Below are 288,358 nucleotides of genomic sequence, written 5' to 3'. Positions count from 1 at the left end.
GCACTGAGCTAACAGATTTTTTTATATTTAATTTTGAAATATGACATGGAGCTAGACATGTTTTAAGCCTCCCATGTGTCCTCAGCCATGTGACTTGTGCTCTGATATACTTCAGTCACTCTTTACTGCTGAACTGCAAGTTGGAATGATATCATCCCCTTCTTAACCCCCAGCAGCATATAAACAAAACAATGGGAAGGTAAACAGATAACATCTCCCTGACACATTGAGAAAAATGCTCCAATGCATTAGATATTAGAATAGCATTCAACAGGACAAGAAGAGGCACCTGTCTTGGGCAAAATGATAAGTGGGCACTTGGCAGGTACCTATTAAGCATCTTCTGCCTACCACTAGTACTTGTTTGCTGAAATTGCTGTCCTATATAGCTTTCCCCTCCAATCTACTCCTCTCCTTCACTCTGCTACTGCTCAGGCGTGCAATCACGATCAGGCGCGCACATGGGCTGGCAGGTGGGGTTGCATAGCGCCTGGTTGGCTTGGCCTGGCCCTGGCACTCAATGGTAAAAATCCGGTCGATCAGCCGTGAACTTCTCTCTCCTTGTTATCATGGCACTGCTGAAGTCCTGGCTCCTTGTTGGAGTGGCTCGTTGCCAGCCCTGCTTGGCCGTGCAGGGCAGAGCAAGCTCCTGGTGTTCTCATGTTGAGGTGGGTCCACCAGATCCAATTCTGGGTTTTACATATGTAAATCAGAAGTAACATATAGCAACCATTCAGAATTTTCTCTTACTACAACTGGCAGTTTGGTGGCTATGGGTTACTACTTAAACAATATCTGTAATATAATACTTAGTCTTCTGGTGAAACAGAAGTCTGCAATGTTGTACACATGTTAAAGTAACCATGAAGTCCACAGGACCTAAATCACGTCTCCTCCAGTCACATTGAGTAGGAGAAACAATAGTTTATCTGAAAGCAGGTCCATTGTGAAGTGCTGGCTATTTCTGAAAGCACAGGAACAGACATGAGGACCTAAGAAGGCTGCCTACACACCAATATTACAACTGAAAAATACATTTATTGGTTCAAGAAAAAAAAATGGTAGGATGAATTATGTGCAATGTACACAGTGTCATTTAGTAATGAAAACTATACCATAAAATAATGACAGAATCCCTTTAAGTTTGTAATTACCCATCCCTGCAGTATAAAACAGAATTGATATAATATTATTTATAATACAGAGTAAAGACCATCTTGATTAAATATGGTATGAATAAATTGCTTTACTGTTAGAAATGTAATTACTACTAAACTCAGCAAAGCAAACATGTGCAGCAGAATCATCTTCCTGCACAAGTTCATCAGTCATACCTGGATAATATAGGTACAAATAAGTCATGTTTATACTGTAAAGTCCATGCTGAACATGCCCTATTTAATAAACCATACATTGTCTTTTTTATATATAGGAAATCATTTTTTATTTTCTTTCATAGGAAATTTATTGTGCAATTTTGGCATGTTGCTATCAACACCTTAATCAAACATCCCAATAGCAGGGAAGATTCTCATTAGGGACTGAATATGTAACTACTCCTGGGGTATCTGCATGGAGAAGGCTCAGAATAGAAGCCCAGTAACACTACCATGAAAGGTTCATGTGCTAAAGGTAGCGGTGATAGGCTCATCATGCATAAACATGTAGCATATATCTTGCTTCTAATATTAGGCATAACATTAATATTAAATCATTGAATCAAAGGTGCTGCTTATAGATTCTCTCCTGAGATTCAAGATCTCTGAAGAGCTATGTTCTAGAGCTAGAGAGAGAGAGAGAGATGCATTCACAATACAGTTCCCTTGGATCATTATGGTCGCTCTGCTTTTGATCTCCTGTATAAATTAAAGCTGCAGTTGGTTTTGGCAGATCACTTTGAACTTCATTTCACAGCTCTAGTTCCCAATGTTATAATCACAGCCAAATTAATTCTGGAGGCAATGGGTACTTTAGAGACTGGTGCCGGAAAGGTTAAGAGCTATTAGCAACCTTTATACAAACTATCAATGTTTTTAGATTGTAAGCTCTTTTGGGCAAGACCCTCTTTACCTCTTGTATCAATTGTTTTTTTCATATGGAATCTGTATGTTCATTGTATACACCCATTTATTTGTATATAATACACAAAAGCCATGAATATCCTGTAAATTATATCCTTATAAACGGTGAGTTCTGATGTCATCAGTTATAAACGGTGAGTTCTGATGTCATTTCTGTCACATGACTCACTGAAATTTGTGTATTATAATAAATAAAGTACCCCCAGTTGCAAAATATGAGGATATTATAAGTTACCTCGGAGTTCCATGACCTGTATATATGGTCATGAAACTCCTCGGTAACTTATAATATCCTTATATTTTACAAGAGGGGGTACTTTATTCACTATATATTGTAGGTCTGTCACCAATGAGGCGAGTTGGAAAACTAGCCTCAGGCTGCAGTGATGAATGGGTTATCAGGGGCGGCAAAAAGACCAATTTTCTGGTATTAAAACCAGACATTCGACTTCACTAGTCTGTTACGGATAGTAAAAGTGTTCTTTAGACCAATTCAGTATCTTATTTGCCCTTGTATGGGGCATTCCGACGTGCCTCCCCCAGCGCCGATCCGCGCCTTTATGCCGCCTGAGGCGGCCTTCCGTTGCCGCCCCGACCCCTCCTCACGGCGCTCACATTTTCTGCGCAGGAGGGGGTCGGGGCGCTGCACGACGCTAGTGCAGAGAGCGCAATTGCGCTCTCTGCACTAGAAGAGCCGAATTTCCGGGTTGAAAACCGGAAATTCGGCTCTTAGTTACCAGGAGCGGCAGTGTCTCAACTCGCCTCATTGGTGGAGCGCCCCTGGCCTCCCCTATCAGCCTGATATAGATTGACCAGGTTTGATTTTCCTTTGTGATCGAGGACCACATCGGGGAAAATATTTTCAGCCAACAATTGCCCTTTAACAGACACAATTACTGAATTACCGACAAAATAAGGAACAGGGAAAAGCAAATGTGTTCATAACACATAACAAAAGATACTGAACCCCAAATGGTTTACCACAGAAAGCAATTGAGATTTAAAGGGAAAATATACCTTGATCTTTCACTTAGCCTGATATGAGCATACATGATAAAAAATTTTAGGTAGTGTGTTTTTTTAAAGCAGATATTTTGTATCCAGTTTCTTCAAAAAAGTCATCTCGAACACTGTCCTTTTCCCACTTCTTCTCCTGGATATCTGGCACAGTCAAGCGAGCCACTGACTCTTTCTCATTAGCATATTCTGGTGATGTCAGTGAGTGACAAGCAGTCCAAATCCCTCCCCCATGTCTCTATGCTCCCAGGAACAGTAATCAAAAAAAATGAAAATGTTTTAAAGTAATTAAAATATAATGTACTATTGTCCTGTACTGGTAAAACTGGTGTTTTTGCTCCAGAAAATACACTATAGTTGTATAGTATATATATATATATATATATATATATATATATATATATATATAATCTGCTGTGTAGCCATGGGGGCAGGAGAACTGGCACAGGTTACATAGCAGATAAGCACTGTAGTATATAATGGTGTTCTGTAGAGCTTACCTGTTATGTAACCTGTGCCCCTTTTCTGTTGCCTCCATGTTTCTGAAGCAAACAAACCAATGCTACCAGTGCAGGGCAACAGCACATTATAAACACTTTCATTTGTTGGTGCCCTTTCAGGCTGAGTTGGCATCTTATCTGCCTGTGTAAGGTGATTAGCCTATCGTCCATGTCAAGGTGGCATACTGGGAAAAGATTTGGCAACCTCATCTTCAGGCCTGGACTGGCAATCTGTGGGCTCTTGCAAATGCCAGAGGAGCTGCTGTAAGTTGCCATAGTCAGTCACTATATATTGGGCTGGTGGGGGTTGTTTGGGCTGCTGTGTGGCCTGTTTGGGCCGATGTATACCTGAAATGCCAGGGCCTATTTTAAATCTCAGTCAAGACCTGCTCATCTTCTTCTGTGTATTACAGTTTCGAATAAAGCAGTAGCACTTGTATACTCTGTTGTAGCCTGTCTGAAACCATCAACATCTCCCTTTAACCTTAGATAGAGCAAATTGTGATTTAATCACCGCTGAAGGGCTACCTACAGAGTTACTAGTATTTGGTGCATCCATAGTGGCAACCCTAGCTACAACTACAAAAAAAAAATTTTTTGGAAGACCTGGGCCCTCTAAGTTACTCAATTGCTTTTATACAGTAGGTGTAAAATGAAGGGGGTTCTTTTGGCTGTGATCAGTTACTTAATTGTTATATTATATGGATTGCTTATTCTGTAAAGCAGAAGAGAGGGTGGCTTCCAGGGGAATGACGTTGAGCTGAGATGCAGTTTCTATATTGAGACTTGTGGGTGAGTGTCACATTAAAGTTTAAGAGCACATACTGTATACTGTACAATATTGTACTATGCACAAAATATGCCAGTATTCTGGAATTCTGGGCTTTCTACAGACTGGATGGATGAATTGCTGCCTCTGCTCAGAGCCGTGTCCCTTTCCTCCAATACCTACTACTCCCCCATCAGGTCTGGCCCTATCACGTGCCAGCTTTGTCCTACTCCATCCCACCCCCTGGGAACTTTGGCCAAGGATTACTACTTGAGAAGAATAGGGGCAGATTTATCAAGGGTTGAAGTAAAAATGATTTTTTGTGTACTTTCGACTAGGGAATAGTCCAAATTCGTTTCGAATTTGAAAAAAAATCAAAAAATCAAAAACTCGAATATGGATATTTATTTGGAGTCAATTGGTGGACTTTGAAAAATGAAAGTTTTTTTTAGAAAAAACTTCCGATCAATTTTGAGCAAATACGATGTTACTTCGATTCGTACGATTCAAATTCGAACGAAAACTATCTATTCACCCCGAAAAAAAACTTTGATTTTTTTTTTAATAAAGTTTTTTTTTTATTCTAAATTGTACCCTTGATAAATCTGCCCCATACAGTAAATCTTTTGTATAATTCAAGGCTGTGAAATAGAATTTGTAAACATCAAAGCCTTTTTTGTTTGTTGGGCGCTGGTTTTCTTTTCAGCATTATCTGCTTGCATGAAGGCCAGAACTAATAAATCACAGGCAAGATATTGTTATGGAAGCCGTACTCTTGGCACTTATTCTGCTTCAGCACGGAGAGGAATTTGCACAAAGGTTACATGTGCTTTGCACACAGCTCAGTTCTGTTCTGTTCTAACAGATTTACATAGGGTCGAATATCGAGGGTTAATTAACCCTCGATATTCGACTGCCGAATGTAAATCCTTCGACTTCGAATATCGAAGTCGAAGGATTTACCGCAAATAGTACGATCGAACGAAAAATCGTTTAAATTACGATTCGAAGGCTTTTAATCCATCGATCGAATGATTTTTCTTCGACCAAAAACATGCTAGGAAGCCTATGGGGACCTTCCCCATAGGCTAACATTGCACCTCGGTAGGTTTTAGGTAGCGAAGTAGGGGGTCGAAGTTTTTTTTAAAGAGACAGTACTTTGACTATCGAATAGTTGAACGATTTTTAGTTCGAGTCGTTCCATTCGAAGTCGTAGTCGAACAGTGCCGGGCCTACTCGGCCGGGCGCCCTAGGCAACCCGGCCAACTACTTCGCCCCCGCCGCTCGCGCATTTGCAGAAGGCAAGGATGCGCGAGTGCGCATGCGCAGAAACCGCGCGAGTGCGCAGAAAATGCTTGAGTGAGCAAGCGTCAACTACGTAGAAGTGCGGCTACAGATTATGAACATATCGGTCCGAGCTGGGGGAAGGCGTCAGAAGAGGTACGTGCCTGGCGCCCCTGTGCCTTTGCGCTTTAGGCAAGTGCCTCTTCTGCCTACCCCTAGTTCCGGCCCTGTAGTCGAAGGTCGAAGTAGCCAATTCGATGGTCGAAGTAGCCAAAAAAAACATTCGAAATTCGACGTTTTTTTCATTCTATTCCTTCACTCGAACTAAGTAAATGGGCCCCCAAGTGTATGAAGCCTCTAAGCATAAAACGAAGGCTGTTTATATAACAATCACATTATTTTGTAAAGTACCAGGAAGAAAAGATTGGAAATGTTCTGTACTTATCAGTGATTCAATGCCACATATTGCAGGGCAGGAATGTGCTATGTAAAAGTGTTTTTTTTTTAATAAAAATTTATATTTAAAAATATTGTACTGTTCCCCTGCATTGGTAAGAATATCTATTGAGCATAGGGCTAAATGTGTGTATTGTACACAAAAAGGAGGAATGTGCTGTTGATGCTGCCTGTACAAAAAGCAATTATACACGTAGTTGTAGTTCATAGAGTAGATATAAAGAGGTAGTTTCACACATGTAGCCTTGTCATAGGGTAGGCAGCATAAGAGATTACAATCTGGGTGAATTCAAAGAGAATTAAACAGTATAGAAATAAAATCCTAAAAAAAAAAATCTGATTTACTAGAACATCACAGACAGCCTAACGCGTTTCGTGCCTAATGGGGCACATACTCATAGGTTAAATGTGTGTATCCCTTTCACTTTTGCCCATGGATACAGATCTTTGATTGATGGGATCCAATCTAGACCCCCATGCAATTGCAGTAATGCATTGTGGGATCACTTTCAGCCCCATGTGTCCCAGAAAAAACTAATTTACAACAGTGTTTGGCTGAAAGGAGAACTAAACTGTAAAAAATTAAAATGGTTAAAAATGACATTTTATATACTGAATTTATTGTACCAATTTAACGTTTCAGCTTCTCAATAGCAGCAATATCAATGAAGAGTTCTTTGACTTTTATTAAAGCACTCGGCAGCATTGCAGCTGGTCCTGGAACTTCTCAGTGACTAATAATATCCTTCTAATCTACGATATGGGGACGGGGTACATAATTCTCTATATAACGGACAGAGCTCTAGTAGAGACAATTCTCATTTGAGAATCCTCTGAATTCAAGTGCAAAAATGTGCAGGTTTTAGGGAAGGTTTATGTGTCCTTTAATAGAGAACAATACTAACTGAATAAAAGAAAGGTGTGCAGAACACGTGTGCAGGGATATTGTAAGCACAGAAGAAAGTTCTATGAAATACAAGTAGCTGGTAAGAAAAGCATTGTGGAGAATGACTTACTGATGGTCTGTGATGATAGCTTTATTGTGGAAGGCGTCAGAAGGAAAGCTACATGCGATGCCTTTGGATTTTCAGGGCTGTTGTTCACTGGATTCCAAAAAAAAAAAAATATCCCTAAGGACTGAAAATAAAAAGGTGTTTTCTCCATTATTTCCCTGTAGAGTTAGCTTGTGCTTCTGTCTGGACACTGCTCTGCTGAGGTGGCCTATCCTACAGATGTGCAGGTTCTAGGCGACTTTGTCCAGTTCCACCTCGCTGAAAATGTGTGAATTTCCTGCGAAATGGCGAAAAATTTGCAAAACGCCAATGGGCATCAGAATTATTTTGACACGCATCAATTTCAGCGCCCACGACAATTTTTATATGCTCGCCTATTTTGTCCAAATGCGTTCAAGTCAATGGGTGTCCAAATAATTTTTACGCACGACAATTTTTATGTGCGCGACTATTCTGATTTTTTTTTTTTTGACGCGGCATATTTTTATTACTTCCTTGTTTTGTGACAAAAAAGTCACGCGATTTCCCTCCCCGTCCCCAATTTGCATATGCAAATTAGGATTCGGCCAAATCCTGCCGGAAAAAGAAACAATTCTTCTATATTTAAATGTTTTTATTGTTTTTCATATTAAGCAGGATTTCAAACCGAAGATCAACCCTATACAACTTGTTGTGTGTCTAACTGCACAGAAAGAAAAATATAATCTAGTTTTTAATTGGTGATGCCACCTAAACAATTTACTAGATTACAACGAGTAAATTAAAACAATTCTTCTGCTTTGACTGATGCTCTGTGACCCTGTAGTAATAAAACAGCACCAAGTACCTGATGCCGACTACTCCATCTCCATCCTATCTCCCTGGTGTGGGAAATCCTATTTCCTATCTAAAAGCGTTTTGACAACTATAAGGTATGGAAATGTTGCTTTTCTGTAAAACAGTATTTCCAATAACAGATCCCATTCCTTTGTTATGTACTTTATTTAGATGTATTGATCCATGATCCCTGGTATGTGATAAATAGGCCCAAAACCATAGAATGAGAAACATCCCCATATCATGATGCTTGAGCCACCATGTTTCACTGTCTTTACACTGTACTGTGACTTGAATTCAACGTTTGGGGGTCATCTGATAAACTGTCTGTGGTCCTTAGACCAAAAAGGAACAATCTTAAGGTATGAAATCTTCTCCAGCCAGGACTACATTTCCCACAATGCCCTGCATGGATAACCTGTGGCCTCAATGGATCTTTAGAGAGCTGGCAAGATAAAGGTATTCTAGCATGGAAGTATCAAGAAAATGTCAAAAGGAATACCAGGTACAGGTACGGGATCTGTTTTTCAGAAACCCATTATCCAAAAAGCTCCAAATTATAGACTCTATAATGCAGTCTATGGCTGGAAAAGAGCTGCATCTGCTGCTGTGAGAACCAGAGGTACAAAAACAAGACAAGTGTGACTTTCAAAAGCGATTACATGTACAAACTCCATTTTATCCAAATTTTTAAAAAAACTATTTCCTTTTTCTCTGTAATAAAAAAACAGTAGCTTGTACTTGATCCAAACTAAGATATGTTTAATCCTTATTGGAAGCAAAACCAGTCTATTGGGGTTATTTAATGTTGAAACGATTTTCTAGACTCTAGGGTGTGATGGTCCAAATTATGGAAAGGTCCGTTATCCCGAGCATTCTGGATATCAGATCCCACACCTGTATATTGCTTGAATTTGCCAACACTAGCAGTATAGTAGCTTGCAATCAAATACAATAAAACTTTGGGGCAGATTTAGTAAATATCAATTTAGGGAAACATTTTGTTAAATTTGATATTTTCCTCATTTATCAACATTTTGCTGACCAACAGGAAAGGGTTTTGAAGAACTGACTTTTAAAAGAGGATACTGCATTTAATTTAAAAAATCACGTGGCTTTGAGAAGCTGAACGCCATTATGGGGTGTTTGAGCCAAGCGCTGTTACTGAGCTCTAACGTCCCTCAGAATCCATAATCCTGCTACAGATTGTTTCAGCTGAGAAAATAAATAGTTACACTGAAATTGCCCAATATATTTTGAACAGCACTGTAACCACTGTGACAGATCTAAAATATCAGACCAATGTTTTTTAACGTATGTCGAGTGTGTAAAACATGTACATTGCATTTATATGCGTTTTTTTAAATGCAAAGAAGTGCATTTTGTTCTCGTCACAACTAGTGATGGGCGAATAAATTCGCCAGGCACAAATTCATGGCAAATTTCTACATTTCCCCGCCGGCAAAAAAATTTGGATGCACGTCGGAAAAGCCGCTGGTGTCAAAACCGTTGCACGTCGACACTATTTGGACTGCCATTGACTTTCACGCCGGCGTCAAAATTGACGTGAGCGTTGAAATTTTCGCGAATTGACGCGGGCGTCAAAATTTGTGCTTCGCAAACTTTTTGGCGTTTCGCGAATCTTGCGGGAAATTCAGTTTTTCGGTGAGGCGAAGCGGGAGAAATTCGCCCATAACTAGTCACAACCTTTATTCTATTCTCTGTTCTTTTAAACACACATCAAGCGCTTCTATTTAGTACAATAAATGGTGCAGAGTACGTCTGTATTTTAGCACAGGATCATCTTCTCGACACCATCCAACGTAACAAAGGTAGAGAAATAGAACAGCTACAAAGGAACTGTTACATCCCCAGCAAACCCTATAAAGGCTGCAAAACAACTATTCCAAGATTCATTTCTGAAATAAATCTCCACACTCTTACTCTCCATAAAGCAAAGTTTAATAATATACTAAAATACACTTTGTACAGATTTATTTCCTCAGTTACAAGGAGGGCAAGACAAAGATTCCCTTTTCATGGGTCAGGGCAAAGGCTACTAACTCTACACTCATCTAGCACTTCAGTTCCATAAAATGACTCGATTCATATTTGTATTCGTTCAAACGAAAGTGAAATGACATCACTGCAATTCATTTTATTTGCTTGGTTTTATTTAAAAAAAAAAAAATAACACTGTTATGTAAAAGTAAACACTTAAAAAACATGTTAAATGTGCACACTGAAATGATGAGGTGACAATAAGAGAAGGCCAGTATTTGCTTGACTGCACCAGAATAACAATGTTAGTAGAGATTTGTATAGGGGCAGCCCTTGTACTTTACTTATTTAACACATTTAAAATAGACGTTGGGCTTTTAATGTATATGTTTAACACACGATAAGAGCTGAATGTGGGAAGATATATGGCTTCTGGGGGGCTGATTTTAGCAGCATAACTGGATGTTATGTTCCCATTTCTACGGCTATGTCGCTCATACAAACCATGTTTCATATACCCAAGAAAATATTTTTCTACATGAAAAGCTTTAGGGATGGAGACAAGAGCAACGTTTGATATAGAGAATGGAAACATGCCTTACACCAGGGGTCCCCAACCTTTTTCACCCATGAGCAACATTCAGATGTAAAAAGAGTTGGGGAGCAACACAAGCATCAAACAAGTTCCTGATGTACCAAATAAGGGATGTGATTGGCTATTGGTAGCCTATATATGGACTGGCAGCCTACAGGAGGCTCTGTTTGGCAGTACATCTGCTTTTATGCAACTAAAACTTGCCTCCAGGCCTGGAATTGAAAAATAAGCACCTGCTTTGAGGCCACTGGGAGCAACATCCAATGGGGTTGGGGAACATGTTGCTCATGAGCTACTGGTTGGGGATCACTGCTTTACACTATATGGCTGTACAACTGTGAGCTCAGGCTAGCATTCACTCACTGTAGCGTTTATAGAATTTTTTGACATTTAAAAAAAACAAACCCATAATGTCAGTGCAATTTGCAAATGTTCCCTTTATACAAAATGATGCAAATTAAGTAGTGCATAAGCTGACAGCCGCCTGTTTGGTGGGACCACTTGCTTTCTCCATCCTCGAAACACTCAAGAGAATGATTAGTGTCCTACGAGTTGCATTTCATGTAAAAATAGATTTCGGCACATAAATACCGGTTAAAACTGTACATTTGTTCTCTATGTATTAATGTCACAGGAAGGAGTTTGCCGAAAACTCAAGTTGCGTATTACTTGGTTATTGCAGCCCGAGGAGACGTCTGGGTGATGCTACTAAACAACCCCGCTGCTAACAGGAACAGGATGGTTAGAAACCCAGCAATGATGCCTGCGGGCAGAGATAAACGGGAAACAGATGTACGGAAAGTGCTTTGTGTCATACGCAGGAAATGTCACATCCTCGATTCAGTCTGCTTGCCATCCACTGCAGCCGACAACTCCTTATGTAGGACACAGAACTACAAGAGAAAACAAACAGCAGAATGAGGAGCATTTCTATGGAGACAGGAAGGAATACACAGAAACACCAGCTGTGGGATTGTATCCAAGCTAAAATATAGATACAGCAGTCTTGTACAGAATGAAACAGGTTGGGCTCTTCTTACACAAGTATTACCATATGGGAAAAAAAGAATTAAAGGAACGGTTCAGTATAAAAATAAAAACTGGGTAAATAGATAGACTGTGCAAAATAAAAAATGTTTCTAACATAGTTCCTTAGCCAAAAATATAATGTATAAAGACTGGAGTGACTGGATGTCTAACATAATAGCCAGAACACTACTTCCTGCTTTTCAGCTCTCTAACTCTGAGTCAGCGACCTTAAGGGGGGCCACATGGGACATAAGTGTTGCTTTTGAATCTGAGCTGAATGCTGAGGATCAATTGCAAACTCACTGAACAGTTATGTCCCAGGTGGCTCCCCTTATAACTCAGAGTTGAAAAGCAGGAAGTAATAAATAGTACACGATGTTTAAATGATTGTATTTAGAAAGTTTTTTTATTTCAGTGATATGAAGCTTATATAAAATTCTCATTTTTGCGATAGATCACCTTTAAGCTTGTAAAGCACATATTCCCCACATCCTAAATACAATATACAGTGAGAGGCAGAGGGTACTGACACCCCAAATACATTAGCTCAGGAATCTTCTGCACACCTGAATAAGCAAACATGCGCCACCTAGTGGCAGGTGACAGAATAGGAGGAGACTATTAGTAAAAGCTCTGTCATATATGACAGGGGGAGAGTAGGGCTGAAGCATGGCTGCCCACACACCATTATTAAAACCATTATAAACATTTAAAAACAATTCAATAAAAATTTACCTGGTAGAATTCATTATTTGCAAGGCACATAATGTAATACAGTAGAGGTACGGGGTTATTATTCAAAATCTTCAAATTATTCTACAGGAAGGTCATCTCCCATAGACTCCATTTTAAGCAAAAAATTAAAAAAAAAAAAAATCCTTTTTCTCTGTAATAATTAAACAGTACCTTGTGCTTGATCCAACCGACAATATAATGAATTTTCACTGGATACAAAACAATCCTATTGGGTTTATTTACTTATTAGTAAAGCTAAAGTATGGTGAAGAAATGTCCAGGTCCCGAGCATTCTGGTTCTATACTTGTAATAAATTCATGACCATATAAATAACGGCACTCAAAAACTACTCCCAACACTATAACAAAACAGACCTTGAATAAAAGTTTTGTGCGCTCACCCTTTAAAATGTAATCCGTCAACAACGATGGCACTTTATCACTGTCATCTTTCATTGCACGGAGAACTGGAAAGATATAGGATAAATACAGTAAAGAAAGGGCGCAGTAGTACTATAAAGAACGACTCACTAAAATGTATAATGTGAATTACAACTCTACTTTGTAATGTGTGTAATAAGAATTGAGAAATGAATCATTTAAACACTGACCGCCATGCAGAGGGATAAAGGGACTTGCCCTGCCCCCCTTTCCAAAAGATTTGAATACATTTTGTAAAGGTTAAAGGAGAACTAAAGGTTAACTAAAGAAGTAGCTAGAAATGTTGTACATTATGTTTTGGGCTTCTGTACCAGCCCAAGCAACCACAGCCCTTTAGAAGTAAAGATCTGTGTCTCCAAAGATGCCCCAGTAGCTCCCCATCTTCTTTTCTGCTGATTCACTGCACATGCTCTGTGCTGCTGTCACTTACTGAGCTTAGGGACCCACAATATACAGTACACATAGAATAGAAATGTCACAATATAAGGCTGATTAGTAATTAATACAGATAATTACTACATGGCAGCACAGACACCAGTGCAACTTGCATCAGAATCTAATAATCAGCCTTGTAGCATCAGCTTATATTACAGACAAACCTCATTTTCTGCTTGATAATTTGTGACGACCCCTAAGCTTAGCTTCTCAACAGCTGCTCAGAGCCCACTGAGCATGTGAGTGTCACAGACACTTTCCAAGATGGTGACCCCCTGTGACAAGTTTGAAGTCCTGGATCATTGCTGCTATTGACAAGCTGAAACTTTAGGCTTGTGCAATAAGTTCAATATATAAAATATGGCATTTTTAGCCATATTTATTTTTAGAATTTAGTTCTCCTTTAAACCATCCATTTAACATTATCTGTGACAGAGACAGATATTATATAATAAAGGTATTTTTAAATACAAACTTTTTCACAAATGGAGACAAAGTTGAAAGATTATACCCACTTTTAGTTAATATCTGGAGATCTTCGACAGAAGGCGGACCTTTTTTCTCTTCATATGGAATGATGGTGGTCAAATACTGTTAAAATAAAAATCAAACAGCTTCATTCAAACATTCTATAAAATACAGTCATAAAGGGTAGAAATCGCATGGAAAATGCAGTGTAAGAAATGTATTCCATTTCTTAAACACTTACAGAAAGTCTGATTTGATGAGGGAATTAACTGAATCCCCTGGCACAAGCCTATGTGTAACCAAAACCAGATATTAAGAGGTCTGGATAGCATTAAAACACATGGGCTGCCACCAATATGAATCTTCTGTACTTTGCTGCAGGGGAGTCCTGCTAGTGTCTTCCTAATATCACAAAATGCTGCTGGTGAGGAACGCTGCTTCCCTTAATAGAGAAAAACACTGAGAAACAACACAATACTGGGGCTAAAGTTTAAGTGGATAATTCATGAAGTAGTGAGGCTTGTTGGCAATAAGAACAATAGCAAAAATATATGTAAAAAATGACAAATAGTTTATTAGGACATGCATAGCTTAATGCGTTTTGTGCCAAATGTACACTTACTCATAGGCTGTGAGTGCCCATTTGGCACAAAACGCATTAGGCTATGCATGTCCTAATAAACTGTCATTTTTACATATATTTTTGCTGCTATTCTTGTTGCCAGCAAGTCTCACTACTTCACGCATTTTCCAATTATTAGCGAACCCTTGGACTGGGGTTTTATATAGCGAGACTGCATTGCACTATATTTTTGCATTTATTTACACCTTTGAAGCAGATATACACGCCTCCTTTATTGCAAAAGTTTCGGTGGAAAAAACTGTGTGACTATAAAATGAGAAAACAGCATTTTCTTTATTGTGCCCATATGTTGCAGAATAGTTGGTTGCAGAGGAGCAAGACCTGGGAACCCAGTGAATTAGAAGTGCATGAAAGAAATGTAAAATTGCCAGTAAGGCTTTGGTTATTAGGATAGCAGAGGCTGTAAATTGTTTTAAAGCAAGTGGAAGCCCTGTAACCGGAATATTACTGTAACACAGTGAATCCCAACCAGTGGCTCGTGAGCAACATGTTGCTCTCCGACCCCTTGGATGTTGCTCCCAGTGGCCTCAAAAAAGGTGCTTATTTTTTAAATCCTGGTTAAAGGCAAGCTTTAGTTGCATACAATCCACGTCTACTGCCAAACAGAGCCTCCTGTAGGCTGTCAGTTCACATAGAAGCAACTAATAGCCAATAACAATCCAAATTTTGCACCCCCAGGAACTTTTTTCATGTATATGTTGCTCTCCAACTTTCTTTACATTTGAATGTGGCTCATGGGTAAAAAAGGCTGTAGACCCGTGCTGTAACAGAAATATCTGTGTAGGGGAAATCAATGGGCTCCTCTTTCTGACTCTTGGGCCTGACTGTTTATTGAATCTGTTGAAGCAGCTCGCCACTTTGCAGAATGAGGCTGGCAAGGTGGGGGTTGTCATATCTAAGCCCTTGAAAGGAACACTGCACTCTCAACTACAAAGACCCTTCTTCTCTCCCTGAATACTAATGGGAGAATTCTCAGAGCTCTAGCTCTTGTAGCAGAACAAACTGTCAGTTGGAAGACAAGACCCCGGTGGTATAAAGACAAGGGGGAGTCACAGAATATCATTTGTTCTACTTCCAGAGGTATCTAGGAAATATTGCCTTACCCTTCCAAAAATTCTCACCACCATATCCCAGAATTAACATAATAGGACAAGTTATGCAGTCAAATAGATGGTCACACACATATCACTAAACTGCCAAAACATAAATCTTTATCAAAAATCATAGCACTATGACATATCCCATTGAAGTGAATGGGACAAATTCGGGCACCAAAGAATAAAAAGTGACATTAAAAGCATTTTTTTTTTTAAGGTGTTTTTTGAACAGCTCATCGTAAAATGGGCTCAGCACCAGGCTGGACAAATGAAAGGCAGAGCATCAATAGAGGGTTTTAGCTTTTTAAGAAAGCAATGGTTAGCTTGCCAAAATGGAAATGGAAGGCATAGTTCAGCTACAGTTAGGATAAGTGTTACACTTACAATTCTCTAAACCCAATTTCAAAGAAACGTCAGCAATATATTTTGGCTGTTCTACATACTGGAGCTGCAGAACCAGACCTGGCTAACACAATCCCTGACAGATAGCTCAAGCACAGGGATAACCCTCTAGGTACAAGATTTCTGGTTCTATGACCAGATTTTGTAAATGGCAGACTGTGTCATTGAACATAACCTGTTGTACCAGAAAAGGAGAATATTTAAACCAGGAGAGCGTAATATAATCTCCATGGGGATTACACCACAACTTTGGATGGGAGATCAGAGGGAGAAGCCTCCAGTTGTGCTATGGAGTCTAGTTAGCAATTGATGTTCATAGGGTTAGATAGTCAGGTAGAAACAAAGCTAAGCTCAGAGAAGAGTATTGAAACCACAGACATCCATTGAAATGTGGGCCTTAAAAGAGAAGTAAAGCTTAACTAAAGAAGTAGCTAGAAATGTTGTACATTATGTTTTAGCCTTCTGTACCAGCCCAAGGCAACCACAGCCCATTAGCAGTAATGATCTGTGTCTCCAAAGATGCCCCAGTAGCTCCCCATCTTCTTTTCTGCTGATTCACTGCACATGCTCTGTGCTGCTGTCACTTACTGAGCTTAGCGACCCACTCACAATATACAGTACACATAGAATAGAAATGTCACAATATAAGGCTGATTAGTAATTAATACAGATAATTACTACTTGGTAGCTCAGAAACCAATGCAATTAGCATCCAAATTTAATAATCAGCCCTGTAGCATCAGGCCAACCTCATTTTCTGCTTGATAATTTGTGACAACCCCTAAGCTTAGCTTCTCAACAGCTGCTCAGAGCCGACTGAGCATGTGAGTGTCACAGACACTTTCCAAGATGGTGACCCCCTGTGACAAGTTTGAAGTCCTGGATCATTGCTGCTATTGACAAGCTGAAACTTTAGGCTGGTGCAATAAGTTCAGTATATAAAATATGGTATTTTTAGCCATATTCATTTTTAGTTGTCCTTTAAAATAAGCTTCTGTGAAGAGCAAGAAGATTGAATTCTCTTTATTCTCTTAGTAGAAGTGACGCTATTACATAGTGCCCAGTGACAGGTCAAACCCAAAACGCTTCTATGAGGGAGTCGAGATCATGTCTGGTAGCAAATAGTATGACAGAGCAGCATCAGAATTATATCTCAGGGTTAAATTAAGGGACAGAACAAGACTGTATGTTCATATTGATATGCAATCAATACTTTGCAAAATAACTTTCGGTATTGTGAGAGCAGCATTTATCAAAATATTTGTATTTTTAGATGAAAGTGAACCTGCATAGTTTGTTTTTCCAAGCAGTAATGAGAGGCATTATCCAGTGACTCCAATTAAAGTCCCCCAGTGACCCAGTTATCATGGGAAAAAAAACTGTCAGGATATTTGCTTTATCAAAAAAATCAGTCATCTAAGCTTTTCTCAGAAAAGACACATTATTATACGGAGGTCCCTGCAATGTCTATAGCACAGAACTGGACAATGAGCTATATGCCCAACTGTCACCCAGAGACCATTTTCAGAGTAAAATAGATGGGCAGGTGGTTTTAGCAGGTTTAATTCTGGTATGGTGGAATGGCAGAGAGCAACTTTGCCTATTAGATTCCATGGCATAAGTAAACTAAAGGAGAAGTAAACCCCCCTAAAGTTAAAAGCCCCTATTCACCACCCTCAACTTGCTGCTTTCCCCACATCAATAATTGGGGTTACTGAGAGAAAGGACAACACTGCAGTGCTAGCTGCTGAAACTCGTGCTTTTATTCCACAACATGTTTCGGGCCCCAAGGCCCTTTATCAAGTGTAAAGGGCCTTGGGGCCCGAAACATGTTGTGGAATAAAAGCACGAGTTTCAGCAGCTAGCACTGCAGTGTTGTCCTTTCTCTCAGTAACCCCAATTATTGATGTATACTCCTTGCACCTGAGGTGGGGGTGCACACTGAGATTGAGAGGATACTAATTTGGACTCCAGAGGCACAGTCAACCCAATAGTGTGCTTTCCCCACATAGTGTGTTCTACTATTAAAAGAGTCCCGAGCAGCAACACTGACCTATCTATGCAGAGTAGCACAGTGGAGCTCAAAGGTGCTATATTTTCAGTAGCTTTGGTATTTTCCAGATCCCTTTCTTTACCTTTGGTAATTTATGGAGCTTTCTGTTTCCAACTGCGCATGCACCAAAGCTCAAATTTCGGAGCTCGCTTCACAAAGAAATCCGAAGCTACCGAATAGGGCAGCCCTGGCCTTTGCTACTCTGCATAAGTAAATCAGTGTTGCTGCTTGGGACACTTTTTCTAGTACAGGTATGGGATCTGTTATCCGGAAATCAGTTATCCAGAAAGTTCTGAATTAGGGAAAGGCGGTCTCCCATAGACTCCATTATAATCAAATAATCTAATTTTTTTTTTAATGATTTCCTTTTTCTCTGTAACAATAAAACAGTGGCTTGTATTGATCTAAACTAAGATATAATTAATCCTTATTGGAGGCAAAATCATCCTATTGGGTTTATTTAATGTTTACATGATTTTCAAGTAGACTTAAGGTATGGAGATCCAAATTACCGAAACAACCGTTATCTGGAAAACCCCAGGTCCTGAGCATTTTAGATAACAGGTCCCATACCTGTAGAATATTATGCGGGGAGGAAGCAGGGAGGCGGCCAATGGGTTTTTTTTTTTTTTTTTGTTTACTTCTGCTTTAACCATCACTTTGGCCATATTAAGTATTTACCTTCAATGTTCCCTATTTAGACAGTACAATGCAAAGTCCCAAAAGTGGCAGGGTTTGCTAAAAAAAAAAAGTGGGCAGGCTTTAGCATAGCAGAGCCTAACTGAAAAAGGCAGAAGTGCACCGGGGACATTGCATATATTTTTCCAATTAGTAATGTTGGGTGTCATGGAAAACAAATCTCATATTCACTAAGAGAAAGGGTGGGAGCATGTTCATTTGGCATTCATTTTTTGTGATGGGTTTTTAAAGGAGAAGATACATTTTTTTTGCAGCGTCTCCATCATTACACACACATATATGTAAGCAAAGTAAAGTTATAGATAACACAACAAATGGGTGTTTTTATCCATAAAACTGAAAAAGAAAATAACATCTAGAATAAGAAAATGGGTAAATGAACGGACTAGCAGAGGTGGTCAAGATAAAATCCCAGCACCTGTTTTTCTCCTCCTGGGTTCCCAAATGTCTGGCGAAAGCTACTCTGTATGACGTTTGATAAGCCTTCCATGCTGAAGCGCTACACACACCAAAGTACAGCAAGAAATGAGAAAGGAAGACAAAATAGAGTGTTAGTTACCTTAAAGGAAGATGCGAGTGGGATACAAGAGGGTGCAGCCAATGAGATACAAAAGAGATACAGCCAAGAAGACATAGACTAATTGTGCAACTTCTAATCTCTGCTTCCATGGCACTGCAGAATCCTGGGAAGAAATCGAGGTTTCACTTCGAAATGTTACATTTTTATAGAACACCCTATAGACTAAAGCTCCTCAATGGACAGTCGCTGATCTGATCTCACCTACAGGCTGGTTACACCCTTATTGGGGCTCATCAATGTTGCACAGGGTGAAATGAGTCTTATGATCAGTAACTGCCCTGGCTGGGCTTTAAAACTCAGTAGGTAAGCTTTAGCAAAACTGCCCAAGGGTAATTTAGGATGAGATTTGGATGCAATGCTATTCCTTGATACCTCCTAGAGCCTAGTGGAAAGGCCAATTAATATAAGGTTTGGAGTTGAACACATATTTGCTAGATATTCTTAAAACTAATGATGAATACTGGGTGCAGCAATGCTCTTCCATATCTGGAAAGGTTGGTCCCACAACCATTGCTGTAGGGTAATCCATGAAAATGGAAAATTTAGCAGTAGGGATGAGCAAATGATTTTGCTGCAGAAATGACGCCCATAGACTTCAATGTAAGAAAGAAAATGTAGTGTGTCAAAAAAAAAAAAAAAAAAAAAGTCGCCCATAGACTTTACTGCATTTCGTCTAATTTTCATCGGCTGTATCGGCAAAACAAAACAGGTTAAATTTGCCCGTGCCTATTTAGGAGTGACTTTTTTAGGGAAATTGACAATATGTCTAGCCCCATGTCAGATTTCAAAATTAAATATAAAAAAATCTGTTTGCTCTTTTGAGAAATGGATTTCAGTGCAGAATTCTGCTGGAGCAGCACTATTAACTGATGCATTTTGAAAAAAAATTTTTTCCCATGACAGTATCCCTTAATAATTTAGTCCCACCAAATTTTTGAGATACAACAGTTTCATTAAATTATAATTAAATAATGAGAGTAATAATTCTTCTTAATTGATTCTTAGTGTGAGAAATGTAATAAAATGATATACTGGGGAACAGGTAAGTAATTTTTTCAGAAATATTTACTCGATGTTGTTGCAGTCTGCCTATTTTGTACATTACATCATTACATGATCAGTGATTAAAACGTCTAATTTGTCAGAATTAATTACTATGAACTATATATTATAATGAACTATTATAATGAACTATATTATAATGAACTACATAATATTTTTCTTTAATGCTTGGATATGAAAACAGCTGCCAAATGCTATTGTAAAGTGTCTCCATTTGTACAGTAAATCAACAAGAATACGTCTGTCAGACTAACCACACCGCCCACCCATAAAAAATAAATAAAAAATTAAGCAGAGAGTACAATCAGCTGTAAGAAAAGCGGATACTGAAATGTGGGCAATAAACACATTTTTAATTAACACTTTTTTTCACCTACATGATACCAATACCCTTTCCTGGGCCGACTTATCTCCAATTCCTTAAAAAACAAAGCAGTGAGTTGTTATGTATCACATGCAGTAAGCAGCTTGGCAGGATTTGTCATCCTCGGCTATGTAATTTGTGGGATTACATTAATAATGTAATACTAGAAGAAGAATCCATTATCCAGAAACCCGTTATTCAAAAAGCTCAGAATTACGGAAAGGCCTTATCCCATAGACTCCGTTCTATCCAAATAATCCAAATTTTTAAAAATGATTTCTCCATTGTAATAAAACAGTACAGTTATGGGATTCGTTATCCGGAAACCAGTTATCCAGAAAGCTCTGAATAATGGGAAGGCCATAGACTCCATTATAATCAAATCATTACATTTTTAAAAAAGTATTTCCTTTTTCTCTGTAATAATAAAACACTGCCTTGTACTTGGTCCAAAGTAAGATATAATTAAACCTTATTGGAGGCAAAACCAGCCTTGTGGGTTTATTTAAAGGGATCCTGTCATCGTTAAACATGTTTTTTTTTTTCAAAACACATCAGTTAATAGTGCTACTCCAGCAGAATTCTGCACTGAAATCCATTTCTCAAAAGAGCAACCAGATTTTTTTATATTCAGTTTTGAAATCTGACATGGGGCTAGACATTTTGTCAATTTCCCCTCTGCCCCCAGTAATGTGACTTGTGCCTGCACTTTAGGAGAGAAATGCTTTCTGGCAGGCTGCTGTTTTTCCTTCTCAATGTAACTGAATGTGTCTCAGTGGGACATGGGTTTTTACTATTGAGTGTTGTTCTTAGATCTACCAGGCAGCTGTTATCTTGTGTTAGGGAGCTCTTATCTGGTTACCTTCCCATTGTTCTTTTGTTTGGCTGCTGGGGGGAAAAGGGAGGGGGTGATATCACTCCAACTTGCAGTAAAGAGTGATTGAAGTTTATCAGAGCACAAGTCACATGACATGGGGCAGCTGGGAAATTGACAATATGTCTAGCCCCATGTCAGATTTCAAAATTGAATATAAAAAGATCTGTTTGCTCTTTTGAGAAATGGATTTCAGTGCATAATTCTGCTAGAGCAGCACTATTAACTGATTCATTTTGAAAAAATGTTTTTTTCCCATGACAGTATCCCTTTAATGTTTACATGATTTTCTAGGAGACACGTTATAAAGATCCAAATTACAGAAAGATCCATTATCCGGAAGACCCCAGGTCCCGAGCATTCTGGATCCCATACCTGTATCTTGTATTTGATCTAAACTGAGATATAATTAATCCTTATTGGAAGCAGATCCAGACTATTGTGTTTATTTAATGTTTATGATTTTCTAGTAGACTTTAGGTATGAAGATTCAAATTATGGAAAGATCAGTTATCCGGGAAAACCCCAGGTCCCAAGCATTCTCGATAACAGGTCCTATACCTGTATTAGCCCTTGGAAATCCTGATCAAGTACATATAATAACAGCACATAAAGCAGGTGTATATAACATTACCGTTCCTGGCACGTGACTCCTCTCTTTTGAGCCATTCTGCGCATTTGCACTTTTCAGCTTTTTCTTCTTTTTCACATTTTCCTTGTGCTCTTTCTGTCTGTTCTGTACTTCGATGAGGACTGAAATGAAGCTGTTTTTTACTTCCTTCTCAAATTCTAGCTCGTCCCTTAAAGCCAACTGTTGAATTAACTCTTCTGAGTAATCCTTAATAGCTGTCTCAATTTCTTCAAGCAGATCGTTTAACTCCGCAACGGACATCCTCTTCACTTCTTGCAATTCAAATGAAAACCCAGATTTAAAAGCTTGCAAACAACTCTTGATTAAATGAGGATAAACACATGTTTAATGGCCTACTATACACACACACACACACTCATTTCGATGGCATGTTTTTCTCTTATCAAATTAGAATCACCTACAGGCACACACAGCTAAATGAAAACAAGGCCAGAAGCATGGGAAGGAATACTGGAAATTCCCTGTCCTACAGGATTTTATTTGGTGTATAGCACTTACATTTTCTTTGCTGTTTCTAGGCATCCCCTGCACCTACTTAAGGCGACCAAAGGTGTACAGTAATCCACTAAGACATTCTGTACTGTGTATGCAATCACCCAGGGCAGTGCAGGGAATGCCTGTGAAAACAAAAGAAGATGGTGGCACAGCACTCAGGATAAAGTACCCCAGGCCAGTGCATAGCTTTTTAAAGGGGAACTATCGCAAAAATTAATTTAATGTAAGTGTCCTCATACTGATGTAAGACACTTTCTAAATACATCCAATTAAAAATTCTTTACTGTTTCTGAAATAATCAAGTTTATATTCACTATTCCTCTCTCAGCATCTGTTTCTCTTTATTCTGTCTTCATGCAGCAGTTGGGTGTCAGATGAATGCAGGGTCTGACTGGGCCGGCGGGACACAGGGAAAAAACCCGGTGGGCCCCCGGCTCTTGTGGGCCAAGCCAGCCCAGATCCGCATCCTGCATTTCTAAAGTTCTCTCACAGTGTGTGCGCGCCTAAAGATCGTCCTACCGCAATTGGGTCTCACAGTGCGTATCTTAAAGTTCTTCCTGCCGCGACTGGGTCTCACAGTGCGCATCTAAAAGTCTTCCTTCTGTGACCGGCTCTCACAGTGCATGTGCGCGCATGCGGGGGGTCCGGAGGGGGGGGGGGCCTGCGCCAGTAGTCCCGGGCCCCCCAGTCTGACCCTGGATGAATGATCTAATATATCTTATAGGGGGCTTTCTTTCCCAGCAGATGAATTAGAGCTCACTCTAACTGATGTAACAAATTCTGCATGTAGAGAGACAGGATTTCTGGTGATTTTAATTGAATGAGCTCTAATAAATCTTCTAGGCAAAAGGAGCCTATTGGATCATTCATCTGACACCCAACTCCTGAATGAAGACAGAATGAGGAGAAACAGATGCTAAGAGAGGAATAGTGAAGACTAACTTGATTATTTCAAAAATGGTATAGAATTTTTAATTGATTGTATTTAGAAAGTTTCCTATTTTTAGGGATGCACCGAATCCACTATTTTGGATTCGGCCGAACCCCCAAATCCTTTGCAAAAGATTCGGCCAAATACCGAACCTTAATTTGCATATGCAAATTAGGGGTTGGAAGGGGGAAATATTTTTTAGTCACGCGCTTTCTCTCCCTGCCCCTAATTTGCATATGCAAATTAGGATTCGCTTCATCTTGGCAGAAGGATTCGGCCTAATCCGAATCCTGCTGAAAAAGGCCGAATCCCGAACCGAATCCTGGATTCGGTGCACCCCTACTTATTTTAGTATACTGAAGTTTATATTAAATTTTCATTTTCGCAATAGATCCCCTTTAAGGAGAGGAGCGCTGAGAGTTATACAAAAAAATAAAATTTGCTAGCACTTTCAACGTTTCTATCTTTACTTCTCCTTAAAAGGGGATATAAAGACAAAAAATTAAATTACTTCACCGGGACCACTGCATAAAAATAAACCTATCTTCAATATATTTCCATAAAAAATTCTGTACCCTTTTCATAAAAATTGTGATTTTCTGCGATCCAGCTCCCCTTCTCTCCACGCCCACGAACTTCAGCCTGCATGAATTCCTTGGCCTGGTCCTTGGCTTTACGTCAAAACAATCGCCCCCCCTCTGAGTTCTGAAGTGTCAAGGAAGCAGCGTGAGGCGTTATCAGGACCAAACGGATAAATGAACCCGAAGTATCGCTTATCATTTTGAAGTAAAGCAGCCACCAGCCGGGTTGTGGAATTCATGCAGGCTGAATCCGTGCGCGTAGAAAGAAGGGGAGCTGGAGCATGGTTTTATGAATGGTTTTATGAAAACTATACAGATTTTTTTAATTAAAGCAAATTAAAGATGGGTTTATTTTTAGGCAGTAGACCTGTTAAAATTATTTAACTTTTTTGACTTTTAAAGTTCCCATTTAAGAAACAGGACTTTTTGGGACTCCACCCAAAAACTGAAACAAAATTTTGTATGCTGAAATTGTAATTCTATGAATCTTTGCAATATACATTACTTATAAATATGATTATTTATTAGGAAGTTATTCGCTTGTTATTGCTATTGAAACGGATATCCATCTGGACATTTCTATGCTCTGCACGGCTTGTTTTTAATGAAAGCAAAAGACAGTTTTTCTCCAGCCAAGGGTCCAATCCCCACAATGCCGTGCAAGCTTTTTCACAGCTCTGTTAACATGCAAGAGACATTGTGAAGTGTTGGTTTTTTTTTTTTTAGGAGAGCTGGATTATGCTACATTGCTTGAAGAGTCAGATGGAGCAATGATGTGAACAGAAAACGTCACAGTTTTCAATAGAAATTACTAAAAATTAATGTATAATGTAAAAGTTGCTTAGGATTTTCACATACATTGAAACAACAATTTTAACTGATTTTAAGTTTCTCTGCATTTTACATAATTTTTTGTAGTTCCACCAACACACAGAAGCCCATTTATCAAAGGTCGAATTTTGAATTCATGCTAAAAAATTTTTTTAACTGGAATATACTCACAATTCCACCGGGAGGTTATTTAAGAACAATTCCAATGGCTAATATTCGATCGAATAGTTCCGACCCAAAAATTCAAATCATATATTATTTGTACGAATCATGTTTTTCTCTTAAAAAAACAAAACTGGAATGTCAGGAAGGCTATTAACATCTCCAAATTGCTCAACAGACCTCTGCCATTGACTTGTACATGAACTCGGCAGATTTTAGGTGGCGAATATTCAAATTAGGACTGTTTCCATGGTCACGGTGTGATAAATCTAGGGATGCACCGAATCCACAATTTTGGATTTGGCCAAACCCCCGAATCCTTTGCAAAAGATTCGGCAGAATACCGAACCAAATCCGAATCCAAATTTGCATAAGCAAATTAGGGGTGGGAAGGGAAAAACTTTTTTACTTCCTTGTTTTGTGACAAAAAGTCACGCGATTCCTAATGCAAATTAGGATTCGGATTCGACCGAATCCTGCTGAAAAAGGCCGAATCCCGAACCGAATCCTGGATTCGGTGCATCCCTAGATAAATCTCACATTCAAATAGGGGGTTTCAAATTCGAATGTGTGAATTTTGACACAAAACAAAATTCGAAAATTTTAATTCTAATTTACCATTCGACCCTTAATAAATCTGCCCCATAATTTTTCCACATTTTCCTGGTTTTACATTTTCCTGGGCTTTTAAAACATTTTCCTTATTTGTATAAATGTTCTCACCGATTCTGCTTTTTCTTTATAAAGAAGTCACATTTAAAAAAAAATTGGTAATTCTTTCTTATCGTTGTTTTTTGAGCACTGCTCCTTGCAATTATGTTTGTTACTATTAAAAGGGAGAGCATGTAACACCTACACTATGTACACAACATGAACATTTAATAACATTTAACACAGTTGGGGTGGATAAATATAAGCACGTGCACACCTGAGCCCTTCAGAGGTAATTAAACCAGGTGCACGGTCCCTAAACGAAACGATGCCCCCGAAACGTTGTGATGCTAAAATAAACACGTGAGGGGCTTGTCCCCTGTTTGAAATTGCCATGAGTGCCGGTACCTAATTCTTTGTTCGTGGATGAATATAAAGCAATACAACACATGGTATTGAAAATCTGAAGTGTAGTACCACAGGCAATGATTACAGTAAGCAAATTTAAATTTACCTTGAATAATTTTACTTACTATCTTCCTGGCTGCTATTTGTAGAAGACTTCTTTAGGGTTTGGATCTCCTGTGACAGCATGGAAAGACGGTCTGACTGACAAGGGGTATCATCTTCAGGATCAGGAGATTCCTGCATCATTTCCTCAATTTCTTCAATCACCTTTGAAAATATTGAACAAAACATTGAAGACACCAAAGATGAAAAATAATATAATACAGACTGCAGTGCATTTTGATAAAACCTGAAAGTAAAATGCATTAAAGTGGGAATGTATGTCACTGATCAACACAAAACAGTGCATAATGTAAAAAAGTTGGGGCTACAAATAGTCAAAACACGTGATTTTTTGTCACACAACAAGGAAGTACAATTTTTCCCCTTTCTCTAATTTGCATATGCAAATTAGGGTTCGGATTTGGTTTGGTATTCGGGTGAATCTTTCGTACAGGATTCGGGGGTTCAGCCAAATCCAAAATAATGGATTCGGTGCATACTTTGTAGAAACGGATTCATGGCTTCCAAAAGATAACTAATTTCCTGTAATACGAAACATCACCCAGTTATCAGCAATGAGAAATACTGTATTTACCTGCTCAGCTGTGAAAAGTGGCTCTTCATTTATGCAAGAGACAATGATTGAGTGCATATCTAGTTGCTCTCTTAACTCCTCATCATCAGACAGGTCAAGATTTAAATTGTCATTCACCTAAAAAATAAACATGTCCAAAATGTCGACAATAAGGTTTAGGATTTAATGGTCTCCCTTAAAGGGGAAGGAAACCTAGTTGGCGCAAAAACACTCCCCCCCCTCCCGTGTGTTGCCCACCCTCCCTCCCCCCCCCTGGCCTACCCGTCCCGCTGGGCAAATGCCCCTAACTTGTTACTTACCCTTCTGCGCAGGTCCAGTCCAGGGAGTTCACAGACGACATCTTCTTCCACGCGATCTTCTTCCTGCTTTGAACGGCGTTTTGGCGCATGCGCAGTAGGAGCATTTCGCCGGTACGGATCTACTGCGCATGCGCCAAAAGTCACGAAGTACTTTTGGCGCATGCGCAGTAGATCGTACCGGCGAAATGCTCCTACTGCGCATGCGCCGGTCAAAGCAGGAAGAAGATCGCGTGGAAGAAGATGTCGTCTGTGAACTCCCTGGACTGGACCTGCGCAGAAGGGTAAGTAACAAGTTAGGGGCATTTGCCCAGCGGGACGGGTAGGCCAGGGGGGAGGAGGGAGCCTGGGCAACACACGGGAGGGGGGGGGGGAGTGTTTTTGCGCCAACTAGGTTTCCTTCCCCTTTAATGCAAGATATACAGTTAGTCAGTATAATTATGTGTATATATACTGTAAGAGTATGAACAAGGTCGGTTTGTTCTAACGAAATTCCACCATCTGTTTCTGCTCTCTCTCCTGATTAGGCCACACCAGTCTGACCAATGTAATATGCAAAATCGAAGTAGGATGGAGCACACAAAATAGCAGCTTTTACTGCAAAAGATTTATTGAGCACAACATGTTTCGGATCTTCACTTGAAAAAGGATCCATGAAGATCCGAAACATGTTGTGCTCAATAAATCTTTTGCAGTAAAAGCTGCTATTTTGTGTGCTCCATCCTACTTCGATTTTGCATACTGTAAGAGTATCTGAGTATGGAAGTATAAAAGTATTTCAGTAAAGGAATATGACAGTATTGCACGGTAAAAGAGTTTAAGGATATGCAAGTGTAAATAGCATGTGAGCATAGTAGTATGGTAGCATACAAGTATTTGGGTATGGTAGTATATGGGTATGAGAGTATGGAAGAGACATATGAGTATGTGGGTATTAGAGTAAGAGGTATTAAGCTCATGTTTAATAGAGTTGCTGAGGCTAGCTGTATTTCTTTGCAACATTTCCATTTTTTATTGACCAGGTTTTTCTCCTTGTGAATTTTTGAAAAAGGTTCGGTGAAAATGGCTATGGTAAACACAGATGAAAATATACTGAGGCCCTGACAGTTTAACTATGTTAAAAAAAAAACTATTGTTGTGTTTTTAGTAACATGATGGGACCCCAAAAGACCACAAGGTGAAAATGTAAGCATTCTGGATTTATTTTTGTGGTATGAGTTTATTTGGCTTCATGCAACAGATAATACAAACATGAATACTCATCTACACTGTAGTAATAGGTTGCCTAATGAATGGCAATGGATGTTTAGGCACACACTGAGGAAAAATGAATGGGGAGGCTTCAGACGGGGTAGTTAGCAGTTAAGCAATTTTTATATAGATATAAAAGGTTGAACTCGACGGATATGTGTCTTTTTCCACACGTTCCATTGTACTTGGCTTAGTACACAGTGAGTTTTTTCCCCCTACATCACCTCTAACATTGTTCTGTCTGAGCAGAAAAAACAAAAGAAGGAAAAAATCACAATCTGTGAGGTGTTAAGATATTCTAGGGCTCATTTACGACCACAGAAACCAATGAAAATAGTTGCTGTGAAAAAAAGGCAAGAAGCAGGACTTGTTGCAAATCATAAGCACACCATGTTTTGAGCTTTCTGCTCTTTATCAAAAGTAACTGAGCCTTTCTGCACTTTGTATACTGCTTGGGGCATTGTAAATGAGTCCTATGGTGATGAATAATATTATAGAAAATGTAATATGTATGACACTCAGTGACATCATGGACAGAACCACAATGACACACCCAGATATGTTACATCACATCCTTGTGACCTATAAAGCACTGTACAGATATATCTGTTAACCAGAAAGCTCTGAATTACAGGAAGGCAGTCTCCCAGAGACTCTATTTTAATCAAATAATTTTAAAAAAATTTCATGTTTCTCTGTAAGAAAGAAACCGTATCTTGTACTTGAGCCCAACTAAGATAAGATCAAAGGGGTTATTCACCTGTAGTTTTAGATGGGGTCAGAGCCCCTATTTGAAAGGTGGAAAGAGTCCGAAGAAAACGACAAATAATTAAAAAACTACAAGAAATAATGAAGACCAATTGAAAAGTTGCTGACATACTAAAAGTTAAATGAAAGGTGAACCACCCCTTTAATAATTTTTTAGAAGCAAAACAATGCTACTGGGTTTATTTAGTGTTTAAATTATTTTTAAAGGGGCGGTTCACCTTCAGGTTAACTTTTAATATGTTATAGAATGGGCAATTCTAAGAAACTTTTCAATTGGTCTTTATTATTTCTAGTTTATAAATTATTTGCCTTTTTCTCCTGACTCTTTCTAGCTTTCCACAGGGCGTCACTGACCTTGTTTTTAAAACAATTGCTCTGTAAAGCTACACATTTACGGTTATTGCTACTTTTTATTACTCATCATTCTGTTCCGACCCTACCCTATTAATATTCCATATTCTTATTCAAATCAATGCACGAGTGGTAGGGTAATTTGGACCCTAGCAACGAGATTGCTGACACTACAAACTGGAGAGCTGCTGAATAAAAAGCTAAATAACTCAAAAACCACAAATGATAAAAACTAAAAGCCAACAGCAAATTGTCTCAGAAAATCTCTCTGCATCATACTAAAAGATAACTCAAAGGTGAACAACCCCTTTAGAGGGGTTGTTCACCTTTGCATGAAATTTTAGTATGATGTAGAGAAAGATATTCTGAGATATTTTGCGTTATTAAGCTTTTTATTCAGCAGCCCTCCAGTCTGCAATTTCAGCAATCTTGTTGCTAGGGTTCAAATTACCCTACCAACCATGCACTGATTTGAATGAAAAGCTGGAATATGAATAGGAGATGCCTGAACAGAAAGAGGAGTAATAAAAAGTAGTGATAACAATACATTTGTAGCCTTATAGATGATTGGGGTCAGTGACCCCCATTTGAAAGCTGGGAAGAAGCAGAAGAATAAGGCAAAATAATTCAAAAACTATAGAAAATAAATAGTGAAAGCCAATTGAAAAGTTGCTTAGAACTAGCCATTCTATAACATACTAAAAGGTGATCTACCCCTGTAAGGATTTGGTGCATATGTCACTCTCTCTCAGAAATGACACCAACTCAAAACTTTCAGCAGAATTTCAGTCAATTTATAGCAAAGTGCAAAAGCACAACAATACTGGTGTTCTAGGAAAAATGCTGCATTGTGGGGGAAAAAACATGGCAATTGCACTCAAACTGCACTTGCAATCATAAATGACCCCTTCGGCATCAGGGGTTTTCCCTGAACAAGAAAAGTTGGTTAATGATTACTTGCTATTCTCTGTACTTAGGAAAATTAGGGCTTCTACGAACGAAAACAATATGAAGTGTACTCACAAATATATTGGGAAAAGTATATGTTAAACCCCAACTTGTGTTGAAAAAAAAGACTTTACATTTTACCTTATTTCACAGAAGAAGATATAATTAAACTAATGAGTACAAATTGCTTAAAAAGTGCTTGGCAACCAGTGTGCATACATGTGGAAAACCTGAAGCCGATATTGAGAAGATTAATCCCTGCAGCTGTTCTTTCCTGAGGCTGTATAAAACTGACATTTTAAAAAATAAGGGCCGCCCCCTGGGATTGTAGGATTCACGGTGCACATAAACAAACCATACATGTTAGGTCACATGAGCCAATTAACAGACAGTGTTCTGTCTTTTGCTTCCACACTTCTTCCTGTTACAGTAAGAGTTGAAGTATTTCTGGTCAGGTGATCTCTGAGGCAGCACACAGACCATCACAAAATGGTTCAAGGCGAGAGATGTAATAGGGTAATATTTACTTAAATATACATTCCAGTTTGATAAGATTCTTTAATATGCCACTTAATATGATATAAACTATCTGTTGCTTAAGTATTCATTTTGGAGGTAAAGTTTTCCTTTAAACTCTAAAACATATGGGTTGTCACTTGTACTTCTGGCAACATATGTGATTAATACAATAGTCAAATAATACTGTAATAAACAAAAGAAACGTACATATATAAACATATAAATTAACTTACTGCTTTATCCAAAAGGTTCAGGGTTGGAAGATGAAGAGCCCTTGCGTGAGACTTTTTCCAGTCAACAGGCATTACATTGCCATAGTTATCAGTCAAGGCATTCCAGATCCTGCAATGAAAATTGTTCACTGTTAATTCAGTTTGTGGGGCTTTATCGCTCAATTTTAAAGAATACAGACTACTGTAATTTGAGAACAAGTGCAATAATATTTGTACAGGTATGGGATATGTTATCTGGAAACCAATTATCCAGAAAGCTCCTAATTATGGACATAGGACTCCATTTTATCCAAATTTTTAAAAAATGTATTTAATTTTTGTCTGTAATAAATACGTGTATAAGATACACAGGAGAAACGTTAACATTCTATAATTAGACTTATTGGATATGGTCAGCAACATCATAGAGCTTTTCATATACTGACCAACCAGGTTGCTTTGTATTTTGAAAATGTCTAATATTACCAATCCTCCGTTTTCGGATTTAGCAGAATAGTGAACCCTAATTTGCACAAATAAATGTTAAAAATCTTACACTGCATTGCTTTGAACAATTGAAGTGTTCAGTGTAGGGATGCACTGAATCCACTGTTTTGGATTCAGCCGAACCCCCAAATCATTCGCAAAAGATTCTGCCTAATACCGAACCAAATCCGAATTTGCATATGCAAATTAGGGGTGGGAAGGGAAAAACATTTTTTTACTTCCATGTTTTGTGACAAAAAGTCATTTGATTTCCCTCCCTGCCCCTAATTTGCATATGCAAATTAGGATTTGGTTCAGCTGGGCAGAAGGATTCAGCCGAATCCTGCTGAAAAAGGCCGAGCCGAATCCTGGATTCGGTGTATCCCTAGTTCAGTGTGCACCCCAAAGAGTGCCAATAGCAAACTTTTTTATGAAATACATAAATGATGGGTACAAAGAAGATTTATTTTAAAGGACTGTAACAAAAAGTTGCATACTTAAGATTCAAAGGCCAAGGACATAAGGTAGATTGCAAATCATGCCCCACAACCTATATTCCACACAACAGACAACTGTATTCATAAAAATGCAATGAGACTTATTACAGCACAAGGATTTAGGATTTAAAGAATTGCCAAAGTGAAAATTTAAATTTTGGTCTTACACAGAGTCTGGAGTGAAAAACAAAAACATTCACAGCATGCAGTTGCCAGTTAGCAACCGATCAAGTCTTTTCATTCAATTTCTAACTTTTAGTAGAAAGTTTAAATATTAATTACCGATAGGTGCTAATAGCAACTGAACCGATATTTGCAAATCTGATGATGTATGAGTAATTGATGTGACTAGAGATGTAAGAATCCAACACTGCTCTGTAGCCCCTGTAGCTTGCATTTGTTGTGACTACTTGCCATGAAGAAGATGCCTATATACTGCCTGTATTAAGTCTGCCCTGGTCTATTCACCACACGGCCTCTCAAATCCTTGTTCCAAAAAGCAACTTTCACTGCAGCACCTTCATATGAAATCTGGTACAATCACTAGAAGGGCTACCATCCAAAATGTTTGGTAGTCGTGAGTTGAAGATTGACACCATAATCTCCACATTCTATTAAAGGACCAGTAACATCAATTTAAAAAAAAAAAAAAAAAAATTGGTATAGAACGAGAAAAAAAAAACCACAAAGACAAATTAAAACCCTGGCTATCTCCAATAAGGAAGACAAGGAGTAGAAATCGAGCGCTGCACGATGGATCTCCTTTTCTGAAGAGGAGCGCAAGCAGAGTTTCGGTAAGTTATTTCTTAATAAGGACTTAGCGATTTAAAAGTTTAATTTGTCGTGTTAAAAAATAAAAAAAAAAATTGATGTTACTGGTCCTTTAACTATTATTTTTATTGTGTTGCTGTCAGGTTCAGACAGACAATGTGTGGATTCTGGCATGTGCTGTAAGATGCCATAGACGGTGAATATTTAATGGGCTTGTGGCCTTTGTGTACTCAAACGCAGGGGCCTATTTTGAACCCCAGTCAAGGCTTGAGTGTAGGGTTGCCATTTTTTTAAAATGTATTACCGGCTGCTGGGGGGCGGGTCACAAAGGGGCGGGTCGTGACGTCAAAAGGGGCGGGTCATGACATCAAAAGGGGCGGGCCGCGCCACTGTCGCTAGAAGAAGTAAAAGATAATGTAAGTTCCAGGGGATTGTGGGCAATTGGGGGCAGGCTGAGGGCTCCTTTTAAATGGTATTACAAATTTACAGGCAGCTACAGTACATTGCCGGTAAATTTGTAATACCGGACCCGGCCTCGGCAGGTATTTTACCGGCTAGGTAAAGTGATACTGACACGTTCCTATAAAAATCATAGGAAGGTGTCAATATGAAGAAAATGCTGCACACAAAATATTTCCCTTCTAAGCCCCCCCCCCGCAAAGCTGCCCCAAGCCCCGCAAAGCCGCATTCACCCGACCCACCTAAAAGATCTCTTAAACTGTTTCCTACATCTTCCGGGTTGCTTCACTGACGCAGGGCTGGGGGCGGCGCGATCCTTCCATTCGCTGATTACGTATCACAACAGGACTTCAACCTATGGAAGGATCGCTCGCCCCCAGCACTGCATCGGTGAAGCAACCCGGAAGATCAGTGCAGGGAGGGATTCGGCTGAGAAAGGTGCACAGGGCTGGGGTGGATTTAAGGGGGGCATTGTGTAGGGGCCTTTGCAGGAAATATTTTGTGTGCATCATTTTCTTCATACTGACACGTTCCTATGATTTTTATAGGAACGTGTCAGAATCGATTTAGGATGAAAACAGGAAGTCTGATACAGAAGCCCATGTGTACACATTAGAAGGAAAGAAATGCTGTGGTTTTTTTTTTGACTCAGAGCAGCATTACTCAGGGTTTACTGGTGTATTCATATAGACCTTTCTGATAAAGCTTACTTAGTTTTAGCCTTTGCTTCTCCTTTAAATAGTCTGTTTGTTGCTGATGCATATATTACTATTTGCTTCCACTTACTATACTTCCTGAACTGTAATGGTCTTGCTTATATGTATGTTATTAAATATCAATTAAAAAGTTACCTTTAAAAAAAAAAAAAAACAAAAACAAAAAAACATCAAATTATAACATCAAATTATTTTAGCAAATTGCAGAAGGCTAAGGATACCAAGGCAGCTCTCCCTGTGGTTTGCCACTTTATCTTCACTTCCCTGATAGCTCTTATGAACAGTCAGAAAAGGAGACATTAGGGGGCATCTGAAGTCAATGTGAATCACGAGCACTGAAACCTCTAAATCAAGTAACTTCTGGAAAATACCATCTCCTAAATTTTCTGGCAGTTAATCAATTCAAATGCTTTAGCAGCAGAGAAGCGTATCTCTTTTGTTTCTGTATACGCCTACCCATATTCACATTCTGCTGCTGCTCTCTGATTGCTAGGGGAATTATGCCCTGGCAACCAAACAGCAGTTTAAATTCCAAGCCAGAGAACTTCACAACAAAAAGACATGAAAAAAAAAACTAAAAATTAAGATTAATAGTAAACAGTCTGAGGTTGATGTACTGGAAACACTGCGATGTATGTATGACATATGGACGTATGCTCACACCTCTGTGCTTAGGAAGAGATGGATCACACACTTGGGAAATAAATCTTTATCTGACCACAACTACCATGTCAGTTTCCCTAAATATTTGCTGTCTGCAGGCTCAGAAACTGTGCATCATACTGGAAAGAGGCAGATGGTTTAAATGGAGAAATCCCATTAATTTACCTAAAGCAGCTGGATCTCTTGAGAAGCCCTGCAAACACATCACTTTACTATGACTTTGTGACATTTCTGCACAGCTACAATATGTAAGCGGAGGTTGGTCTCTTTTTACGGCCTGTAACAATCCCAACAGCTCAACCAGATTTTCAGAGAAATTTGTCATATATTATGCCAATAGGTGTTGGAACCAGGGCAAACTCAAGCCTGGGATGGATAAGAACTGGACCACAACTGGAGGAGGAGTAGGAGTCAAAGCATTTATGTAGTGAGTCCAGAGTCCGGGGGAGGGGACGTTTATGGATGGTGGCCCTGTGAGAGTGTCTAGCCAAACTGGTCAATCTCCAGTTGCTTGAACCACACACACTTATAGCACAAGAACCCCAATATATTAGCCTGGCTGAATTAGCACTTAAAGGGGTTGTTCACCTTCCAACACTTTTTTCAGTTCAGTTGGTTTCAGATTGTTCATCAGAAATAAAGACTTTTTACAATTACTTTCTATTTTCTATGTGTGACTGTTTTTTCTAATATTGAAGTGTAAAGTGTCATTTTTCACCTTCTAAAACCTCTCTGGGAGGGGGTGTCACCGACCCTGTAAACTAAATAGTTGACACATTTCTTATCTTTGTCCCTGCTGAGCAGAATCTCTGGGTTTCATTACAGGCAGCTGTTAGAATTGATACAATAGTTACTAATACTCCAGAGATGCTGCTGAGAAATGTGTCAACCAAATGTTGCAAAATTGTAACAGTTAAGGGTAGGACTACTCGGACGTTTACGGCGCGATCCGACGTGTTGCGAAAAAAAGCCTGCGTCAAATCGCATGCGACGGGAATAAGGTAATTGAATGCATTGTCTGATGAAGTCGCAGCGTTGATCCGATACGACACGACTGTTGGATGCAGACGCTGCACCTGCATCGTGTCGAGTTGCATCAACGCTGCTACTTCATCCGAAATTTCTATCTCTTACGTTATTTCCGTTGCATGCGTTTTGACGCCGGTGTTTTGTCAGTGTGTCGGATTGCACCAAAAACTTTGTGTAGTCTGCACCTGAATTACTGAGCTGCCAGACTGAAACACCAGAGACACGAACATTCAACTTTGATTTTGTGAAAATTATAAAAATAAAAACGGAAAAAAGTGTTTGGAAGGTGAACAACCCCTTTAAGGAAAGGTAAAAGATCTGCCTTATTGGATGCCATTTTTGTGTCATGCCAACGACCAGTAAAAGGAAAGCACAGAGGAGGACCCTGCACAGAAACTGTAGCCAATCATATGCTATGGCTCTCACCAGATAATTCATAATGCCCTAACTCAGATCCTTGTGCCCTCCTCTGAATAAACATCACTAAATGGGTGGCTGTACCATAGATGCCAACAGTTAATGGTGCCAGAGGGTGAAGAGCCAATTGGGCCCCTCACAAGAATGTTCTTGGGCTTCAGATTGCTGTATAGAGAGCTAATGAGCAGCCCCATGCCCTGGCACACAGTCAATGCCACAATGGGTTTTTTTTAAGTCCATTTGTACCCGCAGTGTTTGGCAGGGAGTGCGGCCATGTACCAGCCTGATGTCTATGGCAAATTCTATAGCAACTATGTGGTCACAAAGAGAGAGAGAACAGCACAATATTTGTTTGGGATGAAATAACATTTACCCTTTATACTCAGCGCCCATAACACAACACTTTACTCGCTCATAACAAGGCACTTTACGCGCTCATAATATGGCACTTTACTCGCCCATATTGGCTGGGATTAGGGGGTCAGAGCGGGGGCAGCAGCAGGGAGAGTAGTTGGGGGGGAGAGTAGTTGGGGGGGGGAGAGTAGTTGGGGGGAGAGTAGTTGGGGGAGTAGTTGGGGGGGGAGTAGTTGGGGGGAGAGTAGTTGGGGGGCAGAGTAGTTGGGGGGGAGATTAGTTGGGGGGGAGATTAGTTGGGGGGGGAGATTAGTTGGGGGGAGAGTACCATAGATGCCAACAATTAATGGTGCCAGAGGGTGAAGAGCCAATTGGGCCACTAGTTGGGGGGAGAGTAGTTGCGGGGGGAGAGTAGTTGCGGGGGAGAGTAGTCGCGGGGGAGAGTAGTCGCGGGGGAGTACCATAGATGCCAACAATTAATGGTGCCAGAGGGTGAAGAGCCAACTGGGCCCTAGTTGCGGGGAGAGTAGTTGGGGGAAGACTAGTTGCGGGGGGAGAGTAGGGGGGGGAGTAGTGGTGGGGGGAGAGTAGTTGCGGGAGAGATTAGTTGGGGGGGAGAGTAGTTGGGAGGGAGAGTACCATAGATGCCAACAATTAATGGCGCCAGAGGGTGGAAGAGCCAATTGGGCCCCTAGTTGCGGGGAGAGTAGTTGGGGGGGAGTAGTCGGTGGCAGTGCAGAGACTCTACTCACTCATCGTCCTTCATGATTCCCTCCTCAGTGATGGGCCTGACAGGGGCGATGGTGCCGGTGCTGTAGTTGCGGAAACACACGCTCAGCTTCTCGTCGAACTCACTGACCAGATCCTCCATGGACTTGAAGCCTCCCATGATCTCCATAGAGAAGCCGTTGTCAAACTCCGCCAGATCCTCCAGCGCCACCACCGCTCCGGGGCCCTGGAAAGAAGCCTCACTGGAGGGCGGGTTGGAGTTCACCTTGTCCAGGCGGCCGCTGTCACTGCTGGAAGCGGCTCGGAACTCGTAGAAGTCCTGCCAGTCCTCATCGAACTGGGCGAGCGGGGCCGCCATGTTCCAACTCCTGGAGCCCCGGTAAATTCCAATAGACTGGCCGGCTCCGCTGCGCGCTCCCGATACGAGTAGACACGGGACAGCGCACTCCCGATTACAGCGGGCACACGGGGCAGCTCGTTCTCGATCAGTCGCCTGGAAAACGCCTGCAATGCCAGGCGCACCCCTTCCTCTGACAGGCTCCAAGCTCTGGCTGTCGGCGCGCTAGTTCCTATGGGGGACTACGGGGCTGGTGCATTTCCCTTCCTCTTATTTACTCTACTCCCATAGCGGCCCCTGACTGCGCTTCAATGATGGAAAAAGGAAACGTGGGAGGGGCGTGTATCACGTGCTGAGGGTGACGCTACTCTGTGTGAGCTGTCAAGGGAACAGGAGTCAATAGTACTGTGTCAGAAGACTTCCAGCCTGTGCTGGGGAATGGCAACCAAACGCCCCAGTCAACCCGGCCGTCCAAGTCGCGCCCCGCTCCCTGCGCGGCCGTGCGCAATCGAAGACGCGCGTGCGTGAACGAGCGCGTTGCAACTGCGTCAGCACCCGCTTAACCCACCTCAGACAGTGGTGGACTAGGGCTATGCTGTTTATGAGATACCTGCCCCCTAGTTCCCGCAATTACTATGTAACCTCATACCACCCCCTGAAATACGTTTTGTATTTATTTCATATTTACATGAATCCTCAAATATGTTCGGTTTTGGGGATGGGGGGTGTCCTGGTGTATTGTGTGTATATATAGATATATATTTATAATACACAAAAGCCATGAATATCTTGTAAATGTCTGATATCCTTATAAATGGTGAGTTCTGATGTCATCAGTTATAAATGGTGAGTTCTAATATCATCAGTGATAAACGGTGAGTTCTGATGTCATTTCTGTCACATGACTCACTGAAACGTGTGTATTATAATAAATAAAGTACCCCCTCCAACCTTGTGCTTTTATATGGTCATGAAAATCCTGGGTAACTTATAATATCCTTATATTTTACAAGAGGGGGTACTTTATTCACTGTATATATAGACCATAGAATATGCCAAAGAAGGGTGGTGTTTTGGATTTTTCATTTGGGAACACGTCTGCCCCTAGGACTTCATGAGTTTGATGTCACTTGCTATACCTGAAGATGATAAAGTAGAATACCGGCTTTAAGTACTTAAAATATCTCTACTGGGGAGTTTTCAATAGAGAGAATAAGTGACGGCTTTTACAACTTGTAACTAATAATATGTGCAAAGAGGTGAATGTAAATGACTTTGGAATTATATAAGTTTAATGTGATATGCTATACACTGACTTAATGAATATTGTTAAACTTGAAATATTACTTAAATTTACAATTTGTGATTTATATAATAGAATACAAACATCCCACAGGGGCAATTTTGGGATCATACTAAGAAAGTAGGGTTAATCCCTTTTAACTTTTGATTGGTTTTAAAGAAAAATGAGTGGGATCAATAGGGTTTAAATACCACATATATGTTGTTAACAGAGACACCTATGACTAAGCGCCGGAGGGTGCGAAACGCGTACGGTGGGCCATGTGGGGTCAGTATGTATCTGAATTTTAATGTGAACTTAAATAAAATATTTTTTTACTGAAGAAAGAAAGCCTTGGGACAGATATCTTTTGATATAGGAATTTTTGCATAGAATATGCCAACCATGTAGGTCAGCACAGGCCTGAATCCTGAAAGGCAAGTTCTGAGGCGTTTGTGTGCGAGTAATGGAGTATATTGTTCCCTGGGTCCCCAAACAATGAGGAAGACAATTTCTTCTATGTAAAATGTTACTATTGTGTGATAAATTCCCAAAACAAAGCAATTCAGGAGTGAAAAGTATCTGAGCCCCTGTGGCCAGAAACCTTGGCCTGACAGAGTTGCAGTCACTACATAACATGACACACACAGTAACAGCAGCCAGAAGAATGAAGGGAACCTCATGTGGGACACAACACATGCCTTGGAGAACACTGTCAGCCCTTTTGTCCCCCCAGTGTAACCACATTTACTGCAACAGGCACTGCAGGTTGTTACTGAACCTTGGTCCTTCCCCTGTGGCTGAGTTTAAGCTCAGTGTTATTGGCCAAGAGGTGTAATGACCACTTCCTGCCACACTGCAATATAGTGTTGGAAAGAAGTGTCCTCTTTGGCTGCTGGATGCTGATCCAGTTGGGTGTGCCCAGGGGCAGTAACGTAACTAGAGGCGGCAGGCCCTGGCGCAGGACGTGCAGCCGGGCCCCCCTGCCCCCTCCGTACGTCCGGAACTGCACGTGATTCATTGCGCGTGCGCTGCCGGGGGGGCCCTCGGGGGGTGCGGGCCTTGGCCCAACCGCACCCCCGGTAGCTACGCCATTGCCCTGGGGAGCCTGGGTACAGCAAGGCCCAGAGAAGCCATGTGTCCAAGTCGGGGACCAGGCCACACTGTGAATGAGGAATAGAAAGTGTCAGGTGAGCTCCCAGTACTAGTACACTCTAGGAGTATAATTTAGTCAGGGTTGAGCTAAATAAGAGCAGTTCTGAAGTGGGATACCTGCCAAGTCTGTCCTAAGGGAGTGTCAGTCTGTGTAAATCTGCATGTGATGTGCCTGTGCCTTTCTCCTCTAACCACTGTGATGTGAGTAAACCTGAGGTCATTGTCTCTGACTAATAAACAGTTTTCTTTGTTTGCACCATAAGAACCTCCTGGTGCCCAATCATTTTGTATATTTTGTATGCACAGTAGCCTGAGTGTTGTAGTTGCACTATACCTTAAAGGGATCGCTTCCACTTAGCGAAGGCCCTGATCCTGATGTGTGAGTCCAATGTAACCCATGCTCCTACCAATAGCTGTACAAGTTAACTATCTGTGGTCTGGGCAGCCCAGATTAGCGTAACATAGACCTAAACACTCCGGCTATATTACAGCTAGGGATGCACCGAATCCAGGATTCGGTTCAGTATTCGGCCAGGATTGGGCCATTTTCAGCAGGATTCGGATTCGGCCGAATCCTTAAAATCATGTGACTTTTCGTCACAAAACATGGCTGGGAAATTGACAAAATGTCTAGCCCCATGTCAGATTTCAAAATTATATATAAAAAAATCTGTTTGCTCTTTTGAGAAATGGATTTCAGTGCAGAATTCTGCTGGATTATCACTATTAACTGATTCATTTTGAAAAAAAGGTTTTTTCCCATGACCATATCCCTTTAATAGAAGATTTCCCCTTTAAACAACACATATACATTTCACATGCACTTCTCTCTATAGACACCACAAACACAAAATAATTGGGCCCATCTGCTCCTCCCAAAATTAATTTACATTTTAATTAGTTCCACTTTCCTGCTGTGAGAGACTCAATCTCTTTCTGCTTCAGGAACTAAACATTTATCTACTTATGGGAATTGTGTTCTGTCTATGTATCTATTGTAATGGGAATTAACCTTTAATATGAGTGACAAAACAACCTGTAACCTACGTAGCAATCTCCCCCCTAAAATTGGCCTTCACCCCAATGTTCACAGGTTTGAAAAGTGGTAATGGGGGTTCTTTAGGTCTGGTCAAAGTCAAAACCAGTTAGGGGGAGATTTGGGTGAGTGCTTATTTGTATCCTGGAACTATAGCAGGGTGACTGTTACCCCAATGTTTCTATATATCTGTAACCTTGTTATGAGCTAAGGGGGCCCAGTCTGAAAGCCAGTTAGGGGGAGATTTGGGGTGAGTGCTTATTTGTACCCTGGGTACCCCTGGAACTATAGCAGGGTGACACCCCAATGTTTCTATATATCTGTAACCTTGTTATGAGCTAAGGGGGCCCAGTCTGAAGGCCAGTTAGGGGGAGATTTGGGGTGAGTGCTTATTTGTACCCTGGGTACCCCTGGAACTATAGCAGGGTGACACCCCAATGTTTCTATATATCTGTAACCTTGTTATGAGCTAAGGGGGCCCAGTCTGAAGGTCAGTTAGGAGGAGATTTGGGGTGAGTGCTTATTTGTGCCCTGGGTACCCCTGGAACTACAGCAGGGTGACACCCCAATGTTTCTATATATCTGTAACCTTGTTATGAGCTAAGGGGGCCCAGCCTGAAGGCCAGTTAGGGAGAGATTTGGGGTGAGTGCTTATTTGTGCCCTGGGTACCCCTGGAACTATAACAGGGTGACTGTTACCCCACTGTTTCTATATATCTGTAACCTTGTTATGAGCTAAGGGGGCCCAGTCTAAAGGCCAGTTGGGGGAGATTTGGGGTGAGTGCTTATTTGTGCCCTGGGTACCCCTGGAACTATAACAGGGTGACTGTTACCCCACTGTTTCTATATATCTGTAACCTTGTTATGAGCTAAGGGGCCCAGTCTGAAGGCCAGTTAGGGTGCACCAGAATTTTCAGGAGCATTTTTCACCCTTTAATTAGAATGCTCCTACCCCAAGATTTAGAGAAAGTTCTAGTTGTGACACTGAGCATGAAAACCTTTGCCCTAGGGCCCTAACTCAGGGGCCAGTGTACGCAGGGAGAAGCCCATGAATCTACTACTAATACTTTTCCTCTTTTACTTTAATTTAACAGAAGAAAGTTTGCACAATAATGTAACATATAATGAAGGCTGAGGCATGCTGGGAGTCCAGCAACATCAGGGTTGTATTTTTAAAGTAATAGTGCACAATTAAACTCCCTAAATGTCCAAATTCAATGACTGCTTCAATATGCAAAATCCACCTCCAATGAGAATCCCAGCTGACGTGAGTAAATCTGACTCCATGTTCTTTGTTCCTGCAACTGGAGTTGGAAACATTAAGCCCAGTTTCCCAGCACTGAACAAGTCTGTCCTTTATCCCTATGTCTCATTCCAGTGTCATATAAAGAAGAACAAAATAATATATTTGTCTCTGTATGTAACATAACAGCAACATGCCTGACATGGGACTGGGAATCAGCATTCTCATTGGTCAGTCCTTTTGCATTTACAATGAAGTTTTGGATCAGTACAATTCTCATTGGTGAATTTTCTTGCATTTATAATTAAGGTTTCAGCATCTTCTATAAAAAACGAAGGGGAGCTGTGATGCAGTGTTATAGCCAAGATTAGATCACCTTAAATTTCAGCTTTTCAGTCAATAAATCTTAGAATGCAGACAATTTAGAAATAGCCATGGATTCTGGGTAATATTCCACTAGGGATGGGTGAATTTGACCCATTTCACTTCACCAGCGCCGTTTCTGTATGTATTGCCGCCTGAGGCGGCTCCAGTAATGCCGCCCCCCCAGCCTGATTCGATTTCCGGGGGGGAGGCAGCAACGCTAGTGCGGAGAGCGCAATTGGAAATTCGGCTCTTAAAGGCACCAGGAGCGGCTTTTTGCCGCCCCTGGAAACCTAGCTGGCGATGCCGCCTGAGGCGAGCGCCTCAGCTCGCCTCATTGGCGGATCGCCCCTGCACTTCACCAAAAATTTGCCGCTGGTGAAATGTCACTGACGCCCATTAAAGTCTATGGGCATCAAAACATTTTTGACGCACATCAAATTGTTTTTGAAGCATGTTTTTTTTTTAAATACAAGACGTCGTTCAAGTATATGGGCATCCCTATATCCCACCCAATGACTAAACGCAATCTAACATAGAAATCAGGATTTATCTTTTCTTGTAACATGAATTTGGTTCCAAAAATTGCACCTTTCTATTGCAAGTACAACAGAGATGACAATGTGTTGTCAGTGGTGTCAGCAGTGCTATTCTCACTGGTCGCTCACTGAACAGCAGCTCACCCCAAGACAAGGATGGTTGATAGTCCTAACATTGGATTTATGGGGGATACATTGCTGAATCTTGTTATAGTTGGGGAGACTTTTGCTGTCATTTAAATCAACATATAAAGTAGAAGTTTAAAGTTTAAAAAACCTGGTGGGAATTTGCACAGGAATAAGAATATTCTTATTTTGCACAAGAATGTTCCTCCTGCTAATGGTTTGTCCCTCTACCCATAATACACTGTGCCAAGTGGCTGCATATATTTGCATATTTTATGGTAATGAGTCAAACATTCCACTTTAAACTAACTTGTCCTTCCCTTTTCAGCAGAAATATCTGCATATCCTATTATCATCTCTATGGTGTAGTGCAGGGGTCCCCAACCACAGGACCGTGGTCCAAAAGCGGGCCACGTACACTCCCGTGGAAAAACGAGGCACCCCGTATTAGAATTGGCGCATCCAAATTTGCTGCCGACCCCCATCCCCGATCCAAACAAAAGGTTAGGGACTCCTGGTGTAGCGTTCTCTGTGCATGCACTGTAATGCACCACAATGTACACAAAGTAGCCGGAGCAGCACCTTTCAGCTACAAGCATTAGTGATCACTGCTGCTCAAACACTCTTTACTCACTTGTCAGACTACAAATCTCAGTTTAATTTAACATATTATCAAGGGGTGACTTTCTTGTGATTTCCAGCCAACAAATAAAGTAGAAGTTTAACGTTTAAAAACCTGCCTGGAATTTGCACATGGATAAAAATATCCTTATTTTGCACAAGAATGTTCCTCCTGCTGATGGTTTGTCCCTCTACCCATAATACACTGCGCCAAGTGACTGCATATATTTGCATATTTTATGGTAATGAGTCAAACATTCCACTTTAGACTAACTTGTCCTTCCCTATTCAGCAGAAATATCTGCATATCCTATTATCATCTCTATGGTGTAGTGTCCTCTGACCATGCACTGCACTGTAATGCACCACAATGTACACAAAGTAGCCGGAGCAGCACCTTTCAGATACAAGCAGACAAAATATAAATATTAGTGATCACTGCTGCTCAAACACTCTTTACTTACTTGCCAGATTACAAATCTCAGTTTAATTTAACATATTGTCAAGGGATAACGCATGTGGAGAGTTGTAGTTCGGCAAATGTCGGGACTGTACTTTTAATGTTAATGATCACTTTAATATGCAAAATATCCTCCAATGAGAATCCCAGCTGATGTGAGTAAACCTGACTCCATGTTCTTTGTTTCTGCAACTGGAGTTGGAAACATTAAGCCCAGTTTCCCAGCACTGAACAAGTCTGTCCTTTATCCCCATATCTCATTCAAGTGTAATATAATGAAGAACAAAATATATATATATATATAATTTGATGTCCATTCCCATGCCCTGGTTACACAATTAAATGGTTAAAGTTTAAGAACTGGGGGAATGTGGGGAGAGCAGTGACATCTAGGAAGTGCTGAATGGAAAGTGAAAGTAATTGTCTGCCATTGGCATAGAGGAGGGGCAGACAATATTTGATTGACAGCGGAGATTTTTAAATGAGTTTACCACAGCTATGAACGGTTTAATAAAAAAATAATTTGGGTTTCATGTTTAATTTAAAAAGTACTTTTATAATACAGCTTTTTATGTCTGGGTGACAGGTCCGCTTTAATACAACTTTGCATAACTTTCTTACCTTATATGCTCTCTAGCAGTGACCTTAGGACTGCATGATTTCCCTGCATGATTTCCCTGCATGAGAGCGGGGCAAAATGCACAACGGCTACAACACCGAAGGACTGGCATTTGATAAACATGAACTTTCCTGCAAAGAATGGTGCAACACAAACTGTGACAATGCACAAGTGTAGATAATGTATTTCATATATAAATCATGGATCATTTCTACTGAATCGATAAGGGAAAGGGAGTGGTGTGGTGCACTGATAGTTGGCAGATGCTTAAAGGCAATGTACTATACACGCTAAAGTAAAGTTCTGGCTAGTAAGAGAAAGCAGTTTGTCTTTTCATGCACTTCTGTTTCTGGCTCTTGAAACAATGTAGCACAAGTCAGCTTTCCTCCATTAATTTCCCACAATGCATTGCATGCATCTTCAGCTGTTGCTTTCTGCTTCTTGGTTTTAAGTCAGAATGAGCAGAAACTAACAAGTGGCAGACAAATTCTACTTCAACAGCAGTTACATTTACATTTCACTTTAAAACCATGTTATAATTAATACTGTATAGATGGAAACAACAACATCCTCTTTCCCTAAACAGCATTTAGCAGTTTCCCTCTCCTGTCAGTAACCTCTTCTATCCCCAGTGTTTCTGCATTGCTTCCTTCACCCTTGTTTACAGCTCATGAGAATACTCCTCTCCCTCCATATACTGATTCAAGTCATGCTCCTCCCTTCACCTTCAGCTCACAATGATTATTATTCATCTTGAATTACTACTCCCAGTAAAGCAACTTCCCCTCTGGTTATTGCTGCCAGTAATACACACCCTTGTACTCAGTCCACTGATCCCAATAACACACCCTGCACTCTAATTTCTGCTCCAGCTTTCTCTCCACTCTACTGCATAGTCTCTCATATTCAGCATGGGCTCCATCTGTCCTGTGTCCTCAGTAACTTCTAATTTCTTCTCTGTGACATAAAACGGACTTTTTCATACTACGTCTTGTTTCTCTTCTGTGGTGAAAGATCTGTCTACCCCTTGTAGCTACAGCAATGACCTTCTACCATTCTTTGGCCCCTAAAAGTACTGCGTCCAGGTCCGGACTGAGAATTAAAAAAGGCCCTGGCATTTTAGGTCCACAGAAGCCCAATCACACCCGGACTGGCAATCTGTGGGTTCTGGCAAATGCCAGAGGGGCTGCTATAAGGTGCCATAGAAAGTCAGTATTTAGTGGGCTGGTGGGGGCGGATTGGGCCTCTATGTGGGCTGATTGGGCCTCTGTGTACCTGAAATGTGAGTGCCTATTTTTATTCTCAGTCCGGACCTGCCCAATCAGCCCCCACCAGCCCACTAAATACTGACTTTCAATGGCACCTTATAGCAGCCCCTCTGGCATTTGCCAGAACCCCAGTCCGGGTCTGACTGCGTCCTATTGCAGCAACTCCACAGATAGTTTTACCCTTGCTTTGCCACTTTACTGCAAATACATACCTTTTAAAGGGGTTGTTCACCTTTAAATGAACTTCTTTTGTATGATGTAGAGAGTAATATTCCAAGACAAGTTGCAATTGGTCTTCATTTGTTGTTTTTGAGTTATGTAGTTTTGTATTCAGCTGCTCTCCAGGTTGCCATTTCAGCAAACTGGTTGCTAGGGTTGAAATGACCCTAATATGTATATGATTTGAATAAGAGACTGAAATGTATAGCAGATGCATAAATAGAAAGATGTGTACAGGTATGGGACCTGTTATCCAGAATGCTGGGGACATGGGGTTTTCTGGATATCAGATCTTTCTGTAATTTTAAAAAGTCTACTAGAAAATCATGTAAACATTAAATAAACCCAATAGGCTGGTTTTGCTTCCAATAAGGATTAATTATATCTTAGTTGGGATCAAGTACAAAGTACTGTTTTATTATTACAGAGAAAAAGGAAATCATTTTTAAACATTTGTATTATTTGATTATAATGGAGTCTTTCCGTAATTCTGAGCTTTCTGGATAACGGATTTCCAGATAACAGATACCATACCTGTAATAAAAAGTAACAATCACAATACCTTTGTAGATTTACAGAGCATTTGTTTTTTTAGATGGGGTCAGTGACCCCCATTTGAAAGCTGCAAAGTATCAGCTGAAGAAGGCAAATGAATCAAAAGAAAAAATGAAGGCCAGTTGAAAAATTGTATAGAATTAGGCATTCTATAAGAAACTTAAAGGTGAACCACCCCTTTAACCAGCACAGCCTTCGAGGGACACATAAGTAGGGTTGCCACCTATCCGGTTTTGACCCGGACAGCCCGGTAATTTGAAGGGCTGCCCGGGTCAAAACTTCCTGCCCGGTTTTCCAAATTAGGAAAACCGGGCAGGATTCCCCATGATTGACACGCAATCTGTCCAGGGCCGAAAAATAGAGGGGGCGGGGCAAGACGCAGGGAGGGAGACAGAGGGAGGGGACACACACAGGGAGGGAGGCGACACGCGCAGGGATAAAGACGGAAGGAGGGGACACAGGGAGGGATGAAGATGGAGGGAGGGGACACAGGGAGAGAGGAAGACGGAAGGAGTCTACACAGGGAGGGAGGAAGATGGAGGGAGGCGACACACGCAGGGAGGAAGACAGAAGGAGGGGACATAGAGGGAAGAAGACAAAAGGAGGGAGGAAGATGGGGGAGGGGACACACAGAGGGAGGGAGGCGAGACACGCAGAGAGGAAGATGGAAGGAGGGGACACTGAGGGAGGAAGATGGAAGGAGGGGACAGAGGAAGATGGAGGGAGGGGACGCACACAGGGAGGGATGTGACACATGCAGGGCGGAAGACGGAAGTAGGGGACACAGGGAGGAGGAAGCTGGAGGGAGGGAGGAAGATGGAGGGAGGGGACGCACACAGGGAGGAAGATGGAGGGAGAAAACACGGGGAGGCGGGACCAGTTTCAAAAATTTTCTGGCGTGCTAGTGGGGGCCCCACTTGTTGACTCTTTGCCCAGGGTCCACCAAGGCCTTAAAACAGCCCTGGCAACCCTACACATAAGTCAAGTTTCAGCTTTATTTTTGAGGACCAGAGTGAGCTCCAAATGAAGTTTGTAGGCTCAATGGATGTACTGTAATAGCAGCAGTTTCTGATGGGGCCCTGGTTATACCTTGCCTTGAGGAACACTCATTGTCTATGTTTTCTTACTGTTATACAGTATATGAGGAAAGTCAGAACATAACATTAGTGTTTGAGTTGCAGCATCAACCTTTATGCCTACTGTTTATGTACTGGACCGGTTATCCAGAATGTTCGGGACCTGGGGAATTCCGGATAATGGATCTTTCCATAATTTGTATCTTCATACCTTAAGTTTACTAGAACATTATTAAAATATTATATAAACCCAATAGGCTTGTTTTTCTTCCAATAAGGATTAACTATATCTTAGTTTGGATCAAGTACAAAGTACTGTTTTATTATTACAGAGAAAAAGGAAATCATTTTTAAACATTTGTATTATTTGATTATAATGGAGTCTTTCCGTAATTCTGAGCTTTCTGGATAACGGATTTCCAGATAACAGATACCATACCTGTAATAAAAAGTAACAATCACAATACCTTTGTAGATTTACAGAGCATTTGTTTTTTTAGATGGGGTCAGTGACCCCCATTTGAAAGCTGCAAAGTATCAGCTGAAGAAGGCAAATGAATCAAAAGAAAAAATGAAGGCCAGTTGAAAAATTGTATAGAATTAGGCATTCTATAAGAAACTTAAAGGTGAACCACCCCTTTAACCAGCACAGCCTTCGAGGGACACATAAGTAGGGTTGCCACCTATCCGGTTTTGACCCGGACAGCCCGGTAATTTGAAGGGCTGCCCGGGTCAAAACTTCCTGCCCGGTTTTCCAAATTAGGAAAACCGGGCAGGATTCCCCATGATTGACACGCAATCTGTCCAGGGCCGAAAAATAGAGGGGGCGGGGCAAGACGCAGGGAGGGAGACAGAGGGAGGGGACACACACAGGGAGGGAGGCGACACGCGCAGGGATAAAGACGGAAGGAGGGGACACAGGAGGGATGAAGATGGAGGGAGGGGACACAGGGAGAGAGGAAGACGGAAGGAGTCTACACAGGGAGGGAGGAAGATGGAGGGAGGCGACACACGCAGGGAGGAAGACAGAAGGAGGGGACATAGAGGGAAGAAGACAAAAGGAGGGAGGAAGATGGGGGAGGGGACACACAGAGGGAGGGAGGCGAGACACGCAGAGAGGAAGATGGAAGGAGGGGACACTGAGGGAGGAAGATGGAAGGAGGGGACAGAGGAAGATGGAGGGAGGGGACGCACACAGGGAGGGATGTGACACATGCAGGGCGGAAGACGGAAGTAGGGGACACAGGGAGGAGGAAGCTGGAGGGAGGGAGGAAGATGGAGGGAGGGGACGCACACAGGGAGGAAGATGGAGGGAGAAAACACGGGGAGGCGGGACCAGTTTCAAAAATTTTCTGGCGTGCTAGTGGGGGCCCCACTTGTTGATTCTTTGCCCAGGGTCCACCAAGGCCTTAAAACAGCCCTGGCAACCCTACACATAAGTCAAGTTTCAGCTTTATTTTTGAGGACCAGAGTGAGCTCCAAATGGAGTTTGTAGGCTCAATGGATGTACTGTAATAGCAGCAGTTTCTGATGGGGCCCTGGTTATACCTTGCCTTGAGGAACACTCATTGTCTATGTTTTCTTACTGTTATACAGTATATGAGGAAAGTCAGAACATAACATTAGTGTTTGAGTTGCAGCATCAACCTTTATGCCTTCTGTTTATGTACTGGACCGGTTATCCAGAATGTTCGGGACCTGGGGAATTCCGGATAATGGATCTTTCCATAATTTGTATCTTCATACCTTAAGTTTACTAGAACATTATTAAAATATTATATAAACCCAATAGGCTTGTTTTTCTTCCAATAAGGATTAACTATATCTTAGTTTGGATCAAGTACAAGCTACTGTTTTATTATTACAGAGAAAAAGGAAATCATTTTTAAAAATGTGGATTATTTGATTATAATGAAGTCTATGGGAGCCTTTCCGTAATTCTGAGTTTTCTGGATATTGGGTTTCTGGAAAAATGGATCCCATACCTGTATATCAATAAAAATATATCAATAAACAATGTACTTCAATAAATATTCATACTGGGTTTGGATTACCCCTTTTGGAGAAAGGACCCCCTCCTCCTCTATGTACATGTAGAAATCCTGGATCCAGCACTTCTGCACACGCTCTGACAACCAGTATTATTATTCATAATAACAACCATAATCTAGACTCTAAATAATGCAATTATCCTAGCACGGGAATCTCACTTTGTGACAAGTACATCTGGCGGTTATCAGAAGGCAATAAAACTATTCCTGGAAACAACATAAATTACTCTTTTGCTCCACCCTCAGAGAGGCCTTAAAACAGAAACCAGGAAGCATTTTATTATGTCAAAAGGTGGAATCTATTTTGATTTATAACTGCCAGTTATCTGTGAGTTTGAATGCTTACAAAAAGTACACGTAATATAATATCCTATGGTATAATGGTAAAACATGACAAACTGCTTCTCTCCTCTTGCACCTTATGTGATTTCCCTACAAATAAACCTCTTTTGTGCTATAAAGTACTGCCATCTAGTGGAAATCATGGGACCATACACATGTCCTCTATAAAAGAAAACTGGATGAATTTTGATGTGGCACAAGTTACACAGCAGATAACAGAAACTCAGTGATAGAATACTGTGGCGTCTATCTATTATCTGCTATGTAACCTGAGCTTTGAATGGCTGCCCCCATAGCTACACAGCAGCTTGTTTATATAAAATATATTTGTGTTTCTGAAGCAGGGAAATAGTACTTTATAATACACAAAAGCCATGAATAACCTGTAAATTATATCCTTATAAACGGTGAGTTCTGATGTCATCAGTTAGAAACGGTGAGTTCTGATGTCATTTCTGTCACATGACTCACTTAAATTTGTGTATTATAATAAATAAGTACCCCCAGTTGCAAAATATCAGGATATCAGAAGTTACCTCGGAGTTCCATGATCTGTATAAGGTCATGAAACTCCTCGGTAACTTATAATATCCTTATATTTTACAAGAGGGGGTACTTTATTCACTATATATTTGCTACGCAATATGTTGGCGCTATATAAATACATTTTAATAATAAATTATATTCTAATTGGTTACTGTTAGGGCAGAGACACATGCTCAGATGCGGGGGGTGGGAGATTTAGTCGCCTAGCGATTAATTGCCTCTTCTTTGGAGCGACTAATCTCCCTGAACTGCCTCCCGCCAGATAGAATATAAATCGCCAGCGGGATGGCACTGGGAGCGACTTTGAATTATTACTGAACAAATTGGACTTGTGAGAGATCTCTGCCACCCCTTCCTCCTCTGGGTTAGTCCTAGATCAGCGTTAAACTGGGTTCAATACTAAGGCGCAGAACTTTATACCACTCTCCCCCCCTCTCCCCAACACCAAATATAGGTGCCATGTTCTCCAGGAAATCATGTATATATATATTTTATATCAACATCACGTATATATACATATTTTACATCAACAGTATTGATGACTTTCAAAAATGAGTATAGTTTTCCATCAGAAAAGGCTACGGTATGTTCTTTTGTACCCATTCACAGTATGTTTCTCCTTTGCTATATGAGATGATGCTCATTGACTTGATCATTCTGAGCTAAAACGTGGCTATAGATTACTGGTGAGAAAGTCATACAGGCAAGTTCCTATGAAAACCTATGGGAATGTGTCAGTATTATTAGGAAAGTGGCCACACAAAGTTCTTCATATAGTAAGCCCAAGCTTTGTGGTACCTGTAGTAGAGAATTCTATTTCTTCAGTCATTCTGGGCTGGGGGCAGCAGCTTCCATAAAAAAGAACTCCAGCCTAGAAGGATCTCGCATCCCAGTGAAGTAATTGGTTTTACACAGCACATGGCTGGAGTGGCTCAGGGGCACTTTTCCATAGATCTATAACTTAAAAACAGTTTTCTGAGTGAAGCTGACGAATATCAGAAGCTGCACTCTCCACCATATCTGAGTTTGCAACCGGGTGCGCTTAATCCTGGTGCATTTGGCCAGACTGGGGAACATTTATGTGCAAAGTAAAGAGGTTGTCTTCTTCTATTGTGTTAAAATCCCCAATGTGGAGCCTGCAGAATAATCTTTTGGCGGGGGCTGCATAGTCATTACACTGCTGAGCTGCCCTATGGCCATATGTATTTTGTAGCATTACCTGCATAGGGTGGGACATAAACAACATAAGACACAGAATATATCACAGGTTGCAATTTTCAGTGCTGAACAGACATCTGCATCATGTGAACCAGCGCCGCCATTAGGGCCCCGTACAACAACATTTTCAGGGGCCCTCTGGGTACCGCCCACCCCGACCCCCAAGCCCCACCCCAGATCCCGCTCACTCCACATCACAGTTAAAAGACCACAAAGACATCAGTGCTAAAAAAGGTAACCCCCCTGACGCACACGTTATAAAAAGATATTGGGGACCAGGGCCCCCCTATAAGTTAAAAAAAAAATATTGGCGCCAGGGCCCCCCATAAAAGTTGTTTTTAAAAAGCATTGGTGCCAGGGCCCCCCCCTTACAAGTTAAAAAAAATTGGAAATTGGGGCCCCAAAGAATGTTTTTAAAAAAAACATTGGTGGCAGGGGCCTATAGAGTATCAGTGGCGTAAATACCGGGGGAGCAGGGGGTGCAATTGGGCCAGGGCCCACACCCCCACAGGGCCTCCCGGCAGTCATGAGCCCACTGCAGCGGCTGCAGCGCCGCACGGAAGAGGGTGGGGGCGGGGCCCGGCTGCACGGCCCGCCCCCACCTAGTTCCGTCTCTGTAGAGTATTAAAATAACACATTGGTGCCCAGGGGATTAAAAAACAAAACAAAAAAAAACACATTGGTGTTCAGAGGAATTGAACTTGTGGCTTCAACTTCGCCTCCTTTCGTGACTTTGGGTCTTTTTGGCACTTCAGGACTTCAATTTCGGCTGTTTTCGTGACTTTGCGTCTTTTTGCCGCTTCAACTTCAGCTATTTTTGTGGCTTCGGGTCTTTTTGTGGCTTCGGGACTTCAGTTGTTCGGCACTTCCACATTTCGGGACTTTGGAAGGAAGGCACGGCTTCGGCGCTGTCAAGGGGGGCCAGGCTCTTTAGAAAAGTTCAGCACTGCCCGGTACACTTGTACCCCCTGATGTGAACAATCTACACCAATAATTTAATCTAGTCCAGGTGGGGATTTAGTTCTCCTTTAATGGGGTTGTTCACCTTTAAATTAACCTTTGAGTATGATGTAGAGAGTGATATTCGGAGACAATTTGCTATTGATTTTCATTTTTTATTATTTGTGGTGTTTGAGTCATTTAGCTTTTTATTCAGCAGATCTCCAGTTTGTAATTTCAGCAATCTGGTTGCTATGATTCAAATTACCCTAGCAACTTTGTAATTGATTTAAATAAGAAACTGGAGTATGAACAGAAGGAGGCCTGAACTGAAAAGTGAGCAATAGAAAGTAGCAATAGCGATGTATTGTAGCCTTACAGAGCATTTGTTTTTTAGATGGGGTCAGTGACCCATAACCATAACCATAACATACTAAAAGTTAACCCACCCCTTCAATGCTTTTTACTCACTCTGAAAAATGGAAGTCAGACATAACCGGAAAGGAGACCGATTGTTAAAAAAGATCTTTTATTTTACAGTATGTACAGTCATTAATGTATCCAAAAAGCCTTACTAAATCAAGAATTTACACCATACATCACTTAGAGCCAATTTGTCTGATTAGTGTTTGAATTCACAATAAAATAGGCAGAAAACAATTTTGCATTGTACTAGTCATGGACTGTAATATGTTCCTGCTGGTGGCTGTATGTTTTATATGGAGATCCACAAGCAATAACGACTTCCTGTGTATCATGGATTCAAGCAGGGAAATGGCCAATATATCGGCAGCTCATGTAAAGGGCAAGTATAGGTGCAGTTAGGGAAATGTCACAGAGGGAGTGGGGAGAGATTTGTCTGCATTGGACCTCACACACACATACACATGAATGGCTTCATAACCCAAACAACTTTTGTACATCTGATGTTGGCAAACTGGACATCCAAGTCCTGACTTAGGAGCAGATTTATTAAGGGTTGTCAAATTCGACTATTCGCCACCTTAAACCTGCCGAATTGCTGTATAAGTCTATGGGAGAGGGATCAATGTGGAGTTGTTTGCAGCCTTCCTTTCCTGGGGAAAAATTACTCAAACCAAGTTTTTAAAATTAGAATGGAGTTTTTCTCATTCAAATCTAATTCGATTCGAGTTTTCGGGTCGGTTCAATTCCCTCGAGCTGAAAAAATTAGATTTTATTAATAAATTTCGATTGGACTAATTTCAAATCTATGGGAGTTTATGGGCGTTTTAAAAAACTCACATGAATTTGAAATTTGACCCTTGATAAATGGGCCTCTTAAGGGCAGATTTATCAAGGGTCAAATTTGGAAGTAATGGGAGTTTTTTTTTTTTAAATCCCATAACTTCGAAATTCGAATAAAAAAGACCAACCGTAATTTAGTTTAAGTTTTTTTTCTGCGGGTGAATAGGCTGAATTCGATCGCTTGAAATGAAGTATTTTCTAAAAAAAAAAGTCCAGCAATTGACTCCAAATAGGTTCTAGGAGGTCCCCCATAGGCTAAAACAGCAATTCGGCAGGTTTTATATGGCGAATGGTCGAAGTTTTAAAGAGACAGTACATGATGTATTTAGATATCAGACCCTCATCTGAACGAGTTGTGGCCAAGTCTCGGACCAAATAAAGGTTAGTCAGGCCAATGTCTTATGAGCCAATAAGCTGCTGACTGTCCAGAGTGTCAGGCTATAAAAGCCCATTTATGTCCAGCTTTGAACCTTACAGTGGGAACCACTCCCTTCTGTGCAGGATCGAATATCACTTTCTCAAGTAATCAATATCTTACAGGTAGTGATGGGCGATTTAAGTAGGATTTACTCCCTTGGAGGCAGGGTTGGACTGGGGGGCCCACCGGGACTCCTGTCCAGGGCCCGCCTACTGCAACACCGTGCATGCGCAAAAGGAACCGCACCGCACGCATGTGCGAACGGTGCTGCGTGCTGTTGCAAATTGTTTTTTTTGTAGGGTCAGGAGAGTGGGTCTGGCCTGGCAGGGGCCCATTGGGGTTTATTCCCGGTGTCCTGCCGGGCCAGTCCGACCCTGCTGGGAGGGGTAGGGCCATATTTATAAAATGTATCCACCTTTAGCAGGTTTTACCCCCGGATATATTTCATTATTCCTATCGATATTACTGAGAACGGTTTATAATCGTGCTTTCTCAATCTAACCTGCAGTAAATAACTCGCAAGTGAAATTGCAAATCACAGACTTGGGGTGGGACCAGATTTCTAGACAAGGGGAATCCCTATTGGACACCTGACCCTGAACATAAGCATTTGCATAGTATAACCATTGTTCCTACTGAAACTATGTATAGAAATGCTGGGTTGCTGTGCATTACATCAGTAGTACAAAGTGACCTATGTTAGTAGTTGTAGGTCTCCTTACATATGTTTCAATTGGATCTATAGTTCCCTTTAAAGAATGTCTGGTGCCAACAGTAGCACAATATGGCTTAGTTTAGACTATGTAACAATGCAATGTAACTGAGACAAGGTGCAATTTATTAAAGGGACAATACGCCTCCCTTTTTGACATTAAATCATTCAATGAAGAAAAGGTGCATAAACGCTATTTTAACTTCCAAAAATATATATACAGTTAGGTCCATGAATCTTTGGACAGAGAACTTTTTTTTCTAATTTTGGTTCTGTACATTACCACAATGAATTTTAAATGAAACAACTCAGATGCAGTTGAACTGCAGACTTTCAGCTTTAATTCAGTGGGTTGAACAAAAAGATTGCATAAAGCCTTTAATTAACACAATCACTTCATTTCAGGGGCTCAAAAGTAATTGGACAATTGACTCAAAGGCTATTTCATGGGCAGGTGTGGGCAATTCCTTCGTTATGTCATTATCAATGAAGCAGATAAAAGCCCTGGAGTTGATTTGAGGGGGGGGGGGTGCTTGTATGTGGAAGACAACATGTGGTCAAAGGAGCTCTCCATGCAGGTGAAACAAGCCATCCATAAGCTGCAAAAACTGAAAAAACCCATCCGAGAAATTGCTACAATTAGGAGTGGCAAAATCTACAGTTTGGTACTTCCTGAGAAAGAAAGAAAGCACTGGTGAACTCAGCAATGCAAAAAGGCCTGGACGTCCACAGAAGACAACAATGGTGGATGATCATAGAATCATTTTCATGTTGAAGAGAAACCCCTTCAGAACAGCCAAACAAGTGAACAACACTCTCCAGGAGGTAGGAGTATTGATATCCAAGTCTACCATAAAGAGGAGACATGAAAGTAAGAGGGTGCACTGCAAGGTACAAGCCACTCATAAGCATCAAGAATAGAAAGGCTAGATTGGACTTCCCTAAAAAACATCTAAAAAAACCAGCACAGTTCTGGAAAAACATTCTTTGGACAGATGAAACCAAGATCAACCTCTACCAGAATGATGGCAAGAAAAAAGTATGGAGAAGGCGTGGAACAGCTCATGATCCAAAGCATACCACATCATCTATAAAACATGGCGGAGGCAGTGTGATGGCTTGGGCGTGCATGGCTGCCAGTGGCACTGGGACACTAGTGTTTATCCATGATGTGACACAGGACAGAAGCACAAGAATGAATTCTGAGGTGTTCAGAGACAATGTCTGCTCAAATCCAGCTAAATGCAGACAAATTGATTGGGAGGCTTTACATAATGACCCAAAACATACAGTCAAAGCAACCGAGGAGTTTATTAAAGCAAAGAAGTGGAATATTCTTGAAGTCAGTCACCTGATCTGAACCCAATTGAGCTGCATTTCACTTGCTAAAGACTAAACTTCAGACAGAAAGGCCCACAAACTAACAGTAATGGAAAGCCGCTGAAGTAAAGGCCTGGCAGAGCATTAAAAAGGAGGAAACCCAGAATCTGGTGATGTCCATGAGTTCAAGACTTCAGGCTGTCACTGCCAGCAAAGGGTTTTCAACCAAGTATTAGAAATGAAGATTTTATTTTCAGTTTTTTTAAGTTGTCCAATTACATTTGAGCCCCTGAAATGAAGTGATTGTGTTAAAAAAGCTTTAGTTCCTCACATTTTTATGCAATCTTTTTGTTCAACCCACTGAATTAAAGCTGAAAGTCTGCAGTTCAACTGCATCTGAGTTGTTTTATTTAATATTTATTGTGGTAATGTGCAGAACCAAAATTAGAAAAAGTTGTCTGACCAAAGATTTATGGGCCTGACTGTATTTTTACGCCGACAGCTAATGTCTCACATTAAAAGGAAACTGTGATAATCTACCTCTGACTTATGGGGCCATTTTTCTACACCCCTTAGGTTGGTAGACTCATTCAACCCCTCAGTTGTTCTATGTGCAGTGCTGGATTCTGGGACTTGAAGTCCTTCTGCTTTCCATGGAGGGCGATGTACAGATTCTCTGGAAAGCTGAGGGGACACTCCCAGAATCCATGACTAGAGGGGAACCTGGTCCCTACTAGGAAATCGATCTGTATGAACAAACAAACAGGAGGTTTCAGTTTTTCCCTATAAAACTGGCTTTTCTGTCAGTTAAAATACTGGGCTCTAAGATAATATACATTTAGTGGTAGACGATCAAAATGTAATTAAAAAGAAAAAGAAGCTAAATGAACAATTTAGCATAAGCAATAAGAAAGGGAGTCTATTTCATTGGAAGAATCTATAGTCTGTTTCCATGCGTCATTGAAATGATAGGCTACTTCATAGTAAAGTATAAAACAGAAGCCACAAGGGGCTGCATTTGGCACTTCCAGAAAAACAAAACAAAACAGCGTCTTTCATGTGTAATCTCCTTTAGTCTATTTGCATGAGGTAGTACCTAAATTATTTTGGGGGCACTTTCATAGGCATCCTATCATGGATGTAAATAAGGCAAAAAGAAAATAATAAAAAAAAAAGCCACAAACACAGTACAGGTATGGGATCCGTTATCCGGAAACCAGTTATCCCAAAAGTTCTGAATTACAGAAAGCCCGTCTCCCATAGTTTTATCCAAATAATCCAGATTTTTAAAATGATTTCCTTTTTCTCTGGAATAAGAACAGTACCTTTTACTTGATCCCAACTAAGATATAATTTATCCTTATTGGAAGCAAAACCAGTCTATTGGGTTTATTTAATGTTTAAATGATTTTCTAGTAGACTTAAAGGAATTCTGTCATGATTTTTATGATGTAGATTTATTTCTAAATTACACTGCAAATAATTCACTCTCCAATATAAAATTTAATTCCTGAACCAGCAAGTGTATTTTTTTGTTGTAATATTGATGTGTAGGCACCATCTCAGGTCATTTTGCCTGGTCATGTGCTTTCAGAAAGAGCCAGCACTTTAGAATGGAACTGCTTTCTGGCAGGCTGTTGTTTCTCCTACTCAATGTAACTGAATGTGTCGCAGCGGGACCTGGATTTTACTATTGAGTGCTGTTCTTAGATCTAACAGGCAGCTGTTATCTTGTGTTAGGAAGCTGCTATCTAATTACCTTCCCATTGTTCTGTTGTTAAGGTGTCCATACACAGGGAGATCCGCTCATTTGGCAATGTCGCCAAACGAGTGGATCTCTCCCTGATATGACCAAATTGAGGTGGGCGATATCGGGCTGATCTGATCGTGGGCTCTAGGGCCCAACGATTGGATCAGAATGGAGGCCATACAGGCAGTCTGATCGTGGAACCGCATCAACGAACAGATGCGACCGCAATCCAATGGGATTTTTTACCCTGCCAGATCGGCATCTGCCCGACTTTAGGATAGATATCGATCGGGGACGCCCGTCGGATGGCCCCACACACGGGCCAATAGGCTGCCAACTCAGTCTGTCGGCAGCTTTTATCAGCCCGTGTATGGAGGCCTTTAGGTTGCTGGGGGAGAAGGTGGTGATATCACTCCAACTTGCAGTAAAGAGTGACTGAAGTTCATCAGAGCACAAGTCACATGACTGGGGGGCTCCTGGGAAACTGACAATATGTCGACCCCCATGTCCCATTTCAAAATTAAATATAAAAAAAATCTGAATGCTCTTTTGAGAAACAGATTTCAGTGCAGAGCAGCACTATTAACTGCTGCGTTTTGAAAAAAAAAAACATTTTCTTTCCCATCCCTTTAAGGTATGAAAACTCCCAGGTCCTGTTGTCCATTCGGGATAACAGGTCCCATACCTGTATTCATGAATACACATGTAAAAAGAGGAATGTTTAGGATGTTCAGTGTGTGGCTGAAATGTTATGTGTCCGTTTATATTCAGATTGTGGACATACCTGTTTCATGTTACACACATGGCCTTGCCATTGCTTTCCAGTACACACACGAGATTTAAACAAGCTTTGGTGTTTGTGAACCTGGGAAAAAGGGAGATTCAAAGTGCAGCTTTGCCAGGAACTGATGGCTGCTTGTAGCAGTGGCTTTCTCAATAGATATCTATGTGAGCCAGTGAGTCAGTGGTGTGTGTACATATATATATCTATCTCTATATATACACACACACATGTACAGACACCTACATACACATATGCTCACATAATACATTTCAAGGTAATGTGCCTTTCTCCATCTGTAATACAACAAAAAAAAACTTACAACATAAAGCCAATGCGTTTTCACAGTAGTCGCCCGTTAACCCTGTGACGCAGAACATCACGTGACGATATCTTGTGCAAATAGAAACACCAGTGTACTTGCATTAAGTTAAGTGTGTCATAAAAATGCTTACAACTTATCTATAGATTACAGTTCATTATACAAAAATCTATATTGCCATTACTAAATTACACAGAATAAAAAAAAAATCCAATAGTGTTAATAAAGGAGAGGGGGGTCCTTTCCAAGTGGCCATTCCATCCTGAGGAAGGTTTGCACTCTCAGAATGATGAACCCGCTGTTCTGCAATCTCACAGACGACCTTTACATCTGTACAATTAAGACACTTGTATGTCATAAAGGGATCACTAGCCACGTGAGTGATTTGAGTATGACAAGCCACAGCAGGTGTGGTGGGAGGGGAGGGTGTAATACTACCTGTATGTACAAAGATTACACAATGGTGACTTGCGTGGAGGCGTTACAGAAAAAGAATCCCCACCATGTCATAATAAATTCCTTATCTTTGTTTCATGCCGCAATAAATTATTTATATATTTATATCTCTAGAAAACACAGCCACTACATTTGTGTGGCCTTTGTCTGACGTCGAGGTTTGTGGTAAGATGGCGGGTGTAGTGTGTCCCTGGTGATGTGTGGCTGTGCAATAAGGCTTTCAGTAACTGTTCTCATGGCCTGCCAGAATGTATAGGTTGCTGTTGGCTGTAGGGTTGTCAGTTGGCCGGCTTTCCAAAACAACGACCCTGTAAATAAAGAGGGAGAGTCAGTTCAAGGTGTAATTTGCTGCATCAGACATACACTATTCATCATAGTTTCTGTGGCCCTGGGACTCTAAAGCTTTCCATAGATGTTGAGATTTTTAAAAGATCAGATCCTGATCGTGAGACCACGATCTTCTCAGAACGATCGTACGATCATACGAATTTACCATCAACTAAAAAGACCAATTTGCCAGGAAAACAAAGGGGAGCTGCCTGCTTGGCCCTGCAAACATAGATACATTGCACTGGGACCGACAAAGATTTTTTGACCTGGCCGATCAATTTCCTGACAGATGTCGGCCGAAAAATCGCAAGATGTACAATCGTTCGAATCCCACTAACCGCATGATAATTTCGAAGGATTGGTCGGACTTCCCTAAAATCGGTCGTTAGGCAAGAAGAATCGTCGCGTCTATGGGGAGCTTTAGAGGCACATTTATTATTATTATTATTAAGGTCGCATTTCAAATTCACGTGAGTTTTTTAAAACTATTAAATTCGAACATACTCGAAATTCGAGTCAAACATCTAAAACTCTGATGAATTTTACCAACTTGAAAACTTGAATCGAATTAGACTAAACTCGATTCGAGTTTTGTTTTCAGAAAAAAACGCGAATGTCAGGAAGGCGACTAACATGTCCAAATTGGTCCCTGGACGGCTCCCATTGGCTTATACATAAATTTGGTAGGTTTTAGGTGGCGAATAGTTGAATTTGAGTTCCAGTTATTAAAGGGCCAGAGTACGATAAATCTTGAAATTCTCATTCGAATTAAAACTCAATTCAAGTTTGGATAATTCACAATTTCAATTTGAGAGTTTTGACCATACATTTTTTTCCGAAATTCTAATTTTTGCTTTGACCCTTAATAGATCTGCCCCATAGTGCCAGATTCTATTCTTTACTTTGCGATGATCAAATACATATTTTAGTGCTCATTAGTTAATGCCACAAGGGGTGCACACATCTAAGGAGCACTTGCGCTTGTCGGATTTCTAGTGCAAACTTCACCATGAGCAGGTTAAAAGCAAGATCTCCCTTGAGTCCCTTGTGCTGCTCCCTAGCTTGCAGCTGAATGCATCGAAATGATATGCAATAGTAATATTAACAGTGTTGGTAACACATATTACATTAGCAGCACCCAGGCAGACGATATAGTGCATCTCCTTTGGGACTATAAATAATATGCAATATAGGGGCTGACCAGGTTTCACCCCTTATGATTATAAAACTGGCGACTGCAGACAGAGCTGTACTAAGAGGAAGGCTCAGTTGGGGGTGCAAAGAGCTCTACCATTGGAGTTTAAACCACAGGGCAGGGAGCAATGTCCAAAAACATGGCACCTAGTTCATGTTTTCAGCTCCTTGTTCCCTGCACTGTGTATAGTAAATAAGGGCTATTGTTTTCAGTATTTGATAATTCTCTATAGTCCCTGCTCTCTGGAAGGCATATCATTGAATATATGGCAATAACACATTTGCAGCTTTTTCTGGGAGCTGCACTGTACTAACTGTGGGCACCTAACAGCACCTATACATACAAAACTGTCACTCAGCATATACGGAGGGTGCATTTATGCAGACATTTACGATGAGAAAGCTACTGGTTGTAATGACAGTCTGAGAAGGGTGGTTTATGAAAGAAACTTTCGATAAAACGACAAGAATGGGAGTACAACGTATGAAGACAAATGTAGTAATTTATCATGTTACCTGTCTGAACCAAGAAGTCGGAATATCCGTGTGCTATCTGAGATTTCCTGTGTGATCTGTAAAGAGAGCAGATCAGATCATATCATGTAATTCTTGTAGCAATGTATATTAAATATACACCAATTGTGTATATAAAGGAGTCCTATGCAGTGTACAGGTTTCCATTTTTTTTAGATTTTTCAAGTTTCTTGTGAATACATTTACATCTCATTGATCGCCAAATAATATGACGTTACATGCATTTAAAGCTTTGGCTTTCATGATGGATTACATTTCAAGATACTGGAAGTTCGTTTTGATGGCAGTTAAAGGACAAGTAAAGTCTAAAATAGAATAAGGCTAGAAATGCTATATTTTGTATACTAAACATAAGCATGAACTTACTGCACCACAAAGCCTAATCAAACAAATGATTTATGCTTTCAAAGTTGGCCACAGGGGGTCACCATCTTGTAACGTTGTTAAACATCTTTGCCTGACCCTAACCCTGCACATGCTCAGTGTGGTCTGAGCTGCTTAGGGATCGTCATAAACAGAGCTGCTTGAGTTCTGCATGGCTGGTAAGTAAGGCGGGGGCTCACCCTGCTGTTCATAAGTATGATTGTTTCCCTGCTCAGCAGTTAGGGACCATCTGACAATTCCTATCCACAGCAGTAAATGAAGGGAGAATTTCACTGCATACAGTCAGGTTTCTTATAAAAACGGTACACATTTTTTAATTAAAGTATATTGGAGATAAATTTCTTTTTCATTAAAGAAAGTAAAAATGGGATTTTATTTTTTTGCCTTTCCTTGTCCTTTAATAAGGGCCATTCAAATAGCCTGCATTTGATCCAAAGATTACATAAAATGTTCACTTACTTCATTTGATCGAAAGCTTCTGCCCTGCATGCCATGCTTCCAGAAAGCCAGAACGCTGTCCTGTAGGCAGACTAGGGGAAGAGATATTGAAGCACACGCTATTAAACTGGGGAAAGCATTTATGAGAGAATAAAACCTTTTTATGCTATGCTGAGGTTTTTAAATGCTGCTTATTAAAAATGATCATCACCTAGATCATAATAAAAAATCATTTCAATTGCTTCCTTCTTAATTGAAGTTGAAAGTTTGTGACGCTGCTGCTAGACGTTTGGCTACTTTACACTTATCACACTTTACTACATGCCATACCTTGGGTCACTTTTCAGATTTCCAAAAATTTCTTAAGATAAGAACATGTACGGCCATGGTTCACCAGGTACTTTGCTCCACCACTGGTAAAGAGACATGTGTCTGCCATTAAAGTGAATGGCAACTGCCTGTCATCGATGGTAAATTTCATCTCCAAAAAGAGACTTTAAAGTCATGGGAAATTTTTTTTTTTTTTTTCAAAACACATCAGCAGAATTCTTCACTGACCTCAAAAGAGCAAACTGAATTTTTTATATTTAATTTCGAAATCTGACATGGGGCTAGACATATTGTCAGTTTTCCAGCTGCCCCTATTCATGTGACTTGTACTTGATAAACTTCAGTCACTCTTTACTGCTGTACTCCAAGTTGGAGTGATATCATCCCCCTCCCTTTCCCCCCAGCAGCCTAACAACAGAACAATGGGAAGGTAACCAGATAACAGCACTCAATAGTAAAATCCAGGTCCCACTGCGACACATTCAGTTACATTGAGTAGGAAAAACAACAGCCTGCCAGAAAGCAGTTCCATCCTAAAGTGCTGGCTCCTTCTGAAAGTACATGACCAGGCAAAATGACCCGAGATGGCGCCTACACACCGATATAAAAAAAAATACACTTGCTGGTTCAGGAATGACATTTTATATAGTAGAGTGAATTATTTGCAGTGTAAACTGTGTAATTTAAAAATAAAAACTACAACTACATCAAAAAATTTAAGGCAGAATCCCTTTAAGTCCATGGCAGGCAGTCTGAGTATTGATACACACTTCTTTGTTGATAGGAATATACCATTAGTGCACATACCTGGTGTGCCATGGCCTTTATGCTTTGTGTATGCAAGGAAAAAACCCTGACTACTGCATTTTATCCCCAAACCTCTTCAGGCAGAAAACCATCATGATTAAATGTAAGAATCCTGAGAAACAATGTTTTACATTTGGCAGAACCACTTCAGTGGTCAGCAAGACTTTCCCAAAAAAAGCCACAGGGAAAAAATGTATATAAATCTCCCTGTCATCCTAATACTAGAAGCTTTCCGCAATGTACAGAAAGAACAACGGAGCTTAGTTTTACCTACCTATGGATTCTATTTGAAAATCAAATGTAAGTTCCGAAGACAATTTTCGACTAGATTTCAGTCTTCCCTGAAGATTTACAATCTTTATACAACCTGAAATAAAATTGGAAAGACAATCCTTAGACGTCAACTTTAGATGTGACCATTACTACAAACTGAACCTTTTCCAACCACTGCAAGACAAAAAATAGCTCTGTTTGATGAAAACTGGAGCAAAATAATGTAAAAAATTGTGATAAGACAGCAACAACTCACAAGAAATGGCAGTTAGTCTGTAGATAGAAATGGCATTTAGTCTGTAGATAGAAATGGCAGTTAGGCTGTAGATAGAAACGGCAGTTAGGCTGTAGATAGAAATGGCAGTTAGTCTGTAGATAGAAATGGCAGTTAGGCTGTAGATAGAAACGGCAGTTAGGCTGTAGATAGAAACGGCAGTTAGGCTGTAGATAGAAATGGCAGTTTGTCTGTAGATAAAAATGGCAGTTAGTCTGTAGATAGAAATGGCAGTTAGTCTGTAGATAGAAATGACAGCTAGTCTGTAGATAGAAATGGCAGTTAGTCTGTAGATAGAAATGGCAGTTAGTCTGTAGATAGAAATGGCAGCTAGTCTGTAGATAGAAATGGCAGCTAGTCTGTAGATAGAAATGGCAGCTAGTCTGTAGATAGAAATGGCAGTTAGTCTGTAAATAGAAATGGCAGTTAGTCTGTAGATAGAAATGGCAGTTAGTCTGTAGATAGAAATGGCAGTTAGTCTGTAGATAGAAATGGCAGTTAGTCTGTAGATAGAAATGGCAGTTAGGCTGTAGATAGAAATGGCAGTTAGCCTGTAGATAGAAATGGCAGTTAGTCTGTAGATAGAAATGGTAGTTAATCTGTAGATAGAAATGGCAGTTTGTTTGTAGATAAAAATGGCAGTTAGTCTGTAGATAGAAATGGCAGTTAGGCTGTAGATAGAAATGGTAGTTAATCTGTAGATAGAAATGGCAGTTTGTCTGTAGATAGAAATGGCAGTTAGTCTGTAGATAGAAATGGCAGTTAGTCTGTAGATAGAAATGGCAGTTAGTCTGTAAATAGAAATGGCAGTGAGTAGTACCATATTGGACAGCACTTATTTAATTTAGGTATACTTTCCAAGCACACTACAGTGCACAGAAAGGAAAGTTTACTTATGCACAGGTTCCAGAAGCAGGGGCGTAACTAAAGAGGAAGCAGACCCTGCAGCTGCAGGGGGGCCCTAATTAATAAACAATTTCAACATATATTGGTAAAACAGGACAACATCTGACTATGTTGGGACCCTAAAATTAATTTGTTGTGGGGCCCAGTAATATCCAGTTACACCCCTGTCCAGAAGGCACGAGACAAAGCCACTCAAATCTTTACAGGCTTAGGCCAAGGACAAGGTATTTATGATACTTACGGTCTAGGCAGACAAGAATGGTGTCCCGCTCCAGCTGTGTCACATGTACAACACCAGTCTGTGGAGTATCTATTAACAAAAAGACCGGGGAACTCAATTCAATGACAAATGGCTTCAAAACAAATTATAAATGTATTACAACTAGTCTAAAGTACAGCACAGGCACTTCTTGCCTTCTCTTTGCACCGACCTGTTTCTGTGAACCACGACGAGGTAGAGTTCGGATTGACCGTCTCAAATCGCACTACTTGGTTGAAATCAGTCCCTTTGCTGACACTGACACAGACCAAGGGATATTCGTGCTCTGGGACAACAAGCATCTCCAAAAACATGAGAGGGCAGGGCAATGGGAAGTCAATGTGCTGGGGACAAGAGAAACGTTCAGTCAATGCCTGGCAACAGATTCAATTCTTTCATGAAAAGTTTAGCAAGAAACAGTTGTAACCTGAATCATTTAATAACAGATTATCTTGATTTACCTATTTCCTAGGGAGAGGCAAAAAGAAAATCTGAGACTCTCCATCATTATGGCAAATGTAAGCATGCCTCTATTTGTCCTAACACAGACAAGTACTGCATTATTGGGTAATTATTGGTTATTTGGGACTTTCCAGGGAAACTGAAGGTCACAGCTGATTGGGCAGTTTTTGCTTAAGAGGGAAAAAAATTGTCAAGTCTGCATTTTAAAGGAGAAGAAAAGTAAGCCTTATCAGGAAGGTCCATCTAAATATACCAGTAAACACTCAAAGTAGTGCTGCCCTGAGTCCCCTGTCAAAATAAACACTGCATTTCTTTTCTTCTATTGTGTACACATTCAGATGTATCAGACTTCCTGCTTTCAGCTTAAACCTCCTTGCCCCGGGCTTGAGCATGCTCCTCTCCCCCCCAACCTTCTCTGCTGTAATCTGAGCCCAGAGCTATAAGTGAGCAGGGAGAGACTCAGGCAGGAAGTGATGTCACACCAAGCTAATACTGCAGCTGCTATCCTAAACAAACAGAGAACTTCTAGAGCTTTTTAAAACATTCTACAGAATAAATATAGCATTCTATCTTACACTATTGCAGCTAATCTACTGGCAATCTATGCTCCATAGCTTTCCTTCTCCTTTAATACTGAAAATCTTAGGTTCCAGTGATGAAGTCACTATTATGACTTTAGCTTTCAGGTGTTTCAGCTGACATACTACATGTTTCTGATCGGATAATTTTGGTCTATGGAGCCCGGCATGTGGGTGGGGGTTAAAATAGCTTGTGAGGACTACATCAGGGCCAATTTAGCTGACTGCTGACAAGGGTTTGAAGTTACAGTACAGAATCAAAATGAGAAAAGTCAACCAATTACACCTTGGGACTGTAGGATTGTTTTTTGTCACAGAACTATGCTTCATTCCCTTGGTGTTCTTTGTTTGCAAGTAAATACCTATATCTTTCAAACAGCTTTGCAATATATCTCCAAAAGAAAAGCTATATACAGTATATATAAAGGAACAAAGGGGATCTAAGATGAGGTCACCGTCTGGTGCACAAATATTTATTATGGAACATGATTGCAGCCAGGGCTTCTCTATTAAACCAAAGACAGAGTGCTCAGATTTTCATGATATCAGACTAAAAAGCTTAGCTGCAGATAAACAATATATATCCATCTAATCTGATGAAATATTATACTGCATTACATATCTGGCAATTCAGATCTTCAATTTCATGCTTGAGAGTTTTTCTGTTTTATTGTCAGTGCCTGATGACTGGAGAAATAGGCACGTCATGGTGTTTAGCCAGGGAACAGCTGGGTCATTTATCCACACAAACAAGCTTGGGAACCAGCCACTCATTTCACTTATACCATATCATCTTCCTTAGTTACATTGTAACTTAGATTGTAAACTCTATGGGCCACAGACTTCTTTCCAACCTAGTGCACTTAAAGGACAAGGAAAGGCAAAAAAGTAAAATCCCATTTTTACTTTCTTTAATGAAAAAGAAACCTATCTCCAATATACTTTAATTAAAAAATGTGTACCTTTTTTATAAGAAACCTGACTGTATGCAGTGAAATTCTCCCTTCATTTACTGCTGTGAATAGGAATTGTCAGATGGTCCCTAACTGCTGAGCAGGGAAACAATCATACTTATGAACAGCAGGGGGAGCCCCCACCTTACTTTCCAGCCATGCAGAACTCAAGCAGCTTTGTTAATGACGATCCCTAAGCAGCCCAGACCACACTGAGCATGTGCAGGGTCAGGCAAAGATGTTTAACAAAGTTACAAGATGACAGCCCCCTGTGGCCAAGTTTGAAAGCATAAATCATTTGTTTGATTAGGCTTGTGGTGCAGTAAGTTCATGCTTATGTTTAGTATACAAAATACAGCATTTCTAGCCTTATTCTATTTTAGACTTTCCTTGTCCTTTAATCTCTGTAGCTCTATACATATTTTAATGTCTGTCCTTCCTTCCTGTGTATTTCTATATTGTAAAGCGCTGCATATCCTATATGCATAAAGTAAAACAGACATATATATCCCTCCTTAATGCATTTCATGGTATCAGTGATTCCATGATTGCAGGGATGCACCAAATCCAGAATTCAGTTTGGGATTCTGCCTTTTTCAGCAGGACTCGGATTCTGCCAAATCCAAATGCCTGGCTGAACCAAATTCGAAAAATCACATGACGGTTCGTCAAGCAAAAAAAAAAAAAAGCCAAAAGTCCTTGCACCCATTTGCATATGCAAATTTGGCTTTGGGATTCAGCTGAATTCCAAAATAGTGGATTCAGTGCATCCCTACATGATAGTAAACACACCGTCTAGTCTGAATGCCAGGCTAGATGTAATAGATTCAACTTTTTTAATACTTCTCTTCATTTTCTTGTCTATGCAGTTTCTTTATCCATTGTGGAATTCAAGCCACTAATTGGTAGGGATGCACTGAATCCAGGATTTGGCCAAGATTCTGCCTTTTTCAGCAGAAGTATGCAAATTAGGATTCCGTTTTTGCAGAATCTTTCACAAAGGATTCAGTCGAAACCTAAAATAGTGGATTTGGTGCATCCCTACTAAGTGGGGGTACATTAAACTAGTACAAACAAATGCTAGTTGCAAATATAACTACATTTAAAAATGCCCTTTGGCCGTTTAAATAGAGGGATCTGTTTGATCGTTATGAGAATGAGACCTGTACCAACCTTGATTAACATAAACTTCTGCATCGGTTCAACCCACTCTAATAATACGATGCTGGACTGCAGAGCTCCACACAGGTACTTATGGCTTGTATAAGGATTTCTTACTGCAAAAAATGTAGGAAGAAAGACAGTAATTAACGACATGCAATAATGGCAGCCAAAGAAGCATATTACAAAGCATATTATTTTCTACAATCGTCTTCTGTATGCAGTAGCATATTAATAAAGCCTCCGACTGGGGTTGCCACTTTTTTTTAAAAAAAAAATTATCGGCCAGAGGTGGGGGCGGTAACTATATGGGGCAGAAGACGAAGGAATGGTACGTTTCCGCCGGAGGGCCAAGGGCTTTTGTTTGCGTATTACAAATTACTGGCAGCTACATTGCCGGTAAATTTGTAATACTGGCCCCGGCCCTGACAGGTGTTTTACCGGCTAGGCCGGAAAAATACCGGCCGGGTGGCAACCCTACCTCCAACTATCCATTATTTCAAGGAACCATCCCTATATATAAATTTGTCCTAGGATAAGTCTTCTTGATTTCAGAATACATTTCCTACCCAAAAAAGTTAGAATGCACAATTGATACATGGCTGGACTTTGGAAGTGAGTTACATGTTTTTTCTCAGATGTCTCAAGGTAAAGTTGTGCAACATCCAAAGTGTTCTTTACTCAGCCATGTCACCATAAAGTATCCTGATAAAATATTATCATAAAATAATGGGTAGTGTTATCTAGAAAAACTTTTATCATGTTCTCAGTCACCAAGAGCAGAGGCTAAAGGCCCCCCATATGTGGGGCCCTCGGACGGGCTTGCCCGATCAATATCTGGCCAAAAGTTAGCCAGATGTCTATCGGGCAGGCTTAAAAATCCTGTCGCATCGTGGCCACATCTGTTCGTTGATGCGGTCCGGCTATCCGACCGCCCATACTGCCTCCATTCTGATCCAATAGTTGAGTCCTAGGGCCCACGATCAGATCGGCCAGATATTGCCCACCTCAATGTGGGTATATCAGGGAGAGACCCGCTCATTTGGTGATCCCTGTGTATGGCCACCTTAAGGACTTGACGCCCCAAGGCTTGATCGAATTGTGATAGGATTGTGCATGGAAATACCAGTTTTTCCACCTGAAAATATCTTTAAAATTTAATTCTGTAAACCCAAAGTAATTCTAATGTTGCCTATATCAAAATAGAAGCACACATGCATGTATGTAACATATAATATCACTATGTGTGCTAATCACTATACTGCAGTAAGTGCCAATGTGCTCAGTACAAAAGTAGTTGAACAAAAGCCAGGACTGGCTTCAAAAGATAGTCACTATTTAGTGGGCTGGTGGGGGGCTCTTTGGGTCTCTGTGTATTTGAAACGCCAGGGCTATTATGAATTCCAGTCCTAGTTTAACATAAAGGGATAGTTAATAAATAGTATGTGTATAGTATAAGTGATCTGTTACACTGTATGGCTGGTCTGCCTGGGGTTAATTTTACCAAAGCAAATCTGTTACACTCTATTACAATATGGATTCATGCAGCTTATTTAACCTCAAGTACAAGATATGATTTTAATACAGAGAAAAGCAATTTTTTAAAATTTTAATTATTTGCTATTAATATTATTTAAAGGGGTTGTTCACCTTCAAACAACTAGTTGTTATCAGATAGATCACCAGAAATAACGACTTTTTCCAATGACTTTCTATTTTCTATGTGTCACGGTTTTTCTAATATTGAAGTATAAAGTGTCATTTCTCTCCTTCTGAAGCAGCTCTGGGAGGGGGGGTCGCCGATCCTGTAAACTGTTCTAAATTGATACATTTAGTTGATACATTTCTTATCTTTGTCCCTGCTGAGCAGAATCTCTGGGTTTCATTACAGGCAGCTGTTAGAATTGATACAATTGTTGCTAATACTCCAGAGATGCTGCTGAGAAATGTATCAACTCAATGTTGCAAAATTGTAACAGTTCAGAATCTGCACCTGAATTACTGAGCTGTCAGACTCAAACACCAGAGACAGGAACATTCAACTTTAAACTTAGATTTTGGAAAAAACTTAAAAAATAAATAGTGGAAAGTAATTGGAAAAAGTCATTATTTCTAGGGAACAATCTAAAAACAACTAAATTGAAAAAAGTGTTTGGAAGGTGAACAACCCCTTTAATAGTCTCTATGGCAGATGCCATTCCCATAACTTGTAGCTTTCTGGATAAATTGTTTCCAGATAAGGCATCCTATAGCTGTTAGGATCCATTATCCGGAAACCCATTATCCAGAAAGCTCCGATTTACGGAAATGCCGTCTTCCATAGACTTCATGTTATCCAAATTTTTTTAAAAATGATTTCCTTTTTCTCTATAATAATAAAACAGTGCCTTATACTTGATCCAAACTAAGATATAATTAATCCTTATTGGAAGCAAAACCAGCCTATTGGGTTTATTTAATGTTTTCATGATTTTCTAGTAGACTTAAGGTATAAAGATCCAAATTACGGAAAGATCCGTTATCCAGAAAACCCCAAGTCCCGACCATACTGGATAACAGCTTCCATACCTGTAGTAGTAAAAGCATGCATCTCATGTATAGCTTATTTTTAAGCCCTTTTTGAATCGTTCCCTATTCTGTGATCCTTGTACATCTGCGGCAATGTTACTCTGCACTGCTGGGAAGCCTTCTTAAGCCCTATAATAATATACGTATATGAATAATAATAAACTTACCAACACAGCACTTCTGACACCATTTTGTTTCAGGGATTTTTGTGGAAACAGCAAACTTCCTGCAGGGCAATGGTGAAAAAAGAGCAGGAGCATGAATGCACAGTACATAAATCCTAATAACTGCAATGCACTGAGCCCACAGATCAATATTTATATTGGCTAAGCCATAACTTGTGTTGTGTGGGAGAATGCACTGGAATTTATTTAATCCTCCCCAGCACAGTAAATCAATGAGTTGTGTGTATTTAGCTGTAAGTAAACAAAATGCACAAAATTAATACTGTTTGCTCTTCCAGACATGATACTTAGCCCTCAATAATTCTCTTAGGTGCCCAACAGGTTCATTAAACTTTTCAAAATACCCAGTTTCAAAAACGTGTCACTTTTGCTTTGTGAGATAGCTTAAAGGGGTTGTTCACCTTTGAAGATAACTTTCAGTATGATGTTGAGAGTGATATTCTGAGACAATTTGCAATTGGTTTTCATTTATTATTAAAAGTTTTTGAGTTATTTAGCTTTTTATTCAGCAGCTCTTCAATTTTCATCTTAAGCAATCTGGTAACTAGGGTCCAAATTACCCTAGCAACCATGCATTGATTTGAATAAGAGACTGGGATATGAATCGGAGAGGCCTGAATAGAAGGATCAGTAATAAAAAGTAACAATAACAATACATTTGTAGCCTTACAGAGCATTTGTTTTTTTAGAAAGGAGTCTGTGACACCCATTGGAAAGCTACAAAGAGTCCTGAAGAATTGGCCGATCTATAACATAATAAAAGCTTCCTTAAAGGTGAACAACCCCTTTAAGTTGCCCCATGAGGCACATTACTGCTAGATAGAAGGAAACTATGGATATTTTGTTGCCCACAGTAGTGCACATTTACTGCAGGCGACAAAAAACTGTGTCATTGCCATTATTTTATATACTGAACTAAAGTTTCAGCTTGTCAAAAGCAGCAATGATCCAGGACTTCAAACAGAAGGTCACCATCTTGGAAAGTGTCTGTGACAGTCACATGCTCAGTGGGCTCTGAGCAGCTGTTGAGAAGTTAAGCTTAGGGGTCGTCACTAATTATCAAGCAGAAAATTAGGTTGGTCTGTAATATAAACTGATGCTACAGGGCTGATCATTAAATTCTGATGCTAATTGCACTGGTTTCTGTGCTGCCATGTAGTAATTATCTGTTTTAATTACTAATCAGCCTTATAGTGTGACATTTCTATTCTATGTGTACTGTATATTGTGAGTGGGTCGCTAAGCTCAGTAAGTGACAGCAGCACAGAGCATGTGCAGTGAATCAGCAGAAAAGAAGATGGGGAGCTACTGGGGCATCTTTGGAGAGACAGATCTTTACTGCTAAAGGGCTGTGGTTGCCTTGGGCTGGTACAGAAGCCAAAACATAATGTACAACATTTCTGCACTACTTCTTTAGTTCTCCTTTAAAGGGTACACAACAAACAGCTGATATAAGAGTCACAAAGGCACTACCCCAGCTGCACCACATACCAGCGAGTGTCTTACAACATACAAGGTTATGGGAGTTGGATAATCAAGTCCTGGCCTACACACTGGTCTATATCTATATAATACACAAAAGCCATGAATATCCTGTAAATGATATCCTTATAAACGGTGAGTTCTGATGTCATCAGTTATAAACGGTGAGTTCTGATGTCATTTCTGTCACATGACTCACTGAAACTTGTGTATTATAATAAATAAAGTACCCCCAGTTGCAAAATATGAGGATATTAGAAGTTACCTCGGAGTTCCATGACCTGTATAAAAACACTCGGCCTCGTGTTTTTATATGGTCATGAAACTCCTCGGTAACTTATAATATCCTTATATTTTACAAGAGGGGGTACTTTATTCACTATATCTGTTGACTTTGGGGATGACTGAGAACACATACAGAATCACATCATATAGAGAAACATGTCATATACACACCTGGGCAGTATCCTGTCAGGAAGCTTGTGTGCTGGGATGGAAACAGGGAGTTTCTGCATTTGCCTTGCATAATCAAAAATCCCAGGTAGGTTGTGGGAATAGAGCTGAGATGCTTTACCTGTGCAATATTAGAAAAAAACAATGTTCTGGCATTAGTATCCACTGCACCAGCATGATAAACATATCACTATGTTATACCATTAGACTGTTGCTGGAGAGTAGACTCGATCAGTTATACTACAGAAAAAGAAATCTATAGAATTTAGGACGGTAGTTATGGATTGCTATTTTGCCCAGAAAGGATTAAAAATAGAGTAAGGCTAACAGTTGAAATCTGGCATGGGACAATCCCTGTAGAATCATATAACTCTTTCTAGATGCCAAAGGACAGTAGCGTTTGCAGTTGTTCATCTTGTGGAATCACAACAGGAACTCTGAAGGAAGCTGTGACCCTGCTTTTTCCATTTGGCTGTTCTACATGTGCTTATGGGAGTAACGATACTTCGGGACTGCCATACTTGCTTAGCCATCATAACTTTAAAGGGAACACATACTGTCACTTAAACAGCAATAAATAACTGCTGGAGAATGTCTACAAAGGTCTCCAACTAACCTTTTTTTGGCCTTTAAACTGTGAGCTTATTGCCCTACATTTGTAACAAGTACTTCTGTCACTGAATCTTTAATACAGTACAAAGAACTCACAACAAATGAAAAGTGGAAAAGAAAAGTGGAATGAAACAGGGAATACGTATTGAACACATGAAGAAAAGGAGGTGCGAAAAGCCAAGAAACCTGCTGAAACATGTCAGTATTCAGGAAGCAATATAAAGAAAGATATATATTTATGTTGCTGTTTCAATATTTATTTTCCCTGCTGTATCAGAAACAAGCTTCCCTGTAGCTTTGCAAGCAGCCATGCTGGGACCTAAAGGACTGCAGTGCTTCCATTTGCAGATGAAATAAAAGATTCCTGTTCATTATGCAATATTTTCACCTTCACATTCCAACTCAGTTCAGTTGGTTTCAGATAGTTCACCGGAAATAAAATCTTTTTCCAATTACTATCTATTTTCTATTTATGACCATTTTTTAGGGATACACCGAATCCACTATTTGGGATTCGGCCGAACCCCTGAATCCTTTGCAAAAGATTCGGCTGAATATCGAATGGAATAGGCATATGCAAATTAGGGGTGGGAAGGGAAAATATTTTTTATTTCCTTGTTTTGTGACAAAAAGTCATGCGATTTCCCTCCCTGCCCCTAATTTGCATATGAAAATTAGGATTCGGTCGGGCAGAAGGATTTAGCCGAATTCGAATCCTGCTGAAAGAGGTTGAATCCTGGCCGAATCACGAACAGAATCCTGGATTTGGTGAATTCCTACCATTTTTCTAATATAGGAGCTTAGTTTGATTTTTCCCCTTATGTGTTTCTGAAGCAACTGTGGGAGGGACGGTCGCCAACTGTGTAAACTGTTATAAACTGATTTACATTGATACCAGTGATGAGCGAAATTTTTCACCAAGTTTTGCCACAGAAATGGGTGAAAAAATTTGACATGTATCAAAAATTTGTTGCACGGTTTGTGGCACATCAAATCGCCATTTCGTGAATTATCGGCGAAGCTAAATGGGACAGATTCGCCCATCACTGGTTGATACATTTATCATTTTTGTCCCTGCTGAGCAGAATCCCTGAGTTTTATTTAAAGGGCAGATGTTGGGTAAAAATGTTTTCCCCAACCAAAGATGTGGGCTAATAGAGCCCGCATTCCAGTTGGGGATAACAGTCATTTTTTATTTTTTTTAAAATGCCGCCCGCCAGCGCTATGCTACCCGCACCAAGAGCAGCCATGTCTGGTCACTCGCATGCACATAATGAAAATGTGCCACGAATTGCTCATTATGCACATGCACGTGATGTCACATGCCTTTATGTGCATGCGAGTGACCAGACATGGCTGCTCACACTGGGAGCTCCCTCTTGGTGCGGGTAGCGTAGCGCTGGTGGGGGGCATTTAAAAAAACCCAAAAACCTACTGTTATCCCCAACCGGAATGCGGGTTCTATTAGTCCGCACCTTGTTGGGAATAACAGGTGCCCTTTAAGGAATTGATACAATAGTCTCTAATATTGCACAGATAGCCCTGAGATATGTATCAATTAAATGTAGCAAATTGTAACAACTGCTTCAATTAAATCTAACAATTCAGAATCCTGAACGTTGATCACCGAGCTGCCACACTGAAACACCAGGGACAGGGACATTAAACTTTAGACTTCAATTTTGGAAACATGGTAAAAAGTCTTTATTTGTGGTGGACAATCTGGAAACAACTGAACTGAAAAAAAATGTTCGGAAGGTGAACGACCCCTTTAAGTAATGAAAAGTCGGATTCAAAGACTATCCACACAAACAGGAGCAAAACATTTCTTGTACAAAAGAGGATGTTGGAGATACAGATAAACAACACATGTATGTTATTTGGTGATACTTGCCCTTATTACATCTTAAAGGGGTTGTTCACCTTCAAACAACTAGTTGGTTTCAGATAGATCACCAGAAATAAAGACTTTTTCCAATGACTTTCTATTTTCTATGTGTGACGGTTTTTCGAATATTGAAGTGTAAATTGTTATTTCTCTCCTTCTGAAGCAGCTCTGGGAGGGGGGGTCGCCGATCCTGTAAACTGTTCTAAATGGATACATTTACTTGATACATTTCTTATCTTTGTCCCTGCTGAGCAGAATCTCTGGGTTTCATTACAGGCAGCTGTTAGACTTGATACAATTGTTGCTAATACTCCAGAGATGCTGCTGAGAAATGGATCAACTCAATGTTGCAAAATTGTAACAGTTCAGAGTCTGCGCCTGAATTACTCAGCTGCCAGACTCAAACACCACAGACACAAACATTCAACTTTACACTTAGATTTTGGAAAAAACGTAGAAAATAAATAATGGAAAGTATTTGAAAAAAGTCTTTATTTCTGGGGAACAATCTAAAAACAACTGAATTGAAAAAACTGTTTGGAAGGTGAACAACCCCTTTAACAATGCAAGAAAATACTAATCATACCAGATATGGAAAGCAGGCAGTTATTCATGACATACAGCCAGGTACACCTCCTTGGGAAAAGCTATGGAAATAAAAACAAGTCAGGTTTTTAAACACATTACATGAGGATCATATCTGAAAATGGTATGTTTGGTTTATGGGTACATCAATATATTACCTCCTCATCAAAAGGAGAAAGCAGTACAGTGCACTAATCAAACATCTAATTAGCACTTGTAAAGTGAAGGGCATGGACCTCTGGGGTAATGCTGCTGAACAGTGTGAAGTCTATGTTTCTGGCAGGGAACATTATATGACAAATGATGAACCCACTGGTTTTGTCCAAAGCGCTACTGTGATTAGTTTGTTTAGAACTAAAGGTCAAGATTAAGTGAAAATGCTTCTTAAGGCTTATGACAGCCATGTGCCAAATAGCCTAAGGAAGATTCTAATAATCATACATCTACAGTACTGTACAGTCTGGCAATCAGGAAAAAGTCATATGTGTGTACCTGTTCCATTGAGGTTTCATGCAACTCGTTCAGATTCAAGGTGTAAATACCCTCCTCAGCACCAAATATCAAGTACTGATCTGAGAGGGGGACAAAAAAAATATAATATTAAGTAGGAGAAAAACAACAATTTTCTCAAAAATTCCAGTGTGATCAAATGATATATAATACACAAAAGCCATGAATATCTTGTAAATTATATCCTTATAAACGGTGAGTTCTGATGTCATCAGTTATAAATGGTGAGTTCTGATGTCATTTCTGTCACATGACATGAAACTTGTGTATTATAATAAATAAAGTACCCCCAGTTGTAAAATATGAGGATATTAGAAGTTACCTCGGAGTTCCATGACCTGTATAAAAACACTCGGCCTTCGGCCTCGTGTTTTTATATGGTCATGAAACTCCTCGGTAACTTATAATATCCTTATATTTTACAAGAGGGGGTACTTTATCCAATATATATCTGGGGTATAGGATTCATTCTCTCTCCTCCTCCTCCTACAACTCTATGGCTATTGCATCATTCCCTGCTCTTTATTAAGGACACTGTAACTCCCCAGTTACTATCGAAGATCTGATTTATTTTAAAACATTTCCCCAAGATTCTCTTTCTAAAAAGAACTTACCCCTTGTCTCTGGATTTATCCATGATGTTGCACAATGGATCTTCAAAGGGCAACCATTAAATACTTTTGAAAAACAAGCACCCATCTGTAAAACAAAACCCATGTCATATGATGATACACACACATATATATATATATATATATATATATATATATTGTATTTTATAACAAACGTCTTTCCCATGTTTGGTTAGGTTCTGACCAATATAAAACGTGACCACTAGAGGTGCTGTTGCTTTTGGGCAGATTTAGATGGTCTCCTTGGCTGAGCCAGTCATTTCCTTGTGACCTTTTAATACCATAATAAATAGGTATGCACAGAATCCAGGATTCGGTTCGGGATTCGGGCAGGATTCTGCCTTTTCCAGCAGGATTCGGCCAAATCCTTCTGCCCGGCTGAACCGAATCCTAATCTTCATATGCAAATTAGGGGCGGGATGGAAATTGTGTGACTTTTTGTCAGAAAACAAGGAAGTAAAACATACTTTCCCCTTCCCACCCCTAATTGCATATGCAAATTATGGTTCAGATTCGGTTCGGTATTGGGCCAAATCTTTCGTGAAGGATTCGGGGATTCGGCCGAATCCAAAATAGTGGATTCGGTGCATCCCTAATAATAAACAAACTGATACATAAAATGTGCTTATAGATATTTTACTATTTTTATAGCAAAAATAAGCGTTTAACCTTAAAGGGCTAGTCACCTTGAAGTTTCAATATTTTGTAGAATGTTCTATTTTTAGCAACTTGGACTCCAATTTCATATTTTTTATAGGTTTTCAATTATTTGTGTTTTTTTCCTGCCACCTTCCAGCTGTCAGCCGGGGGGTCACTGACCCCTGCAGTTTAGCAGTTATTGTTACATATTATTACATCTCTCACTGTTCAGGCCCTCCCCTATTCACCTCCCAGTATCTTATTCAAACCATTGCCCAAGCTAAACTGGAACTTAGCAACCAATTAGCTGCTGAAGGTTTAAACGGGAGATAAAGCTAAATAATTGTTTAAATATCATAAAAATTAAAATGAAAATCGATTGCAAATACTCTTAGGGGGTTATTTATCAAGGTCCGAATATCCGAACCTCGAATAATTCAGAGTTTTTGGAGCAAAAAAAAAAATTAAGTTTTTTTTCGAGATTTATTATTATCTAAAAAGTCTAAAAACTCAGAATCCGAAACCCCAGCATCTAAAAACTCTTGAAGTCCTGTATAAGTCAATGGGGAAGGTCCCAGTGTCTGCGCTGATGTCCGTACCGATATCCAATGATTTTGGATTTCAGCGCAAAAACTCCCAAAACTCTGTAGTCTTTGCGGAAAACTCAGAACAATCGGAGTTTTCAGAAAAAGCTCCAAAGTTTGACCGACCCTATTTTTCAGGCTTTTTTCTTCATAAATAAGGTCAATTCGGGAATTTGGAGTTGCTCGAAGCTTGATATTAGAAAACACTGAGATAAATTCGGACCATGATAAATAACCCCCTTAGAGTATGAATGTTGACATCATACTAGGGGAATTATTTATTAAAGTCTGAATGCTAAAAACTAGAAAAATTCTAGTTTTTTAAATATAAAATCTGAATTTTTAGTGGAATAAAAAACCTCGAATATTATACCCCAAGGATGCAAAAAAGTCAGAATGTGAAAATACTCCATCTTCAACCTGTCTTAGGGGTCCGTTTACTAAAGTGCGTTAAAAATATTCGCACAATATATAGACAGAATTGTCGCCAAATATGTTATCGCCAGTTTACTAACCTGCGGTAAATATAAATTTGCGAATTTTCTTGCGCAAGAATAATTGTTCGCCAGTTATCGCATTCGCTGAAAATAACGCTACGTACACATTAACGCATGGTTTACTAAACAGCGAAATGTGCTAAAGACAAAATTAACGCCAGAATATTCGCGAACTTTTACCGCCACCTATGTAGTGGCGTAAAAGTATTTTTTTCGCCAGAAAATTCTCAAGGGGCAGGAAATATCCCATAATACTTATTTTTTTTACCCATCATTCTTTGCTGACAGGAGAGGGATCTGTAGCTATTGCTGACAGGATGTTTTGGCTTCTGCTTCTATCTGTTGCAACAGCAGCAGTTTCAGCTCAGAGTCGTATTATTGGCAGCGGCATCACAGTCCAAGGATTCATCAGCCTCTACACTTTTTTGGTTTCATTGTGATTGGCTACATTAAACTGTGCATTTCTATGAAGCAAAGAGATTGACTGGTATCATTTCTTGTTCCTATGATTCTATTGGCAGAAGGGTTTATATGATGCAGACATGTTTGATTGATGTTACTCTGGTAATGTTGTTGGATGGTATTATCATTAGTCAATAAAGTTTATGAGTTTTGAAGGTGCATTTCTGGCCATAAATGTCACAGTAAAAATTGCCATAATAACCGCCATAAAACAAGACTATTTTATAGCATAAATATTCGCAAAAACTTAATTTTTCGCCAGAATATTCGCAACTCGCTAAAATTACCGCTAACGTAAGCTGGTTCCTTAACGTAGTTACCGCAAGTGATCGCAATGACTTCTGAGCGTATCGCTGCTTAGTAAACTTAGTCGCTGCGAATATTCTGGCGTAAAATATTCTCAGCAATAACATGCGGAAACTTAAAGTCAGATTTACCGCACTTTAGTAAACGGACCCAAAGTCCTGTAGAAGTCAATGGCAGAGGTCCTATTTGCAATCTGAAGATATTATTGTCTGCCCTGGGTTTCGTACGATAATCCAAACATCTCTGTCTTTTCTGCCAATTTCACTAAAAATTTGCACTTCTCGGGCATGAAATACGAAAAATTTGGACTTTTCGAGCGACAATCCAAAACAGTGGCGGGTTCTTGTACGACAGTCCATAAAAGTATCGGCTTTTCCAGATCTCATTCATGTTTTTTTAATGATAAATAAGGGTAAATCGTGGATTCTAATTTGGTTGGACTTTTTTTTTTATTTAAAACATGAAAAAAAATTTGATAAATAACCCCCCTAAAAGTTAGTTTGTAAACTGAGGTTTAATTTGTGTCAAGACGCCAAAGTGTTGTTGCGTTGCGCTGTTAATAATGGCTCATTTATTCTTTCGCCTCCTAGAAAGTGATTTTGTTTATTTCTAGCATCTTCGTGCTTAGCTGTGAAATGTGCTTTGTCACAGAGGCACAGATGCTGCTTTTGTGCAAAATATTCTCACTATTGTATTGCACTGCCAGGAGACTTGATTAGAAAGTTTTAAAGCCTTAAACTGGCCATAGACGCAAAGATCTGATGATTTTCGGACCGTGTGTGAAGAGTCCCGACATTTTTCGTCTGGTGGAGATCGGTCGTTTGGTCGATCGGACAGGTTAGAAAATTTCTGTCGGCTGCCGATATTTTCTCTGCGTGTATTGCCGATTGTACGATTTTCAGTGGGAGACTGTCACTAGCTTTGGTCGGACATAACTATCGTACGATTGCTGTCAGGGGCAGAACATCGGCTGATCTGTTCTTTTACTACTTTATTTGATCGGAATGGTTAGTGGCAGGTCGGGAGATGGGGAAGTCCGATTCGTACGATCGGATCTTTGTATCTATGGCCAGCTTTAGACATATCTAATTCGGGATCCTTCCTGCTTCACATTTTATTAGACTCGCTGCCATGATTCCTTCCACACATCTATTTTCAGCCGTTGATCAATAAAGATGAAGACCAGACTAGAGAATGTGAGGGAGAGGTAGCACGGAACATAAGAAAGGTGCCAGTACAAACACAACACTCTGATATGGAAGGTTTACTTTAGTTCACATGAAGGAGGTTGTTTCTGCCATTCTTGCTCGTAGAAGCAATAACATAGAGGATTTCAGTAGAAGCGTATATACAGGCACAACAGTACAACAAACCTTTATTGTCTACCTGCAGAATGTAATGCAATGAGCGATTACAGCATTTACTTTTATCTTAGTATCTGCTCTAGAATTTACATGACCAGGCTTACCTAGCCAATTGATATTTGAATCATTATTTTTAAAAGGGGATCTACAGTTCTTGTTTTCCTTAGTAAGGGCCGAGACACACACTCAGATTCAGGGAGATTAGTCAACGTTGTCAAATCTCCTCTTCTTCGGGGCGATTTATCTCCCCGAACCGCCGGCTAGAATGTAAATTGCCGGTGGGATGGCACTCGAAACGCTTCGTTTTCCAAAGTCGCCTGAAGTTTCCTCATGAGGCAACTTCGGGTGACTTCGGAAAACAAAATGCTCTGAGTGCCATCCCCCCGGCGATTTACATTCTAGCTCGCGGGAAGGCAGTTTGGGGAGATTAGTCGCCCAGAAGAAGAAGAGTATGTGTCTCTGCCCTTAAAGGCTGAATCCTGCGGTTTAAGTGGCTTTCAAGTGCTGTTACATATGGTGTTTGAACCCCTGGGTGCAAGAGTCAAATGAAATTTTAATAGGCTGAGCTCAACTATACAGGGAGACTGGCACCACTGCAAAACTACTATTTAGATAACACTATACAAAAGCAACACGGATGGCACGTTCTGACATGTGGAAACCAATAATGTTTGTGTCCAAATGAGAAACTACATTACAATCTGTTATCATTTCTAATCTCGTATCATCTACTTTCATTTCAAAAGGCCCATCTGGCAGAGGCCTAAGCTTAGGGTGCCCAGACTTTAGATAATGGGTGCTTCACTGCTGAAGGTTTGTAAAGAGAATATAATGTGAGCCAGTATTGTGTGTCAGGGATGTACGGGTAAAACTGTTAGTGAGAGTGGAGGGAAATTCAGTTTGCATAGATACAGCAAGTATTTTTTGATCCTGTGATGCATTAACAATAACCTGCAGTCAATCTCTTGCTTGTGTCTGCCAGACAGATCTGCCTACTCCTTGTCTGCAGGAGATAAGGTGGTTGGGCTGCTGTATTTCCCAAGCTAAAGTAAAGGTTATACTTTCATATTGCAAACAAAAATCTCATTATACATAATTGTGTCATATTCATTGAATCACTGCAATTTGGAATTTCTAAATTGGAATATATAGAGAACTCCAGAAATATTTTGAGATTACATGTAGGAATGGAATATAGGAATAGAAAATGAGCCCAATGGGTTACCACTTAAAAAAAATTAATAAGAGGGTAAAAAGAAGTACAGATAGAATATCCGTATCCGGAAACCCTTTATCCGAAATGCTCTGAATTACGGAAAGGCTATCTCCAATAGACTCCACTTTATCCAAATAATCCAAATTTTTTAAAAATGATTTCCTTTTCCTCTGTAATACTAAAACAGTAGCTTGTACTTCATCCCAACTAAGATATAATTAATCCTTATGGGAAGCAAAGCAAAGCTTATTTAATGTTCACATGATTTTCTAGTAGACGTACGGTATGAAGATCCAAATTGTGGAAAGATCTATTATCCGGAAAACCCGAGGTCCCAAGTATTTTGGATAACAGGTCCCATACCTGTACTGTCAAATAGCAACACTACTAGCAAAATCATCACAGCGAAAATAAAGTAGTAAAATATGCTACCACTAGATGGCAGGAGAGGAACATTATGGATGTTTCTATTGGTCAGCTGTACACAGAAATTTATACCAACTCGCATACGCAAAATCTGTATACAAAGATAAATAACTTCACATAAAACATTCAGTGCACTAAGCAAAATAAAATATTCACAGATTCCAAGAAAACAGTGATTGCACATGTTTATATTTTAAAAAATGATCAGAAAGCTTACATGGCTCTACTTTATTATGTTAGTTTGTAATCATTTCTGTAAATGTAATCTATTAAAAATTCATCAAAAAAAAGCTATTACGGATTAACTCATTTTTCCCTACCAAGAGTTGAATTCTCCTCCTCCCACCTGTAGCTTCTAGGGCACCGGGGTTCATTTATAAACAATGGGCAAATTTGCAATGAAGCATTTTTCAGCAATAACTTAAAAAACACTATTTTTTTTTACTGACTATATATAGGAACGTTTCTCAGTTATCATTTCTTTTATTAGGCAAAGTTGCATTTTTAGGTTTAAACCACCTTTAAAGGAAAACTTTACCGCCAAAATGAATATTTAAGCAACTGATAGTTTATATCATATTAAGTGGCATATTAAAGAATCTTACCAAACTGGAATATATATTTAAGCAAATACTGCCCTTTCACATCTCTTGAACCACCATTTTGTGATGGTCTGTGTGCTGCCTCAGAGATCACCTGACCAGAAATACTACAACTCTAACTGTAACAACTCTGTCTTTTAATTGGTTCATGTGAACAAACATGTATGTTTGTTTGTGTGCACCGTGAATTATACGATCCCAGCCCTTATTCTAAAATGGCAATTTTCTATTTATGATTACCCAATGGCACATACTACTATAAAAGTATATTGTTATGAAAATGGTTTATTTACATGAATCAGGGTTTTACATATGAGCTGTTTTATGCAATATCTTTTTATAGAGACCTACATTGTTCAGGGTTATAGTTAAGTTACCGCCCTTTAACTTTCATTACAAAGAAAATTAACCCAATTCCTTAAATAGATTTTTGTTACATACACAGAAAAATGCTGAAGTTTAATTTACAGTTTGTTAACACATCTTGAAATCCTTACTTACATGTACTTTAGGCGTGGGTGGAAGTCCGTTACTAATTGGCTTCTAAGAAGAGAAAAGAAAACATGGTTAATATTAAAGCAGTAAGTACTAGTAATGTACAGCTTCACACACACTATGGGGCAAATTCACTAAGTGCCGAAGCGCCGAACGCTAGCGTTTGGCATTTTCGTTACTGCGCTAATTCACTAACGAACGCTGGCGTAGATTCGCTAGTGTTACTTCGCACCCTTACGCCTGGCGAATTTTCGCTACGGACGTAACTACGCAAATTCACTAATGCGCGCAGTGTACTGAACGCTACATTTTACGCTAGACTTCCTTCACCACCTCAGACCAGACGAAGCGCAATAGAGTAGATAGGGATTGCTTCAAAAAAAGTCAAAATTTTTTCTAAGTCCCAAAAAACGCTGGCGTGTTTTCTACATTATGGGTGATAGGCTGAAAAAGATCAAAAATTTTTTTGGGGCTCCCCCTCCTTCCCCCCTACATTTCCTGACTCATGGCAACTTACCTATACAGTGGGCACATGTGTAGGGCAAAATAAAATTTTTATTTGATGTTTTGAAGGTTTCCCAGGCTTGTGTAGTGATTCTACGTATTCCTCCATTGAAATTAGAATTTGGCGCCGTATGCAAATTAACCATCGCTAGCGTAACTTCGCTTCGCTTAGCGAATGAACGCTAGCGCAACTTCGCAACCTTACGCTACCCCTGAGCGCAACTTCGGATTTTATTGAATTTGCGAAGCGCTGGCGAAACTACGCCTGGCGAAGTGCGGCGAAGTTACGCCTGGTGCAACTACGAATCTTAGTGAATTTGCCCCTATATTGGCAAGGTTTCTCCAATGGCAGGCTGGTAGCACTCACTCACTGGGGTTTTCTAAGGGATTTTATCTGTTGCCCTCAGTGTCCGCCATAGGCATAGACTTTCCCCATGCTTTTCTATTTGTAGCTGGGGCAGACGATTAAGGGAGTTAATTATTAAACTGCAAATGCCAAAAACGTAAAAAATTCAAGTTTCTTTTAAATTTTTTGAGATTTATTATACCGAGGATAGAAAAAGTCACAATCCTAAAGTCCGGCATCTCAGACCTACAGAGGTTGTATATAAGTCAATGGGAGAGGTCTCTTTCCTATTTGTAACTTTCTGTGGTACTGCACTGGAATTAACCCAAAAATCCAACTAGTTCTGACTTTTTCAAGCAAAATCCGAAAAAAAAATCATACAATTAGGAAAAAACTTCATAAAAAATCGTACGATTTGGATTTTCACTCAATTTTATCGAGTTTGATTAAATTCAGCTTTTTTTTTATTAATAAATAAGGTCACATCATGGATTATAGTTTGGTAGGACTTTTTTATTTTAAAAAAAATTGGATTTTGATAAATAACCCCCTAAATGTCTGGTGATAGTCATGTGTTTGCCTGAAAGGGACCTGGTGGTCACAAGTCTATATGGAGCATATATGTCATAGGGGAATAAATAACAAGAGAGGAGCGCATGGAGTATTCCACCTTATTACCTTAAGGGGCTTCAAACTCTTATCCACTTTTGCATTTCAGTTGCCCCCTCCCCTCTCCCTCCCTATCCTTCAGCCTTACAATTGCCACTGATGGAAACTGCTGCCTTATATCAAAGTTCTTATGTGATCTCACAAAGTACATAACCTAGCACTCTACCATCATAAAAAGCACATAGTTAAAGAAAACTTTAAGTATATTCTTTCCATTACATATATTGCAGTACATGGAAATGGATCTCTAGTTGTCAGGCTCCCTTTTTCTTAACTAAAGGATATATTAGGACGGGGTTATTATACATTATTTATAACGAGATCATATTCAATTTAAGTCCTTTAATACAGACTGTATAGTATAAGGCTTAATGGTTGTGTGCTTATCCACATTTATAGATATTGGTGGGAGTTGCCATTTACTGTATCTAGGTATATTTAATTGAAGTCTAAGGAGACAGGCAAGATAAATAATATGACAGTTTGCACTTATACCCATAAAATGTAAATATGTAGAGAAATAAGCAAAAGTATAAGCACACCTTTTTTTAGTATTGTAATTAATTGAAAAGAGAGTAATGCCAATAGGAAAGGGAAACCAAGCGCCTATAATTGTTGTTTTAAGGGGCACTTTAAAAATATAGTTTTGTTCAACATGAGCGCACTAAACAAGACTCAGGTATTTTCTTAATAAGAAAATTTAAATATTATTTTTTTTCTATAATAAAGAACAGATCATTGTGTTTTTATCTTTATTTATACCCCTCTCTTTCTGCAATCAGGAAAATGTGTTTAAAGGAACAGTAACGCCAAAAAGTGGTAAAGGTATGACAATACATTCTGGACGATTCCCATTGTATGCTACAGACCTTTTATTATTATTAACATGTATTTATCTCTTATCTGCTTTGTATCCTGTGTCCTTTTTTTCAGCTATGGTTAATGGTTGCCCCCATGGATAGACAGCAGCTTCTTTATATAAGCTATTTTAGAGTTTTTGAAGGAAACACACCAGTTAAACCAATGCAGGGCAACAGTACATGATATTTCTATTACTTTAAAAGACTTTCAATTTTGGTGTTACAGTTCCTTTAAATACAGAGAATGAGCACTGTATAACCCCCCCCCCCCTTTCCAAGATGTAGTCTGTGTCACACTTTAGGCTAAGGGATGAGTTTATAATACAGAGGGCTTATCTGTTGGTTGGTAATTTATATAAACTGCTCTCTCCAACTCCCCCAGTTGCATGGAAGAACCAGAAAGTTGGAAATTTAAAAAAACTTCAAGAAATTACAAACACCATAGGTATTTGTTATATACAACAAAAGGCAGAAATATGTTTAGTATAAGCCTTATTCATTGAACTTGTGTTGATCTAGAAGGGTATTCTGCCCCTTTAAGTAATGAGGCAGAACTCAGCCTTTTTTTCTCTCTGAAGTCCTAGTTCTGCTAATTGCAAATATACTGCCAGTCAAAAGCAAATCTTCATTTTCAACAGTGAGCAGCTGTAGCTGGGAAGAGAGGGCACGCACCGGCACATCTTTCTTCTCTTTTCTCGTAGGCAAATTCAGTGACTTGGAATTATGACTTTCATTCTGCTGTGAAAGTAAAGACGATTCCTTGTCTCCGTTCAGGTGGAATGAACCCACTCCATTGCCTGGAGAAAGAAAAGGTTAAGGAATGCTTATTATTATTACTGTTTTTTCTATAACAGATGAGTATCTTTATTTATTTATTAATCTAATTATAACATAGTTAGTTAGGTTGAAAAAAGACACACGTCCATCAAGTTCAACCTTTTAACTCTGTTTTAACATGCCTAACCGCCAGTTGATCCAGAGGAAGTCAAAGAAATCCATTTGAAACCTCTCCAATTTGCCTCAGAGGGGTAAAAATTCCTTCCGGACTCCAAGTTGGCAAACAGACTAGTCCCTGGATCAACTTGTACTATGAGCTATCTTCCATAACCCTGTATTCCGTCACTTGCTAAAAAGCCATCCAACCCCTTCTTAAAGCTATCTAATGTATCAGCCTGTACAACTGATTCAGGCAGAGAATTCCACATCTTCTCACTGTAAAAAAAAAAACCCTTCTGAATATTTAGGCGGAACCTCCTTTCTTCTAATTGGAATGTTTAGCCTTGCATCAACAATATGGTGCTTTGCAAAGCTACATCTCCATTATGTGGGAAGCTATGGGAACTCCAGGAATAATGTCACATAGTGATTACTATTTTCTATTATTCTGGAATACCCTATTAAATTCAATCTCATACCCTGGACAGGAGGTGAGGTGCTAATCATATCACGTATGGACAGAGTGGAACTAGACTGTGCTTGGCATTTACCTAGCTGAGTTTAAAACAGCCTTTACTGAGTCTTCTGGAAATTGTAAGCAAAGCATGAACACTTTTTTTTAGACCACTGAATACTGTACTGTATAGAATAAGACTTTTAGAGATATATATCTTTGTTTACCTAAAGCATTGGGCTTGTGGGGAGGTAACCGTGGAGGGGGAGGCCTTGGAGGTACATAAGATGTAGGCCGTGCTGGACTCTCTAAAACTGGACTTCTCTTTATGGTTCCTTGGTTGTCATCTTCAGAAGCATTGCTTTCTTGTGGGACATATATAGATTTAGGCTGCAGGTAGACAAGATCAATAACATTTGTAATCTTTAAAAATGGTTTTGAAAATCAATAATAAACCTTAAAGTATACACTTTTACATGCAGCATAGACCTCCTTACTTTCTTGCTGCTTCCACATGAACATGAGCAGGCATATCACTGCAGTAACAATATGTACAAAATATGGTAGTTTCTAATGTGGGATGGGGGTAGAGGAGGCCTGCAGGGAAACAACATGGGATAAACTGAAATACGTGATTGACAGAGCTGTCCAGACCATTTTCCCCTGTAAAGAATTAACAGTAGTCATCTAGTTTAACAGTAGATATTAAATTGAATAAGCAAGAAACAGAATTATAAAGATTGGAAATGCAAGAAATCCCATACAAAATCTACTTTGCCTCCCAAACCTTTTGCGGCTGAGAAATATATAAGAACAGTAAGCAGCTTCCCTGGTCAGTTTAGTTTAAATGAGACAGTTCACGGGTAAAGCAAAGCAAAACAAATTTAATCTTTGTCAGAGAAGGTCTCATTGTGTTGAGCAGAGTCACAAGACATCTGCTCAGGTCTGGTCACACCAGTAATGGGAGATAGTTAATATTTATCATTGCCTTCCATAAGGCAACACAGGCCACTGCTGTTCTAATAGCTCACCACATGCTTGCGTATTTCTCTTACATAGAGATGCTTAAGTTATGCCTCCCACCCTTTTGTCACTATATCTATATAGAATGCCCATATATGCTGCTAGTTGTCCCTCCAGGTATTATGTATTGCATTGGGGTTGACACCAACAACACTCTTCTCTGTTGGTACGGTAATTCATCATTCATCATCCATTTGCTCTAGTATCTGTTTGACTGATGCATTTAAACTGAATAATAGATGACCTGATATAACTTATGGTGGGTGGGAAAGATGTATGGAATCTCTATTTCGTTTAACATTTTCTTTCCCCCTCCTCAAAAACAATGTGTGACCCACATGCTTTTTTTATTTAGCAAGTAAGAGAAGACATGGCACACACCAGTAATCTTAAAAAACATTTAAGCTTACAAACCAAAGCAATAACAAAGGATGCAATTCATCATGAGAACCATGTTTATACACTTACGTATATTATTATATTATATATAATAAATATATACCGTATATACTCGAGTATAAGCTGTCCCGAGTATAAGCCGAGGTACCTAATTTTACCTCCAAAAACTGGGAAAGCTTATTGACTCGAGTATAAGCCTAGGGTGAGAAATGCAGCAGCTTCTGGTAAGTTTCAATCAAAAAATTGAGGGTTTCTGCTCCCATTGGAGGTGCCCGCGTCTCGTTTTTGGATGCCGGCGACCATTCTTGGACGCTGGCGAATATTCTTGGAGACTATTCTTGGACGCCGGCGAATATTCTTGGAGACTATTCTTGGACGCCGGCGACTATTCTTGGACACCGTTTTTGCGCTTGACCCAAGTATAAGCCGAGGTAGAGTTTTTCAGCATATTTCGGGGGCTGAAAAACTCGGCTTATACTCGAGTATATACGGTACTAGTGCTAAACAAAACAATCTGTTTTGGTGTTAGTGGTTATGTGGCTTATGGTTGCTCTGTTAGCTAGTGGTTAAAGCAGGACTGTAGCAGTTCTACTATCTTGAGGACTTGTTATTTCACTAAGATTTTGTCTGTGGCTGTTTCCCAACAGATATGTTCTGTCAGAGTGAGTGGCTTTTGGCTGATCTTTTCATTCCGGGAAATACTACAAGGGTTTAAAGTTTTGGATCATCCTACCGATGTGAGAGGCTTGTGTCAATTCTGTAGTTGCTTTTAACAGTTTGTCCTACCGGCTGGTAAGGTGTCATTATTCAACCAAAATAGGGCTACTGGTTGTTCCCCGATCGTGCAACATTTGTGGTTGGTAACCAATTGTTTGGCTTGTAAGCTGGCCATAGATGTCAGGTACCATTCCTTGTACAGCGACTGTTCAGATAGCATTCATTTTAATTCAAAAACGAATTAAGATTTAAATTGTAGGATTAAATTAGGAAAAATAATAAATCAATGTTCTGGGCATTAACGGACAGGCAGCAGTTACATCCTGGGAATAGTAGTGACAGTCATCCATGGATATCGCAAAATATGCAAAGATATTAAGGTTATCTGACAATTTTTTCACAGACTCATATGAAACATTATTATATCTGTGCGTCTGTGGGCAGCTTTAGTGGTGTGGGAGAATTGTGGTTGTTTTACCAAGATCTTCTACTAGCATGAGATGCTTGTACTGGTAATATCATATTGCTACAAGTCTAAAGTCAACAGAAAACAGTACAGAAGGGAATTATTAAATGAATAAGAAAATCCATCTGAGCTTATTTTTTATTATGTATTTGTCATAAAATGCAAATAACCACACAAGAAGGAAGACTTGTGACTTTATTGGCTCAAGGGCAGTTCTGCTCCCAATATTCTTTTATTTTCTCTTGAAGACTAGTTTACAACTCCCTTTCTTCCAGGCAATGTCAGTCTTCCTCTGCAGCGTGTGATGGAAAGTAGTGCACACACTGCTGCAGGCAAAGCCTTCTATTATCTCCTGGATAGGCAACTAATGTACATTTTCCTGGATGAGTTGTCCTTAATTCATTAATCTCAAATTTAAATGTTTGGAGGTAAATAAAGGGGGGGAGGGTGATGCTCGCACGAACAGCTAAGAATGTTAATTTAGCAGCAAGAAAAGCAAGAGAAATATTCCCACTTCAGGCAATTTTTTGAATAAAAGAACTGAATCCATCAGAAAATAACTGATGGGGTGATTAGAGAATTCTGCTATGCATTGCTGCACCGTGTCACTCTTAAGTTTGCATTGTAGTTCTGCTCGGCTTCCTATACAATATTTTATGATTTCAAAGCCACAATATTGCAAAAAGACAGTCCAGACTGTTGGATTAGTGCCCTCAGTTGTATCACAGACCTCACTGGCATCGATGTAGTTTATATAACGAGAGCCTATTTAATCAGCCCATTGGTGGTTTTTGGTTTATTAAAAACCTATCAAACAAATCAAGCAGCAGTTTTGACTGCAAAATTTACATAATTTTTTTAATGTATTAGATCTCCTGAAAACCAATAGCAGTACATAGTGTCTGGAATCAAAAGACACTGAAAATGATGTGTCCATTGTAAAACACAAATGTATGATAATAGCTTTCCCCTAGGTTGGGGGAAGGCAACCCGTGGCTCTGGAGCCTCATGCAGCTCTTCATCCTGCTTGCTGTACCTCGGTATTGCAGTTTTGCCTGTCACGTCATCTATAGGAAGCCGCCAGCAGGTGCGAGGGCTGTATAGACATCCCAGGAGTGACAGGCAAGACCGAGCCGCAGCAAGATGATTCATCATGGTCCTTACTGCGGTCTCACACACTCAAGACAAGAGAGGGAAGATCAGCATGGAGCTTCAGAAACAGAAGTCACATTAAACAGATGAGAACACTAGCCTTTAGGCTATTCAGTGTTTAATTTATTTCAAAGTTATTGTTTGCTGTATTCTGTTGTTGTAATAAAATTAAAAAAAAGTTAAAACTTTTAAAAGTTTATAAGCTGTGTTATGTTTTGCGGCTCCACACTATTCTTTAGTGGAAGAGGGGGCAAACTGGCTCTTTTGATAGTAAAGGTTGCTGTCCTCTGCCCTAGGTGTTATGGACTTAGATTCCTTTTTCTTTTCAAAGCATTACTTAGGGTTTTGTTCCAATCTTCCAACATGATGGTGGGTGTTCTACTGCCTTTCTATTTAATGTTAGGGCCAGACAAGGCCAAAATCAGTATCCTCTTTTTTGGAAGCCTTTAATCGGCTCAGGCGCGAATACATTTGGCAGATTACGGAGAACAGATGCGTGATTTTGTATTTCGCACTGGAATCTGCTGAGTGTATTCAAGTCGAGATAAGGCTTCTGGATGCAAAAAAAGGGGATACTGCTAGTGGTGAGGGGTTGAAATTGTCCTGCTGACATTTCAGCAGGATAATTTCAGATTGGTCTGGCCCTAGCCTATAATATAATTTAGAGTGAAATGCATTTTAGTATTCTGCAGGGTTGGACTGGACTGGCAGGACACCAGGAGAAATCCAAACGGTCATTGCCCTAGTTGCAGCGCTGCTTTCCCCTGGGGATCTCGGTTTGTGGTAGCTGCAAAAGGAGGTATACAATGGGCAAGGGGCTCTTGGGTGATGGCCTCTGATGGAATCTGCCCCTATATAATGCTAATAATGTGAAATGTTGCAACCATTGTATTCATTAAGTTGGGCTAAATATGAAAAATCACAAGCACTCACCTTTGGCGGTAAAGGAGGTGGTACCTTGGGTTTTATGGTTGAACTAGAAAGAAAGAAAAAAAGACATATGTAAGTTATTTATATGTATTTTATTATTTTTTTGCCATAGCGGTCCAGAGGAATGTCTTACATTTTTAAGAGCAGGAAATGCTCTTTCTTTTAAGCCGAGAATATGTGACACTGAATGCCCTCTTATGTTCCCAAGAATTACAAGATCCCATTAGCTTTCTTTATTGACTTGAAAAGTATATCTAAAACATTACCATACACCCCTGCGAATATGTTTAGCTCACAGAAGAGTGTTTTTGTACCGTCTTTCTTCAATAAGGGATGCTGAAGAAATATGAGAGTAGAGTTGAGCAGAAAGAATATAGAAGGGATAGAATAAACAACGCGTAGGAGTAGTTAGGGATATCTATCAATTGCATATATCAAGCAAACGGCTTTACATACTGAATGGCTGTATAGCAGAACAGATTGAACTGGCGAAAAGCCGTATGGAATAATGTGCTGCATAAAATAAGGCCTGTGACAGTTACCATGTTTACATGTACATGGTCAAGGGGCCTGACAAAATGGTAGGAAATTGTTCCCAGAATTTGGCAAATAAAGGTAGCCATACATGTACAAGTATGGAATCTATTATCCAGAATACTCAGGACCTGGGGCATTCATGATAAAGGGTCTTTGCATAATTTGGATCCCCATACCTTTAGTCTGCTTAAAACCATTTAAACGTTAAATAAACCCAAGAAAATTGTTTTGTGTGCTTGCATCTCAGATGGGGTCATTTACAAGGTACGGTTTTATTATTACAGAGAAAAATCAAGTCATTTTTATAGATTTTAAATTTTTTGATTAAAATGGAGTCAATGGGAGATGGCCTTCCGTTATTTGGAGATTTCTGGAAACTGGGTTTCTGAATAATGGATCCCATACCTGTACAATGTGGTGAAGTTGTTTGGTTGATTTTGACCCCACTGCCAAGCCATCTAGAATTATATGGCCAGCATAAGGGGCAGTCTCAACAGACAGTCCTGCACCCTGACCCGATAACAGTATATAGACAGCCATTATATAGACACCCATGGAAACAAAAAAAACAAAAAAAAAAGTTTTTTAAGAATTTGGTCTGCTGCCATTTTAAGGGCCATGGCTATAAATACTGTATCTAAAGATGCCTCCCTTATCCATACATACAAACCTACATCCCTGAGATATATCTTGCAATACTGTTAATCCTTGCAGGGCTCTATGGCATGGTGTAACACTTTAAATTAGAAATAAGTACAGGTTATATTTACAACTGGTAGATGGGCATATTTCTTATTATTGTGTTTCTGTAACACTGCTTCCAAAGTGGTGATATGTTTATTCAGCAGCTCTCCCGTTTGGAATTTCAGCTATTATCAGGATGGTAGGGTCCAATATACTTTTACCAAGCAGGAAGTGGGTTGAAAAAGAGACTGGAATGTGCATAGGAGAGGCCTGAATAGAAAGAGAAGTAATAAAAAAAAAAACACAATACCAATAAAAGCCTCACTGATCAATATTTTTTTTGGCTCCTGGGGTCAGTGACCCTTATTTGAAAGCTGGAAAGAGCCATAAGAGGAAGGCTTAATAATTCTAAAACATATAAAAGTTAACTTATGGCTCACTGATCCCAAACCAGTGGCTTGCGACATGTTGCTCCCCAACCCTTGGATGTTGCTCCCAGTGGCTCAAAGCAGTTGCTTATTTTTGAATTCCTGGCTTGACGGCAAGTTTTGTTGCATAAAAACCAGTTGTACTGCCAAACAGAATCTCCTGCAGGCTGCCAGTCCACATAGGGGCTACCAAACAGCCAATCACAGCCCTTATTTTGTAACAACCAAGAACATTTTCAACTCGTCTGAATGCGGCTCACAGGTAAAATAAAGGTTGGGGACCCCTGTTATCTATGAATTATCCTAACTGCACATACATTTTCTATAAAGTGTATTTCGGTCATTAGCTCAGTGTTTTTATAAGCTATACAAATATTGGGGTTTTTTTCTGCTTTTTGCTGTAGAAAAAAAAAACAAGAGCAAGCTAATGGGGACACAAATGTAAATAGGTTTTTAGCTCTCTTTTAAATAATACATACCGAGCTACATCCATTTCCATTTTACTCATTCTATTTCGACTTGAGCAGACAAGTCTAATTACTTGTAGGACCGTCATTGACAAAAACATTACTCCTCCACGGTGTATAAGGTGTGTGATTTATAACACAGAACTAATTCAGAGAGCCATTTCTCTAAACGTTCTTAACCATTTGCTAAAACCTCATTCTGAACAATATGCTGCTCTCAGCTAGAAGAGCAACAGAGAAATGAACAATAGGATTCAATATGCTCATTGATCAAAGTAAAGATCTGTTAGTGCAGTCTTTTTAAAACTTATTATCCTACTGTTGTTACGAAAAAAACAACTATTAGGGAGTAATTTATTAAAGTCGAGTTTTTTTATTATTAAATTACGAATTTTTAGGGAGGAAAAAAATAGAATTTTTCGAGATTTATTACACCCAGAGGATGGAAAAATTCAGCATCTCAGAGCTACCGAGGTTGTATATAAATCAATGGGAGAGGTCCCTATTCTATTTTGAAATTAGCCCGTAAATCCGATCAGGCTTTTCAGGAAGACGAGCCATTTCGGGGGGGAAAATAAACTAGATTTTTTTCGCGTTTGTCCCTGATCCAATTAAATCGTGCTTTTTTTTTTTATCAAAATAATCAGATATATTAGGATTTTGATAAATACAGCTATCAAAAAGCTATGGTCTTCCACAACTTCTATCATAGCGTTAAAGGCTGTTAAAGCATGTCTGGAGTTGAAGTTCAACAGCACAAAAAAGGCTGCAGCCTAAACATAATTTCTGATAAATTTCAAGCATAAAAATAACCTGCTTGATCTGCTGATTTTGCGGATGTGACAGAATCAGATAATTGCTGCTTATCACAGAGCAAAACAAATCTTTACTAATAAGATTTTCCTACACATTAGATTAGGGTGAGATTAGGAGATACACCTGCTCATAATACAGGAAAAAGGTTTTTAGAAACTTGCAAATGACCCTTTGATACCTTTTTAATCTCCTATTTATACTGTAGAAGGAAATGCTTCTATCGCATTGTGCCTTTCTATCATTCTGCAGACACATAAAAAGTGTTTAATGAAAAGCAGTGTAATGCATTTAATGAGTTTTCTGATGACAATGAGTTTTCCCATGACAATGAGTTTTCAGGTATATTACTGTAATGTCCAGGAACTCATTAGTACCCAGTGCTTTGAGAAATACCCAAATATGACAATCTTAAATGTAAACTCATTATTTTTATATAAAACCACAGAACATCCTATCCATGTTGTGTATTATAACAACATTCATGGAAACTTACAAGGTTTATAACAGTCAGTCTGCACATGAAAGAATACATTAATAATAATAATAATAATTTGTACATTGGACATTTCAGGTACTTTTACATTAAATTCTTTAATGGAGAAATGATCAGGTCAATGAACTGCATATAACATTTCGGTACTAAATCTGCCACTGGCTTCAACGTTTGCAGGTGCTATAGTATATATTGCCAGAAGATAGACTTTTCCAATTAAATGTTTCCCTTGGGAATGCAAGGCTCCTCAAAATAAAGTCTGGAAGCGACTAATCTGATTGAAATTCTGTGCTATGTTTTAAGTCTTACACTCGCCTGGTGGCAGAATAAGATTAAAAAAGGCAGTCAAGCAAATAGGAATCTCATTACTTAATCTGTGGGACTTTATGTTAAACCTGCCAAAGAAATGCATACGGAAATGCCCATTATTATGTGGATCTTATCAGTCATAAATCAGGTAATGGTGTCACCTTAGGAAGAAACTGTTAGCAGAGGAACATTTGGAGTACACAGCTGTAGCACATACTAAGCCAGAACAGAAGCACTGGAAGACAGTGTGGAACATGTGGAGAACTTGAGAGTGATGCTATGAAAAATATCAGCTCAATATACACATACAGACTGGAGTACAACTTGGACATCAATAAACATTACTGGATGATTCCACAGAGATCCTCTTGCTATTCCTATATCTGTGGCAGATACTTCTTCCCTTATAAAAAAAAAACCTAGGGATGCACCGTATCCTTTGTGAAAGATCTGACCGAATTCTGAACGGAAATTGCATATGCAAATTAGGGGTGGGAAAGGAAAACATGGAAAAATAATTTTTACTTCTTGTTTTGTGACAAAACGTTATGTGATTTCTCTCCCCACCCTTAATTTGCATATGCAAATTAGGATTTGGTTTGGCAAGGCATAAGGATGTGGCCGAATCAGAATCCTGGATTTGGCGCATCCCTAAAGAAAACACCTTCATACCTTCACCTTCATACATTTAACCAAGTTTAAATTGTGTTTATTTTTCTAAATTCAGTAGAAATATATTAAATAACAGCATGTTATATAATGGATACATGCGTGATGTAAAATCAAAAAATCAATCAAGATGAGCTGGCTCACTTAGACTTGAGTTAGTGTAGTAGTAACAAGTTATTTGTGGGTGGCCTGTAACCCAAGTGACCCCTGGTTTGGGAGGTTTCGGGGCAGCTTCCACACAAGATTGAGAGTTGTGGCCCGGTTCAGGTTGAGCTCTTCCTTTAACTCTCCCCACCCGTGAGTTTACTCTGCAGGTTCCACCTCCGGAAGCCTGCCCCTTTTGTGACATCAAAGATAGGCAGGTGCGGGTCTATATATAGAGGGGTTGTGCCGGGTTTTGGGTTGGGAAGGCTCATGTTAGGGTTGGGTGAGGGCTGATTTTTTGTCAACCTTTGCATCACTAGTAGTGATGAACCTTGTGCTCATTAGTCATTATTCCTTGTGGCTGTCCTGTTGGAGTTGAAAGAGGTGCTTAGACATCTTCCTGTTACTTATCCAACAAAAATATAATAGCTAAAATATTTGCCACAACAGCTTAGTGATGCTAGCAAGTGAAAAGTCTCAAACAACATGAATGCAGCCTGACTCAAGGATGTTAAAAAATATATAAACCCAAAGCTTGGTAGATAGACTTTACAGTCTATGAAGTCTACTTTTATTATTATTATTTTTTTAAAACATATACAAACACTTAAACTTGGTTAAATTTGAGACAAGATTAAACAGTAAGGCAATAGATGATTCCAGCATCCCTTTTAAATGAAGAGCCTATTCCTGCATCTGATCTAATGACCTATCAATGGTTATATTGGCTGGGTATTATATACTTCACAGCGCTGGAAGAGTCTCTGGCATCTATACTTATTAGCTGAAAGTTACAGAATTTAAAATCACATTGGTAGCAATAATGCACTGAGCATAGGAAATTAAAAAAAGGATTTGGCAAAAAGATATACCAGAAAAATTGGCACAAAAGCTTACTTAAAATCCTGACCAGTTCAGCGTCAGGCCAATTTAAGTTTCATTCTAAAAAAAAAGTGCATGAAGCAGAGACTCAATAGCTGAGATATGAAAAGAACTTACTGTTTAGATTCATCATCATCCCCATCATCATCTTCTAAATGAGCCACATGTCCCCTAGGGAGATGAACAAGTACCAAGGCTGAGTGGACGTGACTGATCTACAGCTACTATGAAAGGACTAAGGCATGCACTACCCAAGGGCTTTTCTGCTACAGAGTATAGAGTTTTTGGTATCTCTGTCTATGTGGAGCACAGATGCAGTTCACACCAATAAAATCTCTGATACATCTGCATGACAGACATTGAGGCAAGGGACTATTACAAACTTGGAACACAATAATAAGGCACAGTAAAGCACGGGGGGAGGGGGGAACAGGAGCTGTGACAGTGAATTACCTACCGTTGGTGCAATTCTTCTTCGACTGATTTCAGAAGACTCCTTCAAAGCAAATGGACATTTACTTAAAATGTGCTATTTGCATATACAGACACAAACTAACTGAAGTTCCTTTTCTGAGCAAATGACTAATTGGACTAATTAAATACTCTGTTTCAATTGTTCATAATGTCAGCATCTTGCAAGGAGCACAGATGCTTCTTTAACATTACCACATTCCTTTCTGCCAATTTGTGTTCTGATCTACAAGTGAGCCTAAATAGTCTTAAATGCAGCAGGTAAAGAAAATGGTTAAAAAAAAACTCAATTTTTTTGCTCTTTCTTTGGAAGGGATAATTTGCCTTTAGCAAGTTGGCGCCTGTAATATCAAAGCTCCCCATGACACCCACTGCCATGATAATCCTTAAGAGCATTGGATTCTGAGTTTCCTATATATTTTATGACCTTTAGTTCTACCACACAATTCTGTTAGCTGACTGCTGGGAATACCAAACGTCTAAGCTGATCATTTCATTCTGTTTCTTTGGTTTTTTATAATAGCCTTCTCTAGGTATTATCTTTCCAGTGGTATGACATTAAGCAAATTCTATGTTAGTGCTATACTTTTATTCCAAGGTCTGCCTATAATTTCTTTTTTGTTCTTTTATGCTTTTTCAATATTCACAATTTAAAAAGTGCAATTTAAAGGGATACTGTCATAGGAAACAAAATGTTTTTTCCCCCAAAATGCATCGGTTAATAGTGCTGCTCCAGCAGAATTCTGCACTGAAATCTGTTTCTCAAACTGATTTTTTACATTTAATTTTGAAATCTGACATGGGGCTAGACATACCGTCAGTTTTCAAGCTGTCCCCAGTCATGTGACTTGTGCTCTCATAAACTTCAGTCACTCGTTACTGCTGTACTGCAAGTTGGAGTGATATTACCCCCTCCCTTTCCCCCCCAGCAGCCTAACAACAGCACAATGGGAATATGACTATGAAGATTTTCATTCATCCAGGTCATGGTATATCTAGAATAGGTAAATCTAAAAACTCAGCATAGGAGGGCAAACTCTACAGGGCAAAACTCTTTATAGATTTACCTATACTAGATAGAACAATGGGAAGGTAACCAGATATCAGCTAGATTTACCTATACTAGATAGAACAATGGGAAGGTAACCAGATATCAGCTCCCTGACACAAGATAACAGCTGCCTGGTAGATATAAGAACAACACTCAATAGTAAAATCCAGGTCTTACTGCGACACATTCAGTTACATTGAGTAGGAGAAACAGTAGCCTGCCAGAAAGCAGTTCCATTCTAAAGTGCTGGCTCTTTATAAAAGCACATGACCAGGCAAAATGAACTGAGATGGTGCCTACACACCAATATTACAACTAAATTAATACACTTGTTGGATTAGGAATGATTTTTTTCCATGCTAAAGTGAATCACTGTGTAAACAGTGTAATTTAGAAATAAAAACTACACCAAAAAAATGAGAGAATCCCTTTAACAAAATGAAGGCATCTGCAGGTCCCATATTTATTTAGTATGAAGCAAAAGCGTTCCAGGGTATATAAGCCTTCATCTAGGTAACATTTATAGACATATCTGTTAAAAGAAGCTCTAATTTCCATGCCTAACAGCCAAGCCTACCAATGTTCCTACACTTGGTGTGGGGAACTTGCTCAATGTAAGTACATCTCTCTAAAGATATCAACAGGATACGGAATATGAATAGAGAAATTTGCTCATTGCACAACTCAATTCACATTTATTTTTAAGTTAAACTGGAGCTGACTAGAGCACACCCATTCCGATTAAAAGAAAGGGGATTCTGTCGGAAAAGGTTTTTTTTTTGTTTTTTTTTACAGTGAGAGCTGTGAAGATGTGGAATTCTCTCCCTGAAGCAGCCATACTGGCTGATACATTAGATAGCTTTAAGAAGGGATTGGATGGCTTTTTAGCAAGTGAAGGAATACAGGGTTATGGAAGATAGCTCATAGTACAAGTTGATCCAGGGACTAGTCCGATTGCCATTTTGGAGTCAGGATGGAAATTTGTCCCCCTATGTGGCAAATTGGAGGCTTCAGAAGGGTTTTTTTTGTCTTCCTCTGGATCAACTGGCAGTTAGGCAAGTTATATATAGGCTTAACAGGTTTAACTTGCTGGACATGCGTCTTTTTTTCAACCTAACGTACTATGTTACTATGTAAACTTAAAACTAAATATTTGAATATTCCTTTTAAGAATGCCATGGCACATTGTATTAAAACTCTAATCATATGCATATTTAAACAATCATATATGCCTCTCTAATTAAAAATACACTGAAGAAAATACTAAAGTGCGGCTTTGCAATAGTCTCCCCCTTTTGCTATTAAATTGTTTTGCCTGAAAAGCTTCGATCAATTTAAAAGCTTTGAAAATCAAGCAAAACTGGGGTGAGGATTAGAAATGGAACAATGTTATAACCAATGTTTAAGAAATTGTATAAAAAGAAACACGTGCAAGAGCACTCACTTATTGGCACCTAGAAAATAGTTGCTTTGAGGTCCTTGTCCAAACTCTAACTGTAAATCCTGTGATAAAAGAGAGAAAAAAGACAGAATAAATCATTAAACCAGACTATGGTTATGCCTATCTTAACAGATAAGTAGCCATTCAGGGGCAGTGACATCCCTAGCCAACCATCCACCAAAAAAAAAGACGAGAGTTGGAGAAATGGTTGCAATCATGAAATCACAAAAACAAAACTAAGGAAATTTACTTTAACATATTTTGCCCACACATTGAGAGACACATTTATCAAGGGTCGAATTTCGAATTCATGTGAGTTTTTTTTTTAACTCGCATGAATTAGATTTTACTCCAAATTCGAATATTTATCTAATTCCAGTATACAGTTATTAAAAATGTTTTGTTATTTTAAAGTTATTTGTAAAGACAATTGCTATTGAAAGCAGCATTTGCTTAACTCCTGGTTGTACTTTTGAAACAATGTAGTATGCTGCTATATTACATACTGATCTATAAAGAAATACTTTCATTTAGTATCAAAGGACAGTTGTAAATTTCTCTATGTTGCGGTTATGCTCCTTACATATTTGCATTGTATAGGCAGACTGCATCTCTTTTCACTTGAGCCACACAACCTGCTGGGGTGTACTGTACTCACACAAAGCACTCACACATCATTTATAGGAACAGTTCAGTGTAAAAATAAAACTGGGTAAATAGACAAAAAAATTCTAATATAGTTAGTTAGCCAATAATGTAATATATAAAGGCTGGAGTGACTGGTTGTCTAACATAATCATCAAGACACTACTTCCTGCTTTTCAGCTCTTTAACTCTGAGTTAGTCAGCGACTTTAAGGGGGGCCACATGGGACATAACTGTTCAGTGAGTTTGCAATTGATCCTCAGCATTCACAGTCAAATTGGGGTCACAGTCAAATAAAAACTAGTATCTTTGTAAAAAATTCTAAACAGCACATAGGCAAAACTGGGGGCAGGGGAGCTAAACCAACAAATACACAGAACTTAAGTTTTAAAATAGAGGTTGTGATTCAATTTCAACACAGAAATATTTCTATATCTACTAGATATAGATATATAGATATATATATATATATATATATATATATATATATATATATATATATATATATATATATATATATGTTTTAATACTGAAACAGTTGGACATGGTACATTTAGGGATATGTCTGGAATTTCTTAAACAACTTAGTTGCTATGATAGTGTGATAGTGATGAGCAGCAGAATGCATCAGTTTTATCAGGATGCTCAGCATGGCCAGTAATTAAATGCCCAGCCAATCATTGCTCTGCTCAACAGCAATATATGCAGTCACTAATAGCCAGCAACTCATTGCTCAGATAAGGATACCAAGTATCTTTAAAAAGTCCTTAGTTGTTGGGGATAATGGAACTAAAGACTAACAACTGCTAAAAGGCTGAGAAAATACTTTTGCATATTATCAGAATACAGAATATATGTGTAAACACTTAAAGGCAGAAAATCAATAAGAGTTTGATTCTTTACAGCATATAATAGCAATAACTCAAAGATTTAATCTGTTTAGTAAGTATGAGGCTTAATAGAATGGAGACCTCCCATTATATCCGGCCTCCAGTGGAGAGTGAATAAACTTGCCAGTTGTCAAATGAGTGAGGCTCTCTATGAAGCCTAGTGTTAATAGAGCGCCTTTGATTGTAACCTAAACCCCACACATAGCTACTGAAATTAGCATTAGAAATGATGTAATTACCATTAGATTATGACATAAAAGTGGTGGGTCTGTTATATGGACTCCAATCAAAAAAAAATTTGACCCTAAAAAAACTAATTGGAAATGACATGATGTACCCTATAGTGTTAATTATAATAAGATAAATTATAGTTACTTGAACTATAAAACTATAGAAGTATAAAAGGCATAAGACAATCAGAAACAAGTCAAGACGCAGGGGACAACTACAGCGGTTTGCTCTAAGCCTACTACATGTCCTGATTTACATGAGCTTTTACCATACTGATTTCTAAATTTTTAAATGCAATTGGAATCAAATATACCAAAGAATAATTGTATGTGATTTTATGGCTCATGCCAGCAATCCTCTAGCCGCTTGCACCCTTCTTGCTTGCAAGGTACAACATGGAAAGGAACAGGTTACATGCACTGCAGATCTATAGAACTGTGGGGAGACTGCGGCTAAATCATGTCAAGCAGCAAACTGCTGGTACTTTGTGCTGTTGCATGTATACAGGTCGGGACTGGCAATCTGTGGGTTCGGGCAAATGCCCGATGGGCCGCTTGCTTTAAAATGTAAATGGACTGCTGGCCTAAAAATGCAAACGAGGTCTGTATTTAATATGTAAATGAGCCAATCACTTTAGAAATGTAAATGAGCTGTTGCATGAGGCAGCCTAGTCACTTCAAGTATGCCACACATGGTAATTAAAGGGTGCACCGTCTAGCTGCACACAAAGGAAAATTTTGAATATACTGTAAATATAGGGCCAATAATCCATCTGATAGAATAGTTGTGATAGAAACTAGGGTGAGATATTTGTTGCAAGGGCCAGTTCCAGCACATAGGGTGTATAATATTGCTGGGGATTATATGGTAATGGACACTTAAAATATCTATTCATAAACACTAGCCCCCACATGTAATAAAAGGCACTAAGTTTGTCCAGGAGCAGTAACCAGTAGCAACCAATAAGAGGTTTGCTTTTAAACATGTGACCTGAAAATTCTGCCTGCTGATAGGTTGCTATAGGTTACTGCCCCTGGGCAAACTTAGTGCCTTTAATTACATAACCCCATTTGTAGGTTATTTACTAAGCTCCGAATACCTGAAATCCGAAAAATTTGTGATTTTTTTATAAAATCCGAAAAAATCAAAAATTTTCCGGAATTTATTAAACCCAGAGGGCTAAAAAGCCCGAATATAAAAACATGGCATCTCAAACCTGTCGAGATTGCATAAAAGTCAATGGGAACAGTCCCATTGATTTTTGGTAGTATCGGGGGTTTCGGGCAATTTCAATATGTTTTTGGAGCTTGGGGGTGAAAAATCCGAAAAAATTCTGAGATTTCGGGAAAATTCACAAAAAAATCGTGAAAAACTGAGCTTTTCCCGCAAAGCAAATTTTCGTGAAAATTTAATAATAAATAAGCGTTAAAAACCCAAGCAGGTTAGATCGGAGTTTGTAGCAGCCAATATTGAGATAAATTCGGACCTTGATAAATAACCCCCTAGGTCTAGTTATCTTGAGGTTGGAAATGTATATCATGCTTTGCATGCGCGTGAATAGATGAGCTGCTTTGATACTTTTGCCAGGGCTGCTTTTTCCTACCAGTCCGGGCCTGCATGTACATACTTGCAAATAAGACAGTATTTTTTTTTTAAATCTGTCTCCATATTCTTGTATTGGAGCCTCTGTATATGTCAATATTGTATTGTACAAAATGCATTCCTCCATTATAATCACAACATGACCAAAGAAGGATTTATTGTTTGTGACTTGCATGCCATTCATTGGTGAATTTGCTTTTAATTAACAAACTGCAACTTTATTCAGCCAAAAAGGAACTTAGAGATATGTTTGTGGAAAATAAGACCAAATTATTTGTTGTTGTGGAAATTAAGACCACGTTATTTAAGAAATTTGATGCATATTTTGATGGCAAATGAAAACTACTTTAGGGTCAAACATTCCTACTAACTATTGCTCAGTGGGCAAGAGCGAGTTAATGAGTTCATGGTTCAGACCCCATGCAAGCATTATGTTTACCGATGACTGTTAGGTCTTTGCTATAAGCAACTGTTCAATTGAATAAGCACCCCCGACTAGGATCCAAGATTTCAAACATTCTGTTCCAATCAGCATAGAGAAAAAATCTAAATATCTCTGTCTGATCCTAGAGTCTACCAGAATTTAATGCAAGGAATAGCCCAGTGAATAAAGCAAAGTAACACAAATTCTGGAAACAAGGAAGATTGTTCAACTGCCACTGTGCACTTCACATCTTACACGTCATGGATATAACACCTGTCGGGGCTACTTATAGTAGTGTCTGCAAGCTCAGAAAACAAAACTGTAGGTTACTCTCAGAACTAGAATAACCCGCCCAGCTGTACTGAATTACGGCTCCCAAGTGAACCGAGGCTACTAGAGGGCCAACACAAACATATAGAAGCCCAACTGATTTACAGACCTGGAAAATTTCTTTTTTACACCTCATAGGAAAATTATTGTATTTTAAAAACACATGAAGACCTGACAATCACATAGAGACATGGGTCAGCAGCAAATGGAAATTATACTATTTCTACATAAAATGTGTTCAAATCTGTCTAGGTCTGCACATTTATTATTATGTATTCACAGAAGGTTAGGATTTTTTTTTGTGCAAACTTTTCTGAAAGATCATTTGTACATTATGAAATGATTAAAGGCAAAGCAGAGTACAGGTATGGGACCTGCTATCCAGAATACCTGGGGTTTTTTAGATAACGGATCTTTCAGTAAATTGGATCTCCATACCTTAGGTCTACTAGACAATCATGTAAACATTAAATAAACCCAATAGGCTGGATTTGCTTCCAATAAGGATTAATTTTATCTTAGTTTGCATCAAGTACAAGCTACGTTTTATTAATACAGAGAAAAAGAAAATTACTTTTATAAAAATTTGGATTATTTGCATAAAAAGGAGTCTAGGGGGGACAGCCTTTCCGTTATTTGGAGCTTTCTGGATAATGAGTTTCTGGATAACAGATCCCATACCTGTAGCACAGTCAAATAAACTGTTATTAACCATGCTTTTTTTAGGATCTGCAGATAATTCAAAACTATTCTGCAGCTCTTGCTGCAAGTTTCCAGGGCAGGCATATACATCCAACATTTCAGTAATACTAAACATTAGGGAATAAGTCCTGACATATTAATTCGGAATGTTTCTTTTCTCAAGTGCCTACAAACAGTAGATAACTAATTTGATTGGTCTATCATTGAGTTCTCTATTCTGTACAAACAAAAAAAAATAGATGCTTATTGAGTTACACTGTATTTTTTCTGTGTAGTTTTTAAGGTTGTCTTTAGCACAACTGAAGACTGCAAATGCCTATAATGGAACATTGCTGTATTTCCTATAGAGTCCTCTAGAACAGTAGCATCCAATCGGATTACCATCTGAATAAAGGAGAAGTTTTTTGTATAAACTTTTAATATGTTATAGATTATACCTATTCTAAGACGCTTTTCAAGTGCTGTATTCTGCTTTTTTTGTCTTACAACTGAAAATGTTATCTGGCTGACAACTTCTTATAGTTTATGTACTACAATATAGGGATGCACTGAATCCACTTTTTTGGATTAGCAAAATAATGACAGAAATTCAAGGCTGACAAAGATAAGCAGAAGGAGGAAAAATACCAGATTAGATCTTGCAGTGTAGTATATGTCTTCAGCACTGTCCAAAAAATCGTCCCTGTCGAGCTGTTTAGCAGACAGAGACCCAAGTTATTTACAGTGAGATGCTGAGCTACACATACATAAAGAGGAGAGTCACTCGCAAAAACCACAAGGAAAATAGCAGCAAGCAGCTAGGGGGGTTACTGGAACAGACTAGTCATTCATACAGTGCATGCTGTACACCACTACAACAACACAAAATGAAGAATAAAATGTCAATAGAGGCCAAACACTGTTTAATGTAAGTTAATTGGTTAAAAATAAGATTATTAGGTGTAATCTTTCTATTTGTGCAATTTGGGGAAAATAACCAAATGGTACAAATGTGTCCAAGTACTTTTCCCACAGCAAGCAAGTAACTTAAATCTGTACAGAACACTACATAGTAAAGCACTGGGCCACATATGTACCATGTTACAGAAAACCCCAAAGTGTATGGAAAAAAGTTAGAAAAAAAGAATCAGTTGTTAACAGAATTAAAGCATTCTCTCTGACCTTCCGCTTATTTGATATGTCACATGCAGGATCTTTTAATGGGAAAAAACAGGGAAAAGGCAGATTTTCAATGGCCAAAAAAGACTGGGATAAAATTTTATTTCAAAAAGTGAATCAGTGAAGGATATGCCTTGCTAGCCATCGCCATGTTTTTTTCTTGTCTATGTCAAAAGCTACAAGTGTTGTTGTGCTGCTGTGGTGTCCAGTTGTGAAACCATCAAGTGCTCTATAAATATCAACCACTCAGTCCTTGAGACAACACCGGAATACTCACCAGATCATGATGTGGCTCTGTCTCCTTTCTCAGCGGGGGGTCAAACTTAATTTGGCCAACTAGAGGCAAGTGATATATATATGGATCAACTTTGCATAATATTACAAACAAACTAGTTCTCTGTTCTAGTCCAGGACATTTTAAAAGATTAGCAAACTGCAAGAACTGATTTAATTTTAAGTATCAGAAATTTTAACTGGAATTCAGAATGTATTAACTCCCTGAAATATTCTTGGTACCAGAGGAAAAATGTATAGAAGCATAGCTAGTTCAAAATAAAAGTGGTTTGTGCTTAAAGGAGAAGGAAAGTCCTTATCATTGGACAATTGCCAATCTATTAAGCACCCCAAGTGATAATAATCGCTTCCCATCGTCATATTATTTATTCTTGCAACACTGAAATTTCAACAGTATTTGTCTTTTGGGTTCAACTTGTTCAAAATTCATCCATAATGGATTATAGATGCAAGGCAGAATACAAATGATAAAGAGCTAGATTAGAGAGTAGGCAGGTTGCAGTCAGCTGCATGATGCTTTAGCTATGCTAATTTTGAATGTATTGAATCCATCATTTTTGGATTCAGCCAAATACTGAATCCTTGGCAACAGATTCTGCTGGATACCAAACCCAAATTAGAGCAAAATCCAACAAAAACTGCAGAATCTAAAAAAAAAAAAGGTTTGGGTTGAGTTCTGCTGAGCACTAAAGGATTCGGCCAAATTGGAATCCTCTATAATGTGCTGGAAATCACCCCAAAATTCCAAACCAAATGCTGAGTTTGGTGCATCCTTATTGTTACTTAATCAGAACAGTATATACAGAGAAACTCTGCATTAGTGAAGTCTTACAGTTTATTTCTGAACGCGTTTTCTCTTCTCTCACACTTCGACTCGTTGAGTGAATCCTATGAGGAACAACCACCATAGGCTGAAAGACAGAAGAGACAAAGATCATAAACATAAATATTCTTCCTTTTCGAAACATTTGTACTTGGTCAAAACTTCTTTTACACTTCTTTCTATTAGATTTCTTCCCATTATATACTGTATGGGGAAGTGTATACTTGTAAATGTGATATGGCTTTATTTACAGTGCTTGTTCCTCATAGACACAATCCCAAAAACTGTTATGTCCCAACATGTGGGAGAAACCACTGACTGGCAACAGGATCCATACCAAAGAGACAACAGTTCATACTGCAAATCTAACTATTCATATGGCACTGTTATACATTAGCTGTGTGACTGCATAATAACAGAGATAGTACATACTTTCTTAAGTATTCAGACAGCTACTAACATTGGCACTCAGTCTTATCTCAGTAAATGCTTTAGCAAGCTATTCAAGCAATGGCTCTACAGCACAAGACATGCAGCTGTACACATAATCAGAGAAGCAAGTTAAGTTTTGGTTTAAAATGCACCAAATATTGTCTGCAGAAGCTTACAGAGACACACTGTACAATGAACAATACTCTCGAAGATATTTCTGTTCACCATACATTAATTCTTTTATTTTGCATTTGCCTCTACAAAGTACAAAAGGATTATTTTCCATTTTGCTTTTGTTAGTTGCTTTAAAGGAGAAGAAAGTCAAAAGGGAGCACTCCCCCTCTCTCACCTGCACGTGTAATTCAGCAGACCTGTGTGCTTGCACGCAGCTTGACGCGTTTCGTGGCGTCTCGCCACTTCCTCAGAAGCATTCTTCTTAATGCTTCTGAGGAAGTGGCGAGACGCCACGAAACCCATCAAGCGTAAGGGTACAAGTCACTGCTATGATATTTATGCTTTTAATCATTTTCAATAAATGGAGATTTTATGATTCAGCTGCCGATATGCTCCGCAACTTCTGTTTTGTTTCCATGCTTTAAAGGAGAACTAAACCCCCAAACTAATTAAAACCCCTACCCTCCATAGTCCCCCCCTCCTTGTCCCCCCCGCACAGGTGTTAATACCTGTATATGGCCCTATGTCTTTAATTACCCCTCGATGCAGAGTAAGCGCAGCTCATGGACGCCATCTTCACCGATACGGGAGTCTTCAGTAATTAAGTATCAGCGCATGTGCAGTTGTAGCAATTTTCCGGTCCCGAACAACTGCGCACGTTCGTGAGCTCCACTGACTCTGCACCGAGGGGTAATTAAAGACTATGGGGCATTTACAGGTATTAACACCTGTGCAGGGGGGACTATGGAGGGTAGTGGTTTTCATTAGTATGGGGGTTTAGTTCTCCTTTAAGGGTCTTATGATTTTTGGTACGTGTATGCTGAGTGAATGTTGAGGTCATATTTATGTGCCACAGTGTATGGATCAGTAGATAAGGAAGTGAAGTATGGTTGCTACCACAGCAGTATTTCACCAGCCTAGCCAGTAAAATACACGGGCCCCAGTATTAATAATTTAACAGCAATGTATTTACCTGTTGTTTCACCCTCAGCCCACCATCAATCCTCACTTCCAGCTTACCTTCTTTCTTCCTGCCCCTGTGTTCCCCCACTCCAACCACCAAATCTCCCCACAATTCATGTCCGCCCCTCCATATGTGTGTGGCTATTATATTTTTATGCCCAAAAAATTGACAGCACCTCTTCACTTACTGCTTTAATGATCATTTCTTGTTGGCTAGAATGAATGGAACATCAGAAAAGCAACCATACATGTATATATGTTTATTAAGATGCCATATGTGACATGATATAGACTTGTGCATGGCACATAAATAAAAAGTTTTTTGAAATGTAAAATTGCTAGTTCATTGCTCCCACTTACTGATTTTAGGGTATGGCCACCTTTACTGACTAAATCATTTAATGCTTAATTACCAAGCAGTGACCACGTAAAAAAATTGCCTTTCCTGTGTGATACAATTTGTTTAAAATAGCTCTACATAAGTCATAATCAGGGGCATAACTACAGAAGAAGCAGACCCTGAGGCTGCAGTTGGCGCCAGGAGGTATAGGGGCCCCATGAGACCCTAATTAATTTATAATTTCAATAAATATTAGTAAACAGGCCAACCTCTAGACATTTTGGGGCCTGAAAATTGATTTGCTGTGGGGCCCAGTAATATATAGTTATGCCACTGGTCATAATGCCAACTTTATAATAATTTTGCAACGTATCATCAAAATATTCACCAATTACTAGGCCTGTAGCAATGGCATTAAAACGTTTTTACTAGGTAATAAAAATTCGCAAGCCTATTGGCTGACTAAATTATTCTTTGTAGTTTTATTCATTTGTTTGCTTTTTCTAGGCTTGAATGTAAAATAAATACAGACTCAATCCTGAAAAAAAAGTATTCTCTCAAACTTTACACTACAGGATAATGAATCCAAAGGGAAAAAGGAAGAATAAATATTTCAAGAAGAAGTATTTCTCCCACCCCCCCAAATTGTCTCTGCTAAAATATTTGATATAAAGGCGATTGGTTTCTCCAGACAGATATGTTCAAGAAGCAACATAATGCAGTCTGACAGCTGGGTACGTCTTTATTATCTGTTATGGTACTTCAACAAGATGGGGCTTTGGAATGAAATAATGATATATATGTGCTAGGGGAGCTGACAAAGAATGCCAATGTGCAGACTATACTGACAGATTAATATCAAAGTGCTTGGCAGAGAACTGATTGAAAGCAGAAATTATACCTTTACAATACAATTTCTGCCAAACAGTGTCGGAGGGTTACATCTAAGAATTTGTTCAGTAAATACAAAATAAGTATTCTTTCTAAAGAACTCTGCACCTATCATTTTGCAGTGCATCCATGCATTCAGATAGTAGAGAATGCTACTCAATAAAAGAAATTCCAATAGAACGAGCAAATAACAAGCATACTTGATTGACTGCTTTAGATTGGTCCTGTGTGGTGGGTGAAGTCATATGCCAGCTGGCCTTTAGCAGAATCCTTTGCGATAGCATTTATTGTTAGGAGGCTTCAAAGTCCACATTCTCTCTGAATAGGTGATGGACAGGTATATGCATAAATGCACTACCATGTGTTCTCTGCTTTACTGGTGAGTTTTACTTTTGATAAAGCAGTGTGCGTCAGGTTAAAATGGAAAGCCAGGGCATTAATCTACAGTTTATTATTATTGTGTGCTTTATTAAGTGTGATTCCATTTGCTAATGGTGTGATGATTTTATTGTTATATAGTTATGAAATTTTGCTCAGCGTTACGCAATATGTTGGCTTACTAAAATACATGGTAATAATAATATTAATAGATTGCCAGCTCTTTCAGCAGAACCCTCCAATCCTATTTTTACTCTCTAACCCTTGTGTGTTAAATCACTGTAAGACGTCTGTTTGCCATAAATGGATGTAAAGTGCTGTGTAACTTAGTGATGCTATATAAATGTATCCCAAACAAGAAAAATAGTTGCCAAAGGTCAATTTAGGCACTACCAAAAGTTTCTCACTTGGTGATTGGCTATAATATATGTCTCCTTGATTGGTTATCCTTGTGATCCGAAACATGTTGTGATGCAATAAATAATTATTTGCGGCAGAGACTGCGTCTTATGTGCTCCATCCATACCTCTGTTTGCTGATGTTGATTGGTTATGCCCCTATATAAGTGTTGTACAGGGGTACACCCATCAGCCTATGAGTAAGTGCCCCAACAGGCACAAAATGCGTTGATATTTATCATGCAGTAACGGAACTAGGTGCGGGCGGGCCCTGGTGCGGGCCATGCAGCCGCCCCCTCCCACCCTCGTCCATGCGCATTTACTATGCGGCTGCAGCGCGCGCAATCTGCCGGGGGGGGGCCCTGTGGGGGTGCGGACCCTGGCCCAGTTGCAACCCCTGTTCCCCCGGTAGTTACGTCACTGTTATCATGTCTTAATAAACTTTTGTACTCACAACTATTTTTTGTTTATCTGGGGCTATATAAATCAATGATTATGACAATGTTTTCCCAAGTCAAGCTCCAGTTTCATGTTAGATCCACTTTAGTTCTGCAGTTCTTTGACACCCAGTGTAACAGCTATGTGTTTTCCCCACTTATAGTGTCATCAGGTAATAGACAACTCACAGCTTGTTGATCTCCTGACTGACTCGAGAAAAAGATACAACGTTTCTAAAACGTAATTAAAATAAGAGCCATTTTGTCAGAGAGCACAAAACAGCCAGCAGCTGTACTTGGATACTTCTGTAACAATTTAACATAAGTAAAGAAACAATTGTAACTATTTAAGATAAGCAAGAGCAATTCACTTAGAAAAAACACATAAAACTTTGTACGAAAACTTCCAGCAATGTCTTCAAACTTTCAAATTTTGTAAAATGGACAAGGTAATTAGGGAGTATGGCCATAAAATGGGCTTGACAAAAAAATGTTGCCGCTCTTTGCGAGGCACAAGGTTTTGCCCCTCTTTTAATTTTTCAAATGTTGGGAGGTATGGAGAAGCAATGGCCGGGGGATGTATGCAAGAGGTAGAGACGTGCCAGAATATGTGCGAGAGGAAGTAAAATTCCGAATTACAGGAAGGCCACCTCCTATAAACTCTAAACTAAAGTTTTAAAAATGATTTTCTTGTTCTCTGTAATTCATCCTAAATTAGATCCTAACTACAATATAATTAATCAAAGTAAAACAATCCTATTGGGTTTAATTAAGGTTTAAATGATTTTTAGTAGACTTAAGGTATGGTGATGCAAATTACAGAAAGACCCCAGGTCCTGAGCATTCTGGATAAGAGGTCCAATACCTGTACTACACCTCTAAGGACCATAGTATCAAATGATTTTAAGATTGTCAATCTGCAGTATAAACAGGTACCAGTTTATAGTTCCGGGATACTAAGGAAGCCCATCCAAAAGTTAAAGCTTTTTTGATCTCACTCACCTAAACCCTGACATTTTAAGAATAGTATTAATCTGTTAAAGTTTATTTGTTGCAATGAATTACAGTATGTGCGATCTTTTACTAATTCATTTTATTGATATTGTTTTTTATTATTTCTGTACTTTTGTTCTGCAGCTCTCAGACTAGGGTACTGTCTGCTCACAGCTTTGACCTCAAACTCCACTGGGATAGAATGCAGAATATATTATTGGTCTATAATTAAGGATTATAATATACATCTTTTAAAATGGATAAGATAAGTGGACACAAAAATACACAAAATGCTATAAAGCAGATTCTGTGCTTCAAAGTTTAGGCCTTTGGGGATTAAATGCACCATAAACACATACTGCCAACATTCCAGTGCTCACTGGAGCATTCAGACATGAAGCTTCAGCAATCTTAGGGTCTGCAGAGTTCACACAAAAACTAGTGGAGCTTAACATTAAAGGCTAATTGAGTGCTGAATGTATCACAACAATGTTTACTTAACATTTAAAATGCCAGGAAAGCTGTACTGAAGAGCAGCAAGAACATATACACTGGTATGGGACCAGTTATCCAGAATGCTCGGGACCTGGGGTTTTCCAGATAATGGATCATTCCGTAACTTGGATCTTAATACCTTAAGTCTACTAGAAAATCGTGTAAATAATAAATAAACCCAATACATTGGCTTTGCTCCCAATAAGGATTAATTATATTTTAGTTAGAACCAAGTTCAAGGTACTGTTTTAATATTACGGTGAAAAGGGAAATCATTTTTAAAAAATTGGATTATTTGATTATAATGGAGTCTATGGGAGACGACCTTTCCGTAATTTGGAGCTTTCTGGATAATAAGTTCCTCCAGAGCTACTAACAAACATTGCAGGTGCCAATCTATGCCATATTACCTATGGTGCTACTGCCCTAAAGATAGCTAGGGCCCTGCAACATTAAGGGCAGAGACACACGTGGAGATTTGGGGAGATTCAGAAGCCGGCGACAAATCGCCTCATATTTGGGTGACTATTCTCCCCGAACTGCCTTCCCGCTAGCTAGAATCTAAATTGCCGGCGGGACAGCACGCGGGACAGCACTAGGAGCTATTAGATTTTTAGAGTGAAGTCGCCTGAATCTGCCTCACGAGGAAACGTCGAGCGACTTCAGAAAACAAAGCGCTCCGAGTTCCATCTCGCCAGCGGGAAGGCATTGCGGGGAGATTAGTCGCCCGAAGAAGAGGCGATTTGTTGCTGGGCGACTAATCAGCCCAAATCTCCACATGTGTCTCTGCCCTAAAGGAAATGAAAGAGAAATTTAACATACTTTGTATTTCATTAGGTTTATTGAGATGAATGCCAGCAGAGAAACATCATCAATGTAAGGAAGTGATATCTTAGAAGTTAAGGTGGGTTAATGTAATGCAGTTGTAAGAAAGAGTTGATTCTCTGTTTCTGGAGTTAAGCCAACTGTGAAGTAGGTTTGCACTGCTTAGGTAGTGTGGTATAGTCTGCAATGATAGACACTCTGCAGGGCTGAAATCATATTCATTAACTTGTCTCAGGAAATGTCAGAAGTGAGTTCTACAAATGAATTCTATCCCAGAAAATCTTGAAAGGATTGAGCTGGCCATAGACGCAACAATCCGATCGTACGAATCGTGGATTTTTGGACCATGTGTGGAGAGTCCCGACATTTTTCGTCCGGCGAAGATCGGTCATTTGGTCGATCGGACAGGTTAGAAAATTTCGTGGCCTCTCGCCACTTCCTCAAAAGCATGAGGAAGTGGCGAGAGGCCACGAAACGCGTCAAGCGTGGGATATTGATCACATTCATATGAGCTATATTTATGCTTTTAACTATATTCAATAAATGAAGATTTTAACCAATACACTAAGTGCTCCGTATGAACTATCGTATATTTGTATTCCCAAACGTCGGAGGCGTGTATACGTGATAGCACTGGTGTAATGAGCACCCGTGGTTCAGGTGTCGGTGAGTGCTCGCTAATCTGTTTTTTTGCCTATTAGTTTATTTAATATTTATGATTTTCTAGACTTAAAGGCTCAGTAACATCAAAATTGTTTTTTAAAAAAATTAGTTTGCATACTACGAAAAAAACCCACCAACACATATTAAACTTTAAAATCGCAAAGTCTTCATTTAGAAATAACTTACAGAATCTACGCTTGCTCTCCTCTTCAGAAAAGACAATCGGTTGATCCATCGTGCGGCGCCCGATTTCTCCTCCCTGCCTTCCTTATAGAAGATAGTCAGGGAGGAGAAATTGAGCGCCGCACGATGGATCGTCGCCCTGTCGCCTTTTCTGAAAAGGAGCGCAAGGGGAGATTCTATGAGTTATTTCTAAAAAAAGACTTTGCCATTTTAAAGTTTAATATGTGTTGGTAGTTTTTTTTTTCCGTAGTATACAAACAAATGTTTTTAAAACATTTTTTGATGTTTTTAGTCCTTTAAGGTATGAAGATCCAAATGACATAAAGATCCATTATCCAGAAACCCCAGGTCCCAAGCATTCCGGATAACAGGTCCCATAGCTGTACTGACACAGATTTATGATCTGTGGAACAGACACACTAAATGCAGCACTGCCTACAGCGGGAAAAATACTGATTCAAAAAGTTAAATTTTAAAGAGGCGCCTGCTGGAAAAGGATATGATATAAGTAATTTAATGACTTTCCGTGAGGGATTCAATTACTTGTATACTCTACAAAGTGATTGTTTGGGTTGTTTTTAGTCTATAAAACCAAATGAAAATGATTAGTTGCCAGCACTGTGCCAGTTCAGCTCACGCTAGTTCCTCTGTAGACATATAATTAATAATCTGCTTCATCTGACTTCCATAAGGAAACCAAAATAACTAGCCGGCACGTGTCTAAGCCATTCACACGCACAGCATTCCTGTCCCCTGGTTTGCATGTTCTTCAAGCCAAGTTCTCATCCTCCTGGTTTGTAAAATGTAAAAAAAACACATCAATACAACAATTGGATAATTTCAGTCTACAAATTCATCCACCATAATGTTTTATTATTTTTATTTCATTGTCAAAGAAATTGGTTTTAAGCAGGGGCATAACTACAGAGCAAGCAGGAGGCCCAGGAGGTATAGGGGCCTCTGACGCCCTAATTCATAAACAATTTAAAGTAATATTGGTAAAACAGGTCAACCTCTAGACATTTTGGGGCCCTGAAAAATAATTTGCTGGGGGGCCCAGTTATATCTAGTTACGTTACTGGTTTTAAGGTTAACTCTTATCTGCGTATACCTAAAATACACATCTTAGATGGTCTAGCATGTTTTGGAAGTTAAAATGTTACATGGGAAATGTTCCCATGGTTGTTTCTTTCCAGCCCATAGGTCATACAATGGTTTTAGGTTGGCAGGGGGTTTTCCATTTGAAAAAAAACAGCATGGACTATTTTAGTTTCGGCCCAACCCCCGAATCCTTTGCGAAAGATTTGGCCGAATACCGAACCCTAATTTGCATATGCAAATTAGGGGTGGGAAGGGGAAAACATTTTTTTATTTTTTTATAACAGCATGGACTATTTTAGTTTCGGCCCAACCCCCGAATCCTTTGCGAAAGATTTGGCCGAATACCGAACCCTAATTTGCATATGGGTGGGAAGGGGAAAACATTTTTTTACTTCCTTATTTTGTGACAAAAACTCATGGGACTTCCCTCCCCTACCCCTAATTTGCATATGCAAATTTAGGATTCGGATTCTGTTCAGCCGGGCAGAAGGATTCAGCCGAATACAAATCCTGTTGAAAAAGGCCAAATCGTGGCCTAATCCCAAACCGAATCTTGTATTTGGTGCATCCCTACTTTATTCCCATAGGCAGCAAAGGAGGGAATGGATGGTGATTTTGATTTATTTTGGCGTTGTTTTATAACAAGGTGTAAAATGTAAATGGAAAATGCCACATTAATCTGAAGTCAAGGCAACCCGGACCCGCGACCCGCTGACCATCAAGAATCAGGAAGTGCTGTCATTGTAAACCGGAAGTGACATCATCGGAAGTAGACATGATCAGAAAAAAAATGGAGTAAAACAGGAAGTGCTGTCATTGTAAACCGGAAGTGACGTCATTGGAAGTAGCCGTGACCAGAAAAAAGGAGTAAATACCGCTATTGAGAAGACCCGCGGCCCGCAAACCCGAAGAACCGCGTCTTTACCCACACCCAGAATTTCTCCCCTCAACCTGCAGGGTACCGCAGGTTTTTGCGGGTAACCCGCGGGAACCAAACACGCTGCAGGACTCTATTGTAGGTTATGTGATGTGCTTGAAACTAACTGAAACACTTTCGAATTATTGCAAAAAAAAAAAACAAATATAGAAGTATTTTTTTAACTTGTCAATTCTTGTATATCATTGTAAGCATTAGAAAAGGACAGCTACACAATGATTCTTCTATTGCAGTAACATTATGTTGCCATGTAAGGCCAAATACAAGATAAATGAGTCACCTGGATCTCACACATATTTCTGTGGATCAGCATGGGTTTATGAGACAAGCAAAAGATGAGTCATGTGTCTCAAGATGCCAGTGATAAGCGGAGAATGAACAAATTAAAGTTCTCCGATTCTAGAGAGAGACATTGTGTGTGTGTGTGTGTGTGTGTGTGTGTGTGTGTGTGTGTGTGTGTGTGTGCGTGTGCGTGTGCGTGCGTGCGTGCGTGCATGCAAGGAGGTGATAATAAAGTGATAATAAAGTGACGCAGCACAAATAAACAGAAACATGTGCCATTATTCTGCGCAGTTATGGTTACTATGGTTATTAATGAATCACATATTCTGCAGCTCTGCACAGACATGTATACAATCTATTATGCAGAATGCTTGGGATCTGGCATTGTTTTAGATAAGGGATCTTTCTGTGCTTTGGATGGGGTGGTTCACCTTTAAAGGGGTTGTTCACCTTTGTAACAAATTGACAAATCTAACAGTTCACATGAATAGAACAAACTTTTCCATAGAAATAGTTAACAGAAAAAGTACAGTTCAAGAGATATTCACCCCAGAAGTGTCCCTGTACTAATCCTTCAGTTCCACACAGACCCTGTGCTGGGAGGGGGTCACTGACCCCCAAAAACACTACAGTGTTCACTTCCTCTTCCTTATATGACATCACACATTGTACTGGCAGCTAACTTAACTCCTATTGGCTATGTCTGCTGTCAATCTGCCACTGCTTCCTGTGCTGGGGAATTTGAGCAGCATTCAGGTACTGAAGAGAAACTGTTACAAGTTTGTGAGAGGGAGGGGGAGTGTGGGCTGTGTACTGCAGAGACTTCAACTGTGCAGATGGGGGGATCAAGGTGCTTGAGACCTGGAGTTTTCTGGATAATGGATCTTTCCATAATTTGGATCTTCATACCTTAAGTGTACTAGAAAATCATATTAACATTAAATAAAGCCAATAGGCTGGTTTTGCTTCCAATAAGAATTAATTATATCTTAGTTGGGATCAAGTACAAGGTACAGGTATGGCATCTGTTATACAGAATGCTTGCGACCTGGGGTCTTTCGGATAGCAGATCTTTCTGTAATTTGGATCTTAGTACTAGCAAATGGTGTAAACACTAAAGAAAGCCAATAGGCTGGTTTTGCTTCCAATAAGGATTAATTATATCTTAGTTGGGATCAAGAACAATCGACTGTTTTATTATTACACAGGAAAAAGAAATTTTTAAAAATTTTAATTATTGGATTATAATGGCTACTATGGGAGATGACACTTGTACTTTCCAGAAATATATTATTATTTTTTGAGAGCACACAAAATGTTCAAAAAACGTACCTGCCCTCATCACTGCTCTGCCTGTCACTTAGGGCTGCCACCTCACCCTTTTAAAACCAAACACATATGAAATCCACAGCCTGCATGGCTAATTAGCAATTCATTTAGATGCATGATACATGGCTGCACAGAAATCAGTTCAGTCTGCAGCATCTAAATGAGTTGATAATTAGCCATGCAGCCTGTGGATTTCTTATGGGTTTTAAAAGGGTGAGGTGGCAGCCCTACTGTCCCTGCTAGATGTGTAAGTTACATATGTTTCTAAGCAAGTCACTGCTGGTTTTGTTGCAATTTTGTAAATAACTGACATTATGCTTAATGCCAAAGGTTGCCAAACAATGTTGCTCCTTCCTTTTCTGCAGTATTTGTCTGCATGGCTGTGTGATTGTTTGTTGCAAGACAGGTTTGTTTATATGCTGCGTCTGTTAACCTCTGCCATTACAATTGAGTAATCAACCAATGACCATTCAAATTATGTGACCGGTTACAGTTCACAAGCACCCAATAAATTACTAGGAGGAGGGCAGTATCAACATCCAATAGGAAACAAGTAAGGGCAAAGCCTGGGCATGATGATGTCATCATATAGGAAGTTCTTGGTGTGTCAGGTTCAAAATAGGCCACTCCCATCACTTCAGAAAACTGGTCTGAGAGACAGGAGAAGGACTGAGTTAATAGGTATAGAAATTAGCTTTTACAATGGCATTTTTACTTTTTGTTATGGAAAATGGTTTTTCTAACACATTGAGAGCATTGTTAGTGGTTTCATAAGATTTGTACATTGAAGGTGAACAACCCCTTTAAGTTAACTTTTAGTACATTATAGAATGCCCAATTCTAAGCATATTCATGGTCTTCATTATTTATTTTTTATAGTTTTTAAATTATTTGCCGTCTTCTTCCAAGTCTTCTCAGCTGACCCCATGTAAAGAACAAATGCTCTGAAAGGCAACAAGTGTATTGCTAATGCTACTTCTTATTACTCATTTTTCTATTCAGGCCTCTCCTGTTCATATCAGTGTATGGTTGCTAGGGTAATTTGGATCCTGCTAAAACTGCAAACTGGAGACCTGCTGAATAAAAAGATAAATAACTCAAAAACCACAGATAATAAAAAATTAAAAACCAATTGCAAATTCTCTCAGAATATCCCTCTCTACATCATACTAAAAGTTCATTTTAAGGTGAACAGCCCCTTTAAGTCTGCTTAAATCATTTAAACGTTAAATAAAATCAACAGGATTGTTTTGCTACCAAAGGGAACTTATGTGGCTTAATTACCATCAAGCAGAGCCGGGCCAGCATGCGCGAAAATACGCACCGGCGCGCATGCGCGAAAATACGCGCCGGCGCGCATGCATGAACCTATGCGCCGCTGCGCATGCGCATTTAAAACAGAAATTACCAACGCCAGTCAGGGAGACCCAGGACCGGACACGGGGTAGGCGACAGAGCAGGTACGTGCCTGGCGCCCCCTCAGCTTTGCGCCCTAGGCACATGCCTACTCTGCCTACCCCTAGATCCGGCCCTGCCATCAAGTATAAGGTATTGTTACATTGTTACTGAGAAAGAGAAAATCCATTTAAAAAAAAAAAGATTTTAAATTTAACACAGTCTATGGGAGACGATCTTCCTCTAATTCAGAGCTTTCTGGTTAAAGGATTTCCAGATAAGGGATCCCATACCTGTATATCAAAATTCAAGTACATTTTTTAAAAATCCTGTGCCTGTGTGTCAGGGTTTCCCTGTGCATTTGAGTGTACCCATCACTGTGCAAGGTTCCTAATAATGTGAACGTTACAGTTGTCACTTGGACACAAGGCAAGTGTATCCTGAACAATAATGGGGTTCAGGTCTGAAAAACAAACACTAGCCAATCTTAAACCTCAGCTTGAGTGTTGGCCAAAATTGTGTGTCCATCTCAGCTACAGTCACGAAACCTAAGTGAGGGGTTGAGCCAGCACACAACTTTCCCAATATAATGCCACCATGCTCATCAGCCCTGCCATCCCTAATGTCCAATCAGTTATACTGAAATAATATATTTTTTATATATATCTATATATATATCTATATCTATATATATATATATATATATATATATATATATATATATATATATATATATATATATATACACATTACTGTCTTTCATACGAAAACAAATTGTTTTCAAACTTTAACTTTAACATATTAAGCAAATACAATGTACTCATTTGTATTTACAAGAATGTGGCTATATATACATGTTTTCATTCATGGTGACAAGGAAGTGTAAGCCATCCAACATAATGGGTGGTTTTTTTCGGGCTTTTTCCCTGAAAAGTCAGAATTTTTCAGATTTTTGCCCGAAAAAGTTGGATTTTCTGGCTAATTCCAGCACAGGCCACAGAAACTTCCAAAAAGGATAGAGGGTCTCTCCAATTGACGTATACAACCTCGGCATGTTTGAGATGGAGGATTCTTTCCCCCACTGAAAATTTTGATTTTATAGTTAAAAAAACCTCAAATTTCTGACTTTAATAAATAACCCCCAAAATCTATATGGGGTTAATTCTACATACTGTAACTAGTCAGCTGAATCATATAATAATATAAAAAGTGTTACCTGTTTATTCAATAGAAAACTGATATTTTTTTCTAAATGTCACTACAAAGGTTAGAGTGCAACAGCGCTGCACAATATGTTTGCGCTCTAAAAACACATGTTAATAATAATAACAATGTTAGTAATGAAAGCAGCTGGCAGGTTGTATAGAGACAGTGTAACCACGATGAACATTATAACCTGGTTTGGTATTAGACACTTCAGCAGTGTTACATGGGCTCTGCTAGGGCGGTATTTAGAAAGCTAGCATACTGAAGTTAGATAATATAGGCAGCTTGCGGGGAGGAACAAGTGTACCTTGGGACAGGCTGCAAAACGAGGGGCCTGACGTACAGGAGGAGATGCAGGAGAAAAGATCCCCCAAAACTTAAACTTTTTGGAAATAAAACAGGGACCAACGTACACAAAAACAAACAAAAGAAAAAAGAAGGGAAAACATTTAACTTCACCTTGTCAACCAACATGATATTCATATTTTTAAAATAAGGAATAGCAAGCCTTATAAACATTGGTCTTCATTCAAGGGTACATTGTAACATTCACAGATATATGATATGGCATGTGATATGTTTGCAGCACAGTATTGATACAATACTTCTTTACTAGGGATGGGTGAATTTTCCCCCTTGTTTCGCTGAGGAAATTACGTCCATAGACTTGTATGGCGTTGCGCAGCAAAAACATTTTGATGCCCATAAACTTTAATGGGCATCGGCGACATTCTGCGGGTGGCGAATTTTTGTCGAAACGAAACGGGTCAAATTCGTCCAAGCCTATTCGTTACAGCTTAATCTGTGGCTCATAAGAGCATGTTACACACTGTGAATAAGAGCAAACTTCACCTTTGTCATGACATGAGCTCTATGGAATCACTCACAAAGCTAGAATGAATATGTGCAAGCAAATATTCCACTTGTCTTCAAAAAGATCCAAAACAATTCATGCTGTTGGGGCTATGGACATTTTTAACAAATGCCCGAACATCATATATGTTTAGCAACCATACTTTGAAAGCAGACCCCGTGTGGGTAGCAAGTCCTGTTTACAAGGGACAAACTATACTTTTTTTTTTAATCTTAACCCTACAATGTGTGAGATATTATGCACAGTAGTGCACTAGTGACACACATTTACTTTCTGTTTTTTAAGGTATTGAACAATTTAGAATTACAGACTGTTAAATGTTCCCTATGCATTGCCATATAACTATAATCATGTGCCCGTGTCTTTGAATTCATTAGGTCTGATAGAAGACAAAATACCTGTTTACACACATGCCATAACACACATATAGCTAGACAAATAAAAATCTAAGCAGAGTCACTGACATGTAACAGGTTATTTTGCACTAAGTGAAAATATACACTATATGGCCAAGTTATCCAAACAACTGCCTCTCCAACATCTCATTCTAAAACCAAGTGTTTCAATATCAAGTTGGTCTTCACTCTACTGCCCCTTCTCTTCTGGGAAGGCATTTCACTATATATATTGGAACAAGGTTGCTGGGATTTCCTTGTTTTCATCCACAAGATCACAAGGGAGGTTCAGAAAAGGTGTTGGGTGATTAGGCCTGTCACAAAGTCTAAGTTCCAATAAATCCCACAGGCACTCAGTTGAGGGTGAGGTCTCTGTATTTTTCATTCCCAGCTCAACAAATCCAATCGATACAGACCTCACTTTGTGGAAACATTATTGTGCTTAAGAAAGGCCTTCCAAAAACTGTTGCCACAAATCAGATAACTCAGGATTGCTAAGCACTCTGTTGTTTCTACAAAGAGACTGGAACTCAACAGTGAGTGTTCCAACTTAGGACATGTCATTTTAGACAGTGTCTGAATACTTTTAGCTAAAAATGTGTCTAGATACTTTTGGCCATATAGCGTACCATGCACACAGGGATCCAGTCAACCATAACAAACAAAAAAAATCAATGAAGATCATAAAAGTGATTAGATTCTTTGAGAAGCTGATTATACTGTCTGACAATGGCCATCAGAAAATGAGGAGATTGATGAGACATGTAAGACCATTTTAGAAGTTCATTATACAGTTCCAGAAATTCCAATCACTCACCATGGGGAAATAATGACTGATGTGTGATGTGGTAAAAAGAACAAAACGGTTACTACGCCACAAGCATGAACATCTCAGGTCATTTTGCCTGGTCATGTGCTTTCTGAAAGAGCCAATGTTGCACTATGGAACTGTTAATGCTATCACTCCAACTTGAAGGGCAGCAGTAAAGAGTGACTGAAGTTTATCAGAGCACAAGGCACATGACTGGGGGCACCTGGGAAACTGACAATATGTCTAGCCCCATGTCAGATTACAAAATTAAATATATAAAAAATGCACTTTTGAAAAATGAATTTCAGTGCGGAAGTCTACTGGAGCATACGTTTAACTATTAGCTGATGCATTTTGAAAACAGTGACAGTATCGCTTTAATATGTGTGGGCAAATAAATGCACACTACATATGACACTGCTTGAATGCAGGTAAGTGTAGTTTAGAATTTATAAAGACAAAATCAATTGACTGGATTCAACTCCCAAATATAGTCTGTTCCTCATTTTAGCAAATGAACCTAGAGTTTACTGATAAGTGCAAGTCTAGCACTGCACAACTGTTGAATGCATCTCCAAATAATACAATAAGAAGCTAATACATTTCTCAATGTGTTAAACCAGCATAAGTGTAAGATAATTGCATTTGTCTTCTGCACAAAAGAATCATTGTACACTTTGGAAAGTCATTAATTGGGTGATTAAAGTTCAAATGTGGATAATACAAGCTGCTACTTCTGGCCATTAAGAAGGATACAAGTAAGGACTACTAATCCCAATGTACACCTTAAAAGAACAGTAATACAAAAAAATTAAAGTCATGACAATATAATGCCCTGTTGCCTTGCACTGGTACAACTGGTATTTTTGTTTCAGATACTCTACTTTAGTTTATATAAACAAGCAGCTGTGTAGCCATGGGGGCCACCATTCAAAGCTGAAAAAGGAGAAAAGGCACAGGATCAGCAGCCGATAGCAGATAATCTCTGTAGAATACTTTAGATTCTTCAGAATTTAACGGTTAACTACTGTTCATCCTGTGCTTGAATGGTTGCCCCATGGCTACACAGCAGCTTATTTATATAAACTATAGTTATGTTTCTGAAGCAAACTCACCAATTTTACCAGTGCAGGGCAACCGTAAGTTATATTGTCATTCCTTTAAAACACTTGTTACTGTTCCTTTAAGGTTGACCGTGTCTGAATTCAGTAACAGTGACATTACGGCCAACAGGATCAAAGCAGACAGATAGGCTACTGCCACACAGAGTCTGCACTCATAGGCACTGTGCTGAAAATCTGCCCTTGCCGTTGCAGTGCCTCTCAGTGTAGACACAGGAGTCAGTGGATTTGCTGATTCTCGGCTTGCATTATACAATTTTTATCATCCTTGTGGGGGCAGTAGCCTTAAGTTTGGTTAATCAAAAAGTGTATTTAAAGAACAGAGAGAGATTTACTTTGCGTGACATGGAATGAAACATGCCCTCCCCTTGAATAGTTTAAAACTTGCAAATGCCAGAAGTGGGCATTATGGTTCAAAATCCTCTTACCTCTGGGTCATCGTCGTCAAAATCATGGTAACTAGAGTGGTCAGGATTGTTAACCTTATCCAGAAGTTCAATAGCTAGTGTGCGGTTTAGTGGCTGTGTAACAAAAGGATGCTAAAAAAAACAAAAAAAGGGATACTGTGAATAACATGCATTTTTTTCCCAAGAACCCTACAATCAATGGTGACTAACTAACCTGACCATTCATGGGATATTGCCCTTCTACTTTGCTACTCCAGACTAATAGTAACTGAATGTACATAATATATGATAAATAGAGCTTATATGCAGACATGTAGGCTTGAAAACAGTCCACACCCTCTATACCAGAGCTTGCTAGCCTTTTTTAGCCACATTTAAATATAAAGAAAGTTGGAGATCAACAAAAGTATGCAAGACGTTCCCGGGGTTCCAAATATGGGATGTGATTGGCTATTGGTAGCCCCTATGTGGACTGGCTGCCTACCGGAGGATCTGTTTGGCAGTACACCTGATTTCTATGTGGAAAAAAAACTTGCCTTCAATCCAGGAATTAAAAAAAAAAAAAAAAGCACCTTTAAGGCCACTGGGAGCAACATCGAAAGGGTTGGAGAGAACATGCGGCTCACTAGTCACTGGTTGGGGATCACTGCTCTGTACAGTATACTGTGTAATAACCACTGTTTTTAATTACTACAATATTATTGTTTAATTTTTTTCCAAGCATACATTCTTGAGTCTCATGTGTATTGGGATCCTTGGGGGAATATTTAGGGTATTTATCAGTTGCCTTCCTAGTTACACAAAGAGGGTAAAATTACATATTTTGACTTTAGGGATTAATACATTTCTCAAGCATAGTGGATGGCTGCCAGAAATACTAAGATCTGCTTCTTTGGCAAGGTCACAAAAAGAGCTAATCTTTGTCTGGTTTGGCAACCAAAGAGGTAGGCCTAATTGGCCTGGCCATCAGAAATCAGATCAGGTCAGCCAAGAACTGTTGTGGACTGTGAAGGCAGGATTTGCTGCTTGGCCCAATCAGAACCCCAAAAAGATGTACTGATCATGGAAAGCATCATTTTAATGAGAGGAACTGGCATATTGTTTGCTCTTAATGATGTTTATTTATAACTGCAGCGTTTGCAAATTTAATTTTTATGCTTTGCCAAGGCTATGAGTATAGAAGTTCTGATATATTTCTACAAATGCAAATAGGCAGAGAAGGAATACTCTGTGCATTCAACAAACCATACCCTTACACCCCGGGAAAATAAGGGAATCAAAATGCCATATATTCTGTTTAATCAGAAAATAATAGTATATGGACATGTTCTAGTTGTTTAGTCTTTTAAATCCTGAAAAATGACAAATGGCAGAAAAACGTAACACAGAAGAGAAGTAAAATGGAAGAGAACGTTATGAAAAATTGGATAAGATGTCGGAATGCACAGGCGTGAATAAGAAGCACACAAAAGAACAAAAAATGAAGTAAAAGTGGAGAAAGGCATGAGAGAAGACATAGAAATGGAAAAGGAATAATAGCAAAGCAGAGGGTACTGAGCAACAAAATAGAATGTGAGTATGGTGCTCCATATTTTTATGTTTATTTATAAATGATATAGTTATGGGCCTGTGATGCTTCGTGTGTAACACTACCCATGTTGGTGGTGCATCAGTGGCACAGGGGCAAACTGTACCTTAATTATACTCATGTGCTTGGGGTATCAGTGACCATAGTCTTTCACTGTATAAAATTATTGTGGTGCCACAGTCTACTATATAAGTGTAAAATATACTCAATGACCAGAAAGCTCCGAATTACGGAATGGCTCCCATAGACTCCACTTTATCCAAATTTTAAAAATGATTAAATTTTTCTCTGTAATAATAAAACAGTGGTTTGTACTTGATCCCAACTAAGATACAATAAATCCTTATTGGAAGCAAAACCAGCCTATTGGGTTTATTCAATGTTTAAATTAATTTCTAGTAGACTTAAGGCATGAAGACCCAAATTACGAAAAGATCCGTTATCCGGAAAACCCCAGGTCCCGAGCTTTCGGGATAACAGGTCCCAAACCTGTATAATATACTTTGCCTGCCTGTCTTTTAGTGCTGTGTGTGCTCTCAGCAAATGCTGCACATCTAAAGCAGGTCAAAACACAATGTGTCCTTTTGTGGCACTTTTAACTTGCCCTGTCAGTGTGCCCATCAGGCACAATTAAAAATATGTTGCAGTACTTTGAGCAAAAGTCTTAAAACTCTGAACCTGACTAGCTCAAAAACAAAGAAACTCATTTAGACTAATTTATCTAGAGCTCCTTGTTTCAACTCTCAGGAATATTACCAATCAGCTTTAACTCAGCCTGTGTGTGGCCACCTTTAGCCTTGACAAACTAAAAAAAAATTAACCTCAGCCTATGATAATAACCCAGTCTTATACAATAATGCTTTAAAGAGACATAGCAAACATTGGAATCCAAGTGCAAAACAGCATAGACCGTTACATTCTGTCAAACTAGCCTTAGAGGTAGATTTATCAAGGGTCGAAGTAAAAATTCGAATGTTCTAGTTTGTTTTAGTGTAATTCGTTTTGCCATCTAAAACCTGTCGAATTGGTGTTTTAGTCTATGGTGGACGTCCTATAGGTAATTAATTTGGAGTAGTTTGGTGGACTTCTGAGAAAACTTGAATCAAATTCTATTCTAACTTGATTCGAGTTTGCCAGGTCGATCCTATTCACCTGAATTGAATACATTATTTATTTATTTTTTTAAAATATTAAATTTCAATTGGCTGTTATTTTATATTTTTTGAAGTTCGAGTTCATGGGAGCTTTTAGAAACTCCCATGAACTCTAAATTCGACCCTTGATAAATCGGCCCCTTATTGTTCATACTGGTTGGATATTGATTCCCTCAGCAAGTAAGCCAACAATTACCTCTACTGCATGTCCAACCAGAACTAGTTTTTTAAATACCAGCATCCCCATCACCTAACAATATGGAGTGATTTTATTATACTGACATTCTTTGGGTAAAATAAATAAAAACACAATATATTACCTGAAGTAATTTTTCCGCTGTGGGCCTTTTCTTAGGATTTTTTGTGAGTGCCATTTTGACGAAATGATGGAAACTATTTGACCTTCAATGAAAAACGAAAGCAAATCACATGAACAGCTGTACAAGATAAATACAAAGGTATGAGAGAGACAGAGCTACCAAAAGCTTACCATTTCATCTTATCTTTTAACTTGGGAGGCTGGAAGTTGCTCTTTGTCATAAGAAACAAAGCCCTGGAAATGGACAACAAGTTACATTGAGATTGTGAAACTGGTTCATAGGTCTACACAATGGCTAATAGTAAAAGTGAAATTACCTCATGGGATGCAGGTCAAACATAGGGGGCTGAAGTTCTGCAAGCTCTATGGATGTTATACCAACTGCCCAGATATCACACAACTGATTGTATCCTCCTTTCCTTTCTACAGCAGCTACTTCAGGAGCCATCCTAAACACAGAATAAATGCCTCATTAGAAAGCCCCAAAGTTATTGATTTTACAGTCAAGTATATCAGTTATTCTGGTTTTTATTTGGACATGGCTAATTATAGGGGTTCTAGCACCTCTTGGAACATATATTTGAAACACAGACATACATTAGGTCACAACACTATGCCGAACTTGTAAATAATTGGTACCAGTACAAGATGCTTATAGCACTTGGGTGCTTTTAAAAATGGTGTCCCCCCTCAGGAAGAACAGTGGCAAAACAAATCTGTTCCCTCTAATTATTTGTGCTGGTCAGGTGATGCAAAAATCATTAGGAAACATCTGAATCAATACTGATCATTGCAACTATAGAAAGTAATGTGAATTTAAAATTTCTAATCACAAGCAACAGATCTGGATGATGCCTTTCACTCAGCCGTGGCTAGCAATATGGAATCTCTTGATTATTTCTAAAAATGTAAATACGTAGAGAAGAAATTACAATTATTTTTACCCATATGTTATTAATCAAGTAAAAAGGGAAAAGGGGATTTGCAGGTTTCTGAAGCCTCAGCAACAGAATTAGGGATCACTAGTGTGTATTAATGGAAATATGCAGAGAAGAAATGATCTATGAATAAAAAAGTTTGCTCTCTGCATAATTACGAACAGTCCCTATAAGTGCCCTGGTATTTCTGAATATATATAGCCAGTGACATCACTAAATGTTACTGGGTCCCTTAGCAAAATAATTGGAGGGGCCCCCAATCTCTACAGAGGTTGTCATGTTTCACCAATATATATTAAAAATACTCCCAGGGCTTAATGCGGCCCCCTATACCTCTGAGGTCACCCTGCAGCCACAGGGTCTGCTTCCTCTGTAGTTACACCCCTATCTATAGCTGAACTTGAGCAATTCTCTGATCTTCAACAGTAATCAACCATAAGTTTTGTAGACACAAAGATGGCGCAAACTATAGTTAGTTATTTGGTTCATTGGGAAATTTGTGATATTCTATTTAAAAAATTTTATTATTGTAGTTTTTTGCATAAAAATCACTCCAGTCACATGTTATGTGTGTGATGGCAAAATAATGATAAAACTCCAACTGTTCTTAGTAGGAAATTTGGTTTAGAAAGAAGTTCCTTACCAGTATGGTGTTCCAATAAAAGACTTTCGTTTGGCAATTGTAGCTGTAATCTGAGCAGAGACTCCAAAATCAGCTAAAAAATAAAATCAGAATCATTTATGATAATTAAGGAAATAAAAATTATTAAGATGCTGTATATACTGTATGCTGTAATTTGCAGGTAGAGCATGCCATTGCTTTCAGGAACAAAAAAGAGTGAGACTCCACATTTAAGTAATATTACCAATCGCACATTTTGTCTTTTGTCCAATTTTGCATCTAAATTGTTCCCAGCTTGTGTGCTAAATCATTTGGAATCGGCTACGTCTAATTTCTTGAGCATATTATGAAGTGTCAACTGAGTATTGGTTAATGCAGTGTAACACATAACACATTAGACACTCAAAGCATTACATAGGCTGTTGTATCCCCTCAAGCATCTTTCCAGCAGCCTGCCAGGCAAATCAGCTGGGATGTTAGCTCTAGAACTGACAGCACCCTAAAGGCTCTTCCAAGCTGGCGGTTTAATTATTTCTGTTTAAGAAGGCCCAGAAATCAGATGACCTAGGTAAAATTAATTACTAAATGGTTGTTATTTGCATTTTCTAAAAATCAGACTGTGTTTAAACAGGACTCATCATTAATGGAGGAACATTATACATGCCTATAATATATTGATTTAAGTCTGCTCCATTCAACAGCATCAACAAAGCTAACAAATATAGGTGGTTGTGCCTTTTGCACAACATCATTTGTTTCAGCTGATGGAAGCAAGTCCTGCTCTCTGTAAAAATGCAATCATGCATTGAGGAAATAGTACCAATGTATAATAAACAATTACATATTCAATGCCACAGAGAGCTTCTTCTCCATTGGTATATCCACTGTCTTCCTCTTCCGAAATGTGTGTGTGTTGATAGTCACAAGATCAGCCTGTCAGTGCGTCCACAGTGAATTTTGGCATAAAAATGCATATTTTAGCATTTCCAAAACTATATACAAACTGATGACAAACCGTAATTATGCTGAAAATATGCCATTCGCCTGAGGTATGCTGGGAGATGTAATGCAACAACAGCTGGAGCATTCCAGTTTCTATACAATGACTTACCTAGTTTGACATGTCCATTATCTGTTAACAGTATATTTGCTCCCTACAAGAAAAGAAAAACATGAATGTGAATATAAAGTAAAACCAGGAATGTTTACATGGTTTCCTTAAAGGGCAAAAAAATTAAATCCCATTTTTACTTTCTTTAATGAAAAATAAATCTATCTCCAATATACTTTAATTAAAAAATATGTACCATTTTTATAATAAACCTGATTGTATGCAGTTAAATCCCCCCTTTGTTTTACTTAAAGGGACAGTAACGCCAAAACATTAAAGCGTTTTAAAGTAATGAAAATATCATGTACTGTTGCCCTGCACTGGTAAAACTGACCTGTTTGCTTCAGAAACACTACTATAGTTCATATAAACAAACTGCTGAATAGCAATGGCGGAAATTGAAAAAAGGCTACATGGCACAGGTTAAATAGTGGATAACAGATAACACCCTTATGTTCTACAGAGCTTATCTGCTATCAGCTGTTTAACTTGAGCTTTTTCTCCTTTGAATGGCTGCCCCCATTGCAGCATATTTATATAAACAATAGTAGTGTCTCTGAAGCAAACACAGCAGTTTTTCCAGTGCAGGGCAACACTGTATTATATTTGCATTACTTTTAAAGAATTTCATTTTTTGATGTTACTGTTCCTTTAACCTCAAACCTGAAGCCCAGACCACACTGAGCATGTGTGTGGTCTTAGTCTTGCAAAGATGTTTAACAAAGTTACAAGATGAAAGCCCCCTGCGGCCAACTTTGAAAGCATAAATCATTTGTTTAATTAAGCATCTGGTGCAATAAGTTCATGTTTATGTTTAGTATACAAAATACAGCATTTCTAGTCTTATTCTATTTTAGACTTTAGTTCCCCTTTAGTATTTCTAAGCTTAGAATTTATTAGCTGTGACATGCATTCAATCAGAGCTGGTCTATCAACTACAGACATAAGCCCTTCACACCTATACAGTGTACAAAATTCTACACGCTCTGTGTCCTTATTCTTTCACTTCTAATTTCATCCTGTAAGCAATACCCTTCTATCCCTTTCATTCTGCTCCACTGCACTGCCATAGTCTCAGCATGCTGAGCAGCAAAGATGAGAAACCAACATTTGGATTTATGGCACAGATTAGGACCATACTGAAGGATAAAAGTATGGAACTATGTAATAAGTACAGCAGCATATTTCATGTCTTCCTATCTGCCATGAGTTATGGGGAAATTATTTTGATCTCATTTGTTGCCTTGTTCCAATATGGCACTTTAATATCTTTGATTAAGCCATTACAAATTAATACCTACCTATAGCACACTGGCATAATTAGATTTTTCTGGGCCCCAATGCAAATTCAATTTAGGACCCCAAAACCGCAAAGTTGATCAGTTCTAATAAAAAATATTGAAATGGCTTATTAATTAGGACCTGCTGGGGGAGTGCGAGTAAGAATGCAATGCAGGGGGAGAGCCAGTAAGAACGCAATGCAGGGGGAGAGCCAGTAAGAACGCAATGCAGGGGGAGAGCCAGTAAGAATGAAATGCTGGGGGAGAGCGAGTAAGGATGAAATGTTGGGGGAGAGCCAGTAAGGATGAAAAGCTGGGGCAGTTCACGAAAAATGTAATATTGGTGTAGAGCCAGTAAGAATGCAATGCTGGGGCAGTTCACAAAGAATGCAATGCTGGGGCAGTTCACAAAGAATGCAATGCTGGTGCAGGGCCATTAAGAATACAATGATGGGGCAGTGCCGCTAGGAATGCAACGCTGGGGCAGGGCAAGTAAGGCTGAAAAGATTTGGCAGTTCACTAAGAATGCAGTTCACTAAGAATGTAATACTGGTGCAGAGCCAGTAAGGATGAAATGCTGGGGCAGTTCACAAAAAATGTAATATTGGTGTAGAGCCAGTAAGAATGCAATGCTGGGGCAGTTCACAAAGAATGCAATGCTAGTGCAGTGCCATTAAGAATACAATGCTGGGCAGTGCCGCTAGGAATGCAACGCTGGGGCAGAGCCAGTAAGGCTGCAATGATTTGGCAGTACACTAAGAATGCAACACTGGGGCAGTTCACTAAGAATGTAATACTGGTGCAGAGCCAGTAAGGATGAAATGCTGGGGCAGTTCACAAAAAATGTAATATTCGTGTAGAGCCAGTAAGAATGTAATGCTGGGGCAGTTCACTAAGAATGCAATGCTGGGGCAGTTCACTAAAAATGTAATACTGGTGTAGAGCCAATAAGCATGCAATGCTAGTGGGTACCATTAAGAAAGCTAGGGGAGTGCCAGTAACTGACTCTTGATAAAAGGTATTGACCCAAAACATGTTGTGTAACCAATAGCCAAAATAAATGTTTTGCAGTTATCTTCCTTCCTATTTCTTTGGATTTGTTGTTGTTAAGGGGCCTATTTATTATGCTATGTAAAATGACAATTTACTGTGTAAATGCTGTGTAAAATAAATTTAAATTTTCAAGGTGTGTATTTACGCTATGCGAACGCCAGATTTGCCTCCGTTATTTCACTCTGCTTCAGACCTTTGTAAGTAAGTTCTGGCAGAAATTGCTCAAAGAAAAAGTGCACAAAACAAATGACGTTGTTTTTTACACTGCAACGTCTGGTGAATTATTCTGCCGTTGTTTACACCACAAAATAAACCTGCCCCTGAGGGGCCTATTTATTAAGCTCTGCAAAATGAAATTCTCTCTCTCAAAAAAAAGAAAAACTGTGTAAAATAAATGGCAAATTTATCAAGGTGGGTTATATTGTACGCCATGTGAACACCCGATTTCCCACCATTATTTTACACTGCTTCAGATCTTTGTAAGTTCCTGCTGAAGCTGCTCAAAGAAAAAGCATGACAAGAAATTACGCCGTTTATACGTGGTTTCTCGCACGGCAAGTTATCCCACCGTTTTTTAACATGACATAATAAATCTGCCCCTAGGTGTTGTTGCAGCACATAGCAACTATAAGGAAGTAAGACTCTTACACTTAGGGGAATTTCGAATAGAAAAAACACGTTGAAATTCAAATTCAAAAAGACCAACCGAAATTAAGTCAAATGTTTTTTTGCCCGAATAGATCTGTTTTCAAGCGAATAGGTCCGTATTCAGTCGAAATTCGAATTGTACTTATAGAAGGAATAGCGCATTGGATCAAATTCTATTCAGAGTTTTTCCCAAAAAAACCTTGATTTTACAATTGACTCCAAATAGGTTCTAGGAGGTCCCCAATAGGCTAAAACAGCAATTCAGCAGGTTTGAAATGTCGAATTTTTAAAGACACAGTACACAGTACATGATAAATTTCGATATTCTAATTTTTGAATTTTTTTTTTTAATTCAAATCAAATTTGGACTATTCCCTAGTTAAAGTACACAAAATTGCTTGAAATTCTAATTTATTTCATTCGAAAATTCACCTCGACTTTTGATAAATCTGACCCTTATTCACTAAATGTACAAACCAACCCATTTATGTGTTGGAGTGCCACTAATAAGGCAGTGCTGGGGGAGAACCAGCAGGGATGCAATGCTGGGGGAGTGCCAGTTAGAATGTAAAGCTGGGAGAGGACCAGTATTAAGCTTAATAAACGTTTACACAAAGAAACCATATGCTTTATATTTTAAGCTCAATTAAACAGGATCTTCTGATCACATTTTATTCTATAACCCTTGCTTGTTAAAAAAACAATATAACAATATAAAGCTGGTACTATATAAAGGATATTCATTAGCATATCCTTATTCATAATTTTTTTCCTTGATTAAAAGCTGCCATAGATTGTAAGCTCTTGCAAGTAGGGCCTTCTGATCCAATTTTTACTCTGTACCCCTTTGTTTGTTAAATTATTTTAAGCCATCTGTATGTTATAAATGAATGTAAAGTTCTGTGTAACTTGCTGACGCTATAGGAAAAAAATGACATTGTTTTCCTACCCACTGTCTCACCTATGACCTATGGTTTTATGTGTTAGACTAAAGGTGGCCATACACATGTTGCTGATTTGGACCCTTCATACTGAGTCAGCTGCTTATCTGCCCATATGGAGCTCTACAGCATACCTTCCAACTGTCCCGTTTTTCGCGGGACAGTCCCGATTTTGACAACTCAATCCGCAGTAGGGAATTGTTACTTAAATGTCCCGACTTTCTCTTTGATTTCCTGCACTTAACAGCTAGGAAAAAGATATAACATTTCTAACTCAATTGGCTTTTGGCAGAGAGCCCAGAACAGCCACAGGTGCACTTCGATACTTTTGTGACAATTCAAGATAAGCAAAGAAACAATTGTAACAATCTAAGCAGGTCTCTTGGGGAAACTGTGGCTTGCAGATTAAAGGGCAAATTACCTTCATTAGCAAAACTGTAACAACACATAAAAACCACAGAAATGTGTTCATACATTCATAACCTGCCAAGTTTTGTAAAATGAACATGGCAGGGGGTGTTGCCACAAAAATGGGCGTGGTCAAAAACGGTTTCACTTTGCTTTGCATTGGCAAATCTTTTTATCCCTCTTTCTATTTACTGTATGCCTCAGCTACACTACAATATATGATTTATGATCAATATCTGGCACTTCTCTAGTCTAAAAAAACAAAAAATTTAATATAACATCTTACACCTTTAAAAAAACAAACAAAACACGTTATATTTTACTGAAGAATACTAATTACAAGCATGGCATGAGCATGGTTATAATGATGATGCTCAACTTTAGACTGTACTCATGGAAGTAATCATTAGTGACAAGGATCACAGTGAGTGCCTGCAGTTTTATAATAACATGATCATGCCATGCAGCTGTCCAGGTTAATAAACAGGGAGCTAAGGCAGCCATGTGCCGTGTTTGCTTTCTCATGCACTGGCTAAGTACCCCTGAAGGGCCCTGCTGAATAGAAGTTATATGAGGTGGTATATTGTATATAACACTGCTATGTGTTCTGCTATTTTCCTGCAGGAGAGCCTGTTGACTTTCCAAGCCCATGAGTTTCCTATAGCTATGCTTACAGCTGGGTTTGATTCTTGGTTCTGCTGTTACTGTCACAAAGCTACAAACAACAAGATTGTGATTTCTAACCTAATAACATGTCTGCAGCCACAAATTTCGTGATGTCATCGCGCCAGAGTCAATGCACTGGCCCACGTGGGTCATGGGCTCCGCCATCTTGGATGGGACGCCGGCGTAAACGGGACAACAACCTAACAACCATGAGTTAGGCAAATGCTGCTTTCAATAGGAATTGTTTATACAAATACTGTAACCTTTAAAGCATTGAAACATTTTAATAAATGTATATTGGAAAGTTGCTTAAAATTGTGGTTTCTTTTATGAGGCAAATTTTAATTTTGGGGTTGACTTGCACTTCAAAGAGTTCAAGTACTATCTGAACATGGTTCTAATTAGCTTAACAAAGAATGAGGATAGAAATGCCAAGCCTTATATTTTGGACATCTCTACAAGCCGTTACAGCTATTAAGATCTACCCCTGAAGATGCCCACAGGGGTACATATCCCGACATTATAGAGACATATTGGGAGATCTGCAGCCCAGAGCAAACTGACCACAGACTCCATAATTGGCAAATAAACAATTGGGGAAGGGGAAGATGGCACGGCTGTGCATATATCATTAAAATTACAGAGTTACTGGACCTCTAGGTTGGCATAACAAGTTAGGTATATAAAATACAGAACTTAATGCAATATTATTTTTTAGGGTTTCGTTCTCCTTTAAGGGTGAAAATGTCATCTACAGCCAACTAAATGGGTCTAGTTCCAAGAAGCTAGAATTGCTATATATGGGAATCTGAATGGCAAAAAAATAATATCACAAGATTAATTACTGCAGAAACATCTCTGGCTGGATAGAATCAAGACCTTCATATTCTGCTGTTTATCTGGCGCAAGCAGAGCAAGAAGAAATAGAACAAAAGAAGGCATCTTGACTGAAGGGAAAAAACCATAAAAAAGTATATTAACATAATCCAAAAGAAAACTTGTGCTTCCAGCCAACTTTTTGTTTAAGGATAATTCATCACAGCACAAATAAAATGTTATATTATTTGAAAAATGTGCAGTTTGTTTTGCCAGTTAATTCTGAAACTGGAGAAGAGCAATTTTTTTCTAACCAAAACGACCCAGACTATAGCTCTGTGGGGGTAGGAACAGAATAAGAAAACCGCACATCCGGCATTCTGAAAAAATCTTGGAATTGTGATTATTTCACAAAAACACACCCAATAATGTCATGAGGGTTATCACAGTTCTGGGGCATCGCAAAGCAAACTAATCCTCTGTGTTATGCACCACTAGTAGTGGCAATGTACAGCTGCACGTAAAAGGGTTGTTCATCTTCCAGCACTTTTTCCAGTTCAGTTGTTTTCCCATAGTTCACCAGAAATAAAGAAATATTCATTTCTATTTGTTTTTCTAATGTTGAAGTTCAAATTTAGTGATACTTTCCTTATCTTTGTCCCTGCTGAACAGGATCAGGGGGTCTCAATAATCAGCTGTTACAATTGATACAAAAGTTGCTTACATGTATATTCCACAGACACTGCTGAGAAATGTATCAACTAAATGTAGCAAATTGTAACAATCAGAATCTGCACCTGGATCACTGAGCCGCCAGACAAACAGTAGACACAAACATTAAGGGTTAGGGCACATGCTAAGATTCAGGGAGATTTAGTCGCCTGGAAACAAATCTCCTCCTTACAGTGACTAAGCTCCCCGAAAAGCCTTCCCGCCAGCTAGAATCTAAATCACCGGAGGGATAGATTAGTCACCCTAAGGGCTAGTCCACACGAGGAGATTCAGGGAGATTTTGTTGCCTGGCTACTAATCGCCTCGTCTTTTGAGCAACTATCTCCCTGAACTGCCTCAGCGTTTTTCCCCATAGGCTACAATGAAAAGTTGCCTGCGCTAATGCACACGCGGCGATGCGTTTTCAATAGTGCCCAAAGTTGCCTCAGTGAGAAGAAGCGATTGGTCCCTGGGCGACTTATCTCCCCTAAATAGCATTTTGTGCCTATACCCTAAAGGGATTGTTCACCTTCAAACACTTTTTTTTTCACTTGGTTTAAGATTGTTCACCAGAAATAAAGACTTTTCTCAATTACCTTCCATTATCTATTTGTGACCGTGTTTCTAATATTGAAGTGTAAAGTTTCATTAACTTAAGGTGGCCATACACAGAGCGATCCGCTCGTTTGGCGATCTCTCTCCGGTATGCCCAACGATTGGAACCATAACGGTGGCTTTACGGGCGGTCGGATTGCGGGACCGCATCAACAAACAGATGCGGCCGCGATCTGACGGGATTTTTAGTCCCATCAGATGAAGATCTGGCCGATTTTCAGCCAGATCTCGATCGGGGAAGCCCGTCGGGGAGCCCCATACACGGGGCAATAAGCTGCCGACTCGGTCTGTCTGCAGCTTTTATCGGCCTGTGTATGGCCACCTTAATGTAGAAAACTGTAACAGATCAGAATCTGCACCTGGATAAAAAAAAAGCAAAGCATCAGAAGTCTTTATTTCTGGTGAACAATGTGAAAAATTAAAAAAAAAAGTGTTTGGAAGTTGAACAGCCCCTAAATGGATACTATATTATGGATATTATATGTATTATATACTATTTAAGACTTGCATACAATTCAGCTCCACACTTTTGAGCTCTACGTTTGATTGAAAGAAAGGCGGAATTTCACTCTAGTGGACTGTGGTGGAAATAATAGCTTTGCTTGAAAAACTTGTTTTTCCTTATTTAAGTTCATTTTCCACCCTCTCCTTTTCCCCAGAAGAGCTCTGTAAAAGGGGGTCACTTAATGACAAATTAAAGAGCCAACTTGTAGATTAGTTGCTAAAATTTTTCTTATGCAAGAGAGAAATTTATCAACTAATGTGGCAAATGTTTAGAAAGTAAGAACTGAGCTGCTACTGTGAAACAACAGTGGGAGGAAACACTTTTAAAAATGAAAATGATAAAAAAAATAATAAACCAACTGAAGAGCCATCATTTGTGTAATTACCAAAAGAACTGAAAAATATCTGCAGTGAGAGCCCTAATAAACTATTGCATTGGTCTACCTTTGGATTTGATAAATAAAAGTAATAACAATAATAATACGTGTTTGTAAGATGAACTTCTTTAATACTGTCCTTGATAATAAATGTAAGCATAAACAGAACTTCGGGGCATTGTAAGTCGAATGACTCATTAGCTGAAACAATGTATTACTGAGCAGACACTTTGTATTATTCTCTCAATACAGATTTAAAAACCAATTATACTTGTCAACACATTCAGATTTTAAAGGAGAAGGAAAGTCTTCTTCCACTTGGGGGTGCCAAATGTTAGGCACCCCCAAGTGATTGTATTTACTTACCTGAAACTTGTATATAATTACTTGAAACCCCATCTCCTATCAGCAGAAAACTGCGCCGGCCCTGGAGTTCTTCCAGCGAGCACCATGGATCCATCCTCTTCAGGCTTCTTCTTGCTTCTCACGGCTGCGCATGTGCAGTCGAGCGAAAAGCCGAACTTTAACTAAAAAGTCGGCTATTTTTTTCTACTGCGCATGCGTCTGCCCCAAGAAATTTGAAAAAGAATAGGAACACACTGTGGTGCTCTCTGGAAGAACCCCCGAGCCGGTGCAGTTTTCAGCCGACATGAGTACCAGCCCGGGGTTTCAGGTAAGTAAATAACATTTGGAAGAAGACTTTCCTTATCCTTACAGCTATAAACCCACGCAAATAAAAAGGATCCTACAAATCTTACCTTGATGTCTCGGTGCATCTTTCCTTTGCTGTGCAGATAATATAATCCCTGCAGCAAAAAAGAAAGAACACAATGCACATATATTTATCCACAATGAAAGAGGAAACACCTAAGTTACTAGCTATATGCTTGGCATTCTGCTTACACTGACATTAACATTCCTTTTACATGGGCATCCTAATGCTATACATTATTATCATTCATTATTTAGAAAGCTCTTACATATTCAGCAATGCTTAACAGATATACAGTACATCATTCACATCAGTCCTTTTCTCAGTGAATCTAAAAATCTATATCCCTATTCACACTACAGTCAATGTTATTAAGAGAAAAGTATTATGCCTTCAATTTTTTGAAGTGGGGGAGGAAAGCTCAATTAAATTTCCCTTAAAACACATACTTCACAAAACTTACAAAAGATTTCCCCCAAATATTCTGTTTAATAGGTATTCTTATATCCCACCCTACTATATTTATATAAATAACTGAGGGGGTGCCCAGTGTTATGTATGTTAAAGCTCCTGTGAGCAGTGTTTATAACCAATGTATGTGCCTAAAAATTGTCACCAATCAGGGATTTAACCTTTTCTTCTCCTTTAAATAGAAAATGTATTTCTGTCTGTATCACGAGTCTTTATAGACCTGCTTCCACCAAATGTTCTAAAACGTCCATTTTAATAGCTCATATACATCACACCTTCCAAAAGAATTCCTTAAAGTGACCTAAACCCAAAAAAGGGCTTAATGTAAACTCACTAAGGATTTTCTCTAAGCGCTTTTGCAATTTAAATTTATTTACTGATTTTTAATGTTTCTAAGATATTTGCATTTTTAGACTGCTTATAGCAGCCTTTGTCTCACCTAAGAGCCAGCAACCCAAAGGTTAAAGAGGTTGTTCAGATTCTAAACTGTTACAATTTGCTACATTTAGGGTCAGGCCACACGAGCAGATTCGGGGAGATTAGTCGCCCCAGGGAAAAATTGCCTCTTCTTTGGGGTGACAATCTCCCCGAACTGCCTTCCCCCTGCCCTCCGCCGGGTAAAATAAAAATCGCCTGCAGCAATTCACACGCAGCGCTTTGTTTTCCGAAGTAGCCCAAAGTATCCTCGTGAGGCCACTTCGGGCGATTTCGGAAAACGAAGCACTGCAGGCGATTTTAATTTTAGCCGGCAGAGGGCAGGGGGAAGGCAGTTCGGGGAGATTGTCGCCCCCCCCCCCCCCAAAGAAGAGACGATTTGTCTAATCTCCCCAAATCTGCTCATATGGAATAACCCTTAGTTTATACAATTATTTGATACATTTCTCAGCAGTGTCTGTGGAATATTAGCAACTATTGTATCAATTCTAACAGCTGCCTTTAATGAAACTCTGGAATTCTGCTCAACAGAGACAAAGATAAGAAATGTATCAATTTAGGACAGCTACACAGTCGGCTAACCCCCCAACAACTACTTTATAAGGGGGAAAAAAATGGTCACAAATAGAAAATAATTTGAAAAAGTCTTTATTTCTGGTGAACAATCTGAAACCAACTGAACTGAAATAAGTTTTGAAGGTGAACAACCCCTTTAACTAGAAAAAGTAAGCCCACCGGGCACCCTGGGCAACCTGGCTGGTAACCCCACTCCCGAACTCACACACATGTGCCTTAGCAGAGGGGGTGGAGAATATTGTGGCAAAGGGGAGGAAGGGGAAAGTGACAGAGAGGAGATGGAGGGAAGGAAAAGAGAGTGACACAAGGAAGGGAGGGGAGAGTGACAGAGGGCAGTGATCATGGACTAGGGGGTAGGAAAAATGCACTTTAACAGGTACTTGCCCAGCGCCCCCCTATAGTTGCACCCTAGGCAAGTGCCTCTACTGCCTCCCCATACGTCTGGCCCTGGTGCATAGGCAGTAAGGGTTGCAGAGTAAGCCAAGCCTGCCAGAAGAAGTTTAAAACGTTCTAAAATTAATATCTCGGAAACCACTTAAAATAGAAAGTAACAGTGCTCAGTGAATCAGAGGTTCAATTAATGTTTTGGGCTTTGGATCCCATTTAAATAAATGTGCTTTAACTAGAAATCTGCTAGGACTTACTGAGAATCATAGGCATAGTAACAGCCGTAGTGCTGCATATCGACTTCTTACCCTTATCTGCTTACAGCAATGACATTGCTAGGGCTGGAAATGTAAATAGTTTACGTGTTTGTCCAGGAATCTGCTACGTAATATGGATTTTGTCATGTGGAGTTTACCAAAGGTGCAAGCAGTGGTGCTCGGGAGGAGATAAGCACACGCTAATATAGCCAAGCAGCATTATGAACCAATGCCAAAGGACACCTGATGTCAACTGTGAGCATTGGCAAAGCAGTCATGTGAGGGGAAAAAACAAACTCAATAGGACTGTATTTCATTACTAGTGGCTGCACCAATTGATACATACCTTTCAGATAATAGTATAAGTAAGCACTGGTTTGTTGCAATTACTACTCTCAGTACTTTTGCTGCTGCATTTTACGGAGTAGCAGATCAATGGTGTCAGCAGTCAGCACTACTGGGTAGATCTTTTTTCCACCCAAAGGGAATAACTAGGGATGCACCGAATCCACTTTTTTGGATTCGGCCGAACCCCGAATCCTTTGCGAAAGATTCGGCCAAATACTGAACCGAATCCGAACCCTAATTTGCATATTCAAATTAGGGGTGGGAAGGGGAAAACATTTTTTACTTCCTTGTTTTGTGACAAAAAGTCACGTGATTTCCCTCCCCGCCCCTAATTTACATATGCAAATTAGGATTCGGTTCGGCCAGGAAGAAGGATTCGGCCGAATCCGAATCCTGCTTAAAAAGGCCAAATTCTGGCCGAATCCCGAACCGAATCCTGGATTCGGTGCATCCCTAGGAATAACATACTATATTGGAATCGACTTGTGCAAGAAATGTACTCTGGGGTGTAGGCCCTGCAGCTGTCATGGAGCCTAATTGACTTAGTATTTATTTTATCAGGTTAGGACTACAAAACTTGGGGTGTATTCTCCATTCTTTTTCCCTAATTAACTAGGAGAAAAGCACCCAAGCAGCCACTGCTGCCTCCCAGGGATGTATTTACAGTGCCCCAAAGGTGTGGAATGTTGTCATGAGCACGGTGTGTGTAAAATCACTTCTGAATTAACATCACTTCCAGAATCTTGAAAATGAGCCTCTCGTCCCCCCAGCTGCCACCCTAGACACAGGCCCTCAGGTGCCTATATAAAAATAATGCCCTTCTGCCTCCCATTCACTTGATTGGTAAGTGCATAAGGGCACTGGTACTGATGCTTGCTCTTCATAAAATTATCAGATTAGAAAATCAGGGGAAATCTTGAAAAAAGTAATACTGTAAAAAGTAATACTGTATCCCAGGTGTCCCTAACACATACCTGCAAGGTCTCCAAAAAACAAATGACTTAATGGACAAGGAAAGCCAAATTAAAGGAGAAGGAAAGTTGTTTAGCACTTGGGGGTGCCAAATGTTAGGTGCTCCTATCACCAGAAAACTGCACCAGACCCAGGCTATTCCAGGGAGCACAACAGAGCGTTTCTTTTCCGGCTTCTTCTTTCTTTAAATTTCCCGTGGCAGACACATGCGCAGTAGAATGAAAAAGCCGACTTTCGGCTTTTCACTCTAATGCGCATGCACAGCAGCGTGAAAAAGAAGAAGCCAGAAGAGGAGCGCTCCATGGTGTCTGCTGGTATAACCCTGGGTCGGTGCAGTTTTCTGCTGATAGGAGCACCGGCCCAGGGTCATAGACTTTACTTCTCCTTTAAGTAGAAGATGCCAAAATCCTAGTGCACCCCCCCCCCCCTATGAAATCAAATTAGTTTTTCCCCAGGTTGGTCCTCCTTGTATGAAAAAAACTGCACTGTTCTGATGGGAAAACATGTGCCAAACTGCCATTTTACTTACTTTTCCCAGGCTTCCCTTGTGCAGACTAACACGCCTGCACATGTAGTAGAGTAAAATCCAAAACCAAGACCGAACGAACGAAACAAGATTCAAATAATTTATATAGTGTTATTTGTTTATTTTGCTTGACTAATGTCATAAAATAGTATTTGAAATAAAAAAATTTGGGGCGACAGTTCCCCTTTAATTACTACTGGATAGAAAATACTGCAGACAAAGATGTCAGTGATTTCCTATGAGAAAGCGATGAGTGGAAGTGCTGAGAAGTTTGTCACTGAGGCTGGGCAATTATGTTGGACTGGGCATGGTGGCATTTGAAAGGACAGGAGGCAAGTTTAATAGCAAAATCTAGTGACAGCTTGATAATGCGCACACGGATATTCACATGGGCTGCAGGATGCAGCTGCTATGACAGCAGGAACTAAGGGAAATTGGGAGTTAGTTCTTTCTATGAATGGCCTGAATAAATTGTCAAAATTATTTAGCTGGAACCATTAAAAAAAACAATTCACAGTGGAAAGAGTGCAAAGCATGGCTACTGATGATGATGATCATTTATAGAGTATCCATAATGATCAGTAAAAATGTATTAAGTTTCATCTAAAAAAGGATATGGGGCTAGGAGCAGGAATGGCATGAATGCCATATCCTGCTGAGCTTCTGGCCACTAGCTATTAAAGGGCAAGTCAATACTAAAAAAAACATTTGCTGAATAAAAGAAAACAATTCTATGCAAATTTCCAATATATAAGTATTAAACGTTTTCAGTGCTTTTAAAGTTATGTGTAAAAACAATTGCTATTGGAAGAAATTTTTGCTTAAATCATTTTGGCTTTTGCTTAACTTAAAAAACAGAAAAAAATTAATGAATATATATTGCAAAGTTGCTTACAATTATATTTTCTTTAATTAGGCATAAATTTTTTTTGGGGTTGACATTCCCTTTAATGAAGTTTAACAATTTAAGTGGCTTATATCAAAAGTAAACTAGGCAGGAAAGCAAATATGTGCAATGGGCATATCATTTAGATTTTAGCTGGCTCAAAGCTTATGAACTTTCTACCATCAACCAATGAGAACAGAAGCAGTACTACCAAACAAATAGGTCCACAATGCAATGGGCAGCGTGTGTGCCGCCTTTATTTTAATCCCCGATGAGGCAGAGGCTAATGTAAAGGCTATAAAATTTTTATTAAGAGTTGTGGAATATGTCAGAGCTACATAAATAAAGTATAATTCAATGCAATACAAATAAGGCAGATATTCTAAGCCAGGGGTCCCCAACCTTTTTCACCCGTGAGCAACATTCAGATGTAAAAAGAGTTGGGGAGCAATACAAGCATGAAAAATGTTCATGGGTGGTGCCAAATAAGGATTGTGACTGGCTATTGGTAGCCAATATGTAGACTGGCAGCCTACAGGAGGCTCTGTTTGGCAGTACTTACCTCTAAACCAGGAATTCAAAAATAAGCACCTGCTTTGAGGCCACTGGGAACATCATCTAAGGGTTTGGGGAGCATCATGTTGCTCACGAGCTACTGGTTGGGGATCTCTGTTCTAAGCACTCCCTTTTAAGGGAAAATAATTTCAATCTACATTAAAAGTCCACAGGTTAAGGGGCCTCCTTGGCTAATAACACGATGGAACATTTCTTTAGAACACTGCTGTTAAACCAAGTACACTTCGTGGACTGAATTCCAGGCACAAAATAGCCTCCAAGGCTATTTGACTTAAATAACAAATAAGAAAAGTGACTGCTGAAGTACCTGCAGCGTTTCCCGGGAAACATACGCAATCTGTTGTTCCGAGAGAGGTCCAGTAACTATGGGGGACAAATAAAAAGACATGAACACTGTATTAGACAGTTAAACTAAGTATATTAGAAGCATTGTGTCCTGAAATGGTTCCGTTGGTATTGTTTGTGTAATGTATACATAGCTCTGCTGCACATTCATGGAATGAAACAACTGCAGCTCTGTGTGGTAAGTGGACTGCTAAAAGTATATATACAGGACAGAATCTGTAAAGTCTCCAAGAAACAACAACCCTCGGAGTCATCATGTATTTATCATCATTTATTATTTTTAAGTGTATAGAATTAATGTTGACAAAATGTTGAATTTATAACTTTTTTTTTTTGTTACATTTGTACCAGTTTGAAATAGGGATGCACCGTATCCACTATTTTGGATTAGATCAAACCCCCGAATCAATACCGAACCAAATCCAAACCCTAATTTGCATATGCAAATGAGGGTGGGGGGTTAAAAACCCCACAGATGCAGCCAAAATTTTGTTTTGTGACAAAAAGTAACATGATTTAAAGATTCGGCCAAGCACGGGGATTCAGCCGAAACAGGTTAGAGCAAACTTACACCCTTAACTACCCTTAAGGCTTGCAGCCTGTTGCTCGGTAATGGAGGATTCAGCAACCGCCCGAATATCAACTGGTACACAAGGCATGTAATTGCAGGGAAACCCTTGCTTTTTTTTTATTATGCGAAAGTGCAACGTTTCGGGCCATGCTTGATAAAGGGACATGGCCCCGAAATGTTGCACTTCCGCATAATAAAAAAAAGCAAGGGTTTCCCTGCAATTACATGCCTTGTATACCAGTATCTCTGTTCCCCCTCATATGAGGCCTGCCTTTGTATATGCATGTGTCCATGACTAGTGACCTGTGTGTACTAGAGGTCAAAACTTATTATATTGGCTGTTTTTTTAATACATATTTTTATATATGTTAATATTTATATAATTTGTATTAATATTCCCTTTAGCAATTGGAGTTCTAATTTTTTTTTAGAAAAGACAGAATCAAAGTAGCTACAAACTAGTGGATTATCACATGTTTAAAATCACCTTCTTTAAATAACACTTAAAATGTATTGTAAAAAAAAAAAAACAATACACTGGGGGAAAACACTCGAATATTTACCATGGTAGATATCTTGCAAAGAACCACCTCCACAAAACTCCATGCAGATCCACAGCTTATCTCTCCTAGAAAAAAATAACAATAATAGCTGTTAGCCTAACATTGGCCATACGCTGCCAGATTTTAAAAACCGATTTGGCAGACATCTAATGGGCAGTTTTAGAAATGCGCCAGGGTGAGGACAGCATCAACTCGTTGATATCCTCTACCAACAGCCTGCATTTAAATTCATGGAATGGTCATAGAACAGATTTTATATATAATCGAGACTACAGGTATGGGATCCATTGTCCAGAAAGCTCTGAATTATGGAAAGGCCATCTCCCATAGACTCAATTATAAACAAATAAGCATATGTTTAAAAAAACATTTCCTTTTTCTCTGTAATAATAAAAACAGTACAATGTACTTGATCCAAACTAAGATAGGATAGGATTCCAATCCTTATCGGAATCTAAGATTGTTGTTTTTGGCTTAGTAAAATATCATACAAATATGGAATTAACCCTAATTTACACATTCAAATATGAGCAAAATGCAAAAAAACTCATCAACATGTAATCATGGGGCACCGTTGCTTAGGGAGCACAGTACTGTTAACTAATAGGAGATTCTGGAAAATCTGGAGGGCTATGGAATGTTGTGGCACAGAACTTTAATGACACTAAAGGTGGCCATAGACGTTAAGATTTTTATCTCCCTAATGACCAATTTTAGTGAAATCCGACAAATCACCATGAGGTTAGTGGGCACAGAACAGTCATACATCTAATGATTTTTTCAACCGACTTGAGTCAGAAAAATGATCATCAGGTTAGAAAATTTTCATTGTTCACAGTGAAATGTATCCATAGTCCAACTGTTTGCAGGGACAATGCAGGCAGCTACCCACAGTTTTCACAGCTTCAATGGTCTTTTTATTTGAAGGACAAATCATACATTTATACAATCATTTCAGGATAAGCTCCGTCTTACGATAGTGAAAAGATCTTTTAAAAATATTAATGTCTACGACCACCATAACTCATAATAAGAGCAAACATAGCCACCACTAGAAAAATGGCAGTAAAAGGAATATTTTGTTTTGTAATATATGAACTATGCATTTTCCAATTACTTCCCAACTTCCAAAACCTTCCTTTAAACTGGGGATGGTAGGGGGTTAACAGAACAACAAGCTGGAGATAAATCTGTACTTCAGCTGCAATACATTTTAATTAAATAGCTCAAATAGACCATAGTTTGTTGGAATTCTTGGAATCTGAAATCCCCCTTATCTACATTCACCTTTTGTCCAGACCAAGTCACCTATTGAACTGCCAGGGGACTAATAAATAAGTAGGATAATAAATATAAATATTGAGGCAGGGACGGAATAATTATCTCAATTTGCTCCAACTACAAATCTGAAGTCAGGGTAAAACAAAAACATTTTTCTAGCTGTACCTTTTAACTGTTTAAAACAATGAATTTCAAAAACTATAGATAAAAAAAAAAAAGATTTTTAAAACTCAGTTTAAGCCCCCCTTTTGTTCTGCCATGTTAAAAATTGCAGTATCCTGTAGCACTTTATTTATCGATGTGAAAAATGCACATTTTATGTGTCAGGACTTGAAGGAGTAGGATACCCCTTGCTTTACATTGGTTCAATTAATGTGGCTTGTACTTTAAAGTGGACCTGTCACCCAGACATAAAAAGCTGTATAATAAAAGTCCTTTTCAAATTAAACATGAAATCCAAATTCTTTTTATATTAAAGCATTCATAGCTGTTGTAAACTCATTTAAAAATCTCAGCTGTCAATCAAATATTGTCTGCCCCTCCTCTATGCCTTAGGCATAGAGGCGGAGGAAAGCAATTACTTTCACTTTCCATTCAGACCTAGATGTCACTGCTCTCCCCACATTCCCCAGTTCTCTTCACCATCTAATTGTGTAGTCAGGGCATGTGGGTGGACATCAGGTCCCCCATTCTAGGGCATAAACAAGATTCGGAGATGCAAGGCTTGCCTTAATAACAGTGTCTACAAAATGGCTATTGCTTGCTATAATTATCAATTCCCAGACTGATGGAAACAGTGTAATTAAAGTTCATGTTCACGTGCTTGATTAACATGATAAAATAGGATTTGGAATCATTTTTTTTGGGTGACGGGTCCCCTTTAATCAGTTTAATCATGAAAAATCGATGGTGTTGTTTCTTAAAATAAAAAGGGAAGATAAAGTTACTCCATGCTTGTCAGGTAGACAATTATACCCTCTTGTGATTGGTTTGTTAGCACACATCTATTATGCAAGGGGAGTATCGGTGTATTTGTAATCTAATTATCTGCCTCAGAGAACCAAATATTTTTTTAGCTTTTCATGATTAAAACAATAGGCAAAAATATATTTGGCACAGAGAAACTAATTAAAACTACGAACGGCGTGTCATTTATTAAAAGATCACAATTTAAAAATAACATAAAACAGAACTATTCGAATAAGACAACCCACAATTTCTCAAGTTTTTGTGCAATTACTAGCAAAAAACCCTAAAAGGCATAATTAAAGAAAAAGTCTTGATTACTGGTGAACTTTCTGAAACCAACTGAACTGAAAAAGGTGTTTAAAGGTGAACAACCCCATTAATAAATAACACATTTTTTGTGGTTTAGAGTAATCAGAAAAAAACAACTTTAGTGCTAAAAATATGATTTGCTAAAACTAACTTTGGCAAAAAGGCCCCATGCTGAACAAGGTGGTATACTGCCCTTTTAACTAAGTCTTCATAAAACAAGCTCTGTTGCTCCACCATTCTATAGTAAGCAAGTAAGAGAACATGCATATCAGCTGTTAACCTCCCCAGGTGGCATCCCAACAAATTCACCCAATGATCAAGTTATGTTTGAACCACAGACTTGTAAAGCCAACCCAAAAGTTACATCCAGCCTCTGACAACACAGTAAATGTTTAGGTTCATGAGACTAAATTGAAAAAGATACCAGCAAGTTGCAAGGAACACCCTTCTTTATTTTAATGTGCGGAAAATGTAAAGTTTTGGGGACAAAAGGAGAGTGTCCCCGAAACGTTACGTTCCGCACATTTAAATAAGCAAGGGTGTTCCCTGCAACTTGAATGCCTTGTGTGCTGTTATCTTTTTCATTTCACTGACTGGGAGGTTGCTGGATCCTCTAATATCGAGCACCAGGCTTATCTGACCAAGGGTGTACGACAGCTCTATGGAAAGATCGAATTAGAAGCGATAAAGGAACCATAAGGCTTCTCTGTGCCTGCGTTATGGACCCAGGTGAAGAAAAGCGAATCTACTCCCAACTTGCTCCTTCATGTAGCTACACTGACTGACAGGCACGGCGTGGGCCTCATATTCACCATGTTAGAATCACATGGCCACCAGAAAATATGTTGCTCCAACATCAAGTACAATTGTTTAATTATTTGTACTATATCCCCTGTTTTTGATGATTACTTTAACTGACAACTGGATGCAGCAGCGATAAAATAAAATGGATTTTTCTAAAATGCTGTTTATTATTTGCTTTACCCAATATGACACGAATGTCGAAAATTTCCATCCAAGATTTTCCATAGTTGGCCAATTATCCCCTATTTCACTTGTTTAGGGACAGATTATTAATACTCTGCACCAATACATGAGAAAACTCTTAGCGGGCAATTTCAGGGGTAACTAACTACGCGGGGGGAGCAGGGAAGGGGGGCTACTTAGGGTAGAAGGTAGGGGCTTTTCTTATTGTGGCATTTATTTCTCCTTTAAAGGGCACTGGTCACCCTGATTTATTTTTATTATTTTCTACCCCACCTGAGGGGCTGTGCTATAGAGCCCTCTCTCTGGTTAGGGGAAACCGTAGATATGTTTCAAAACAAAACATAACCTAGCTAGGACGCGAGAACCAGGTGGGAGCTCCCAATGTGGGTGGCCATGTTGAGGCACACACATGTGCATAACTAGTGAGTGCCGCAACTCGCTCATTATGCGCAGGAGTGCCGTCAGCTTGTGAGACTCGCTCATTATGCATGTGTGCTTTGCAAGATGGCAGCCTGCAGCAGGAGCTACCTCACGGTTTGAGTGATCTAGCACTGGCGGGGGCTAAAAGACTATTGTATTCTACAACCACATGTGGGCTCTATCAGCCCACACCTCTTGCAGGGTAAAAAAAAAATCAAAATGACCACGGCCTTTTAAGCAGATAGGCTTTGCGCCACAAGGGGCTGTTCAGGTAGATACCAATCATAGCAGATGGATACCAAAAGAACAGAAAACCCAGTAATGTAGATAACCAGACCTAGTGTCCATACAGTTGTGTGTGTTGTTTCACAGAGGCAACAAACTGACAACAATATCCACTTAAATGATGAAGCCAATTGAAAAATTGCTTAGATTAAAGGAAAACTATACCCCCAAACAATGTAGGTCTCTATTAAAAGATACTGAGTAAATCAGCTCATGTATAAAACCCTGCTTCATGTAAATGAACCATTATGATAATAATATACTTTTTTAGTAGTATGTGCCATTAGGTAATCATAAATAGAAAATTGCCATTTTAAAAAATAAGGGCCGCCCCCTGAGATCGTAAGATTCACTGTGCACACATACAAACCACATGTAAGGTCACATGAGCCAATTAACAGACAGAGTTCTGCCTTTTGCTTCCTCACTTCTTCCTGTTACAGTTAGTGTTGTAGTATTTCTGGTCAGGTGATCTCTGAGGCAGCACAGATAGAGTCACGAAATGGTGGCTCAAGGCAAATAATGTCAAAGGGCAATATTTATGTAAATATATATTCCAGTTTGGCAAGATTCTTTAATATGTCATTCAATTTGATATAAACTATCTGTTGCTTAAGTATTCATTTTGGGGGTTTAGTTTTCCTTTAAGTTATTCTTCAACATACTAAAAGTTAACGTATAGAACACTCATCCCTTTAAGATGGCCATTCATCTACCACATTTCTTATAATCTTTGGTATGTTCACTGTTCCTGACAAATACCAACGTACTACTGCTATAACGTCTGTTTAAAAAACAAATCTGCTGATGAATTATATCTGGTAGTCCTTCAGGCCAAACCATTGTATGGTGTACCCGCCGGCCCATGTACGGCCACCTTTAGAATCACAGGAATGACCAGACAACTTTGTGAGGAGGATTGCAGGATTCTGAAGAGAAGCTTTTCCCTTGTACAAACAAGAAAAATCTATGAAAACGAATTACTATAGCAAATACCTTTTTGCCCTTCTAACAGTTGTTAACATGTATAAAATAGCCATGGACACAGTGGTGTAAGAAAATGTTTGCTTTCTAAACCTTGTGAGCTAGAGATTTTATGGAGTGAGAGCAAGTAGATGAGTATATAGCAGTATTGCCCCACTAGGAAAGTTTCCATTACTAAACAAGCATGGGAAAAATGTAATCCTATTTGAGTAAAATCATGACAAAGAACAAATTAAATATATTCCTAATTAAAACAGTACCTCAGATAGCTGCCAAAGTAAGCCACAATGTTTGTATGCTTGCAGTCTTTCATCATTATAATCTCCTGCTGCACCACGGCAAAGTCCTCACCTAAAAAATGAAGAAGACATTTTTTATCTTTAGTTGCAAAATGACTTTATATAAATGGCTGTGGTCAGTGTCCCTAGTGTCAAGTTAGCAGTTTAAATCTAGCTATACACAAACAGATCTGCCTGATTGTGACAAATTTAAAATTGTAAATACACTACTACATACACCAACAAGTCTTATCACTGCTTAATCTCACTACCTGTGGCTGAATGGAAGCAAATCCCAGTATAATTCGAAGTTCCATCACAGAAGAGTAATTCTGATACAGTAGGACAGGCAGGATCAGCTTCATATTTCTATCCTTGATTTTGGACTAAGATTTTGGAATGAAAGGGGTCCAGGTACTTTATTAAATATTGTGTACCTCCAAATGGCTAGAAGCGGTTTTTATTCATTTATTTTTATAAGATGTTATAAATTAATTAATTTCCTAATAAGGGGCTCAGATAGTTAATGAGCCATTTGGGATTAATGCTTCTATGCTGTACAGCTTGCAGCAGTTAAAGGAACAGTAACACCAAAACATGAAAATATTTTAAAGGAATGACAATATAATGTACTGGTGCCCTGCACTGGTAAAAACTGGCATGTTTGCTTCACAAACACAACTATAATTTATATAAACAAGTTGCTTTTCAGCCATGGGGGCAGCCATTCAAGCACAAGACACAGGTACAGTATGTTGGCCGCTATATAAATACATGTTAATAATGGCAGATAACGGATAAGTGCAGAAGAATCCCATTGTATACTACAGACCTGATATGTTATCTGCTATGTATCCCGTGCCTTTTCTCCTTTTTCAGCTCTGAATGGCTGCCCCCATGGCTACACAGCAGCTTGATTATATAAACTATAGTTGTGGTTCTGAAGCAAATACACTTTTACCAGTGCATTATATATGTTAATTACTTTAGCATACTTTCATTTTTTGGTGTTACTGTTCCTTTAAGACCAATTAAGTTGTAATTAAGATCTGAATAACTTTTCCAAACAATGTGATGGATATTTAATTACCTACAATAGCAGTAAAGGTTGAGTCACTCTGCTGACTCCTTTTCTAGCACATCTGCTTAGTCTGTAGTTTTTTTTTTGTTTTTAGGCAGATACTCAGAGGAACTGTATGAAAGGCAATCTACACATACAATTATATTATGTAAACTGAACTTGGTGATGGAGCTCTGACATGGAAGTCAAGATGATATTTACAAAAACGGCAGCTTTATTTTGGTTCATGACAACAGAATTCTAAAAAGAGTAATGTAACCCAACTACAGTACTAAACAGAGAGGCAAGGATGGAAACTTTTTGGCCAGAATAACTGAATGGACCTGTTCTATGCAACTTTTCAATAGGTCTTTTATTATTTATTTTGTATTTCTTTTGCGTTCTTGTTTTGTAAATGATAGGCCCTTACAGTTGAATACACTTTGAAGACTTCCACCTTAAAAAACAGATGACTGCTGGCAGAACTGCAAATGCTACCTTAATTGGTCCTTATTAATATGATTCGCTGGGACGTGCAGTGTGCAGGCCAAGCAAATAATCCGAACGTTGCTGAGTAAGAGGAAATGAATAAACTCTTAAGGAATGACAATTCAATCACAGCTACAAGTGTGTACACAAGATTATTAATGACACCCTTTATTCTCCAGCTCAGGACTTGTTGGCAAGTCTCTCTCCTATTTGCATATATTTATGCAAAATGCTTTTACTGACATGAGCAGACATTCTCTGACTCATTTGCAATAGCACGATCTACAGGGTTGATTAAACATTAGTGTTGATATTATCATGCCCTATTAAAAATCCAGTAAATGTGTGATTTATGTTGGTGCTTTTCTCCCATTAAATATATTGGGCAATGTAACAAAAGTTGTTCTTGGAAGAAAATATGGAAAAAAAATTCCATTGCCAGTATGTAAAATAGGTTCTGCAAACCTGTAGTAATTCATTATAGAAATATCGTTTCATATTAATTTTATAGTTTGTGCCAGTGTGCAGAGTATTTAAAAAACTACTTGAAAAGGTCATTATTTTTTTAGCTGTAATATATGCCACCTCCAACTGGTATTTAAAAATGTGCTATTTTACTGTGAATTCAAATTCTCAATAAAATAACTGATTTTCCATTTAAGGAACGCAGTACTGTGGAGCCCTACTTTCACACAGGACAGATCACAGGACAAAAGTATTGATATTTTCCTTTATGTAGTAACTTTCATGGAACACAAGGCATTTTCTAATATTGAAATGTAAAGTTTAATTTATCACCTTCTAAAGCAGCTCTGGAGGGGGGTCGCCGATAGTAATGTGCGGGTCGGGCTCACCCGAGCCCGACTTCGATTTATAGACCCGCATCGCCCCGCTATTGATGTCACAAATGGGGTGGGTGAACAGACGCGCGTCTATAAAAAAGGAAGTCGGAAGCTGGCAGTGTAAAGTGGTGGGCCAGGAGAGGAGGAAGAATAGCTCAATCCGCAAATGGGGGTTTGAGGTCGGCCCAAACCCGCACGATCCCGCGGTATAGGGCCAGACCGCACATCACTAGTCGCCAACTATTTAACTGTTCTATATTGATACATTTGTTATCTTTAGCCCTGCTGAGCAATATCCCTGAGTTTCATTAAAGGCATGAATTGAAACAACAGTTGTTAATATTCCACAGATGCTGCTGAAAAATGTATCAAATAATCAACTAAATGTAGCAAATTGTAACAGTTCAGATGCTCCTGGATAACTGAGCTGCCAGACTGAAATACTAGAGACACGAACATTACATTTTAAACTTCAATTTTGGGAAAACGGTAAAAAATAAAAGATGGAAAGCAATGAAAAAAAACTGAAAACAACTGAACTGAAATAAGTGTTTGGAAGGAGAACAACCCTTTTAATGGTGTTACAAAACCAAATGTTTTCTAGACCAGCGACTCAAAAAAGGGGGATAAAAAGTCTTTTAAATATGTTAGGAAATATTTCCCTGCTGTTTCAAAGACTTTACCAAGTGACAGCATGAACAGAAAAGATTTATTATCAAGAGGGAGGTGAAATAAATCAAGCTCCTGTGCAAAACATCAGAGGCAAGACAGCCCGCTAAAAACACACAAATCATACTGCTGACAAACAACAGCTATATTTCACAGTGCAGTTCCATTTCTTTTCTGTTTGCTTTTTTCCTGAATGTGTGTGTGTGTATAATTGATTCCAATTTTATAAGGGAAAAAACTGTTTTCTGGACATATGAACATGCTGACATGCAGGCCCGGACTGGCAATCTGTGAGGGGCTGCTATAAGGTGCCATAGACAGTGACTACTAAGTGGGCTGTTTGGGCCTCTGTGAACTAGGAATGGCAGGGCCTATTTTGAATGTCCAGTCTTGCTGACATGTTACTGACAGGTATGTTCAACCACCATGTGTAGCTGTATAAAAGGAGACTATGGGAGTCAGCCTGTTTGTGACTTATGAATAAGCAATTATGGTGCCTGCTCCATACTAGCAGAGCAACCTGTTTCTTAACACCTTAAAATCAATTTTAACAGCCAAAGCCTTCCTCTTATTATTTCTTGTGTGTGGAATGCCTTCAAACACTTCATTTCTGTCGAGAAATCCCAGGTGACAGATGCTGAATGGGAATAAAGGGTGCCATGGGGCAGCCATTACCATGAAACACATACAGGCTACATAAGTGGGCAGCAAGCTTTGATTACCCTACTTCTCTAACAATACAACCATTGAAATGCAATGAGGGCATAGTTTGAGATCCACATACAAATGAGCAGACTGACAACCTTGTCTTCAGAGGCACCAAGATCAGCAGTTAAAACTTGCTTTTGGGCACATATAGGCTACAACAGAAAAGCATTCTCCGTGTTAAAAGTGTCTTACAACATTTCTTTTCAGATGATCCTTTTGAAGACACAAGTACAAGAATGCCCATTTGTAATATGAAAAGCTTATAACACGGTTCATAACAAATCAGAATAGTCCTAACTGTCCCATGAAAAAATATATATATATACAATAATTAAAAGGGGTTATATACATTTAAAGCAACTTTTTAGTACAGTTTTTTGTAATCTTCTTATTCTTCCACTTTCTACCAGTCAGATTGGGGGTCAGCAGCAAAAAAAAAACAATTAAAACTGTAGTAACCTGCTTGTGAAGACATTCTGGTTAAGGGCATTCTGCTGTTTTGCCATTGCTTGATGATCATATTCCTGTTCCTGTTTTTGTGCTTCCTGTTAAGCTGAGAGCAAGCATGGAGCAGGCCAGATCTACCTGCCATGTTCTAATAAATATACCAAAAGTTCCAGGGTATATCTGACTACTTACCTGAACTAACACAGTAGAATCATTAACCCACTGCTAGCCAGCAGTTTATTACAGTGGCGACGAGGATTTGTCATAGAAGGGGTCCCCTGACGTATGAGGTGCAAATTGGTAACCGTCACGTTCATGTCCATGTGGAGCATCTGGTTCCAGATAAGAGTGTGTCACCCGTACCTCCTTCATTTTCTACAATTGACTTTCAAGTACCTGTAGCACCCTTACAGGAATTACCAGATGTCAACAATCGCTCTAATCCAATCAGTGCTACAGCCTCTGAGTGTGAACGGAGGTATCCGATACGAGCACGCAAACCTCCTGAGAGACTGGACTTATAATGTCACTATGTTATTGTTAACTTGGACATTTCAGCCTTAAAATGTTTTCAACTGAGTTATAACTGTTGGTTATATATATATATATATTGTGATTTACTTTTTGCTAAAAGGGGAGGAATATAGTAACCTGCTTGTGAAGACATTCTGGTTAAGGGCATTCTGCTGTTTTGCCATTGCTTGATGATCATATTCCTGTTCCTGTTTTTGTGCTTCCTGTTAAGCTGAGAGCAAGCATGGAGCAGGCCAGATCTACCTGCCATGTTCTAATAAATATACCAAAAGTTCCAGGGTATATCTGACTACTTACCTGAACTAACACAGTAGAATCATTAACCCACTGCTAGCCAGCAGTTTATTACAAAAACAAAACTAAAATTCTGTTATTTTTACTTTTTAATACTAATCCTCCTTATTCAGGCCCTCTCCTATTCATATTCCAGTCTCTGGATCCTAGTAACCAGCTAGCTGCTGAAATTCCATACTGGAGAACTGCTGAACAAAAATAAAAATAAATTCAAAAAACACAAAAAATAAAAACCAATTGCAAATAGTCATAGTATATGAACATCTACATCATACTAATAGTTAAATATACAGTGACTCACCCCTTTCAAAACATCCAAACTTGTATCAAAAACTCAACGACAAATCTCCTCTTCTTCGTGGTGACTAATCTCCCTGAACTGCCTCACAAGGAATCTTCGGGCGACTTCGGAGAACAAAACGTTATGAGTGTCCCGCTGGCAATTTCAGGGAGATAAGTCGCCCCGAAGAAGAGGAGAATTGTTGCCGGGCGACTAATCTCCCCAAATCTGAGCATGTGTCTCTGCCCTTATAGCTAGTTGTTCCCTACAGGAACCCCAGCATATGACAGAGAAAATGCCTACAGCATAAAAACTTGCACAACTCACATTATTCGCATTGTGCAACAGACAGCCAGTTAATTATCTCTGACGATACACATTCTATTGTATAGATGTTTTGATAAACAGTCCTCAAACGTTATTAGAACTTAAAATATTTGAAATCTTGTCAACAATAGCAACAAATACAAGAAAACAAGTTATCAGACAATGTTGTAGGTCTTATTCCAACCAATTAGTATAAACCAAACGGAAACCCTATTTCTGAACAGGGGATATTTACCTTTCAAGCGATATTACTACAAAAGCAGCAAAATAAAATAAACAAGGAATAAGAAAATCTTTGTCCCAAACTGGTTGGGTTCACATCTATTTGCTGCTACATTGTTGTCAGTCACTTTATTGTCCAGGTTTCACATGACAGTATCCACTTTAAATGGATACTGTCATGTGAAAAAATGATTTTGTTTCAAAATGCATCAGTAAATAGTGCTGCTCCAGCAGAATTCTGTACCGAAATCCGTTTCTCAAAAGAGCAAACAGATTTTTTTTTATATTTAATTTTGAAATCTGACATGGGGCTATACATATTGTCAGTTTCCCAGCTGCCCCAGTCATGTGACCTGTGCTCTGATAAACTTCAGTCACTTTACTGCTGTACTGCAAGTTGGAGTGATATCAACACACCCCCCTCAGCAGCTTAACAGAACAATTGGAAGGTAACCAGATAGCAGTTCCCTAACACACTGCTGCCTGGAAGATATAAGAACAGCACTCAATAGTAAAATCCAGGTCCCGCTGTGACACATTCAGTTACATTGAGTAGGAGTAACAACAGCCTGCCAGAAAGCAGTTCCATCCTAAAGTGCTGGCTCTTTCTGACCAGGCAAAATGACCTGAGATGGCTGTCTACACAGTATTACAACTAAAAAATATACTTGCTGGTTCAGGAATAAAATGTTATATTGTAGAGTGAATTATTTGCGGTATAAACAGTGTAATTTAGAAATAAAAACTACATCATAAAAACCTGAATCTCTTTAAAGACCTTAAGGTGATGTAAATTATGTATAATCTCTATAGAATGCTGCAGTAATATGTCAGTGCTATATAAATAAAGGCTGATGATTAAATCTTTATATAAATGTCTATAGATATTACCAGGTGCCCTGTCACATAAAAGCAGCCTAATAACCAGAACTACAGCCTGTTAAATAATTGAAAAATGGATTGCTCGCTGTCTGTGCACACCAGACCTTACAAAGGCCAGTGCTTTTATTGCCCTGATATTAAACACTGCCTGGAAAGATGGGAGCGTGCATGCAGCAGAATCCCCTCTGGTGCCCAAACTTCAACCTCACTGAAATGACACACAGAATAATGTGCATCATTTAAGGACAACAGGAATCAAGCATGAAATGTTACACTCTAATCCTTCCTTGGGTATAACAAACTTTTCTATAAAACATAAGTGTCAAAAATTCATATTAACACTTCCCTTTTTTTTTATTCCTTCTACTTTAAAAATCTATGAGATGAGCAAACAGATGTACTAACAAGAAATTAAATCTGAAAGCAGAAATGTATAATAGCCAGATTATCATCTGTTATCTGCACGGTAGTCTGCTTTGGCAGTTGTTTATCTGAATTAGGAAAGCTGCTTATCTTGCACCTCACGCTATATTATAAGTACACTTATGAGCAATTTTTATCTGAGCTAATTTATCACATTTCGAAAAAAAAACTCAGTTTCCAGTATTAATCTGCTGTTTTTCCAGAGTGTGCAACATTATCATTGTCCAAAAAAGCTTACTACTCAACTGCTGCAGTCTATATAGGCCTGTCAAAAAAAGGCCAAAAGTGCTGGAATATAGCCCCCAACTCCAAAGGGCACTCAAATCAAAAATTAAAAAATATATTCCCAGTCAATTCTCAAAGTTAAAAAATCACTTTTTATTCATCATAAATATTAAAAAGTAGGCATACAGACCAATTGATGCTCCGCCTGCGGAGCATCAATTGGTCTGTATGCCTACTTTTTAATATTTATGATGAATAAAAAGTGATTTTTTAACTTTGAGAATTAACTGGCAACATTATCATTGAACATGTGTTAAATTAGGCACGTTAGGACTGTGGAAGAGTGATACGATGGTATGGCATATGGGTTGGTGGCACTTGCAGATGCCCAAAGCACTTGATCAGGTTGCAATACAGATGCTGACACTTTAGTAAGAGTCTCCAAGAGGCCCTTATAAGCAAGATGTATTCAGAATTCTCTTGGTACAGGTATGATATTTGTTATCCAGAATGTTCGGGGACCTGGGGTTTTCCAGATAAAGGATCTTTCTCTAATTTGGTTTGTCAATTAAATAAACCCAATAGGCTGGTTCTGCTTCCAGTACGGATCAATTATACAGTATCTAAGTAAGGATGAAGTACAAGGTACTGTTTTACTATTACAGAGAAAAAGGTAATACTTTTTAAAGGAGAAGGAAAGGCTACAATTAATTTAGCTTTATCAGAAAGGTCTATATAAATACACCAGTAAACCCTCAAAGTAATGCTGTTCTGAGTCCTCTGTCAAAAGAAGCACAGCATTTCTTTCTTTTTATTGTGTATACATGGGCTTCAGTATCAGACTTCCTGTTTTCAGCATAAACTTCCAGGGCAGGGCTTGAGCATGCTCAGTTTGCTCCTCTCCCCCTCCCTCTTCCCAGCCCTGCTGTAATCACTTACAGCTCAGAGCTGTAAGTGAGCAGGAAGAGACTCAGGCAGCAAGTGATGTCACACCAATCTTATATGGCAGCTTCTATCCTAAACAAACAGAGACAGTGTCTAGAGCTGTTTACTCAGGAATGGTAAAGCATTCTGCAAAATAAATATAGCGTTCTAGCTTGCACTATTTTGGCTAATCTGTTGGCAATAAACTGTCTTGGAGCTTTCCTTCTTTAAAAATGTGGATTATTTGGGAAAGAATTATGGGAGATGGCTTTTCCGTAATTCAGGGCTTTCCAGATAGCAGGCTTCCAGATAACAGATCCTATTCCTGTACTATACCCCATCTGAGGTCTTGCAGAAAAGCAAAGAGATGAACAAAGAAAGGCAGAGCAGAAGGGGTAGAATGAAGATCAGAATAAGAGAAAAAAGGAATAAGATATCAAAATAAAAGTGTTGGGGAAACACGGATAGAGAAAGGGAGAAAGAGGGAGAAAAAACAAGATCAAAGAAATAAACAGTTATTGAAGCATATGAAAAAAAAGGGTATAAGAAGAAGAAAATGGAGAGGAAGCTAAAATACAAAAGAGTCAGTGGAGGGAACATAAGAAGGGAATGAATTCAACTTGGGATGCTTACAATGGGAACCAAATAAATCTATATATATCATATATATGGAAGTGACCCCCCAATATTTTGCTTATTGGGCTTCAAAAGGTTGCCATGGTTGCGTAATTGGACAGCATTGATGTAGGGCATTCATTTAGCACCTTTTTTAAAACCGATGAAACCACAACCTAAAAGTGGCAAAGAAAAAACTGACAGCTTGTTTCTCCTCATAATAAATAAATCAGTCAGCTTTGTTCCAGCATTCCTTCAGCACAGCAACAAAAGTCTACACTGGGACTGAGCCCTGATAAAGCCATAGACACTATATCAATATCTGTAACCTATTAGGATAGAAGCCTGATAGCATTATAATCTCTACACATGCAAGCCAAAAACAAGATCTATTGTATGGCCTTGTCAAAACAATGGGAATGTAACTGTATGTGCCAGGGTAACACCATTTGGAATCCAACACACAAAATCAATAATGAATACTAAGATCTGTAATTAATTCACTTGATAATCATTTTTCTTTTCAGCACTGATATGATAAACTAAATACTTTGACTTTAAGTTTAAATAAAAGTATTTAATTCTGCTTCATATAGAAATAGATAAAAAAAGAGGCATATCAATTGCATATCAATTGCAGAAGTCAATTTGACTCAACTTGCTCCTAGAATTTTAGATATTTTATCAGCAAATGGGTAAATACTACTAGCAAGGACCTATTCCTGAATTCAATCCAGCTCAACAAAGCTGACATCGGGTGGACGTTCCACTGAAAGAAGTGGGGATCTGAGTACAGCGGGTAAGTATAAATGGTCGCCTAAATATAATTCCCTTCAAAACGTGGGGTTTAGGTCCCTAAAGGGACCATTATAAACGATTCCCACTCCAAAACCTTCTAAATCTTAAAGGAGAACTAAACCCTAAAAATAAATATGGTTAAAAATGCCATATTTTATTCAATAGCAGCAATGATCCAGGATTTCCAACCTGTTACAGGGTGCCACCATCTTGGAAAGTGTCTGCGACACTCTCATGCTCAGTGGGCTCTGAGCAGCCATTGAAAAGCTAAGCTTAGGGTTCGATGCAAATTATCCAGTAGAAAATGAGGTTTGTCTGTAATATAAGATGATGCTACAGGGCTGATTATTAAATTCTGATGCTAATTGCACTGGTTTATGCACTGCCATGCAGTAATTATCTGTATTAATTACTAATCAGCCTTATATTGTGACATTTCTATTCTATGTGTACTTTATATTGTGAGTGGGTCCCTAAGCTCAGTATAGAGCATGTGCAGTGAATCAGCAGAAAAGAAGATGGGGAGCTACTGTGGCTTCTTTGGGGGCACATATCTTTACTGCTAAAGGGCTGTGGTTGCCTTGGCTGGTACAAAAACCCAAAACATAATGTACAACATTTCTAGCTACTTCTTTAGTTAGCTTTAGTTCTCCTTTAAAGTGGTTGCTCACCAGAATGGCCAATTCTAAGCAACTTTTCAAAAGGCTTTAATCTTTTATAGTTTTTAATGTATTTGCTTTCTTCTTCTGACTGTTTCCAGCTTTCAAACAAGTCCGTAACCCTAAAACAAATGCTCTGTAAGGCTACAAATAAAAAAATGAAAACCAACTGCAAATTGTTTTAGAATATCACTCTCTATATATAGACACGGTGCTGCTGTTGAAAGTTTTGAAGAAATGGATTATTACATTATAGGACTGCTGAATCTGAGGGCAGGCACATTAACTTTGGTTCAAACAATATTGCATTTCCAGCTTTATTATATTTTAAACTTTGGTTTTCCTTTAAATATGATGAATACAGTGAGCTTATCAGCTGAGTAAATAAAATACAGAACCTATTAAATACCCTGGAGAGATTTAATTGACTATCCACTGACTGGTTACTTGCTACATGTCACCAAGGTTTCCTCAAGGACAAACCTTTATAATGTGGATCACAATATTAAATTACCCTCACTTTGTGCTGCAACCAGTGCAGCATATCTTTTGATTCAGCTTTGTTGTGCTACAATACAACCAATAACTTTAGTACAACTATAATTCTGGAATAACCTACGTTGTTCCTTGACACTGTTAAATCTCAACCTTTACCGTGAATGCATCCTACATTATATAAAAATGCTTTTTTAAAATGCAGGAGAATTGCTGCACCAGAGAACATTCAAGGGCGCCATCAATAAAAGATAAAAATCAACACAATCCTATTACTGACTCAGTTTTCCCTCCTGTATTCATTAGAAAGAAGGGAGTCCAAAAGCTTTATGGAAGGATATCAGTGAGGATATCTCTGCAAGACACTGAGTGATTTATCCTAATACTTTATTTATAATGTGCCATTATATACCGAATCTCTGGGTAACGGGGTGACAAAGGCAGCAACAAAGTATTATCAACACTGCAGTTTCAGCTTTAAAGAACAAAGCTGAACAGAGAAGTAACACAATATAGATTACAAAACAATTTTATTACCAGTCAGGAAAAGTTCATTTACCTTTCAGCAAAGCGGTGATTGAAAACCCTCTATTTACAGAATATCAAGATTTTAAAACATTCCTTTTTGATTGAGGTTTATGGCAAATGGATAATCGAGAAGCACCCCAAATTGTAACATTTTGAGGAGCTTCTACGACAGCTGAAATACCAAAAAAAAATAGATTTTTGATTACAGAGGGAGGTGGCAGTGTTTTTACTAACAAAGCGTAAGTGCTGCCATTATTTACTGTATGGGTAAGGTTCCAGCAATCTAACAAAACATTCTGTCACCAATTGCAAGCTGGCTACAAAGCAGCTTGTTTATATAAACTAAAATAGAGTTTCTGAAGCAAACACCCCAGTGCAGCGCAATAGTATATTATATTTCCATTATTTTAAAACACTTTAATTTTTTGTGTTACTGTTCCTTTAACATTTTGCACTTAAAAAGGGATAGTGTGCATCCCTTTTCAACATGCATGCAATCAATAAGGCATGTGCTGAACATACTTTTTGTGTGTTGTTTTAATTAAGAAATAATTACGGTTTCCGTTATTTCTGGCACTAAACAAGAATATGAAGCCAGTTTCACTTTAGCTCTGTGTGTCACTTCCTGATCCTGAAGCCAATTGCCAGTCCACTGAAGGGTATTACTACAAGGATGTAGTACCTTGTTTTCCGTCACATCTGACTTGATGCTTGCGTTTTGGTGCATCGGATCTGGCACAATCGGGGGGGAATTGTCTGTGTAGTTCAACCCAAAGAGTCTCTGTTAATGAGCTGCTCAGTGAAGGTTCAGTGAAAATAGCCCAACTTTCATATTAGTGGTTTACAATGACAACCAAATTGATTTTTTTAATTAAAACAATATCAGAATGTGATTTTTATTGTGTTCATTTTTGCCAAATGTGTTTTAGGTGTATACTGTCCCTTTAATCTTTCATGTATCTATATGTATTTCTATATTTTATTTGCATTGTTATTCACTATCTTTACAATTGCAAAATAAATGCTGTAGGGCTGCATGCACAAGTAGCACTACATATAGAAATAGAATTACATACATAACTTCATAACTATACTAATTAATTTCAATATTATGAAATAGAACCGTGTGTTACCAACTGTACCCCCTTAACTAGCACAGTAATTTTTTATCCCAGCAGCAGTGGCTTATCAGTGTGTATTATATCTAGGCAGCCGGGCATTAGGTACCATGTGATAAGGGATTTATAACCTGCTTTCTGCTTGCTTTTAAAGATAATTTCTTTTAACTAGCACTGACATGTACCAGTAAATAACACCCACCTAAGCCAGCCGCCCACAAACTTACTGTGTGTAAGTAAATTTGCCCATTAGTTGATAGTAGGGATGCACCGAATCCACGTTGGATTCGGCTGAATTCCCGAATCCTTTGAGAAAGATTTGGCTAAATACCAAACCGAAGTCGGTCAATAGCTAAAAGGTGGCAAATATAGACTTTTGGGCAAATACATTGTACAGTGTGCACAGAGTGTTGTGTGAAACTAGGTTTACCACCAAGCTCCTGAGTGTATGCAGTGGGCAGCAAGCCTGTATATACACTGCCCTAGTATGAGCAGCTTTCATTACCATACATACTGTACATGCATACAGTTACAGCTAAAGCAAACAGGAGATCACATGGCCTGCAAGGACCTGTTACTGAATCTTTATTTACCATGTATGTAGCTCTAACTAGGTGTTTATGTGGTTTGTAGTAACCACATACAGGTTTTACATTCTGCGCTGGCCACACATGACTGGTTAATCTCGTGGCAATGTAAGCCAGTGGGAATATGTGATTGTGAAGTTTCTGTGTTTACGCCTGTGCATACACCCACATGTAATAAACCGCTTCTAGGAACTATAGGTTCCTACTGTAACATTTACTGAGCAGTTATAAAAAGGATACTAAAGATGGCCATACACTGAAAGATCCACTGAGGAGGGTGATATCAGGCTGATCTTATTGTTTAATATATATATTATATATTAATATTATTAGACAAAAATGCAGGGCTTGCATCAACAAGCCAATGTGGTTCTCGCTCAATACCAAGCTTGACAAAGTGGAATATCCCAGAAATGTTGCACCATGCATTAAATAAAATTGCAAGGGCTTGCCCTGCTAAACGCATGTCTTGTGTGCCAGTGATATTCTTCATACTCTCTGCCAAAAGTCAATTAATTTAGAAACTTTGTATCTTTTTCTGGCTGTTCAAAGCAGGAGATCAAAGAGAAAGTCAGGACATTTCAGTAGCAATCTGGGACTGTGGGTTGAGCTGTCAAAATCGGGACTGTCCAGCGAAAAACGGGACAGTTGGGAGGTATGCTGTAGAGATCCATATGGGCAGATAAGCTGCTGACTCATAAAAAAGTATAAATCAACAGCTTAAATCTACATGTTTAGTCTAACACATAAAACCTTTCCTTGTTAATAATGGATATATATCTAGTTTGTTTGTATTTGTAATTTCTACAAAAATCTGCCTATCCATTGCTATTCTCTGCACTGACCGTTCTGAATCTTTTGAAACAAGGTAGCATCAGAGCTGATTAAGACAAACCTGTGAAGAAGCTTGTGTGGCTAATTTCTGCTATAATGCGTCAAGAGGCAGAATCCGCAGTGCATATATAAAAATATTTTTAACTTCATTGTGCCTTTTATTTCATTAGGAAACATTATCTTACATTTATACCCCTATAAAGATTACCATCCATGGGGAAAATTTACTAAAGTGTGAAGTGACCAACTTTAGGGGAAATTCGCCAGCGTGATGTAATTTCGTTACTTTGCTGATTTACTGACGGGCGCTGGCGTAACTTAGCTAGTGAAGGAGATAGACTCTAGCGGTACTTCACACTCTTACGCCAGGCGAAGTTTCGCTTTGGCAAAAGACCTTTACTTCGCAAATTCACTAAGATGCACATTTTACTGACCGTTACCTGTTCCGCCAGACTTGCCTTCCCCAGCTCAGACCAGGTGAAAAACATTGGAATGTATAGGGCTTCTTCAATTTTGTGATAGGCTGCAAAAGTCCATAAAAAATTTTTTGGGTACCCGGGCTCCCCCATACATTTTCTACCATATGGCACATAAACTATACACTGGGCACGTGTCGAGCACTATAACAATTCTATTTCATTTTATAAATGTTCCCTGGGCTTGTGTAATGTAATGTATTTAATGCAACATATACGTACTTTGTACTTGTCACTTACCGCCATATGCAAATAAGCCAAAGCTATCGCGCTTTGCTTGCCGTAGTAACGCTAGCGCAACTTCGCCACCGTTCGGTGCCCTGGACTCAACTTTCGGATTTAGGGAATTAGCGCTGTCCTGGTGAATCTATGCCTGGCTAAGTGTTGTGATTTTCGAAGGTTAGAAAATATGCTCCCATGTGATGCTTCTTTTTCACAGAAGTCCAGACACAATTAGTATGGACTATACATATAAATGCCAGTTGCATATGTGTAGATCTGTCTTCGGTGGGTGCAATTTGGGGTGATAAACCAGGGCCCCTCATAACGCGATCAAACACAGAAGAATTTATAGGCAGGAAAATCTTAAAAATCAGGTATGATCCAATCATTTCCTAAACACTAAAATCAATCAACAGGAATAATGTTATCCAGTATGAATACAGCACATTACAGTATTTCCACTGTAAGCTTTAGCAGAGACAAAACGAGCTTGGAAGTGATTAATGCCTGTAGCAGTGGCCAAGGGGATAACATAACAGAGCCTGCTGGTACTTTATGTTCCACATGCAATGCCAACGGCACACTCCTCTGATACACCACTAAACTCTCATTGTGAGTGCTGCACACAACTGCCAACTCTTTTCCTAAAGCTAAATTCAACAGAATGAATGGTTTTCTGTAAAGGAAATGTGCTGTTCCTAATAAAAAGCTAATTGTGTATATTTCTGTGCATATTTTACACATAGAAGGTGGAAATAGCCTTAATGAGCAAGGAGCCAAGCTCCATTAGAGAATGAAGAGAAAAAAAACAGGATCTGTTGTACAGAATGTTTGACAACACGAAGGCCCCTGCAACACGTGGCTCTTTTCAGTGGAAAAACACCAGCAGAAACCATGACGATATAGCCAGTTGCTGCCCTGTATGTGTAGTAACTGATTGATGGCACAGAGGGCAGATTTTGCCCTCATAATAGACCTTTGACTAAATCCTGCCTTGTTTATACAGTGACAAATGGATGTTATTTATGTTACTGCACACGAGTGGCAGTAGCTGGCAAAAAAATTCTAATTTCTCCCAGTGTCTCCCCATGTCTCTTAGCAGTGATTGGTATATGGAATTGGCAAAGAATTGTAACTTAAAGGGATACTGTCATGGGAAAAAAAAATTTTTCAAAACACATCAGTTAATAGTGCTGCTTCAGCAGAATTTTGCACCGAAATCAGCTTCTCAAAAGAGCAAACAGAATTTTTATACATGTAATTTTAAAAATTAAAAATTGTCCGTTTCCCAGCTGCCTGAGTCATGTGACTTGAGCTCTGATAAACTTCAGACACTCTTTACTGCTGTACTGCAAGTTGGCATGCTATCACCCCCCTCCCCACAGCAGTCTAACAACAGACCAGTAGGAAAGTAACCAGATAACAGCTCCCTCACACAAGAGAACAGCTGCCTGGTAGATCTAAGAACAACACTCCATAGTAAAATCCATGTCCCACTGCCACACATTCAGTTACATTGAGTAGCAGATACAACAGCCTGCCAGAAAGCAGTGCCACCCTAAAGTGCTGGCTCTTTCTGAAAGCACATGACCAAAAAAATAACCTGAGATGGCGCCTACATAGCAATATTACAACAAAAAAAATATATACTTGCTGGTTCAGGAATTACATTATATATTTTAGAGCGAGTTATTTGCAGTGTAAACAGTGTAATTTAGAAAAACAACAACAAAAAATAATGACAGAATACCTTTAAAGGGGAACTATTACAAAAAAGAAAATTTAATATAAGCATACTGAAATAAGACATTTTCTAAATACAATCAATTAAATATTCTGCACCGTTTCTGAAATAATCAAGTTTATCTTCACTATTCCTCTCTCAGCATCTGTTTCTCTTAATTTTGCCTTCATGCAGGAGTTGGGTGTCAGATATTCATTGCTCCTTTTGCCTAGAAGATGTATTAGAGCTCACTCCAGACATCATGTCTCTCTATATGCAGGATTTGTGCAAAAAGCAGTTAGATTTTGTTTGTACTGGAATCAGTTATTTGAGTGAGCTCTAATACATCTGCTAGGAAAGGAAGCCCCCTATAAGATATATTGGACCTAACTGTGAATGAATATCTGACACCCAACTGCTGCAATAAGACAGAATGAAGAGAAACAGAAGCTGAGAGGAATAGTGAAGATAAACCTGGTTATTTCAGAAATAATGCAGAATATTTAACTGATTGTATTTAGAATTTTTCTTATTTTAGTATGATGAAGCTTATTTTAATTTTGATTTTTGCGATAGTTCCTCTTTAAAGAGGTGGTTCACCTTTAAGTTAACTTTTAGTATGTTATAGAATGGCCAATTCCAAGCAACTTTTCAATTGGTCTTCGTTATCTATTTCTTATAGTGTTTGAATTATTTGCCTTTTTCTTGTGACTCTATTTAGCTTTAAATGGGGGTCACTGACCCCATCTAAAAAACAAATTCTCGGTAAGGATACAAATGTATTGTTATTCCTACTTTTTATTACTCATCTTGGTATATAAGCCTCTCCTATCCATATTCCAGTCTCTTAATCAAATCAATGCATGGGGTTGCTAGGGTCATTTGGACTCTAGTATCAAGATCTGCAAACAGGAGGGCTGCTGTATAAAAAGCGAAATAACTCAAAAACTCTCTTATACAAAGAGTTTAGATTAATTGCTTTTTTGTGGGATTCCAAGTTTTTTTGCAGATGGTGGGCATGATCCAGTAAGTGCATTCCACCATGCAGCAACATGAGTTATCTTGGAGTCCTCGTCTTTGCGGCGACCAATCTCCCCAAACGCCTTCCCTGACTCTGCGCCGGTTCATTTTCCGAAGTCGTCCCAAGTTGCCTCACGAGGAAACTTTGGGCGACTTCGGAAAACGAATCGTCGCGTGTGATTAATGCCAGCGTTTTTTTTTCATTTTAGCCGGCGCAGAGTCAGGGAAGGCATTTGGGAAGATTGGTCACCGCAAAAACGAGGCGGCGACCAAATCTCGTCAAAACGCCCATTGTGGCCTGACCCTGAAGAGGTTGTCTATACCTTACACCACACACACTTGCACAGAGGAGTTAATTACCAAGACCGGGAGAAAAAAGTCAGTGTTGGCGTAACTGGTGACGATGTTATCATGAGCTAGAAATAGTAACATATGTAAGCTACGTGTCCCTGTAGGTGCCTGGCTGAGATACAAGCAGAGAGCTGCCAATGGGCAACTGACTTCTGTCCACTTTTAAAATGACATTGAGAAGCTTACAGTTGTACACAGTGCTTAGTTATTACATGATTAGATATGGACTAATCAAACCCACAATGGTTGCCCAAATTTCAGCCCTAACTCGTCCAACCCACAGGTAAACCCCCAGGTCCCATAGGCGTGTACACCTACACATCAATACTCTGTTTGCCAGTAGATGCTGGGAGTAATAACTAGGGATGCACCGAATTCACTTATTGGGATTCGGCTGGATCCCCGAATCCTTCGTGAAAGATTCTGCCAAATACCGAACCGAATCTGAATTTGCATATGCAAATTAGGGGCGGGAAAGTAAAAGGTGGGGGAAATGTTTTTTACTTCCTTGTTTTGTTACAAAAAGTCACACAATTTCCCTTCCCACACCTAATTTACATATGCAAATTAGGATTCAGGTTCAGTTCAGCCCTGCACAAGGAGTCCGAATTCTGTTGAAAAAGGCGGAATCCTGGCCGAATCCCGAACCGAATCTTAGATTCTGTGCATCCCTAGTAATAATAAAAGGAGAGCAGAGAGTGGTAGATTCTGATCTATTCAAAATTAAATGATCTCTAACTAAAAATGAATGGGTTGTTAATACCCTTTATTATACAGTGCGAATATATTTCACAGTGCTTTACAGACATCATACATACGTGTTTAAGTACTCGGAGAACGCATGAAAGAGTACTGACATCATTTAGTATTTAAAGAGGTAGTTCACCTTCAAGTTAACTTATAGTATGTGAAAGAATTAATTAATTGGTCTTCATTTTTTATAAGTCTTTTTTTTAAAAATTATTTGACTTCTTCTTCTAACTTTCACATGGGGGCCACTGACCAGGACAGCCCAAAAACTATTGTTCTGTGAGACTACAATTTTGTTATTGTCATTTCTATTACTTGGCTTTCTATTCATGCTTCTACTATTCATTTTCTAGTCTCTCACTCAAATTACTGCCTGTTTCTAGGATGATTGACACTAACAACCAGGTAGCTGCCGAGTAAAAAGCAAAATAATTTGTAAAAACAAAATTAAAAATGAAAGCCAATTGCAAATTGTCTAGGAATGTCACTTTTTACATTATACTAAAAGTTAGTTCAAAGGCAAACCTATAAGCATGGTAATCCAAATTTGATTCGAATATCGAAATTTATCATGTACTGTCTCTTTAAAAATTTGACCGACCATTCACCTGCCGAATTGCTGTTGTAGCCTATGGGCAGGGCCGCCATCAGGGGGGGGGACAGGGGGGACAAGCGTACCGGGCCCGGGCATGAAGGGGAGCCCGGCAGCGCTGCATTTTTTGAAGATCCGGGCCCCCCTTACGAGCGCCCGAGCCGTACGTCTTGCCTCTTGCGTGCCGAATGCGGAAGTACCGAAAAGCCGAAGCCGATGCGCCGAAAAGACCCGAAGTCACGGAAAAAGCCGAAGTCCCGAAGTCACGAAGCGCCGAAAAGACCCGAAGTCACGAAAACAGCCGTAGTCCTGAAGCAGCGCAAAGACCCGAAGTCACGAAAACAGCCGAAATTGAAGTCCTGAAGCGGTGAAAATACCCGAAGTCACGAAAGGAGGCGAAGTTGAAGTACTGAAGCCACGAGTTCAATTCTACGGAACACCAGTTTGTGGTTTTTGTTTTATATTTAATCCCCTGGCCACCAATGTATTATTTTAATATTCTATAGGCCCCTGCCACCAATCTTTTTTTTAAAACTTTTTTTTTGGGGCCCCAATTTTTTTTTTAACTTGTAAGGGGCCCCTTGCCACCATTGTATTTTTTTGTTTTTGGTGCCCAGGGCCCTCCTACAAGTTTGCCCAAAATTAATTTTCTTTTTGGTGGCCCCAAATTTTTTTAACTTGTAAGGGGGCCCCTGCCACCAGTTTTTTTTTTCAAAACAAAATTATTATTTTTTCAAATTTTTTTTGTGGGGCCCCAATTTGTTTTTAACTTGTAAGGGGGCCCCTGCCACCAATGTTTTTGTTTTTTTTTTTAAAAAAAAAAAATTAATTTTTTTTCGGGGCCCCAATTTGTTTTTAACTTATAAGGGGGCCCCTGCCACCAATGTTTGTTTATTTTTTAGTTTTTTTTAGTTTTTTTTGTTGGGGCCCCAAGTTTTTTTTAACTTATAAGGGGGCCCCTGCCACCAATGTTTTTTTTTTTTTTTAAATTTAAATTTTTTTTTTTTTTGGGGCCCCAATTTTTTATAAGGGGGCCCTGACCATCAATAGCTTTTTACAACTTGTGTGTGGGGGGGGTTACTTTTTTAGCGCTGATGTCTCTGTGGTCTTTTAACTGCGATGTGGAGTGGGCGGGATATGGGGTGGAGCTTGGTCGTCAGTGTGGGCGGGGCCCAGGGGGCCCCCATAAATTTTGTTGTACGGGGCCCCGTGATTTCTAATGGCGGCCCTGCCTATGGGGGACCTCCAAGAATCTATTTGGAGTCAATTGGTGGACTCTGAAAATTCAAATTTGATCGAATGCGATATTCCTTCGATTCAAACTATTCGAATTCGGCCGAATATGGACCTATTCGACCCAAAAAAACTTCGACTTAATTTCAGTTGGTCTTTTTAAATTTCGACGTTTTTTTCAATTCAAAAACCGACCTTGATAAATATGCCCCATAGTGTTTCTGGATGAAGGAATTTCGTTTTTTCTATTGAGAGAATTGCAATCATGCTATCGTAGAATTTGACCTTCACAAACAATTACATTTCTCTGCCTGCTATAATCATTGTGCCCACAATCCCCAAGGATTGCTGTTGGTCTGCCTAGAAACATAGTATCCTGGCCCTGAAACATCACTGCCAACAGGCTTTCTGTAATATGGTGCTTTCTTCCCCAACCAAAAACACAGAAATGCTGGGAGCTGTATATGGAAAGCAGCTGAAGAGCCACGATGGGTTAATCCCTGCACTACTAAATGAGTTAGAAACTGCAAAACAACTTTTTTTTGCTAAGAAAATGTTCCTACGAAGTATGAGAAGGCGCCATTAAAATCCTACACAGAGCAATCTGCCTTAACCTAATCAGTAGGAAATCTTCATTGATTGAGAAGTCAGTGCTAACTAGCAAAGATAAACAATAAGGTAAACATGACAGGAGTAACAATGTGACTTGCAATTAAGCAGTAGAGCTTTAGCCAAGATACAGTGTTATACAAGCCTATGCTGAAAAAAGTGCTGTTCATGGGTAACAATGAGTTTCAATAATTCAGGGTTTGAGTCTTATGCAGAGTGGAGAGGAATTTTTGTATCTCTGGGTACGGTATGAAATGGAAAGCAAGTAGCGACGCTCACACACCTGGCACCCATCCCACAGCCCAGAGGGTTTTTGTACTATACTGACTGTATAGTTTTTATATTCTATACATGCACATATCTGATTACCATTACTAGCATTACCATTACTACCATTACATAGAATGTTGGTGCATAAAATGTTGGTTATATACCTAACTAACCCCTTTTAAACAGGAAGATATGTGTCCAATCCCTTGTACAGGTATGGGATCCATTTTCCGGAACCCCTCATCCAGAAAGCTCCAAATAACGGGAAGGCCATCTCCCATAGGCTCCATTTTAATCAAACAATTTAAATTTGTAAAAATTATTTCCTTTTTCTCTGTAGTAATAAAACAGTGTGTGCCAATTGCTCCCAACTAAGATATTATTAATCCTTATTGGAGGAAAATAAATCCTATTGGGTTTATTTAATGTTTAAATGATTTTTAGAAAACATAAGGTATAGTGATGTGTTTCTCGACCCGCACCAGACCTTAACCCGCCCCCTCCCAATCCGCACCAAGCCCGCTGCTACCCCTCTATTTATAGACCCGTGCCCACAGTGACATCACAAAAGGGGCGGGCGCAAGTCTATAAATGTCGGCACCGGAAGCCGGAAATACTAGGTCGCAGGCGAGTAGAGCAGAAGAAGAGCTCGACCCAGTTGCGCCCCACGGGTTTCAGGCCAGCCCACACATCACTGGTAAGGTATATTGAGCCAAATTACAGGTATAACCATTATCCAGAAACCCTCAGTTCCTGAGAATTCTGGATAAAGCATTCCATACCTGTATATGTGTCAACACATTGATACACTTTACAAATTAGAGAGCACCAGGTGAAATTCCTTAAGTTAATTATACATAGAACACAATGTTGCAAATTAACATGTCATTTTATACACATTATGTATCTTGTAACAAGTTCTTCCTCTTAAAATGCTGGAACATATCCATGCATAATACATCAGTCCAAGAATCAATATCTGAAAAAGATAAAAATAAATTTTTCAACCATTAAAAAGATGTAATTTACCGGAAAATTTTGTGAAGTTCATATTCCCTATTCAAACCTGAAGGTGTAAGAGTGCCTAATAGCCTTATCCACCTAGATTACATCTTTTTAATGGTTCAAAAAAATGTTTTTAAATGTTTTTATCGTTTTCAGATATTGATTCTTGGACTGATGTATTATGCATGGATATGTTCCAGCATTTTAAGAGGAAGAACTTGTTACAAGATACATAATGTGTATAAAATGGCATGTTAATTTGCATTTTGTGTTCTATAATTAACTTAAGGAATGATTAATTGTGTTCTATAATTAACTTAAGGAATAATTAATTGTTAAATAATTAACTTAAGGAATTTCACCTGTGCTTTCTAAAGTAAAGTTGCCAATAGATGGCGCTATATTGAAAGGTATAAAAAGTGCTTACTAATGTGTACTCAGTAGCTTGAGGAAAGGCTAATGTAAGCCTGAAACGTTGCTGTATATCTGTCCGAGAAAAGCCCTCTTAATAAAGTCTTTTTAAGAAAACCTTCATCGTTGGTGCTGTCTAATTTGCAAAGTGTGTCTAAAGTTCGGCTGGAAGTGGCTGCCTGAGACATGCGCCTGACCAAACCATATCCTGTTGGTGAGTGCTGACCTCTTATCCTGTGTATGTGTTAACACATTAATATACAGGTATGAATGCACATGCACTTATATGGCTTTTGAGCTTTATTTATATGGCTTTTTTATTTATGGATTATGGTTATGGACATTGAATGTTTAAGAATGCAGACTAAAGACTGCCTTGGAAGTTGACACATGATGGATACATCTATCTTATCTACTGCTGATTAGGGATGTAGCGAACTTCCGATTTGGTGTTCGCGAACGCCGTTCGCGAACACCGGCAAAAAATGCGAACGTTCGCGGACAGTTCGCGAACTTCGAACACCCGCTAAAATCGTTCGATTCGAACGATCGAAGGATTTTAATCATTCGATCGAAGGATTTTCATTCGAATCGAACGATCGAAGCCATTCGATCGAATGCTTTTCATTCGATCGAATGCTTACAATCGTTCGAACGAATGGAAATCGTTCGATTTTTAGCGGTCGAAGGAATTCGAATGGTCGAACGACTTGTATTCGAATCGAACGCGAACTCAAAATGCGAACGTTCCCAAACGTTCGCGAACATTCGGCGGACGCGAACGGGCGAACTAGTTCGCAGCAGAACAGTTCGCTACATCCCTACTGCTGATCTCTCCATGGAGATGGGTTTTTAATGGAATGATTAAATGCACACTGGCACTCTGGGAAGTTTACACTTAATAAAGGGCAATCGAGAATCCAGAAACATGTTGCAATGGGGAACTAAAATAAATAGCTATTTGCTATTAAGACTGACTTGCAGTATTTGCTATTTTTCATGATCCACAGTTTAGCGGGTGCAGTGAGTAGGAGCTAATCCAAGAATAATCCTAAAATGCCCTGAAAATGTTTAGATTTAAGAAGCCAAACCGTCTATCTTTTATTATTTTGCTAAAGGGCCAGTTTCCTAGAGTACTGGATTATTATTATTGTTTATTAAGCAACATCAACATAATACCCAGCTATTTACATAGATTATACATTATTCACATCAGTCCTTGCCGCAGCAGACCTTACAAGTCCATATCACATTCATATACACGTATGGTACCTGTTATCCAGAATGCTTGTGACCTGGGGCTTTCCAGATAACGGATCTAAATACCTTAATACTAAAATAACTCAATAGGCTGGTTCTAATTGCTTCTAATAAGGATTAATTATATTTATTGTCTAATTATCACATTGAAAAAATAAATCTTTTTTTAAAATTTTTTATTATTTGGATAAAATGGAGAAGGCCTTTCTGTAATTGTGAGCTGTCCAGATAATGGATCCCATACCTGTATTATGGTCAGTTTTCTTATGAGTCCATTAACTTTCCTGTACATTATGGAATGAAACCACAGAGCCCAGAATAAACCCTTGCAAACACATTGAGAGAACATAACTTTTTGCAATCGGTGATCACTGTAGCAGTTTCCTCACTAGAAGCAGCAGTATAGTAGCTTGCGCACACTGATAAATTATTACATAGTAATAATTCATTTTTTTTTTTAAAAAGCTCTCTCTGTAGAATGCTTTATGACCCTTTATTTTAAAATTTACAGAAAATAAAGTGAAATGATATCAATGTGGATAATTCCCTTTAACTGTATTTTTACATTTGCATGAATAATTCTTGACGAATGAGTAGTCTGTGCTCAGGGCTAATATTGAACTTTCACAAACATAATAGCTCATGTGAAGTGACATAGGTTTTTTCTGAACCAGGTAATGATCCATAACTTGATCATTCTCAATGGGTGTTAAATGGCCAGTAACATTAATCAGCATACAGTAAATACCTTTGTACGGCATTCAGTGTCAGTCACTGTATGTAAACCAGCTGACTCACAGAATCACACAAAAATGCAGGAGGAGACGATTTCACATGAGCAAAAATATCTCCAGTGTGCCCTCACCCTGAAAAAGCTAGCTTTTTTGATGAATATACTTTTTGTACATTCAGTTAAGGGGTTGTTCACCTTTAAAGGAGAAGGAAAGGCTAAAAGTAAGTAAGCTTTATCAGACAGGTCTATATAAATACACCAGTAAACCCTCAAAGTAATGCTGCTCTGAGTCCTCTGTCAAAAGAAACACCACATTTCTTTCCTTCTATTGTGTATACATGGGCTTCTGTATCAGACTTCCTGTTTTCATCTTAAACCTCCAGGGCAGGGCTTGATCATGCTCAGTTAGTCCCTCTCTCCCTATTCCCCTCCCTTTTCCCCCTCCCTGCTATAATCTGAGCTCAGAGCTAAGAGCAGGAAGGGAGAGACTCAGGCAGGAAGCGATGTCACACCATGCTAATATGGCAGCTGCCATTCTAAACAAATAGAGAGAGTTTCTAGAGCTGTTTACTCAGGTATGGTAAAGCATTTTGCAGAATAAATATAGTGTTATAGCTTGCATTAGTGTGGCTAATCTATTGGCAATAAACTGCCTCGGTAGCTTTCCTTCTCCTTTAAGTATGATGTAGAGAGTAATATTCTGAGACAATTTGCAATTGGTTTAGCAATAGCAATACATTTGTGTCCATTTAGCGCATTTGTTTTTAGATGGGGTCAGTGATCCTAATTTGAAAGCCGGAAAGAGTCAGAAGATGAAGGCAAACAGTTCAAAAACTATTAAAAAAAGAAGTAAAGCTGCTAAGAATTAGCCTTCTATTAAAAAAAAAAAACACTGTTTGGCTCCAGTCCTGGTTTTATATAAATTTAGTATACCTCAAACAGCATGAAAAATCTGAGATCTGTTGCCAAATGTTTATAGTTATTGGGGAAAGCTGGCTGTGTTAGGAAGCAATAACTGTTAAATGAAGCAAACAACAGAGAAAGATATAGTAGGTAAGATTAAGCGCAATAATGGATCTAGATTTATTAGCAAATGTCTGAATAAGAAATGTAGGAAAATGCAGAAGGTGGAAAAAAAAAGATCTTTAAATGTTGTACCAAGGCGTACATTGTAAATATGACAACCACCTCCAGAGACAAAATTCTCTACAAACAAATTGTGCCCTAAAGTGCTACTGACACACTAAGAACTAAATGGGTGCCCAAAACCAAATACAATATGTTTGCTGCCCTGAACCATGATTACAAGCTTATATATATATACCTTTTTAATATAATTCACTTGACAAATGTGTTATATATATATATATATATATATATATATATATATATATATAAAACATTTGTCAAGTGAAGTATATTAAAAAGGTAATTTCGCACAAAGCTGATATTGGAAGCAAGGTTAGACGAGCACCACAATATATATGAAATTTGTTTCCTGCTTAAAAGAAGTCATAAAGCAATAACATATACTGAAATACCAAGGTCCTAACTAACAGTATGAGGCAATCACAATAAAAATTGGATTTTGCCCTTTCATTATTGAATGGATTACTTCTAATATATGGATTGAGTGAGCAAAAGCCTAATCATGTGCTGTACTAACAAACAATAATGATCCCCAAGCATTCAGATATTTTTACGATGATACTCATGCTCATACCTCTTTTCCTCCTCTACGAATAAACTGGAAAGATCACGGTCTTTCCTCTCTCAGGTGCTGTACCCAATACACATTACCCAATGTTTCATTATCTATAGTCTTTAGAACTTTGCATTTTAGTTAAAATGCTGGTTAAACATGTTGCAAACAGAATCTTCTAAAAAAAAAAAAAACAACAACGCTGAAAACACTTTAGGACAACTGCATGATTTTTTACCTCTACTTTGCCCATTTTTTCATTTAAGGAAATGTATTTCCTTTTTCTTTCGTAATTATAAAACAGTAGCTTGTACTTGAGACAAATTAAGATATAATTAATCCTTATTGGAAGCAAAACCAGCCTAATGGGTGATCCCTGCAGTAGAGACACAATGTATCTCTTATATAGTCCTAAATGAAGTACATGTTAGAGTCCTGCAGCAGGTCGGGTACCCGCAAAAACCTGCGGTACCCTGCGGGTTGTGGGTAGAAGTTCCGGGTGAGGGTACAGACGCGGGTCGGCGTCCTGAGGGTTTGCGGGTCGGCCTTCTCAATAGTGATGTTTACTCTTTTTTTCTGATCATGCCTACTTCCAATGATGTCACTTCCGGTTTACAATGACAGCACTTCCTGATTCTTGATGGTCAGAGGGTCGCAGGTCCGGGTTGCAGATAAGATACTTCATTAATTAATTCTGGTATCTAATCCAGCATGGTGCCAGGGATACTTAGAAGGGAAGAGAAATGGTGGCATGGCACTTGTTAGAAACTATTGTCTTATTAATAATTTGTATAAGTTCTATGGTCGATAAACACAACTCACCAAGGTGATATTTAAATATATTTAATGTGTAGAAAATGTGTTACAGAAAATACATACAAATTAACAAATACCTAGCCAGTCAAATGCTCTATTGACAGCCTACCAAAATAATATGTATGTATCAATATGTTGTATAAAAGTTTTGTGTATGTCTGTATTATGTGAGAGTCAGTGTGTGTCTGTGTGTGTGTGTCTGTGTCCAGTGTCAGAGCGAACTTCTCTTTGTTCAGGAATTTATTCAAAATCTGTGAGATACACCTCCCCCAGCCTACCCATAAGACATTCCATACGTTTCCTGTAACCTAATCCATTTGACTTAGGGAATAAATAGAGTATGGTAACCAATGTGTGAAGGATGTGTGAATGACAAGTCATGAGTGCACAAATGAAACATATTCAAACTTAATAAATATTGGAATATAACCATTTTTCCAATACCCAATATTTAACAAATCCCCCTTTGCACATTTGACTTGCCAAGAACATATTATCCCATAGTCCTTCAAACTACATCCCAAAAGACATCCAGAAATGTTTTCATATTTCCAAAGTCTGATGCAAATAACATAACATAATTGATTTAATATCATGTAATGAGATGGTAAGTAGTGATAGTTCACCAGAATTAAAAATATCCTATCTATATTCTAAAGTTGGTTCCATCTTCTAGTTATTCAATCATGTCCTCCTGATGTGGATTTAAAAATCTTTCATTACAGCCTTTACTCATAGCACTGTGTTTAGTTGCAGTTGACATTGAATTCTTTATCACACCTTTCACGATCTTGCAATAAAATGTATCCATAAACATCAAAAATGGAAAATTAAGAGCCAAGTACTCTGTTCTGGGAGTCACTTTCACAAAGTTACAGTCATTTAATTTCTTTTGCAACACAATATATGGCAAACATTCCTCCTGTGATTGATGACAGATGTGTGTGTTCTTTGCCTATGCAGGGGCTTCCTATGACCCTTTGGTCCAGTTGGGTCTGGCAGATGTAAGCCTTGACTTCCATAGTTGATCAATCATGAATCATCTGTATAGAATCAGGGAATTGCACCAGTACATGTATTATCAATGCCATTTTTTAAGGCCCCTGGTCACTTTGCAGTTACCCGGATACAGAACAATCATATGTTAGTCCATACAGTGTGAAACGAAGGTGTGACTTGAATAAGCAATAAACACCACAGTCTTTGGCAGGCTCTTGGAAAACTGCAGACTTTCAGTAATGGAACCAAACAAAAGCAAATTTAAAAAGATTGAGACACTGTGTAAAAAGTTCTTATAGTTCAGAATGAAAATAATTTTTCATGAAATTATTGATATCCTTCAGTTAAGTCATCCTGAATCACAGTCCGTATTACAAACAACTTTACTTCTGGAACTTGCATTTCTCCTTGAACGATGGTGCTCCTCTTCCATTGTCGATTGTCTCTTCCATAGTCTCACAGAATTTCATCCATCTCGATCTATAGCTAGTGCAAAAGATGCACTTATTTATTTAATCTAAACTACTATCACTGTCTTACCATGCCATTCTCATGAATATGATATTACACTGTATATTAAATACATCTCACATTCAAACAATGTCCTCCACAGTGAAATCACTTAAACCTTTTGTGAATGCATAAAAACAAAATATTAACAAACATAAACTATGTATTCACATTCCCAATGGATAAAATAAAACATTCATATGAGTCCATATAAAAAGTAGTTGTCCATTTTAACCTTTCCTTAAAAATGTTGTAAACAATATCTAAATCCTGGTTTCAGTATAATTACATGTGAAGGGAAACTTTATTAATATGTGTATTTAATTAATTCCTAGCTTTAATTTTACTTTGCACAGCAGATATATTAGACATGGAAACAAACAGTTCTCCTATTTTTGCAAATAGTGGTGAGAATATACATTGTCCTATAAATATCATGTTTGTAAGAAGCAAAGTTAATTGTTTTCTCTGATGAAAGAAAGCACTTTACGGTTATCTTGAGTTCTTCTTGTTTTCCTTAATGTTTATAAGAATGGAGTCAAAACTAATTGGAACACGTATCATAAAAAAAAAACATATGTCCCACAGTTCTCATGAGCTTTAATTACCAAAGGTCAACTATGTGACCTCATGTCATTTGATCCCAAAACCCATCTGTTCAAGACATTCTTAAAACCAAAGGTATCCAACCAATAAATCAGATATCGGTTATTAAAGCAAATAACTGTACATAGTCAAAATAAGTGTATTCCATTTTGTAGACCACCTTAAACATCAGTCACAGTTAAATGTACCCTTAATAACACTAAAATGAAATCCATGTATGATATAGGAGTTGTATGTTCAAATAAAATGCTATTCCCAGCATTTGCCCCATGCTTTAATAAATTCTGTCTGCATAAAAGTTGACCGTTGTTCAAATAACACATCTTAGAAATATACCTCAAGGATGACATTTCTAGAAAACTATCTTTCTAGATACATTTCGTACTTAAATGATCTAATCCCTTGCTGAACTACTCATCTCTGTAGGAAACCAGTTCAAGGTTTTGACTACAATGATATTGATACTATAGTAGTATGGTACTATAGATTAGATTTCTGACAATTTCAGAACAAAGGCTCATGGACATTACTTTTTCCCTGTTATGAATAAAAACAATTCTGAGCTTGAATTCATATTGTATATCACAACAATAGGATTAACCAAACCTAAACTTATATATTTATAGTTCATAATCTTTCAAAGAAAAAGTTATTATTAATAATATAATTATTAATAATATAATGGATCCATATTCATCACTTCCATGGTTATTAAACATATACATCTTATAATATATCTGACAGTTTCAAATATTTTATCACATGACTGGCCAGGTCATATAATAATCCAAACTATCAAAGGTTTATAAGATGTATATAGAGTACTCTTTAAATTCCTTTTCCTTAACCTGATCATATCAATACGTACGTTATTATGTATGTTCAAAAAGAAAAAAAATTTCCAATTCATTGACCTGCGCAGGATTTCCATATGTGCACCTAAAAAAATAAAAGTTATGCATAGTATAGTCAACTAAGAAAAATTAGTTGATATTAGAGTTTATTACATTACTACCATGCAAACATGCTCATGTTAGTCTTTACATTTTCCAATGTAAAAATAATTTTCACACAAATCTACATATCATGCATACTTTCCCCCATTATGTACTACAAGAAAGTTTCTCCTTTATATCCTCTTTATCCATGATGCTTTAATGTGGAAAAGGAATCCATATCCTACAATAATCATAACAAGTTAGAGCACATTTCATTTAACAAACAAAAAGTTTCTGGTCTCAAAATTCTTTAGTCCTTCATGAAATGTATCTTTCCAACATTTACATATCCTGTTACAAATAACTCAGGGTCTAAGCTTTAGCCTTTACTTTCTTGTGAATCCCACTAGCAAATGCTTTTGTTCCCATGCTTCCTGTCTCACCTTCTACCTTAAATTTATCTTTTTCTGTTAAAACATGTGAACCCAAAAATTTGGGTTTTACTAATCTCATTATATACTAGGATGTATTTTATCTTTTAGCTCTGTACTTATTCAGCAAAGGTAAGTGAAATAATTGCATCATTGGCAAATATACCAAAAATTCACTGTAATTAGTGTCCCTAAATTTATTACCAATTTACATGGAAATATAACGCAGTATTTAGGAAATAAGATTTGTCTATCTGCCCCCCTTTTATACTGTAGACATATGTTCATTACATAAACACCATGTTCTGGTTGAACAGTTATGTAAATTACTCAGTGGTGTAACCTGAGTATTACTAGTATGCTCTTTAGAGCCAATTCTTACGAGTTAGGATATTCAATGTATAGATTTATAATTTGGGAAAAACCAAGTCAACATCTAAACATTTGTGAACCTGATTTGATTATGAAACATCAACATCAGTCCCACTTGAAGTTCTATGGATATTACTATTTAAGATATTTAGTGAAAGCAAAATATCCTCTTTGTTCTGGTTAAAAAAAAAACCATTACATGACACCCAAGGATGGGGGTGGGTAGATTGGAATCCAGACATGAAAACAGTGCTGGTGCCAAGATGCACCAAATTGTTTTGAAACTTACAAAAAATCATTCTCAACTTACTCACTGGATTTCCTTTAAATCTTCCCAGTCTTTCTTATAACCAATACAACATTTGGTTATAAATTATAAAAAGTTACCTTCTAATGTTTAGGCTATATACAAAATATAGCTCTACAGAACCCATCCTGCATATAGATACAGTTTAAGCTAGACAATAAATCATGATACAATATTGATATTTATAATTCCACTGACAAAATAGCTATTTAATAATCTTAAACTGGCATTTGTCTAAAGAGCGAGTTGGGAGTAGAAGATATTCTACAGTATAAAACAGTTAATACATATTAAACTTCACCTTTCCTGCTATATAGTAAAACACATTACGATCATTACTGCATATTTCCATGTAAATATTACTTTCTTAAAAATTGTATCCAATCATATTTATTTACTCACACTTTCTCAAACCTTTAAAGAATAAGTACTAACATTTCTCTAGCCCTATTCAGTAATCATTCCTTGTTTTCATTAACAAAGAGTAACTCCTTTTGTCTTCAGCCCTAGGTCTTTTGTAAGGACAGATTGGTCTGTCTATGGGACATTGGGAGTGGCCATTCTGTGCATCTAGTTGCTTCGCCTGAACTTTCTCATTTATCAGCCCGGAATTTTTATCAGTATGATATATTTTCCGTTTTAAACGTTTCATTCTATAACATCGTTTTTCATAATGCCCAAGACGATGACAGAAATTACAAGTAGAATATTTATAATTCTGTGTTTTGGCTTTATGTAACTGGCATATTTCCCTGATCACGTGCTTGTTTGAGGGGTCTGAGCTCTGCAGTACAAGATGTCTCCTATACTTATCAATGTAAGTGGCTGCCTCTGTAAGAGTGTTAAACATTGAAGCACGGATAACAGCTCCTGTATCTAAGTATTGAAACTTCTTTACAAAAACTCTCACCATTTCTTCAGGAACTTGATCTTCTTTAATACCCATAACCAGCCTGTACGCTTGCTCAAATATACCCATAAACACAAAGGGGTCATCGTCTATGGAGGTCTTCAGATCATTAAGCAGTGCAGTGTTAAAAAACTCTTCTCCATTAATTATATAATTAAGTTGCAAAAGCCTCTCCCTTCTAGAGCCATATATTAGATTCCCGTCTATATCAATCCCTGGCTCAGTCACTGGTATTGATAACCTATTGGAAATCTGTATTGGCACCCAAAGTTTAAACACTTTGTTTTTTTGTTCCTCACTTAAATCATATTTCTCTATATGAGATTCAAATAGATCAGAAATCATGAGGACATTTAACTTGGGGTTGAAATGTGGAATCTCTTTCACAATTTTAAATAACTGTTTATTAATTTTTAATTGCAGTTTTGCCCTGTCATAGTCTAATTCTGGATTATTGAGATCCGGAACCAACATGGATCTCTGTTCCTTTGTAATAACCGAAACCTGGTTATTCCTTTGCAAAACTGACTCTATTTCTGACAGTCTAAGTTCATGCTTAGAAATTTCCTTAGCCAGACAGTCATTGCTAACTCTGTCACATTCTACTTCTCTCTTATCTGGAGTAGTAATCTTTTCTACATCATTTTCCTTCCTCTCTGAGCACATTAACGTATTAAACGTTTTCACTAATAGCATTACATTCTGGATTTTATGTTTCAATCTGGAAAATGAAATATCTTTTCTCTCTACCAACACATTAGCATTCATACATTGAGTATACAGATCTGACCATATCTCTGCATCAGACATAACACTATGAGGGATATCAAACTTGAATTTGCTCTTATTAGCCAAATTATCAAGAAAATCCATACTCACCGGAAAGCAGAATCTTTCTCACTGCGTCCGCAATTATGTCAATGCCTGTAATACTTACACAAAATACTTCAAGGTTCTTTTACTCATATAGACATCTGGAAGCTTTAGTTCAGCTACACCCTCCTGTCCCCCTTTGAAGCTGACAGAATGTGTATATGTCTAATGTCCAGGTCTATAATCTGACTAGGCTCGCCATCTGTTAGAAACTATTGTCTTATTAATAATTTGTATAAGTTCTATGGTCGATAAACACAACTCACCAAGGTGATATTTAAATATATTTAATGTGTAGAAAATGTGTTACAGAAAATACATACAAATTAACAAATACCTAGCCAGTCAAATGCTCTATTGACAGCCTACCAAAATAATATGTATGTATCAATATGTTGTATAAAAGTTTTGTGTATGTCTGTATTATGTGAGAGTCAGTGTGTGTCTGTGTGTGTGTCTGTGTCCAGTGTCAGAGCGAACTTCTCTTTGTTCAGGAATTTATTCAAAATCTGTGAGATACACCTCCCCCAGCCTACCCATAAGACATTCCATACGTTTCCTGTAACCTAATCCATTTGACTTAGGGAATAAATAGAGTATGGTAACCAATGTGTGAAGGATGTGTGAATGACAAGTCATGAGTGCACAAATGAAACATATTCAAACTTAATAAATATTGGAATATAACCATTTTTCCAATACCCAATATTTAACAGCACTCAACAGTAAATTTCTCTGGACTAGTATACTTATTAAAGGAACAGTAACACCAAAAAAGGAAAGTGTCCTAAAGTAATGAAAATAAATGTAACGTTGTGCTGCACTGGTAGAACTGGTGTATTTGCTTCAGAAACTCTACTATAGTTTATATAAACAAACTGCTGTGTAACCTTGGGGGCAGCCATTCGAAGCTGAAAATGAGAAAATGCACAGGATACACAGCAGATAAATAAGTGCTATAGCATACAATGGGATTCTTCTTATCTACTATGTGTTTTTTGCTTGAATGTCAGCCCCATGGCTACACAGCAGCTTGTTCATATAACTTATAGTTTCCTCTGAAGTACACATCAGTTTTGGCAGTAAAGGGCACCAGTACATTATATTGTCTTTTCTTTAAAACACTTTCATTTTTTTAGTGCTACTGTTCCTTTAAAGAAGAGGTGAGACAACTTTGGTAAAAATGCCACCCTTCATTTTTTTAAAAAAAACTTTTGCTGCACTACCACTAAATATGTATAACACATATAGATAACTTGTTTTACAACTAAACTACTCTTTGTTTTTATATGGTTTCTCTCAGAAAGAGGATGGGCACACAGTGTTTTAGTAACAGCATAAAAAACCACTGAAACAGTGGACTTTTTTCCTTTTTGCAAGAAAGGTTTTTGTGGTTTTTCCACATTCAGATCGTCTTTCTCAAGAACATGCCTACTTTCCCAGAGTAGTGTGCTACTCAGACTAGCAAGGTAGCTTGCATGCCCATATGCCTTTCCTGAGTGTTCTGTTTTACAGAAGATATTACTCATAAAGTATATTGAAAAATAGGTTTACAGATTATCAATAACAATGGAGCTTTCTCCCTATAGTTTCTCTCCTCGGGCAAGAATTTAATCTGTGCACCATAAGTGCTCTTAGTGTTGAAAGTAGCTCTCAATTACCAATTTTAGCCCACTTGGCATAACAGTCATTAAAGCATTACTGTCCCCTTGCAGCACCATGCAACCAACCTCCTATTCTGATATTTGCAAGAGGGCCATACACAGGCTAATAAAATCTGCCAACTCCTACAATCCAGAACAAGTCAGCAGTGTCAGGGCCCTCCTGACAGGCTGCTTGACTGACATTGTGCCAGCATAGAAAACATCTTCAGGTGAGGACCACATTGGTGCACTGATGTGGTCCTCTCCCAATGGGAGAAGCAGTGTACTGAGAAGTCCTCTGATAAAGAGCTGCTCAAGCTAAAGATGACCATACCTATGAAGATCCGCCTGTATGGTGAGGTCAATGAACCAACTTATTCGTGTCCACCGTGATCCGGAGCGATTTAGGGCTGATCCGATCATTTGGCCCTGGGGTGCCTATGCAGGCTGTTAGGAGAGGACTGCAGGAACTAGCCAATGCAGTCTTCTCCAGATGGTCATTTTTAAACCTGCCAATAAATATCTTGCTGATTTTAATCCATATACCTTGAATAGGCCGTTGGAGAGAGCCCATTGATAGGCAGGTAAGCTGCTGACTAAGTCTAAAGGGGCCAAATTGGCAGCTTGAAGGTAAGGGCACACCTGGCGATTCAGAGAGATTTAGTCACCTGGTCTTCTTTAGGGCAACTAATCTCCCCGAACGGCTTCCCCCTGTCTTCCGCCAGCTATAGTGAAAAAAACGGCTGCGGCATGGCACTTCGTATTCCGAAGTCGCCCGATGTTTCCTCATGAAGCAACTTTGGAAAGCGAAGAGTCACCTGTGCCACGACGCAGGCGTTTTTTCATTATAGCCGGCGGAAGACAGGGGGAAGCCGTTTTGGGAGATTAGTCGCCCCAAAGAAGAGGCGATTAGTCGCCAGGCGACTAAATTTCCCCAAATCGGTAGGTGTGCCCTTACCCTAAATCTGCCCTTTTGAGAGGTTTTTTTTTTTCGTTGTTCAAAGACATATAAAGGAACTATTTATATATATATATATATATATATATATATATATATATATATATATATATATATATATATATATATATATATATATATATATATATGCTTTATAATATAGGTTCTATTTATTATACTCTTTTTTTATCAAAGGCGTTTTTAGGAGTATACTGTCCATTTAAGTCACCGGTACCCTCAGTTCTGATCTACAAAAGGGACATTTCACAAGGGGGCATATGTATTGGTCCTCTGACTTTTGGCTTGCAGGCCCACTAACCTACTCCTGCACGTTTTTGTGTGATATTTTTAACATTTCTTGTACTTTGCTTAACAATAGCCCCCTAACGCCTCCGTTTTTTATTCTCTAAGAAATATGTAAATATATATAATAATAAATATAATGCCATGATTTACTAAAAGGAATCAATACAGAATACAAGTGTGTCTGCAGATATCGCTGCATGTAAGCGGATATTTAAAGCAAAATTGTTTGCACAGTCTTTAACAAGCAGGGCAGACACATCTTTCGTTTGCTCTTCTTGGGAACATTTAATGTTTTGCTAAATCACCGAAATTAACCTAGCAGATAAATTAACCCCAATATCATAATATAACGGGAACAAAGAATTCCCACATCACCTAAAATGTCACATAGAGAAATAAGCTTTCGCACGGAATAATGGCCTGCTGGAGAGTGAAGGAGCATATTATCTCGGCTTCTGTGGGCAGCTCTTCAAACCACATTGGGGAGCAGCAGGGTACCATACAGACCAGCCTCATAATGTTTAAAATAAAAAGCCTGTGTGAGACCAGCAACAGGCACACAAAGATGCTTTTCAGCGGATGTTTGCATGGCAACAACTGTCGCCAGTCACCATGGAGACAAAGCATCTCTTAGTCAAATACTGTCCTCTGTGCTTAGATCCTTCTGGAAAGCAGAAATCTTTATCCTTTACAACTCTCCAGCATTGTGTAATCCCTGTTTAATTAACAGTGTCCTCACACCTACTTAAATAATCCTCCTAGAGACATTGCTGCCACAAAAGCTGTAATTTAAATTTGTCTTAAAATAATAATAATGCAAAATGCAAAGTTTCCATCTGTGGGCTGCAGATAATTCAGTCGGTGCATCCAGCTGTCTCCCTATGTTTATCAAATTATGCCATAAATGTAAAATTAGAAGGAGCAGCCATAAATATATACGGGGGAAATTTCGTCAAAAAAGTCGGTAACGGAAAATTCGCAATGTGAAAAGTTGTGTCTTTATGCGAACAAATTTTGCTTTGCGCGAATTTAATATAGCTTTTGCAAACCTGGAAACAGCTTAGCAACCACTTCCGACAGCGGAAGACCGTTTGCGGGTTTTATAGTTTTATGCGCAGTAAATGTAATAAAACTTCTTACTGAAAAAGTCTTACGTTTGCTCCAAAAGTTTACGACACCTTCAAGCACTTCTTAAAAGTGCGCAATTAAAATTCGCAATGCAATAACAGTTTAAGGAACAATATTACATGCGAGATGTGGATTTTTATTCTTATTGGTGCGAATTGTTTTGCTCTTTGCGACTTTTATTACATTCCCATTCACATAAACACAATTTAGAGGGGCATTTTGCTAGAATTGCCACATTTGTTTTCCTTTTGTAATCTTAAATAGTATCTCTTGAGTGTTATGCTATAATCGGGACATAAAAGGGGCAAAAGACTGTGCCAAATCTAGTAGCCAAAAGCAACTAATCAACGGCTAGCAGTCACTAGTCACCTGTTTCAAAACAAACACCCGTTTGGTGGGGGTCAGTAGGTTTAGAGAAAATATTACCCTCTTTATTACATTAACCCCTTTGGTATTCCAAGGATCCAGCATTGTAACCAAATATACACAATACAATCTCTTAGACCACCAAGTCAGCATTCCTCTCGATGTCCCCCTTTTTTTCACAAAACCATGGCAGCCAATACTTTTGCTTTCTAGTGTACTTAAAGGGGAACGGTGAAAATGAAACCTTAATATAAGCTTCAGCATACTGGAATAAGAAACTTTCTAAATACAATCAAATATTCTGTACTGTGTCTGAAATAATCAAGTTTATCTTCACTATTCCTCTCTCAGCATCTGTTTCTCTTCATTCTCTCTTCATGCAGCAGTTGGGTGTCAGATAATCATTGACAGATCCAATATATCTTATAGGGCGGCTCCTTTTGTCTAGAAGATGTATTAGAGTTCACGCTATTAAACTCACCAGAAATCCTGTCTCTCTACATGCAGGATTTGTGCAAAAGGCAGTTATTTTGTTAGATTTTTGTTTGTACTGGAATCAGTTATTTGAATGAGCTGTATAAACTTGATTATTTCAGAACAGAATTTTTAAGTGATTGTATTTACAAAGTTTCTTATTTCAGTATGCTGAAGCTTATATTTAATTTTCATCTTCGCGATAGTTCCGGTTGCACAATGGTTAGCGCTTCTGCCTTGTATTGTTGGGGTGCTAGGTATGACTCCAGCCATAGCACTGCAAGAAGTATGTTCTCCCATTGCTTGTACTGCTTTCCTCCCGGCACCCCAGTTTCCTTCCATACTCCAAACCATACCGGCAGATTATCTGGCTCCTGATAAAACAAACCATCGTCTGGGGAAGAATTGCTATGGGACACAAAACCAAGGTGCATAAAAGTCTCTAACAAAAGGTTTTTAATTAAAACATTTACAGTAGCAATATTATTATTACTAGATAAAGGGACCTGTTATTCAGAATGCTCAGGACCTGGAGTTCTCTGGATAACTGATCTTTCGTAATTTGGATCTTCATACCTTAAGTCTACTAGAAAATCATGTAAACATTAAATAAACCCAATAGGCTGGTTTTGCTTCCAATAAGGATTAATTTTATCTTAGTTGGGATCAAGTACAAGCTACTGTTTTACAGAGAAAATGCAAATTATTTTTAAACATTTGGATAAAATGGAGTCTATGGGAGATGGTCTTTCCGTAATTCTGAGCTTTCTAGATAACAGGTTTCCGGATAACGCTTCCAATACCTGTAGTGCAATCTTCAGTAGCCTTGAAAAAAACAGCATTCATAATGACAATGGGTATAAACATCCATCTCGGAGCACATCATCAACAAAGACACAAATCTATACCTGCAGTACTAATCAAGTGTTATTGGTCCCAAACGCTTCATTTTAGCTATTATGGTTCCCACTGGAGTCTGACCTAATCCCTCTAACAAGGTCCAATTTTCCTCTCTGAAGCAGTCCACAGGAAACATCTTTACACCTAGAGCCATAAACAGTGTCGGACTGGGATGCCAGGGGCCCACCAGAAAACTTTAGATCATGGACCCACTTTCCAACTATTATTCCTCCTCTTCTCACTTAACCTCTTTATTCTCCTAGTCTTTTATATCTACTTACTATACTCTTCCATTCTTAAGCCTCTTTTTCCCATAAAGAAACAGGGAATGACCATGAAATGGGCCAAATGGTTAGAAGCAAGAGGGCCCACTGACACCTGGGCCCACCAGTAGTTTTCCTGGTATCCCGGTGGGCCAGTCCGATACTGCCCATAAATCTTATACTAAAAACAGCATATTTTAAAGTGTGGCATTCATACTCTGGTGAGTAGCATCATCAACTCCCTTTTTATCACTGAAGTAACCGTTTACCTGTGGGTTGTGAGAAAAGTGTTTTTTCAGACAAATGGCATAGCGCAGCATAACAAACATGGCCCATGTCCTGTGATAGGGAAATAGTGCTGAAAAAAGATTTTGTTTCACACCGTGGATAAATTATATAAAAGTAGTGAGGCTATATTTCCCATCTCTAATTTTTGGGCTTGAAAAATACTGCAAATACTTGTTCTGAAATGTGTTTTTGGCAGCCAGTCAGTTGCAAGTAAAACAATGAAACAAACACCTAATTGGGTTAATGCCCAAGTGTAGTTTTATTGAATGAGCCCCCATTATGTTTAGCCAAAGGCTGCGGTTTGCTATTACTGCTTAGAAAACCATATTTAAACATTGTGGATTGGATATGTCATGGGAAAAAACTGTTTTTTCAAAATGAATCAGTTAATAGTGCTGCTCCAGCAGAATTCCGCACTGAAATCCATTTCTCAAAAGAGCAAACAGTTTTTTTTATATTCAATTTTGAAATCGGACATGGGGCTAGACATATTGTCAATTTCCCAGCTACCCAAAGTCATGTGACTTGTGCTCTGATAAACTTCAATCACTCTTTACTTCTGTACTGCAAGTTGGAGTGATATCACCCCCTCCCTCCCCCCCCAGCAGCCAAACAAAAGAACAATGGGAAGGTAACCAGATAACAGCTCCCTAACACAAGATAACAGCTGCCAAGCTGCCTGGTAGATCTAAGAACAGCATTCAATGGTAAAAACCCATGTCCCACTGAGACACATTCAGTTACATTGAGAAGGAAAAACAGCAGCCTGCCAGAAAGCATTTCTCTCCTAAAGTGCAGGCACAAGTCACATGACTGGGGCAGCTGGGAAATTTTCAAAATGTCTAGCCCCATGTCAGTTTTCAAAATTGAATATAAAAAAATCTGATGATTTGTTTCGCTGATATTTCTGGTATTTTTTTTATACTATTTCATTTTCAATTTTGTATTTTGAGTTATAGATCTTATTGTAGAAACAGAATTTAACAAAAATGAAAAAAGATTTAGAAAGCATGGGTTGTCAGGGAAAAAAAACAATATATACTTTTCCTAAGTAAACTAAATATTACCTAGTGAAAATGTACAAAATTTTGCAAACATTCTTTGTAGTAGGCAGTAGTTAACAAATAGTGTTAGGTAACAAATAGTGGTGTGCAGGTCGAGAAATTCTCAATCCGACCCCCTCCCAACCCGCACCCGGCACCGGCGTTCCCCCTCTATTTACAGACCAGTGCCCGCCCTGCCTCACAGTCATGTCACAAAAGGGGTGGGCTCAATTCTACGGATGCCGGCAGTGCTAGGTCAAATATTTTGTGAAGGAGCCAACCAGAACCTGCCCAACTTGTGGGTCCCATGGGTTTCGGGCCGGCCCGCACATCACTAGTAACAATGTTTGTGATGAATCAGCAGCCAGTGAAGGGGTTAATCTTCCAGTCGGCCATTTAAATCATTACTCGGTTGCTAGGTCATCCATGGGCAATGCTGTGTAATGGCGCCTAAATGCAGAAGCTGTAATTTCCACATAAATGCACTGGATTGCCGCATGTACTGTTTTAAATGCAGCAATTCCAATAACAATAGATTCAAAGGTACAGGTATGGGATCTGTTATCCAGACATCATTTAACCAGAAATCTCAGAATTACAGGAAGGCCATCTCGCAACAGACTCCATTTTAAACTTGTACTTGAACCCATCTAAGATATAATTAATCCTTACTGGAGGCAAACCAATTCTAACGGGTTTAAATCAGGTTTACTTTATTTTTAGAAAATTTAAGGTATGGAGATCCAAATTACACATAGACCTCTTATCTGGAAAACCCCAGGTCCCAAGCATTCTGGATAACAGGTCCCATACCTGTATATTGGGGTGATTTTTCACCTGCAGGAGTGACTGTATCCTGTGAGTGACTAATCAGCTCATTTGCCCTAAAGTTGGAATTCTAAACAGTGGAGTTGTAGAACACAAAAAGTAAACCACTAGGTGAGCCCAAAAACAATTCCAGGATGCTGATGCACGGAAGTTTATAGACAGTTTTCCTAAATACTGCATGGTGTTATTATCTGCAGGTGCATAGCCTTAAGGCAAGGTGCTGGCTGTATACTTACAGTAAATTTCTATTTTAAGAATGGGTATCATAACAGAGCCAGGGACACATTTTGAGAACAACTCTGCTTAGAATTATAGATAAAAAGTTACAATATGATATTACTCATAATGATTTTGATTTATCGACTGCAGAGTGCAGCAGAAGCTTGCTATCAGTGCTGGCATAAGTTAAAAGCTGTAGCATCAGACAGAGAACAATTCATTAGAGTGAAGGAATGTGTCAGCAACCTTGCTGCAATGATACAACTAATTACAGTTACTGAAAAGCTTCAGGTCACAGAGACATAATAAATAAGCTATTTTCGGAAAGGCTAATAATTATAAGTAACCTTTCCGCCAGAGAGGGAAACATTATAAACAGGACATAGATTAAGTGCTTGTTATGAATTACCTTTTTTAATAAGAAAAAACATTTGGGGACACATTAACAATGCAAGACTGTGACACAAAATACTATTGTTTCAGAGCAAACATCTGCAGCGGACATCTGACTTTAGTGGACAGAGAGGGAATATTTCTGCTAATGTAAATTTACTGCACTGAGCCCGAACATGCAAAGAAATGCCTTGTTACGGGCATTGAGATGTCACGTGTTTGATCATGGGATCCAGAAAACAAATAAATATTGTTGTTCTGCCACCTGTGTCCCAAACAGCAACTCATTAAATCTTGGAATTAGAAACATAATGATTTCTAGAGCACAAAAGACAAGAGGGAAACCACTCATGAACAGAACAAAAAGACAAAGGCTTTTTGTCTTCATTTAAAAAATTCAATTCCATTAAATTCCATTTTGAGAATTTAAGAGATTTAAAAGAAAGCTAATAAAGAGTTCATAATTCAGTGGACTGCCCAAAGAGAAGTAGACCAAGGACAAAACTTAGGCCAGAGATTAAAAAGTAATAAATCTCTACAATATTTTTTTATGGTTGCATTCAGAATGGCATGTCCCAAGAGACATCATTCAGTGTCTCAAGCAGCACCCAACCCTAGCCCACAAAACCTTAACTTATATGGAAAGCATTTTAGGACATCATCAAGGGGAATCATTGTCCTGCATGCGCTGTCCTAAGCAAGAGGAATAACTCACCAATCCTCGAAGCTAATGTCACAACTCGCTCCTCCCTTCTCAGCCGTCAGCTCTTGCTCCTCACTCCTCAGCCATCCGTCCTGGGTCCTCGCTCCTCCCTCCTCAACTACCGTCCTGGGTCCTAGCTTCTCCCTCCTCAGTCGTCAGCTCTTACTCCTCACTCCTCAGGGTGCGCATATTCAGCCCTGTGCCCTGATTATAGTTACTTGTTCTTGCCATTTCTTTTAGCCAATAGGCGTTTTAGGTTTTTTAATTGCAGCAATCAAATTCAAGCTACAGCTGACGGCTGAGGAGGGAGAAACTAGGACCCAGGACGGATGGCTGAGGAGGGAGTAGCGAGGACCCAGGTCGGAAGGCTGAGGAGGGAGGAGGGAGGAGCAGGACCTGACAGCTGTGAAGGAACGAGCGAGGTGTAACGAGCAGGCAACGTTGCATTCCTCTAGCATAGGAGATCGCATACAGGAGATGGATTTCCCCTGACGATGTCCTTATATGCTTTCCGTACACCCAGTCCTAACCTGCAAAATGTTGCCATTGTAGGGCCAAAGCAAAACCAGTACCTGCATCTTCTCTCTCTACGCTACTGCTGAGGTTAAAAGACAGGGAATCCTCGGAGCAGAGGAGAAGTATACTTCTCCAGTCTCAACGGCACCCAACCCTAACCCTGAAATGGCTGGACAAATTTCAACCCAAACCTGTGGGTCACAAGTCAACCCACAGATTACTTTTTGCCAGGCAATATTGCAAGCAGCGTTCCCTAGGCGAAAGGCAATGACCAGATATATAGATAGGGCTGCCCAAAGTAGAGCAACATGAGAGAAGACTACATAGGATAGCCTAGTCACATACCCTAGCCTTTTGGCTGTACAGGTATGGGAACTCTTATATGGAAACCCATTACCCACAAAATTCCAAATTACGGGAACACCTTCTCCCACACACTCCATTTTAATTAAAAAACGTATTTTTAAATATTATTTCCTTTTTCTCTGTAATAATAAAATTGTACCTTGTGTTTGATCCTAACGGTTTTTACCCCTATAGTGTTGCTTTGCCGAATGGGACAGCCAGGATTTGCTATTACTACATGAGGAGTAAGTGACAATAGGGTATATTAATCAAAGAGTGAAGTTAGAGATCTCCACAGTCCACTAGAGATTTGTAAAAGAGTATTTATCAATGGGTGGAAGGGAAAGTTCAGCCTTTGATAAATATGTCTTTCAAAATGCCATAGAAATGAATGGAGAGTGGTGGAATTTCACTCTAGTGGACTGTGGTGATCTTTAACTTCACTTAAATATACCCCAATGAGGCTCAAGGAAGCACAACTGCAACAGAGAACATCCATTTGCCATTATGTAAGTAATAAAAAAAATCCACTAAAATACGGACCCTGTGCTAACATAAATATGCTGCAAATGGATAAGGATGCAACATGGATTAAGTAATACAGGTACAGTTAGGGGGTTATTTATCAGTCCAATTTTATCTGAACATTTTCTGCTACAAACTCCGATCAAATCCGCTCTGGTTTTTTTTATGCTTATTTATTATTACATTTTCCCGAAAATTTGCTTTGCAGCAAAAAAATCTGATTTTCAAATTTTTTTTGGATTTTTCACTGAAAAACTCCAATTTGTACGGATTTTTCAACTGAAAACTTCTTATTTTTTTTGCCAGAAAACTCGGGATATTGCACAAAACCCAGAGCACATCAAAAAATCATTGGGACTTCTCCCATTGACTTATATGCAACCTCAACAGGTCTGAGATGCCGGATTTTCTGATTTAGACTTTTCCATCCTCGGGGGTTTAATAAATTCAGAAAAATTCGTGATTTTTTAAAAGTCCCATTTTATAAAAAAAAAATCCAGAATGTTCTCGTGATTTTTGCATTCGGAGTTTAGTAAAGAGCACTGAACAATATTATATTAATTAGATCAAAGGGTATGTGCCTATATATGTATTCTGCTGCTGGTACCAGCCCATTCTAGCACAGAAAATCAGGTTACAAGTCCGTTATACAAATATTACAAATATTCTGAGATTCATTGTTTGTGTGCAAATCTTCTTTAACCACCCTTCTATATAGTGTGTGCTCATAATTCATTGTAATGGGCTGGCTACAGGGAATGCATTTTAAAATCCAGCATTTCCGTGCTAGAGGATTTGTAAGAGGAAATCTAATCCTCAGGGTCATATCCTGCAATAACATTCCATTCAAAAGAGCACACAAACACTGATATTTGTAGGTAGTGTGCAAGATTCCATCAGCCTCCTACAGTTTTGTTAAGTTATTTCTATTCACTTTTCACGGCAAAGTAAACAAGGATAAAATTAAAAAATCTTCTTGTCTGAGAAGAAGGGGATAGTTAATATGACCACTTAAGAAGCGACAAATGGGCAGAAAAATCTAGTGCAGTGTGACTTTTATTGAGGCCTACTGGGCCTAATGGTATTGACGATGGCCCTCTGTTCTGCACAGAAAATCTGAAAAGCCTTGTTCTGCCACAAGGGAGACATGGTCTATCTCTGAAACTAAAAGTATTAATCAGTTCCCTTTGTTGCTGCAACCACTCTTCTGGGAAGGCTTGTCACTAGATGTTGGAACATTGCTGGTTGAATTTGTTTCTATTCAGTCACAAGAGCATTAATGACATTGGACTTTGATACTGGGATACCAGACTTCACTCGCTGTCAGAGCTCCAATTCAATCCCATAGGACTGGGTAGAGGTCAGGGCTCTGTGCAGGCCAGTAAACTCTTTCATTCCCAGCTCTGAAAACCAGTTCTGCATGTACTATGTAGTCCAGGGGTCAGCAATCTTTACTATCAAAAGAGCCATTTTGCCCCTCTCCCACTAAAGAAAAATAGTCTGGAGCCGCAAAACATAACACAGCTTATAAACTTTTTTAACCTTTTTTTAATTTTAACTGTTACAACAACAGAATACAACAAAGTGCATTGTGTATATGCAGGGCTACTTTGAAATAAATTAAACACTGAATAGCCCTATTAAATGCTAGTGTTCTCATCTGTTTAATGTGACTTCTGTTTCTGAAGCTCCATGCTGATCGTCTCTCTCTAGTTTTGAGTGTGTGACCACGGTAAGGACCATGATGAATCATCTTGCTGTGGCTCAGTCTTGCCACTCCTAGGACGTCTATACAGCCCTTGCACCTGCTGGCGGCTTCTTGAGTGTGCTTACTGCGGTCGCACACTCAAGAAGCCACCAGCAGGTGCGAGGGCTGTAGATATGACCTGACAGGCAAAGCTGCAAGACTGAGCCGCAGCAAGCAGGATGAAGAGCCGCATGAGGCTCTGGAGCCGAGGGGTCCCTACCGCTGATGTAGTCTGTGCGGGGGCATTATTGTGTTGAAACAAGACTGTTGCGAAAAAAAGAAAAAAGTAAGCACAGAATTGTCAAGAATGTCATTGTGTGCTGCAGAAGCATCCATCTATCTCACCAATGGTTGTAGCTTAGATAGCAAAAGAGACATCTGGGCAGCTTTGGCAATACAACATAGTTCCTCAGGGCTGCAGGCTATAAGCAGAGAGAAATGATTAGGATCTTCCTGCTGCAGGCACAAAAAGAAACCCTTGTTTCTACTGTTTGTGTGTGCATGATGTACTGGTTCTGTATCAGTTGAGTTTGCACAGGAAAGCACCATTTACAAAGGAGAACTAAACCAAATGTCCAGCTCTCTAGCAAACATTAATGCCACTACATTGACTGAGCAAGACTTAAAAAAAAATATATGGCACATTACTGAAAGCATCCAATAAATTGTAAGCAAACAAATGTTTTTCCAAACCCAAATGTAGAACTTATTAATTATTTTTGTATTTTAAATCCTGTTATACAATTTTAAACATCTCCTTTCACACCTGTGATACATATGTTGTATTGTTAGCTAGGAAACATTATTGAGATAAAAATCCTTGTGAAATAAAACTTAATGGATCTGATTATATAGATTTCAGCTCTTTGTTAATATAACAGTATACACTGCAAATGCCCGGCAACAAACCTCCTCTTCTTTGGGGCGACTAATCTCCCTGAAAATGCCTTCCTGCTGGCGGGATGGCAATTGGAGCACTTTGTTTTCCAAAGTTTCCTTGTGAGGCAACTTTGGGCGACTTCGGAAGATCCGAGTGCCATCGTGGGTGATTTTCATTCGAGCTGGCGGGAAGGCAGTTCGGGGTGATTAGTCGCCAAAGAAGAGGAGATTTGTCGCCTGGCGACTAATTTCCCCGAATCTGACTGTGTGTCTCTGCCCTAAAGAAGTAGCTAGAAATGTTATACATTATGTTTTGGGCTTCTGTAGCAGCCCAAGGCAACCACAGGCCTTTAGCAGTAAAGATCGGTGTCCCCAGTAGCTCTCCATCTTCTTTTCTGCTGATTCACTTACTGAGCTTTGGGACCCACTCACAATATACAGTACACATAGAATATACATGTCACAATATAAGGCTGATTAGTAACTAATACAGATACTTACTACATGGCAGCACAGAACCCAATGCAAATAGCATCAGAATTTGATAATCTGCCCTGTAGCATCAGCTAATTTTTTGCTCAGCTGCTCAGAGTCCACTGAGAATGTAAATGTGTTGCATACACTTTCCAAGATGGTGACCCCCATGTAACAAATTTGACATCCAAGAATATAACTTCTATATAGATGATGGTACAATCCGTTTTAACCATATACATTTTTAGGGTTTAGTACTCCTTTAAGCTGGCCAGACATACACCAATAACATTTATTTTGTACAATTTTCAGTGTGTATAGTGGACCCACAAATGCCAACCAATGTCTATGTACTATGGTGCCAACACACCATATCTTTCAGTGTGCAGTGCATAAAAAGATGATGTCAAGATGAAGTGAAAATTAAGTGAAGAAGAGGAAGTAAAAAATGGCTGCATCATCTCTTATTCTATTATGGTTCCAGTCATTAGTGTGCTCTGCCCAAGAACCGGAACAGAAATGCGGCTGTAGAGCGTTTGGCCATCGTAAAATATCTGTCAATATGGCACAAGCGTAATAGTCAGTTATCATGTATTGTCCCACAGTCTATGACCACCTTTACATGGGACACTACTACTATTTACAACATACACAGAGGATTTCAGGCTCCATAAATCCCTGTCCAATAGCCCTTTAAATCTCAGTTCTGTTGTCAGTCTCAAAGTGAAATAATAAGATCTGCCCCAAAACAACAAGGGCAAGGCAATCTAGTTCTAAGAACCAAGTACATCACCAACTGAGACCCTGCATATTTATATTTAAATTATTGGTACTGGCTCTTTCAATATGATTCGTCCATTCAAATCCAATCTATGGCACTAAAACTAATCTATACACTAAAACTCATTAAAATAGACCCTTTAACTACAATACATGGGGATTATGCACATAAAGGCAAAAGCAGGACAGGTACAAAAATAAATTATTCTTAATTCACCCTTTTTTGCTTTTACCTTTCCAACCTACACACACTGTCCATTTTCCAATTTGGCTTCCAAGCATTAAATGAGAAACCAAAAATCTCCTTACCTGGTTCCAGTTTAATAACTTTAATTGCCGCCAGCTCCCCTGTGTTAACATTTCGGGCCTGTAAAATTCCATAAAAAACAATGTATTATTTTACTGTATTGAGAATGCACATAACATTCACCAATCTTCGAAGATCATTGGAAAGTGTAGTGGTTATACAGATGCACAAAAAACATTGCATTCCTAATGAAATCAGAAGTTTAATGAACTTTAGAAAATTTCTAGTTCAGATAATGCAGTTACTAGAAGATTTTCACATTTTCTTATTTCTTTCTTTAAAGGAAAACTATACCTCTGAACAATGTAGGTCTCTATCAACATTGTTTTGCATAAAACAGCTCATATGTAAAACCCTGCTTCATATAAATAAACAATTTTCATAATAATATACTTTTTCAGTAGTATATGGCATTGGGTATTCCAAATTAGAAAAATGCCATTTTAAGAAATAAGGGCCGTCCCTACGATTCACGGTGCACACAAACAAACCATACATGAATGGTCACATGAGCCAATTAACAGACAAAGTTTTGTCTATTGCAAACCACAGCCAATGTTATAAAATGGGGGCTCAAGGGAAAGTATGTAAAATGGCAATATTTACTTAAATATATATTGCAGTTTGGGAACATTTTTTAATATGTCTATCTGTTGCTTAAAGGAACAGTATCACCAAAAAATTAACACATTTTTAAGTAATTAAAATATTATGTAGTGTTGCCCTGCATTGGTAAAAGCAGTGTATTTGCTTTAAAAAGACTATTATAGTTTATTTAAATAGGCTGCTGTGTAGCCATGGGGGCAGCCATTTAAGTTGAAAAAGGAGAAAAGGCACAGGTTACTTAGCAGATAACAGAAAAGCTCTGTAATAGAATACAATGGTATTCTGCAGAATGGATCTGTTATCTGCTATGCAGCCTGAGCCTTGAATAGCAGTCCCCATGGCTACATAGCGCCTTGTTTATATAAACTATAGTTGTGTTTCTTAAAGAAACACACCAGTTTTACCAGTGCAGGGAAATAGTACATTATATTTTAATTACTTTAAAGCACTTAAATTTTTTGGTGTTACTGTTCCTTTAAGTATTCATTTTGGGGGTATAGTTTCCCTTACACTGAAAGTGATTTCTTCGCTTCTTAAGGGAATGAAGATCAACAAGTAATAATAGGAGAGATTATTAGAGGTTATTCTTGTATATTACAATTGCAGCCCCTGTCTGTTCAAGGTCACGCTTCCCCACTGAGGGTACATTTCTTCCATAACGGACTACATCCCCACCCTCACAAAAGTCTTGCCCAAAAAAATTAAGAATCATTTTCAATTGCTATAATAACGAAACAAAAATCAATATATAAAAACAGAAAGCACACACAGCTTCGGAGGGATTTAAATGCCCTAAATCCAGGGTCAAACCAACAATATACTAAGGTTCACACATTCATTTTAGCTGGTTAAAAAAATCTAATAAAAAAAAAAAAAAGACCACCGCAGCCAGAGAAACTGGAGGGGAAGAGAGAAAAATCAATACTTGTACAAAATATCCCCTTGATGTCCAATTGCCCTGGCTTCAACTGCAAATTTATACACACACAGCACATTTATTCACATTGGCTGCAACAGTTTTGTTTCCAACAGATCTTAGATCTATAATTGAGCTAAAAATGATCTACTAAAATGTGCAAAAACCAAAGTATAGCTTTACAAAGAGGAAATATATTCTTTTTTGTCATTTGTTTGTCTCTACTTGAATCTAAAAATTTAAATCAGGTGTGGCCTAGCTTACCACACAGGCTACACTACTCACAGCTCTTCATGTATAGTATTTGGGTGGGCCTGGGTGATGGTTATTATATTTATAGATTGACATTGTCAAGTAAAGGTCTTATACACTATAAGATCAGCTTGTTTGGTGAGGTCATCAAATGAGCAGATCATTCCCCCAATATGCCCAATTAAGGCAGTCAATACCAGGCTAATCCCAATACCAGCCTATCTACGAATAGAAGAGTAAAGCTGGCCATAGACGCTAAGATCTCATCGTACGAATCGAGGATTTGTACAATTTTCGGAACGTGTGTGGAGAGTCCCGACATTTTTCGTCCGGCAGAGATCGGTCGTTTGGTCGATCGGACAGGTTAGAAAATTTCAGTCGGCTGCGGGTAATATCTCTGCATGTATTGCAAATCTTACGATTTTCAGTGGGAGACTGTCACTAGCTTTGTCTATCGTAAGATTGCTGTCAGGGGCAGAACATCGGCTGATCTGTTCTTTTACTACTTTATTTGGTCGGAATGGTAAGACTTTGATCTGAATAGTTAGTGGCAGGTCGGGACTGACATGATAAATAGCATGTACATGGCTGTTATAACAATACATAAGATATCCAAAGAAATCTAGAAGCACTGATATATTCTATCTAGCTATAACTACAGTATTCACGGTCAGCACAGCAAATTATTTCTATAATTCAGTGCTGCGAAATATGCTGGCGCTACATAAATACATAATAATAATAATTTGGAGAACATATTGGTAGACCATGGTTACTTAGCTTGATAAAATGCTGTGCATGACTTGAAACATTGCATCTGTGATCCAATAATAAGCTTGTTCTATGAAATAACAGTCCATGAATACACTCACTGGGAGGTGAGTGATCAATGGGGATTTACATGGAGAAAATCAGACAGAGAACAGGCTTTATCTTATTGTTGTGTGATATCATTTATAAAACTGACCCCAGCACTGTTGACTCCAGTGGCTTACTATTAGAGATGCCGATAAGTCTAACAAAGATAAAGGTATATAAAAGCTGCTTATAGAGACAGAGGTTAAGCAAGGACAACTGTTATTCAGTTCAAGGAAAAATATACCAAATGTAATATTATTTATTACATACACAGATTCACTATGTGTATATAAAGATAGATAGATAGATAGATACTTGTGAAATAATACCAGCTGTTACCTAGATTCAGATAAGGAGGGAGTTCAAGAAAAAATAATTGTTTCATAGTTGCTATATCTTCATAAATGTCTAGTTTAATATTTTACCTGTAAGAGGACCTATTTTTCCAGATTTTAAGTCAGTTTAGTATTTAACTAACCGTTTGCCACCTTTCACCCAAACCGATTTCTGCAGCAGGTCCAATTTTCATTGTATTCCTGTTGTATCCTTAATGAAATTGAAACAGTGAAATTTGTTTAATAAGTTAAACATCTTTGCTGATTCAAGAATTGGGAGTCCATATAATTATTTACCAGGCCGAAGGGACCCGCCCCAGTTCCAATGGCATTCAATTACAGAAAGGTTTATATCAAAAACTATATAAGTCCCCAAGGCCTCTTAGAGTAAAAACAAAATTAATTTATTGATATTCACATTTAAAAAAGTATCCAGTACATACTACCCCACATATCCCACCCTACGCATTTCGCACCCTCCGGCGCTTAGTTTCGCACCCTCCGGCGCTTAGTCATAGGCCTATGACTAAGCGCCGGAGGGTGCGAAACGCGTAGGGTGGGATATGTGGGGTAGTATGTACTGGATACTTTTTTAAATGTGAATATCAATAAATTAATTTTGTTTTTACTCTAAGAGGCCTTGGGACTTATATCGTTTTTGATATAAACCTTTCTGTAAACATCTTTGCTGGCCTTACTTGATATACTATGACAATACTGTCTGTTTTGTAACTTTCATACTAAACCATCCAAAGCAAATTACGAAACCATATTCTAAAAAAAAAAAAAATACACAGCATTTGCCACGATCAAAAATAGAGAGTATACGTACAATGTACATAATGTATATGCACAACTATAGAGAAATAAACAATACCTAGTCCTAGGGGGTTATTTACTAAACTCCGAATGCAAAAATCGTTTTAAAAATTCACAAATTTTTCGGAATTTATTAAACACAGAGGATGGAAAAGTCTGAATCTAAAAATCTGGCATCTCAGACCTGCCGAGGTTGCATATAAGTCAATGGGAGAAGTCCCAATGATTTTTTGATGTGCGATGGGTTTTGTGCAATACCCCAAAGTTTTTCGGGTGAAAATTACGAAAAAATCTTGAAAATCGAATGAAAAAATCCCCCCCCCCCAAAACGTGAAAATTTGATTTTTTTTTTTTTACCACAAAAAATATATTTTTTTGTGCTCCTGGTGAAGACCTGTTTGGGTTGAAACGCGTAGGGCGACATGCTGTTGCCACATGGTGTAACTGGTATGTAATACATTTTTTTTCTTTTGATTCAAAAGAGTGTGCAATCCTTATTTTTTTCTTTCATGCATGATTCATTCTGATGGGCAGGCTTCTCTAGGATTAGCACCTCGAATACATATGTATTTTTTGCTTTATGATTTTGGCGTGTGCGCCTTCTGTTCATTGTACTTGGTACTCACCGTTTATAACTGATGACATCAGTACTCACTGTTTATAAGGATATTCATGGCTGTTGTGTATTATTCAGTACTACAGAGCAAAATGTCTTCAGGCAACTGAAAAAGTGAACTTTCCAAAAACTCAATGGCATTGTGTTGCCATGAGAAGAACTTAATACTAACTTAGGTAACAATGTTAATTATTAAAGAGGTAAAAAAATAATCAGAAGTGTTAATTTACACTGGACACTATGGGAAATGGCATTTCCTAATATCTAAGTATTCTGAAATGGCTAATGAGTAATCGAGTAAGAGAACCCATGCCGGTTTCATATCATTCATTACCCGAGTATTTATACTAATAAATTGGTTAGTACTGCTGGATAACACAAGTACATCGCCTAAACTACCATGCAAGGTTACAACTAGTTTTCAGTATAATCTTAATCTGTTTGGTCAGCAGCATAAGGAGATAATTCATATTGTTCTCCCAAACATAATTATTAATGTGGGTGGTTACGGAACACTTGGCCCATTTTGCATATTTTGCCCATTTCAAGAGAGTGGCTGTTTTGCAATGTCTGATAAGAGCATAATCAAACTTTTATCTGGATCACATACTGTAGGTCATGAACTAGAATGGTAACCGGATATTTCAACCTTACACTTCAGTTGTAATTTAGTCGTACTTCCAGCACTGTGTAACTTGCTATTGTTATACAGCATAATTACTCGATGAAGATGATAACAAATACACAGTCAGTGTTTTGGAATGCAAAGCCATTTTGATAGTGAACAGCAATACTAGCTAAACTGGAATTTCCATGTATGAGCACAGAAAGGCAGATGCTTCTCATGTCATCGTGTGTGAGATGCGTCATCAACGGCTGGACCAAGACGGCAGTTTAAAGGAACAGTTCAGTAAAAATCAAAACTGGATAAATAGAAAGTATGTGCAAAACAAAAAAATGTTTCTAATATAGTTAGTTAGCCAATAATATAAGCTATGAAGGCTGGAGTGACTGGATGTCTAACATAACAGAACACAATGTTTCCTCCCCCCTCAAGTCACTGATTGGTTACTGCCTGGTAACCAATCAGTGGAAACAAAGATAGCTGCAAAGCAGGGAGTAGACTTCTGGCTACTATGTTAGACATGCAGTCACTCCAGCCTTTATACATAATATTTTTGGCTAACTATATTAGAAACATTTTTTATTTTGCACAGTCTATCTATTTATCCAATAATGGCCCATGTATGAGGACCTCCGATGGGCCTGACAGAATGAACGGCCAGAAATTGATCAGGCAGGTCTATGAATCTCCTTGAGGCGAGAATCGCATTGGCTTGTTGATGTGTTCCTTGCCCTGACAGCTTGCATTTCCTAGGCTGTATGAAGCATAGATGAGTAGAGCTGAACATAATAACAATTGCCACATGAAAACAAAGATTTTTAAGAAAACCTAAATTAAAACTTACTTCCCTTATACAAAGTATCTTATAGGGCATTACATTACTTGCTATTTGAGAAGTCTAAATTTTCCATACCAGACCTCTCCTCCCAAGGTCCCCTTCAGCTGAGGGGTTCATTCCCCCTCCTACAACACTGTCAGTTGTCAAACTGTACATTTATTTTCTACTATGGATTGTGTTGTTTAAATGATTTATAGAAGACTTAAGGGATGGTGATTCAAATTACGGAAGGATCCTTCTTAAGGAAAACCCCAGGTCCCAAGCATTCCAAATAATATATAGTATACCTGAAATGTACAGTGTGAAGCAGCTAACTGAAAAGTTGACCAAGGCACATGCTGGGTGTTGCACAGCTTTAGTTATACTTTAATCCACTTTTTTGTAAGGACTACATAATTCAGGTTGTACAGTAGGTGGATAAAAAAGAAAAACTGCAGATGGTAACAGCAGATGATGTTAATTTTCAGGGACACATCTTTACATCAGAATTAGCGTCTTTGCCCATTGACAATGATATCTAAAAGAAGACTGGACTTTATATTTTTATGTTTTTTTAAAAAAAAAAAAACAGAAATAAAGACTTTTTCCAATATCCTACCATCTTTATTTTTTTACCATTTTTCAAACAAACTCTAAGTTTAAAGGGGAACTCCAGCTTCCAAACCTAAATGTGATCACATAACACAGAAACCCCTAATATACCCATCACAGTTACCCGTTTCTTCAAAAATATGAATAAATGCCATTTTCTATGCTGAAATCCAGCGGTTTAACAGTTCTTCTCTTTCTGCATCATTTGAATTCCTAGCAGGAAGGAGGGACTAAAAACTGATGTTAGAAATTCTAACATCTTCTCCACAGCTTACAGACAGCATGCAGGAACTACATTACCCACAATGCATTGCACTGTGATGTTCTGTTCCTTATTGAAATCACGTGTGCAGGGAATTGTGGGTTTTGGCGGATGCAGGCTAAGGACAGATACAAAGTAACAGTAGTCAGTCAGCTTCACAAAGTAGTCAGACAGATCAGCAGGAGAGCAAGGGGCTTATTTCTTACTAAAGCCATTCGGGGGGAGGGGCTGAAAGTTTACCCTTCAATACTAGGAAAATAGTCACAAATAGAAAATAGAAAGAAACTGAAAAAGTTGTTATATCTGGTCAACAATCTGAAAGCAACTGAACTAAAAAAAAAAAGCATTGGAATGTGAACAAACCCTTTAAGTATTTTGCATCTCTTAAAATGCCTTTCTCCAAGATGGGGTAAACTGCACAAGCACTTTTCACCAGATTTTTAAGGTCAGAATTTATCTCATCCTCCATGCAACACCACGCAACAGCACAAGATTTTGCAGGATGCTACAAAATCTGATCCTCCTAGGCTAGAATGTAAAGTCAGATCAGATAAATTCGGATGGTGTATTTTCTCCATGTGTTTACATGCGACAATGTATTTTAATGAGAAAAAAATGTCTTCATCTTGTCGGATGAAGACGCAGCATGCAGCGTTCGCATCCAACAGTCGTGTCTGATGGAAAATTTTATATGTAGTTTATGCATCAGATTTTTGTATCAGTCCCATTATATTTTAACGAATGCGACTACATCCAACTTGTCGGATATGTTTTGTTGATCCGACATCCTACAAAAGCGTTTGTGGTACTTAGTGATCAGACAGCAGTTTGATCACTGAACTGAAGAACTGCAGGAACATTAAAGAAAAAAAATATGTTTACTGATCACTGCCTAGTTTATATTAAAATCTATTTTAAGGTAAATTTTCACTTACTAATTAGATTTAGATATAAAAATGATGGCAAACTATCTGGTTGAGAATTTGGGAAGTGTCACACATAAGCACCATGGATGCTAAACATTTACACTACAGACAGAGTTTATGGCTAATTCTGAGCACTCTTCAGTTTCATGCCTTGCTGGAGTACAATAAGAAGTTTGTACAAATATCTTTGCACAGTAAATAACTTTGTGTGGAAGGCTTGGCCCTGGTTTATACAGAGTGGATAGGTTTGATGTGTGGGTGATGCAAGTTGCATTGGTTTCTGTGCTGTCATGTAGGAATAATCTGTATTAATTACTAATCAGCCTTATATTGTGACATTTCTATTCTATGTGTACTGTATATTGTGAGTGGATCCCTAAGCTCAGTAAGTGACATCAGCAGAAAATAAGATGGAGAGCTAATCTTTGGAGACAAATATCTTTACTGCTAAAGGGTTGTGGTTGCCTTGGGCTGGTAAAGAAGCCCAAAACATAATGTTTAACATTTCTAGCCCACTTCTTTAGTTAGGCTTTACTTCTCCTTTAATGCGTTCCACCACAAGGATGAAACAGTCAATTATTTTTAACCGAGCTGTAATCATACAGACGCATGTAAGCAGCAAATACTGGTGGAATGCAGCATGTTACGTTTCACCTGCGTTTAGTGCTTACATGCAGGGCAGCCATTAGGGGGGGACTGAGGGGAAAGTTGTAGGGGGCCCCGAGGGTAAGGGGTCCTCGGCCACGCCACACTTACTTGATTAGCCAGGCCCCCCCATCTTTCTTAGAGCTGCTGACTTCGGGAAGGCATGGACGTTTAAGGGGCCCTGGCCACCAATTTTCTTATAATGTGGGGGGGGGCTGGCCACCAATTTTTTTTTCTCATGTGGGGTCCTAGCCACCAATATTTTTTAATGGGGGGGCCCTGGCCACAAATGTTTTTTTATGGGGGGCCCTGACCACCAATATCTTTTTATTTTTTATTAACATGTGGGAACCCTAGCCACCAATATTTTTTTTGGACGGACCTGTAGGTGAGGCTTGCGGTGGGCGCAGCCCTGGGGAAATTTTGTCGTACGGGGCCCTGTGATTTCTGATGGCGGTCCTGCTTACATGCATGTGTGAGTATGGGCCCGTTTAAAAGAATAAGTTGCGCTTCTTCCTGCTTGCAGGGATCGCAGGCAAAACTGCTTGTTTGTATGAGCCCTTATAAAGGAATTAGCCAATTTGAAGCATGAGAAATCAACCAGAATTATTTCCAGCTGGAAAAAAAAGTTGAAGTTGAGGAGTTTACAAATCATTTGAGATATTAAAAAAAACAATAACAATAAAGATTATTGGTAAAACAGAATTATTAAACATTCACTATCGTTTAATTTAATAGTGATAGTTCCCTTTGACTAACAAGTAAAAAAAAAAAATTAGTCAAGATCTTCTGCTCAGAGAAAACAAGGAAAGCAGAGTGTGTATGAAGTATGGGGAAGGGAAACGAAAAAATAAAGTGAAAAATAAAATTACACTCACAAAAGTTTCTTCAGTAAAATCGCTTTAAAATATTGTTTTTAAATGGAGGAAGCAAGTCGGTGAAATGCGTCAGCGGTGACACAGGAGTGCCTAAGGCATAGAGGAGGGGCAGGCAATATTTGATTGACAGCTGAGATTTTTACAACAGCTATGAATGCTTCAATAACAAATAGAAATTAGGTTTCATTTTGAATTTGAAAAGGACTTTTATTATAGAGCTTTTTATGTCTGGGTGACAGGTTCACTTTAAAGGAACAGTAACACCAAAAAAATGCAAGTGTTTTCAAGGAACGACAATTTAATGCATGGTTGCATTGCACAGGTAAGGGTAGTGGCACATGGGGAGATTAGTCACCCGCGATTTTTAAAAGGGAGATTTGGTGAGAATGACAACAATGTAAATCACCAGCATCAAAACATATGAGGCTACTTTTAATAACACGTCGTTCCAAAACACACAGAGACCCTTTTCTGAGCGACTTCACTGAAATAGCAATTACATTACCAAGTACTGAAATATACCAAAGCAAAACACACTGGGAGATTACCGGTAGTAGCCACGATTGTATGTAAATTTCACGCATTGACGCTATACGTCATTTCCTGGGCGGCGGTTTTGAATTGTTTTGTCCCAGCGTCTTGGCGTCCATTCACCATTCATAATAAAAAAACGCAACTTTGAATGGCTGCCTCCATGGCTACACAGCAGCTTCTTTATATAAACTATAGTAATGATTCTGAAGCAAAAACACCAGTTTTACCAGTGCAGGGCAACAGTACATTATATTTTCATTACGTTTAAAGACTTTAATTTTTCGGTGTTAAGTAAATGCTTTTATTAGACAACTATAAGTTTGATAGACTTTCCTTTAAGGCTTTTTGTGCAGAATACACTATACCTGTATATTGTAGTGAACATGTAAAGATAAAGAACATACACAGAAACCTATTTATCAATAGGATCTATATTTAGTTTAACTTTTAGCTGTTTCTTCACCATTACACAAAGAATTCAGTTGAGCATGTGGCCATTTACTGTTTCTACTAGATAATACTACAGGTATGGGATGAAAGTAGAAATCCCAAAGATTTCTAGCAATCCAGTGCTTGAAGGCTACGGTCAGATCAGGCTGTAGCCTATTCTGACAATAGCCTAATATCACTAGAGCCATCAGTCAAGCACTGTTACCAACCCTCTCCGGGAAAAACTAGAAAGGCCCTGTTTAGTCTGAAACCAAGTACGTGTTTGTTGTGTGCGAGTGTGATACCACATTGTCTGACCACAGACAGCACTGTAAAAAGGTATTTGTTTATTAGTGCATTTGTTAGAAACCTTCCACAACATATTTATTCTTAAAATAAATTCCTCTGTCCATAAGGGATCCTGAAGAATCTTATATTTTTTACTTTTCTCCTATTCTGCTTAGAAAACTTGCTGGAGATGTACTAGCACCAGTAAAATCATACTTTTTTGTACATGTATGTCTGCCAAGGTTTGATGCTTATGCTACATGTATGGTGGGCCCTGCCAAGAAGTAAACTAAAAAATGCCCCTTGCCTGCATGGTAACACCGCTGATATGCCCAGCAATTCCCTAATAAAGACAAAACTTCACGCAAAATACAACCAAGCCACTCCTGCTCAAACTGCTGCTCAAAATTGTAATTTTCCATTTTGGGGGCCCCTCTTCCACAGGGCCCCTGATTACAGTACTCCTTGCACTCCTTGATGGTGGGATGGTTCCTTAGCCAGTACAAAATTAAGAGGAGATGCAGCACCATCTCATTTTCTGCTGTTCTGCTACTGGTCTAAACAAGCGGAACAATTAAAAGGTTGTGACATTGTGTATGATCTTTGAAAATGAGGAGAAGGATAGTAAAAGCCCCCTCACTCTCCAATGAAATAAATTAATATCTAAATTATACCATGAATCAATCAATTAATAAAGATAAAGTGCTTGTGCTGTTAATGCAAATACTTGCTTGGTTAATTAAAAACCTTCTAATAATTTAATTAAATATTAGGCAATTAACAAACAACAAGTTCAGAAAAGCAAAGAGTTGCGTTGTGTATGATCCCTCGTATTGTATGTCTGTTTGGCAATCAGTTGGATACCATACTAGATTGGCCCAAGTATGGCCACCTTTACAGATAGATGAAATAGGATTGTTACGAACAATCAATAGCATTTAGATTTCAGCCTAATAAACCTTCAAGCTTTGATCTAATTCAATGTACAGTAAGCAATGCTACATTTATTTGCCCTTTCGATAAGAGAAAGTTCTTAGCAGGAGTTACTGATCCCATCAGGCCTTTAAAAACATATAGATGATATCAATGATTTCATTTGCCTCTGCATTTCTGTTCATTAAAGCAATAGGCTACATGTTGCATGAAACAAGAGGCAATATGCCAGTTTCAATTACTTTGCACAAGAACATCTGTAATAAATGTATTTAATGATAAGCACACAGCAAAGAGGATTACAGCCTGTGGTGCAGCATTGAAGTCTGAGAGATTATTTCATCTTAATTCTCATTTCCGTCTTTAGCATTTGAAAGACATACGAGTACAGTGAATGTGTCAGTCTTACACAGCCTAATTATTTCATCTTAATTCTCATTGCTTAATTGAGAAATACATTAAACTGAACTGCCTCCAAGTCGTGCAACTATTGGGGCACACTTGGTGCACATGGTTGGGAGGGCAGTCTTACCCTCTTCTTATCATTATAATAATAAATTCTGGCAGTAAACTAGTTGATGTAAATCACCAGCCTGCGAGTATGTCATAAGAAAGTTAATATACTAAACAAATGTTGGATACTTGCTTTCTCATTAGCTTGGACTGCCAAAGCTTGCTTTCTGATTGGCTGCCAAAGCTTGCTTTCCCATTGGCTGCCAAAGCTTGCTTTCTCATAGGCTGCCAAAGCTTGCTTTCTCATAGGCTGCCAAAGCTTGCTTTCTCATTGGCTGCCAGCTTTACATTTTTGCACGAATCTGGTAGTCAATTACAATTATTTAATTTTCCATTTTGCCATACTAACAATAATGTGTAGAAGCCATAAGATAAGAGCACACACTCTCTAATTTTTCTCTTTAGTTGACCATCAAAAGAGGAATGACTCAGTTTATATAAAATGTAACATTCTATATACAGCTGCTTTACCAACACAGATATCAATGAACTTCTGAAATTCTACACAATTACTAAAGGACACCTATAGAAGTTTCCTTTTTTTGTCACCAATCTGCTATACACCCAGCTGCTACAACAGGCCTATGGATATACAGAATTTGCTCCTTTGAAGCAGTGAAATTTTATTTTTATTTTTTTATTTTTTTTTAAATATTTTTATTTGTGTAGTTCCTTGCAGAAATATACCATCACATTACATTCTGTTAATATCAAAATGCATACTCCCGATACATTCACAAAACGGTACGTACCGGCCATGATACAGAACTACATTTTATGTATAAATGCGAACCACTGTCTTCGTTTCAACAATAGTGTCAACAATTTAACATCATACCACAAATCGAAATACAAAACAAACAGAGAAAAACAAAAAAAAACGGTCATCATAACCTAACTGGTGGAGACCCAGTTACCATGGAGTGAGAATGGAAATCAAGAACATATAGAGTGCCTGACTGCCCCGCTATCGCAACCCGTCAAATGGCGCCCGAAACTGTACCATTAAACCTATACCGAATCCAGGGTTGCCAAATTTTGTTAATCGTCTGTAACCTGTCCGTGGCCAACCCCGAGAGCCTTTCATTCACATATATCCAATCGACCTTATTTTTAAACATAGTGTAATTGACAGTGGGGCACTTCCAGCATTTCGCTATCGTTTGTCTGGCCGCCAAGAATATGTGATTCAACAATTTACATTGAATTTTCGGGATATTTGGAGGAGGTAGTCCCATTAAGGCTTCGTAAGGGTGCTGCCTTAGATTAATTTGAAAAACCGAAAATATTAGTTGATAGACCCTCCTCCAAAATCTAATAACCCTCGGGCACGTCCACCAAATATGCCCCATCGTGCCTGGCATCCTACACCCTCGGAAGCAATGGTTGTTAGAAGTGCGGTATATCTTCGCTATTTTAGCTGGCGTTAAGTACCACCTAGTCAAGACTTTATACCCTGCTTCCAAAAGGACCGTGTTAGTGGAACTATATTTCAAATTAGACCAGACCCTGAACCATTCCTCCTCCGACAAAGAAGTCCCTAGTTCTTTTTCCCAGAGTTTAATATATCCCAAATTAGTAACCTCCTTGGGCGAAAGCATCCATCTATATAGAATTGACACTGATTTTGGAGGTATGGTTCAGTGAAATTTTATTTTACAGAAATTGCTTTACCTAAAAGAATACAATTTTCACAGTCACAGACCTGAAGTTCAGCATGATTCCAGCTCCAGTAAATAAGGAATACAGAGCAAAGTTAAATGATTGCATTCACCGTTTACAGTGAATAATACTACAGTTATGTGTTTTTTGCAAGACACATTTGTACCCACGGAGTCAGTAATTAAAATGTGCGTGGGAGTATGCTCACGGCTTGGCTTATATTTGCACCACAATATGTTAATAAATTTAAGTGAGGACATAAATCCTGTTACCATAACCTTGATAGCATTTACAATACATCAGATCTTTTTGCCCCGACTCCTCGAGGAAAAAACATTTGCACAACCTCTCAGCTACATCTCATCTACTCATTTCTATCATTTAACCATGGTGTCATCAAGAGTGGAGTATAAAAAACAATCTGAAATGCCAGCAAGTAGCCAGTCCATTATTTAAAAAATTATCATTTAACCTGTTCTAATCAATAAAGCAGATGTCTGCAGGGTGAAATGTAACACCCAACATACAATTCGTTGGCGATTCCTCCTTTCCAGTTCCCCAGTCAGAGAGAAAAACTGTAAGGAATGAGAACAATCCTGAATCAGGAGATTCCTTAAATAACATTCCCATCTGCTACATTCATTTTTCTGCACAGATGTTTAATGTGCAATATTTACTCAAGTGATAATGGAGCAAAACGGCATTCATGCATTGCTGATGGGGAGCAACTCAATATCTGTGCTATATATGTTATAAGATGCATCATAACTGGAAAAAATTACTACTTTCTGCAATCAAATCTGCATTTCAAAATAAACAGGAGGGACAAAATAATGGTCAACCAAACTGTGACACTGACCCAAGTGTTGCAGTCTAAAACACTAACTTAAAGGAATTGTTCAGTATAAAAACTAGGTAAATAGATAGGCTGTACAAAATAAAAAATGTTTCTAATAGAGTTAGCCAAAAATGTAATGTATAAAGGCTGCATGTAATGTATAACTGCATGTAAGTAGATGTGTGCGGCTCCATTTAAAATCTCATACGGGGATTTTACAAAAGTGTCTGGAACGAAAAAATGTCTTTAAAATGTCATAGAAAGTGTCGTAGCAACAGCAGAAAAATTCACAGAGCATTTCTCCGCCAATTTGTACGACACTTTTGAATTAGTGTCGTTAAAAGTGGGCGTGGTTTTTTTCGGCGCCATTTTTCCCGACATTTTTATGAATTACTCGTAAACTCATTTTTTTACCGGCAATTTTTCAGACACTTTAGGCTCTCCAAAATGAAAATGTCTGTCAAATTGTCTTTTGAAAAGTCTTGGTAAATGTCGTTTGTACGATGAAAAGATATACGACATTTTAGAAAATTGTCGGACTTACGAAACATTCAGAGATGGTAACATCTGCCTTTGTAAATTTGCCGTTCGTACGACATTTTACAAATTTGACGAACGCTACTTCTGGGTTACTTATTTTACCGACACTTTTGTGAATTCCCCCCCATAGTGTTGTGTTTACCCATGTATGGCCACCTTACTGAGACTTGCATAAAAGAGTGTGAATAAACTTTCCCAAAAACAATGAAAATGTGTTCTTTACAAAACTGATATAATAGTCCAATTACGATTCAATTTTAGGAACAAACAGCCTATTGTATGAAATCACAATCCATTTTAAAAACCTTAGTAAAACCAATCCACATACTATGCAAAGGTTTTCCATTCAGTTCCCGTTAGCCTTTTCTGAAGAATGTTCTTTAAGCGTAACCTGCATTCATGATAAAAAGTTGGTGAAACTGTTTCACAATCAAAAAGTGCTGTAATGCTGCCCTACTATTTGAAGCAATTACAGGGTCCGCATATGCACATATACTATAAATGCCCCAACTCTTCTAACACAGTAGATAATATTAGATATTATTAGATCCATGCTGCATGGCTGCACATTAATCAGCTGAGTGTGCCGCATGCATCTAAATGAATTGCTAATCAGGCATGCAGGATGTGGATTCAATATGTGGCCAATAATAAAGGGATGGCAACCTTACTTGTGGGCTAGGCTGCACATAGTAGGGCACCTTAATGTGGAAGGTGCTTTTAACCAAATGTTTCACATAAGGAAGCAATAAACTTACATGAGTAGCACGATGGATAACATTTTGTTTAAAGAGGAAATGTACAGTGTGTGTTTATAAGTAATGTGTACTTTCACTTCATCTTTCTATAAATGTTCCTAAATAGCAAAGGTATCAGTTCTTCTGCATAGGGAAGCCACTCAGCTTGCTCGGTGCCCATAGAGCATGAACTCTTTCCATACAAACGCCATCCAGCAAGGTGCTCGTTTTACTGCTCCTCAACCGATTTTACATACATATATTTTCACAGGAGCAAACAATATAGTGGTAAGTACTTTTATATTGTATCCACAGAACCCTGAACAACTGGAACACAAAAAAGGAAATCTTTTGCTCACATGCTTGTCAGGGGATCCTTGTCGTAATCATGGAATCCTTTGTAAATACATGGTAATACTGTAGATTTATGAAGGTAAAGTGAGACCCTTCCCACTTAAAGTGCCTTTTACACATATGACACCATGCATTTTATTCTATGCCCAGAACCTATGAGACCTTTTCTCTTATAATGCTCAACAGTGGCATTTCTAGGTAATTAAAAACATGTCCTAAAACACCAGAAGATAATAAAAGTCAGTGTGAAAACCAGTTTTTAAATGTCTATAGCTGTATTCAGTTTATTTAGAAAACGATTGTGTCATGAACAGAACAAATGGTATCATCTTAAATGAAAACAATCCAATTATATTGAACTGCCTCACAATGTATCATTATGGCGCATAATGCATGTATTATAATATTAAAGAGGGTTCATATGCCCAATGAGTTTCACAGATGTCAAATGACCTTCCCATTTGTATTCTGCAACATAGTGCTCTTTTTAAAAGGTATAGAATGAGACCAGACCACAATTTAATCCCTCAATTTAGTCATTTTACATTAGAGATATGTAATGTAATAGGCTCATTAAAGCACACATTTTTCTCCAAAATACCCACTTGTTTGTATAGTAGAAGACCTTGTAAGCCCAACTCACTAGTATATATATATATATATATATATATATATATATATATATATATATATATATATAACAGCATCAGAGTTTAATAAATTACGAAACATTCTAGCTGTTTTTTTCCCTCAGAAAAAATTGTGTTCTTCCCTTTAAAACTCCCACCAAAAAAAAACTTTAATAAATAATTCCCTAAATGTTGTGTGCAGTTTCCTGTCCTGTGGGTGACATATATATATATATATATGTCACCCACAGGACAGGAAACTGCACACAACATTTAGGGAATTATTTATTAAAGTTTTTTTTGGTGGGAGTTTTAAAGGGAAGAACACAATTTTTTCTGAGGGAAAAAAACAGCTAGAATGTTTCGTAATTTATTAAACTCTGATGCTGTTAAAAGTCAGAATAAAAAATGACTCGGAAGATATCATTATCTGCGCTGGGGTTGGTACAATGATACAAATAAATTGTGGTTTTTGGGCAACAATCGTTTTCGGGAGTCAAATCCGAAAAAATCGTACCATTCGGACTCTAACGTGATTCCATTGTTATTGTCGAAGGGAAGAAGTGGATTGGAAGAAGACCTCCGTTGCACTACTCTGCATAAATAAGTGAGCGTGCTATTCAGGGAGACTTTTTGGAATACTGTACTATACAGGGAGAAAGCAGGGAGGGGGGATTATCTAGGGTAGTAGATGGGACTCTTCTTATTGGGGGATTTAGTTCAACTTTAAGGGCCAGGCAACACAGGGCGTTTTGAGGAGATTTGGTCGTTTGTCGACTAATCGCCTCGTTTTTGTGGCGACCAATCTCCCCAAATGCCTTCCCTGGAATCTGTGCCGGCTAAAATGGAAAAAAGAACGCCAGCGCTAATCACATGCGGTGATTCGTTTTCCGAAGTCGCCCGAAGTTTCCTCGTGAGGCAACTTCAGAAAACGAACCGCCGCGTGTGATTATCGCCGGCGTTTTTTCATGTTAGCCGGCACAGATTCAGGGAAGGCGTTTGGGGAGATTGGTTGCCACAAAAACGAGGCAATTAGTCACCAGGTGACCAAATCTCCCCAAAACACCCTGTGTGGACTTACCCTAAACCTAAAGGAACAGTAACACTACAAAATTAAAGTGTTTTACAGTAATTAAAATATTTTGTATTTATGGTGCCCTGTACTGGTAGAACTGGTGTGCTTGCTTCCCAACACTACAATAGTTTATATAAACAACTGTTAAGTAGCCAATGGGGCAGCCATTCAAGTCATAGGTTATAGAGCAGATAACAGCTGCAGTTAGCAGAATACCATTGTATTCTATTACAGAGCTTATCTGTTAAGTAACGTGCCTTTTCTCCTTTTTCAGCTTGAATGGATGCCCCCATGGCTACATAGCAACTTGTTTATATAAACTATAACAATCTTTCTCAAGCAAACACTTAACTTTTACCAGTGCAGGGCAATAGTAAATTAAATTTGAATTACTGTAAAACACTTTCAATTTTGCGGTTACTGTTCCTTTAAGGTATGCAGATCTAAATTTACAGAAAGGTCCCTTAACTGGAGAACACCAGGTCCCGAACATTCTGGATAACAGGACCCATACCTGTACAGTAATTACAATGGTTGGTGGGCTATAAGATTGTTGGTGGACTTCTGGTATCCATTCATCTGGTGGGTCCACTTCACCCAAGTCAGATACTGTTCTGATAAAACCGTGCCTAGTGTATTCCATGAATAAGGTGAGGGCAACCTGAAGAATGCGGCCAAACATCAAAAAACCAGGAAATACAGAAAAAAAAAAAATTGCCTAATGTTCCCCCAGACTGAGCAAGTGAACATTAATAATACAGGTATGGGATCAATTATTCGGAAACCTGTTATCCAGAAAGATCCGAATTAAGGAAAGGCCATCTCCCATAGACTCAATTATAATCAAATAATTCAAATTTTTAAAAATGATTACCTTTTTTCTCTGTAATAATAAAACAGTAACTTGTAATTGATCCCAACTAAGATATAATTAATCCTTACTGGAAGCATCAAGAGCCAATTGGGTTAATTTAATGTTTACATGATTTTCTAATAGAAGTATGAAGATAAAAAGTACAGAAAGATCCAATTTCAAGAAAACCCCAGGTCCCAAGCATTCTGGATAATAGGTCCCATACCTGTAATATTATTATTATAATAATTATGATTTGTAGAGGAATTCTGACTTGCATAGAGATGCTAGGAATGAAACCATACCAGCAAGTGACTGCCATAGCGGCTCTGCAGATGAGAATGTTGGCTGACCAACAAAAACCCCAAGTTTATAACTTGTCTCAGTGAAACGTCACATGCTCTAAAGCAGAACAAAGAATCAGAAATACTTAAGTTCATTGAACAGCCGTCAGGGAGGCAAGAATTAGCCTGGGGCATATCTTATGAATAGGAAAAGCATGCCTTCTGTTACCTGCCTCCTGTAACTATTCAGCTACGGTAAACAACACCACGGGGATCAAACTCATTCTGATACATACCTAGGAATTTTATATAAATCAAGCCAAAATGCCTTCCAAAACACTGGAGTAATATAACCCACATGCCCCAGTATCTTCAACAGTCTATGATCCAGAATATGTATCCAGTTTACTATGCAAATAAGCCATGAAAAATCTAATGTACACAAATGAAAAGCATTACAGCACTAGTTTATTTATCTTCTCTACATCATTCAGATAAAAACTTGAAGATGGAAAGAAAAGTAAATAATATTTATGAACTACTAATAACTCCCCTGTGGGGTAGACGGTCTTGTGAAAGACTATGGAAACCACAATCTGCCCATTCAACCTAACATCCATAAAGTTAGATTAGTCTAAGGGCAAGGCCAGACGTGGCGTTTAACATTGCGTTTTTAAACAAACTCCGTCAGCGTAAATATGCATAAACTGCACTACCACTGAAACGAATGGAAAATGCACTGTCAATTATCACAGGGTGCTTGCAAGCCTAAATCCGCCACGGGACGCCAGTATTGGCGTTTTTCAGCAGAAACGCTGAAAAACTACCAAATCAATAGATTCTATAGGATCTGTACGTTTGAAACCACACTTTACGTAAATATGCAGCATATTTTAAATCTGGCATATCTCGCAAGATAAATGACGAATTTTTACAGTGTATTAGGCCGGTGACATAATTATGTTGCATATTGATCATTCTGGCTCCATTTTGCATGTAAATAGCTTTTCTACTTGGCTTAAATAAATCCGAGATGTCTTCCTCCAAAGCAAGCGAAATTATGGGGAATGAGAACAATGAGAAGTGCATGTTGGGAAAAGAAACCTATGTACTGAAACCGCATAAAAAATGTATGCTGACGGTCACGTGTGGTTTCAGTGGCGTATCTACACCTGACGTAGCTTTTTTAAAAATACAATGTAAAAACGCTACGTCTGGCCTTGCCCTTATACACACACAGGTTGTCAAATTTGCCATTACACTCAATGATGTTTAGCAGTTACCCGAACTTTTTCTTCAGTTTTACTTAATAACAAGGGTTAAACATTGCAGTGTTCATGTTACACTATGGGGGGCAAGTGCAAGGCCTCTCTGCCAGTCACATACACAACCTAAAGCAATAAGTAATTGGGGCAGGGCTATAAAAGGGGCAGACTAATTGGAATTGGAACAGACCATTTACAGGTAGAACCATGGCAAAATATGCATCTGGTTAGTATTTTAAACTTCTTTGTTTCACTAATAATAATATTCACAGAGGACAAAAAGCAACTTTTGGAAACATCAGGACAAAATATTTATGTAAAATCTTGGAAAACATTACTTAAAATTAGGGATGCACTGAAATTTTTCATTGGTCTGAACCCGATCCCTCATGAATGATTCGGCCGAATACTGAACCGAATCCGAGCCCTAATTTGCATATGCAAATTAGGGGTGGGAAGGGAAAAGCATTTTTTACTTCCTTGTTTTCTGACAAAGTCACACAATTTCCATCCCACTCCTAATTTGCATATGCAAATTAGGATTCAGCCGAATCCCGCACCAAATCCTGGATTCGGTGCATCCCTATTAAAAATGAAGGAAATGTGGTTGTACCAAAAATAAAAAAAGTAAAATGAGGGGAAAGCGTCGTCGACACTTTAACTGTTCCATATTGATACATTTAGTTGATACATTTCTTATCCTTGTCCCTGCTGAGCAGAATCCCAGAGTTATATTAAAGGCAGCTATTAGAATTGATATATACACCAACAGATGAACGGCAATCCGATAAAAAACAGGCTTTTTATTACTGGGCAATGTGGAAATACATAGGCCTTACGCGTTTCGGGAACACCTTCCCTTAATCATAGGCTCTTTGATTAAGGGAAGGTGTTCCCGAAACGCGTAAGGCCTATGTATTTCCACATTGCCCAGTAATAAAAAGCCTGTTTTTTATCGGAGTGCCATTCATCTGTTGGTGTATACATTTGTGGCAGTGGGGACACTGCGGACTGAGCACCCGACTTCAAAGGGAAGCAGCTAAGTGGTGGTGAGTTGGAGCGGTCCTAATTGGTGTTGTTGAGTTTACTATTAGAATTGATACAATAGTTGCTAATAGTCCACAGATGCTGCTGAGAAATGTATCAACTAATTGTATCAACTAAATGTAGCAAATTGTAACAGCTCAGAATGCCCTTGGATCGCCTAGTTGCTAGATTAGTGTTTGGAAAGTGATAAACCCCTTTTAAATAGAAATAATCCACTTTCTGAAATAAACACTAAAGTGGCAAAAAAAATGTAAAAAGACACAATTGCTCTTATTAAGAAAGAGCCATTAAGGTCCCACTCCCCATCCCTTAAAACTTGCACTCAACCCCTCTCTTTCCTTTTTCCACATCAAAGTGACGGATTCTAAAATCAAAAGTTTTCCAGAGAATATGTGTGCCGCCCACCATGTCTTTGGGACCCCCAAACCTGTCTCCACTCTTCCCTTTCCCATTGAATGCATGCCTCCTCACACCTCACCTCCTGAACAGCCTGGGAAAACTCCTACTGCTTATTGTAAACTGTAAGACCTTTGACTGGTGCAAAGAGTCTATGGAAAGCAGAATAACTTCCAAACTTCCACAATCCATTATTTCTACATGGAACAAGGCTAGAAAGGAGTTGAATGACCCCACCCTAAGGAGGGGATGGTCCTTGCAAGTAAGAGGGAGACAGACAGAAGAGATTTCCTTTCAATCTCAGGAATCATGTTTGTCTCTGTCAAATAACATAATCAACTTATTTTTGACAGTGTTTCACTGGTTCATATTTGACATCTGATTTAACTTTAACTGACCCCAATAGCCAAAAAATGCTCTTAGAGGCTAAAATGTTATTACTTTTTATTGCTTACTCATTCAAACCACTGCATGGGGGCAAATTTACTAAATAGCGAAGTGGCCAACGCTGGCGAAGAGATAGACTCTAGCGCAACTTCGCACTCTAACGCCTGGCGAATTTTCACTCTGGCGAAAGAGCGTTACTATGCAAATTCACAAGTTTTTGTTTCGCCACCTCAGACCAGGCGAAGTGCAATAGAGTAGATAGGACTTGGTCCCAAAAAAACTCTGGCGTCTTTCCCTTTTTAAAAGGTGATAGGCTGAAAAAGATCGTACATTTTTTTGGGGGGTACCTTCCTTCCCCCCTACATTTTCTAACATATGGCACATAAACTATACACTGGGCTCATGTGTATAGTTTATGTCATATAGTTTATGTGTATAGTTTTACATCCACTGAAATGTAACTTCCCGCCGTATGCAAATTATCTAACGCTAGCGCAATTTAGCTATGCCTGCCATAGTAACGCTAGTGCAACCTCGCAAACGTTCGTCGCTGGCGACGAAACTTTGCAACTTAGTGAATTAGCGTTTTCTGCGCCAAGTTGCGCCTGGCCAAATGTGGCGAAGGCGGCAAAGCCGTCGCTGACGAATTTCGCCTGTTAGTGAATTTCCCCCATGGTTTTTAGGTAGGGTTGCCACCTTTTCTGGAACAAAAATACCGGCGTTCCGATATATTTATCTTTTTTAACATTGGGATTACCCATAATTTTTACCGACCAGATGGCAAGCCTATTTCTAGGGTAAGTAAGACCATAGCAACCAGACAGCTATAGAAATACCAAACTGAATAGCTGAGGAACATTAAACTAAATAACCGGAGGGACAATTTTAGAAATAAAGACCACCTGCAAATTGTCGTAGATTAGTCATCCTATAAATCAGGGGTCCCCAACCTTCTTTTACCCATGAGCCATATTCAAATATAAAGAGAGTTTGGAAGTAACACAAGCAAGAAAAACATTCCTGGGAGTGCCATATAAAGGATATGATTGGCTATTTGGTAGCCCTTATTTGGACTGGCAGCCAACAGAAGGATCTATTTGGCAGTGCACCTAGTTTTATACAACCAAAACTTGCCTCAGAGCCAAGAATTAAAATATAAGCACCTGCTTTGAGGCCACTGGGAGCAACATCCAAGGGGTTGATGAGCAACATGTTGGGAATCACTGCTCTAAATAATAGCAAAAGTAATATTGCTTCTTTTAAAGTCTTTCCTTGTGTACAATAAAAGAAATAGCATTTCATATTTCAGTATTGTGTAAAGCTTGTTAGCCCCAACGCAAGCCAGTAACTACAATCTCATACCAGCACACCATAGAGTCATAATCTTGGCCCACATATTTACCACATGATTTGTCACTTTGCAATGTCCCAACCAGCAATGAATGAGCGTTACATAAAGAGAATGAGTAGGATGATACACAGGAGAAATTATAGATCGCAGCAAGCTCTTTTTTTTAACTTTCTAAAATCTCTGCTCTCCTCAGCCCAAATAGCACAATTCCACAGAATCACTATAATTATCTTGGCAGGCTCTGGAAATCCAACCATCTCATCTAGAATATAGAAAGAACTGGCGTTTAAGAACTTGTTTTGTTCAACCATGACATCTGCCCTGAAATCTCTGAAGTATCTTTATTTAGTTGTGTCACATAGTGTTTATAAAGAAGTCAAATAAATCTGTCTCCTAAAAACTGTTTCCTGCTGCAAACAACTCAGTTATGCTGTTAAACATTCAATATAAGTGTCGTGCTGGAATTAGGCAAATCACTAACACACCAATGCTCCCAAATTTCTCTAATATAACCAACATTTCATACTATTGTTCTGGTACTCATATCCAAAAAAAAAAAAAAAAATATCCACTACAGTTGGGTGAATTTACATGGGGAGGCCCATTTATCGAAGGTTGAATTTCAAATTCATTTGAATTTATTTTAATTCAAATATACTCACAATTCGACTTGGAGGTTAAGAAAAAAATTGAATGTCTAATATTCGCTCGAATGGTTTCCAAACTGAAAATTTAAATTTTTCTCCAAAAAACAAAATAACTCAAACGTCAGGAAGGCTATTAACATCTCCTAGTGACTCAGCGGACATCAGCCATTGACTTGTACATGAATATTCAAATTAGGACTGTTCCCATGGTCGAGGTGGGATATATTTATAATTTACATTCGAATAGGGGGATTAAAATTCGAAAGTGTGAATTGTGACACTATGGGCAGATTTATCAAAGGTCGACTTGAATTTTCGAAGTGAAAAAATTTGAATTTCGACCTATTTTTTGTGTACTTCGACTAGAGATAGTCCCAATTCGAAATTGATCATGAAATGTCTCTTTAAAAATTAGACTTCAACCATTCGCCATCTAAAACCTGTGAATTGCTGTTTTTGCCTATGGGGGACCTCCTGGAACCTATTTGGAGTCAATCAAAGGTTTTTTTCGATCAAATGTGCTGCTACTACTTCGATTCGTACGATTCAAATTCAAACTAATAACCTATTAAATCAAAAACTGACCTATTTGGCCAAAAAAAAAAACTTTGACTTAATTTTGGTTGGTCTTTTTGAATTCTAATTTTGAAGTTTTTCAAATTTGAAATTGATAAATATGCCCCTAGAAAAAAATCTCACTATTTTCCCTTTTAAATGAAGAGCTAGTGATATGCATTGTTTAAGGGGTTTACAAATCAGAGCACATACTGTGTTGCTTTGTGTTCTAAATTGAATTCACAACTGATTAATTAACGGACTTTGGGGCAACCGATTTAATGCAGTATGTTACCTGCAGGGGAACATGCAAATGGCACAATTACTGTATGTATTATAGGTATGGGATCTGTTATCTGGAAACCCATTATCCAGAAAGCTCTGAATTATGGAAAGGACGTGATATAATCCAATAATAATCCAATAATCCTTATTGGATGCAAAACCAGTCTAATGGGTTTATTGAATAATTAAATCAATTTCTAGTAGACCTAAGGTATGGAGATCCAAATTATGGAAAGATCCGTTATCCAGAAAACCCCTTGACCCAAGCATTCTGGATAACACGTCCCTTACCTGTATCATATAGAACATTTGCAGTGTGACAATCTTAATAATGCAAATGGCTCTGTGTTTTTACCATCTCCTCACATATAAATGTAAAAGTAATGCTGAAAAAAAAAAAAACATTCTGAAGACACACAAGAGGACATTCATCAAAGATCTAGTCGTCTGAAGGCACAGCGCCTCCAAAGACGGGGATGAGATCCCAACAGTATTTATCAAGGCAGCCGTTTCTAAGCACTGGCACCAGGGAGTTAATAGTGAATCATTACGGACACCCCAGTGGTGCTGGTAATTCCACTAATCAATGAAGTGCTACTTGATCCTCTGTGATAAATCTGTTTGTAGCTACGTGTCAAGCTCTAGAAATAGCTCCTGTCACTCTCAGACTGGCACGACATGTATAAAGTGTACCTGGATCAGACATAACATTCTTAGTGCTAGTAACAGTTTAAAGGTCATGCCACCAGTAACTGACATGACTGCTGGGTGACAAATAGTTTAGAATGTTTATGTATGGCAACGCCTGTGCAACTGTGTGCCATAAATGCTGGACAATGAGCTTTGCCTTACATTAGCCAAATATAGATCCCTCTTATAGCTGAAATATCACGTTTAGTGATTGGCGAATCTGTCCCGTTTCGCCGAAAAATTTGTGAAACTCTGAAAAAAATTGTGAAACGCATCGAAGTCAATGGGCATCAAAATTATTTTGACGCACAATTTTTACACGAGCGACAATTTTCACACGCGCAAATTTTTTTACATGCGCAACTTTTTTGTCCAAATGCATTAAAGTCAATGGGCGTCAAAATTATGTTGACATGCTACAATTTTTATGCGCTCAACAATTTTTACACGTGCAACTTTTTTGTCCAAATGCATTAAAGTCAAGGGGCGTCAAAATTATTTTGATGAGCGACAATTTAAATACAAGTGACTTTTTTGCTGCAGAAAAAAAATGTGCGCTGGCAAACTTTTGCACCAGTTTCACGCAACAATTTGCTGGTGGCACATATATATATATATATATATATATATATATATATATATATATATATATATATATATATATATATATATATATATATGTTAATATTGCCCATCATTGCCCACCATTGCTTTACAAAGATTATTCAAATCATTCCATAACCCAGTGGAGTTTACAATCTATGTCCCTACTTCATTCACACACACTATGGTCAACTTTATCAGGAGCCAGGTAACTTGACTGAGCTGAGCTGTTTGCAGCCTTCCTGACATTCAAGCTTATTTTGGGGAAAAAATTCTAATCAATTCGATTCGATTAGAGTTTTCGGGTCGATCCTATTAACCAGAGTTTAAAAAAGTTGATTATAATATAATTATTATTAGATCTGGCCCGCCGGTATATTGCCTCTACAGTGTAAGCTACTGATACACAAGCTGCTTGTGACACTATTAGAACTGAGAGTCCCACAATGCACTGCTAGTACAACACAATGTAAATCAAATGCGCGCAAGTCCTTCTTCCGCTTGTCACATACAGCTTGTGTATCAGCAGCTTGCCTGTGGAGCTAGCGTTACCCCTAATTAGCATACAGCGTGTAGTTAAAGTACAATGGACGAGTATGCTGCAGCAACTACATTACACTACACAAGGCCAGGGAAACTTAATAAAATTAAATAGAGGTCTTATATTGCCCTACACATGTGCCCACTGTAAAGTTTAGGTGCCAAATGTAAGAGGGAAGGCGGGTACCGCAAAAAACATTTTCAATCTTTTTCAGCCTATCACCCAGTAAAAAGTATGGGACGTAGAAAAATTGTCAACTATTTTTGAAGAAACTCATATCTACTCTATTGCACTTCGCCTGGTCTGAGCTGGCGAAGTCAAGTCTGGGGCAAGATGTAACGTTCAGTAAAATCCGCAAGTTAGTGAATTAGCGTAGTTACGTCCCTTCGCCAGAGCGCAACTTCGCCTGGCGTTAGGGTGCGAAGTAGCGATAGAGAATGTGTACTTCGCTAGCGAATTTACGCCAGCACCCGTTAGTAAATCGGTGAAGTGGAAAAATTACGTCCGCTGGCGAATTTTCGCTAGCGTTAGCCACTTCGCCCTTTAGTAAATTTGCCCCAAGGGCTCAAGAAGGTAGAAGAGTTGAAAATTTTGATTTATGATGTTTTATAGGAAATAACTTCTGTGTTTTGTTAGTTCCAGGTTCAATATATACAATAAGATCATTTCAATTTGTTTATAATAAATACTGAACCTGTTCGGCCCTCGTTTTTTAAAATTCGGCTCAGCGTGCATTCGAGTTTGACACACCTGCACTGAAGTGTTTAATTTTACACCTGCGGTCCATCATCAGCCATATGTTACTGTCCCTTTAGAAATAGAGCCAAGACATAGAGGATACAAAAAACACATGAATCTTTAATCATGGCAGGCAGGAAAAGCAAAACAACTGTCATACTTGTGAGATAACATTCCATACTTGATAGAGCAGGCCAAAAGAAAGGCAGCCAAGCTGAAAAACCAAATTCCAGCGAATTCCTACAGTGAAGACCAAGTGCTTGCATCTCAAGTGTCTCAAGTCCAGGAAAAACAAAAGCAATTATGTACTGAAAACTCGATCCCCCATATGTAATAAAAGGCACTACGTTTGCCCAAGGGCAATAACCCATAGCAACTTATATATATGAAATTTATTAATAAAATTGAATTGTTAAAACTCGATCGCATTTTATCAATCTGAAAAGTCTAATCGAATCCGATTAAAATTTAAAAATAACTTGATTCGCGTTTTCCCCCGAAAACAACTTGAATGTCAGGAAGGCTACAAACATCACCAAATTGATCCCTGGACCTCTCCCATTGACTTATACAGTAATTCGGCAGGTTTTCATAGTCGAATTCGAGTTCTTAAAGGGCCAGAGTATATAAATCTCAAAAATTCTTAAATCCTTTAAATTATTAAATCTTAAATCCTTTAAGATTCCTTTAAATTATTAAATCAGTGCATGGTTTCTAAGGTAATTTGGACCCTAGCAACCAGACTGCTTAATTTAGAAACTGGAGAGCTGCTGAATAAAAATCTTAACTCAAGGACCACAATTAATAAAAAATGAAAACCAATTGCAAGTTGTCTCAGAATATCACTATCTAGAGCATACTAAAAGTTAACTGAAAGGCGATCAGCCCCTTTAATACCAGCTATGTAAAACATTCAGGATTGTCTTTTGGATTTAGCTCCATAAATGGATTTTTCTGACATAGCCAAATTCTTGGGATTCTCAACAAGCAGGTAGATGCAGTATAAGTGAGAGCCTACAGGCATAAGGTTTGATTTGTATGATGAAGAAATCAGGGGGCACACTTACAATAAAACCAATGCAATTCGGCACAATCACCTTCATCTGGCCCTAAAGCATCTCAGTCCTGGTGGAGCTGCATGTTCCAGGATGTAACTGCTCCAACTATGGGTCATATGAGGATACGGAACAGATGTCACAGATCCTGGAAAAGCACCTGAAACTGCTTTCAAACATCAACGAAACAAACTAGTGGAGTTTCAGGTATTACACAACTCAATTCAAGTTCCAAACGCCAGCCGAATCTAGTCCAGGGGGCACTAAAGCTGTTCTGGTAGCTTGAAACAGCCATTACATATTACAACAGCTTTTGACACTTACCAAAGTGTTTCCAAACCATAACCATGAATTAAATATATGCACAGGTGGTGAAAAATAAATGGGGTAAGCTCCCCACCTGCAAGAAATATGGTGTTTGTGCGACTCTCTTCCAATGCTTTTCATATATGATTGACGTGTGCTGTCCATCTAGGGAGCTCTGCACCACCAGACAGAAGTACCATAGGAAAGGAGAGAAGATGGGGAAATATTCTATATTGGACATTTTTCCTACAAGCCACTAAGATTAAATTAATGTTAGCCATTGTGGAAAAATAACGTTAGCAATACAATAAATGCAACTTAGTTTTTTGCACCCTGTGTTAAACTGCGGACAACCAAATGCACGAAAATTGAGAAGTTTCACTCAATTAAGAACTTTGGCTTATTTACAGTCATACAAAGCCACTGCTATGGGAGGGAACTTTCTTGAGCTACGTGCCATTGCCCTAAAGGGAAATGATGCAGTTTCCATATATGCTACATCTACTCTAGAAATAACTATATAAATAAATTAAACAGATCCTGCACTTTGCCGGTCACCCCCAGTTAATTGTGCCAAAAAAAGTCGAATACTGTTGTTTTTTTTGCACACTGCCTTCCTTGCTGTAAATGACCCCTCTAGTGTTTAAGTGTTTTACAGTTTCTCTAATGTATATAAAAGATTTTTTACCTTTTCCTCTGTGTGGCATATGCTAAATTTCTAGATCAGTGGTGCTTGGACTGCATGACAGTATAAAAGCAGAGGCATGTTTATTTCTTACTGGAGCTGCTACCTGTTATAAGGTAAACAAACAGGCCTTTGCTTTCATACTACCTGCCAGACAGACATTCCAAACTGAATAGACAAATCTAAACTAAAAGTTAATTTTAAGATAACCACCCCCTGCAAAGATAATGGAAAGCCAAATCTTAAAAGCAAAATATAGATCACAAGGCCTAAAGGTGGCAATAGATGTTACAATTACTATGGTTGCAGGAAAGATCGTTAGTTTTCAGTACTAAAGGTGGCTGATCGAGTCAGCCACTTATTGGCCCATTTATGAAGCCCTGCGACGGGCTTCCCAGATCGACATCTGGCGGACTTGATGCGGTCCTGGGATCCGACCACCCATACTCCTTGCATTATGATCCAATCGTTGGGCCCTAGGGTCCACGATCAGATCAGTCCAATATCGCCCACCTCAAGGTGGGCATATCAGGGAGAGATCCGCTCGTTTGGCAACATCTCCAAACGAGCGGATTTCTCCGTGTATGGCCAACTTTACTGAGCTGAATCATCAGATATACAGGTAGAAACAATAGAAGTCTACCAGAATCTGAAAATTCACCACTAACAGTGGCTGATGTTAAGGTGCCTTCAAAGGCGCCCAATCAAAATTTTACAGTCAGCCCAATCGACGAACCAACCCGATATTCAAGTCTTTTGATGAGATCAGTCGGCTCATCTCCTGCCACAGACACACCGAATATTTTATATATATAATATATTATTGGTGCGTCTATGACAACCTTTTGGCACATGCAGCAGAGCGGAGGTCGACCAGAAATTGCCTGTTTTTGCATTTCCAGGCTGAGCTGCACTCCGCTGTGTGTGCCTGCTCGCAAGCAGAAGCTGCACTGTTCAGTGCAGCCCAAGGGACTGAGCAAATCCACTTTTTTTAGCCTGCAAAAAAAATGCAGACTGAGAGTAGCAGAGCCAAAGTTCTGTGCACCCAAGGCCTGAGTTTGTTTGTTTTAGGGCAGGGATCTCCAACCTTTAGAACCCGTGAGCAACATTGAGAAGTAAAAGGAGTTGGGGAGCAACACAAGCATGAAAAAATGTTCCTGGGGTCCCAAATAAGGGCTGTGATTGGCCATTTAGTAGCCCCTATGTGGATTGTCAACCTACATTGAGGCTCTGTTTGGCAGTGCACCTGGTTTTTATGAAACTAAAACTTACCTCCAAGCTTGAAATTCAAAAATAATCACCTGCTTTGAGGTCACTGGGAGCAACATCCAAAGGGTTGGAGAGCAACATGTTGCTCACGAGCTACTGGTTGGGGATCACTGTTTTAGGGTAAGGTCACACCTGGAGATTCAGGGAGATTTAGTCGCCTCGTGACTAATGGCCTCTTTTTTGGGGCGACTAATCTCCCTGAACGGCTTCCCCCTGTCTTCCGCCTGCTAGAGTGAGAAATCGCCTGCGGCACGGCACTCGCGGTGCTTCGTTTTCCGAAGTCGTTTCACGTTTTTAGTCTGTAGCCTTTTCTTGAACCTTGGATCTCTAGTTTTTAACTAAAACTGCCAGAGTGCCTTGATGAGTAATTTTATTTTGAAGGATGGTGAGAATTGCAGTCCGGTAGCATCTGGGGACTCAAGGTTAAGAATTAGTAGTCTAGATTTTGTATCACAATCTGTTATTTGTCATTTCCTAATAGAAATGCAAGTAGCATAAAAAAATTATATGGCATTAAAAGCAGCACAGAAAATACCCAAACATCTCTGACATACAGAAATTTTGTTTCTCTAACATTATGTCATACAACACTTGTGAATTTTGTATATAATTTTTCATATTGAAAATGCATATAAACACTAATTTCTCTAGGTGCAATCTTTTAAGTAAGAACAAAACTACACAGATCTCTGTAGTTTGAATGGGACAAAGAAACAACAAGTACTGTGCTAATTATCATTGCATTTGTCCCTGCTCACTCTCTGTCCCTGGCCCCTGTATGGCACAGCCAGTGCTACAGGTGATAAGTCAGGCATGGGCAGTGCTACAGGCAATATCTCTCAAAACAAAAAATAGAAGTCAGGCTTGAGTTCTTCTGTTTGTGTGTTAGTAAGGGCTATGTTGGCACACAGCCAGTGGTACAGGCAGTAACTATCTCTAGCTATCTCACAGAGGTCGTGCAGGCCATAGCCATCTCACAGACAAAGATGCAGCCCATAGCCGCTTCACAGACTAAGATGCGGGCCAAAGCCCTCTCACAGAGGCCGTGCAGGCCATAGCCCTCTCACAAACTAAGATGCAGGTCATAGCCCTCTCATAGACTAAGGTGCAGGCAATAGCCCTTTCACAGACTAAGGTGCAGGCCATAGCCCTCCCACAGACTAAGGTGCAGGCCTTAGCCCTCTCACAGTCTAAGGCGCAGGCCATAGCCCTCTCACAGACTAAGATGCAGGCCATAGCCCTCTCACAGACTAAGGTGCAGGCCATAGCCCTCTCACAGACTAAAGTGCAGGCCATAGCCCTCTCACAGACTAAGGTGCAGGCCATAGCCCTCTCACAGACCAAGGTGCAGGCCATAGCCCTCCCACAGACTAAGGTGCAGGCCATAGCCCTATCACAGACTAAGGTGCAGGCTATAGCCCTCTCACAGACTAAGGTGCAGGCCATAGCCCTCTCAAAGACTAATATGCAGGCCATAGCCCTCTCACAGACTAAGGTGCAGGCCATAGCCCTCTCACAGACTAAGATGCAGGCCATAGCCCTCTCACAGACTAAGGTGCAGGCCATAGCCCTCTCACAGACTAAAGTGCAGGCCATAGCCCTATCACAGACTAAGGTGCAGACTATAGCCCTCTCACAGACTAAGGTGCAGGCCATAGCCCTCTCAAAGACTAATATGCAGGCCATAGCCCTCTCACAGACTAAGGTGCAGGCCATAGCCCTCTCACAGACTAAGATGCAGGCCATAGCCCTCTCACAGACTAAGGTGCAGGCCATAGCCCTCTCACAGACTAAGATGCAGGCCATAGCCCTCTCACAGACTAAGGTGCAGGCCATAGCCCTCTCACAGACTAAAGTGCAGGCCATAGCCCTCTCACAGACTAAGGTGCAGGCCATAGCCCTCTCACAGACCAAGGTGCAGGCCATAGCCCTTGCTTTGCCCTGAAGAACAGACTGAAGTTCTCCATGCCATGACACAAGGGTAACACAATTGAAAGATCTGACATTGGCACAGTTATAAGTCATTGTAAATTGCAAAGCTTCCTCATCTAACCATTCGACTTACTGTAGAACATCACCTGCAATACGCCTTCCCATGTTTTCACTTTTATTCTGTCAGTTTGTTAATTCTAGGCCTGGAACACTACCAATTTGCTCATTTAGGGGCCTAGCAAATAATATTGAAAAGCTTTCCCTAGGTCTTGCACAACCATTTATAACTGGCCTTGGCATGGGCCAGGCTATTACTTGCTCTCTATCCCTGGCACAGGCATCAGCTAGTACCATCTAGCCTAACATATATTTCTCTCCTGCCCTGACACGAACAGATAGTAATATCTAGCACAAGTTTTAGGATTGTCATTAAAGTGGACCTGTCACCTACACATAAAAAACTGCATAATGAAAGTCCTTTCCAAATTAAATATGGAACCCCAAAAAATTTTTTCATTAAAACATCCATACCTGTTATAAAGGTGTTTAAATATCTAAACTGTCAATCAAATATTACCTGCCCCTCCTCTATGCCCGTGGCATAGAGGAGGGGCAGTCAATTACTTTCACTTTCCATTCAGCACTTCCTACATGTCACAGCTCTCCTCACATTCCCCCTTCCCTCCTCAGGCTCTATAATTGTGTAGGGCACTGCACATGGACATTAGGTCCCTCATTCTGGTTCATACACAAGATTTTGGGGTGATACACAATTTCCCTTAATAACCGTGTCCACAAAATGGCAGCTGCCTGCTTGCTATGATTGTATAATTCCAAAACAGAAGGAAACAAAACTTAAATAATAAATACAGTGTAAGTAAAGTTTATTTTGCTCAACTAACATGATAGAAAAGAATTTGAAATTATTTCTTAGGGTGACAGGTCCCCTTTAAGGCATAGCCCATGCAGGTGCAATAGGCTTGTGTGGCTTGAACATGCAGTCAGCTTGTGCCAGGCCCAAAGATCACTTGTGGTACCCAATTGTCTATAGAACTGGTACAGACTACCAGCTAGTTCTCTTTAGTACTGGTTGAAAATACCAGATTATTGTATATGGCCCTGGCAAAAGCTAGAAGTTGCTCCTCTATGATCCTACTCTCTGGATCTGACACAAGATATCAGCAACTGTTCTCTATTCTTGTCACAGGCTTTTGCTGTCTGGTACTGGCATAAACTATTAGCTAGTTCTCTAAGGCCCTGGCACAGGCTATCAGCTTTTACTCTCTGGTCTTGGAATAGTTATAATAAATAATACGTTCTCTAGGGATTTGGAACAGGCTTTCAGGTAGGGCTCTCTGGCTCATAACCCATCAGCTTGTTCTCTAGGGAACTAGAACAATCTAATAGCCTGTACTCTCTAGCTCTGGTACATGTTATCAGCTAGTGTTCTCTGGCCTTGGCAATGAACACTTAGTTCTCCTTGACTATGCATCCTACTAACAGCTAGTTCTCCTTGACTATGCATCTGACCAACAGCTAGCTCTCCTCGACTATCCATCTGACCAACAGCTAGTTCTCCTTGACTATCCATCTGACCAACAGCTAGTTTTCCTTGACTATCCATCTGACCAACAGCTAGTTCTCATTGACTATCCATCTGACTAACAGCTAGTTCTCATTGACTATCCATCTGACTAACAGCTAGTTCTCCTTGAATATCCATCTGACCAACAGCTAGTTCTCCTCGACTATCCATCTGACCAACAGCTAGTTCTCTTTGACTATCCATCTGACCAACAGTAAGTTCTCCTCGACTATCCATCTGACCAACAGTTAGTTCTCCTTGACTATCCATCTGACCAACAGCTAGTTCTCCTTGACTATCCATCTGACCAACAGCTAGTTCTCATTGACTATCCATCTGACCAACAGCTAGTTCTCCTTGACTATCCATCTGACCAACAGCTAGTTCTCCTTGACTATGCATCTGACAAACAGCTAGTTCTCCTTGACTATGCATCTGACAAACAGCTAGTTCTCATTGACTATGCATTTGACAAACAGCTAGTTCTCCTCGACTATCCATCTGACCAACAGCTAGTTCTCATTGACTATCCATCTGACCAACAGCTAGTTCTCCTTGACTATCCATCTGACCAACAGCTAGTTCTCCTTGTCTATGCATCTGACTAACAGCTAGTCCTCCTTGACTATGCATCTGACTAACAGATAGTTCTCTCTGACCCATAGCATAGACGTCAGCTAAAGCAGTCTAGTTATGACACAAGCCATCAGCTGCTCCTAGCACAGGCCATCACTTTGTGTTCTCTGGCACTGGCAGAATCTCTCAGCTATGTCTCTAGTTACCTATTCACTGGGGTTTTCTGGAACTGTCACAGGCTCTCAGCTAGCATTCTCTCAGCTAGCATTCTCTGGCCCTGGCATAAATCCTCTGGCCCTGGCATATAGTCTTCTCTGACTATGCACTAACAGCTAGTTTACGGCGTCACATACTTCTATGGCCTTGGCACAAGTTATTAGCGCTCTCTGAACATCACATTTCACACGTTTCTCTCAATAGTTATGGCACAGGCTACTTATAATCTCTTGCTTGGCCTGGCACAGAGTACTAATCAGTGAGCCAGGCACAGATTATATGCAGCTTCACTCTTGCTGTATATCCATTCCCTATTACCCTGGCAAGTGATCATGTAGCTGTGTGAGTGCCACGGGCTACTTGCCCCCTCACTGGCCCTGGTACAGGCTGTTGGTCAGATCTCTCTGGCCGCGGGGGAGGGGGCTTTTCCCGCTCTTCCTGTGTCTTATAAATATGAAATATATAACGTGTGTCAGGCTGTTACAGTGAGTCCCTGGCGAGAGAGCAGGGCTACTTGTTTACTCCGGAGAAGTGTCTGTGTATCTGCAGCAGCAGGACAAACACTCCCTCTGTGCCCATTGCTCTGTGGCCCTGCGACTCCTCCATAGCGCGTACTTATGAGCAGCACTGAGCAGCATTCGCACGGCTCTCACCTTATACACATCTCCATACGTGCCACTGCCAATCCTTTGGATGAGCTCGAAATCCTCCTGGGGGTTCCTACGAGAGAGATCACAGCCCGTGCTCATCGTGTCCGCCCGAAGGGGCACCGGCACCCCTGTTTCCCACGCACTCCCCGGGACTGGAGACCCAGATCCCTCTCACCACAGTAACCAGTCAGTTCTCAGATCCCGCTTGAGCCCACGGCCCCCGTAGATACGTACAGTATCCAGTATAACAGATCCTAGTAATTGCACAACATGGCTTCCGAGCCGGCCCTGTGCGCCTGCGCAGTGCGGGGGCAGAGGCCTGTGCCAGGGGTGGAGAAATAAGGGCATGATGCACTAAGGGAGGAGAGCATGATGGGGGTGAATACAGTAAATGGAATGCCCTGGGTCACGTATATGGGGTCTGATAGCACAATGAGTGTGACATACGAAGGGAACGGCAGAAATAGAAGCAAATAGCAGGGTGTGGGGACTGGTGTGAGACTGTGTGGCTTGATAAAGGGCACGGGTGGCCCGAAACGTTTCGTTTCTGCTGTATGCTTTGGCTTCAATAAACCTCACTTTTTTCAGACATTCAGTGTACTGCTGACTTATTCTTCATTGAGGCTCCCTGCAGTCATTATGATGCGGCCATGCTGGTGCCCAGGTAAAGGGGCCACTGGGCATCTGAGGGACAGTCAATTTTTGCCATTATGTAGACAACATTATCGCTGGTTTTATGGAATTTGAAAAAAAAAAAAATCAGTGAGGGTAGTTTTGCAGCATCCCATTCCCAAGGCCGTTTTTCTTGCTCCCCAGTAAGTTATGGGCTCATTTGCCTCAGGCTTGCCTGAATAACTTTATTTCTCCATAATCTCTCAAATGAGACAGGTCTGGACTGAGAATCAAAATAGGCCCTGGCATTTCAGGTTTCCAGAGCAGGCCCGGACTGGCAATCTGTGTGTTCTGGCAAATGCCAGAGGGGCTGCTATAAGGTGCCATAGAAATTCACTATTTAGTGGGCTGGTGGGGGCTGTTTGGGCCTCTGCGTGGGCTGATTGGGCCTCTGTGTACCTAAAATGCCAGTGCCTATTTTAATTCTCAGTCCGGATCGGACCCAGAGGCCCACACAGACCCCACCAGCCCACTAAATATTGAGTGTCTATGGCATCTTACAGCAGCCCCTCTGGCATTTGCCAGAATCCACAGCTTGCCAGTCCGGGCCTGATTTGAGATATCTCCACTCTATAACTGTGCATTTTCTGTTATTTATAGAGGCAATTCACCTTACCCCAGGTACTATTAGGCTAAATACAGGGCTTGCTAAAATTGTTATTAATATGTTTTATTGCCTCTCATTGCAGACCCTCTTCAACTTCCTGGTTACCAGGTTAGGTGGAACTCTAGCTACAAAATGATTTAAATGTCAAACCTGATAGCAATACACATTGACTATCAGATTGACCATCTGATTTTTTTCTAGCTTTCAAATGGGGGTCCCTGACCCCATCTAAAAACAAAAACTTTTGTTGTTATTGTACTGTTATTGCTTCTTTTTAGTACTCCTCTTTCCATTCATTCATTCATTCATTCATTGTATATTCTTCTATACATATTCCAGTCTTATTCAAATTAATGCATGTTTGCCAAGGTCATAAGGACCCTAGCAACCATATTGCTGAAATTCCAAATACTAACCTCAGCTTCAGCTCCACTGTGTATGACCGCACAGAGGCTGATCTCATTCAAATCAATAGAGCAGAGGCACTGAGCTTCTCTCAGCCTGCAAAAATATGCAGCCTGACCACAGCCAACAGCCTGTTTGCCCATTGCCTAAAATCTAGGCGTTGGCACACATATGATAAATGTGGTATGTATTTGCAGCAACATTGCACAATAGATAAAGGAACAGTAACACCAAAAAATTCAAGTCTTTTGAAATGAATGAAAATATAATGTACTGTTGTTCTGAGCTGTTAAAACTGGGGCCCACCCAAAGACCAGGGGCCCACTCTCAGTAATATTATTCTTCCTCTCCTCACTCAACCTCTATTATCCTAGTCTCTTTTCTTTACATATTATAATCTATTAATCCATCTATTTATCCTCTTTGTACTCATAGAAATTGGTAATGACCATGAAATAGGCCAAGTGTTTAGAAGCAGGAGGGCCCACTGACACCTTGGCCCACCGGGAGTTTTCCTGGTATCCTGGTGGGCCAGTCCGATACTGCAGACATTCAAAACTGAAAAAGGAGAAAAGGCACAGGATGCACAGCAGATAACAGATAAACTCTGTAGTATACAATGGGATTCTTCAGAATGCATCTGTTATCTACTGTGCATCCTCTGCTTGAATGGCTGCCCTCGTGGCTACACAGCAGCTTGTATATATATACTGTAGTAGTGTTTCTGAAGCAAACACAACCGTTTTACCAGTGTAGGGCAACAGTACATTATATTGTCATTCCTTTTAAACACTTTAATTTTTTGGTGTTACTATCCCTTTAACTATATATAAAAAGTGTCCTGGTTCTGTAGTTCACTCCCCTCTGCCGGTTAAAAGATCCGTTCTCCTTCGGATAAGCAATGAAAGATATGTATGGATAAACCAGCACTGATAGCTCAAGGTAAATGAGAGACAAAAAAATGAAAACAATATATAGTGTAGTATTTCCTTATTAGATATAGGACACCCTTGTGTGTACTATAGGTTAATAGTGTCTCTTCACCTGTGGGGTTAAATTACCCTACAACCATTTACCAGCATAGAATTACTCCACCGCCTATGTTGACAAATATTTACTTGAAAGTCCTGTTGAGACGAAACGCGTCGGCTGTGACGTCATCCAAGGGGGCCCAGCTACCGCACGCTGATTATGCTGGCTAACTGAACAACTCAACACAACACAGCGGAACAAGTTCTGTGGCGTTGGGAACACCTATGGAGTGACTATTATAGGTGCAAACCTCGAGATTTTTTGTGAGTGTAATTTTAACCTTATAAAAATTTTTTAATAAATTGTTTTACACGATGTCAAGCATATGTTCCTAGATGCTACTACGAGTGGAACAACTGCAGCAAATACCCTTAATGCAAGCAAAAATTTAAAACGTCTGTGAGTATAAATATTTGTCAACACAGGCGGTGGAGTAATTCTATGCTGGTAAATGGTTGTAGGGTAATTTAACCCCACAGGTGAAGAGACAGACACTATTAACCTATAGTACACACAAGGGTGTCCTATATCTAATAAGGAAATACTATACTATATATTGTTTTCATTTTTTGGTCTCTCATTTACCCCGAGCTATCAGTGCTGGTTTATCCATACATATCTTTTATCCCTTTAACTATGCACACTATACTGAGTAATACAGATGCATGGGTATTGAAGTATTTTATGGTATGTTGCAGAAAGGAGATGGAGTTGAGAGTTTTTAATTCTTAAATTCTACAGTTATAATTGCCAATATTTCTAGGCACGCATTGGGGTTTTGTGCCATACATTAGCTGCACAGAGGGCCTGTAAATAATGCACTGTAATGGGAAACATAATTTGTTGCTGTTTTTTCCACTGACAGATAATAAGATTGATATGTATTTCTTCAAAGCTTTATAGAGCTTTCATCTCTCCCCTCAACCACATCTACTAGATGTAAGGCATTGCATTAGAAAGCATGCTGTTTATAGCAGTCAGGTTATAACACAGAAAGGAATGGGGTGGAGGGGGATTATAAACGTTGAATGTAAAACACATTCCATCATCACTTACTAATAAGATCTTTATTTCTTAATGTGTCATCCACCTTGATACCAGTCATATACACTATATTTTCATTTTCTAATTTCATTGCCATGTTATAAAGTATATTCAGTGACAACTCTTGAGCTTTATACTTTCTCTTAATTTTAGGCATACTTCCTTGTCTCATTTTTTGTTTCAAAATGAAAGGACCGTCTGCTCTTCATGTTATCTCAGTGGCTGACCCTTCATAACCTCTGCATTCACTGTGGTTTCTAAATGTTTTTTAAGACTTCCCTAGTGGTGTTATGAATTGTTTCTTCCCATTCTTTGGTTATTGTCTCAAACTCATTGTTCCTGTGATTATTTTCTTATTTTCATACCCTGGCCATGACAGGAACTGATACATAATAGTATTAGTGCAACAGGAGTGTTCAGGAATAGAAAGGCACAATTTCATGGGAGTAAAGCAATAACAGGTGCAAAATTTGCTCCAGTTTTAGTAACCCAATCATAATAGTCTCTCTTTTAAAGGGTGGTTCATCTTTAAGTTAACTTTTAGTATGTTATAGTATGGCCATTTCTAAGAAATTTTTCATTTTTTTTATATAGTTTTTTAATTGTTATTGTTACTCATTTCCTACCTTTCCTATTCATATTCCAGTCTCTTATTCAGTTGAATGCATGGTTACTAGGCTGATTTGGTCCATTTTGATTTAGCTTAAATTGCAAAATGGAGAGCTTTAAGACCTGTGAGTCCAGAAAAAGAAGACTCCTTGCATTTAAAGAATATTTCAATATTAGTGGTGCAAAAGTAAATTGCTAAACACTTTCACAAATGCATTAATGTATTTAAGAATACATGTGCAGAATATAGAATAAGTGATATGGTATCTGCTCTTGTCAGCACCGTAATTCAGATTATTTTGTCGAATTTAGCACGCTTGATATACTGTTACAAAGAAAGGGGAAGCATATGGAAGAGTGATTCCATCTTATCTGCCACAAATTTGCCACATTCTCACAATGTGCTATTCCTGCTGAATAACAGACGTTATTATCTCTGGTTGGGGATCTACAAACAAAAAAAAGAAAAATGAAAAAAAAAAAATTTTAAAGGAAGGAATATGTAAGAGGGTGAACCGTGATGTATGTTAAACATTGATTACGGTAAAATGTTGGTGTGGTGATTGCTGTATGTGCATGGAAATGTTGAATTTAAATGTGTGTTTTAATGTGTTAGTAGTAATTTGGTAAAACTACGACTAGAGGGTCAGTTCAATGGAGTCTAGGTGGGTCAGGTCAATGGAGTCTAGGGGTACTATTCCCCTTGACCACTAGAGTCAGATGACAAGCGCTAGAAGGTATAAAAGGAGGGGTTCTGCCCAGGGTGTGGTCTTCAGTTCCTGCAGGTATCGTTAGATAGATCTTTTAAGTACAGGCACTAGTCGTTGTGCAAAAAGGTGGCTTTATTTCCACACACACAGTGGAAATTTTCTACCGTGCAGTAGGCTGTGCTGTGTTGTGTTCTCTGTCAGAGAACACAGCACAGCCTACTGCACGCTAGAAAGTTTCACTGTGTAAGTTGGAATAAAGCCACCTTTTTGCACAACGACTGTATCCTTGCATCGTCCTCCGAGTTAGAGCCTATCTTGCGGGACAATCTGTTGCACTAGTTAGTATGGGAAGCTGGCACTCATAGAGAGTGGCTTAGTAGCTGTGGTTCAGGGAGACGTGTGAGAATAGGGACAGTGTGGACAACCCAGGCCAAGGTGACAGAAAAGTCCTACGCGAAAAGCTCAGAGGGGGCACTGACATGGTGTCAAGCTGACTAAAGGAGGGAGGTGGCACAAGGAAAAGTCCTAGCTGGGGTGAAGTGAAGGGTTGTAAAATCTCCTGTCAAACTGTAGTAGGGCATAGTTCACAAAGAATCATAGACTGGTCTGGTAGACTCAGTATGTCTATTGTGAACAATGCTACATCATGGTGGTAGGCAAGTTTTTTCAACAGGCAACTAGAGACAACAAGCAGTTGTTTAAGGAAACATTTTGGCAAAAACATGTTTAAACATATAGGTTAATTATCAATTATCTAATGAAATGACAAGAAAAAAAAAGTCAAAACAACAACAACAAAAAGGAAGAAAGTCAAGGGGAGTGAGAAATGTCATTCCATATAACAGATTACAGATTGTTAACGCACAAGATACATAAATCATAAGGCAGAGAATCGGAATCAAGATCTAAGTAAGGTCCCCTTTCCTATATGTGTAGGCACTTGTTTGACCTGGCTGAGTGCAGGCATTGGAATTTGTGGTTTTCTGTACCTTATGTGTAGGTATCTTCCCATGCTTGCCAAATACTTTTGTACCGCTGGACACAGCCTCTAGCCCAGTATGTGAGTTTAATAAGAGGCAGTAGGTTTGCAATTGTTACCCTCCATTCATTGAGAGTCGGTGCTGTGTTTGCTAGCCACTTTCTAATTATTATTTTTCGTGCATAGAATATGAGTGTATGGATCATAACTCTTTGATTGTTTTGGGGGATAAGGTCGTCAATAACTCCCATGAGGCATATCTCAGGGGAAACGACTTGGGGGAACTCTAAATTGGAATGTAATTCACCCATTATTTTCCCCCAGTAATGTTGTATGTGTGGGCAAGACCAAAGTATGTGAAGAAACGAGGCTTCTGATGAAGTGACCATTACAGTCACGAAACGCGGTGAGCTATGCACTCCCCTGCTCCATTCATTAATTAACGAATTTCAAAGTGCTACATGTTTTTAACTGCATTTAATAAACGTGGATTTTAACTACATATCCTTGTGCAAATTACCCTGCGATTGAACTGGCAACTCTCAAGTGCGCTCACAATTCTCTATCTTGGGCAATTTGCACTTTTTCTTTGTTGTGATTTGGCCAGTCTCTCAGGTGAATAGTATAGTTGGTGTAGGATTTTGAACTGTATTAATTTGTCTCTGGATGAGATTAGGTAATTGTATGCTTTGTTTGTGGCTTCGTTCCAGGCCTCAGAGTTCAGACTGGGCAACGCTGCCTTCCATTTTTCAAAGGAGTCTTGGAAGGGGGGTGGTTTCATTGCTATTAGGCTCCTATAGAGTCTAGTCACTAGTTTATGTTGGTTGCCAGCCCAGAGGATTCCCTCTAACCCCAGTGGTTCATACAATGTTTGCAGGAGAACTAAACCCTTAATTATAAAAACCCCCACCCTACATAGAACCCTCTCTGCTCCTCCAAGCCTAGCTGTTACCTTCGGTAAATGCCCCTAACTCTTTACTTACCTCTCTTTACAGATTCAATGCAGCGAAGCTCACAGGTGCCATCTTCCGACTCTTCGGTAATCTTTGGGTCTTCTTCTTCCGAAATTTCAGTCAATTTCAGTGCATGCGCAGTTGTCAAAAACTCAAAGACTGTTTCAACTGCGCATGCGCCGATATGGCACTTACTTCCTGAAGCAGACCGAAGAGAAGAAGATGGCGCCCGTGAGCTCTGCTTTGCTTTATCTGCAAAGAGAGGTAAGTAAGCGGCATGAAATGACTCTGGTATTCTCTGCGTCCTCATGCCTGGTAGCTTATATGGAGATGCTGACTGAATACACACTATTGTGTGTTTAACCTAAGAGGCACTGCATGTGGTCTATAGCTGCAAAAGTGTTTAGAGTCAAGACTGAGATTGTTTTAGCTCTCATTGCCGCATACAATTGAGTGGTGTGGATGTCTTTATTTACCAAATAATTTGGATACACAGAGTTAAACAAATATAGGAAATGGATATATGACAGATACCACCACAATACCAAGCAAACATGACAACCTCCATTGATTTTAACAGTTAATATTCATTAATTAGGGACTATATCCAATGAGACAGTACTGACTAACCACATGAACTGATGCATCAATTTTTCCAAATAGAGCTTGAAGAATTCAAACCTATTGTAAGTTCTACCTATTGTGGGCCCATTTACTAACAAATTTAATTTCTTCCCACAAATCTCGAAAAATTAGTGATTTTCCTATATTTCTTAAAAGCTCTAAAAATGTAAGATTTATTAAGGGGCACATTTACTAAGCTCGAGTGAAGGATTTGAATGAAAAAAAATTTGAATTTCGACTACGACTTTGACTTCAAATCGAACGATTCGAACTAAAAATCTTTCGACTATTCGACCATTCGATAGTCGAAGTACTGTCTCTTTAAAAAAAACTTTGACTACCTACTTTGCCACCTAAAACCTACTGAGCACCATTGTTAGCCTATGGGGACCTTCCCCTTAAGCTTTCTAACCAATTTCTGATCGAAGGAAAATCGTTCGATCGATGGATTAAAATCCTTTGAATCGTTCGATTCAAAAGAATGTAATCATTCGATTGAACGATTTTTCCTTTGATCGTTCGATTGAAGTAAATGCGGTAAATCCTTCGACTTTGATGTTCCTCAGTAAATGTGCCCCCACGTGTAAAAACCACAAAAACCTCTACAGCAAAACTTTGTCAAGTAAAAGTTGTCGTGGTCCTGTAGAGGTCAATTGGAGCTGCGCTGATTTTATTTAGGGGGCTACATCAAGTACCAATAGAGTAAAAGAGACCTGCATTTTTCAAATCCCATTTGGTTTTCCATTAACAACTTTGAAAGTGTAAAAACAAGAAAACAGTTGGAGAAAGCAATATATCCATATCCAAAAAATGTTTCTTACAAGATTTCAAATGAAATTAGCATTTAAAGAATCACTACTCTAATGTATTCCTCAAACCTAAATCTTTCTGGTGGATGATTCATAGAGATGCAACAGAATAATTTCCCATGATTATCCCTCCCTGCATGGGACCAGTAGCACTATTTCCTGAGCAGGAAAGCTTACTGGAAATAGATTTGCTGCAGATATTCTGTGTAGGAGGAATTTAAAGGAATTATTCATTGTCTAGACATTTTCATTTTTGTAAGAGCTGTGAATTCAACCTGTGTTCATTCAGACTTTTTTTTATATTAGGGACAGATTTATCAACGGTTGAATTGAAAATTTTAATTTTCCAAATCGAATTTCAAGTTTATTTTAGTGTGATTCGACTAGGGAATAGTCCAAATTCGATTTGAGTTTACAAAAATTTTAAATTTATCATGTACTGTCCCTTTAAGAATTCAAATTCAACTATTCACCATCTAAAACCTGCCAAATCTGTGTTTTAGCCTAGGGGGGCATTTTGTGCATACAGCTACTAAAAAATGCCTTACCCTTTAAACAACAGGGATTGTTTGTCCATATATTGCAATTTATTTAAGCTTGTCAACTACGTCAAAGTCATCCCTGGTCTGGCCAGTCCTACACTCAAATTGCACCTGATTCATTAAGAATTCTATTGCTTCATTATACATTTTACACAGGGATTAAGTTTTACCTGCAATTTACTTGTTGCTTTCAAAGTAAAACTCCCAAACTTGGTTGCCCTTTTATTAGCCACCAGTGGGATCACATGACTATAGCTGGTAGAGGTGGGAGCTACAACATGGAGCTAGCCACTGCTCCTGTATAAACTATAACAGTGCTGTCCAATTTATATGGTACAGAGGGCCGGAATTTTTCTAATCTACATGGTGGAGGGCCGATAATGGAAGCCAGTGTTAGCCACTCCCTGTTTTTAGACCACACCCACTTTAAACCACACCCATGCCCACATTACACACCAAAAAACAGATGGTTAGTGCTCACTGCAGGGATCAGGGCCGGAACTAGGGGTAGGCAGAGTAGGCGGCTGTCTAGGACGCCATCATTAAGGGGCACACTTTTAATGGTTTTTTTTTTTTTTATTCAATTTTTTCAAGCGTTTATTTAATAAATTGTTTCCGTAATCATGGTCACTCAGTCGGGTGGAATCTCCCTCCTTCACCTTCTCCCACTTGCCAGCAAGTAATAGTAATAATGCGTGGCAGAGAGAGGCAGAGAGCTGGTGGCCTGCTTGGTGTGGCTTTAGGGGCCCCTAACAATCATTTTCAAATGCTAACAAACCCCCAAAATAAAGTGTGAACAGTTGAACAATGTGGGCAGTTTCAGTCTGGGTCTCAGGTGTGAAACAGGGTTTCAGAATATAAACAATAGAGGTGTCACAAGTGTGAACAATGCAGGAGGATCACAGGTGTGACCAATGCAGGGGATTAGTCTGAATTTGATTGTTAAACAATGCAGGGGCAATTAATCTCTGTAGTGATACCTTTTAAATTTTACATAGTAAACAGACACAGGAGGCAGACTTTGATGGGGAGGGCCACATAAAGGGGGGTCGCAGGGCCTCCAGTTGGACAGCCCTGAACAAAACAAGCAAGGGAAAGTTGTGCTCACCACTAATTTTTAAAACCATTAGGTGGGGATGCAATGAGGCTGTGACCACAAAATACATATAGACAAATACAAGAGTCCTCTGCACTCAAACCATTATCAATATATTTAAGACATTGAGCCATTTTGTGCATACTGCTACTAAAAAATGCATTTCCCTTTAAACAACAGGTTTTGTTTGTCCATATATTGCAATATATTTAAGATGGTCAACTTAAATATATTGCAATATATGGACAAACAATCCCTGTTGTTTTAAAGGGTAAGGCATGTTTTAGTTATTTATGTTTTAAATATATTGATAATAGGTTGAGTGCCGAGGACTCTTGTATTTGTTTATACGTATTTTGTGGTCACAGCCTCATTGCACCCCCGCCTAATGGTTTTAAAAATAAGGGATGAGCACAACTTTCCCTTGTTTGTTTTAGCCTAGGGGGGACCTCCTACAATCAATTTTGTTATGTATATGTCGCAGCAAATACATTATACTACACAAGCCCAGGAAACCTTAATAACATATAATAAAGTTGTTATAATGCCCTACACATGAGCCCAGTGTATAGTTTATGTGCCATATGTTAGGAATTGTAGGGGGGGAAGCCGGTATCCCCCCAAAAAAATTACGCTCTATTACTCTGACAAAAAGAAAATATGCTAGTTTTTTTGGGACCTAGAAAATTTTTCAACAATTTTTTGAGGAAGTCCTATCTACTCTATTGCACTTTGCCTGGTCTGAGGTGGCGAAGGCAAGTCTGGCGCAAGAGGTAACGTTCAGTAAAATCCACATCTTAGTGGATTTGCATAGTTACGTCCATTCGCCAGAGTGCAAATTCACCCCTATGTTACTGGCTAGTTGGGTTGCTACCTTTTCTGGACTTGCCCTATAATTATCATTGTCATCAAGACAAATTATGGCCAGGTAGCAACCCTACTGGCAAGACTGGTAAAGTAAAGTACTGGCCTGGTTGCAGGGCCTGTTGTAAACCCTTTAAGTAAGCTAATACTTTCATAGCAATGAAAACTATTTCTGGCAACTTTAGCAGGTAGAAGAACTAACTTAAAGGGTCACTTTAGTTGGTTTTCCATCTGTGATGAAAAGGTATAGTAGGAAAAAAGTTCTAATAATCTACAACTGTCAAAAAATAAAACTTTATAGCAAGTAAACTGGAATTTACAGCTCAAAAGGATTGAAAACAAATATTAGTTCTTCACAGAACTTGTTATTTCCCATGTATCACCATGAGTCCACAAACTTTAGTTTTAAGGGTTTGAACTATATTGTAGTATTGAGTGAGCATGCAGTTTGGGCTCAAAGTCCCACCTTTCAACAAATAATAGGGCAAAAAGAAGCAAGGCTGACAATAGCAATGGCTTTCAAATGCTGTTTTTGTTCACTGACATCATCAATAAAATGAGTCCTTGTCAGAGCAAGCCCACAATATAGAAGACTGCATGCCTTGTGCTGCCAGTCATTTGTTTAGCTGACTTTGGCCATGATTGTTCCTCCATTTAGAACTGCACTCTGTGGGTGATAGCACAAATTGACACCAAACTGAGCCCGAGACATTCATTCTATTTCTCTCAGAGTTCTGCCTCAATTACAAATGACTGCAGTACCACAGGAGATGTGCTTGTGTGATAGATGGCTCTGTCACATTCTGGGGTATGCCACAGTGGACGCAATCTGCAAAGCTTTCAGGGATTTAGGTGATACTCCAGTGGCTACAGGCAAGATTTATTGCACTTTAACAAGATAAAACACTAAGGGGGTTATTTATCAAAATCGGAAATTATCTCATTATTTTCTGAAATATACTCCGCATGTGTTTTCTCTCTTATTTTTTAATACATTTTTCCAAAAAAGTCTTGTGCTGGAAAAAACTAGAAAAAAACGCGAAAACTACAAAACCCAGCGCAGATCAGGATATTTTAGGGACTTCTCCCATTGACTTATATACAGTACAACCTCGGCAGGTCTGAGATGCCAGATTTTTCGGATTCTGACTTTTTTCATCCTTGGGGTATAATAAATTCCAAAAAAAAAATCGGAGTTTTTGGCATTCGGACTTTAATAAATAGCCCCTTTAATAATTTATTACCTAATATAATGAGAATGTTAATAATAGTATTAGTATCATGATAATTGATAATTCTTTTCAGATGTGTTGGTATGAATAGTGGGCAAATTACTCTTCAGTGGGGTTTAAAATATAGCCGTGTATTTCATTTAAACTGCTTATATAGTATTTGAAATTCACCTAAACTTTTTCTACAGCTTTCCCATCAACACCTACTCGGTATCAAAACCTTAAATGGGAAGTTCACCTGAATGCCTTTTTAGTATGTTATAGATATGTTATAGGCCAATATTTATCCTCCTTTTAGTGGGTCTTTCATTTTTAATTATTTACCTTCATATTCTGGCTCTATAGAGCCTGCAACTGAAAGTCACTTACTGTAATGATTGGTATCCCAAATCCAGAACTAACTCCAAGATTCCGGTCTCAGTCTGCTCTTCTGCATTTAGCAGTCACCTTTGGCTTCAGGTGGAGCCCTCAGGTGGAGCCCTCCGCCAGGTCTTATTGCAGGAGAACCAGGGAGAAAGTTCTGGGCAAGCAAGGGAATCAAATGTATATGGATAGGACGGATAAGAAGTTAGCAAAGTCAAGGAACAGGACGGGTAAAACCACACGGGCAACGAGGTCTCAAGGCAGGGGTCACAGGCCAAGGTCATAAACAAATAGAACAGCGCAGTACCAATCAGAATCAGAAGAGTGGTCAAAACAGGCAGAGATCAAACCAGGCAGCAAGAAGGCAGAGTCAGGGACAGGCAAGGGTCAAACACAGAATATCAGGACTAGAATCAGTATTAGAATGCACCCAGGAACCAAAAGAACCTTCACATTGGGCAAAGTCTGAAAATCGCCTGCTCATTTAAATATTTTGAGCCCATACACAATGGCGTCACCCATGCCGCTTGCTCAAACCCGTAAGCGAGCGGCGTGGTCAGCACCTCAGAATCTGCATCGACGCACCAGAAGAAGGACGCGGTGGCCGTCCCCGTCGCACCTCCACTAGACCACCAGAGTGAATTCTTACATTACACCCCCCTCTAGAGGGGACCACTGGACCCCTAGGTTTACCAGGGAACCTGGCATGAAACTGCCTCTCGAGATGGTCCACATGAACATCAGAGGCTGTAACCCAAGACCTCTGCTCAAGACCATAACATTTCCAGTGTACAAGATACTGTACCTTACCTTTGGAAAGGCGGGAGTCAACCAACCTCTGAACCTCATACTCGGACTGACCTTCCACAGTAACTGGATGAGGAGAAGAAGAATGTCTGACATTTCTATCAGGCTTTAATAGAGAAATGTGAAAAGAGTTAGAAATTTTGAATTCAGGAGGTAAATCTAACCTGACAGTGCTGGGATTGATAACCTCAGAGATTAAATATGGACTAATGAATTTAGGTCCTAATTTGGCAGAAGGGGCTTTCAGTGGAATGTTCCTAAAAGACAGCCAGACCCTATCACCCACCTGATATTCAGGCCTCTTTACGGTATCTGTCAGATGCTCTCTTCTGGGCAGCTACTGCTGACGAGACGCCACGAAACACGTCAAGTGTGGGGGAGGTCATATCCATATATGTACTGAGGTGTTGATGATTTTACGCATGTTTCAATAAAGAAGGTTTGATTTTTCCTAAATCACCGTGTGCTCCATATTGCAATTGCTAATTGTGATCAGTAAGGATGGTAACCATATGTTTAGCGCCCTCTAAAAGATGTCTCCACTCCTCAAAAGCCCATTTTATGGCCAGCAATTCCCTGTTGCCCTTATCATAGTTAACCTTTGCGGGGGAGAACTTCTGGAGAAAAAGGCACAGGGTTGGATTTTACCAGTAATAGGGTGTCGTTGTGACAATACCGCACCAGTTCTGATTTCTGGGGCATCTACCTCTACCAGGAAGGGGAGAGTCAAGTCTGGATGCTGGAGAACTGGGGCGGAAGTAAAAGATCAAAGGCTTTTACAGCCTCCAAGAACCAAATACTGGGATCTGCCCCTTTCTTAGTGAGAGCAGTGATTGGGGCCACCAAAGTGGAAAAATTCTTTATAAATTGCGGGTAATAATTGGCAAATTGCCAAAATAGCCAGTAATGAAAGGGGTTGTGCCCAGTCTAGGATAGCCTGAACCTTTGTTGGTTCCACTTCTAGGCCACTCTGAGAAATTATGTACCCAAGAAAATGCACAGAGGGGACTTCAAAAACACATTTTTCCAGTTTAGCATATAACTGGTTGTGTCGCAGCCTACAACACCTCCTGCACATGCGCATGATGATCAATTAAATTAGAAGAGAAAATTAGGATGTCGTCTAAATTACCACCACATAGCAACTCAAAACATCACGGAAGAGAAGTTTACAAATTCTTGGAAGACCTAAGCGCATTACTAACTACTCATAATTCCCATCCGGGTATTGAAGGCCGTCTTCCATTCGCCCCCTTCCCTCATATGAATCAAATTGTAAGCACCCCCCAATTTAGAGAAGATCTTGGCGCCTTTAAGTCTGTCAAAAAGCTCAGAGATAAAGGGAAGGGGGTAACGATTATTGACCGTGATCTTGTTGAGACCCCTATAATCTAAACAAGGTCTCAATCCTCCATCCTTCTTTTTGACTAAGAAGAAGCCGGCACCTGCAGGGGACAAGGATGGCCTGATAAATCCTCTCTCCAGGTTTTCCCAGATATAATCCTCCATGGCCTGATAAATCCTCTCTCCAGGTTTTCCCAGATATAATCCTCCATGGCCTGGGACTCTGGAATCAAGAAAGGATAAGTTCTACCCTTAGGAGATGAAGTGCCTGTTATTAAATCAATAGCACAGTCATATGGTCTGTGCGGAGGCAGAGTCTCAGCTGCTTTTTTAGAAAAAACATCTGAGATAGACGAATAAACTGTGGGTAACCCCTCAAGGGCGGTTGCTGCTAAAACTTGGGGAGAATCAGGACACGAAGGCTGACCTCCAGTATCCCAATCTAACAATTCCCCTGAGACCCAATTAATCTGGGGGTTGTTTTCCCGTAACCATTGAAGGCCTAATCACAGGAGTATGGGGACAGTAAATGACAAAGAAGCAAATTTCCTTAGTGTGATTTCACAGCGATACAAGGAGCCTTTTTGACTGGGAAGATACCAACCGTCCCCTAAAGGTCTACCATCAATCAGAAATAATCTGATTGGTGGGACTAAAGATCTAGTGGGAATACCATGCCTGAGTACAAAATTGATATCTAAGAAATTCCCCAGAATCCAGAAAAGTGAGACACTCTATGCAAACCTTATCCCAACTTAAAGTAGAACAAAACCCTAAAGTTAAAAAACCCTTACACCCCCCTAACCTACATAGACCCCCTCCCCCCAGCGCCCAATTCCCTAAGCGTGGCAAATTCGTTATTGACCGCTTCGCCCACTTCACCAGGCGTAAATTTGCCAGGACAACGCTAATTCCCTAAAATGCGAAGTTGCGTCCAGGGCACCGAATGCTGGCGAAGATGTGCTAGCGTTGGCTAATTTGCATATGGCAGGAAGTGAAAGTTGAATGGACGTATATGGTGCAGCAAATACATTACATTACACAAGGCCAGGGAACCTTAATAAAATGAAATAAAGTTGTTATAATGCCCTGCACATGAGCCCAGTATATAGTTTATTTGCCATATGTTAGGAAATGTAGGGGGGAACCCGGGTACCCAAAAAAAAATTTTTACGGTCTTTAGCAGGCTATCACCCTGAAAAAAGGAAAAGACGCCAATGTTTTTTGGGACTTAGAAAATTTTTCAACTAAAAATTGAGGAAGAACAATACACTCCATTGCACTTCGCCTGGTCTGAGGTGGCGAAGGCAAGTCTGGCGCAAAAGGTAACGTTCAGTAAAATCCACATCTTACTGAACTTGCGGAGTTACAACCGTTCTCCAGAGCAAAAATTCATCTGATGTTAGAGTGCAATGCAACACTAGCGTCTATCTCCTTCGCTAGCAAAGTGATGCCTGCGCCAATTAGGGAATCGGCGTAGTTACGAAATGACATCACGCTGGCAAATCATCGTCAGGGTTAGTCACTTCGCCCTTTAGTAAATGTGCCCCTAAGTCTTTACTTACACCTCCGTGCAGATACTGTCCAGCGGAGTTCACGGGCCGCTTCGGTAATCTTCAGAATGAGACCAGCGTTTTGGCAATTTTCGCAAGTTTTGATTTCCTCATGGTACATTTAAATTTGCAGAAAAGTTTTCCCAAACAAGTCCTCACAGAAGCTCTAAAGATTACTGACAGTGTTGCTTTAGAATCATTCTAACACAGGTACTGCAAATCATTTTGCACTGTTCTCATGATGGCAGGGTCATGCTGTACACTTATTCCCTGTCTGCTAGTTAGTAAAGAAATTGGCATACACTTTTCCCTTCAGTCGAACCAACTTTTTCTCCAGTATGAGATGACAGAGGAGCAAAAAGTATTATGATAATTGGATGAAGGGACTGAGATGCTTTTTAACGCAGAAGTCCCTTGAGTGCTGATACAGATGCTTCTGAAGAATTAATGAAATACTCAGGAGCGCATTTGATCGTAGAAGCCCTGAGTAATAAATTACGGGAGAGAAGTGACAACACACATCCTCCCCTTTGTGCCAAAAGAATTATCCTGTCAATCCAAGGCCTGCAATAAAACACCTTTATCAAATATCGAACTGTTATATCCGAGAAATGTATGGAACTCACCGAGGGACCTTCATGCCTTTAATCATAGCTCAGACTGTTCATTATTCAGTCCCACTGCAGCCAATGTACTAAATCACCAAAGCGTTTAAGGAGAAGCATCTTTTAAGGAGAAGCATCATAAAAAAATACAAAAGTGGCATGAGACTGTAAATGTAAGGAATGCTAAAATAAATACTTTTTTGTTTATATTTGTTATTTCTGAAATATAATAGTGTATCTAATGTCTCTAAATGTCTATATATATGAAAGCACACCAGTGGGGAATTATAGAATGATATTCTACTGCTGAAGGTCTCAGTAGAGGGTAAATTGGTCCTGTGCGTGTTATTTTTCTTTCTGTGTGAAACATATTTATATAAATAAATATATATAGATATAAATGTGAACCTCATGTAAGTAGACAAATGGAGTACTCACAGGCTTTCATAACGTAAAGAAGGTGAAAATGTATTAGGTGGATGTTTCAGTCCTCAGTGGGACCTTGTTCCCTTTATATAGTCCCATGAGTGCTCCGTTTCTTTACTTATGTGCTTTTTTCTTAACACTTGTAGCACCTGGGCATGAATTGTGCACCTGTCCTTTGCAATAACTAAACAGAAATATATATATATATATTAAAGGAGAAAGAAAAGTACTCGTACAATAAAGATGTGATTAACCTACTATTCCCACTCAAACAGCTACATTATTTTCTTTGAGAGAGACTACTTATTTTAGATATAGTAAATAAAGTACCCCCTCTTGTAAAATATAAGGATATTATAAGTTACCGAGGAGTTTCATGACCATATAAAAACACGAGGCCGAAGGCCGAGTGTTTTTATACAGGTCATGGAACTCCAAAGGTAACTTCTAATATCCTCATATTTTACAACTGGGGGTACTTTATTTATTATAATACACAAATTTCAATGAGTCATGTGACTGAAATGACATCAGAACTCACCGTTTATAAGGATATAATTTACAAGATATTCATGGCTTTTGTGTATTATATACTGATAAACAATCTCTTGAAATATCTCTCAATCATTTGAAATATTTGCTGCCCATTGTTATATTTAGGTATGGTGCCACCTAAGTGCAGCCCAGTCAGTTTTTAACTGGGTATTCACACAGACAGTGCTTGGCATCATGTTCAATTGCCCGTGACTTCACTTCTGCCACTGGCACACTACGATGCACATGTACCACTCACCCCTAGCTCCGCCACTGAGTTTACAGAGTTTACACAGTAAAGGTGGCGATACACGATACAAAGCTGCCGATAATGGTCTTTAGATTGATATCAGGCCAAAAATTGGGAAGGTTTGATTTTTTCTTGTGATCAAGGACTGCATCGGCTAGTTGATGCAGTCCTATTATCCATCATCGCCCATTTTCGTTCCCCTTGGGCCAAACGATTAGATTAACCTGATATCGCCCTGCATATCAGGTTAAGATCCACTCGTTTGGCAACCTCTCCAAACAAGCAGATCTTATCATGTATGGCAACCTTAAATCTCTGATGGCAGCTAGGGAGATTCTTTTTTTATAAAAAAAATTAAATTCTACATATAGTTGCCCAAAGACTATTCCCTTAAAACTTTCATCCTAGGCATGGGCACTTGGGTACCAATATATAAATACGGCCCTGTTGCTGCTTGATGAGCATGATGTTGCACATGCCCATTAATTAGGGGATTTCTTTTCTGGAGTGAACTGCAGGCATGGATTCACACATATTTTATAATTATGCTTCATCTTTGTGTGCCTGCTTCGATTTAAGAAGAATGTTTGGTCACTGGGGAGAAATTGTCTCAGAAAATAGGAGTGCTAAACCCTGTTGGCTAAATTATATTGGATTATATGAGTTTTGTAGCAAGTTTTTGGCACCAACAAATTGTGATAATAAATTTAATAAACGATAATAAAAGTTGTGATAAATTTAATAATAAATGTAGTGAAGTTGAAAAAGGTGTGTTATAAAGGACTTACAATAAACAATAAACTGTCTGATTACAACAAACTGCTACATAATCAAAGTTGTCATCTTCCAGCTATGAAATAATCTGCACCAATGCTTCAGATCATTCAGAATTAACGCTGATGTAGCCTTTTGTGAAAGTATTGTTCCAACAAATTAAAGATTGGAGCTGTACCGACTCAAAAGGACTTTTCAAGCTAGGAAATGCTAGGAAACAAGTTCAAAATCCACAGAAGGAATTCATGAGCCTCAGATGTGATTTTTATCATTTTAGAAAGGAATTGTTATTGAAACAGATAAGGAGGGGCACAAAAACTAGCTAAATTACTACTGGTGGAATGCTATATAAGGCCACAAACATATGGTTACAGAAAATACTGGGTACGGCTATTCTTCAAATTGTGCATGAAGCAGGTGTGTGGCCCTTGATGATAGATTACATTGGTGTATATGCATACAAATTCAAATTAAGTCATATCATCTATATATCTTCAAAATAAATATGCACGCACTCCTGCGACCATGGCAATAGAGGTTAAAAATTCGTAACTTTATTCCATTTTGTTAAAAGGTATGCGCATACTTTTCACAAAATGGAATAAAGTTACGAATTTTTAACCTCTATTGCCATGGTCGCAGGAGTGCGTGCATATTTATTTTGAAGATTTATATTGCCTATGCTACGGGTTTGGGGCACTGCACCCGGGCCACCCGGCAGATTTGGTGAGTGACAAGCTCTGCTGATTTCTACTTCATTGAAACAATATTGTACAATATTCAACTGAAGGGCCTGGGGTTTGGACACCCAGGTCATTCCTTTCCACTCGGTGAGGATCACCTCGTGGCTTGCTTTAATTTATGAAGTGTTTAGGTGTTTTACCCTGCATAAGCAAGTTTAGAATTTGAAGTTGTCCTATTAATATTTAAATAGTCCAAAAGAGATTGGAGCCAGCTACCTTTCTTGTTTGTATGCATATCATCTATATAACTGCAATTATAATTATCTAATTTAGGGCTGTCCAACTGGTGGCCCGCAACCCCCCTTGTGTGCCCCCCCCATAAGGACTGCCTGCTGTGATTTCTTACTTTTTGTATATGCTTTAAATGGTATCAGTACTGAGATTAATTATCCCCTGCATTGTTTACCCTCAAATTCAGACAGTAAACTCCTCAATTGTTGACACCTGTAATCCCCCCGCATTGTTCATAACTGTAACCCCTCTATTGTTCACACCCCTAAAGCCCTGTACTGTTCACAACTCAGACCCAGACTAAAAGTGCCCACATTGTTCACCTGTTTACACCTCATTGTGTCACTGTATGTAGCACAATATGAACTGTCCTGATAGTTTTCTCTGTCTCCTGCTCTATCCTGCCTTCCCTATGCTCCCTGTGTGTACCATACTCTGCCTGCCCTATGCTCCTTCTGTGTGCCATATTCTGCCTGCCCTATGCTCCCTGTGTGTGCCATATTCTGCCTGCCCTATGCTCCCTGTGTGTATTATACTCTGCCTGCCCTATGCTCCCTGTGTGTGCCATACTCTGCCTGCATTATGCTTCCTGTGTGTGCGATACTCTGCCTGCCCAATGTTCCTTGTGTGTGCCATACTCTGCCTGTCATATGCTCCCTGTGTGCGCCATACTCTGCCTCTCTTATGCTCCCTGTGTGTGCCATACTCTGCCTTCTATATGCATCCTGTGTGTATCATACTCTGCCGGTCCTATGTTCCCAGTCTGTACCTTACTCTGCCTGCATTATGCTCTCTGTGTGTGCCATACTCTGCCTGCCCTATGCTCCCTGTGTGTGTCATACTCTGACTTTTCTATGCTCCCTGTGTGTGCCATACTCTGCCTGCCATATGCTCCTGGTTTATACCTTACTCTGCCTGCATTATGCTCCCTGTGTGTGCCATACTTTGCCTGCCATATGTTCCTTGTGTGTGCCATACTCTGCCTTCTCTATGCTCCCTGTGTGTGCCATACTCTGCCTGCCCTATGCTCCCAGTGTATGTCATACTCTGCCTTTCCTAAGCTCCCTTTGTGCGCCATACTCTGCCTGTCCTATGTTCCTTGCAGGCCCGGATTTGCGGCAAGGCCGGCGCGCTGGAAGGCGGGCGCTAGGACCGCGTGGCCGCCTGGTCGGACCGCGCGCCGCCTGGTCGGACCGCGCGGCCGCCTGGTCGGACCGCGCGGCCGCCTGGTCGGACCGCGCGGCCGCCTGGTCGGACAGCGCGGCCTAGGGGCGGCCGGGGAAGAAATCCGGCCCTGGTTCCTTGTGTGTGCCATACTCTGCCTGCCCTATGTTCCTTGTGTGTGCCATACTCTGCCTTCACTATGCTCCCTGTGTGTGCCATACTCTGCCTGCCCTATGCTCCCAGTGTATGTCATACTCTGCCTTTCCTAAGCTCCCTTTGTGCGCCATACTCTGCCTGCCCTATTCTCCTTGTGTGTGCCATACTCTGCCTGCCCTACTCTGTACCCGGTGGGACGTGAGCCCGGTAGAGTTTGTTCTGAGGGTTTATTAGTATTTGAAAATTGTTGTAAGGCCCCCTAAGGTGTTAAATCATGTGCTGGGGGTGCTGTGTTATCCACAGGGAAAGAGGCGGCACATGGTTTTAAGGGTATGTTTATGGTTTTTTTAAGGGTATGACTTACATTTTTCACATATGAGTGATAAGTGATATCCCTGCAGTCAGCACCAACCATTTGGTTTATTGGTGTGTTATCACCATTAATGTGGACATGGTCTTAAAAGTTCTTTAGATGACATGGGTGTGGTTTGATTTTGTAATTTTTGTTAGGTGCAAGGTGTTTTTGAGAATGCTTCTAAATGAATACTGAAGCATTTGCTGACTATACTAATTTAATGGAAAAATAACATCATCCCTACTTCCAAGAGCACACCCATTAGTGCTCATACAGAGAGTACTTCTGGTCTGGCTACACTCTATAGTGTGTGCTAGCAGGCCAGCCATCTGTTGTAAGCTCACGAATAGAGTGTTACAAAACTTTGGCAATGATGTTTTTATGAAGGCAGCCTCAGAAGACCTGCAGTTAGGGTTACCACCTTTTCTTGCAAACTGGGAAGGGGGTGGTGCTGCTGCATGTAGGGTTACCACCTGTCTAGTGACATCAGAGGTAGGGACAAGTCAATGATGCATAGGGGCAGGCCAATTATGTGAGTGGGTGGAGCTATGATGAGGCGGCCTGTGATTGGCCAATCATGTAAATCAGGGACAGGCCTGCCCAATTGTCAGACTTTTGAAAACCGGCAGGCAGTTTTGAAGAAGCCAGCTGATGTCTGGTTCAAAACTGAACACTTACCTGCAGCAATTCAACTAGACTATAAGGCAGGGTGAAAAACATGGTGCAAAATGAAATAACGTTTGCCCAATTTTTTCACTTTTCACCCTGCCTTTGCACCCAACCAAATGCCTGTGGAAAGAACCCACTGATCCTATGGTTCATTGAACATCCACTGGAGAGTAAACACCTATAATTAAAGTCTATTTTCTCTTTAATACCATGTTTCATAGTATATGAAATATTGTGGCAGAACTAACCCAGTCCATGTGACACCTGCTAACTCAGCACTTATAGAACACTCCATACCATAATCATTTCTGGCATACGTTGCAGAAATTCCTGCTGGAGAATTTATGAATCCATCTTTAGTTTTTATTTCCCAAAGCCTGAGCTGAATGAAGCAGAATGAAACTATAATTTCCAATCTTACATAAAAACATTGTCATCTTTTGAGCAGGGCCATTTTTATTGGCTGTTTTTGCATGACAATCTATTAATCTTTGTTTAATATATATATAAATTTATTGAACAGTACTGCAGAATATGTTGGCACTCAATAAATAAGTATTAATATTAATAATGTGTACACTAAATACCACTAAGGCTGATGTTACAGGTTGAGATTTGTTGCCACATTTTAGTACTTTCCTTTTTTGTTATCGAGCCCTAGCATGCTTTTTTAGTAGTACTTCGAAAATAATTAACTTTTGATAATGAATTCTGTTGTTTTTTAAATGAAGAAACAATAAAATAATAATAATCAGTCATCAGCCATGTCTTTTAATCTCCTTGACCTAACCATGCCGAGCAGGTTGTGAGAAAAGGCCATATAAAATAATTGCCCAGTTAGTCATGTATAGGAGATTAAAAAGGAGTAGGACTATGTTAGAAGAATGGAAAGAACAAAGGTGACATTATGACCATCACGTTAAGCACTGTGCTAAATATTATTATCAGCTTATACAAAATAGACACAATACATTTTATTACCACATCTTCATTTATGTTATTTTTAGTGCTGTGAGGATTAAGTGTTCCTTATGTGTCTGCCTGCTCATTCTAGTCACTCCCTATTTGACCTTAATAATATCTACAAGCTAACCAAGCACAAGAAAAAGTGAGTGCCAGGATCTAAAAATCTAAAAGGAGCAGGGGCGGTTCTGGCCCTAAGCAGCCCTGAGACAGCAGCACTGCTCTTACCTTTGTTGTGTTGGAGTGGGTCTGGGGGGGGGGGAAATTGCACTATTTGCACTAGAAGAGCTGAATTTCCAGTTTATTATCCGGCTCTTAAAATCACCAGGATCTGCTTTTTTGCTGCCCCTGGTACTCGCGAGACAATGACGCCTGAGCAGGGCTGGGCCAAGCTGTCCGGCCGCCATAGGCAACCCGGCCAGCTACCTCACGCCCCCCATGGATGTGTGCAGGATCATGCCAAGGGGGGCAGTGGGGAGGGGAAGAGGCTGAGGGGAGGGCCAGAGTGGGGAGGGGAAGCGGCAGAGGGCTGGAGTGGGGAGAGGAATCGACAGAGGGCCGGAGTGGGGAGGGGAAGCGGCAGAGGACCGGAGTGGGGAGGAGAAGCGGCAGAGGGCGGAGTGGTGAGGGCAATCGGCAGAGGGCCAGGGTGGGGAGGGGAAGCGGCAGAGGGCTGGAGTGGAGAGGAGAAGTGGCAGAGGGCCAAAGTGGTGAGGGCAATCAACAGAGGGCCGGAGTGGGGAGGGGAAGCGGCAGAGGGCCGGAGTTGGGAGGAGAAGCAGCAGAGGGCTGGAGTGGGGAGGGGAAGCGTCAGAGGGCCGGAGTGGGAAGGGAAATCAGCAGAGGGGCGGAGTGGGGAGGAGAAGCGGGAGACGGCTAGAGTGGAGAGGGGAAGCGGCAGAGGGCTGTAGTGGGGAGGGGAATCGGTAGAGGGGAGAAGAAGCAAGCAACTAAGAACTAGAGGTAGGCAGAATACCTGCAGATACCTGCACAGAACCCCTATTGTTGAGTCCTGGCAGGTGCCTCTTCTGCCTACCCCTACTTCCGGCCCTGTGCCCGAGACAAGGCAGGCGCACCCCTGAGTAGAAGCCAATCTAACAGCCATGTGTTGCTGAAAGCAACTACTATGTATAAAGGTGCACAAATCAACTAATCCAAACTAATGACAACAGTTCAGTAATTTTGACTGTCAGGCCTTCTTACTTTTGGGTGGAAATCACAGATTTTAATGTCGGCATATTGACATCAGTAAATGTTTGTATATATGTTCAGAGCAGCTTGATCAGACATCATCCTGAAGAAATGGATCAGGGATAGTTAGCAATCTATAATAGCAGATAAATTAGAATACATCTGAATTTCAGCCAACAGGCTTAACAGTCAGATACTTGGCAAATCAGCCATAATGCTTGAACCTATTCACAAGACATGGAATTACAAAGGAGAAAGGAGGTGGCACCAAAAAAGGCCAGCTGGCAAGGATGCAAGGGAGCCCTGTAATGAATTGAGTAGAGAACATGATGGTGTATGGCCCTTCTCATGGAATGATATATATGGTCTCATCATAAAAACCCCAGCCCAAGGGTAACCAAAATTCAAGAATTACAAAATAGATTAGAAGAGACCCAGTAGTCCTGGAATGAATACCTGCCTTGAGGATGTGTCACTTCCAGGGTTCCATTTTTGTGTTTCTGATGGACCGAAAATTATGAAATTGGCATAAAATGCAATATTATGCATCAGCCAATACATTTCTGTACATCAGCTTCTGCTCCTAGTGAACATTTTTATAAGTTGACAGCAATTTTTGTATCAAATGTTATCAGTTGCACTGTAGCAGACTTACACAAAAGGCATTAAAAGCAAATATATAAAATTATACATTTTAGTCAAAATACAGACAATTTGAAAGCATAATCATTATATATGTCTTTTAGTTTTTGTGCTATTCTAGTTGAAACGACCCTATAATTCTGCTTGCCCGCTCACAAGCTAACCAATCACAAACAGTCTGCTAATTAAGATATGACAGTTCAGCTTTGGAAGTTTGGTTCTCTGCTCTTGGCTCACTGCTGTAATAACAAGAGAACTGTTTGACTACAATCCACCTAAGGAGACTATAATCTTCCTCCTGAAGATACAATTATATAACTTAAATGTTGATTGTGTGATTTTTTTTTAAAATAAAATTTTCCTGGTAATATATACTTTAAACATATTTTACAAGAGTCCCTTAATTGCTCAAACATAATCAGCTTTGCAGGCACTGAATTTCTTACTTAAATGTTTTTGCAGAGATAAAGTTTTTTCAGAGGCTTTTGCCGTTTTGCAGAAAGTCTGCATGATTTATTAATCAATTTAGCCCTGTTATATATGGAAATATGCCACTGAAAACATAATCTAATTTTTGCACTGGGCCATGGTTCAATAATATCTCACTTAATAGCTAAATGACAACTCCGTAATCACATGTAGAGGCTGCCATTACTTACAAATTTCAGAAATTAGCAAAAGATATGCATAATGGAAGAGGAGGGGAATTTTGTATTATAGGAAACGTTTTATATTAAATTACAAGTTAATGTAGATCATATACTATGCATATATAATATATTACTAGCTATGTGTAGAGTTTCCTTGATGTAGCATACATAACGTTATGGATTAGGTTTTTTTCCAGCTAAATAGGCAGCTTTTTCTGTACTCCTTACTGTAGACCTTCAGAAGCCAGGGAATGCTGACAAAGACCAAACTATTTTAGAATAACATGGCTGGCTAGTATCCAATAACTTTCTTATGGAGTCAAACTTGTAAACAAGCTCACTTCATGGCAGCTTATACTAATTCATGTAAGCAGTCTGAATGAAACCTGTAATATTAGGAATTGAACTATAAATGAACACACACACACATACTGTATAGGGAATAGAAATCTGACATATGAATATAGATATGGGTATCCAGAATGCATGGGACCTAGGGTTTTCCAGATAATGGATCTTTCTCTAATCTTCATACTTTAAAGGAGAATTCAACTCTAAAGAAAAAAAAACCCTAACCCCTACCCTACATAGATCCCCCTCCCTCCTCCCCCCCCCAGCCTTGGGGGGGGGAGGAGGGAAAATGACTTTTACTTACCCCTCGGTGCAGATTTTGTCCAGCGGATTTCGCAGCAGCCATCTTTCAGCTCTTCGGTAATCTTCGGAATAAGAGCGGCACTAAACAGATAATTGCTCCAACTGCGCATGCACTTATTTCCCGAACATTACCGAAGACAAGAAGATGGCTGCCATGAACTCCGCTGGACAGAAACTGCACCGAGGGGTAAGTAAAGAGTTAGGGGCATTTGCCCGGGGTAATAACTAGGCTGGGGGGAGGAGGGAGGGGCGTCTATGTAGGGTAGGTTTTTTTCTACTTTACGGTTGATTTCTCCTTTAAAGGACAAGGAAAGGCAAAAAATAAAATCCCATTTTTACTTTCTTTAATGAAAAAGAAACCTTTCTCCAATATACTTTAATTAAAAAATGTGTACCGTTTTTATAAGAAACCTGACTGTATGCAGTGAAATTCTCTCTTCATTTACTGCTGTGGATAGGTATTGTCAGATGGTCCCTAACTGCTGAGCAAGGAAACAATCATACTTAATGAACAGCAGGGGGAGCTCCCGCCTTACTTCCGAGCCATGCAGAATTCAAACAGCTTTGTTTATGACGATCCCTAAGCAGCCCAGACCACACTGAGCAAATGCAGGGTCAGGGTCAGGCAAAGATATTTAACAAAGTTACAAGATGACAGCCCCCTGTGGCCAACTTTAACAGCATAAATCATTTGTTTGATTAGGCTTTGTGGTGCAGTAAGTTCATGCTTATGTTTAGTATACAAAATACAGCATTTCTAGCCTTATTCTATTTTAGACTTTCCTTGTCCTTTAAATCTACTAGAAAATCATGTAAACATTAAGGGGGTTATTTATTAAAGTCCAAATGGTAAAAACGCAAAAAAAACTGCATTTTTTTTTACCATAAAATCTGACTTTTTAGTGGAAAAAAAAATCAAATTTTTTTGAGATTTATTATACCCCGAGGCTGCAAAAAGTCAGAATCCTAAAATACTTCTTATAGTAAGAGGAAAGCACTCCAAAGTAGCAAAACACTGTGATTCTGTTTATTTAAAGACTACTACATGACATGTTACACAACATAAGCCTGTGTTATTCTGATTTTTGAAAAGGGTATGTAAGTCCCAAAACATGTCGTGTAGTAGTCTTTAAATAAACACAATCACAGTGTTTTGCTACTTTGGAGTGCTCTCCTCTTGCTATATGAATTGATTGATTGAAGCTGGGATAGCGATAACTGAGAAGAGGATTTGATCCATTCACAGTGAATAAAGGCAGTGCGGAGAACATTTCTGATTAATTAAAATCCTAAAATACTCTTCATACATCTTCAACCTGTCGAGGTCCTGTAGAAGTCAATGACAGAGATCCTATCTGCAATTTGAAGATAATATTGTCTGTGCTGGGTTTTGTATGATAATCTGAAAATTGTTGGCTGTTCTGCTTCCAATAAGGATTAATACTGTTTTATTATTATAGAGTAAAAGGAAATCATTTAAAAACATTTGAATCATTTGTATAAAATGGATTCTACGGAGACGGCTTTTCCGTAATTCAGAGCTTTCCGGATAACGGATCCCATTCCTGTAGTATTAAATATATCCTTTCATACATTATGCTGGACTGCACTATGTATTTATATTGTACATAAAGGGTAAATGTTGTTTCACCAAAATGTTCTGACACCAGAAATTAAACCATTTTGTACTTCTATCATAATATTGCATTTGAAAGCTACTTATAACTTTGCTATAAAGTATTTGCACAATGTTTTTACATGACCTGTCTGATGCCCCATGCTCCTGTATGAGGGGCTGCCATATTTGTGCAGCAGGAGTCTCTTAACATTAGAAACTTTAACTGACAGGCTGAGATGGGACAGTCAGGTTGGCAAAAAAATCAGGTTTAGAAACTTCAACTAACAATAACTTAGATAAACAAACATCTCAGCAAACAGGACCTATAGGTAACGTACATTCATTTTTTAAAAAGTAGTTTTTTAGTGTCAGTATCACTAACTAAAACTCCAGTATATTATCAAAAGTCTAAGCATTGGAATTCTAACTGCTCTGTTTACACTCTTTCCTGGCTTATATGATCACCACTGATGGTGTTAACCCATTATTATTAAAGCTGTGGACAGCAGCACTACATCCACCCTTCTAAACAGTAAAATATTGGCAAGCATATATTGCTTCTGTATGCTAGTTAATCACTGAAATTGCAGTTCTAGGAATATTTCTCATATTTCTATAATTATAATTATGTTTAGGATAACTACTTTGGGGAATAAGGGGGCCCAAAATGATAATCTATAGGGAAAGCTTAAAGCAGCTTCATCTAAAAATTGCATTTGGGTAGTGACAGAAAACATATTTCTAAGCAACTTTCAGTTATACTTTAATAAATACTGCTTTCAGTAGCAATCATATTTAGAAGTACCTTTAAAACCATTGAATAATTTGCTTAATTTATATTGGAAATTTGCTTGGAATTACATTCTTTCATTACTCAATAACACTTTACCATTTAAAGGACAAGGAAAGCCCTTATTTATTGTGGGGCTCCAATATGTTGGGCACTCTCCCCCCATTGCATCTTATTGCTAGATTCCCTTGCTGGTGCTCCTTTCAGGAAAAAAATGGACAGGCCAAAAGAAAAAAAGTAACTCAGCCACACCACCATGTTTCTTACCTTTCCATTGATCAAATTTAAGGAGTCCTTCACAAACTGGAAGGCAGAGTACAAAGCAAAAAACAAGCCTAAATCATTTTTTGCAGGTCTCCATGCCCTGTTATGGAGCACAGAGACCTGTAGCCACCCCAATAAAAATGGTTCAGTCAGCATTTGGCAGTGCTGTGTTCATGAGGGGTGGGAGGTACCACCTGCCCCTCACCTGTCCCCTTACTTGCACATGATTTAGATATGCATGTTAAGGAGTGCAAGGGGGCCCTGTGCTTACGATCTGCTCTTTTGCAGGGACAGGACTGGACTGCACCCAACAACACATCTACTGAATTCTGCAGCATGCTAAACTTGCTTAGAAACACACAGTTTATCTACATATTTGTATCCTTTATTACTTTAATTAATGTGGTCATGGGAATGTATTTGCATGTAATATGTACACTGCAGTTCCTTTTGTGCTGGTGTGTCAACTTGTGTGTCTCAGCTCATGCAACTGTCTTAGAGGAAATACAAGCTTGATATCAAGACAATACATAGAATATGCTCTAGACCATGACATCCAGGAAACTATTGGTGCACACTTTCAGGACTAATCATCAACAAGAATGTTGGATGGGGAAGTAACAAAACTTCTGCTATGGGGAACAATAACTTCTAGTTATGCCACTGTTGTGAAAGGTGCAGTTCATCTTTTATTAAATACATATCCATTTGGATTAATTCCAAAATAAATTGATGAATAAAAAAATTTCTGCCAGATTTTGAAGAAAATGTACAAGACAGACAAAAACATGTTAAAACATAGCACTCCAAATGTTCATAGCCCACAGAGAATTCCAGACATAGTTTGCTTGCAACATCCTCACAGTCCCAAGCATGCATATTGTCTGTCTCCATCATAACAAAAACAATCCGTGCTCATGCCATTAGTTCTATGCCAATTGTATTTTTCTTACTAATCTTTCTATTTTATATACAGAGCTTTGGAAATTCTTGACGTGATGTTGGGAAACTGCACATCTGAAACCAAATGATTTAACTGGTTTGGGTTGAAGGATTTAAGTAGAATATAAGAAAAAGAAAAGAAGACCTGATAATTGGATCATTCCAGGGTCGGACTGGGGGGCTGGGGCCCACCGGGGCTACTGCTCCAGGGCCCCGTTCCGGCCCGCGCTGCTGCTTTAGTGCACCACGTCGCGTTTCTGCATACGCTCGAGGTGCCAGGTCTCCTATTTTGATGCGACCCATTGACAAAGAGGGGTCGCGCAAAACTAAGAAGCGGATCTGGGCCGGCGGGGCCCACAAGAGCCCGGGGCTCACCGGGTTTTTTCCCTGTGTCCAGCTGGCCTAGTCCAACACTGCATCACTCTATGTGACTCAGGGGCGCTGCATCAATGAGGCACAGTTGAGAAACTCGCCTCAGGCGGTATCCTTCCACTAGTTACCAGAGACGGCAAAAGCCATAACTTTAAGAGCTGAATTCTGGTTTTCAAACCGGAAATTGGAAAGTGCAGTTGTGCACTCTGCAACTATTGATGTGGACCCCCTGGAACTGTAAGCAAGGGGGGCATGGCGGCAGCATGAAAGTTGTCTCAGGGCAGCAGTGGGGCAAGTATCGCCCCTGATCTGACTAGTCAGACTTACAGGCAGTTACTTATTAAAACATAACTTTTATTATAAAATTAAAATCTCCAGAAGAAAATCTAATATTAAAAGAAAAGTCAGGACAGGTGTCTGTTAGGGATGCAATAATCAAGCTTGTTTGAGGTTAAAGTTCCTGAGTGTAAGTGGTACTGGTTCAGTGCAAATCACATATGTTATTTCCCTTATTTTCACTTATCATTAGATCCTGCACACTCGCTGATGTCCTTTGTCTCATACTTTTAGGGTTAGTGCTTTCCACAACATTTATTTTCTACTTGAAAGATTTAAGGCTTATTGACTAAAGTCAAGCGGTCCTTCTTACAGCATTATTATTATTTTATATACACAGCATAAACAAAGTTCAGCAGTGCTTGACAGAGATAGGTTAAACTAATGGCTAATGGCATACACTATATTGTATAGTAATATGGTAGGAACAACCCGAGGATATGTGCCCCTGTGCCCACTGGCACCTATATATTTGAAAATGTTTTTCAAAATAAAATGTAATAAATGAGGGGGTACTGTCACTAACGGCACCCTAAATCCAGAACCCAAGCTAAGCTCCCTGGTCTCGGCTCTCACTTTTGCCTATAACCGCCACCTTTCAGCATGGGAGGAGCCCTTGGCTAATTGGATGCCGCCAGGTCTTATTTGAGAGAGGAGCTAAGCTAACGGTTCTGGATGAGCAAAGGGGCACGATAGTCTCATGTGCACAGTGTGCGTAATGTCATTCTGCACATTTGGGGGTGCATCCAATGATAGAGTTTAACTGCAATACATTTCACTCAAATATTTACAGTGGCACAGTAAGGGGCTAATTCACTAAGATTCGTAGTTGCGCCAGGCGTAACTTCGCCGCACTTCGCCGCACTTCGCCACACTTCGCCAGGCGTAGTTTCGCCAGCGCTTCGCAAATTCACTAAAATCCGAAGTTGCGCTCAGGGGTAGCGTAAGGTTGCGAAGTTGCGCTAGCGTTGATTCGCTAAGTGAAGCGAAGTTACGCTAGCAAAGGCTAATTTGCATACGGCGCCAAATTCAAATTTCAATGGAGGAATACGTATCAGCACTACAAATGCCTAGAAAACCTTCAAAACATCAAATAAAAATTTTATTTTGCCCTACACATGTGCCCACTGTATAGGTAAGTTGCCATGAGTCAGGAAATGTAGGGGGGAAGGAGGGGAGCCCCAAAAATTTTTTTTGATCTTTTTCAGCCTATCACCCATAATGTGGAAAACACGCCAGCGTTTTTTGAAGCAATCCCTATCTACTCTATTGCGCTTCGCCTGGTCTGAGGTGGCGAAGGAAGTCTAGCGTAAAAGGTAGCGTTCAGTACACTGTGCGCGTTAGTGAATTTGCGTAGTTACGTCCGTAGCGAAACTTCACCAGGCGTAAGGGTAACACTCCGAAACTACGCCAGCGTTCGTTAGTGAATTTGCGCAGTAACGAAAATGCCAAACGCTAGCGAAGTAACGCTAGCGTTCGGCGCTTTGGTGCTTAGTGAATTTGCCCCTAAGACTTTTTAAGACTAAGCTTTAGTGAGTTTTGCTAAAGTATCTGTGGCAATGGAATTCTATCAGCAGTTGATATTTTGGAACGTTGAATCACCTAATTAAGAATTATTTTTCTTAATTAATTTGAATTATGCAATTATGTTTCCTTAACAAAAGTTGTCAAATGATACATTAAGGGGGTTATTTATTAAAGTGTGCCAAAAACGCAAACAGTTCTAGATTAATATACACTCGAGGATAGAAAAAGTCAGAATCTGAAAATTCAGCATTTTAGACCTGCCGAGGTTGTATGTAAGTCAATGGGAGAGGTCCCTAACTTTTTTTGGAAGTTTCTGTGGTCTGCACTGCAAATAGCCTGAAAATCCATCTATTTTTGAGTTTTCTGGCAAAAATCCGAAAAATTTGGGCTTTTTGTGAAAAAACTCAGTAAAAATTTGGGTTTTCGCTCGATTTTATCGAGTTTGTCCCTGATCCGATTAAATTGGGCTTGTTTAATAATGAATAAGGTGGAGGATTCTAGTTTGGTCTGAGTGTTGTATCTAAAAAAATCTGAAAAAAATGTGATTTTCATAAATAACCCCTAAACTTTAAAAAATTTAATTTATAGCTAAGCTCCATTAAAGGACAGCCGAAGCACGAAGAACCAGGCAGGAATTATCATGTTTAATATAGTGGCCTTAATGAACTAGAACGGTATGCAACAGTCCTATGACAGTAACAACTCAACAAGAAGGTGTCCTCAATAACTACCCATTGGTGAGATCTTGATTGTCCTTACTTTAGGAATTCCACGTATTCTGTGTGCTCTGGGCTGCTCTACAGAAACAAATTACTTACCAGCTCTAACTAAAGCAGGTTACACTAGTTCCTATGCTGCCATGCAATGCATTGCTGCATCATTTCTAATAAGCAAGTTACTCAGTAGATCATCTTTTAAACTTTTATCTACAAACCCGAATGAGAAAAAAAGCTACTATATACTTAGCATATACAGAAGAAGTGAAAAAAGACAAATAAGTAGAAAGTGAACCTATGGTAGATCTTTGATTTACTTTGTAAAGGCAAGGTGAAACACCTTGATAACAATTTTTGAAAAATGGATGTGCACACATGTGCAATATTGTGCTACTACCACCTCCTTAATTGTACAAATAGCATACAGACATGTAGATGTGACTGGTAAAAATCCAGTATGAAATATCCAGTTTAGAACCTAAGGCCTTTATCCTCCTTTTACAGCTGCTTAATGAGTCACTTAAAGGACAAGGAAAGGCAAAAAAATAAAATCCCATTTTTACTTTCTTTAATGAAAAAGAAACCTGTCTCCAATATACTTTAATTAAAAAATGTGTACCATTTTATAAGAAACCTGACTGTATGCAGTGAAATTCTCCCTTCATTTACTGCTGTGGATAGGAATTGTCAGATGGTCCCTAACTGCTAAGCAGGGAAACAATCATACTTATGAACAGCAGGGGGAGCCACCGCCTTACTTACCAGCCATGCAGAATTCAAGCAGCTTTGTTTATGACAATCCCTAAGCAGCCCAGACCACACTGAGCATGTGCAGGGTCAGGGTCAGGCAAAGATGTTTAACAAAGTTACAAGATGGTGACCCCCTGTGGCCAAGTTTGAAAGCATAAATCATTTGTTTGATTAGGCGTGTGGTGCATTAAGTTCATGCTTATGTTTAGTATACCAAATACAGCATTTCTAGCCTTATTCTATTTTAGACTTTCCTTGTCCTTTAACAGAAAAATTGTGTGCTTAAAGGCAGGGCAGCCATCAGGGGGGGACAGGGGGGAGAGTTGTAGGGGGCCCCGAGGATAAGGGGGGCCCGGCCACGCCGCACTTGATTAGCCGTGCCCCCCTGCTTTCTGAGAGCTGCTGACTTTGGGAAGGCAGGGCAGGAGCACAAGGGGAGGTATCTTCTGTCCATTACTTCCCATTATTGGTCACTGAGTTTAAGTCCCGGTTGAGCTGATCAGGGATTGGATAGCTGAGGTTTGAACTTCTCCTCCAGCTCATCTAATCACCATACAGCTTTACCAGGATTTGAAATTCTGTGACCAATGAGGGAAGAAAATGCTGTCACTGGAAGAAGATGAAGCCACCTGTGCTCCCCTCCTCCCTTCTGTAGTTGGCAGCTCACTGACAGCAGGTGGGCCACACTAATGAAGTGTAACACGGCAGGGCCCCCCTAAAGGTAACCCTTTGTGGTCCCTGTTGTGTGGTGGGGCCCTGGGCACCAAATTTTTTTAAACTTCTGGGGGGGGGGGTCAAGTTTTTTTACATGGATGTTTAAGGGGGGCCCTGCCTTGTGGTCCCAGGGGGGCCCTAACCACAAGTGTTTTTTTAATGGGGAGCCCTGACCACAAATGTTTTTTTCAATGCGGGGACCCTGACCACCAATATTTTTTTATTAACATGTGGGAACCCTAGCCACCAATGTTTTTTTTTTTTTACTGTGGGGTGGGGAGGGTGGACCTGTCGTAGGGGCCTTAGGTGGGCGCAGCCCAGGAAATTTGGTCGTATGGGGCCCTGCGATTTCTGATGGAGGCCCTGCTTAAAGGAGTTGTTCACCTTCCGAACACTTTTTCAGTTCAGTTGTTTACAGATTGTTCACTAGAAATACTGACCTTTTTCAGTTGCTTTTCCATTTTAATTTTTTTTTTTTTTTTACAAAATTTGAGGTTCGGTCCTGCAGTGGGTCGGGTACTCGCAAGCGTCAACAATGTGGTCTGGGCTTGGTCGACTATCATTAATACAGGTGGGTGCATTGCAAGTAGACATTTGGGGTAGCCTATTCGATGGTCGAAGTACCCCCAAAAAAACTTCGAAATTCTTCTTAAAAGTTTTTTTACTTCAAATCCTTCACTCGAGCTTAGTAAATGTGCCCCCCAGTGTCTGTTATGTCATTTCTGGTTTTGCGGTGCCAACGTCAGGGGCAGGTCAGGGTTTCCACAATGAGCCACAAACTGTTACAATTTGCTAAATTAGTTGATACATTTCTCAGCAGCATCTGCGGAATATTAGCAGCAATTGAATCAATTATTAACAGCTGCATTTAATGAACTCCTTCCAGAGCTGCTTTTAAAAAACAACAAAAAAAACATAAGGTGAAAAATGAAACTTTTTAGCTTCATTATTAGAAAAACAAATTGAAAAGAGAAAGCAATTGAAAAAAGTCATAGGGGGTTATTTACTAAAAATCCGGCATCTCAGACCTGTCGATGTTGCATATAAGTCAATGGGAGAAGTCCCAATGATTTTTTTATGCAAAGCAAATTTTCAGGAAAAAGTAATGATAAATAAGCGTAAAAAACCTGAGCAGATTTGATTGGAGTTTGTAGCAGAAAATACTGAGATAAATTCGGACTTTGATAAATAACCCCCTTAATGTTTGGTGAACTATCTGAAACCAACCGAACAACTGAAAGGACAAAAGCATTGGGTAAAGGATCATGGACACCCCTAATGCATAGAGACAAAATATGTCATTCTATCCACAACATCTTTATAACTTCTAAGCAAATTTTAGGTGCTACTATACCACCTCAAGATTCAATAAAATGCTCTCGCTTCTCCCGAGTACATACTGGTGCTCTTTTCAAAAGGCAGTTCACTCATTCATGTATAGTTAATTGTAGTAAACTAAAAGGATTTGGAACCATAGAAACAGGTACATTAAAAGAAAAAAACCTAATCAATATTCTATTTCCTTGCCCTTTAGTACCAGGTCTTTGCTTTCATTTTCTCACTTGTAATAGACTGTTTATAACTAATTGCTGAGTAGTTGCTACTGGCAACTGCCTTGTTAACTGTTAGCTGCCTGTTCTCAAGACATCGTTTGTACAATAGATTATTTGATAGACAAATAAGATAAAAGAACACCATACACTATTTGATGTACTGATGTTGTACCAAATGTATGTGAGAAATTGCTATTCAGGTTTATTCTTACTGTATCTCTAAAAATATAATCAAGGAAAAGCGAGAGAGAGAGCGAGAGAGAGAGTGAGAGAGAAAGAGAGAGAGAAGTACAATGTCCTCTGCACTCAACCTATTATCAATACATTTAAGACACTGAGACATTTTGGGGCAGATTTATCAAGGGTTGAATTTTGAGGGGTTAAAACCCTTGAAATTCGACCATCGAATTGAAATCCTTGAAATCCGAATATCTAATTCGAAGGATTTAGCACCAAAATAGCATTCGATCGATTGAATAAAAATCGATCGATCGACCAATTAAATCCTTCAAATCGAAAGTTTCGAACGATTTTTAGCGATTGATGGATTTTTATTCAATGCCAAAAACTTTAAAAAATGCACTGGAAGGTCACCATAGGCTAATATAGCAATTCGGTAGCTTTAATTTGGTGAAGTATTGAAATCGAAGGATTTTTAAAGAGACAGTACTTCAACTATTGAATGGTCGAATATTCGAACGATTTTTACTTCGAATCGAAGTCTAAGTAAATTCGAAGTCGTATTATTCTATTTGATGGTCGAAGTATCCAAAAATCACTTCGAAATTTGAAACTTTTTGGACTTCAAAAATTCACTCGAGCTTAGTAAATCTGCCCCTTTGTGCCTTAAGCTTCTAAAAATACCACCCCCTTTAAACAAAACAGGAATTGTTTTTTTATCTATTACAATATCTATAATGTGTTTAAAGGGAAGCTCAAATTCTTCCCAGTCTACAGGCAAGGTAGTTTTAGTCATTTTTTGTGACGATCAACACATTTGAGAGAGAGACTTTTTTGGTATTAGAGAGACTTTCAAAATGAAACAGCATCTAACCTGAGCTACAGACGGAGTAATATACCTTATGCAATGTGAATGTGGATTAAGTTATGTTGGAAAAACTGAAGGAACTTTCAGAGACAAAATGACACTACATAGATCTCAGATTAAACAGGCGTTAGACTCTGGATCTACACAATTTCCTATTGGCACTAGCACTATTTAGAGAAATGACACACTCTAGCTTCTATTTAATGTGTGCCGCTGGAGCAGGGGGGAGGAAATTGCAACTGAAAGATACTGCAAAAAGAAGCATACTGTAGCCACAAGATGGGATGTGTGGCCCCTAGGGACCTACGCATTTACTTTTCTTTAACCTGTTTTGTAAAAGATAAATTATTGTTATTCTAGACATACAGGGATGGAAAATATTGCTGAAATACTTCCCAACAACTGGCACCACCACAATTTCATAGTGTACCTTCAAAAGTAGCAGAAATATATATGTGTGTGTGTTTATGGTTGTCAGATATCAGAGTGATGCATGAATATATTGGGGAACTAAACATTGTTAATTGTTATTAAAAGATAGGTTCTCCGCACTAGGTCAAGGTTGATTTTGATTTGAAAATAGTTGGCAGATATACTGCATTGCTTTGATAAGGGATCGTTTGATATAACTACACAGTTTCACTGCAAATTCATAATATATAAACTGGCACATTTATATTTAAAAAGGACTGCATTGTTTTGTTAAAGGCATGATTTGATATACCTATACAGATTCGCAGGAAGCTCATGAGGTATAAATAGCTGGCACAGGTATAGTTAATAGTCATGTGTGGAGGGTTATTTACTAAAGTCTGTTTTTTTCTGGTTGGAGTTTTAAAGGGAAAAAGACAATTTTTTCATAGAAAAAAAAACTTACATTATTCGAGTTTATTTAAACCGATACTGTTAAAAGGCCGAATAAAAAAATACACCATCTCAAACCTGCCGAGGTCATGTAGAAATTAATGGTAGATGCTACTTTACAATTAGAAGATACAATGACCTGAGCTGGGTGTTGTTCAATAATCTGAAGAATTTATGTTTATTTGGGGCGATAATCCGAAAAAAATGTAATTGTCGGGCGTCAAACCCGAAAAAAAATCACACGGTTCAGATTTTTTCACAATATTATCGAGTCTTTTCCCATACCAGATTCTTCAAGGTAATTTATTGATAAATAAGGTAATAATGTTTATTGGAATTTAGTTTGTGTTTTTTTGAAAATAATGAGAAATATTCAAATTAGTAAATATCCCCCTTGGAGTGCGGAACACCCCACCAGGCATTGATTCACCGCAAATTTCTGCATTTCACCATCTGTGAATTATTTCACAAAACTGTGGCAAAAATCCACCATGAAAAATTTTGCTGTGACAATAAAGTCATCACTACAAAATGCCCATTGACTTTAATACATTTGGACAAAAATGTCACAGAGACAAAAAAGTGAAGAGAAAAACACTCATTGACTTTTGCATTTGGAATGAGAAAAAAATTGTCTTTGAGAAAGGCTGGTGCTCCAGCCGAAACTTTAATAGTTGTTGTGCCTAAATAAAACATTTTTTGATTATTCGTAAGACCTGCGAGTGCTCCTTCTTGAGGACGACATATATTCTGCTTTCAAAGGATCGCACCCAGGCAGCCAGTTACAGCTTTTTCGTGAGTGCCGATATCCCAATAGTATATACAGTATATATATATATATATATATATATATATATATATATATATATGTATATATATATATATATATATATGTATATATATATATATATATATATATATATATATATATATATATATATATATATGTATATATATATATGTATATATATATATGTATATATATACTGTGTATATATATATATATATATTTATATATATATATATATATCATTCTCCAATGAGTATCCGCACTCCAAGGCAATATAGAATAGGGAGGGGTGCACGGTAATTTTTGCATACACCAATAGTTTCCAAACCAGCACTCCCTTTAGTGAAAAAAATGTAATTTTTATTATTACATAGTATCTATTTCCTAAATAGATACTATGTAATAATAAAAATTAAATTTTTTTCACTAAAGGGAGTGCTGGTTTGGAAACTATTGGTATAAGCTCAAATTCTTTCCAGTTAACAAACAGGGTACATTTACTCATTTTTTGTTAAGATCAACACATATGTATTAAAGAAGCTGCAGGAGGAACAGTAGCAGGACATTACAGCAACAGTCACACACTATCTATCTATCTATCTATCTATCAGAAGTCTGCTGATGCAGGTCCCCATAGGCTTGGCTAACTTTTTTTGATCGAAGGATATTCCTTCGATCGTTGGATTAAAATCCTTCGAATCGTTCGATTCAAAGGATTTTATCGTTCGATCGAACTATCTGCGCTAAATCCTTAGACTTCAATATTCGAAGTCGAAGGATTTTAATTCCTAGTCGAATATCGAGGGTTAATTAACCCTCGATATTCGACCCTTAGTGAATCGGCCCCTAAGACATTCTGTGTATTAACTATTAAAATGCCCTCCCCTTTAAACAAAACATGGCTTTTTTTGTCCATATATTATAATATATTCAAAGTAATGTATCCTGCATGAAGCTATATCTGTAATATAATGTAGGACTCAGAGGAATAGTTTGCTACACACTAAATTTATTTTCTGCCAAACTTCTCATCTCTCCTTCAAGGGTTGGCTGAATTCCTGTTTCAACGAAACTACCGCAGTGCCAAATTAAAAGAATTTTAATCAGCAATGAGCACAAGGAAGAGCTCAGTATGTATGAAGTGTGATCACCTAAGTCAGTTCATTTCTCAGTTAGACACTAAGTAATAACAGTCTACAATAAAAAAAACTGCTGAGTAATATAATGATTTCACCATTCGCACCAAACACTCATTTTCACAGTCATGAGATAAGTTAATCAATACAAGAATATTATAAAAATATTTAATCTTCCTTGTGCCTTTTTATGGAGACCATGTTCCATTATGCTTAACTCCTTTGGCGTCAGAATGCACCTTAAGCTGTCACTAATTTCTCAATTATTTGCTTTTAATTAAAAGGGTCATTATTTGAAATAGAAGTGGATCTTGTTTAAATAAAAGTCTTCATACAAGACTGGAAACAAGGCGACCACAGACCTCGAAGCAATATGGTGCTTTTCATCTCAGCAGTAGAAACTTGCTCACAAAGTATCAGACCTAATGCCACCCTCCTAATTCTTCTGCGTGTACCTCTCCTGCACTCAGACTGGGGTGGTGGGATTGTGTGTGTGTAAAGATTGATTATTTGGGTTTTAAAGTTACATGGGGAAACTGCAGGATTTTGGTTAAGAGGGGGTTACTGTATGTAATAAAAGGTGGAGTTATCATACCAGAAAAAAAAATGGCAGGCACTCACCAATCCCATAGCACAGGCAAGTGTAAAAGAACTGCATACTTTTATTTAAGCAAATAACAGAGAGATGTCTTATGCATTTCGTGCCCATGGGCATGTAATCAAAGGCCTGTGCCTGTGGGCATGAAATGAGTAAGGCATCACTCTGTTATTTGCCTAAATAAAAGTATGTAATCCTTTTTTCTGGAATGATACCTCCACCTTTTGCTGTAGGTCTGGGGCATGTGCACCCAGACCCCACATACTAAGTGGTCAGATATTTTTACTAACATGGCTGTGTACCAAGAATTTTATATGATGACTTATTTAATTAAAAGCACTAAGTTTGCCCAACCCATGGCAACCGATCAGCATGTAGCATTTTCTTTTCACCTGTTTAAAAAGCAAACATCTTATTGGTTGCAATGGGTTACTGCATCTGGGCAAACGTAGTGTCTTTTATTACATATGGGGGTAGTCTTATGTAAAACCTGTGGGTTGAGTGATATGTTTCTGGTATAAAGACTAGATGAATGCTGGAAAGGAAAAGTAGGTATGTTTAAGATATGATAACAAGTGAAGACATATGTTGGAAAACCAGATCAACTAGCAGTTAGGCAGGTTTTATATAGAGTGAAAAGGTTGACCTTGATGGATGTTTGTCTTTTTTTAAACTAACTTAGGTTGTTACTATGTAAATGTGCCAAGAGCTGAACTAACATACAGGTGCCCAAGACAGACCAGCAATACAGTTCATATACAGTTCAAGGTGATATTTGAATAAATGAACTAAGACAGAAAGAAATTGTGGAAGCACTTATAAGTGCATTTCAATAGGTCTGACAGTCTACAGTAGGTACCAATGTTTGCATCTCTGCCTCACTTTCTAACCTTGACCAGATGACATACTTTCTGGGTTTATAATGATGTCAGTTCTCATCTACGATGATGTATCTTCTGGCCAGTGGGTAGGGATCAGATTGGGTTGTGCATCTGAGCAATTAAAAATACATGTTTTGTGTCTGGATACTGATCAGGTTTTTGGAACGGGTACAATTGTGGGTCTACCTGACACATTAGATCTAAACCTCAGGAAGCATTGCTAGTAGCAATAAACAGACAGGCTATTCTTTAGGTGTTGGTGGAGAATTTCGTGGTTGGAGCAAATTATTTGACACCTTCAATCGTGAGAATGAATGCAACAATTCAGAAAAAGAAGGTATTAAGCTATGCCATTTTAATTCTTCATTGAAAAAAACCTTTTCCTCTAATCTAAAGGGATATTCTTGGTTTTTATGGAAATTTCTTATGGAAATTCCCTTTCTCTCTGTGATAATAAAACAATACCATGTACTGGATCCCAACTAAGATATAATTAATTCTTATTGGAAGCAAAACCAGCCTATTGGGTTTATTTAATATTTACATGATTTTCTAGTAGATTTAGGTCTGAAGATCCAAATTACAGATTATCCAAATTAACCAGAAAACCCCAGGTCCAAAGCATTTTGGATAACAGGTCCGTTACATGTACCACAAATGTATGCAGTGCTTTACAAGGGATAAGCACAAACAGGGGTACAGTTTTTACAAATTAAGTCAACAGTTGGGATGAGGTCTATGCCCGGCAGAGCTATACCCCCATATATAATATAAACTACTACATTTGCCCAGGAGCAGTAACCCATAGCAACCAATGAGATTTTAAGTCTCATATAATGCATTATGGCCAGAGACATGCAAATCACTCCTTTATGTCCCTGTTGCAAAATATGCATCCACAACTATGTAATTTTAGAGGCCATATCTCCACTGCAACAGATAAATCCTATGGATGAACTACTGCAGTGGTCTGTACATGCTCCATTCTGGTATATGCACAGTTGTGGGTAATATTCTGCATGTGTATTTTAGTGCTACCCTGTAATGGATGCTCATGGTAGATGTCACTAAACTATAACTGCTGATTTATTCTGTTGAACAATAAAGATTCCAGGTTCAAACATGAAAAAATGCAATTAAAATGCAGAGAAATTAACCACAATAATGATAATACAACACAATATTCTCAAAGGAATTTTCCTTTGCCCTTGCAAATATATATGTAATTTCTAGTGCTCACAGTATAGCAGTTTGGCAATCACTAACCACATAATACACTGACATACTTTGAGTGGGTTGTTGGAGTGAAAATGAAATGATGGAACCTGATTTTTTTATTTATTCTAGATATGAATATTGCAAGCAATAAAATCATTTTCTAAAGGCAGTGAAATGTCAACTTACTAAATACAGGTATTCTTTTAGAATTCCTTAAAAGAAGTCAATATGTACAGTATTTCAAAATTTCTTCTTTTCATTGATCTTTAAACCTGATAGGTAGACCTTACCACCAAACATGCTTAAACTTTACTATAAAAGTGATTAAACATAAAGTTATTTTCCATAGGCTTCCCTGTAGGAATAACTGTAATTCTACATACAGTAGATACTTGTGGAGACACATTAGAGTGCACAGTAGAAAGTAGTGCCTTAGTTGAATAATGCAACACTGCAGTTATCCCGCAGGTGAATAAATACAAGTGGGAATCAGTTGTGACAAAAATCCATTAAAATTATCAAATTGTTAACTGTGTAACCCTATGAGTCTTGAATAATGGATGACAATGCGAAGTGACTAACTCTGGAGACAATTCGCCAGCGTTACTGCCTGCAGGGACTTCGCTGATTTACTAACGGGCGCAGGTGTCACTTTGCTAGCGAAGGAGATAGATGCTAGCGTTCATTCGCACTCTATCGGCAGGCGACTTTTTGCTCTGGCGAATGGACGTTACTCTGCAAATTCACTGAAATGCAGATTTTACTGAACGTTACCTCTTTCGCCAGACTTGCCTTCTCCAGCTCAGACCAGACAAAGTGCAATGGAGTGCGTAGATCTTCCTCCATCTTCTGTCACTTACATCATATTCTGAGTGGGAAAAGCATCTAAGTTCAAAAAACACTGGCTTCTTTTCCTTTTTTCAGAGTGATAGCCTGCAAAAGCCCTAAAAATTTTTTTTGGGGTAACCGGTTTCCCCCATAAATTATCTAACATTTGGAACATTATCTATACAGTGGGCTCATGTGTGGGGCATTATAACAACTATATTGTATTTATTAATGTTCCCTGGACATGTGTTATTTGCTGTAATGTAATGTATTTGCTGCAACATATAACTTAAAGACGTCCATTCAACTTTAAATTTCCCACCGTATGCAAATTAGCCTGAGCGCAAGACCTCTAGCGAATTTGCGCTATGAATGCTAGTGCATCTTCACTTTGATTTGCTCGCCAAAAATCGCCAGCGTCCGTCGGCCAGGATGAAACTTCGCATTTTTGTAAATTAGTGTTGGCCCGGCAAATTTTTGCGATGGTTGCGAAGCTGTCACTGGCTAATTTTTGCCGCTTAGTAAATTTACCCCCAAGTCTCAAGTGTTCTGGATAACAGGTCCTATACCTGTACTGCATATTTTTCAATGATATGGCAAGTGGATTTAGGGTAAAGGTTGGAGGGGGAGGCACAAAGTCCAAATTTTAACATCATATGCAGTGTTTCAATGCTCTTACCCTAACTCATTCTGAAGAGCTGCTTTGGTGCATGTGGTTTCTTCCTGTATCTATGTGCTCTATAACTCTATTTGGGATATCCATTTAGTTTAATGATGCTTATTACAAGGTATAACACACAGTTTGCTTGTGGACACCAGGGGCCCACCCAAAAACCTTAGACCAGGGGCCCACCAAAAGACCTTAGATCAGGGGCCCACTCTCAGTACTATTATAATTAATCTCCTCACACAACCTCTATTCTGCTAGTCTCTTTTCTTTACATACTGTAATCTATTATTCAATCTATTTAGTCTCTTAATAGAAATAGGTAATGGCCATGAAATAGGCCAACTGTTTTGAAGCAGGAGGACCCACTGACACCTGGGCCCACCGGGAGTTTTTCTGGTATACTTGTGGGCCAGTCCGACACTGCCATTGCTTAGACCAATGAGACATGAGATGAGGACCAAAGATTCATAACAGGACTACAATTTCAGATAGACAACTAATTTTGGTTAACTTGTATGCAGAAGAAATGTATCATAGAAACAAGTATAAAACAAATATTGCTAATGCAATAAAAATATTCCATTTTGCTTACAATTTTTTAAATGCAAAAAATTATTCTTTAGTTGATCTTTAAAAAAATGATGTAGCAATAACATTTTTCTTAACAACAGTTACAGCTAGCTTTTGGAACGACTTCAGTCGCTGGCTTACACTCTGTACTCACATTACTACAGCAGCCAGTTACATGGAGTAGAAAGATGAGAAACTGTGATATTTGCCAAACTTCTCAAGGTCAGAGCTTATTCTGCCAGTTTTCAGCATGAAGCAAAACAAGTGTGTTCCTAACTGCCACATTTGCATTTTTGAGGCGCTCGCTCATTTCTATTACAGGCAAACTGAAGCGCCATGGGTGATAAGAGGAAACCTCTTTATCCACTTATCTGTATATTTTCATATTTCCAGTTCTTTGTTTTTCTTTTAACAATGCAGGAAACATGAGTGTTATTCAACTTTAAGTATAACCGTGACCCCTGCACACAAAGGCTTTTGGCTATGAGCTATCACTAAGCAATAGGAAATATGCCTCACAAATGTAGATAGCAACGAAAGGTCTAGTATGATCAAGAACCAGCTTCCACTGTCATCCGGTCACCATATTGCATGGGTTTAACCCTGACTCCAGTTCACAAATAATCACACAGTGTTCCCATAGTTTAAAAATAGCTTTCTACAATTATAATCTGCAACACTGCTGTTACAACAATCCATATAAAACAAACTTTAAATCTAAATTTAAATACTGATTCACTTGTAAAATATTTATTTATTCAGATGCTTTAAGCTGTGAATAACAAAATTTAAGCTCCATCTATTTAAGCTGTTAATCTGTTTTAGTCTTTGCACACTGCTAGAATATGTGTGCCAGGCTATTTAGCTGTCTGCTGTAGCACTTTACTAGTGTAGGTATAGTAAGGCTCCAGCAACATAATAGTTGAAGCTCAAAGGCTCATTATTTGCTCTCCATAGAGTAGATTACGGATAAGAAGCATACAGATAATATGCAATGTGGCTATATTATAATGACATTTACCAGGGCCTACTACATCTTTACATTTTATTTTTACTTTGGATTTGCATAAAAAGTTACAAGATGTTAGAAGGACCATAACCTCCAAGCCAAAAGGGGCTTGATATGGCATTACTGGGTTAAATTAGCCATTCATATGTAGCTAAAGATGGGGTTCCCAAAGCACTGCATTACCAGGGACAGCTCCCAACAGAGGAACTACAATAAATGATGATAGCCAGGCCCGGATTTGAAGCCACAAAGGCAAGGGCCTTGCGCGGCATAAAGAAGGGGCATCTTGCTGCCAAGCTGCACGGGTAGTTTGCTTTATTCGTAACACTTAAGTGTAGTGCTTAGTGCTCCAGTATGGAGGATGCGCATGGGAGCGATCCTGTAGTAGGAAGGCAGGTGCTGGAGGACGCTGGTCTCGGGGTGCTCTCCTCTCGAGGGGAAAATACAACCCTGATGACAGCACAGGTATTATAATTCTGCAGAAAAATGCAAGGATACAGCTGTCCTTTAAATGAGAACTAAAGCTGAACTAAAGCAGTAGCTAGAAATGTTGTACATTATGTTTTGGCCTTCTGTACCAGCCCAAGGCAACCACAGCCCTTTAGCATTAAAAATCTGTTTCTCCAAAGATGCCCCAGTAGCTCCCCATTTTATTTTCTGTTGACTCACTGCACACTGAGCTTAGGCACCCACTCACAATATGCAGTACACATAGAATAGAAATGTAAATATAAGGCTGATTAGTAATTAATACAGATAATCACTACATGACAGCAGAGAAACCAGTGCAATTAGCATCAGACTTTAATAACCAGACTTTTAGCATCAGTTTATATTACAGACAAACCTCATTTTCTAATTTTATTATTTGTGACGGCCCCTAAGCTTAGCTTCTCAATAGCTGCTCAGAGCCCACTGAGCATGTGAGTGTTGCACTGCTGCTATTGAGAAGCTGAAATGTTAGGCTGATTCAATTAGTTCAGTAAATAAAATATGGCATTTTTATCCACATTAATTTTTAGGGTTTAGTTCTTTTTTAAAGGGGTAGTATACACCTTGCTCTTCTGTCACTTTAGTATATAAAGTTCAAAGAACCTGGCAGACAACATGCTACACCTGGGATATAGGACAAAATATTTACATCCCTCCTGCTGTAAAACAGACCATCGTCCTTTTAATTAAAATGGGCATTTTTACTAACATATTTGGAGATAAATATCATCAGTGATGTAACCCACACACCCAATCAAATCTTTGCTTTTGTTATCTTACTTATATGTGACTGTCCCAATTGCATTGTTAATTACAGTGGCGTAACTATAGAGGAAGCAGTCGTGGGGGAGGCTGGAGGTGCAGGGAGGGCCGTGTAGATGTGTGCCGGGCCCCTTTGAAGATGTTCTTGTGGGGGGGGGGCATTGCTATGCTGCTGGCTGATTGGTTGCTATGGGCAGGCACGTTACCACTATTACTGCCGCCTGAGGCGGTGGTCGGTATGCCCACACATTGCACATACCTACAGATCGCCGACGGGGGTCTGGCGGGGGCCGCATCGCTAGTGCAGAGAGCAAAATTGAGCTCTCTGTGCTACAAAAGCTGGATTTCCAGTTTAATAACCAGAAATTCGTCTCTTAGGGGCAGATTTATCAAAGGTCGAGGTGAATTTTCGAATGAAAAAATATGGAATGTTGAACTATTTTTTGTGTACTTCGACTAGGGAAAAAAATTAAAAAATTTGAATATCGAAATTTATCATGTACTGTCTCTTTAAAATGTGACTTCGACCATTCGCCATCTAAAGCCTGCCGAATTGCTGTTTTAGCCTATGGCGGACCTCCTATGATCTATTTGGAGTCAATTGGTGGACTTTGAAAAATCCAAGTTTTTTTTGTTGGGAAAAACTTTGAATCGAATTCGATCGAATGTGCCGAATACGGACCTACTTGATCAAAAATGGACCTATTCGACCCAAAAAAAACTTAGCCTTAATTTCGGTTGGTCTTTTTAAATTCGAATTTCAACGTTTTTTCAATTCGGAATTCGACCCTCGATTAATATTCCCCTTAAAGTTACCAGCAGCGGCTTTTTCTTCTGGGGAGCTGCCGCCTGAGGCGAGCTGCTCATGTTGCCTCATGGCAGAAACGCCCCTGGCTATGGGAAACATCACCAATGATAGCTCCAACGTTAGTTAATACTTCTTATTTTTTATGCTGAAATGCCTTAACATATAAACACTGTTCAATGTTATTATCCCTAAGCAGTAACGTAACTAGAGGGGGGCGGGCCCTGGTGCGGGACGTGCAGCCGGGCCCCCGCCCCCTCCATGCGAATCAGCAGAGTCAGTGGCTAATAGAATCAAGCACATAATGATTAATTATATCCCTTGTCTAATGTCACATTTGCTGCTTTGTTGCTTTGTGGTGGTTCCCTTTAACTACATGAAGGAAGACATCACGGACAATGGCATTTGTTGTTTTGCCTTCATTTTTCCAGAGAAAAAACGCACACAAAATGCCACGAATGACCCAAACCTTATAGAATTGTACCAAAATTCCATTAAGCTACCACTTTGTCTTACAAAACTATAATAACTACAGAGAATACCTAAAATGTGATAGTTACATAATACATACATACTATGTGCATAATACATAGTTACATAGAGGCACAACTACATAACCTTTTGTCAAAATAGATTTCTAATGACTTTAATAAATTAAAATGATTGCTATACCAATTACTTTTTTACCTGTGCCTCAACTTTTTACCTTGCATTTACCTCCCAACTTGCATTTCAAGAGCGTGGTGCATCAGAGGAAGTCACATGGCTTGCACTGCCTATTGGTTTCAAAAATAGAGAATGACACTATATAAAAAAAAAATCGTAATTCTCAAATCCCAAACTGCTAAAACTAAACTATTAAAATGTTTATTATCAACCTCCCATTGTATAAAACCATTCATGGACATTCTAAAAAATAAAATCCTAATATTTAGGCATACTGTATCCAATTAAAGAGAACTAAAGCATAATAAATAAAGTAGGCTAAAAAAGCCGCATGTTATACTGAGGCACAGTAGGCAAAGGGCTTTCAAAGATGCCCCTAGTAGCTCCCCATCTTACTTTCCAGTGATTCTCGGCATATCATCTGGACTAGTCATTTACCTGAATTTAGGGATAGACTCACAACATACTGGATATATCAAATAGAAAAGTTATATTATAAGACTGATTAGCAATTAATTCTTATTACATGACAGCATAGAAACCAGTTGAATTGAATTATCATTCCTGTCTTCAGATTCTCAACAGCAGCCCAGAACACACTGACGCTGCACATGCTCAGTTAGGGTCACCTAACAAAATCCAAGATAGTTAGCTCCTATGCACAACTTTGAAGACTTCATCATTACTCTTTACTGTTATAGGGATACTCTTTTAGGCTTGTGCAGTTAGTTTAATATATAATATACAGCATTTCTAGCCATATTTGTTTTAGGGTTTAGTTGTCCTTTAAAGAATTATGTATGTGATAGTGCTGCAGTAACACAATGTAACTTTGTTCACTTTTAGTATATGTCATAGAATATCCTATTCTTAGCATTTTTTCATTTTTTATTTTTTAAAGTTTTTGAATTCCTTTTCTTCTCTTCTGCCTTTTTCTAGCCTGCAATCAAAAATGACCTTGGACTGACATATTGCTTTGTGATGCTGTAGTTCTATTGTTATTTTATTGCTGGGGGGAATGCTGAACAAAAAAATGAAGACCTTGTATCATTGGTTTACAGTGACCCATGAGAGTAGTTTTACATCTTCCCTATTCAACAGTAAGCGGCATATTTACTAACATTCGAATGGTAAATTCAGATCTGAATTTTCGATCTTTTTTGGTCAAAATGTACAAATTCAAATATAAAACCACCAACTTGAATGTGAGATTTATCACATCTTGACCCTGAAAACAGTTCTAATTCGACCATTCTCCACCTAAAACCTGCAGATGTTCATGTAGAAGTCAATGGCAGAAGTCCCTTGAAGATTTGAATAGTAGTGAAACGCCAATTTTTCTGCCAAGTTTCACTTCGAAAATTACGCCCCATAGATTCCAAAGGGAGAAAAAAAAATGTAGCCCATGAAAAAATAAATTTGACACGCAAAAGTCAAGTTTCGATTCGATTCGAGTCGGATTTTAGACGTTCACATTTTTTCACATATAACATACCATTCGAGTTTATTAGAGTTTCACATTACTCTGAAATTCAACCTTCAGCCCTTTAGTCTAGTTTGAAGGATGTGTATGAGCAAAATAACTGAGCTGCAGATTCCCAAACAGGCATAGAATGTTCTGAACTGGGGACAAGCAATGTACCATTAGTCAGCAAATGACTTATTTTGGTCGCCATCATAAAATATTATATTTCATGCATGCATATCCCTTTATAAAGAACAACCAGTGCTTACAAAAGTCTTTGCAGCAGAGGATCAGATGGCTAGTTAAAAGATTCAGAAATCCATCAGTGTTCCTCAATAAACGGTACAGAAGTATGAATCAATGTGCCAGATGCTGTCAGTGTGCAAATAGCCAATAATTCACTGGCTACAATCATAAACTAATATGCACACTAAAGTAACATGACACACAATAGATTACTTTCTTATGTGATATATTGCAGCTTTAAATTATGTTCATTAAATGGACAAATCATTTATCATGGGAAAATAAACTTCAAGTCTCCAGCAGATGGTATCAGTTTAATAAAGTATTTCTGGAAATTATTTCAATGTGGTTTTGAATGCATATTTCTGTTTCTTCGGCCACTGTTTAACTTCCAAGCTTTTGAGATTTAAACATTAAACTTTACATATCTTTGTCGGGCACAAAATATTTAGGATGTAACACGGACATTAAATGGAAGATTATATATACAGCTCTATAAAATCATGGACATCAAAGCATTTCTCTGGGGACCGGTGTCAGGAGTATATATATATATATATATATATATATATATATATATATATATATATATATATATATATATATATATATATATATATATATATATATATATATATATATATATACAAATACAAGATTCCTCTGCACTCAACCCATTATCAATATATTTAAGACAGAGACATTTTGTGCATACTGCTACTGAAAAATGCCTTACCCTTTAAACAAAACAGGGATTGTTTGTCCATATATTGCAATATATTTAAGCTGGCCAACTACGTCAAAGTCATCCGATATCTGGCCAGTCCTATGCTCAATTTTCATCTGATTCATTAAGAATTCAATTGCTTAATTATACATTTTACAAAGGGACTAAGTTTTACCTGCAACTTACTTGCTGCTTTCAAAGTAAAACTCCCAAACTTGGCTGCCCTTGTATTAGACACCAGTGGGATCACCTGACTATAGCTGGGAAGGGTGGGAGCTACAACATGGAGCTGCTCACTGCTCCTGTATAACTATAACAAACAAGGAAATGTTTTAAAATTAGTGGTGAGCACAACTTTTCCTTGTTTGTTATAGGAATCATGGAGCTCCATAAGCTTACCCGGCCTTCCCTCTAAGCAGCCCATACCCACACCAGAACCTCCTATATGAACATCATATTTCTCTTAAAAAAACAAGAAGAAAGACAAGAATTAATGTAACAAAATATTCAACTTGATTGACCTGCATAATATTTCTAACATTAGTAACAACTGTATGAACAATAGTGGACCAAGTTGGGTAAATGTTAAAGACATGGGTAGCACAACCCTTTTCAATGTTGCCTTACAGCCCAAGGGGCCTGGGTTTGCATATTCCTAAGGGTCCTAAGGGGTCTAGGAGTTTGCATTTTCTCCACTTGTCTCTATGGGGCTTCCACTGATGCTCTTGCCCCCCTACAAATATATCAGCAGGATTCCCCCATATGTAATAAAAGACACCATGTTTGCCCAGGAGCAGTTATCGATAGCAACCAATAAGATGTTTGTGACCGGTAAATACAGCCTGCTGATTGGATGCTATAGTTCACTGCATCTAGGCAAACCTAGTGCCTTTTATTACATAACCCCACAAGTAACTTCAGATTGACCCTAGTGTGTATGTATTGTATCAGTATGATAAGGATGTTGTGAGTTCTACTGGGGCATAACTGATGCAAATTAGGAAAATATCTGTAATGTGATGCAAGTTGATGATGGTATTTAAGCATAACATATACAACCTGATAAAATCTACTACATATGAACCTCACCTTGAAGCACACTAACCCCCATACATAATAACCCTCTCTTCCCTCTTGGACTAGCCAATACAGCTTTCAAGTGGTGGAAAGAAAGATCTCCTTCTCACCACCGGCATCAATCCAATACATGCAATTTGTACAAGATATGCCAAAGGGAGAAATTTTTATATATACCAAATTATATCACTTTATCAAATCAATAAACCCTTCTTTCTAGAAGATCAGTAACGGAACTAGAGGGGGGTGGGCCCTGGCGCGGGACATGCAGTTGGGCCCCCGCCCCCCTCCGTACGTCATTTTCTGCCGCCGGAGTCAGTGGCACACGAG

The 288,358-nt window shown here is 39.0% G+C and overlaps 2 protein-coding genes and 1 non-coding gene across 12 annotated transcripts; all 3 read right to left on the bottom strand.

Annotated features, from left to right (window-relative positions):
* Positions 1-9,880: 9,880 nt before the first annotated feature.
* On the bottom strand, positions 9,881-38,160 carry fez2.S (fasciculation and elongation protein zeta 2 (zygin II) S homeolog). Of its 2 annotated transcripts, XM_018265159.2 has the most exons (9): positions 37,312-38,160; positions 31,189-31,297; positions 26,823-26,939; positions 26,251-26,392; positions 22,049-22,317; positions 18,953-19,033; positions 13,688-13,763; positions 12,698-12,763; positions 9,881-11,425 (listed from the first exon to the last, which is right to left on the bottom strand). In XM_018265159.2, the coding sequence occupies exons 1-9, from the start codon at positions 37,644-37,646 to the stop codon at positions 11,409-11,411; spliced, it is 1,212 nt and encodes a 403-aa protein (XP_018120648.1). In that variant the 5' UTR covers positions 37,647-38,160; the 3' UTR covers positions 9,881-11,408. The 2 variants fall into 2 exon arrangements, with proteins under 2 accessions (XP_018120648.1, XP_018120649.1); XM_018265160.2 differs by lacking the exon at positions 18,953-19,033 and having other exon boundaries at positions 37,312-38,145.
* Positions 38,161-43,278: 5,118 nt separating this feature from the next.
* Positions 43,279-43,404, bottom strand: LOC121394387. Its single transcript, XR_005961708.1, has one exon. It is a non-coding gene; the product is annotated as a U4atac minor spliceosomal RNA (small nuclear RNA).
* A 15,925-nt stretch (positions 43,405-59,329) lies between these two features.
* On the bottom strand, positions 59,330-236,661 carry LOC108717401 (mitogen-activated protein kinase kinase kinase kinase 3). Of its 9 annotated transcripts, XM_041564386.1 has the most exons (36): positions 236,346-236,661; positions 203,838-203,905; positions 200,730-200,787; positions 152,546-152,636; positions 147,051-147,115; positions 145,879-145,934; positions 140,184-140,231; positions 131,407-131,449; positions 130,317-130,389; positions 129,053-129,184; positions 128,907-128,969; positions 128,737-128,818; positions 125,696-125,806; positions 122,374-122,448; positions 108,654-108,732; positions 107,805-107,863; positions 106,997-107,059; positions 101,549-101,607; positions 99,040-99,078; positions 98,700-98,753; positions 93,157-93,199; positions 88,694-88,856; positions 87,749-87,873; positions 84,704-84,745; positions 78,089-78,173; positions 77,457-77,536; positions 76,966-77,026; positions 73,883-74,000; positions 71,927-71,985; positions 69,204-69,307; positions 66,210-66,381; positions 66,020-66,088; positions 64,600-64,692; positions 63,210-63,280; positions 62,349-62,404; positions 59,330-60,616 (listed from the first exon to the last, which is right to left on the bottom strand). In XM_041564386.1, the coding sequence occupies exons 2-36, from the start codon at positions 203,886-203,888 to the stop codon at positions 60,529-60,531; spliced, it is 2,730 nt and encodes a 909-aa protein (XP_041420320.1). In that variant the 5' UTR covers positions 203,889-203,905; positions 236,346-236,661; the 3' UTR covers positions 59,330-60,528. The 9 variants fall into 9 exon arrangements, with proteins under 9 accessions (XP_041420320.1, XP_041420319.1, XP_041420321.1 ...); XM_041564385.1 differs by lacking the exon at positions 203,838-203,905 and having other exon boundaries at positions 236,346-236,660; XM_041564387.1 differs by lacking the exons at positions 98,700-98,753; positions 203,838-203,905 and having other exon boundaries at positions 236,346-236,660.
* Positions 236,662-288,358: the final 51,697 nt, after the last annotated feature.

Source organism: Xenopus laevis, chromosome 5S (assembly GCF_017654675.1).
Source record: "Xenopus laevis strain J_2021 chromosome 5S, Xenopus_laevis_v10.1, whole genome shotgun sequence".
Classification (NCBI taxonomy): domain Eukaryota; kingdom Metazoa; phylum Chordata; class Amphibia; order Anura; family Pipidae; genus Xenopus; species Xenopus laevis.
This window is presented reverse-complemented; position numbering and strand designations above follow the sequence as displayed.

What these genes read in the sequence shown, in the direction of transcription:
- fez2.S (XM_018265159.2), bottom strand. Translation starts at nt 37,646, where the DNA reads ATGGCGGCCCCGCTCGCCCAGTTCGATGAGGACTGGCAGGACTTCTAC. An exon ending in GGAATCATGAAGGACGATGA is followed by an intron (nt 31,298 to 37,311) that starts GTGAGTAGAGTC and finishes TTTTCATTGCAG; the next exon opens with GATCTGGAATGCCTTGACTG. An exon ending in TGAACCTTTTGGATAAAGCA is followed by an intron (nt 26,940 to 31,188) that starts GTAAGTTAATTT and finishes TTTATTTTTTAG; the next exon opens with GTGAATGACAATTTAAATCT.
- LOC108717401 (XM_041564385.1), bottom strand. Translation starts at nt 236,441, where the DNA reads ATGAGCACGGGCTGTGATCTCTCTCGTAGGAACCCCCAGGAGGATTTC. An exon ending in AGATGCACCGAGACATCAAG is followed by an intron (nt 131,450 to 140,183) that starts GTAAGATTTGTA and finishes CTTTTCTTGTAG; the next exon opens with GGAGCAAATATACTGTTAAC. An exon ending in ATGAAACCTCAATGGAACAG is followed by an intron (nt 77,027 to 77,456) that starts GTACACACATAT and finishes TTATTTCCATAG; the next exon opens with CTTTTCCCAAGGAGGTGTAC.